Source organism: Myxocyprinus asiaticus, chromosome 2 (genome assembly GCF_019703515.2).
Source record: "Myxocyprinus asiaticus isolate MX2 ecotype Aquarium Trade chromosome 2, UBuf_Myxa_2, whole genome shotgun sequence".
NCBI lineage: Eukaryota > Metazoa > Chordata > Actinopteri > Cypriniformes > Catostomidae > Myxocyprinus > Myxocyprinus asiaticus.
Genome location: NC_059345.1, coordinates 58335354 through 58562202, shown reverse-complemented (window position 1 = coordinate 58562202; position 226849 = coordinate 58335354). Strand labels below are relative to the sequence as shown.

Here is a 226849-nt window from a genome sequence, read left to right as displayed (position 1 = left end):
CTACTCACTTCCATGGGGCCAAGGTATTTTCTAAACTGGATCTCTGCCAAGGTTATTTACAGGTGCCTCTGCATCCTGACAGCAGGAACCTTACTGCATTTATTAATCACAAGGGGATGTTTAGGTACACTGGGATGCCTTTTGGTTTGAGTTCGGCACCAAGTTGCTTCCAGAAAATCATGAATACAGTCTTGGTGGGATGCGAGGGTGTAGCAGTGTACCTCAATGATATTGTAGTGCATAGTGAGGACAGAACATCACAGCATGGGTGACTGGAAAAGGTATTTACAGCCCTTAATCTGTGAACACTGAAAAATGTGTTTGGAGTTTCTTCCATTGAGTTTGTGGGTTTCAGCGTGACAGCCTCTGGAATTACTTCTCTGCAGTTCAATGTAGAAACCATCCTAAATTTGCCTGACCCATCTTCTGCGTCAGAGACTTTCCTGGGCATGACTGCGTGTTATATGAGGTTCTTACCCCATTATTCTACCACTACAGCCCCCCTTCGGAAGCTGCTAAAAAAAAGAATTCCATGGAGCTGAACGGAGGAATGCCAAGGAGCCATCCACCAAGTGAAACAGCATCTCACTTCAGCACCAGTCCTAGCTCACTTCCATTTAACAAGCCCCACAGTGGTGACCTGTGATGCCTCTGCCACAGCTGTAGGTGCAGTCCTCTCACAGCTGTATAATGAAATGGAGAAACAAGCAGCATTCGCATCTCGGGCTCTTAATACCACAGAGAAAAAGTATTCGGTTGGATAAAGAGGGACCTTGGCATGCGTGTGGGCTTGTAAACACTGGCACATGTTCCTGTATGGCCATACTTTCACACTCAGGACGGACCATCAAGCCCTCCCTTCGTTGATGTGCACCACAGGCACAGGTCATAAACCTCTACGCCTCTTTCGTTGGGCAGACAGACTATATCTGTAAAATTTCCAACTGCAGTTTACACCTGGAAAAGACAATGTGGTAGTGGCCCTGTTGTCACGCTCCAAATCTGCACCAGTTCCTAAAAACAACCCCTTGTCCATTGAGGAGGACCTGGTACAAATTGTCCACACTCTACATACTACAAGCAACTGTCTCTCTGGAAGAGCTACAATATGAGTCAACCTCTGACACGTGTCTGACTACTCTAAAGGACTACATCCAGAATGGATGGCAGACCTAGGTGCCTCAAGGGTTTGAACAGATTTTCAGAGTGTGGCATGAATTATCTTGCTCGGGGGACTCTTGCGAAACGATGCAGTAATTTCATCATCTCTTTGTTAACGTGTCCTGTCTATGGCTCAGTGTCACGACATGGTGTGGTGGCCAGGAATTGAAAAGGAGATCGAGACCTTGATGTGGGAATGCGCACCGTGCCTGGTCAGTAGGAAAACCGGGCCTTGCAATAGGGAATGTTGCAACTGTTCTAGTTGGTTTTCATGTACATTATCTCAATGTTTAATCTTTTCATTTGTGAGAAAGCCTGCCATATTTTGTGCTCTGTATTGTCGTAAAGATGGGTGTGATGACAGCTGCCATTCTATATTATTGTTGATGTTGTGAAAGTAAAACAAAACAAAACAAACTCTGTTCTTGCCCCGCTCTCTGTGTATTATTACAAACATAACATTTAGCATCAGATATTTTATCACATGCACTACACTCAAAGACATTTGTCTTATACATGCATGAAGTCAGTTAAATATGTTTTCATTTGCTCTATGAGAGAGGTTCATAATGAAAAGATTAATGTCAAATATACAGGAAATATTCACAAGCTCTTTCTCTCTTCCATGGTCAGCCAATGGGCATTGAAAGGTCTTGCAGTGGCCAGTTGGGTCCAGTGTAAGCCAGAGACACAGCGGAGGTAAATCCCAAAGAAAAAAAAACTTAGAGCTGGGGCTCACTTTCCTAGTTGTTTTTGGCAACCACCCATTTCAAAGCTAAACATTTAAAACAAAGAGATTGTCTGTCCTGGTGCCCAAATAAATCTGCTGCTTAAAAAATGCTCTGATACAAGCATTTGTGTACAGTACATACACATACTCAGACTCACACACTGTCAATCAGTCTTGCACAGTCAGCCGTACAACAACGTGTACGTTTATGAACACTCATGTATGTTTATGAACATGATGTTACCATGCTAGTTGAGCCATAGAGCCCATTTAACATGTAGAATTAATCAGCTTTTATAGGCTTTTATCTATATCTTTACTATTATCTATCTATCTATCTATCTATCTATCTATCTATCTATCTATCTATCTATCTATCTATCTATCTATCTATCTATCTATCTGACATAGCAATCATAAATCTATATACTGCAGAAATAGTTAGAGTAGTATGGCAGAGTAGTATGGCCATTTGCTATTCAGAGCATAGCCATGGTTCATGGCTGTGACATAACTATTGGCTATTTAAACAATAAAAGGGATGGGTCCTTCGATATGTCTCATCCAAACTCCTTGTTTCAATAGAAAAAACATCAACACAGGAAAGAAAGATGCACTTGTTAAGGGAATTCATGGGGTCTTTATAATGCAATTCCATTGAGTCTTCATTACATCATTATTAGCAGACCCCTGTCCAGTTGTCAGCAACAGAGTCTTAAAATATATCTACGAATAACTTGTGCTTGCCATCACAAACACTTGCCATGCTAATCTCAGTGTGGCTTAGAAAATGGTTTGCTTAACCTCAGCAGGCCAAGTCTTTGCTTTTGAAACACACAGGGTTGAGAAAATTGCTGGAGTTATTACCTCTACATACCGTAGAGATGCCAGTTTTAGGGAATGAACGGAAATCTTAATCTAATCCTGCCCAAGCCTCTTACATTCACAGGCACAGTAATACTGACATTGGATATTGTACGTCTCCATTCTTATCATGCTTAAAATGAGTTACATGATTGATTAATCTTTTCCAGTAGATTAGGCAGTCTGAATTAAAATAAACCTGATATAATCATGCCAGACCCCCCAGATTTTTAATGAATTTCAATAATGAATCATTGTCCCAGGATGACCTCAACTCCTCTCTCTGATGATGGTTCAATCTAGTATTAGAAGATTACAACAACTGGTGTGTGCTGCTCTGGAATGATCAGACCAGTCCATGCTGCAAGCCTTCCTATCTCGGGGCACGGTCCCAACCAATTAAACATGGGCCATGGTGCAACAATAACAATCCGTCAGTATAGAGTTCTATTGCTGCAGTCTTCATTACTAATTACTTACGCAGGTGGGCCTTTTTAGGTGTCAGGCACGGGGCTTTCCCTATAGTTCCTAAGATTTAGGGCTCTATTTTCATGACCGCGCTAGGTGCGCTAGGTACACGCAACAACTGTGTGCAGCGTCTTATGTAATTTTCGTGAGAGCACTTATTCTAAGCTGTTTGCGCTATCTGTGGGTTTATGTGTACAAACTGTTGGTGTATGGTATGTTCATGAAGTGCTGCAAATTGCAATTGCTAATTTCTTGAGCAATATCTAATTGATATATCTAAAAATGTTTCAGAACTACTTGTTTTCATTGCAAAATCTAAACTATTTTCTGACATTTGCAGTTTGGAAATTCCACCAGCAGGTGGTAATAAAGTTAATGTCCAAACTCTGAAAGTATAGGAAAATCAAATTATGTCCTAAAAAAATCACTGTTGCAGCCATTTTATGAAACAAAGAAATAATGAGATTTGTGTGAAACTTTCTAGAGGTCATGGTTTATTTTTCAATTATTATTATTATTATTATATTTATATTTACAATTGTATTTATTATCTCATTTGTATTGGTATTTTTCCACCTGTTGTCTTAGAGTGATTTTTAATTCACTGCAAAGTGGGCTGGTGGAAGAAGTTGGAGAGGGTAAAATGTTTGGATTTGGAAAGGTGGTTATATAAGATATTTTTTACCACTTTGTTATTTTGATTATATTTTCATTTTGTTTGAAGTGTAATTTGAATTTAGAAATATTTGTGTTTTAATTTTTTCGTGTTTCATTAAATTAATGTAATTTTTAAAGCAAATACGACCGGTAGAAGTGAAAATCCTCGATCCACAGCCTAACCTAAAGGCAGATACATTCACTGTTAATAATAGCCATTATTTCTGTTTCAGTTGATCAATATGATTATTAATACCAACATTCTCTATAATTTAATGGAGCCTACATCCAAATCCTGACGAGAACCACATTTTCCATGTGTATAAAAGGAGCTGTCATACAAATATGACTGGCTGACATCCAACAAGGACACAGTTAATGCACAAAAGAACAAGTCCATATTTCTATTCTTCTAATTCATTGCATACAGCCCATTTACCAACTTCTTATGAGTGTGCTTTCTTTGTTTATATCGCTGGTGCTTGACAGGGAATGAACTACATCAGGGGTGTCAAACTCAGTTCCTGGAGGGCCGCATCCCTGCATAGTTTAGTTCCAGCCCTGCTCCAAAATGCCTCCTTGTAATCTTCAAGCACTCCTGAAGACCTTGATTAGTTGCTTCAGGTGTGTTTAATTAGGGTTGGAGCTAAACTCTGCTGGACTGTGGCCCTCTAGGAACCGAGTTTGACATCCCTGAACTACATAATAAAATGAAGATGGTGCAATAACCGGAGAAGAACTTCAGAATTAAATTACACCCAGCCCATTAGCACTTTGCATGCACAATTTCACCAAACCCACTGTCAGGGTTGTATGTGTTTTGTTCCATAACATGTTTGTTCCTGTTTCCTTGTCATGTGATCTTGTCATGTGGTCCCCTGGTCATGTGATTCATGTTTCCGTCCATGTTCATGTGTCTTGTTTTCATCGGTTTATTGTCTTGTTACCTTGTTATCAGTTCTGTCTTGTCATTGGTTATCATTGTCATGTTTCTCCCTTGTCCATGTATTTAAGCCTCATGTTTGCCATTGTCCATTTTTAGGTATTGTTTATGCCACTTTGTGTTATTGTTTATGCCAAAGTCAAGTCATATTAAGTCAAGTTCATGTTTATGTTTTGTTCAAGTCAAGTTTAGTCAAGATCATGTTTTTGTTTTGTTCACATTTGGAGTTATGTTTGTTTTGGATATCATGTTTGTAAGTAAAACTGCACTTGGGTTCTTCACATCATCTTGTCTTCGTCTGCCTGTCATTGCCAGCCCATCGTTACACCCATGTGCGCCTAGACTTGGTGCATACTTGCATGAAAATACCAAAACTTCATGGCCATGCCCACTGACTTTGTGCGCATAACGTATCGCATAGCACTGCTTAGTGCTCTTAAAGCAGCACCATTGGAGTCATGAAATTATAACCACTGACTTTTACACAAAGTTTTAATTGATAGTTGGTCCAAAGCTTAAAATGAATAATAAGAATAAGAATTTCTTCAAAGGTAGCTCAACATGCAAGAAAGCCTCTGGCATTTGTCGAGTATAATACAAGGGAGTACATTGAATAGTGGCCTATAGAATATGAGCATTTGTTTGTTAAGGATTCAAAAAGGTTGAGAAGCATGTAGACTGGTAGACAGGACTTATTGTAGGGTAATTGATTCTCTCATGCAATAAGAAACATGTTAACTACATACCTACATAATGACACAGAAAAAAGCATTATAAAACATTTCCACTCCAGACAGACTTGACAACACTGATGAATTCAATAACAGTTTTACTAATATGAGACCAAATAGCAAACAACTCAATGACCCTGAGAAATTGTTAATTAAGTCAATGGTGCCAGCTAGTGGACAACTTCAGCACCTGCAGTTAAACTACAGTGATATACAAAAATAGACATTTGATAAATAAAATACAAAAGATCTCACCTAGTATGCTTTGCCATTTTCAAATTATAAAGCACTTTTTAATTGTGATGAAGATAAAATTGAATTGATTAAATATCTGTTGTTAATTAATTTTACAAAATGTAAGTAAATGTTCTTTGTAAAGGACATTGTATCACAGTAAATATAATATACGGTATGATATGGACATAAGTCAAATATAGGGTGAATTCAGGTCAATTTAGTTACTTTTTGATATGTAAATTCACCCTGACTTGCCAGGGAAATAAATAAGCAAATGTAAATCAAATGGTTTCATTGTATGGTCATTGCCTGAAATAACTTCTCTCTGTGTAGTATATTTGGAAAGACACATTATGAACACTAGATTGTGCTGTTGGTCTTTTCATGGAATAGCCAAGCATGACAATATTGAATCTATCACTGTTCCCCTTACAGCCTCTTTTATAAACCTCAGTGATGAGAAGACTTACAATTTCGCAAGACTAAATAACATTTTAATCACACGATAGAAAACATGCCAGTCCAAATATGGCTAAAACTACATAGAATTATGGTGATGACTCACTGCTTCCTCTAAAAAAATAGTAATTAATGAAATGTAATACAACTTAAATAACTTCAGTTGTGTTATTTAGATTTAACCCTTAAATGCATTCTTCGGGTCTTTAAAGACACCGGATGTCATTTCACCTCATTCATTTTTTTCCTTTATTATTATTATTATTATTATTATTATTATTATTATTGCTGTTATTTTTATTATTAGTTATTTATCTTTTATCAGTATTGTAACCAAAATTGCTAAACATTTAATACAAATAATAATTGTAATATATAATATAATAATAAATAAATAAATTATAATGGTTTAAGTACCAAAAGTGTATAGGGTCATTAGAAACCCTAGTTATATGTAATAGTATAATTTGTTTTTTTTTTCTTTGCACATACATAAATTATATTTTTTATATTTTAAATATATATTTCATATCTATATAAGTTTATTATCCAGGATACCTATTTCTTTGTTTATTACAAGATACATTAGTACTACATTATATTCATACAAACAAATACTATATTATGTTGGGTTTCTGTGCAACAATGGTGAATTATCTGTATAACATATGTGTACATATATATAATAATGTAGCATTTACTACAGTTTACTTCTGTGTGCATGCAGTCAGGAGGCAGACGAAAGGATTTACTTGCTTTTTTGAACGTTTATTCTGAACTCAAGCATCATACAAAAACCCGGGTTAGAAGTGCCGGAACACTTTTTCCTCTCCCCCTTCTTACCTCCTCCTCTCTAAGGCACCCCTCCTCCCAACAAAATAGGAAGGTGATATTGTGAGTGAACTCTGCACAGTGTAATGAAGAGAGAGAGAGAGAGTGTGTGTGTGTGGATGGGTCCCTACACTATACATGCAATTTCTTACTCAAGGTGGTGCTGTTGATTCAGTGATTTACTTGATTTACATTTGACATTGCTATTTAATGAAGAAACAACATGGAAGTAAACTATAGCAAATACAACACATGAACAGTATGATTTGGCTATTGTCGTTTAGATGTACTACTGAAACTATGCAATTTGTGCATCTATTTACTCTCAATAAGTGCCTGAGAAAATACTTATGTGTAGCTTATGTGTATCTTATTTGTAGCTTTTGTATATCTTCTGTGTAGATTATGTGTTATGTGTAGCTCAAAATGTGTTTGACAGCCAGTTGTTTCTCATGAAATTTCAGTGTGAAAGTAATGAATCCTGTTCTAGATTTGTACTGATTTGTTGCATTATCTCTTTGATATATGAAAAATAAAACATCAAAATATATCAAAATATATTTTATTTTATTATGTTCTTATTGTCTTGAATATATTTATAATCTTTTACACTATCTGCACATTTTATAGATCTGTTTTTGATGGATTTATGTGCCAGGTCTTTAAAGACCCGAATTTGTTGGTGTTTGGTGAAATTACATGATTAATTATGAAATTATGATTAATACATAAATATTAATCATACACAATTTTAAATATTACAGAACCTGGTCATTTTGATCAGTACCATGTCTTTGGTAATTTTCAAATGCACATATTGTCTGCCCACAATACAGTTGTTCTTTGTCCCACTTCTGTGGCTGAGCTGAAATTGAAATTTTGTTTGGGACAGATGCCGGGGGTCAGTCTCTACCACAGGCGGAGGATGCCTGATGTCGAGTGGAAAGCAATGCATCTCCTGCATCTCAACGGGAAGTCAAACTATGAATGCCAATCATTACATCTTTGCCAACAAAAGAGATTGCTTTATATGGTTATCCTTTGGAGGGAAAACAAAAGATACACACTACAAGCCGAATATCCCATAATTATAACTTATAAGCACAGAGGAAGGATAGAAACTTTGCCATATAACAAAGTTTATCTTTAAATAAACAATGCCTTTGCATTTAATGGTGCCTTTCATTTACCTGCTGAAAAAACAAACAAACAAACAAACAAACAAACAAACAAACAAACAAACAAACAAACAAACAAACAAACAGCTAAAAGCAGCCTAAGCTGGCTGCCCAGCCTGGTCTGGCTTGTCAGATGGCTGGTGTTAGACAGACTTTAGACACTTTTTTTCTTGTCAGTCTGGGTGACAATCTTAAACCAGCTCAAAGCAGCTAAGACCAGCCAACCTGCTTAGGCTGTTTTCATTTTTTTCTTTTCTTTTTTTTTTTTTTTTCAGCATGGTTGCTAGGCTCAGTAGATACCCTAGACATTACAAATATAACATATTTTTAGTTTTTGCATGATATATTTAAACTGTATTATTCAGCATTTCAGGATCTTATGTTCTATGTATTGTTAGTTTATAATCCCATCTGGTAATGCGTAATTCTCACCTTGGAACGCTCCATGGAAGAATCCCATTTAAACATTTTTACACTGCCTTGCTAATTTACATGAGCAATATCAAATTGATACAGCTTGTAATAGAGAAGGGATACATACAGAGCCAGTAAAGCCTGATTATAGTCTCCTAAGGACTGTGTTGATTTGGAGGCGTGTTCTAATGAATGGATTGCGTGGAATGCGCAAAGCATTCGCTGCTCGTCTGCGGTTTCACATCTCTCGCCAACGAAATCTGTCAGGGGTGCGTCGTAAGACTGCATGGGTTTATTTCCAGTAGAGCATCAAGTTTGCAGAGGACTACTACAGTACGAGCCGTGAAATCAGTCACAGCTCACACTCAGTCTCTCAGTGAATGAGCGCGCACCGGTCCGTGGTGACGACGCGCGCACCGCTATTACTGACGTCGCCTTAGAATATTCTTGATACAAGTAGAAATAGTCACTCGATCTATTCTCCCGTCGCTACTTGGGATCGCAAATATTAGTATACGGTCGAGAGAGAGTCATGAGGGTTTCAGAGGCAAATAAAGAGCCCCGGAGCCCGGCTAACATGGAGAGGGACACCGGCTCTGGCAAACGGCAGCACTACTTTAGAACGATCGTGGATGTGATACCATTTGTGTTTTCTCTTGTCTCCTTCGCGTTTTGCTTTTTACTGAGTATTCAGACCAGTGAAATTAAGGGTAGAGTCGTGGATCTGGAGATTGGAAGTGGCGCGCGCATCTTAAGCCCGTTTCATGGGCTCTCCATGGATCAGTTTAATTCAATGGTACAGGAGAGAGTGGATAAGCTTCTGTCACAGGTGAGTGATCGTATCTCTTCAGATATTCATCCACACAACCACAATTTGGGGCATTGAAGTTATTAGAATTGCATTCTTTACTCTCAAAATATCAAATCTCTCCAGACTGTCACCTGTACAACGTCTTTAGCCAGTACACCTGCATGTGGTCACTGCTGCATGCATGTCGGACGGAATGTTCACTTGTTTGTTTGTTTCTGTTTATTTTAATAGCGTTCTTATGAACACATGGCTAGAATAAGGACTGCCCGTCAAGCATCATCTGACTGCAACTGTCCACCAGGTAACGTTTTAACTGTAATTATGCCATCGCTGGTTTGTTTTACTTGGATATTATGAGTGAATCCGTTTGAGTGCAATTCATAACAGCTGAGCGCTGAAATAATCGTAGTAGCGCTGAGATTTAACGTTATTGTTTGGGAAGGGGTTATGCAGTTACAGTGTCCTGACTCCTGACCAATAATGCAGGACAGAGAATTTAAATCACATCTGCGTTTTATTGATATACGAGATGAGATGTCATCCTGGTTATGCCAAATGACAATAAATTGACATTAACTGTCAGATTAGCCTACACCAGCGTGGAACGCACAGCAAGACAAAGCTGTTCAATATGCGCACCAGTGCGACTGTTCTTTCTTTCTTTCTTTCTTTCTTTCTTTCTTATCTATCTATCTATCTATCTATCTATCTATCTATCTATCTATCATTATTATATTGTATTATTTTTTTTATTATTTTTTTGTTTTTGTTTTGTTTTTGCAATATTCAGTCTTATTTGATTGTAAAAAAAAAAAAAAAAAAAAAAAAAAAAAAAACACGTTTATATATGTAAGAAACCTTTACGAGAAATTTGAGGTGTACTGTGAAGGACACAAACAGCTGAGTGGTATTTGAGGGTTATACATGGAAGCGCACAAGCTTAAGTGAGGAGTAGGCGAGTGTCCCGGTGCCCGCTATTTGACCGCATATGTCAAATAAGTGAAGACTCAAGGAACTTCAAAATATATTTCAAGTGCCTCAAAGCTTTTCCTTTATAGTTGGATTACTGAGAGAACCACTGATGGTCCTTCAGTGTTCTTGCACGAACTAAAAGTAGCATATGTTTCTCAATGTCAGGGTACCTGGAGGATCTCCAGGGTTCCGTTGGTGTTGCAACTGAGAAACCCAATTTTTACAGTGATGTCTCAATTATTTTGTTACCTCTGTAATTTCAGAAAACAGTTTACATAATGAATGATAGGGCAAATTCAAAGCTGTCTTTGAATGAAGTGCTTTGAGTCTTAGTGATGAATCACTGAAAATACCTCATTTAACCAGCAGATGGAAACACAAATACTTGCTGAGGTTCAGGAATAATACAAAGTCAGGCTGCAACATTAAGGATGTCGAGAGTCACTGTAACAGAGCTAAGACAGTGCTTGCAAAATTTCCACAAAGGACACACTTTTTATGACTAGCTTGACTGTATCAACAAAATAATATCCAAACTTGGTAAAAAAAAATAAATAAAAAAGACAACTGATTCGATCAAACATGCCATTTAAAATTTTACAGTTGAGTGGGAAGCAGCCAGATCATGGTGTTAATCTAATCTCCCCTTCTATAAAAATCAATTAAAGTGAATTATTAAGGCTGAAAATGTGGCAACGTCAACAAAGTGGCATGATCAATAGTCCATTATACATTTGTTAAACCTTTTGAGAGGAAAATTGGAGGGATGTCAAATTTAGCTGAAAGGCATTACTGTGTACCATAATGAGTTGCAGCCTTTTTCTCAGCCACCATCAAATGTGCTTCTTTCAAATTTGCCTGTTGGGTGTCTGGTTTATGCATAAATAAAACAAGGAAAACATTTCACACCAAACCATGTGCATCAGCACAAAAGCCATCCCTCAGGACCTTCCCCTGACAATCAAGCAAGGTTCTCTCCCATTATGGGAGTCCCATAAGCACTACTACGAGGCACTAATGTGATGTAGAATCCAAGTCAAGTCTCAATTCTTTTGTCACAAGTCCAAGTCAAGTTGCAAATCTAAGGACATTAAACCAGCTATTGTCATCAAGTTAGAGCAGAATACAGGGGCAAATGACCACTTATTCTGAAAAAAAGAATGAAACAGTGCAAGAGAGTCTCAGTGAAAAAGGTGATCTCAGTGATTTCGACCGTAGCATGATTTTTGGTGCCAGACGGGCTGGTTTGAGTATTTCTGTAACTGCTGATCTCCTGGGATTTTCACACACAACTGTCTCTAGAGTTTACTCAGAATAGTGCCAGAAACAAAAAACATCCAGTGAGTGGCAGTTCTACAGCTGGAAACACCTTAGTAATGAGAGAGGTCAACAGAGAATGGGCAGACTGGTTCGAGCTGATAGAAAGTCTGAGGTAACTCAGATAACCACTCTTTACTATTGTAGTGAGACAATCTTGAGGTCGAACCTTGAGGCGGATGGGCTACAACAGCAAAAGACCACAGTGTTACTAATAAAGTTCTGAGTGAATTGATTTCTTCTTGTAGACATAAGACTTGTGTTGCTCACAAATCTGTACTGTAGAGTCCAAGTAACATCTTGAGTAAATTTCTTTCGCAACTTAAAGGGATTGTTCCAACAAAAATTAAGATTTTCATAATTTACTCACCCTCATGTTGTTCCAAAACAGTATGACTTTTTGTTTTGTCTTCCTTGTAAAACAAAAAGGAGATGTTAGGCAGAATGATACTTCTATTGTATGGAAAAAATGCAACAAAAGTGAATGGTGACTGTGGCTGTTGTAGAAGCCTAAGATATTCTTTTGTGTTCCAAAAAAGAAAGAAAGTTATATAGGTATGGGACACTATGAAGGTGAGTAATCTATGACGTTATTTTTGGGTGAACTATCCCTTTAAGTGCAAACTGATCTCTGATCTCTGATATTGATACACATCTAAATAATACAGTGCCTTTTTCTTTATAGTCTATTCACTTTCATATAGTCTTTCATAAAATCAGCCCACAAAAAGCAAGAGATGAAGAAGAATGAAATACAGGAGAGACAGAGACAAAAAATTGCAAAGCGCATCTTTTACACACAGTGCTACAGTGTGCATCACTCAGTTTGAGAGAAATCATTTGTCTTGTATCATCACTCCCAGCTTTCACAGTGCATGTTCGTTGCCAACTCAGGCATGCTTCGATGAAGGGTGTTTCTCCAAACTGCCTTAATTTTTTCAGTATTGGCGGTACTTCTTGCTTCTTTGTTCTTTCTTTTTTTCCATGTTCTCTCCCCATGAAATCTGCATTCCGCACGGGTGCCTGTTGTTTAATAGGACCTTTAATAGAAACATGCAGTAAGCCAGCAGCTCCCTCAACCTCTCTCTCTCTCTTCCTCCTTTCAGTAATGCTTCAAAAACCTTGGCAGCCAATTGCAGGCCTGATATGTTGGGAAAAAACAAAACAAAATGCAGAATTCAAATGAAGTACACTTTTCCCACGACTTGTGTTTTTATTTATTTATTTGCAGAAAGAGTGTGCCAGGCCTTGTGTGACATCCTCAATGGGATTTCTATTTTCATTTTTTAATTCTTTTCCATTCAGTCCATGCAGACACTACTGTACATGCACTTTACATAGCTTGCCAATTAAATTTCCTCATGCTTCTATTCTCCGCAGCAGGGAGGGTACCAAAAGCTATCAAAAGTCTAAACTCTGTCAAGTAACAGCAAACGATCATTCACTCTCAATTCCCTCAGTAGGAATTGGCTTACAGACTTCCATCCCAAATGTCTCCTCTTCAAACTTAATCATGTGGAACATGTCAGTCTACCCAGTTGTGTGTTCTCAAAAAGTTCAGATTGATTAGAGAGGCAATTAATAAAATGTCTTTGGGTTTGAGCTTCTATGTGGTTTTTAGCCCTGAGAGGTCGGCCGTGTAATTACCGGGCGTAAGGTAAAGCAACGCAGATGTCCAGTTAGACTTTAAAGCCAGCTGCCAACTGTCCGCATGCTACAGTCAAGGGAACATATGTTTGTGAGTGCTTTTGTGTGCAAGATGGGGTTAGGGACCCTACCCTCGCAATTGTGTACTGTGTTTTCTTAAAGGTATTTTCTGGGTTTAATACAAGTTAAGCTAAATCGACAGCATTTCTGGCATACAGTTATGTTGCTTACAACAAATATTAATTTCGACTGGTCCCTTCTTTTTTTTTTCTTTAAGAAAAAAGCAAAATTTTTGTTTACAGTGAGGCACTTACAATGGAAGTGAATGGGGCCAATTCATTAATGTTAAAATACTCGCTGTTTCAAAAGTATAGCCACAAGACATCAACAATATGCCCAAAACAGCGAAAATAATACACTGTTTTAACAGAAGAATTGATGTTAGTGCTTTCATAAAACTACTGTATAACCTTCAAATGTCTACCTTTAAATCCTCCAAACATTGTAAGTGCCTAACTGTAATCTCGATGTTTGCTTGTTTTAAAGAAAAGGAAGGAAAATTATTTTTTGTGGTAACCAACATTATGCCACAAAGGCTGTTGATTGAGCTTAACTTGTATTGAACCTGGAATATTCCTTTAAGTAGTGTGGTCCTGCAGATAAAACTCAGTTGTTCAAAAACACTGTGACTTCTGCAAATACCAACACAATCACACAGGAAAATCAGCATGATAATTCCTGAATGTTTTGCCACCAGTGTTCGGACCCAATGTGCCAAATTCTGGTCATGCACCACCATGGGGCGATGTTCATTCCTCGAAAATCGCCCACACTGTGCCTTTGATATTACATTACAGATACTACATTTGCAAAAAAGTAAGTGAAAGAAAGCTGTTTTGGTCTTAGTGCTGTTATGGTTAGGTTTAGGGTTTGCGTTAAATCGGACATGCTGTGCCTTTCATGTCATCCATTCAAAGAAGTAAAAAATTATGTGACTGTGACAACATATTTGCAAAATGATATTATGTGGTTCCTCACATGTATCGCAGCAGTTGCAATGTGAAATTTTCACTATTTTTCACTAAAAGTGAGTGAAATGTTCTCCCAAACAGATGAGGTTTTTAAAGCTTGTAATGCTCTATTAGCTTCAAATCACAAAACCTACATCCCTACCCCAAACCATAAAACTAAACCTAACCGATTGTGTCATAACAGCAAATTTGCAATAAAACGCAATTGCTGATGCAACCACGTCATTTTGTTGTACTTCTATGACATGTTTGGCTCACGTGTTGACTCGTGTGCTCTTTCGGACTCATTCCTCTCTCCTTTGCATCGCAAGCTCAACGCATTTTCAGTTGTATTATCTTACGAGTCATGCGCTAAAGTAAAAGTGTTTTTATGTCATACGATTGCATTGTGTGAGGAACAGGGTGAAATGTAAGTGTTTATGAACTGATAATCTGTTCTTTTAAACGTGAATTGTGTAATATAAAGTAATTGTTGTTGTCTAGTGTTCATTTCACCAGCAAACTGCCACGGTATGTTCAACAAGCTATGTGAAAATTAATTTGCATAAATTTAGGTATAGTAACATGTTTTTATGAGACCCGGTTGGTTCTTACGTTTGCGCAATGCATCGCAACTGTAGTTCTAGATTCGGCCACTAGAAGGGGCAGTTTTAAAATATTCGGAAATATCAGACATTTTTCCTCTTGTTGCTTTTTTTGTGAGATCAGTCTGCAAATACTGCAGGATATTGTTTAAATTGTGGTCTTTGCCCAGATTGTGTGGGCACACATGTTTTAAAAACAGTTACAAGTGCAGTTAATGCAAAAGCAAAAGCTACAACACTCTATGATGGTGTGTCATACAGTACTTTTAAATCTAAGCTGTTTTGTGAAACACAGCTTGTCAAATCAAGAGAGCAACTGCATCTGACACAATAAATGGTAGAGTAGAAAATCATACAAGAAAGACCTTGGGCCTCAGGTGCCAGGAAAGAAAAGAGAAAAAAGGAATGATGGCATGACTTATAAAAACTACCAGCAGAAGAGACCAGCATAAAGATCTGGTCTTGCAGGCAGCCATAAAAAATAAATAAATAATAATAAAAAATAAAAAAAAACAGTGAGTGAGTGAGGGCACAAGTGGAAGAACATGTCTGCTATTACAAAAGAGAATTAAAAACTGTCAGGCTGCCTCTCTGATGCTCTGATGTTCAGCTCTTGGCCTCTTTCCATGGATAACGAACTGGAATCTTTTAGGGAGAACTGGGGCCACAACAGACACTGGCTTTAAGGCACGTGCAGCGGTAACTTCACCCACAACACATGTGGCCCTTCCCCAGATCAGATTGGAACCACACCATTGAAAGGTTCCTGATTTAACCTGTATTTGAAATGCAAGGATTTCATAATTTTACTGGTTAACAGACTGCTGTCACAGAGGAGTATGAGACTGTGAGACAGGGACTGAAGCAGTAAAAAAAGAATAAGAATACACCAGATTGCTTTGATGGTTTGGATTATTTAGAATCAGTTTACCAGCTGATTGGTGTGTGTGATTGGGGGTTTAAAAGCAAAATTAGGTTAAATTAGCTGTGAAGGTCTTAATAATGCCTCAATACTCTGACACTCTGGCATAAATGTGTCCATCTAACATAACAGCATATGAAACCAAAATAATGTTATTAAATGGAGCTCAGAGCTCAGATTTCGACTATTCTATTTAATGACAAGAAGTCATATTTAAAGAAATCCATAGAGAGCACCATTTTAAATCTGATATCATTAGCGTAGAGAACTAATGTGTAGAAAAGTATAGTTATTGGCAGTTGCATCTCCTACCTTAAGTTTAAACAAGCAGATATCACAGTATTTCTGAGAAGGAAATCTGTACCAGCCATCTATTCTTCCAGGATAGGTTTGTTCACTTTGATCCCAACTGTACTTAGGTCTATATGCTTGCTTTAATGTGCGTGTGTAGCCCCAGCTCATATGAATCAGTTGGATTCTCACTCACATCCAGTGTTATGCATCTAAAAGACCCCTCTGTCTTTCAGTGGGCATATTCCCACCTCATCATCTGACCAATATTTCTTTAACCCTCTGGGGTCGCCGGCGCGTCCTGCTGGATTTTTTCCTCATAACAGTGGAAACAACTTAAAATACTCCGTCATTTTTGGGTATACAGATAAGTGTAAGACATCATTAGAAACTATAAAGGGTCTACTTTTATTTGTGTACACTCACAATAAGAACAAAACCTTGTGCTTTTGTAAAATAAAGAAAATAAACAGGGTGTGCTTTCAGCCGTCTCTGTCTCCGCGAGCATCTTTCTGAAACACGTCACAAAAATGAACTGAAACTCAGCGAATACTTATCACACAAACATGAAACATATGTCTAAAGAAAGCTTAAAATGTCTACTTTTAAATAAAACAATTCAAATTTAAAAACAAGTATTCTCCTGCAATGTAAACTGCATGAAACTAAAGAGATGTACAGTTTCTCCTGGCTCAGCTAATTATCGCTAATGTGATCCCACCCACACGCAGAGGGCGCTATTCATATGGTAATGTACTGAGACGATCTATGCAAATGGTAAACGCCCCCAACAATGCCTTAAAAAGCATCAAGTTCATTCACTTTCCTGCACGTTTGGAAGATGGCACGCTACACAGGCGAGGAAGCTCCTGGATAGTGACGAAGAGATCACATTTTCCTCAGAAGAAGAGCAGGACTCCGACGATGAACGTTTGCAGTTTGCATTTTGAAGAGCGACTTGATCCAGCCGAGGATACAATTTTGGATGAGTAAGTCATTTAGTTTTACTTACATATTAGTTGACATGCTATTTTATATAAACATGTACATATTTTACTAGCTGGACTATTTCCAGACTTGCCAGCCAGTTTTCAGAGTACTGAAATTTGAAATATGTTCTAATAGGTACGTTTTAGTTACATTTAAATGTTGTTTCAGCTAAAGCAGGTATTTAAATTGTATGCTGTATGATATAAATATGATATGTAATAAGAAATAAAAATAATATGAATGTTTAGATTATGCTTTAACTAGTGTTTATGCCGCCTCATTGTCATCAACGAAGCTTGTGCTCGCAAATGAATATATTTTAAAATGCAAGTTATTCCTGTGTTGTAAAGCTGGATTTCCAGCGTCATTACTCCAGTCTTCAGTGTCACATGATCCTTCAGAAATCATTCTAATATGCTGATTTGCTGCTCAAGAAACATTTATTATTATTATCAATGTTGAAATCAGTTGTGTACAATTTTTTTCAGGATTCTTTGATGAATAGAAATTTCAAAATAACAGCATTTATCTGAAATAGAAAGCTTTTGTAACATTATACACAACTGTTCAAAAGTTTGGTGTCAGGAAAATTTTTGTTTTGTTTTGTTTTTGGAAAGAAATTAAAACTTTTATTCAGCAAGGATGCATTATATTGATCAAAAGTGACAGTAAAGACATTTATAATGTTACAAAAGCTTTCTAAATCTTTTCTTAAGGATCATGTGACACTGAAGACTGCAGTAATGAAGCTGAAAATTGCATTTTACAATATATTCAAATAGAAAAGATAGGGGAGGTGTCTTTGTCTCCTCAGGTGTGAATCACATCAGTATTCATGATCATTCACGCCTCTTCACATATGGCCTTTCTAACAATAAAAGTGTCTTACAAAAGTTAAATAACTATATATGTAACAGCTCACAAACAGAAGGGAAGAAGAACACAGGGAAGCAGGTTTTCCAGGCTCAGGTAGGACTTTTAATCACCCACTTCAGTGCTTTACAACTTCACAAACTCGTAGACTTAAATTCATTAGCTTCACAGGCACATAGTAACTTAAACACATCAGCTTCACAAACACAACAGATTAAACGTAGCAGCTTCAGGAGCACCGTGGCCTTCCTTGTGCCAGTCTCTCTCTCTCTCTCTCTCTCTCTCTCTCTGCTGGAGGCATGGCTGCTTATATGCCACTCTCCCCATGCTGACTGGAATTAGAGACAGGCGTTACACAGAATCTAGCTCAGGTGCAAGCGCCCTTACCATGGGAGGTGGGCGTTGGGTGCTTGGTCATATAATAACATTTGAGGTCACATCTGTGGGTTATAAACACTGAGCCACTATGGTCTGGTCCATAATTCTTATACAGAGCCTTTTGGTTTAACTGACTTAAGTTAAGTCTGTGATGTGCTGTGTGATCCTAATTTTGGTGTAGAGCAACTGAACATCACAGAATGACTCATGTATTTAAATTATATTACTTTCAAAAGTTTTTAAAAGATTCTAGGTTTGAGGTGGATCTTTGGAATGAAAGTATTTTGGATTTTTTTCTGTAAATGTTAGTTTTAAACATTAGTTTTATATTGATTCTAATTAATCTTTTAATCTATGGTGTGTCCTTCAGCTTAGTAAAATTAAAATTAATTATTTATTCAGTATAACAATAAAAATGTTCAGTGCTCAATCATTCACTAAGCCTAATTTCGTATAAAGACTAATCATTTTGTGTGTAGATACAAGGTGGTTTAGTAATTTCTTGAAAAACAATTACAGAAAAACTGAATCACCACTGATTAAAACAAAATGTCCTTGGAATGATCTTCAGCAAATGTTCATTAATTTACCACATAGATAAAACTGTAATCCTGTTATACTTTTATTTAGAGTACATGTGATATTAACATATGAAACTGTGCCATGCATCCTGTATATGCATGTGCATGTGAGTCTATAGACTGTAACAGGCACTTTTAAACATCCCAGGCGGATTACAGATAATGTCAAAATACTTTTATTAGTGAATGTCATTAATTCAAAAATACATGGCACTATTATATGGAGGAAGCTATTGGGCAGGAACACTTGTGGATGGATTGTGTCAGAAAGACTGTCGCTAGAGCGAGGAAAGCGGCAGCTTATATACTCTGCAGCCTGCAGGTTGATTGGCAAATTAAATGAGCAAGCTCCTCCTGAACTTTCGTTTAATAACGCAGTTTCACGAGTTCACCTGCCCATTTAATCTTTGAGTGATAAAGGGTAAAATGTATACGGCTTGGATAAATCATGAATGCTTTATAGATTATTGTATCCTTAGATGTGTATGCGACCGTGAAAAAAAATGCTGTAGTAGAATAGTTTATTAAGCACAATATGGTGAATTAAACACCAAATCAAATGCTGACAGAATTGCTAGATCTTGGTAAACTTTGAAGTACATTGAAGTAGCCAGCTTGCGGAGGCAGCCTCGTGCAAGGGCCTGCTCTGGGTGGAAGGTTTAGACAAAGGACATTTATGCAGCTGTAGGGGGCTGTACCTTTGATATATTGCATCTAATCAGCCAGCTTAAGGAGGCAGCCTCACGTAAGGGCCAATCAGGGTGGAAGGTTTAGATTAAAGGACTTGTGTATGACCATAGGGAGTTGTACCATAGGTATACTGTCAGATCAGCTAGCTTGCAGAGGTAGCCTCACTCAATGGTCTACCAAGAGACAGGGAAATATGATGCTTGAAATGAACAAGAGGAGATGGTGACTGCAGCTGTAATGCTCGATAAAGCTGCTGAGAAGTGAAGACAAAGGGCTTCAGCGGAAGCATGGTAAAACACTGCTGTGGCAGTAGAGTAAAGTGGGCCTCCTGCAGGAGCAGAGTTAAGGCACTGCTGTGGCATTGGAGTAGATGAGATAGAATAATAAAAAGGGGGTGCTCCTGCGGGAGCGCAGTTTAAAGTACTGCTGCATCAGCGGATTGAGTATTTGGGGGCATAGTGAAGGAGCTCCTGTGGGAGCGCTGCTGTTTTTCCATTGCTGTAGATGCACTTCAATAAAAGTATGGAACTTAGAAATTGAAAGCACCTGTGGAGGAAATATAAATAACTCTGTGTACACCTGTAAGGGAAGCAAAAGTTTAGTTAGGAAAACATAACCTTTATATTTATACACATCTGCAAGAGAAGCAAAAAGTTAGTTAGGAATACATAACATTATTACATTTGGCATGGGCAAGGCACTGCTGCGGCAGTATCAGGTGGGGCACTGCTGCAGCAGTATCAGATGGGGCACTGTTGCAGCAGTATCAAGTAGGGCACAAATGACTTTATTACATTTATAAACACCTGTAAGCGAAGCAAAGGTTAGTTTGTACTCACCTGTAGGGGAAGCAAATGGTTAGGAATATGTAAATGTATTACATTTATACACGCCTGTAAGGGAAGCAAAAGGTTAGTTATGGAAACATGTCAATTACATTTATACGCAGCTTTAAGGAAAGCAAAAGTTTAGTTAAGAATACCTAACTTTATTTCTTTGTCATGGTGGGACACTACTGCGGCAGTGTCAAAATGAGAAAGGGACACTGCTGTGGCAGTATAGAGCGTAGGCGGGTGCTGTTGCAGCAGTATCGAGTGTGGGCAGTGGTGCTGCTGCACATTATCATGTGGAGCCAATTACCAAGTGGGACACCGCTGTGGCAGTATCGGGATAGATAGTTTCTCGGGGTGCGGGATAGAAACTTGCGGAAGCGGGATGGAAAAAGCAGTCCCGCGCAGACCTCTACTTCCTGGGAAATACTGTACAGCTTAAGAAACAATGGAACAATAGCATAAAATTATCTGGGAAAAAAGAGCTGCAGCTCTGTACTGCATATGGAAATGAAGGAGAAATGGTCTTGCTGGGAAATACAATACAAGAGTTTTCTCAGGAGTTTAGAGAGAGAGAGAGATTTAAAAATATTCTTTTCTCCCCTTTTCTCCCCAGTTTGGCATGCCCAATTCCCAATGTGCTCTAGGTCCTCGTGGTGGCGTAGTGACTGGCCTCAATCCGGGTGGCAGACGACAAATCTCAGTTGCCTCTGCATCTGAAACAGTCAATCCGCACCATCTTATCATGTTGCTTGTTGAGCACATTACAGCGGAGACCTAGCGTGTGTGGAGGCTTCATGCTATTCTCCGCGGCATCCACGTACAACTCACCACGCGCCCCACCGAGAGCGAGAACCACATTATAGCGACCACGAGGAGGTTAACCCAACATGACCCAACTGGGTCAATTGGCTGCTTAGGAAGCCTGACTGGAGTCATTCAGCACACCCTGGATTTGAACTTGTAACTCCAGATGTGGTAGTCAGTGTCTTTACTTGCTGAGCTACCCAGGCCCCTAAGTCTGTAATACAAGTGTTACAATTTATTGTTTTTCAAATGATGCATTAGAGTTTAAGTGTTTTGATATAATAACATAGCAGTGTGTGAGTAATAGAACTACAAATAAATGTTTATAGGGTCATAAACAGCCATAGCACCCGTGATTTGTGTGAAAGTGAATAGAACGCACAGTTGTTGTTGCGCCTCTAGTGTTAATTTCAACAGGAAACTGCAGCAAAACATAGAAAGCAGCACTGTACTACAAAAATGTAGTTATAGTAACGTTCGTTCTATGAGAGTACATTCGGTATTGCAGACATCCATCCACTCATTCCTAGAGTAATTGGCAGCTTGGATTATGGGGGAACCCATGATCAGACCTTCAGAAAATGTTAAGAAAAATACATTAACATGCCAGGAAGAAATTATTTCAGTATTATAATTTAAATGCATTAGAGCCTTGAGCAGGGCCTGGATTTCCCATTTAAAGTGTATCGTCCATTTGAAAAGTCTCAAGTGAACACAAACTCTGGCCACAACTGCTTCAAACACAAACGAATCGACCAAAACCAACACCACTGTCTCACTTGATGGATGCCATCACAGCAAGAGACTTGTTTTGATACCTGACCCTAGCTCACAAAAATGCATCCTGGAAGGTTACGTCAGGGCTGACTTGATGTTCAGTGTCCCATAACCTTCAATGTAGGCGTGGGTGGTGACATGTGAACCATGGCATGTAACATCTCAGAAACAAGGTGCAGGAATAATTTAATTTAAGAACTTTAAGCCAAAACACAAAACTGCCTGACATTACTTCACAATCCTATGAGATGTTATATCATATATACAAACAGTATTGACATAACAATTATGTTTTAAACAAATTTAACATTTTAAATTTGCAATAAATTAGGTTCAGTTAATTGCCTTAATTTAATGCTAACTAATGATTGTTTTCTTTTTGGGGAGGATATTTCAAATACAAGTCTGTTAGTTCAGTTGTTTTTAATGGCCTGACCAAACCAAATGTTTTTCAGTCAGGATATTTTGCATTTTATCCAATATTAATTTCTTCCACTTTTAGCTTTCTTTGCCTCAAAGCTCTTTCAGTTCTATATCTTGATCAATTACACTTTGAAGTTGCAGATTGAAGGATGTGAGCCTCTTTTAAACTACAGACTTAATTTTAATTAATAAAATACTTTTTGATATTTTTGGGAAGTCTCAAGCTGTGTCCACACTAATCCTTTTCATTTGAAATTGTATTGCTTTTGATGTGTTTACAGCTCTTATCCTCCAACAAAAATGGAGATTTTTTTATTTCAGCATACTTTGGAAAACAATGATGTTAGGAAACTGAAAACGGAACAGTGTGGATGTGGCCTCAGTTGTCCAGGTCATCGTAAAACATCATAAAATATCTTGCCGAAATGTATTCTGGAGCATCAGCGTTTTTCCACTTTTAATGTAAAACTGAATTGTCTACATGAAAATATGTAATTTGTCCTTTAACACATAACATTTTAAAATTCAATAGGAATGTAACTTTGGTTCTCAGCGGCCAGTAATGTTTATCTTTTTATGCTGACTTAAAGGGATAGTTCACCCAAAAATTCGCTCATAATTTACTCACCCTCATGTATGACTTTCTATCTTCTGCTGAACAGATTTTAAGAAAAATGTCTCAGCTCTGTAGGTCCATAAAATGCAAGTGAATAGTGGCCAGAACTTCGAAGGTCCAAAAACAGTCACCATAGAAGAAGTCCATACAATTCCATGGTAAAATCCATGTCTTCAGAAGCGATATGATAGGTGTGGGTAAGAAACACACCCATATTTAAGTCCTTTTTTTTTTACTATAAATCACCACTTTCACCTTCTTCTTTTGTTTTTGGAGATTTGCATTCTTTGTGCATATCGTCACCTACTGGGCAGGGAGGAGAATTTATAGTAAAAAAAGGACTTTTATCTGTTTCTCGCACACACCTAGGATATGGCTTCTGAAGATATGGATTTAACCACTGAAGTCTTATGGATTACTTTTATGCTGCCTATATTTGCTTTGTGGACCTGAAATTTCTGGCCACCATTCACTTGCATTGTGTGGACCTACAGAGTGGAGATTTTCTTCTAAAAAGAAAGTCATAAACATCTGGGATGGCAAGAGTTTAAGTAAGTGATGAGTTAATTTTAGGAAGAACTTTTCTTTTTTAGGCAGGGCTCCTCAACCCAAAATTTGTAACCATTTCAATAAATAAAACTGCCCTCAGATCAGTCTAAAACTGTTCAGTCCAAATGACATGACAAAATGACAAAAGTGCCTGAGTCAGAGAGATGTGGAATCAAATCATAGCTCTTTCCTTTCCTGCTGGCTACACACCAATAAAGATGAGATGTTCTCAAAGTCTGCTAGCCATGCATCACCCTTCACTTCCATACAGCTTGAGAAACACAGGGCGGCTATGCCTGGATGATATGAAGCCAAAGGTTTTCTAACTAGCACAAGGACACATAAGCCTTAAAGCACTGACAAATGCAATGTGGATTTTGAGTCATACAATTAATCCTAAGCATCCTTTGGGTAAACACGCAAACATGCATTAATCACGCAACATCTTTCTCCCTTAATCCTACCTTTCCTCTAAGGAAGCATCCAACACAAAAACACTAACACACAAACATAAACACTTTCTAAATGCATTTACTCACCAACTGAGTTTGAAAAGGTTTTTTTAAGTGGTCTGACACACTCCTAATCCTTTAGAACAAGGATGAATTAGTTTCATAGTCTGTTTTAGGAAAGTTTCCTCTACAAACACAAGGACTCATTCATAAGATGGAGGAATACTGAAAGATGTCACCCTTGCTAGTAAATGCTACAAAACAAAAATATGATAAGCAAAATCTTTACCAAGTTGACTGGGTATCTTCCAAGGTCTAAGGTTTAAGCTTTCATATATACAGCTCTATTCTAGATGAGGCTTGGGAGTAGCACCACATAACTCACTGAAACCTAAGAGTTTGTTTGAGTTCCCAGTGGTATGGAGTTATTCTGTGTTGGGTTCAAGGCCATCGAGTGCAATTTGTCTGTCTTTCGTGACTATTGAAATAAAAAAGAGATAGTTGTCACACTTTGTACTCCATTTATTATTTCTCAGGGTATGTTTATTTCTTAGTCAATTTCTATATAGGCAAATACATAAAAGTCTTGGCTACAAAAAGCTACAGAACACGTATGTTATCTATCTATCTATCCATCCATCCATCCATCCATCTTCTATACCTGCTTTTATTGCTCAGGAAAAAAGATACAGTTCATTTAACACATGTGGACCTTTTGTGATAACATGCCTCAACAGCAGTGCATGCTGTCATTCTATATTGGGTAAGTTGTTACAATATAACCTGACATTTCACAGCCTATTATTGGCTTTGCCGCAAAATTTAAACCGAAAAACAATTATGAAACACAAAACAATTAAGTAATATACAAAAATACTTAACCATTGTTTTGGCCAACATATATTATAATTAATAAACTGTATAAACTGGCCAATTTTAAAATGCAAGTTACACAAGTGACAATTTACCACCTAAAAATGTGACAACTTGCCCATCAAAAATTATGCTGGTTTAGCATGGTTGTGAACTAGGTGTTTGAAAGCAACATACCAAAACCTCTGTAATTGGACTTTAAAACCTCATAGTTACTGAGATATAGCCCCTGTGACAACTTCCCAGTGTCACAACTAGCCCAAGCAGTAGGGGTGCAGAGCGAAGTCATTATCTGTATCTGTTTTTATGGCAAAATTATTTGTGTATGTATACGGATAGAACCGGATGTAGGCGGGGCTTAATCCGGAGGTGCGTCAAAACTAAATAAAATGCCCATTTTAAATGTAACTATTACATTTATAGTTTCTAGAAATTACTTTAATCGGTGATGTGGATGTAAATATGGTCAACTTTAAGACACAAACAGATGAGCTCCACTGTGAAATAACCACTTCAGGTCAGGAATTCAACATCGTGCTTACTGTAGTTGGTTTATGAATACATGGGAATCCTTGCTTGTGAATCGTGCAAAACTGTCAGGATCCTGTCACTTAATCAGTCATGTTTATTGTGGTGACAGAATCCTGACACCCATGTTCTGTGTTTGTGTTTTCATGTTTGGAGTATGGTGTCTGGGTCCTGACTCTTCAGCCTAGTTCGGTTTCTGTTCTGAGTCAGGATCTGGACACTCATGCTCCATGTCTCGTCTTTTGAGAGTGCGTGACTTCAGGTTAGGTGCTCTTGCCATGTGCTCTTCTGTCAGTCATGTTAGTTAGCAAATGGCTTTGTGTTTGTTTGCCATGTGCTTCCAAAACCCTGCCTCCTTTTTACCCTCATCACCTTCCCACGTTTAGTCCTTGTTATGTTTATTGTCTTCACCTGTTCCTCGTGTGCCCTTCCTGTATATATTATGCTCCATTTCCTCTTGTGTTTGTTGGATTGTTTTGTTTCTCATGCTGATCAGTTGGTGTTTGCTCGCTCAGCCACCTAGTCTGGTTTTTCTTCCCTTGTGAGTTTGTTTTCCCTGTTTGAATTATTTTTATTTAATTAAATCTTTATCTTTACTCATCCCTGCATATGGGTCCTCATTCCTGATGCATTCTTTGACACAAAACATTAACATAGACCTTTCAAGATGTGGAAAATGTATATGATATAGTATTTAAGTTAATGTTAGTTATTGACAAGTTCAGATTTCTGAGATGCGTACAATAAACGGAGACTACAAACGGAGTTGAGACTGCGGCCATTCGATTTGAACTCGCACTATATGCGTTTTCATAAGGTTAATACTTTAGTAATATTGGCTTCAGTTCACAGACAATTTCCTAATTTTGTTTTACTTTTGGATATGTTTATTTTAAATATCACTTTATACTTGTGCTTCTTGGATCAGTCTAACTAATATTCTTTTCCCCCCCTTTATTTGGCTTCAGGCACTTCCCTACCCAATAGTCTCTCCTAAATTTGCTTTATAAGAAATTTTTGAATAATAGTGAAGTCATCACAACTATGGAATAATAGAAATGGAAATATGGGAATTATGTTGTGACAAAAAAAATCCAAAATAAATCAAAACTATATTTTAGCATCTTCAAAGTGGCCACCCTTTGCCTAGATTTTGCAGATCTGTACTCTTGGCATTTTCTCAACCAACTTCTTGAGGTATCACCCTGGGATGCTTTTTAAACTGTATTGAAGGAGTTTCCATCTATATGCTGGGCACTTAGTGGCTGCTTTTCTTAATTATTTGGTCCAAGTCATCCATTTCCCAATATTTTTTTTTTTTCTTTTTTTTTTTTTCTAATTAAATAAATTAATATGTTGGCACAATTATATTTTTGTCTACAAAACTAATTTCAAACATTTAAACATACGCCTTCAGATCGAAATGTTTTTAAGATCATGAGAAACATTTCAGGCAAGTGACCCCAAACTTTTGATTGTGTGTGTGTATATATATATATATATATATATAAGAATGCTAGAACTTTGGTGATTTCACATTTTATAGTTCTTGGCAATGACTCAATTCATCAGCATTTTAACAGGAAACATAAATCCTCTATCAGCTGTCCACCTCTGAGAATTGCTGAATGTTGCTAAAACTTTTTGTTGCTATTGCCTCAAGGTGTCTGTGTTTGCTCTCTGTATGGCTGGTTGTCGCAGGATTGTTATTTTATAAGCGGTAAATGGTAAGAATGATAAGGTGATGGCTGAAGGGATGTAGGCTTTGAATACTCTTGGGTTTAACAAACCTCTCCGCATTCTGCTTCTAGTCTAGCTGTGTAAATTCAAGAGGCTCATGCTAAAACAGAGGGAAATAGGCCCAGAACTTTTGGTCCTTGCACCTGAAAGATTCAGAAAGAGAGAAACAAGACCAATGGGAAGTGAAGGGAAATAAGAGGCTGATTCTTTCTCTTAAGAGTTAAGACACATTATTCTGCAGGTAAATTACTCCCCCCTGGCCTGTTCTTTGATTAACATTTGCTAGCCAAACTAAACAAAGAATCATGTTTACATCTCAATGTCATGAAAACATTATGTATGTTTTTTACAAAAAGAGCAAATTCTGACATTGAAACAGAAGTATATGTCCAGGGACAGAAGCTTGATATAGTACAATAATTTAAATATTTAGGAATAATAATTTATTCTCAGCTTTCTTTTAAAAAAACATGTGAAGAAAGTTGTGAATAAAGTGAAAGTCAATCTAGCCAACTTTAGATTAATTAGAAACAGCTTGATTTAAGTGGCAGCAGTGTTGTTCATGAGTGCTATGATTCTTCCACATGTTACATATTGCATGACTACTTGGACACAAACATGTAAGTCCATTCTTAAGCCTGTTGAAACTGTCTATAAGCAAGCTCTTAAGGTATTAGTCAAAAAGTCAAATAGTTTCCATCACTGTGGTATTTTAATTAAGTATTCTTTTTTGAGCTGGGAACATCTGATCAAATTTGCTGATTTAGTGTTGTTTAAGACTCTTTAGTCAATTATCCTTTGCTTTTAGAGGAATCCATGACTGGAACAGACTTCCAATAGAATTAAAAGATCAAACAAGTCATGGTGGTTTCTCTAAACAACTAAAAATTTGGTTGATGTCTAATCAAAACTATCAACATTTATAGGTATTTAGTGTAATGTGGTGGTGTTGGTGGGCTAAAGCACATAACTGGTAATCTGGTTGCCAGGTTGCTGGTTCAATTCCCACAGCCATCACCATTGTGTCCTTGAGCAAGGCACTTAACTCCAGGTTGCTCCAGGGGGACTGTCCCTGTAATAAGTGCACTGTAAGTCGCATTGGATAAAAGCGTCTGCCAAATGCATAAATGTAATATTGTAGTTTATACGAATTGAATTTTTTTTTTTTTTTAAGTGATCTGTGATTGCTCTCTCTCTCCCCCTCCCCCCTTTATTTTTCTTATTTCTCCTTTTTAACATCAACTTGCCCAGGTACAGCAGATGAAAATTTGGCATATTGGCTAAATCTGGCACATTTTACACTGATATTATGTTTCTTAATGTGTATTGTTCCTGATTAAATAGATAAATACAAACAGGAAGTTGAGAAAATACTCAGTCTCATGTATACCACTAATGTCCCACCAGAGCTTCTGCAAAGAGGCCGATTTGTAACAACACTTACATATTACTATCTGAGAACTTATGATACCCCCAAAGTATAACAGTATAATTTTGTATTTGACCATGGTCAATTTCCTTGGTACAGATGCTGCTTTTATGGATAGGAATACAACAGCACTACAATTTCTATGCCAGAGCTGGTAAGATTTTTACATATTTTTCCCCCCGACATGCATAGTTCTGAATTATTCATGTAATGACACTCCTACAGTCATTATTATTATTTAGTGGTTGCTCTGCTACCGCTTATATGTCATGTCTGGGATAGGGTGCATAACCTATAAATTCTGAAGCCCCAAGTCATTGCCCAGTTGTATTTGCCATTGCCAATGCACTATTGCCCTCTCTTTGATCTCAAAAACTGGGTCATGCTCTGCCATTCGCAAATAAACTAAGTTTAATTGCCGTGCTCTAGACAATGCCACATGTGTGAAACATGTACAAACCAGTCTAGTGTGACTTCATAATTGTTCATTTATTGTGTTGCTGCCTGGGTTACAGCTACCAACTATCCCCTCCACTCCTTGTCATCAGAAGCAGAGGTTTTCCCCCTCACTTTTTACTGGCTACATGATGAGGGTTTTAAATTGTACAGTGCATGTGTGCAGAATAAGCTTGGGAAAACACATTAAAGCAAATGGCAAAGTGCAAACACAAAACAGACTAACATGTTTCCACATAGGAAACAAGGAACAGCTTGGCTCTGTGTCTGTGACATTAGTTGTCTTTGAAAGGTATGGCCACTGACCCACCCAAAACAAATTTCCGATGATTTTATTTTGTTATTTTTCTTTGAAAATGTAGAAAATAAGGATGAAAAAGTGAGTGTACAGAGCCTTGCTGCCTCTGCTGAAGGGTTCGTAAAGGACTTTTTGTATCCTTATTTGTTTAAATGTACTAAAATCAATATCTCCTAGGAAACTTAAAGGGATAGTTCACCCAAAAATAAGAAATTCTCTCATCATCTCATGCCATCCCAGATGTGTATCACTTTCTTTCTTCAGAAGAACACAAACTGAGATTTTAGAAGCATATCTCAGCTCTGTGGTCCATACAATGCAAGTGAATGCTAAACAGACCTTTCAAGATCCATAAATCACATAAAGGAAGTAGAAAAGTAATCCGTACGACTCTAGTGGGTTAAGATGTCTTCTGATGCAATGCAATCACTTTGGGTGAGAAACAGATCAATATTCCAATCCTTTTTTGCTTTAAATCTCCAATTTCACTTTACATTCTTAAAGTGAAATTGGAGATTTAAAGTAAAAATAACTTAAATATTGATCAGTTTTTCACCCACAAGCTTATGAAGATATGGATTTAACCACTGGAGTCATATGGATTGTTTATGCTGCCTTTTATGTGAATTTTGGAACTTGAAAGGTCTGGACACCATTCACTTGCATTGAAAGGACCTACAGAGCTGAGATATTCTTCTAAAAATCTTTGTTTTTGCTCTGCAGAAGAAAGTCACAAATCTGGGATGGCATGAGGGTAAAGTAAATAAGATAATTTTCATTTTTGGGTGAACTATCCCTTTAAACTAAATATAATAGTGTTAGCTGAAAGTGAAAAATACTTCATCAATAGGCAATGCACACTATGTTGTCTCAAAATGTTAGAAATGTTACAAATGTATGTCTGCATACGTAGAGTAGCTTTTTTACATTTTCACTGGAAATTGTACAGCTATATTGTAACTCTATAGCAGCTATAAATTCATAAACACACCTTTGCTGGAAAATGATGGCATACGATGCAAAATATTAGTGGTTCGTTTGTGATTTTCAACCCATTCTTCCTGATGTTTCCAATACTATCACAAGTCATCCATGCAAATTGCTTGATATCACCTGCCAATTGTCACTTAAAAAAAAAAAAAAAAAAAAAATGTCTGTTTTTTGGACAAAGTACCATGAGACTCTGCCTCTAGGATGAATAGTTTTTGTTGTAGCATTCCTCATTTGTATGTCGCTTTGGTTAAAAGCATTTGCTAAATGAATCAATGTAAATGTACACAAATAATTACCATATTCAAATGCCATGATACTGTATATTAATATTTTAATTATACAGTACCATGGTATGCATCAAAGTACCATGATATTACCATATGATACCATCCGCCACAGTACTTCTTTGAAAGGGGTGACATACTCACTACAGCTCCTCAAAGAGAACCATTCCAATGGCTAGTGTATCAAGTTCTAGGTATGCAAGTTTGGCTTTGGATGGGGTGTGTATATGCAGCAATCGCATCCGTGCTGGCACCTTCAGCCTGTCTTCTCCAGGGTGGCACTACATACAGAGTAGAAGCTGAAACTGAAGACCCCTTTCCAAGAAGAAATGCAGGTCAAGTAGCTCCCAGTAGTACCTTCCATAAATGAACTAAACATCCATCTCAGATTCTGTAGTAGACCATTTACTGAACACAGCTCAGTACAGTAACAAGTTCCCAAATCATGCACCCTAAGTTGGAAGAAAAGATACATTTGTCCAGACTGTTCTGAATCTGTCCAGGAGGTGCTGATTGCCTCTGCATTAATAAACAAATCCTCTGACCACAGCAGGTGTGAGGAACCGGGAAAGGCCTTTACCTTCTCAGCCCCTGATAGCCTCCCTGGAGAATGTCAATATTTACATGCCATATCAAAGCTGGCCCTGTTTGTACTGTATTTTGCAAAGTATGGGTTTATGGCAGTTGCTTTTTGCCACAAAATCCAGACATGCCTGTGTACTGCAGCAACGGCAGTGGCACGTGTGGCCAGTGTGAATTCCAGCATGTCTTTAAGTGAGGTGGAAAAACACTTAAGCCTTTCAGCTTTCAAATGATTTTGTAAGTGTGGCTCCAAAGGCTGCCAGATGAGGCCACTCTCATGTGGGAAACCAGAGTACTCACACCGGCACTGGCCTCTCACGAGAAAGATGAAGACAGGGGCTTCTGGTGTGCGTCAAACACAGTATTGTCTCTAAGCATCATAATTACTGCCTGAGTTCAGAGTGGCTTATGAAATTCAGACACCTAAGGGACATGTCTCAGTAGAATTCCTTGGACTCTGAACGGATGAAAAGAACTTAGAGATTATAGTAACTGTGAACAGACACATAAAAGCTACAGTATTTGGTTACGCACTGTGCTGCTACTGGCATAAAGCCAACAGGCTACTGTAAAAGTTATTAGCTGGATTTTACACTACCTAATTCTTAGGTTCACAAGGACACCCCTAGTTATTACACCGTATAGAGGTTATGTACAGCTTTGCCTTCTTTTTGGTGTTGCACTGTTTAAGTGTCCTTTTATAACCTCCTTCCTTCCACCTGCACAGTAGCCTACACAGTCTTTAATCGGCCTTGGCACACTAGGGAGTGAGGAAGTTGGTATAGTTCATACCATGCTCACCACCCATGTCACTCCACACAATGAGGCCTTTCTTCTGGAAGTGACACCAAAATCATGGGAGAAAAAAGGTTTTCCTTTTTGACCAAGGCATCAGTTCTCTAATTTATAAAAACATAACAAAACAAAACAAAACCACAGTTTAAATTAGTCTTAAACAGTGGTGGAAAGAGTACTGAATTTTTTTTACTTAAGTAAAAGTACTGATTTTGAAAATTGTACTTGAGTACAATTAAAAGTACTAAGAAATATTATGACTCAAGTAAAAATAAATAAGAAGTTTGCCGACAAACTACTAAAGTAATTACATTACAAGTTACTTTATGAAAATTATATTATATATAGTATATTTGCTTTCATATTTAGAACACAAAGACATTTTTGTTCTTGAAAGAAACGTATGCTTCCTTTCACCAAGGATACATTAAATTGATCACAAATACTGTCAAAATCATTAATTGCCAATATTATTATGGTTTGAAATAATTGTTTTAAGTGATATTTATTCAATTTTTTCTTTACCTGTGAGGGCAAACATATACTGTGTCACCTATTCCTTACAAAAGCATTCTAAAGTGCTAATCTGGTAATCAAGAAAATGTTCTTATTATTAGAACAATTTAAAATGGTTACGCTACCATGCGGAAATCACAATACAGTAGGGTTTTTCCCCATTTGCTGAGGTATTGAGTTAGGCAAAATAGGCAAAAAGAAACACATATCTCCTGAAATTCTATTTTCTCCTAAAGTCTATTGTTTTAGAGAGATGAAGTCTATTCCATGCATTACTGTTTTGAAAAAAATAATCTCTAATAGAGAGGGAAGTGGACGGCCAGATGCACAACAAAAAGACAAGTAAATCACAGTCTCTAGTTTGAGAAACAGACTCCTTACAGATCCTATACTAGCTGCTTCTAAATGCCAAAGACCTGCATTGCTGCAAGAGGATTCTCAGACAAACAGAAAATTTAAAGAATAAAAAATTTATTTTAGAAATAGCTATTTGTAACATTATAAATATCTTTAAATCATCATTAAACTACAAAACAGGGATAGTTCACCCAAAAATGAAAATTATCTCATCATTTACTCACCCTCATGCCATCCCAGATGTGTATGACATTCTTTCTTCTGCAGAAACCAAACAAAGATTTTTAGAAGAATATCTCAGCTCTGTAGGTCCATATAGTTCATGTGAATGGTGACCAGACTTTTCAAGCTCCAAAAATTACATATAGGCAGCATAAAAGTAATCCATATGACTCCAGTGGTTAAATCCATATCTTCAGACATGCTATAATAGGTGTGGGTGAGAAATAGATAAATATTTAAGTCCTTTTTACTATAAATCTCCACTTTCAATTTCACATTCTGAATGTGAAAGTGAAGATTTATAGAAAAAAATGATTAAAATGTTGATCTGTTTCTCACCCAAAGTGACTGCATCGCTTCAGAAGACAGATTTAACCACTGGAGTCAAATGGCTGACTTTTATGATGCCTATATGTGATACCTATATGTGATTTTTGGAGCTTGAAAGGACTGGTCACCATTCACTTGCATTGTAAGGACCTACAGAGCTGAAATATTATTCTAAAAATCTTCATCTGTGTTCTTCAGAAGAAAGAAAATCATACACATCTGGGATGGCATGAAAGTGAGAAAATGAGACAATTTTTATTTCTGGGTGAACTATCCCTTTAAGGTGCTTTGGTAAGAAGACATTTGTAAAGAAAATAACTGTAAATGTAAACAGTTGCATTGCCTTGATCCCCAAGGGATACTATTTTCAGAGTAAATCTGTAAGGCTTTCCAATTTGATGGTAGTTCCAGTGCAGTGTGATTCTGCTAAGGAAGTAACCTGAGGTGTGTACACATGTGGCTAGGCTCCCCTGCTTTTACCCAGACAGCCTCTGCACCCCATGAAGGGCTTTATGAATTGGGCCCATAGGGGGCTGGGGAGGGGAGCCAAGACCCCAGGGACTGATGAGTGTCTGCTTGCATATTAGCACACTGGGGGAATTAAGGCAATATTGGGGTATAGTCAGCCTCATGAGCGTTGCCCAGCTGCTGGTATTTAGAGTGTTGCCACTGAAGCTGAAACCATATGTGCAGAAAACTGTGAAAAAGGGAACTGTGGGGCAACCATGCTCCAGCTTCCGTGTAACTTCTTGCCAAGTCTAGATGTTGGCTTCAATGGACAGATCTCTTGTGATATCCTTCCTAATGTGGCGAAGTGAGCGGATCAAGAGGGTTCAAAAATAAAGAGTTCTCAGATGATACACCTCTAAGGAGGTTTACCTCTACAGCAAGTAGTGACTATGCCTCCCCGGTCTAATTACCCAGGGAAATACCCAACAAGGGCACACAGGTTCAATTTCTCTCACATGGACAATGAGACATGGATATGTTTATACCAAATATATGTATATATATATAATGAATCTTTATTCAGCCACAATAAATAGATTAAAAACACAGATGAAAAGGACATTCAATGTGGTGTAGCAGAAATAAAGTGCCAATAAAAGGCAAAAAGCACCAAGCTGCTGTAATATAACGCCAAGACACAAATGTACAAAATAACTCTGAGCTGGGGCTTACCAGTAGCAAGGCAAGCTAGATACAGGGTTTTAATAATGCCCGCAATAATAAATACTCACACGTACCAGATCACACACTCTCACACACTCCAGTGAGATTCACTGCAAAGATATGCACACAGCACTCAGTGCAAGAAGAAACACCACCACATAGGGATGACTAGCCTGCCCACTTCAGGCCCCCAGCTCCTAGAAAGACGGAAAAAAAAAATATATATATATATATATATATATTCACCAAAACCAATGATCACAGAAAAGAAATCAAATTAGAAAATAAACGCAGGATCTTATAATTGGCCAGCCATTACAAAAAAACCAACCATTTCTAATAAAATTAGAATACCAAAAGAAAAACACTCAAACCTCAGGATATCAAACTCCAATGGTTAGTGGCACCACAGCAAGGAGTTTAATCCACTGGGATACCAGAAACTCAGTCTATCCAAATGCAAGTAGTAGCATCAAACAAAAATAAATGAAAACAAACAATTAAGCTTGAAAGCCAGCAATAGGAAAACAAAAAAATATTTAAGCGACCACAACACCAAAACAGAAAAAAAAGAAACAAAACAGCAGCGTCGAAGCTTCAAACCATGCAGCGACAGGGCAGGAAGAGATGTGCTAATGGGCGATTTATTCACCTAAAATGCAAAGCAAAGTTAAAAACTAATCCACATACCTTTAAAGGTGGCCATAGAGACATGAGTGGGTTTTACATACCAACATGCGGAGACCATACCATCTATCCAGCAGCAGATACTTCAAAGTTCACTAAACGGGAAATTAATACACAGATCATGCACCTCAAAACCTGCGCAACATACTGAACACGCCCATAATAATAATAATAATAATAAACAGAAGATACACCTACCGAGCAGGAGTCACCAAATGACACACAGCATGCAAGCAGTTCTTAAGTGTGGAACAATCCGACTCCAATTAACAGCGATCAGCCGCACCATGCGGCACAGCGAGCACACCCGAGCAGACACCAGCTTTCCCGGAAAATGTTACAATTAGCGATATACAATAAGCAAGAGTACAAAAATGCAAAACAAACACATACCTCTGACGCAGAGCAGCAGAAACATGGAAACAGCGATCAGCCGCACTATGCGGCACAGTGAGCACACCCGAGCAGACACCAGCTCTAACGCAGAGCAGCAGAAACCCGGAAACAGCGATCAGCTGAACAAGTGACGCACCGCCTAGCTGACCTGGTGATGCCTTTTTTATACCCCCACTAAATGCGGCTCAATAATGAGTAAATGCCAAAAGGGCGTGGGCATCAAACATCCTTGAAGGTAGAGGCAAATAACTGCATTTCACCACACTAAGAAAGAAATTAAATATAGCTAATGTGATCTGAAATTGTTAAGGTTATTTTATACTAGTCTTTTACCTAAGACCTTTTATAGTCCCTCTCAATCAATCAATCAATCAATCATCAATCAATCAATCTATCTATCTATCTATTTATAAAGCACAATTAAAACAACAATTGTTGACCATTGTGCTAAACAGCAACAATAAAAAGAACATCACAAAAATACATCAATAAAAACTGTACAACCGCAATGCAAGAGAAAGAAGGACATAACACAAGCACATGTTTTAAAACTTTCACCACCCACAGACAGACTCAAAGTTTAATATATACCTGTTCAAAAATATAGGTTTTTGGCTTTGCTTTAAATATCGATTCTTTCTAAATTATTCTAATTGATACCGGAAGACTGTTCCACAGTTTAGGACTGGCTATGGCAAAAGCCTGGTCACACCTCGACTTCAGTCTGGACCTAGGGACCATCAGAAGTTTCTGACCCGAGGACCTTAGACAGGTGTATTTACATTCAGAAGGTCAGAAAGGTAAGAAGGTGCCTGTCCATTTAAAGCCTTAAAAACAAAAAGTAAAATTTTAAAATCGATTCTAAAATGGACTCTTATAGTAGGAAACCTTGTACAAAGATCCTCTAGGCTGTCAGATCAATATGGGGCTCAGTGCAATGTGCATCCCATAATCACTACACCCCCTATGGATAGGAGAGAGCCATACAGCTTAAATTTGAGCCTTGATGCCATCTAACTTTCTACTCAGGCTGAAATGGTTACCCTACATAATTCCATGGCAATAGAGTCTTGCACTTTTGAAAAGCCAATTTCCTTAAAGGTAGAAAGCTCAGAGGTGTTATGTGGTGCCACTCATTTTTGGCCATTTAAAATAATAAGGGAGTTCATGAAACCATTGCGATTCCAATGAAGATAACAGATGGAGGACAAGCCTATATGATATTGAGGCAGATGTCACTGCCTTCCCTACCAAGGAGGAAGCGGAAACCGGGTGGACAATTTACGTAGACTTTAATTACATGCAGTTCAATTAGACATAACATGCAGCGTGCTCTCTAGCACACATACACCGACAGACACGCACATTGCTTCGTGCAACGCTTACACTGTTGACCTTCCTGGCCCAACGCAGAATGCACACAATGAGCGAGCTGTGTGCAACTCTCTCTCGAACTAGCATCGCCGGCTCCTCTTTATCCCTCTCACGCTGATTGGTAACTCACACTGTAACTCAGCGCCAGGTGTCCATCCTCACGTCCTGGCCACGCCCTCCTCCTCGTCACAGATATATTATCCTTTAAGTATTCAAATACATTTAAGATTTTATGCAAATGTTGTCTTATTATCTTAGTATCAATGTTGATACTCATTTGTGAATATCTGTCACTTAATGATTCAGAACAAGCCTTTCACCAATGAATAAATCTGACAATTGAAAGAACATGTAAAATCATCTGAAATAATCACAAATTAACAATCACTTCCAACATATTTATGATTATGGACATTGAAGGGTTAGTTTTGTCATCATTTACTCATCTTTATGTTGTTCCAAACCTGTATGAAAGGAAATGTTTCCTTTTGTGTTCCATGGAAGACTGAAAGTCATATGGGTTTGGAACTACATGAGGGTGAGTTTTTATTTTTTGCTGAACTTTCCCTTTTAACATTTCTATTCTAGTCACTTGAAGAAAACATTATTTCATGCGGTAAGCGTAACTGCCTCAGAGTTTAAGGTCAGGTCAGTACAGTGTAATGGTACAGCTAAGCTAGATTACACTGCCGGCAGTATGTCTTTGAGGAGACCTTCACGAATCCATTCATCAATCATCACATTTGAAAGGCAGAGGGGTTGCTGGGAGATACCACAGATGCCAACCAAGCATCAACACTGCTCACAGTAAGGACATGCTGGGAAGTTATAGCCACAGTTTATGGCCTGTGTCCACCAGTAGCGTATATGATTTTGACCACAGAGACCTGGCATTGGTTCAGCAAAGATAGCAGCTGAAAAGCAGAAATAGAGAAGAGTCATCATACTCTAGCTCTGGCAGCCAAAGCAAAGAGGCCTAGACAGATCTAAAGTCTTCCATTAAAAGTGTTTTGTGCAGTTATAAAAGCAATGTAAGGGGCCAGGTGGAAACTTCAATTTTCCAAGATTAATTTTATTTGAAATTCAGTTTTTTTTTTAACATTTGTTAAATGTTCCCCATTTTAACATATCAGTTGGGGTGGCACTGAGATCCTGTCTACTTTGTGCCCTTAAATGAGTCATTTAATCATGTTCATTCAGGCAGAACGTGCCTGCAGTTGGTGCACTCACTGTAAGTCAATCAGATAAAATGCTTCTAAATGACAGTAGTTCAAAGCAGAACATGCAATGTGCTCTCCATTTCATCTAAAGATCCTTTATCCCTGAAAACAATTCATTGAGGAAAAAGAATGTAGAAAGCCAATTATAAGTTCCACAGATCTCTGGGTCTGGTTGCAACATTGGTAAAGTAGGGTCTATTAAAAACCTAGCCTTTGAAAAAACTGCCACCAAGGTAAAAAAGAAAAACATAAGGACATGGTCTTTTTTACAAGACCATGCAAAACATTTATGGAAATGCATAAAATGCTACAAGAAGCCTCTTCGGGAAGCCCTCAAAGAGACCAGAGGACCAAAGCAGCCAAAAACAGTTGGTTCCAGACATTTATCTTCAGGAGACATTTGTGTCGTCAACTGTTTAAGGAAATGAAGTGCTATTTAGCCCTCTGTCCAAGCCCAAACTTGCAGATTCGCCCTCTTTGTACATATTTTCTTTTGTGTGTGTGGTATGAGACTGGCCGCGGATACATGAAATAAATCGGGTGAAACAAGGTTAATGTGCTGTGCCTCTGAGCTATCCTAACTTCCCGACCCTCCAAAAAACCCTCCGCTCATTTATCAGATGTCTCAGAGAATGGGTTGTTTCAGGCCAAAACACATTTGCATGGAGGGAGTTACTGGATGTCTATGGTGGCCCATTGTTCTGGGAAAAGCTCCTCTGGATGAGAGAGCATCTACAATGTGGCTAGCATTGACAATCTTCAGGGAGAAACAAGCCAGCACACCGTAATCAATAAATCCTTTGTCGGTACCTTTGCCTCAACTTACTGGTATATTACCCATTTTATGTCCTGCAGTTTGGTTCTGATACTTTTGAGAAAGGATAATGGTAGTGCAACATATAATTGCTCTTTAATTATTGCTGCTGGCTTAGTACCACAGTAATACAGTATGTTAACACTGATATGTCTCAGATTACCAAAAGTTCAGGAGTGGAGACACTTGGTCGGCTTGAATGTCTTACTTATCACTTCATCTTACTTGGTGTTATTGGATTGCAAAGTTGATTAAATTTGGATAAAAATGTTTATGTGGTTTTAGAAGCAAAAGACATCTGTAACTTACACAATTCAGTGCATAATTCATTAGGCATTGAAGAATTCACATTGTTCTTTCAAACCAAGTTAAACAGGGCAGGACAACTCTAAATTAACGTATGACACTGGTGTGACAGCAAGAGGTGATTTTTCTGATCATGTCATTCAAGGTATTGTGAACAAACTGAGGTGACTTGGTGCACCATGCACCTGTTGTTAGGATTTGCAGAGCAGAATGCCAGACTAAGCCTCTCTCTTTCCAGTGCTCTTTTGATCTCTGTACCTCTTTAACTATGTGTGGATCACCTTGCGCTGTCTTTCAAACCACTTCATGTCTATAAACTGTAGACAGGATAGAGCCAGTAAGTGTTAAGTGTAAGCACACCACACTTGCTAGTCTGTGGAGCAGTGAGTTGTGGTCTGCTCGAAGAGCTTTGCACCTGTTCTTGCCTTGGATCTACTGACAGTGTGTGAAAACTGAACTCCAAGTCTAGGCCAGAGTGTATGATAATTGAACCTCAGGTCTAGGCCAAAGAGTGCCAGTATCATGCAAGATACTGTCACCCCACAGAATCCGATTCCTTTGGACCAATGCAATCTTATTGGCTGACCATATTCAATGTATGAACATTTTTATAATATAGAAACAGTTATATAAAAAAAGACAGTTGTCATCTAAATATGACAGTGAATGTATTTTAAAATATATGTCACACATCATATTACATAATTGGAGGTATAGATGGTCAAATGGAACATTTCTAATTTGATCTTTTTTTTAAATTTAGCCTAGTAGCGTAGCAAACTGCTTTTCAATTAGCCTGCTAGTTTAGCATGTACCCTACAGAAATGCTATTTTGATCATGTAAAACAAGATATTTTGACAATAACATTTCTTTTTGAACATGACTTACAAATGACTACCTCTTAGTTCCAAGAGGGATAGGAATCTGTGGGTGGATAGGATCCTGCATGATATCAGACAACTGGACTTCAAAGATGTGTCCAAATCGCATACATCTGCACTATTCTATGCCATTTTGTAGTGTAATTAGTGAGTGCACACTGACAGTGTAACAAAAGAAGAGTACTACGATTACCCAGATGATGTACTTCAACCGACATAACGGAGTGTGGAATGTTGGACACTTGAGCTCAATAGTCATGGCTTGCTGTATGTAGCTGAAGGGGTGGAGTTACCTGACCACGGTACTGGCCTGACAAAACAATTGAAATTAGTGAATGTGGCAACTATCAAAAGTTCTGTGAGGTCAGCAACTTGCAAATGTGAGTTTGAATACTTTACTGCCACCCCACGCTTTTTGAATGTATGTATTATTTGACATGACAAGTGTTTGACTTGCGCTAAAGCTAGTGGCAACACATTGAGTGTGTTTGAAATGTTACGTTTAGTAAAAAAAAAAAGAAAAAACTAAACGTTATAGTGTTCCATAAATTTCATTTTGAAAATGCATGTACTAGATGTCGGAGAACATTGTTGTACAGTGTGTAATTTGGGACACAGCTCAAGCTTAGGCCAACTAGCCTTGACTTTAGGTTTTGGGGAAAGCCACTAAATTAATCTTGCATTCATATGGAGTATCAAAGAGCTGTATCCTGGTGTCACATCAGCAGATTTTTTTTTTTTTCTTTTTTCTTCATTTTAAGTTTCTCTGGAATTAATTCTGTTGAAATTTTGTAGAATTGACAGTATTTAAGAACAAAAGGTGAGCTGCTGGGCAAAGTGGAATAGCAAAACTTTCACAATACTGATTAATTATACAAATTGGACTGTACGTTCAGAGATGTATGAAAGGCTCACTAGACCTTTGAAATGTCAAGACAACGTCTTGGAACGTAATCATGAAAAGGAAGGAGTAGGCATTCTCACTTACGTCCTCAAGTGCCAGAAGACACTTTTTTTCAGAGAAACCACTCCGTTTCACTTCATGTTGCCAACACACTTCCAATTTAAATCAAGAGACGACTCTGAGCATGCTTGGTACATAAACAGTGGCTCATAGCCAATTTTATTTCATGTCACATAGTAAACAAGGTCAGCTTGTCAAGAGATTTGTCACACCGTGTAGCCCAAAATAAGAGGGAACAGCAGGTTGGACATGCTTATTGCTGATTGAGCAGAATGAACAGTGCAGTATTATTATAATATTAGGACTAAATGATTTGGACAAAAAATTGAATTGTGATTATTTAGAAAAATATTGCAATTGCGATTTGAACTGTGAAATGATTAAAAGATTAAAAAAAAAAACAAAAAAAAAAACATAGTAAGTATTTCCTTTAGACCAAAATTAAAGGAATAGTTCACCCAAAAATGAACATTTGCTGGTAATTTACTCACCCTCAGGCCATCAAAGATGTATCTGAGTTTCTTTCTTCATCAAAACAGAATTTAAGACTTTTAGGATTTCATTTCAGGCCTCCTCCTCTAAACAATGCAAGTGAATGTACTCCATCTTTTGACGGTCCAAAATACATATGACTCCAGTCGACAAATAAAGTTCTTCTGAACGCAAACGATTGATTATTTTGAGAAACAAAACAATACTTATATACTTTTTAACTACAAATGTTCGCTTCCGTACATCTCTGCGACGTGTGCTCATGAGAGGGATGACGTAAGCTTGTTGGTAAGGTCATCACCTGGAGGAGGAGGCAGGAAGAGCGTCATCTTGGATGGCCTGAGGGTGAGTAAATTATTAGCAAATTTTCATTTTTGGGTGAACTATTCCTTTAAGTCATAGGGAACCATGCTCTACTGCCAATAGAAATACTGTTCAAGAAAGGGTGCTCACACTTAATCCTCTTAAAAAGAACTAGAGTAAATAAATAAAAAATACAGTGAAACAAAGTTGAAAAACAGATTCACATCATCACCTTCACATTGTATCTGTTCACTGCTTACCTGTATGTAAGAAAGGTTCTTTAACTTTTCCTGAAGGAATGAGGAAGCGGAAGCCAGTTCGACAGTCCACAGCAGTGTCTATTATTATAAACAAAAAAACAACATTTTACAGCGGACACAACATAAACTTTTGCTTCCCAGCTATGTCAGCTTCCATCACATCAAACACGCTTCGCTCGCCAACTGTCTCTCTCTCTCATTTTATCTCCCCCATCTCACTGCAAACAAAGAACAGTCATTAGTGATCATTCAAACCAGGTGGAAATACTTACCACTTTCTCTCTCCCTCAGATGAGCGCTCGACCACACTCCCATCTCCACATACCCCCACCACCTGACTCAGGCCGAGGAAACTTCTGGCCTGCCTACTCCCCCCTCCCCCCCTTTCCTGGAGAGGAAGTCTGCCCCCAGCCTGTGGACCACCTCGAACTTAAATGGCTGAAGTGCCAGATACCAAGGGGTGATCCGGCCGTTGGAATCCTTAATGTGGTGGAGCCATTGGAGCAGGGCATTGTCCGAACAAAGGGTGAACACTCGTCACAATAAATAGTAGCGGAGAGTAAGGACTGCCCATTTGATGGCCAGGCAGTCCTTTTCTATGATGCTGTATTAATCTCTCTCGTTGAGATCTTCCGACTAATATACAGCACGGGGCACTCCTCCTCCTCCACCACCTGGGACAGTACCGCCCCCAGCCCCCCATCTGATGTGTCCATCTGCAAAACAAAATGGAGAGAGAAGTCAGGAGAATGTAGAAGTGGCCCACCACATAGTGCAGCTTTCACCTGCGCAAAAGCTTGTTGGTACAACTCCGTATACTAGACTGGATTGGGTGCCCCCTTTTTAGTAAGATCAGTCAGCGGGCTGGTGACGGTCAAATAATTAGGCACAAACCTACGATAATAGCCAGCCAGCTCCAGGAACTGTCTCATCTCCTTTTTGGTCTTAGGTCATGGACAGGCTGCAATTGCTGTGGTTTTATCAATTTGGGGATGCACCTGTCTGTGACCCAAGTGGAAGCCCAGATACCGTACTTCCACTCGCCCAGTTGCACAGTTCTTTGGGTTTGCCGTGAGTCCCGCTCATCTCAATGACCTCAGGACAGCCCTCAGATGCTGCAGGTGCCACTGCCAATCATTACTGTAAATTATAATATCATCTAGATAGGCAGCGGCACAAGCGGAGTGCAGTCTGAGGATTCAGTCCATGAGCCACTGAAACATAGCTGGGGCCCCAAACAAACCGAACGGAAGCATCACAAATTGATGTAAACTGAAAGGAGTGGAAAATGCTGTCTTTTCACGGGACATGGGAGTTAAGGGGATCTGCCAATATCCCTTTATTAAATCCAGTGTCGAATAAAAGCGAGCTACACCTAACCGACTGAGCAATTCGTCCGTCCGAGGCATTGGGTATGCATCAAATTTAGACACTGCATTGACTTTCCTATAATCCACACAGAACCTGACCGCCCCATTGCTCTTCGGAAACCAGCACCACTGGACTTGCCCAGTCACTGTGGGATTTTTTTATTACCCTCATATCTAGCATTGCCTTTAATTCTTCCTGAACCACTTTTTTTGTGTTCAGGTAATCGGCAGGGCTGATTGCGTACCACAACCCCTGGGGTCATTTCGATATGATGCTTTATGAGATTTGTAAGACCAGGAAGAGGCAAGAACACATCGGAGAACTCTCTCTGCAACCTGGCAACCTCCGCAACTTGTGACAGTGAGAGTTGGTCTCCGCATGTGACCAGGGTGACTCGATCGATGGTTTTTAAGTTCACCTCCGGTCTGAGTTCCTCCCTCTCCGGAACTACCCCAAAGTCACGGGGACCGCCTCATAACAGCGTTGGGGGAGGTTACGTGTCGGCAGTCTGCCTGTCACACACCACCACTTCACGTAAAACAGTTCAGCTAGTTGTGGCGTTTCATATAGGGACCCCTAGTGTCACTACATCGACACAATGTCGAGTGAGTGACAGATAGGGAACGTCATGGTTACTTTCGTAACCTCCGTTCCCTGATGGAGGGAATGAGACATTGTGTCCCTCTTGCCACAATGCTGAACTATCTGCTGAAATGGCCGGGACCTTATCTCGGCTCCTCAGCACAAACCTGAATGAGTGGTTGCATACCAGCTCCTTTTATACCCGTATGTCCGGGGGAGTGGCATGCAAATTCCACTCGCCAATTCTCATTGGCCTTTTAAAAAAAGATCAGAGGTGTTTGGGGCTCCCAAGAGTGACCCCTAGTGTCACTACATCGACACAACGTCTCGTTCCCTCCATCAGGGAACGGAGGTTACAAAAGTAACCATGACGATATTTGGATACTTTAGAAGACAGAAAACAAACATCTTGCTGGATGAAGAGGAATAATTACCTACAATCCATTGAAACCAAACCTGCAAATGAATCATATTCTTGCCAGTAATGAAAAAGGTCTGCAGTTCAACACCTGCGTGTGCAACTTTTGAAATATATTTTATAAAATATGTGAAGTAGCTTAAATGTAGTAAGTTAGGCCTAATTTTCCCATGTAGCCACCCCACTTAACAAGTTCTGGAATCATCCCTGATGCTAGGGTGTTGTAGTTGCCAAGGCATTGATATGTGGTTGCTAAGGTGTTCTTAATGGTTGTTAGTACATTTTGAAGTGTCGATGTTTTTTTGTGCTAAAATTGTAAATATAAGGTGCATTTAACATTTCAATTTAATGCAAACTTTACATTTTAGGCTGTAATTATCTGGCACTTTAAGGGAAAAAGGTGAGAATGTTTAAGGAGCTTTTGGCAGTGCATGGTTGAAAATTATCTGCCTTGATATGATTTATTATATGTTTTCATAGCCCTGTCTTCCAGCTTTTTGAAATGTCAAAGACTTACAAACACTGCAGTGCATGGAGACTGAGAATAAATAGTGATATCAGTCACTTCTGATGCCACAGCTTTGTGTAAATAAGCTGCAAGAAGAAATAGAATCTTGAAAGTGACACCATTGACACAATTTGCTTTGAATTAAATGGAAAGCTTTGAATAAAAAAACTCAGAAAAAGGAATCAAAGAAAATGTTTCAGTACAAAATGAGCTTTATTGAATGCCTGATGCTCAGATGCTCTAGGCTTGAAAATACTGGGATTTAACAGGCAAAACATTGTAGCTAATCGCTTGTGCTGAGCTCATTTAACAGTTCAACCTAACTTAGAGGTTGTGGGCCAAGCAGTGGCTCATGAGGTCACATATTCAGCTCCAGGGCAGTGCAGAATTTGGCTGTAGCGTAGGAGAGGGGATTGAATTACCCCTGCTGCCCACCCAGATTTGTTTGGCAAGGGCCAGTGTCCAAAGGTGAGCTCAAGCCCCATGGCATGTACTCTATCCATGACAAATAAAACATCCAGATGCAGCAAAGTGAACAGCATCTACAGCCTTGTGTGCTCTTGTAGGAGAAACTTGTTGCAGATGGTGTGTCAAGGTCATAGCAATCAAAGAAAGTCTTAATGTAGCAGCCAGTAAAATACTGGAATTAATATCATGGGGGACTTAAAGAAGGATTGAGACAATGAAATGGAACTTAATGTAGACTTATGGTTGTTTGGTTTTTGAACAGTGAATCTTTTTAACAGTTTAAAACTTGCTCATATTTGTTTCAATGAAGACTAGGAACAAAAGAATGAGAGCTATGTTGGTTTGATTGGCTTTAACTTTTTGAACCTCACAACCTGCCATCAACCATTGTTTTAATTAGAGAGAATTTTTATTTAGAAATAAATTCCATTGTTATGGAGGCAATGGAAAGAAGTGAAGCAACCATGTAGCCATCATAAGAATCTGTCATCCTCTGTGTCTTTTTATTTCTTGCCAATGTCCTCTTCAATCTTTTCAGCTTTTTAATCATGAGTCAATTAAACGCAAACTCATTAGATGGCTGACTGTTGTACAAAGGCCTCCTGTTGGCTCACTGTCGAGCATTGCTGGGTTTAATGTGTTTGGTATCATAGCAACTCCATTGGTGGGCAGCTTTTTAAGCTGGCCTCACATCCAATCAAAGAGCAGAATGTGCCGATATCTTTGTGGATGGATGTGTTTGCGGGCTCCTTGTCATCTTTGTGACAGCCTGCATTTGTTATCTCTCAATGTGAGGGTGATTTTGTGAAAGCCTAGCAAGAGATGTCAGCCTGATGCCAGCTGAATACCATGGGACAGTACCAAAACAATAAGTATCAGACCATTTTTTTCATGTCTGACAAAAGTTTGAAAAATTGGGTAAACATTTACACACTATAATAAGGTTGTACCCAAAAATGAAAATTCTCTCATCATTTACTTACCCTCATGTTATCCCAGATGTGTATGACTTTCTTTCTTCTGTAGAACACAAACAAAGGTTTTTAGAAGAATAATTCAGCTCTGTACTTCCTCACAATGCAAGTAAATGGGGACATATAGGCAGCATAAAAAGAATCCATATGATTCCGGTGGCTAAATCCATATCTTCAGAAGCAATATGACATGTATAATTCCCATTTTTACTATCACTCTCCACTGTTACTTTCACATTCTTCATGCATATCACCACCTACTGGGCAGGGAGGAGAATGTATGGTAAAAATGGACTTAAATATTGATTTGTTTCTCACCTACTCCTATCATATCACTTCTGAAGATATACATTTCTTAAGATGTAGATTTTAAAAAGCATAATTCTGAAGTTAAAGACAAAATAATGTAAGTGGCAGAATGTCGTTATTGGCCTGTAGTGTTTGTTAAAAGCGGTATCGGCCAAGATGTTTCATGTCAGTGCATCCTAGTTTGTTTTTTTTTTGGGGGGGGGTTTCCCCTTTTTCTCCCAATTTGGAATGCCCAATTCCCAATGCGCTCTAAGTCCTTGTGGTTGCATGGTGATTCGCCTCAGTCCGGGTAGCAGAGGACGAATCCCAGTTGCCTCCGCGTCTGAGACAGTCAACCCGCACATCTTATCACGTGGCTTGTTGAGCGCATTGCCACGGAGACATAGCGCGTGTGGAGGCTTCACGCCATCCACCGCGGCAACCACGTTTAATTCACCATGCGCCCCACCGAGAACAAACCACATTATAGTGACCACGAGGAGATTACCCCATGTGACTCTACCCTCCCTAGCAACCGGGCCAATTTTGGTTGCTTACGAGACCTGGCTGGAGTCACTCAGCACGCCCTGGGATTCGAACTAGCGAACTCCAGGGGTGGTAGCTAGCGTATTTTACCACTGAGCTACCCAGGCCCTGGTGCATCCTACTTTTTAACATCAAAAGTGTATTTGTCCTTTTTAGTGGTTTTGGAAGACATTATGAAGTATTCAAGAGGGTGGACCTTTGTACATCATTGTCATCCAAATATAACAATAAAAAATATACTGTCAGAACATTGGTAATAAATGGTGCTTTTCATCCCTTAATTTGTCAAATGATGTTCTGAAGTGTAGGCTAGTTTATTTTCACACACAACTGATATGATTATATGAGTTCATAGGTGTAATGTCTTGTGGGACTCACGCAGACTGGATACCATAAAGCTAAACAGTCACCACAAGCAGGCAACTGAAAGTCTCTGCCAGCATCACTCACACTTGCAGCTTGATCCATGAGGCTTATGGCATCTCATGTCAAGTGTGAAGTTAGCTGGAGAGGGAAGAAGGGTGGTTATGGCTGTAAAGTCATCACAGTTGATTAAGCCAATCAATGCAGTCTTAATCTGATGCTGGCCCTAAAAATTGCCTGCTTGTTTCCCATTTAAGGGTAAACAGCATATAAGCATGTGGAGTTTTGGATGTTGTTTTATAATGATCTAGGCCTACCTTACACTTCAAAAACTCTCTTGACCATTTTACCGTTCTTGCAAGGCAGCACTGTACTGATATTCATCACATTTTTTTATCAAAAAATGCTGCAATCAATCAGCACAAACCACTTAACATAAAGATTTACATTAAATTGTGTAAAATGTTAGATTAAAGACTTAGAAATATTATACTTCTGAAATCTAACGGGCAATGACGATGTCATTGTAAAATGTGCGTACTGAATTGTGATTGGTCTTGCTTGCATGAAACTTGTACACTGTTTTATTTTAACTTGTATTACCTTTCTTACATCTATTTAATCATATCTTTGCTCTGCAAAGATGTCACGTTGTGCATCAGTTCAAATGTGTTTACGTTTTCCTGTGGTGGTAATGATAGCATGTTGCACATGCATCTAGCGAGACTCTTCTGGTTCCTTGGGAACCAGGAAGTAACAACGTTCACATAAACAATAATGCGTGCAATTCAGAGGTTGCTCACTAAAAATTAATTTGTACTTCACTGATGGTTAGGTTTAGGGTTGATAAAATATGCATTCCTGTTTACTGTATAACATAATTTATAACTAAAAATACAACTTATTTTACAAACTCACTTTTGCACTACTCTGTGGAAATTTTACAAGGAAACTGAAGCTTGCACATGCTCATATGTTTAACTACACTTCCAGTTTATACCACTGGGGACAGTGGTTTGAAATTCTGTAAGCACAGGCCAATTTCATCCTCAGCTTTTTCAACCTACTGTCGCTGAATTCACTGTGTGACTGGTTACTCTGGTTAATTCTCCTTGACACCAGACAGAAAACAACATGCGTGAGTGTCTTAGCCAAAGTTGGGGAAGCTAAGCTAGCTAAGCTACCAACTACTCAACAGAGAAAGCTAAGCTAAAAGCTACACTTCCGAGAAAGTAGCAAGTTACACTACAAGCTATAAGCCAAAAGTTTCTTGCTACATTTATACTACTTACTGTCATAGACAAAGCATCTAAAAGACTTATTCAGATGATCTTTATCAAAGCCGTGGCACAGTATAGTAAAGTATAGTGCAATACAGTATACAAGAATACAGTATGGTGCAATATAAAATGTATGTGCATGTAAAAACCATGTAAATTCAAATTTATGACATGCTACTTATACAATACCCATGTGTTTAATATGAAAATTCACTTTTTGTACATTTTATTTTTCATATTTATACTACTACCTCTACAAACCCACACCCATTTGAACATAATTTACCTTGCACATTCCTGTATAAAATACTATTAATCTTATCCTGTAATTATGTCTCGCTGTTGTACATCTGTATGTACTGGAAGCTTTTGTTTAGAGGCCAAATTCCGTGTGTGTGTGTGTGAGCGCATGCGTGTGTAGTGTTGTTGGGGGACTGAGGACTTAGCTGTTGTTTGGGTACGAAATTCATCAAATCAAATATTTTAGGTCTAAGGTTTGGCTTTGGGTTAGTTTGTAATTAGAATTGTATAAATGTTTTTAAAAACAACAGAAGTCTATGGTATGTCTTCATTTAGATTGCTACAGTAAATAAAGATTTGTTTGTTTATATGGGTATATACTGTTTCCCAAAATTTTAATTAATTGGACAAAACCTCTCTTTTGGAATATTCAATAATTCCATTCCATTAAAAATTAAGCAAACACTGCTTAAAACAGAAGGGTGCTGGGGTTGGGGGGTATATTAGTGCTGTTTGACACTATATATTCTTTTCTTGTCAAAATTCATTTATTTCCATCTTAGGAAAACAAAACAAAACAATATGTTACAATAGGCCTACAATGTTTTATTAACATTTTCCAAACAAAGCATTCAACAATATAAAGACAATGCACTAAAATATCACCAGTTCAAGTAACATTAAAAGTTTCCCAAAGTCTAAGTGGGAGTTCGAAAAAACTAGTCCCCACATAGGTTGCATTTTCATTGCAGTGGGCATTAAATCACTTAAACTGTCATCATCCACATTATTCATTTGCTGATAGACTGTGGCTATCCACTTTGTTACAGCAATAGTAAAGCTGGGTTTAGGATTCGTAAAGGAAAGTGTAACGGTCAACTAGTGTGTTGAGCATGTTCCGCCCATAGAATATCTATGGGACTGCCGTGTTATGCTATTTTATGCTAAGCTTGTAGGCTCTCATTTGGTAGAAGGGCTCTAGCATTGTGGTGTCAGTGTTATGACTCTGGGTGGACACATTACAAAGATTCCGTCCTCCACACCAGTGTTTATGCTGTATTAACGGTAAATGCGTTAATCGCAATTAAGAAAAATTAACGCGTAAAACTTTTTTAATTAATTGCATGCATTAACGCATTAATTCTGACAGCTCTAAGAGATATATAAAACAATTAAAGTCTATGGTATGTCTCCGTTTAGTCCCCTTAGTAAATGTAAATGGAAAAAGGGTGTAGAAAAATCTTAAAATCTTTAAATTACATTTATACAAGTCAAATCCTCTGGTTTTTCATCACAACTAAAATATTAGAAACATAAAACTAGATTTTTATTTTTTATTTTTCAAATGATTGCAGTGTCCGTGCAACACTGACCATTATCTGTCCCAGTTTTCATAAATAATCAGAATTATATTTTTTACTTCAGAAAGTTCTAAATACCCCCGAGTGCGCCACGTGCTGTTTTCTGAAAGAACTTCCAGATGGTGACTGAGTGGCACTGGCAGAGTGGATTCTCATTTTGATATATTTCTTCTTTGATTTATGATTGCTGGTATACATAATACTTACTACAAAATACTTACATTAAATAATCTTTTATCTTAGAACTAAACCGTTGCAAGAGGTTAATTCATATGCACGCAGTTAATCAGCACCTAGTTTTCGAGTTAACACTGATCCAAAGTTACTCCATCTTAACCTGTCTCTCGGGATGGTCCTGAATGAAACGCTGATAACACCCTTATTATTAGAACTTGAAATGTATCAAATGTAATAATCAGCAAAATGCGCTTATATATGGCTTTATTGAATGTATTTTAGCGTGTATTTCATGACTTCCCATCACTACACTGTTTTCTGAGTTGAGAAAGACATGGGCCAAGCGCATCTGGGTGCTATCTTGGGTGGGAAGATGCATTTAAAATCAGGAAAATCAGGTTTAAAATTAAACTCCACTTGAATGCTTGTTTGCCATCTCCATTTCTTGAGCTTCGTGGCCCCACAAACTTGATTTACATTGGCTGCTCACCATATGACTTCAGATTTGAGAAATGGATCATCATACATTATGAGATTTCCTCTGTGTTCGTGGACAGTTGGCTCAAAAATATCAAACACGTTATCTGCCGACTAGATGGAATCATAGTCAGAGGTCGATATCAGAGTTGGTTCCCATCATATGCTACTCCGACTGCCCCACTATTTGCAGACTTGAGCCAACTATCCTTGACTAGTGCAAGCTAGCACCAATTCCACACGACTGAAAAGTGGAGCAAATTAAATTTCCTTTAAGCATTTTTCTTTCGTGAGCAGTGCTGAATTACACTGTTTTCCCTCTGAATCTCTCACCAAATCTCGCAGTTATAATTGAGTCCACTGGGGGAGCTGTGGATGTGTGTCATCAAGGTGTTGGATGTGGGAAGAAGATATCATGGTGTCTTTGTTTTTGAAAGCAACATGTGGAAATACTTGTAATATTTAGATTCTTATTGAATTATACTCTATTTATATTTGGTTCTTGTTGGAGTCATGCAAACCAACAGACAAGATCAGCTTTTATTGGTGGAAAGAAAATGTGAAGAGAACTCAGAAGCTGATCAGACCAGTATGTGCTTTAAATATTGAACACCTGCAGAGGCATTTTAGGGTGCTTTCACACTTGGTTCGATTGCTTGGACCGAACCCTAGCTCCTTTCCTCCCCCTCCCACTGCCCGCACTGGTCTCTGTTCATATCATATTATTTGGGTCCAAACCACGGTCCGATTACATAATCAGCATGAGTACAAGCGGCAGCTGTTGTTATCTAGGTAACAACTTGAGAAGACCTCACTGTGTTAAGTAATTATTAAAGGAAATCTTTTTGGATTTACCATGAAAAGTTGCCATGCACAGAACAACACTTGTGTTTGTCTCCTGCGGATGCATTGAATGTTCAATGATGTGATGAATATTAGGGTTTTGTCTGCCGCGAGTCCGCGGATGCATTGGAAAAGATATGAAGAATGTGAGCTACTCTCTGAAGGCGGTGTATTTGGACACAAGCAGGTAGGAGAAAAGCATTATACCGTAATAATTGTGATCAGGATCCTGCAAAGACGCGAAAATACCTCATCACAAGCGGTTCACTTCCTCGATTTGGTATGATTGTGTTCATATCAGCAGCGAACCGTACTGGTGTTCACATGAACCAGTGTTATGGTTCAACTGGTTTCCATGTTAACTGGTGACCTTCTTCGGTTTTACACCAGATGTCAACGGCCAACCGCAGATTCGTTGATTCCGAAAATCATGCTTCTGACTCAATATTTTACTCTACATTAAATTAAAGTGTGTGTTTGGTGTAAAATGGTGCACATTATCCAACAGTGTGTCCATGTTAACTTTGTGCCTCATGTTTACAAGCTGATGGTCTTGTCCGATTATGACATTGTTTGAAATCTGCACCCAAATATTATGCGATGTCATAAAATCAGTCAGTAATTGTAGTGTGAAAACACCCTTACAAAAGCAAACTTTCAACACACACATATATATATATATATATATATATATATATATATATATATATATAATAACATGTTAAATGATAAAAATGTGATAGCCTTTATGTAGACTCAGAGTTTATATCTGTGCTTTACCCTCATGCCATCAATATTGGTTTCTATGTAAGCTCTGGGTAAGTGCAAATGTTTCTTGCGGTTAGTTTGTAATCTTTTTTTTTTTTTTTTACATGTTTTTACAATTTTTATTTATGAATATAGATCATTACATTTTTTCCCAAAAGAAAAGCCTAGTTTATTGAAGTTATATCTTATTTTGAAACCATTCTTGGTAACATTTGTGAATAAAACAAAATATACCATACGTTTTATACATGTTATTGTTAAAGTGTATTGTAAATTATGAGTAATCTAGTACTCGTTTTTTGTGGGTTAGAATACTTAAAAATAACTCAAAAATGCCCATCCCTAGCCTTAAGGCTACATTCATACAGCAGCAGAATATTGTTGTAAGTTCTGGGCACAACCCAAATGCTGCACTGTTGGTTAATTAATTTGACGGATAAACTTGTGCCTTGATTGGATTTGGTTATTTTTATATATAATATCTTTGATATTACCTTTAGTCACTGTCACTATGGTTACAGGTGTTGTTTTTAGCTAGAGTGAGGATAGAAAATGTGCTTGACTTGTTCATTCATACAAACAGTATTCAAGCCAGTCCTGTAAGCTTTTGCTTGACAAGAACAGTTTTAGAGTCATACCTGTTTGTTGTCAATCCCAAACACTGATTTGAATGTATCATGCTAAGAGAGTATGGGGTGAAAACTGGAAAGTTGTGTTTGATGGACCAAAATTAAAATAAAAACTACAGAATTAAATATATTACCTCTGGTCTCATTTCCATGAGGTTTCACTCTTTGATATGTGTTTTTCTTTTGGCTCATGCAATGAGAAGTGGAATACGGTGACACCACAAAGACTGTGTGCGTGGGCAGGGTGAGATGTTGTGGGGCCCACTGGAATTCACAACCTGAACTAGGCTACAGATGCTCACAATGGCTCCAGCTCACATCTACTTTCCAAAGTCTAGTAGCCCACCTATTGATGCTGTAAACTCAGTCTTCGTGAAAGACAGCATTCAACTCCAAATTTGTTAACTAGCCATATAAAACTTCAACATGCTGCCACCACTGCAATGAAAACTGCAATGTCGTGGTAGTAGTGTGCCCGAAGTTAAAAGTAACAATGAGCTCTCTTCTCACTTAGTGGTTGAGCTTCCTGATTTGAAGACAGTTGCTGTTTATCTCATAACAGTTAAAATTCCAGTAGAAATAACTGGTAAAATGGGCACCATCATCCCAGACAATTGTGGTGTGGTTCTTCCACCTTCTACTGTAATTATAGCTGGGGGTTTAGGTCCACAAATAGGGAAGACAGGCCTTTTATAGTGTTTAGAGTGAAATGACATCTGTGAAATTGCTTGCTATAATTGTACATAACTCATTTACACGTATTAAGTGGAAAGAATTTAAATTGCTAGAGCTTTTATTAGTTGTACCCAAAATGGAAATGTTTGAAAATGGTTTGCAAATTGGAAAAAGAAACTTCCAATTGGGGTGTTCAAAAGGGGTGTTTTGTATGATGGCCCTACTGTCGAGCATGCACCTTTCACCTCATAAGTCATGCTATGAAAAACTTTTGAAAATAAAAATATGTACCCAACATTTTTGTTATAATAGTTTGTACTGTGCAAAGACTCTAAATTTTCCAGCTTGTGTTGGTTTAGTCACAACTGTATTCCATTCCGGTCCGTTTGCGTATATTATGCTTAGCTAAATCTTCATATGCAATTAACAGTCATTTCTACACGATGCACGTAGCCCTCCTCTGAGGCACATTCTGATAACTGCTGTGCCTGCTTTTCTCTGACACAAGGAAATCAAAACAGAGTGTTGCCTCCAATTCTAACATAAATATGTACTCACCTCCAATCGTCTCGCTTCATACACACTGAGAACGCATAATGTTGCCTGTATCCACAGGCCACTTGCTATTTATCATAAAGCTGAGTGTGGTTGAATTACATTATGATTGGAAAGTAAAAGTGTTTATACTTCTGCACGGCTTAATTTCTCATTCAAAAAAATCTCAGCGCTGAAAACTTTCTAACCACCTCTGAACCGTGAGCGAAAAAATAAGGACTCTTGTTGTGGTAGTTAAATAGTATGCCCACAAATTTCTCCCCCTTTTGATGGTTTCCATAAGTCTTCAATTATAATAGCCACTTCCAGTCCTGGTGTAGATATGCATTAATGGCAGGGATAATGAAACCGAAAGTATTTTACAGACTTGTGGAGCCTTTAGGCCTTTGCCCTAAGGTTAGGTACAGTATGGTCTGTCTTGTACTTTTATTGCAGAATATTTCACATAATCCCCACATGGTCTTATAAAGGGTAACCGCTGTACCTCTGTAAGTTGGTCAAACTTACTAAACTCTGGCAAGTTTCTAGAGTGCTTTCAATCTGACATTTTTCTTTTCAATACAGATGGTAATTTTAGTTTTGCCATTTTTGTGCATGGTATTTTTTCAGTGCATTTACTAACCACCTGCAATCTAGTTTATCTGTGCTGGTATAGTGCTGGCACATGTGTATTTAATTTAAAGGTATAGTTAACCCAGAAATGATAATTCTGTCATGATTAACTCACCCTCATGTTGTTTTAAATCTGTATGACGTTCTTTAGTCAAAAGGAGATGTTAAGCAGAATGTTAGCATAAGTTGCCATTAACTTTCATTGCATCTTTTTTTTTAATACGATGAAAGTGAATGGTGACTTAAGCCCTAAGTATACTTCGGTCAGATGCAAATGTATAGGACGCGTGACGCAAATCTCATCATCTGCAGAGTGCTCGAGCACTGAACGCGTGCAGCCCGAGTTTTCTAACCGCGCGTATTTGAACGCACAGACAGCGCATGCGCCTGGAATTATTTGCACGAATTAGTGGATCCAGAAGGTGGCAATTAGTGCCCGACTGATTTATCTGTTGACGGTGTGGAGTTAAGTGGTGTCTTCACAGTAAGTTGCTAACTAGTTTGTGAAATACATACAGGAAAGTTAATAAACAATAACCCAATAATTTTCCCTTTTCAATATAACTAATATAACGTTAACCCCATCCCTGACAACCATGTCACTCATGTTTATCACATCTGTTTGTTATGTTAGCCAGCTATAGTTTGTCAGTGCAGTCAGTAACGTAGCAGATTGAAAGGTAAGCATCACAGCATATTTTTGCAGTTCAGCAGACAATGGTGCGGTGGTGGATTGTGTCTGTTGAGTGTTGATTTCACACTACGTTGTTACTTAGTTGGTGAGACGCAATGCTGGAAAGTAAATAAACAATGTCCATCTTTTACTCTCCATGACAACGAGCTTATAGCTAACCACATAGCTACTTTCATACCTTGTCAGCTGAGTGGAAGCTAATGTTTTGTTCAGGATTCGCAGTTTGGTACCCCCTTCAACCAAACAATTCCAGTCGTTGCATTTACAAAATGTAATATTTAAAAGTCTGGTTTTCCACTGTTGAAAGTTTCCCCTGAACTTGTAAAGCAGAATACGGTGTAACACCGCTGCCACTGTTCTTCTCTTGACTCGGCAGCTGTAAATGCTTCTTGTTTTACAACCTGCCCCCAATTGACTGGCAGTATTTATATAGTCAGCATTTGACTTATACTAAACAGTACTGATGTTTATTTAGCTATTTATTTTATTTTTATTTATTCTTTATTTAAATGGTCAGCAATTGACTGATACTAAACAGTACTGATGTTTATTTCAATTTATTTTATTTGAATTTATTCTTTATTTAAATAGTCAGCAATTGACTGATACTAAACATACATTACTGGTTTTTATTTAGCTATAATTTAAATGTATTCTTTATTTAAATGGTCAGCAACTGACTAATACTGAATATACAGTACTGATGTTTATTTAGCTGTTTATTAGAATTTATTCTTTATTTAAATGGTCAGCCATTGACAGATACTAAACATACATTACTGGTTTTTATTTAGCTATAATTTAAATGTATTCTTTATTTAAATGGTCAGCAACTGACTAATACTGAACATACAGTACTGATGTTTATTTAGCTATTTATTGTATTTTTATGTATTCTTTATTTTCTCAGTGTTCATTTCTAGAATTGGTTGACAATGTATAATATTAATGTATAATATTTTTGGATAAAAATATTTGTTTAAGAAAGCAGCCTTCTGAGTACCTTTGCATAGTCATATCGGTGCAAAATTGGTGCACAATCCACATAGAAAAGGTCTGTTTTCATTCCAGTTCAAAAATTAACTATATCGGCCACCATATCGTTAATCTGAATTTCCCCCCTCTAAAATTGGTATTGGTATCTGTCTCAAAAATCCCATATTGTTCAGGGCTCTAGTGGCAATACTCACATTTGAGCCCTTGCTGTCATGAAGAAACGTTAGAAGTAGACATTATCGCTGGTAAATAACAGGAGACGAAGGTAAAAACAACAACAGTACATTGTAAAAAGAACACTGTGAAATGTACAGTAACTGGCTGGCAGCAATTAGCTAGTAAGTTGCTGTAGTACATTACACAGTATGCTTACTGTAAATTTAATCACAGTACCTATAAAATACTGTAATTGTTATTACAGAAATAATCACAGTACTGTAATTTTTGTAAACAACAACACTTCTATCCTGATCATGCAAATCCTTCCTCTTTGTTCAAGTTACCCTGATAATGTAAACTGCATGGCCTGAAATTATTTTGTTAATCTTTCATGCATATTTAGAGTTTTAAAATGATTGATTTATTGTTTGAGGAGTTTTAGTTAATTTGACTACTTCTAGAGACAAATATAAAAGAAAGAAAAACAAAAAAGAAAACAAAGAGAAGGAGTTGTTAATCATAAAGATGTGTGCAAGTCCTCTGTTGTTTTACATTTGCTTTCTGAGACTTGTTTACAGTCACATGTATTCTAGTAATATTGATTCAATGTGAAAAAACACACAAAAACATCACTTTGTAGAAAACTCTGTCACACAAGTTATTTTCAAGTAATTTTTACAAACAAAACTGGAAGCACTGGAAGCAATTAAAATGTTCAGTTAAAAGTGGAAATATATAAAAACACAAATTAAATATGAACTAAAAACTGTAGAATTTTAAACAATAAAATGTTTAAGACTGACTTTATTGTTCCTGAACTGGATTCTGCTTCCTGAACTGTATTCTTCTTCCTGAACCGGATACTTCTTCCTGGGCTGGAGTCTTCTTCCCTGTAGTTGAAGGAATTAGTTAATAATGTAGAAATTTATAGGCAAGACTGATGGCTCTATGACAATTTTTGTTGACTCATTACTATCCATTAGAAATACCATAATATGTTTCTACTACTGACAACACTACATAAAAGGGCGGTAGCATGGTATTGTATGCATACTAGTTAGTTCCTGTATGTGGCTGAAATGATTGTTGTGGTTTTCTTTGCTGCAGCTAATCAGCCTGAAAGAAAAGAGCCAAATGGTACAAAAAAGAACCTATGAGAGTTAAAAATTGGAAAAAATCTTAATACAATGGAATGAATTATGCTTCCACGAGTTGGTAATGAGACCCCTGTATGCTCAAGTTAGGCTAGCTACAATCTATCCAACTTAGATGCTGCAGTCTGCCCTGCGATGAAGCTCAGAAAAAAAAAAAAACCATGATCCTATCAAAAATGTTGTGCTGTTTAAAAGTCTTAACTGTTGTTGCGTTTTGTTTCGCCTTGGCCATCTTCAGTACTTGGTAACCCATGCCTCAATCTTCTCCGAACAGAGCTAGCTAGCGCATCAACACACACACACACACACACACACACATACACGTGGGCACACACAAATCCAGTTTAACTTTTATCCAATAATGTTAATGTAACTGATGACGTTATCAACTAAATGTCACCAGATACCAAAATCTATCAAAATGTAATGTGTGAATAGTTTCTTTTGATAAAATGATGCACACTAGCTTATTAACTAAAGAGAGTGCCTCGCACTACTTCTCTCTTGTAGTGCACACTTAAAGTTAAACACACAGGCAACTTTACATGAGGAAGCTGTGCTAAATTAACGTAGCATTGCAAAATAATGAGCAAAGTTACCTTGCTGAAGTCAAAGACTGAAGAATGTGTGGACTCTTGTCAGTAAGCTCTTGCAACAAAATAGTGTGGAGAAAAGCAGGTGGCCATCAGCATATCTTTATACTCCCATCATTTGTGTAACTGTTAATGTTAAGGAGGATATAAACATGTTGGATCCTCCTCTGTCTGCATGATAACAAAAACTAGAAAACAACTGTGTTGGAAATAATACAAAGTGTACCTTCAGCAAAGACAGATTATTGTTTTTACTGCTAAAAAAAAAATCCTGCTCAAAATTACTGTATTGTGATTCACAGGAAAAATATATTTACTCTAGAATTGACCTGCCAAAGAAATTTGACCATGATGCTTTGCAGATCTACAACAACATGCTGTATACAGGTTCTACAGTAAGCTTTTGTTCATTATACAGTAACAATGCTGTGAAAACTACAGACATTTGTTACAGTGCAGATATGCTTGTCAAGAGCGCGTGTGTGAGGAGGTCAGGAGATACCTGCATTTGTATAACTCGAGTCTGAAGGAATATAAGACATCTTTATGGGTCTAAACTCCTGAGGAGAAATTGTCTGGCATCTTATAGCAGTCGTAGCACGCATGCACCAAGTGCCGATATATGCGCGCACCGTCAAATGGAGTATGCTTTGACAGGCTCGCGTTGAACTGTAGACCAGAGCATGTGAGTGGAGCTATCAGAATGTCTCTGGAGCGAGGAGCACGTTTCACGAGACTGCGCTCAGCCCCGCTCCGGCCGCTCACGAGGCGCTCACTTTCCGCTCCTACCAGAATGCGCTACATATCTCGTGTGGCCACATTAATATGTGTGTGCTTCTACACTGACAAATATTTGGTGTTGGCGGCTGTATTAGGTCCAAGATTTTAAACAGAGTGGATTATCAGAGATGAGGCAGTGTTTAAACTCAGTGTGATTCACAAGCTGATGGTGACAGAGGCCTATTTAAAAAAAAACAGACTGCAGTGAGGTGAGAGCGCAGAGACGGATTAGTTTCCCGCACATACGTCTGTAAAGTAAAATAATTGTATTAGGCTACCACAGACATCTGTAAGGTTTACCGTTGATTCACACGGGATAAGCGATGTCTGTATAAATAACAGAGATGAGAGTGTCGACTGCATTTACACACTGCTGTCACACGTAACTAACCCATCAGAAAATGTATGCTATTTAGCTGTGCTTATTAATTATGAATTAATTATGTAACTAATCTTGGTTGCATTCGAAGGATAAATGACAGGATAAATAAGAAGGGTAAATGACAAATGATCAGATTAGAAATCTGAATAAAATTGTCCACCATTAAAAATGTAATACAACAGGCTCGTTGTATCCGCTCACAATTTATATGTTAGGAATTAGCTTAATAAGGGAATTATGATTAATTCACTTATTGAAAGAATTAAGGTATACGTCTGATCACTCAGCCACGCTGAGTTAATATGATGCCTCTGTTAACTCTTTAGAGTAATGCTATTCTCATGGCTAATTGAAAATAATATCACAAATATGTTTAGATATGGTTCGAGCTCCGTAGTGCAGATCTTTTAAAAATCAAGTGATGAGATTATGTATCAAAATATACCACAAGTCAAATTATCTTTGAATACAAACAAGACTTTATTCCTAATCTAAAACGAACAAACTAACTAACATACATAAACAAACATGAAACAGATTGGTGAATGGAAATTATCTTTAACAGAGAACATTGAACTTTGTGGAGTATATAGACCATGCCATGAACCATCACTTAATTTAGTACGCCATGATTTGAGATCGAGTTTACTCAAATTAAATTAAAGAGAAAGAGGCACCAGTACTTTCAGTGAAAGTTGGAGATGTACCTGCATTTCCTTGTATTGCTTTGGTCCATTGGCTGGGTCAGTAGAAAGTTCTGGTTGTTTTCAGTTGATGTTTTGGACCTCTGTTAAGATCGTGGACGTCGGATAGTTCTTTGTCTGTTGTGTCGATGGATGGGTGATGGAATGACCAGGCAGGGCTTTGAAGCGAGGCCTTCCGTAAGGAAGACTCGCGACTCCCGTCACATGTGTGAGTCATAGTGCATAGAGGGAGAAGGGCTTCCTTGGAACTTTGCATTTTGAGCTTTCCTGGACTCTACATTTTGCGAAATCAGCCGATGAAGTGCTAAGAGCCCAGAGCCAAGAGGGCAGAAGAGGAAGAGATGAAGAGAGCCAAAGAAGAAGAGACCGTTCGTCCTAGGTGGGGAGGCTTTGTACTGTTGAGGTTGGCTGCACCCCAAAGGTGTCTTGGGCCAATCAGAAGTGTCTTTTCAGATACCATGTGATCATCTCTCTGTCTCTCCTTCTGAAAGTGATCAGTCTTTGTCTGTGTAACGTCTGTGTAAGGTCAGTGATGGCTAATTACACTTTGTTTAAAAAAAACCCTTTTAGCCTTTTGACATTTGCATATAAATTACTGACCTGGCCTCCGCGTTTACATTTATATGGGTGCTGAATTGCAGATGGTCTTTATCACTATCAAAAGGATGCTAAAACAGGTCGCCTCTGGCGTGTCTCCATCAAGCTTCAAACACATTCCACAGAAAGGGGGGTGACCCCCGTGCCAGGCACCAGAGCAGTTGTCTGTCTCCAGTAATTCCAATACACGTCACACACACACACCTAAAGACATTTTCTCTATTTAGGCCATAGTAAGCAGTTATAAATGTATCTGCTATATGCATGTGTTGTATATATATTCCCCTATTATATTAACTTAGTTAAAACCCTTTACTTGTATTAGTTAGACGTTAAATGCCTATATTCAAGTGTATGAGTGTTTCTCTGCTTTAATATCGTCTGGAGGTTACCTTCTTGGTATCAAAATGATCTTCTCTTTATTTCTCACACAATAATGTACACCATGTGATCGTGAAATGCATCGAACAATTCTTACTATGTTTTGAATTAAAAGCTGCACTAGCGGTCCAGATCAGCAATAAAATGCGAATGGGCCATAAACGGAGACAAAGGATGTTTCTCCCGCTCAAAATGCATGCCTCTGATTGGCCACTCCACCCACAAAATGGGTGCGGCAATGAACTATCAAAACTCCAGAGCGCAGACTAATCATCGCTCAAAACTTCTTCTTCTTGAGACCAACCCACTCCAAACTCTCTCTTGAGTTTAACCTTCTGGCAGTGTTTACCTTCAAGTAACTTTGTGGATTTGCTGTGGACTTCTTCAACTCACTCCTAAAGAAATCGTCGAGAATCTCGTCTACCGCATCAAGACTCTTATTCAGCAACAAACCAATGCAAGTAACCATTTACAACTGATTAGATGCGCGTTTAAGTTTGAACCCCTTTTAAGGTGAATTGTGCCTCTGATGATTCTCATTTAGGTTGTGGTTAATTGATGTGAAATATTGCCATTCTTTGCTCTTCTCTCTCCTTTCCTTACTTTCCTTCATTCTATATATGTATGTTTTGCTTAGTTTGTTTGTATGTTAGTTATAGTTTCATTTATTAAATCCCTTATATTCACAATTGATTGTCTCTGTGTTCCGCTCACAATTCAAAGTCACTGAATGTTGCTCCTTGCTACATGCTAAACTACTGCTAGCACTGTATAAGTAGGAAGGCTATTGTTCCTTGGCCAGGAAAGTAATCTTCCTAGAGTTGATAAATAATTATATTGTCTGCTCGGTGGACGGACAGATCAAGTAATTGTAATATCGATTCTGCTACAGTTAATTCTAAGATCTAATCTAAATATTTATTATTAATTATAACCAGTTATAATTAATTATAAATAATTCCCTTTTTAAGCTAATTTGCTACATCTGTGAAGATGTCCATTTCCCTCTCAAAATAGGGCAATGTTTAATCATGATTTTGTGTCTCGGATACGACTGAATATATCAAAAATGAATTAACATAAACATTCCTGAAATGCAGAAAAATCTCAACAATAGTAAACATGATGTGCTTTATCATGAATGGTTACCATTCTAGTAATATGACATGAATAAAACAAGATTAAAGATTATAATCATCAATTTGTCAGTTATGAGTGATTACAAATCACTACACATATTTTAAAGGTTACATCAGGCTACAATCATTTGTGTAAGATAACATTTTACTATCAAAAATAGACGTGCATTGTGCAGTGTAGAACAATACAATTAAGTCTTTTGATAGTGTTATAGCTCATAATACATGTATATGCATTGTTAAAGCCAAAGAAAAGTTCGTTTTAGTGTCAAAGTTCCTGGATTAAGATGATATGTCCTGCTAAAAAGAGTTCAAAGGGATCCTTCCAAAGACAGTAAGACAGTTTTCAAGCTCTCTTGTCTTGTACAGAGTTTTAGCATGTGACATAGGAAATGTCCCATGGTGGTCATTCAGTATATAATTTTAAGTGTCCGTGTGTTACTGAATGAATGAATGAATGGAACAAAGGAGCTTCTTTTGGATTTCTGGCATGGGGGTTTCTTCAGAAGAGTAGTCTTTAAGTCATGTGTTGACCATTAAGTGTGGGGGTATAGCTGATTTACCACATCCACGAGGAGAGGTCTCGGTGCGTCTGCAGAACTCTCTTTGTTCTCGAGATGGTAGAACCTCAACAGAGCAGCTTTTAATGGACCCTTTTCAGGCCTCTGGCTCATTTGTTTGGCGTCAGCAGAGCAGAGTCTTTAATTTATGACGTTGAGGAATTTCCGGTGTTGATCCTGGATTCAAGTCATTTTGCACACTCTGCCCATAATATACTACAAGTGAACACACGTGAACGAATATTTGATCGGAGCGACAACTAGCTACACTCCGCTCACATGCTTTGACACAGACGCTGAGCGTTTGTGTCAAAATCAAAGAATACTTTGGGCTTGAGGCTGTATTATTTTCCAAGCATTATCTTTTGTGTTCCACGGAAGAAAGAAAGTCGTACAGGTTTCTGAAGAGATTACTTTGCATTTTATTGTCATTTGTTTAATTTAATATTTAGTGCTTTCAGATGGAAAACATTTATACATATAAATTATACGATCCAAAGTGCATTTGAACAGCGGTGAAACACTTTCTTATGATGTGTTACATTCATATGAGCAGACAGAGAAGTAAGTTTGAAGTAAGTTTTGAGCAGAAGAAATAGAAATAAACCTTGTGTAAATTGTCAGCTTTACGCTAAGCTAAAATGCTTTTCCTAGCCATTTTACATGCACGTTACCAGGCACGATCATATTTTTTTATCAAGAAAATTCACGTTTGATCATAATTTCTTTTTTCTTGTAAGACCTTTGATATTAGAGCAAAAATCGTATTCTTGATAATAATTTTTGTATTGTTTTCTTGTAAAATTATCAAAAAATCCTTAAAACAAGATCAGTTTGATTTATCTTGTTTTAGAAACAACACTGCATAAGATATTTAGGTTTTTCGGAGAATGTATTTTTAACATGTATTTTGTCTTAATGTACTGGCAGAGTTTTTGTAGTCAATACAAGTGAAAAAATCTACCAGTGCTGAAGAAGTAACCCAAAGTATTTAGAATACATTACTGACCTTGAGTAATCTAATGGAATATGTTACAAATGACATTTTACAGCATGTATTCTGTAATCTGTAGTGGAATACATTTCAAAAGTAACCCTCCCAACCCTGCAAGCCCTTGCGCTTGAATCAATTATGTATGATTGGCCAAAACAAGGGAACTTATAGAACAATAATAATTGTTATTTAAAAATGTATATAGTTTTAATTGTTACGACTATTGTTGTTTTGTTGTAGCTGGTTGATAGTTACATTAGGGTGATTAGTGTTACCTCTGGTGAACTTGGAGTCTGTTAAATTTAAGTAATTCGTCTCTACTCAATTGAACTTTGTGCAGATTTACACTGACGGCCAAAAGTTTGGAATAATGTGCAGATTTTGCTGTTTTGGAAGGAAATTGGTACTTTAATTCACCAAAGTGGCATTCAACTGATCACAAAGTATAGTCAGGACATTACTGATGTAAAAAACAGCACCATCACTATTTGAAAAAAGTCATTTTTTATCTAGACAGGCCCCATTTCCAGCAGCCATCACTCCAACAACTTATCCTTGAGTAATCATGCTAAATTGCTAATTTGGTACTAGTATATCACTTGCCATTATATCAAACAAAGTTGAAAGCTATTTGGTTCGTTAAATGAAGCTTAACATTGTCTTTGTGTTTGTTTTTTAGTTGCCATAGTATACAATAGACTGGCATGTCTTAAGGTAAATATTAGGTCAAAATTGGCAAAAAAGAAACAGTTTTCTCTAGAATCTCGTCAGTCGATCATTGTTTTGGGGAATTTAGGCTATACAATGCTTGAAATTGCCAAAAAACTGAAGATTTCATACAAAGGTGTACACTACAGTCTTCAAAGACAAAAGACAACTGGCTCTAACAAGGACAGAAAGAGATGTGGAAGGCCAGATGTACAACTAAACAAGAGGATAAGTACATCAGAGTCTCTAGTTTGAGAAATAGATGCCTCACATGTCCTCTGCTGACAGCTTCATTGAAATTCTACCCACTCAACACCAATTTCATGTAAAACAGTAAAGAGAAGATTCAGGGGTGCAGGCCTTATTCAAAGAATTGCAAAGAAAAAGCCACTTTTGAAACAGAAAAACAAAAAGAAAAGGTTGGAGTGGGCAAAGAAACACAGACATTGGACAACAGATAATTGGAAAAGAGTGTTATGGATCTTAACCCCATTGAGCTTTTGTGGGATCAGCTAGACTGTAAGATGCGTGAGAAGTGCTCGACAAGACAGCCATGGGGTGAAATGTCACCTGAGTATCTGGATAAACTGACAGCTAGAATGCCAAGGATCTGCAAAGCTGTTATTGTTGCATGTGAAGGATTTTTTTGATGAGAACTATTTGAAGTAGTATAAGAAGTTCTGAATTTTTTTTTTTCGAATTGTAATAGTAATATTTCACGTTATTAATGTCCTGACTATACATTGTGATCAGTTGAATGCCACTTTGGTGAATAAAAGTACCAATTTCTTTCCATAAGAGCAAAATCTGTACATTATTTCAAACTTTTGGCTGCCAGTTTATGTGCACTAAGAAATACGGGGGAGTATCCAATGTGCCATATAGCTAACTGAGATTCCAGTAATTCCTCTTATACTGCATAAGACGTGCTATAACTCAATTTAAATAATTAAATAAAAACAATGATACTTCAATCACAGATGAGTTAAGTTTACTTGTAACTGTTTAAGTTTACTTCAAAATTAAGTTCAGTTTACTTAAAAAAATACATTCAGTTTACTTGAGCCAAATAAGTATGTTTACTTAGAAAAAACATGCAAGCCGATTGCCTTAAAAAAAAAAAAAAAAAAAAAATGTTAGATCAACTAATTTGATTTTACAGTGTGTTGTGAATGGTGTGATGTTAATATCAACACACACAAATATTATAATATTGGTTGCTTATTTATACAAAAGTCCCTTTTAGGCACTCGTCGTCCATGTCCGTAGCGCCTCCGGGCAGCTATTTTCTATGGATACAAGTACAGCTCATATCTACTTTAATGCGGAAAGATCAAAATCTTTAAAATGGTTTGTAAAGATTATGATCACATAACATTTTAAATCAGCAATAAACTCTGACAACAATGGTGTCATAAATAGTACTTCTTTAGCTCAGATCACAAAAATAAATAAATAAAATAAAAATTCTGGTTGGTCCAGCTAATGTGCATGCACATTCTCAATTAAACCTAACAGGAATTGCCTTTGTCAAAAAGATGATTAACTGTAAGGAGGGACTTCCATTACTATGGCAGCCATATTCAACATTAAGATTTCTCCCATTGATAAATACATGAGTGACCCATCTCATCCTATAATATCTATTTTTATAGTATAAGATAAATGGTGTCCCATGTGCCTTTTAACCCGGAAACTGTGTAAACATCAAATGGAACTGGAACATGAATTTACATTAAAACCCCCCACAGAGGGGACATTACTAGAAGTCCACTGCACTCCAATGCCTAGTGACTAACAGGATACATATTGAAAGGATAAAGGCAGAATGCCTGCTTATTGTTTCAAAACAATTGAGCATATGAGGCCACACATGCAGATGCCTGTAGGTGAGTGAGGGAAAACAGATCTTACCCTCTGCAATTGGAAATGTAAATTCAGAGCTTCGTGTGCTATTGTTAAGTTTCCACAAAATGTTTTGAAATAATAATTTAATATTGTAGCTTGTTTGAAATTTTCCATCAAAGCAGAGCATCTTAGTAGTATCTCATCACCAAATTTAGATATATGCTTATTTTCTTTAAACCTCTCCCTTTTTTTTTTACCCTTTGAGCTCATCCATATGGCTATTCATCAGGTCATTGACAAGACAACAGGATGTCTCAAACTCATTTATCTTCAGTTCACATCATCTAACACCTGGTCACTGTAGTCTCCTCCGACTGTCACTTTTGCAAATGTCAACCATGCATTCCGCTAAACCAACATCTAATTATTCTAGATTTGAAGATTATTTCCAAGTGTGCAGAGACAATAGAGGATGAATGATTTATATAGAGGCAGTAAAGATCTTTCACGAGGAGATCTAGTAAATACAAATCATGCACCCTGGACAGTGTTAAAATATTCTATCCAGAAAGCCAAGCACATCTTGTGGTGTTCTGACTTTGACACTTTACTTGAGTGACAAGCCCCAGAGAGTTCCAAGCTATTTTTATGCTATGAAAAGCTGTGCATGTGTGACTCACATATTAAAAAACGTCATTAAAGTCAAATATTACAAAGTCTCTGGCTATAGCTATTCAAAGGCTCATAAATAATTATAATTATTTATTGTATCACAAATCTTAATTCTCTATAGCTATGTAATGTAGCTGCCCTCTCAAACTTTGGGGCCTAATAACAAAATGTATATTGGCATTAAAGGGATAGTTCACCCCTACATGAAAATTCTGTCATCATTTATTCACTCTCATTTAATTCCAAACCAAACCCATATGACTTTCTTTCTTCTGTGGAAAATAAAAGGAGATGTTAGGCAGAATGCTAGCCTCAGTCACCTTTTCATGGAAAAAAGAAGCATTGTAAATGAATAGTGACTTAAGGGTGACAAGACGGGTCTGCTTCACGTTGGGGTCCTGATTATCCCTTATATTCATAAAATAGATACAAACAGAGGAACTATTAAATGAGAAGCCTCCCACACACAAAATGCTACTATGCTAATATTTTATGCTTTTCTTTACTCTAGCTGTGATTTTTTTTTTTTTTTTTTTTTTTTTTTTTTTCATTGCTCTTGGTATATGTTCTTAAAACATGAATGGAGATGAAATGTAAGTTACATGCAGTGGGAGAACTTTGATAATGCTCAAAGGAAATTCATTGTCAAACATACATTTCAATTGCTTTTTGAAGCTTCCTTTTATAACATGTTTGAAATGTTCAGTTATATCTCTTACCTGCTGTTCTGAACTGAAAAACTGGTTACATAATAAATTAAACCGTGTCAGTATCAGAAATGCTTCTTCGGTGCACAGAAAAACATACATCCACCCACAAACACAGTTCTAAGTGCATTCACATAAAATACAAACAGATTGCAATCTCCTTCTGGGACATAGTTGATTTTACCGTGAACTAATTAGCAACACAAAATGCCATTTTATTATGCCAGGTAGATGGAAATTTACAGGAATATTTGGCAATAGCTGAGGAGAACAAATGCTGAAAGGCAAACAATCTGTTTTTACACAAGCAGATGCTCTGTCTCATAAAACGATGTGAAACGATGTAGGTCGTATTGAAAAAAATATATATATCTTAGTGTAGAAGAAACAAATAGGGTGGTTATGTATTTATAAATAATATAAAATAGAATCACCAGTAAGCAAATCAACATTGGCAGGGTTTTGGGGTATTTTTTTGCACAAATCACCTGTATTACTGGCTTTTAGAAGGATTATTATAATTTCCATCTGATTGAAATCTATTACATGAGTACTATCTATTGTTGTTTGCTATTGGATCCCTAAAAAGAGTTTAAAGTTGGTGGAATATCTTTGCTGAAAAACAAAAAATCAAAAATAAATATCTTAAACCAGCCTAAGATGGCTTGTTGGTCTTAGCTAGTCTCCCTTTCTGATCAGGCTGGTTTGTTTGCTGGTTTTAGAGGGGTCTGGGGCACAGCAAATACCAGCTGAGCACTTACTTGGCCAGGCTGGGAGACCAGCTAATCATGTTAGGCAGGTATATGCTGTTTTGTTTTTGTTTTGTTTTGTTTTGTCAACAAGGACGTAAGCACTGAATAACTCATGGTAGGTGTCCAAGCACCCATGGGGGTTACAGAACATTTAGCCATGACGCATTTTGCATTAAAGCTTTAAGTAGGAACCACTTTACTCCCACCATCCACAGTTGCCCCTCATCAGTTTAATTCTGGGAATATGTTTATGCCTCGCTCAGTGCTCATTAGCGATCTTCTGTGTTTCTCCAGCTCAAGTTGCACACATGAAACATCCATGGGCAATGGACAAACCACAAGAAACAAAAGGATTGTTTTTCCAGTCCTTATTCACTAGAGGAATCTATGGCCCAACCGTTCTCCTCATGGCTGTCTTTGTTCCATAGATCCCACCATAGTTTGATAAAGGTAGAAGTTGTCCATACTCGACAATGCGATGAGTTTTGTGGTGATTACTGTGGTTATTATAAAGTTACAATTGGAGTAAAAGATTCAGTGATTGGTATAAAAGGACAGCCTCATTATATTCATGATGCTGAAGAGCATAATACGCTGGGCTTTGCAATTGGCAGTTTAGATACACATCGTCGCCCTAAACACACCCAGCTGCCTAACCCTAGTCCTCAGCTGTTCCAACCTGTCACCCTGACCAGATGGTTTAGATTCCCAGGCAGCATATCCCTCTCATCCATGCAGAGTGTTCCTGAAGTCCTCTTTAGAGCAAGAGAGTTGATTTGATAGATATTTGCCAGCCAGAAGACTCTCAAAGCCAGGGGAAATGCTGTAATCCAAGGCCAAATAGCTATATTTGATATGATGCTTGAAGCAAGGAGTAAATGTACAGATTTCCCATTACAGTTAATGTCATGGTGAAGGACGTTGAGAGTCTCTGACATGCGGATGTGGGAATAAAAAAACATTCTCAGGCAACCGCCAATTAACAGATACTTTTCTAAATTCTGGAAGCTGGCCATTATTAGCGATAGAAAATGGGATGAGACAAGGAGACAGGCAAATGGCGCCTGAATGGGACTCTTGCTATTTCAGTGGATGTCCATCACCACACCTGCTGGTGCAATGTTGCATGCGAAGAAAGCTGCTTAAGTGCTTAAAGTGCTTACGGTCTGGTGTGTTACTTTTTTACATCCAGTCATAACAAAGTGTAGAAATAGTTATAACAATCATCACAGTTCATCAGCTATATATATATAGCTTAGTGTTTCTTCTATAGCATGATTTTTTCTTAGACGGAATGTGGCAAAAACAGTGTTAAATGTCTTATTTAGTGTATCTTAACATGCCTGGTTTTATTGTCTGTTAAATGGGGTGTTTGAAACAGAACGAAAGTTTGGACATGGGATTCAAAAATTCACATTTCTTCTGTCACTTCCCAAAAATCTGACAACAGTCATTTGGACCATATGATGGTCTTTATATAAATAAATAAAATTCTCATGTCTGCTCTCTCCAAGAACCTTTTCTCCTCATGGATAGAATGCAGACATTGAACATCCCTAAGTGAGGGATTAAATCTGATAAGCATTCATACTTTCTACATCAAAATATTTGAACTTAACTGAATTGCTAGAATTTCTTTTATTAGAGGTGATATGTGTATATAGTTTAAGGTTGAAATATGTCTATTCCAACTTAAACTGTAGTTGTATTTGTCTCTGCATATTAAGTAAACCATTTGCAGGTTGATTAACCTGAAAAGTGTAAACACTTTGTACACAGCTGCTCTGTGGCTCTTTGGTGATATCAAAACATTACTCTGTTTGTTTGAGCATCTTGTCCAGTCTGAAATAGTGATGTTGGCTCAACCAATGGCTTGAGTTTTTGGCAACTAAACTGTCTGACCAATGGAGGATGATGGGATTGTGCTATATTTTATTATTTTCCATTTCCGTTTAGTAAGGTTACTGGCACATAAATTGCACAATTCAACTTTAAATTACCTACATTACCCTTCAAAAGTTTGGAAACACAAGACATTTTTTGTTCTTCAAAGAAATTGATGCTCCTCTTCACCTGGGATGCATACATTGATCAGAAACACTTCCTTATACAAAATTATTATAAGTGTTTGAAATAACTGTTTTATAATTAAATTGTTACTCGTCATGTCAAAGCCCATTTTCAGCAGCATACTAAGAAAATAATGTGTGTCACAATCCTTAAGAAATTATTCTAATGTGCTAATTTGGTACTCAAGAAGCATTTCTTTTTGTTAGAACAGCTGAAAATGGCAAGACAAATTTTGGTTCTATAAATGGCCAAAACCAAACAAATCTCTCTAGAATTTCATCAGTCTATTGTTCTTTTGAGAGATGAAGGCTACTCCATGCACTACTGTCTTGAAAGAAGAAATCAAACTGGATCTTACTGGGATATAGAGGGAAGTACATCAGAGCCTCTAGTTTGAGAAACAGGCCCCTCACAAATCCTAAACTGGCAGCTTCAGTGACCTGTACATACACCAGTTTCAACTGCAACAGTGAAGAGAAGGCTCTGGGATGTTGGCGTTTTAGGCACACCTTAAATGAATAAGTCACATCTGAAACTGACAAATAAGTAGAAAATTGTAGAATGTGCAAAAGTACTTAAAAGATCGAGTGGTGAATGGTTAGAAATGAGTACTATGGATGAATGAGTTAAAGTTTGAAGTGTTGAGCTTTTGTTAGAAAAGCTTGGATGAGAAATCCATGAGAATTGCCCTACAAGGCAATTACATCTTTTGGTAGTGCTGCAGAAAGCATGGGATGAAACTTTTCCTGAAGATCTAGAATAAACTGACTGCTCAGAATGCCCAATGTGTCATTGCAAGTGGAGGATACTTTGATGAATACAGCATTTTTTAAAAATAGAAATGGTCATTTATAACATTATAAATGTATTTTACTGTTATTCTTGATGAATTTAAAGCATCCTCTGTAAATAAAAATATAATTTTCTTTCTCGGACCTCTGAGAAAAAAAATATTATTTTCACACACACACAGCACAATGTAATGGGATGCATAGATCATTCGATAATCCACACGAAGCATTATTTGTGCACACAGCACATAATGTTCTATCTGGCAAAAAAAAAAAAAACACGTTATCTTTCCTAGATCAGATAACTTTATCGGAAATTATGTAGTACGTTGTCCAGCATCATGGAATGCTAAACCAATTGTATTAGGATTCAGATCGCTGCAACCAGAGATGGAAGTCATCCAAATATGGGCAGAAAGGATCGTTCACTCTAATTATTTTTGTAATGCTATAACTTTTAATTGCTTTGTCGCATCAACACAAAATGTATCCACACGTATAGGTGACATGATTGGGAACAAAACAATAACAGAGCTACCTTATTTACACCCTGAGATATTGTCAAATCAGAAAAAAAAAAAAGATTTTTTTTTTTTTGGCTCAATTTGTTTTGGAATTTTTCAGCAGTGTCTTAGGCTGAGAGTCTAAGAATCTATCATAATCTATATCATTAAAAGATCTGAAAGGTTTTCATTACAATGATATATAACACTTGACACTCCTTGTTGTTGTTTTTTTGTTTGTTTGTTTGTTTATTTGCGAGTTATAAGCCTTTAGTTTTGGGTTTGCCACTGAAACAGAAAATCTTTAAAAACACCAAATAATAATTCTAATCATTGGAATCAAAAACAGAACATAAATCTGCTCACTAGCCTCTAACAAAAAGGGACTTGTTTTCATTCGCAACTGCTTTGTTGAGTCTGAATTATCCAGTCCAGTTTCAGGTCCAAACAATGTCATAAATAACCTCATATCATTTATCTTTTTTCTTGGAATTCTCATTGGAATTGAACATGAGTTCCTGGAAAATTGCAAAATTGTTTTAGGCTGAACAAAACTACCTTACATTGTCATGATTCAGTATTAAAGTCGAGACTCAATAAGGGGTCTCCTGTCTTGTTAAATGATATTCAAATCTATGGAAGTTTTAAAGACATATATCTGTGAGGAGTGTTGATCACTGATCAAAGCTTTCCTTTTGTGTTGCATTTGGCTTCAATTTTAAATTTCTCCTCCCTGAACCCAGGGTGAAATTATATTCAACAAATTATTGACTGCTAAGACCCTCACAATAGTAAGACTTTAATCATACCAAGAGTTTGTGAAATATGAGAAAAAAGACACAGTATTAAAGAGCAGCGGAGACATCATAGCAGAGTTTTTAAAGAAAGCTTTAATGGAAAAACAATTAATGGAATGTGTTGCATGGGTCTGCTCCACTTCTGGAGCTAGTTAGCATCTCTAGGACAGCCAGAACATGAGGGTGCATAGCAATGACTGTCCAGATCAAAGCTTTTTCCAGTTAATTAACCATGCATGGGCCTCAAATGAGTTTTCATCTGAATCCATAATGTAATGACTGTAAATTAAGATCAGTAAAACCATTTATTTTCATGGCATTGTCTTTTGTTGTGCATTCAAATTCTCTGACAACGCTGATATATTGAATCCTTCTAAGAACATCCTTCTTTTAGGGAGTGCAAATTGACCATAATGCTTTATAAGAGAGGCACCCTGTCTCTACTCAGGCCAGTGGAACATTTTGATGATGTTCCCGGAGGTGTTCAACAGCCTTGATCATTGTCAGATGAAAGGGGAAACGGAGACGTAACATTTGGATGCTTTGTTGGAAATAAAATACAATCGACCTATCAACTACAGATCTCTCACAGTGGATAATAAGCCATTCATGGTACTAAAATGGGATTGAACAAGGGTCAGATGGGGCTCCTTTTATCATGCAAAACCAGCATGCTCATGGTGGACTATATTGGTATATAATGCCATTTTTGGCCATTGATAGCGAAAGAGGACAGGAAATGATGGCATAAAAAAGAGGGAATGGGAGTTGGAAATTACATGAGCCAGACTCTCGATGTCTGTAAGGGCACCATGATTTAATGTGCTGGAGAATTTAAGGAATATTCCAGGTTAAATACAATTTAAGCTCAATCGACAGCATTTGTGGCATAATATTGATCATCACAAAAATAATTGTAACTTGCCCCTCCTATTCTTTAAAAAAAAGAAAACATTTTGTTTTTGTTTTTTTGTTTTTTTAATCTGAGGCACTTAAAATGGAAGTGAATGGAGCCAATCCATTAACATTAAAACAACTCACTATTTCAAAACTATAGCTACAAGACATAAACAATATGCATGCTAACATGATTTTAGTATAATACAATCGCTTACTAATCGCTTACACTTTTATGTGTAAAGTTATAGCCAATTTTACAACTTCGTTGCCATGACAATGTAATTGCCAACAAACTTTAAAACCCTAAAAGGACTGTAAAAATGATGATTTAAGCAACTTTTTAGCTCAAATAATACATGAGTTTTAAGAAAAGAAATTTTAGTGCTTTTAGCTTCACATTTCTACCAAAAATTGGCCCCATTCAATTCCATTGTTAGTGCCTCACTGTAACCTCGATTTTCTTTTTCTTTTTTTTTTTTTAAAGAAAATGATGGATGAGTTGAAATACATTTTTGTGGTAATCAACATTATGCCACAAATGCTGTCGAGCTTAACTGAACTTTTTTGTTGATTTTTGTAAGGCCATTTTTTCTGTAAAGCTGCTTTGGGAAAATATTTTTTTTGTGAAACACACTATAGAAATACATTTTAATTTTATTGAATATGTTTCTCTTCAGGTTTATACATATAACTTTAATAGTGAAAATATGATGATAAAAAATAAACACTTTAAACTGTATACAAAGTAAATATAATATTTTATAGAAAAATATGAATAATTTATTTTGGCTTTAAGATAGTGACAAAATAAAAGCTTATTATTTAATTTAGCTAACATGTTGCCTATATTTTAGGAAAGAAGGTCCCATGAAAAGGTATTATCATATTTGGGGGTCTGTGGCATCAGAAAAATGTAACATCCCAGCTATGGTATATTGTATTATACATTTTATGTACATTTTAAGAGACAGAAGAGAAGAAAGGCTTTTAATGTTCAAATGGAAAAGATTTGGTCATCTGTGTTACGTTAAATGAAAGTTTTTAAACTATTACAATTCAAACAGTATGTGCTTGAACTATTGACTTTCTTGAACTACTTGGGAATGCAGACCAATCAAGAGTGCAAGTGTTGCATGTCAAACTTAGTAGCAGACTTTTAAGTGTGGGACAAAAAAGCCACAGATATTTTTGTTGGAGGTCAATTATTGCAGCCCACACAAATAGCTGTCATCAACTGGCACGCGACTCTTATAACAACACCATGTAAGCTTTGAAATTAGAAATAAGCAGCATCAACAATTTCTGGTCATAAATCAATCTAATCAAAGGAATTTTATTTTGTTTACAGGCCTTGGTGAAAAGTCACAATTCTACTCACTATCCTCAGTGTAAGATTTGCTACTTTTGATGGGTAATTGACTGATAATTGAGGATGCTGTAATAATTCAAGGAACATTTAAAAACAAAATTGCATTTGGAAAATAGCTTGTATCATCAGATTTGCTCCACTGTTGCTGAGTACACATCTAAACAATTTGAGACAAATGCAATTAAATTATTTAATATAACCATTAGACTTGTGATTTTCTGCCTATGGTTTGGTTTACTGTATCAGTAACAAGTCTTCTGATACAGAATCCTCAGCATGAAATGGAAGTATATACTTTAATCTTTGTTGACAGTAAGTGAGTGGTGACAGTGATTGATGACAGATTAAACACGCCCTGCTGTATGGTCAGAGTTACTTGACTCGCAATCACTTTGTATTTTGACAAAGAAAATTTGAAGAGAGCTATGAAAATACTGACCATATTTTTGTCTGTTTTCTTTCTTTTTGGCACCTGTTTCTGGGAAACCAATGGCTGTTCTCACTTCGCTGTGGTTCAGGTATGTGCTTCTCGTTGTGTTTTCTAAATTATTAATATTGTGTACTAAAGTTTTGACCACAGACATCACATCTAGAGTGATTGTTCCTTTACTTGTCAGTCAGGTAGCCAGTAACCAGCATTTGCACTACAGTGATCTGACTAATCTGATGCAAGCTAATTAAACCATTCAAGACCATTCAAAATGTGAGCCACTCAAATCTCACACAGATCATATCCATTTAAAGGAATAGTTCACACGATAATAAACATTTTGCCATCATTTACTCACCCTCAGGTTGTTCTGATCCTGTATAATTTTCTTTCATCTGTTAAACTGAAAATTATTTGATGTGAATGATTTAAATGATATTATGTCTGAGCTGCTCTTTTCCATACAACAAAAGTAGAAGGTGTTTTATACTGGCAAGATCTAAAAATGACAAAAATCACTTGAAATCATCATAAAAGTAGTCCATACAACTTGTGTGCTATATTCCAAGTGTTTTAAAGCCATACGATAGCTTTTTGTGAGGAACAGACCAAATTGAAATGCAAATCTTATTCACACTTTTTTAAATTGAATTTAACAATTGCATTTTTAGACACATTGAACCAGGTTTGATATCACTGATGGCAAAAACCATTGGTTCTTGCATGCAACATGACCAATCACGATGCGGCAAGCATGAAAAAAAGAGAATACAATGAGAATTGAGAGCTATGGCAGATGGGAAGATATTAACTTTTTAATTAACAACTTTATTAAAATGAACAAAATTAAGTGAACAAGTTAAATTGCGGTCTGTTTCTTACAGCTGTTGTATAACTTCAGAAGACTTGGATTTTAGTGCAAATGACTTCTTTTATAATTGTCCTTTTTGGAGCTTGGCAGGATAAATCACCATCCACTGTCTTTGTATGGAAAACAAAATCTTGGACATTCTGCCTAAGATCTTTTTTGGACTTCATTGAAGAAAGAAAACAGCATGGGGTTGGAATGACATGGGGGTGAGTAAATGATGACAAAGCTTTCATTTTTGGGTGAACTATCCCTTTCATTAAAAAGAGCGTGCAACTCAAAATAAACTGTCCAAATCATGTAAAAGGCCAGTAAATCCATGATGCACAAGGACAGACAATTTCCTTACATCAGAAGTTTTGCCAGTATACTTTTCCATGTAATGTTAGAGGGAGTGCTAATATCCATGCTAACAATCCCAAAGACAAAAGGGGTGAGAGAGAGGGAGCTACAAATGGGGAGAAAATGTGAGAGAGAAGAAAAAATTGAGAGAAAACTTTGCTTCCCACAGAAATGTCGCTGGAGCAGTTTTGGAAACCTCTGGGTCTTTAGCATCTTGGTTAGTGTACAACCTGCAATTTTGACTTATACCCCACAAATGAAGTATAAACATGGTGTGCCTTGACAACAAACCTCCCCAGCTCACAGACATTTTCTAAAATATTAAGGGTGATTTATTCAACAGCAGAGTGGCAAAGGAAACGAGCTGGTGTGAGCCACAGATTTCTAAGGATTTGATCTTGGCGAAGTAAACTGCCAGTCTAATTTGAGTCTCTTAACAGACCACTTCAAATAATCACTAGCTATAAATGTAAGGAAGAACAAATTTGACCTGTGGCTATACTAAATGTGGCTGCATTAGTGCTGATGTTCACTATTGTGGGGAAACTTTAATCTAAGCAATGTCACAGAGGTCAGCTATCAAATTTTTGACAGTCAGGCTTGAGATCATTAGTGCTTCATATAGTCATAATAATGGATTTCTGTAATGCATATGATGCTTTTTAATCGCACACAGACCAACCAGTTATGTTGTATTCTCAGAACATTTTGAGGACAGATTTTCACTTCAAATTGTTGCTCTGCTATGACAGAGGTTGAGTTGAAAGAGAAAACTCACCATAGAAGTGGACAGTTCACACTAATCTCGCTATAGCGCCCCTTGCGGCAACGTTGAGAATGTAACGCATAGATGCGTTAAGATATGAATTGCGGTCTTACACAAGGAGAAATCAAAAGGAGATATCCCCAGTCACCATTCACTTTCATTGTATGGAGAGTAAAAAAAATAAATAAAAAATCAGCCTGATCTCATTATATTAATATGACAATGGCAACATTTTTGTGAACCAAAATTACGTGCTTCATTACACGTTTGGATGCAGTTTACCAGTGAAATGTCCAGCGGGGGGCACCAAAAGCGAGGAAAATTATGTCATAATCAGACGAGGTTTTTTAAGATGGATATTAGATGGATGTTTTAATGAGTAAAACATACCTCCCTAACCTAAAACCTAACCTAAACCTAAATAAATGTTATATAAATGTATAGATAATGTGAGGTGAACAAAACAGACATCCTTACCCCATGCCTAATCCTAACCAATAGTTTTTTAAAGGCAAATTCGACATGAAAAGCACATTTACTGAAGAAACCACGTTATTTCGTGTCGCTTCTATAACACTTTTGCTTCACTTTCACGAGTCCAAAGTCCAACTCGCAATCAGGTGAGCTTGAGCGGAAGCTAATTATGTTGGAAAATGTGTGTAAATGTAGGTAAGTCTGTAATACAAGCATAAAAATGTATTGTATTCCAAATGAATCATTTGAGTGAAAGTGTTTTGATATCATAACATAGCAGGGTGTGAGTAACAAAGTGAAAAATAAGTGTTTATAAAGTCATAAACAGCCATAGTATGTGTGATTTGTGTAAAAGTGAATAAAACACACAGTTGTTGTAGCGCATATAGTGTTCATTTCAACAGGAAACTGCAACAAAACATAGAAAGCGGCACGTAAAACTCAGTTTGCAAAAATGTAATTATATTAACATTCATTCTATGACACTAGGTTGAACAATCATACAGATTTGGAACAGCACAAGGGAGAGTAAATGATGACAGAATTGTTATTTTAGGGTGAACTATCCCTTTAATGCAAATAATATACTGTACACTGTATAATAAAATACTGTTTATATGTAGAAACTTTATGATCAATCAACCATCTCCAAAAAGCTTGGGATTATCTACATTTACCACTGGCCATAATTACTTGCAGTATGCACTTCTGCACGAAGTTTAATTTCCCTTGCTGCTGTGGTAAAAAATGAATTCTTTTGCTTGTTAATTGGCCCAGAATGTTCAATATAAGCTCAATCACTGACCCTAGTGTTAGCACAGTGCCAACTAACTGCTCCCACCCATGTGCCTGTGGGCCCAGCTGGCAAAGACTTAGGCCTGCTGTCAGTGATAATGGATGTCACCTGCTGGGTTAGGGTACTTATTACACTTCATGCTGTAATGCCATCAGCAGGGACATGGTGAGGCAGGTTCGACTGGCACTGCTATCATAAAACAGCGGCCTGCAGGCCTGGCATGGAAAGGACATATTTTACACAGTTGGCAGTCGTGTCAGATGTTCAGGTGGAGGGAGTTGAGCTGGCAGTCATACTGATGGGAAAAATAGGGCCCATGAAGTTTAAACGTATGAGATTATATGCATGCACAAATATTTATAATGATCTGGATTTATGTATGTTTTTTTCTGTTGCTTTTTGCTTGTTTTTCTTTTTTTTTGTTTATGGAACACAGTTACATGCTCCATGCTGTCATGTAAAAGTGCAAGAAAAAGTGCAAATGATAAACAGGGTGAAAGATAAAGTTGCAACTACACTACAACTCAAACAACTGGACACACCTACTCATTGTTTATATTGCTTTAATACAAACATATCAAAACTTCTTATATTTTAGATTCTTGAAAGTAGCCATCCTTTGCCTTGATAACAGCTCTGCAAACTCAGGGCATTCTCTAAATAAATTTTATTTATTTATTTATTTATTTATTTAGATGAATCAATCAATTCATTTATTTATTATTTATTTATTTATTAATATATACATTTCATTATAAATAAATAAACATTAGTTTTTGTTAGCTTTTAGAAATTAATATGTAGGCACAATGTGTAGCCTATTTGTCTACAAAACTCATTTGAAGCATTTAGAGGAACATTCTGGGTTGAATAAAAGTTAATCAACATCATTTGTGGCATAATATTGATTACCACAAAATTTATTTTGACTTTCCCATCCTTTAAAAAAAAAGCAAAAAGTGAGGCACTTCCAGTGGAAATTAATGGGGCCAACCCGTAAACTTTAAAATACACACTGTTTCAGAAGTATAGCCACAAGACTTAAACAATATGTGTGTTAACATGATTTTATTGTAATACAATTACTAACCATTTCTGTGCAAAGTTATAGCCAATTTCACAACTTCGTTACCATGACAATGTAATGTCAACAAACACTAAAACCCTAAAATTACTAAAATGATTATTTAACCTTCTGGGGTCTGAGGGTGTTTTGGGCCCTGGAGAAGTTTTGACATGCCTTGACATTTGTGCTTTTTTCAGTTGCTTAAAAACATATTAATGGCTAAAGTCTAATAACACTGTATTCAGCACAAACTGGGCTTCAATAATATGTGAACAACATGTATGTACATGTTTGTATTTTTGAGAAAATAACGTTTATGTGTAGTTTTTGAAAAAACAAACATTTTAAGTCACTGAAATAAGGCCATATAACACATACTAAACATTTGTTCACAAGACTTTTGAGAACTGGATCTTGTAGCCTAGAGTATTTGCTACAAAATGATGTGAAAACCATCCTGATCACTCATTCATACAAAACAATATAGTCATTTAACTTTTGTATGACACTTTTAGTGTTAGAAAGGCCATATGCAAGGAGGCGTGGATGATCATGAATATTGATGTGATTCACACCTGAGGAGACAAAGACCCCTCCCCTGAGAGAATGAATGTGAGGAGACTTAATGATTGAATGTATTGTTTGTAGCTTATTCACAAAATCTTGTTTAAGTTAAAAGAAGTAATCTGACTATACATTTTATTTACATAAAGACTTTACTGAACTTTAGTCCTACACTACCGTTTAAAAGTTTTAGATCGGTAAGATTTTTAAATGTTTTTAAAAGAAGTCTCTTCTGCTCACCAAGGCTGCATTTATTTGATCCAAAATACAGCAAAAACAGTGATATTGTGAAATATTTTTTACAATTTAAAATAACTGTCTTCAGTGTCACATGATCCTTCAGAAATCATTCTAATATGCTGATTTTCTAATATGGGCATATTTACAGCACATTTTACACATTTACACCCGAACAGATATTTACAAGCACAAGCTTCGTTGATGATAATGAGGCAGCATTAACACTAGTTAAAATATAATATAAACATTCATATTATTTTTATATCATATTACATATCATATTTATATCATACAGCATACAATTTAAATACCTGCTTTAGCCGAAACAACATTTAAATATAACTAAAACTTGCCTATTAGGACATATTTCAAATGTCAATACTTTGAATACTGGCTGGCATGTCTGGAAATAGTCCAACTAGTAAAATAAGTACATGTTTATATAAAATAGCATGTCAACTAATGTAAGTAAAGACTTACTCATCCGAAATTGTATCCTCGGCTGGATCAAGTCGCTCTTCAAACGTTCATCGTCGGAGTCCCGCTCTTCTTCTGAGGAAAATGTGAACTCTTCCTCACCTGTGTAGCGTGCCATCTTCCAAATGCGCAGGAAAGTGAATGAATCTAATGATGAACTTGATGTTTTTTAAGGCATTGTTGGGGGCATTTACCATTTGCCTTGATCGCCTCAGCACATTACCGTATGCATAGCGCCCTCTGCGTGTGGGTGGGATCACATTAGCGATAATTAGCTGAGCCAGGAGAAACTGTACATCACTTTGTTTCATACAGATTACATTGTAGGAGAATATTTGTTTTCAATTTGAATCGTTTTATTTAAAAGTAGACATTTTAAGCTTTCTTTAAGTATCACTTCAGTTCATTTTTGTGACACGTTTCAGAAAGATGCTCGCGGAGACAGAGACGGCTGAAAGCGCACCCTGTTTATTTTCTTTATTTTACAAAAGCACAAGGTTTTGTTGTTATTGTGAGTGTACATAATTAAAAGTAGACCCTTTATAGTCTCTAATGATGTCTTACACTTATCTGTATGCCCAAAAACGACGGAGTATTTTAAGTTTTTTCCGCTGTTAAGAGGAAAACATCCAGCAGACCCCTGAGGGTTATAAAAATTATAAGCTTCACATTTCTGCTTTTAAACCTTCCAAAAATTGTCCCCATTCACATCCATTGTAAGTACCTCACTGTAACCTAATATTTTGCTTTTTTTTAAAGAAAAAGAGTGAGTCTAAATAATTTTTTGTGGTAATCAACATTATGCCACAAATGCTGTTGATTGAGCTTAACTTGTACTGAATCAGATTTTATGATCATGACAAAATAAATTCAGTCAAGTATGTCCAAACTTTTGACTGGTAGTGAAGGTAGTGATTTCAAATAGTGATTTGTATAGGCCCTATACAAGACCGTACTTGGTGAATAGCTGACATATTTGAAGCTTGCAGCTTATCCTTTTGAAAATAATGTTATAAAACACTGAAAGCTAGAGATCTTGAAATGTTATTAATATTATTATTATTATTATTTTAACGTAATACCAGGAGTAAGCTTGAGGAGCTCAGAGGGTGAATGGTTGTTGAAAGATGAGGTAATGTCAAAGGTTGTGAGATGATGGCTGATCAAAGTGCTGGATGTGGACACGATCTGGGAGCGATGGTAGAGGGTAAAGGTCATTCCTCTCAGATATCTATGGGGGAGACAGCATCTCTGTATACTATGCTTTGAAATGAGAGGCAGGCTGTTGGCTTTAGTATATCAGAGTTCTCAAGCCACATTTTCAGGCTTCGGCTCAGACACAGTTGTCGTGTCAGGTACTTCCGTAGGCAGATTATTTTTACTGCAGGATATGTGTGTGTTCACGTAGTTACTTGTGTGTGTGTGTGTGTGTGTGTGTGTGTGTGTGCAGAGGTGGGTAGTAACGCACTACATTTACTCCGTTACATTTACTTGAGTACATTTTTGGAAAAAGAGTAGGTTTAAAAGTAGGTACTTTTTACGCTCATTCAAGTAAATTTCGAATGAAAAAAATGTGCTTTTACTTAAAATGGGCAGTGTTCCTGTCGTTACATTACTGGGTTTAATTTTAATTAATGCATCATTTATTGAGAGATTACTGAATGGGACTTTTACGACAGCTGTCACAGACTGTCACACACTGCTGCAGCATCATGCTCTTCAAACAAAATGAAACACTTTCTTCGCTCTGCCCAGTGAAAAAAAGAATAGTGTTATCATGCAATGCCTTCATTTAACACCAAGACATGCGGAAATTTCAAGATTAAAATTGAAGCTCCAATTTAAGGCAGCACACTGAGGTAAGCTGTGGCTCTAATGATAACGAGGGCTTTTCTGTGACATGGTGATGGTAATTTTCAGGGTGATTCTGTAAATATATGCTGAGACATCAGTTTTTTAAGTGTACATTTTTAAATCAGTGCAGCAATATATCAGTGCACTTTGTCCCGCATCCCACATGTCATAAACAGTATTTACGCATTTTCCCCGCACCCTCGTGGGGGTACTAGAAACTATCGCAGCTACTTCGGGCGGATAGTATAAATATCTAAGTTAAGTGTAAATAAATGCTTTTTGCTCTGCCGTTCGCGTGATTGACAACTGGAGCGCGAACAGACAGCATTTCTGCGCGTGCACAGCAAGGTATGTGGGGCGCGCACATGAGAGATGTGCGGGCGTGAGGCTATCGTATGCCGAAGAGAGTGGCTGTGTCCGAAATCGTTCACTCATTCACTATTTCCTATATAGTGAATGGCAGTGAGTGCACTATATCTCAGCAGCGAGTGAACAAAATGAGTGAATTTGGATGCTGATGTATTCACCGAGTGTCGGAGCTCTGGGGCTGTCTCAGAAACAATGTCACATATGAACTTTTAAAATACCTGGACCTTACTTGTTATTCTTATTAAATAATATATTAATACAATAAATCTTCATTCTGTTTGTCATTTTTAATATATATGTTAATATAAAGAGTAAACCAATTTGATCAAATGTACATTATTGTATTTATTTGTTATACTTTAGTATCTTTAAACTCCAAAAGCTGGGTTGCGTTTCATCTGACCAAATTTTCATAACTTGCATGCTATAACCAAATATTTAAATCATCCACATAATTATCATTTTCACTGTGTGCAGTCTCCGGAGTTAAAAAAAAAAAAAAAAATATATCACCTCAGTGAATTATTTAGCAAATACAGAATTCTTCAGCTTAATGGAAAAATTCTGTATAAATATAAATAGAGTACATTTTAAACACAATAGTGCTTTTGGGGTGGCCAGTGGTTTCACCAACTGACATTCATGGCATGCTGCACACCACCTGCGAATGTCTCTGTGAATGCCCGGCCAAAAAAAAAAAACAAACAAAAAAACGGGCCATTATTCGGTTGAGTGTTTTTTCCTGTCCTAAATGGCCAGCCATCGGATTATGGTGAGCCGCCTGAAAAAAAGAGTTTCCCAACAGCTCTTCAGTACTAATAACTGGGTTGTACTTTATTTTGTTTGAGTGTCCTGTGACACTCAATACAACCGATCTTTAACCCTTTAAAGCCTGAGCCCAAAATTAAGAAAATTCCATTCTGTGCCAGAATATGATATTCATATCCATATTACATTCATATTCATTTAACATCACACACCTGAACTGTACATACCATATTGAAGAGAAGAACTAGGGATTTCAAATGATATAAATATATGTATGATTATTTAAGGCTAAACATCCTTTATCAATAAGATTTCACATGGCAATTATTACAAAAATCTTCTCCGGCCACCATACTTCAGACAACTGCATTTTCAATCATTTTAATTACAAGCTAGAGGGAAACTTAGAGTTTATGAAATGTACATAATTTTGTGGGCAATGTAGAATAGCAGACAGATTAGAAATATAATCTATTGTTTAAAAGTTATGACCATTCTAGTGATTAGAGGGAAAACGGAATAAAACAAACATTTAGAATGTTAAGAAACAGCTGTTAGAAATTATGCCAACCAGCTTGACGAGCCACACCACTCCCTCTCTCAGACACACGACCATGCCCCCATCCCTACAAACACATTCAGCATGAAATAAAACATTGCAGGAGTGAATGAAGCAGTAAACTGGCATCTCTCTCTCTCTCTCTTTTTTTTTTTTTTTTATGTTTTCACTGTAATAATTACTAGAAAGGTTTCTCTCTTCTTATTGACAAATTCATCCAGATCTGACAAGAGCCCTTAAAGGGATAGTTCACCCAAAAATTTTATGTCTAGCAAAAAATTACAAATATTGATCTTTTTCTCACCCACACCTATCATATCACTTCTGAAGGTATTGATTTAACTACTAGAGTCTTATGGATTACTTTTATGCTGCCTTTATGTGCGTTTTGGAGCATCAAAATTTTGGTACCCATTCAATCGCATTGTACTGACTTACTGAGCTGAAATATTTTTCTAAAAATCATAATTTGTGTTCTGCAGAAGAAAGGAAGTCATACATATCTGGGATGGCATGAGAGTGAGTAAATGATGAGACAGTTTTCATTTTTGAGAGAACTGTTCCTTTAAAGTGATAGCTCAGCCATAATTTAATATTCTGTCATCATTTCCCTACCCTCATGTTGTTCCAAACCCGTGTGCCCTTCTGTATTCTGTGGAACACAAAAGATGTTAGACAGAATTTTAGAGACTGACAGTCTCGGTCACCATTCACTTTCAAAATATGGAGAAAAAACACATTCACTGAAAGTAAATGTTGACTCAGGCAAACATTCTGTCTAATATCTACTTATTGTGTTGCATTGAAGAAATAATGTCATATGGGTTTGGAACAACATGATGGTGAATGATGACAGAATTTCCGAATAATATAATAATAAGACAGAATAATAATAATAATAATAATAATAATAATAATAATAATAATAATTCTGTAATACATGTTAAATGTGTATTATGTAATGGAATAAAGGGTAGATAATCCATTATGTAATTTGTGAAAGTAACGATTTATTCACTACTTGAGTACTCTTTTAATTAGATACTTTCTTACTCTTACTCAAGTAGTTATTTATGTTAGTATTTTTACTTCTACGAGAGTATTTTTTTTTTTATTTTTTTTTTTTTATACTTGAGTACAGTTTTTTGCTGCTCAACCCACCTCTGTGTGTGTGTATGTTTGCCACTGACATCTGCCTGATAATTGCCAAGAAATATCAGCAGCAACATATACATACAGACACACATTCATACAAACAGACCACAGTTAGATAGAATGCATGAGAGGGATGCTAGGGTTCCTTGTCTCAGTATTCACAGAAACAGAGAAAATCACCAAAGGTACAGTATTGGCTGAACTGGCACCATAGCCTCAGTGAGTGTCTGGCCAAAATAAACCACACCAAACTATGAGCTGCCCACAGAAATCTGATTTAGATAATTGACATTCAACCACTAAGATGAAGGTAAACGTAAGTACAATGTCATTTTATTAAATGAAATAAGGAAATATATGTACCCTGTTGGTACTGTTTCTAAACCTAGCTCATCTCTGAGAAAATGGAAGCCGATAGTTCTATCAGGAAGACTCGTAGTAAGCATTGCGTCTCATCCAGTTAAAATTCAGCAAATGCTTAATTAGCTCTGCAGAGCTGTCCTTCATCGCTTGGTTATGCCGCATTGTTTTCACTCATTCGCATGTGAGAGAAGCACACAATCATGTTACATGCCTGTTCACACAGATACATCGTAAAGCAATAGCACAATTTCACAAGGGTAATATATTTGCACAGACATATTGTTTACACTTTCATGCATTGCTCTTGTCAAGAATAGTCTGTGCACACAGAATGTTTTTTGAAAATGGCCATCACTTGACACAGTGTCATTGTCCGCTTCCTTTTTAAAAGTTATTTTATGTTTTAAGCTAAATCAATCTCTGGAAATCATAGGTATGGGGAATTTAAAAAAAGCTAGTCTACCCTTCTGCAAAGCATGGCTCAATTACATGCACATTGTTTAAGGGTAGTATGTATGCTAAGTCATATATAAGGTTATATTTGTATCATTCATATTCTTCTCCTTTTTAGATTTGTCCTTCGCCTTCTGAAGACCAGGGGCCTCATGTATAAAACTTGCCGTAGATTTCATAATAAAAGTCAGTTGTTGCGTGCGCACAAAAGTTTTCAGATTTATAAAACCATACATACGCCAGATCCTGTGCAAACTTCTCTTTATAAATCTCAGTTAGTGGAAGAATGTTTGTCCATGCACAAGCTTTATTCCACTCCTCATTTAATCCCCGAAATAACAATATATGGAGCATACAGCGCCTATTTTTACTATGCATTACCTCATGTACATATAATTACCATATGCATATTGCCATCCAGACACGTCACTACTGCATAGTATGAGAAACCAGGAAAACAGAAGATAATACAGATTGAAGCCTATATGTTGCATATGAATAGATGCTGCTGCTAAAAATGAGCTCTTAATCTTTGTTTTGTTTTAGTATAAAAATATCTAAACATCCTTTTAAACAAGATCAATTTACCTGAGAAACATAATTGTATATTAAGATTTGTTAACAGAGAATATATCTTATTATTTTTATTATTATTATTATTTGTCTTATTCTCACACCATTTGGAATGTATTTTTCAGTGTATTAAGTGTAAACTTAACCTAAGCAAGCTATCCTTATGGGCCAAAAAAAAAAAAAAGAGCGTGGTCCAGAAACACATACTTCCTCCTGATCCATCCTTGCACTAAGTCTTCTAGAAGCACTAATGCTGTTATTGTCATTTAAAGTTGCATTTATATATACCAAATAATTTAATTGCTTACACTTTGATTTCATGGACATAAGTCAAATGCATGTATCAGTTATTCAGTTATTAATTTATTCAGCTGTTTAGTGTAATTACTAAAGTTCACACAATTGGTAGGTGATCATTAAGCTCCATCAGATTTCCACAATCCATCTGTTGACAGACGATGGCACATCTGCTACAATGGCAGACATGGAGTTTGCCTAACGATGCACAAATTTTCACATCAAGTTTACATTTTATACTGTAATTCCCAACATGAGCGTGAGAGGCGGTGTACGCAAAATTTTTGTGCGTGCGCAACATTTGTATATGAGGCCACTGGTTTGCTGTTCTGAGTTGAATTAATTGGTTGTATTTCTCTTTTGGGGGGCATATATTTTATATAAGGTTCTCATTTCCTTTTGGGGTAAGCTCCTTTCGCCTGCCATCCTTGTCTTCCGGCAGGATCTGACAGTTCAAACGAGAATCTCAGCGCTAAACCGTAAGACGGGGCTTGCGCCAAAGGATTCTATTTTCAGTTTATTCATATTAATTCTTATATTCTCTGAATATTTATGGTGGAACTGTAGGAATGGGGCATGTTTTGACCAGCTCTGCTGTCTGAATTACCTTGTTTTCTGTTCAAAACCTTTTAGTGAATGCTGTGAATGCCATGTTATTAGGACCCTATAATGACCGCTACCACATCACACTTTATGTATTCAATAAATTTGGGGAATTTTTTTGGGAATGACTAAATCCATACTACACAGACATCAACACTCTAAAGGTTAAAAGGTTACTTTTAGTCAGGGTTACTTTATAGTTTTTCTATGAAAAAACAGACATCATCTTTGATGCGACACTGTACAGCTGCCCCCTTCCCACTTGTTTGGAGTATCTCTTCTTGTAAATAAATTGTACAGTAGGTTTGATCATTATTGTACTCTTAGGCCTGCATACACACACATCTTCTTTTGCACTAAACATAATGAATTTATGAATGCCTTAGGGCCCTGTTTGCTCATAAATTTATTATTTGAAAGAGAGGGGAAAGGAGCAAGAGACATATTTGGAGAGAAATTGTTTGCCATGTGGATACATATACACATTTCCCTGATTATGAAATACATCTTACAAATTCAAGGCATCTGTTGCAGTTACACTGAAGAGTAAAATTTTAATTAGGAACAACAATTATGATTCATGAGTCTAAATTCTGATTGAATGAGCCATGTTCAAAGCCATTCAGTCATTTTACACTACAAACACACCTATAACTGCACATTCTATATGGATGCAGATATGTATAGATATATACTGTATTTTAAAGTTTGTATGTATATATATATATATAACTTTCACTCACTGAACACTTAATTAGGAACACTATGGTCTTAATAAAATGTCTTCTGCTGTTGTAGCCCATCCGCTTCAAGGTTCAATGTGTTGTGCATTCTGAGATGCTATTCTGCTCACTACAGTTGTACAGAGTGGTTATCTGAGTTACCGTAGCCTTTCTGTCAGCTCGAACCTGTCTAAACATTCTCCGTTGACCTTTCATCAACAAGGCGTTTCTGTCTGCAGAACTGCTGCTCACTGGGATGAGTAAATTCTAGAGACTGTTGTGCGTGAAAATCCAAGGAGATCAGCAGTTACAGAAATACTCAAACCAGCTCGTCTGGCACCAACAACCATGCAAGAGTTGAAATCACTGAGATCAATTTTTTTCCCCATTCTGATGGTTGATGTGAACTCCTGACCTGTATTTGCATGATTCCATGCATTGCTCTGCTGCCACATGATTGGCTGATTAGATAATCGCATGAATAAGTAGGTGTACAGGTGTTCCTAATAAAGTGCTCAGTGAGTGTATGTTGCTATGTTTCTTGACATACACAAACAGCCTACAGTTAGATAATGAACTATGGCCACGTCCACGCAAATCTGTTTTCAGTTTTCTAACATTATTGTTTTCTAAAGTATGTGGTACTAGAGAGCACAGTTTTTTTGGTGGAGGAAAACCCATTCTAGTGTAGGTTAAAAGCTTAAAAATGGCACAACCTTTGTATTTAAAAAATAAAAAAAGAAGAAAATAAAGAAAAAAACATAGTAGTGTGGGCATGGCCTACATTACTTGCCAGATTTTCTTTTTAGTCTGACATGTATCATACTAATATTATATTTAACTGTTAATTGAACATTGATGTCTTTTATCATATTGCTGTTGCATAAAATTGTCCTGGTTACTTTTGTAACCTCCGTTCTCTGATGGAGGGAACGAGATGTCAATGTAGTGACACTAGGGGTCACTCTTGGGAGCCCCAAACACCTCTGCTTTTGAAAAAAGGCCAGTGGGAATTGGCGAGTGGAATTTGCATGCCACTCCCCCGGACATAAGGGTATAAAAGGAACTGGCTCGCAACCACTCATTCAGGTTTTGTGCTGAGGAGCTGAGACAAGGTCCCGGCCATTTCAGTGGGTAGTTCAGTATTGTGGCAAGAGGGACACAATGTCTCGTTCCCTCCAACAGAGAACGGAGGTTATGAAAGTAACCAGGATGTTCCCTATCTGTCACTCACTCGACGTTGTGTCGATGTAGTGACACTAGGGGTCCCTATACGAAACGCCACAATAAGCTGAACTATGTTACATGGACTGGCAGTGCGAGATGGGCAGACCGCTGTGTGCCTCGTAGCCAGCGCACCAGGCCGTCACGTAACCTCCCCCAACACTCTTATGAGCGTCGCACGGTCCCTTCGGGGACAAATCAACTGCACTAAAAAGAGGGACAGGCTAGCCCAGCCATGGCCTTTTTTCCTCTTTTTTCTCCCCAAAAAAGTGGAATATGTTTACCGACTGGGGGCCATAAGTGTCTACGTCGGGGGGGTGTCACTCCCAAGGGGAAGACACCGCGGAGACCACAACCCGCCCAGAGAGGGGGGAGGTATTTTGAGTGGAAATACGTCACATGGTCTTACCGAGTCTTGTCGGAAGTATGTCATGTGGAGAAGTCCCATGGTAGGTCCTACCCGAGGGAGGAGGAGCTCTACAAACACAGTGACCGGGCACAGAGGAACCTCTGCCCAAGGTAGATGCAGTTTACTGACAAGGAAACGATTTAGCAGAAGATATATACAGGGCTTAGTTAGCACATGTACTGGGCCGGCAGTGAGTTTCTCCGCAAACTCGTCTGCCACAGGGCTAAGGAGGAAAGTCATCCAGGGATCACAACTTTGTGAACACGACTGGGAGTCAAAGTGCACGTCTTCACCTCAGGGGAGGGGAAAGGTGCTATGCGCAAGCGGTACACCCTTAGTACTGTCTCGGAACTTACCTGCTCGTACCTGACAATACACGGGACGAGACCGGCTCAACCCGGGGATTGTAGAACCTCACAAATGTGTTGGGTATTGCCCAGCCTGCTGCTCTGCAGAAGTCTGCTAAAGAGGCGCCATTGGTCAGGGCCCAGGAAGCCACCACACTCCTAGTAGAGTGGGCTCGTAGCCCCAAGGGGGGCAGCACATCCTGAGCGTGATATGCCATCATGATGGCGTCAATGACCTAGTGGGCGATCCTCTGTTTGGAAACAGCACTCCCTTTCCGCTGACCGCAAAAGCAGACAAAGAGCTGCTCGGAGCTTCAAAAGCTCTGCGTGCGATCCAAATAGATGCGCAAAGCACACACCGTACACAGCAATGCCAAGGCTGGGTCTGCCTCCTCCTGGGGCAGCGCTTGCAGGTTCACCACCTGATCCCTAAACGGGTCGTGGGAACCTTGGGCACATAGCCCAGTTGGGGTCTCAGGATCACGTGAGAGTAGCCCAGACCGAACTCCAGGCATGTTTCTCTGACAAAGAATGCCTGCAGGTCCCCTACCCTCTTAATGGAAGTGAGCGCAGTCAGGAGGGCAGTCTTCAAAGAGAGTGCCTTTAGCTCAACTGACTCCAGGGGCTTGAAGGGAGCTCCCCATAGACCCCGAAGGACTACTGAGAGGTCCTACGAGGGGATGAGGCATGGTCTGGGGGGATTCAACCTCCTAGCGCCTCTCAGGAACCTGATGATCAAGTCGTGCTTCCCCAAATACTTACCATCTACTGCATCATGATGTGCTAAAATGGCGGCGACATACACCTTCAGTGCTTTCCTCTCCTGCAGAAAGGAAAGCACTGATCCGACTGCGCATCTCTGGGTGTCTTCACGTCGGGAAGAACACCACTTAGCAAACAGATGCCACTTCAAGGCATACAGACGCCTCGTAGAGGGAGCCCTAGCCTGAGTGATCGTGTCTACCACCACGGGTGGTAGGCCACTTAGGTCTTCCACGTCCCGTCCAAGGGCCAGGCATGGAGATTACAGAGGTCTGGTTGTGGGTACCAGATGGTGCCCCGTCCCTGAGAAAGAAGGTCCTTCCTTAGGGGAATTTGCCGAGGGGGCTGTCGTGAGGAGCGTGAGGTCCGAGAACTGCATCTGGGTGGCCAGTAGGATGCTACTAGGATGACCTGCTCCTCATACTCTCTGACCTTGCACAGGGTCTGTGCAAGTAGGCTCACCGGGGGAAACGCATATTTGCATAGTCCCGGGAGCCAGCTGTGTGCCAGCGCGTCTATACCGAGGGGTGGCTCGGTCAGGGCGTACCATAGTGGGCAGTGGGAGGATTCCTGGGAAGCCAACAGGTCTACCTGCGCTTGACTGAATCGACTCCAAACCACCTGGGGGTGGAGTCTCCACTCTCCCCCGAGCGTAACCTGTCATGACAGCACGTCCTCTGTGGTCTTGAGGTCACCCGGGATGTGAGTGGCTCGCAGTGACTTGAGGCCCTGCTGACTCCAGAAGAGGAGACAGCGGGCGAGTTGTGACATGAAATGGGAGTGTAGACCGCCTTGGCAGTTGATGTACGCTACCGTTGGACCAACACATGCTTGCCCTGGATAAACGGCCGGAGCCTCCGCAGGTTGAGCAGTACTGCCAACAACTCGAGGCAGTTCTAGGCCTGTAGAAGGTCTCCACATGCCTGGGTAACCCGTTTCAGGGGTGCTTCGTAGCCTTCCTCGGGTTCTTGGTGGCCGGCCATGAGACAGGTGGCGTCTGATTCCTATGGGTGGCTCCATGCCTGGGCCGGGCCGCAGGGGTGGGCTGTGGCGGAGCAGGTGTTGTTGCGGCAGGAGGACACCCTTGGCGACGAGCAGACGAGGTGCGAGGTCTTGATCCGTGCCGATGCAGGATGTGTTGAATAGCCTCCGTCTGCTGTTTTCACCGCCGAGAACTGCTGGGCGAAGTCCTCGACGGTGTCGCCGAACAGGCTGACCTGGGAGACGGGGGTGTCAAGGAACCGTACCTTGTCAGCTTCCCACATCTCAACCAAATTGAGCCATAGGTGGCGCTCCTGGACCACCAGGGTGGACATCGCCTGCCCGAGAGTCCGCGCTGTGACCTTCGTCACCCGGAGAGCAAGGTCAGTCGCCGAGCGCAGCTCCTGCATCAATCCCGGGTCAGAACTACCATCGTGCAGTTCTCTTAGCGCCTTGGCATTAAGGCACCGCATGCCTTAGTCATCAGAGATGACGTAACCCTACAGGTGCTGGACAGGGGTCTCAGGCGGCCCTGCCAGGTGGCGGCATTTTACGGGCACAGGTGCACCACAACCGCCTTATCCACCTGGGGAATCGCCGAGTACCCCCTGGCAGCCCCACCACCGAGGGTATTGAGAGCAGAGGAGCTCAGAGACCAGGTCCGGGCAGTGAAAGGTGCCCGCCACAATCTCGTGAGCTCATCATGCACCTCCGGGAAGAAAGGGACCGGGGCCCAGGAACCAATCGTCAGGCTGCGAGGGTTCAGGGGGGATGGAGGGTTCCACTCCAGCCTGACACACACAGCCGAAGGTGTGAGCCCAGTCGAGTCCTCAGCATCAGACTGGACAGCCCACTCTCTGATGCTGCAATCGAGAGCTCATCCACATTGTGAGCACCGAAACGAGATCGTGAACTCGCCCTGAGACGAGCCGGCGGTCTCATCCCAGTGGGGCACATGAGCATACTGGGGAATGGGAGGTCCTTGGGGAGTTACTCCCATTGGGGTCCCCAAATTGCCCCCAGTGCTAACTGATGCAGCCTCAAACCCTTAGGTAGAAGGACCGAGGCGGAGAGCCGCGGGGGTGGTCTTTCCCTCTAATGAAGGAAAAACCGTGACCGCAACGTTGCCATGGTCACGCTCTTGCAGTGAGAACATGACCCGTCCATGAACACTGTCTCCGCGTGGGCAGCGCCCAAGCACATAAGACCGTGATTGTGGCCATCGGAAGCATTGAGGTAAAGACCGCAACCAGGAAATACACACAAACGGAGAGGCATCTTTAGAAAGACGCTCTCCATTAATGCCACTCTTTTAGAAGGGACAATATACTCTTTCAGTAGGAAGAATATACTCTTTTAGCTGCTGAAGCGCCCAGGGACGTTCTCTGCACTTCACCAGTGCAAGAAGGGGAGAAGCCGCTGTAATGCGCCGTAAATCCAACAGCTTTTCGAGGTGAATGGATCGGCAGAGAAATTCAGCTCGCTGAACACAACCGCTCGGCTCCGAAGAGAAAATCTGAATGAGTGGTTGCGAGCCAGCTCCTTTTATACCCATATGTTCAGGGGAGTGGCATTCAAATTCCACTCGCCAATTCTCACTGGCCTTTTTTCAAAATCAGAGGTGTTTGGGGCTCTCGACACAATGTCGAGAGAGTGACAGATAGGGAAAACCTTTTACCCATGCTAAGATCAGTATAATGCATAACCTATTGTGGCCTATCATTTTCATATATACATTGAAGGAAAGCTGCTTTCCAAATCTTTCCTTGAAAAATATGAGTGGACATACATGATCTATGACATACAGAGAAACACCTTCACCTTAAGCCATGAAATCAATACAAACTGGCCCAAAACCAAGCATTAGAGTGATCATAATCATATTAGTTATGCTTAACAATGTCCATTTGCTTTTTGAGAAATCAGGTCTCTAATATCTAGGTTAACAAGCTGCATATGTCAACTCTCAGTTACCTGATACGTACTGTGACAAATTGTCGAAATCATGACAAATCAACTTTATGAGAGACAGGCAGACAGACCGTGTTACGGTCAGAATTAGATGTGATGACTTTACCAGAGTTTATTCAAGTGATCTCACTGTTTAGGTTCTGTTTTACAGGGTCTTTCATGTCAGGGGTGATCTTAGAGGCACAGAGGGTCCAGCTTTAACATCAGCAAACAACAAATGAGCAAACCGTTACCTATGGACTCATTCTTTGAACAAGCTCAGTCTTGTTCAGCCTTGAGGGGTCAACATGAAATCAAAATCAACCCTATTTTCTTGGTTAATTCAGAAGGTGGTTTGTAGAAGTAAACTATAACATGGAAACTTCTATAGCGGTGAATGGGAGACCACAGCAAATATACTTTTTGCATTCCCATTTGCTCCAACAGCAAGATATAAACTGCACTACTAAGTTTCCAAAACCTTCCAAAAGAGGGGGGAAAAAATTATAGTGTGTTTGATTACTGCAGTCAAAACAAAAAAAAGTGCCAAAATTCTTGTCACTCTCTTAGCAGCTATATTAGAATGCCATCACAGCAGTAGTAACTTATTTTTAGAATGCTATAATATAATACAAAGTATAATGTTATAAATTCACAAAATATTTAAAAAACGAATAATATATATATATATATATATATATATATATATATATATATATATATATATATATATATATATTCGTTTTTTCAATATATATTATATGCTAAATAAGGTGGGAAAGTGTCATCACAGTCTGTGAATAGGGTCAGGTCATAGGGTCTTTGATTCCTACCCTACATTTTTTTTTACATAAAGGTAGCAAATCCCTGGTAGTAAATGTTTACAGAATGCAGTTGTCAAAATTGTTTTTTTGACATTTACTTCCAGAATAGGTCAATGTATTTATTTATGTATTTGCAAAGTGACACAAATAAAAATATGTTTAACATGGAATGATTTGTAATGTTAACAACAGCACTACACAGTACAAATACATTTGAATTTAATTGCATTTGAAATCAAATATCAGGAGAAAGGAGGCAGCACTTTAAAAGTGCAGTTAAACAATGCAGAGGTAAAGTTTAAACTACAGCATGGTAAAATGAATGAAAAGCTGTAATAAACTGGCTCTGAATCTTGTGGTAATGTATGTTGTACTGTTGTGACCTCAGTATGTCCCTTGTCATGAACTGGGCAGATGCAACTAAGCGGAAGAGAGAAAGTGAGGTTGAAGTTACCATCAATCCCACAGGCACAAAAAAAAAAAAAAAAAAAAGAAACAAGATTTCCCAACTTTAGAATGTGTCAGCATTAGACTGTAAAAATGGGTTCCTCTCATTGACTCTATATTATAATGTCCTCATTGTTAACATGGATGCAACAGGGGGCATCACTTCCACTCACGTTTAGGGTTAGGGAAAGGTTAGGGTAGTTTAGGTTTTTGGAGCTCTGCCTGCAGCTGTAACGAGGAGAGAATGTGGGGAATATAAACTATTAACAAGGCAAGCGAGGGAGCGGGGTCAAGAGACGAGACAGAGAACATAGACGAGAAAAACACACACACAAGACCCAAAACAAAAACTAAAACACAGGTGTCAGGATCCCGACACTAAATAAAAACTTGACAAGCATGTCGGGAACCTGAAAATAAGATCTCTTTAATATCTCACTTGTTTCTATATAGCACTGAGATTAAATTGAAAGGAAAAGGAGATTTGCTACTGAGTCTACTTCTTCTCAAAGTTTACCTTTACAGTAAAGCTTGGAATCTCACATGTCTCCTTTAGAGTTTCAGAAAAATTTTCAACAATTAAGTCTCAAACTCTGCTCAGATTTGTCAAGATACCAAAGTCTGCAATCAAAAGTCAGAGATTTCCATATGAAACTATTTGCATCAGATTCTTCCAAAAACTAAATGATCTGAGCATTGCAGTCCACATTAATTTTATAGCTCTATACTCTTACTGTATTTGAAAAAATGCCTCATTTGTGACTATTTTTACAGCTAAGGATCTAAGTTAAAACATCAGAGACAAAGCTGATTTACTTACAACATACACTATAAAAATGTAAAGGAATATTTCACCCAAAAATGAAAATTGTTTCATTATTTACTCACCCGCATGCCATCCCAGATGTGTGTGACTTTCTTTCTTCTGCTGAACACAAACAAAGATTTTTAGAAGTATATCTCAATTCTGTTGGTCCATACAATGGAAGTGAATGGTGATCAGGCCTTTGAAGCTCCAAAAAGGTGATAAAGTCAGCATAAAAGTAATCCATATGACTCCAGTGGTTTAATCAATGTCTTCTGAATTGATCCAGCAGAAGAAAGAAAGTCATGCACATCTGGTATGGCATGTGGGCAATGATGATGAGAATGATGAGAGAATTTTCATTTTTGGGTGTACTAAGCCTTTAAGTGAACTCAACCAATTATTATTTAGTAACTAGTCTCACAGCTCTTTTTGTTTAAGTTCACTCAATCTCTCTCTTCAAAGTATTAACTGAATTGTTCTTTTTTGATTTGGCCCAAAGTTGATTTCAATTTAAAATAGTATGTTGGTTCAGCTAGTTTTATAATTTATTCAACTAAAATGTTTTATTTAGTACAACACTGGCACAAAGATTCACAAAGTGTGTTTACTCCACATGTCAAATATTCTTTGAATGAGAATAAATTGTTTGGGCATCTCAACTAGAAATAGCTGTGGAACCAGTTACTGAACAATTTTACTTTCAGGCCACTAACACATATTTCTAAACTATAAGGAATAAACTAACTTTGAAGCACACAAATGAAAACAGAGAGTTTGTTTTCTTTCTCAGCCTGTATTTAGAAACAATATTCCATTAGCTTATGCAAATTAACATATTTCATTAACATATGACACACAGGGAAAAATCCTTACAGCTAAACAACATTTACTGTGCAATAAGTTAACAAAATGTAGTATACAAAATTCAAAATTCCACTGGATTGAAAAGATATTGACCTGAGAACTGAGAACTCCACTATGCCCTGCAGAGCTGTGAAAGACCAACCTCTGAGCAAGAAATGCGTTGGAAATATTGTCACTTACTGCTGTGCTATGGGTCTGATAGAAATAATTTTAACATCTATGAACACACAGTAAATCTTTAGCATATTGCTCTATGTAAGATATGGGTAGATCACAACCTCTCTGACTTTCTCATACTGCTTACCATACATACTATTCAATTTAAAGCTGAGGTACTATATGTAACTTTGTCTGTGTTAAAATACTTTCTCATATCCCATCTCTGCTGCACTATGAAAATTGCTCTGTTTGTTTTGAGTGACCTGCTTAGACCCAACAAGTTTACTCAGCCTATGGCTTGAGTTGGGGAGGGACTATCTGTTTGTTTGACCAGTGGCAGATGGGGGCGTATTCAGAAAGCTGTTTTGAAAACAAAGTTTATTTTTGCAACTCTGTTTGGTGATGTTAGTGTCACAGAAATGACATACTCCAGCTTTAATATTTAAAGCCTGTTTCAGATAATGTCCTGTATGCAGAGTCTAAACCAGTGTTTCCCAACCACTGTCAGGTGTGCCGTGGAAAATGATCAAATTCCACAAAATAAATAAATGCATGAAAAAAATATATATATTTCAGGGATCCAAACTCCTCACCTTTCGGAGAAATTCGCCATTTTGAAACCATAATTGGTAACTTGTGATTGTGAAGAGTAATGGTTAATGTGCAAAAGTGACTGATATTTATACGCGTTAAGGGTCTTTCGCATGACTCGCGTCAGCGCTGCAGAATACATTGAAGTCTATGAAGTGACGCCACTTTACACCAAAGTGTTTTTCACACACACGTTTTTGCTTCACCAGTGCCTTTGAGAGTAATAAGCAACAATAAATATTTAAAAACTGTCCAAATTTGTGGAGACATTGAATGTCTCATAATTTCTTTTAGTTAAATATTACCTTATCGTTTACGAATATCAGAGACTCCAGTTATTGAACTAATTTAAATTCACCAAGAAAACACTTAGACCTAAACACAAACAAGACCATTTATTACTTTCTGCTATCAAAGCAACTGCAAGCTTTTTCTCTCGCTTCCAAATACATGTTTTCAATGTTTATTGTGCACACTTCCCACTTTTTTACGTGGCAAACTCGTAAAATCGGCCCCTCTGTGACGCTTTATGCAACTCTTGTCATGTGGAGGGCAATGCAGCTCTTGACGCTGGCACTGAATGGAGCGTTGACGCCTCGTCTCATCTCATGTGAAATGCGCTTTACAATGATGAAAGAACATTATTGAAACTCAAAATTAGATAGTGGTGTGCCATATAATTTTTTAGTCATAAAAAGTGTGTCGTGGCAGAAAAAAGGTTGGGAAACACTGGTCTAAACCTCCATTAAATCCACCATTTAAGACAGGAACAGTCCCAACAGCTGTAAATATAACGCTAGAGATTTGTTTCGCAATGTCAGCAAAGCAGGAATTTTGAGAAAAAAGCACATACATTTTTCATCAAGATGTGTTAATGGCAAAGTCACTGTGTATGCCACAAGAGTCGGCTTTGCACTTTGCAGGTTTGAGTCAGCACTTCTGTAAAGTGTTGATTGTCTTACCTTGTTGCAAGTAACTTTATCAACTCAGCTTGTTCAGATTCATTATAGAGTGACACTACATTAAAATGCCTGTGCTCTCTGGGCACTGTTATCGATTGAAACATCATTGTGTGTTGTAATTATAAGCAAGGTGGCGGAGACATTAATGAAAGTCCCTTTGAGTATAGAGAGAAGTCCTGTGATGATATTAATTACCCTGTGTTGTAAACAACTTGTTGCGAGTGTTTATTGTAAGGGTCATTTGCATCCATTTTATTGCTTCTACAGGAGCATGGTTCAGGCAGCGTTTATGCACAATTTTCACATTTGGCTACTGAATGATAAAAAGGCTAATTCAGAAAGAGCCCCAGGAGAGAAACTAGTGCTCCCAGGGAAGTAGATGATATTTGTTTACTTGAGCGTATGAATAAAGTATTGTTTATTTAAATTGCAGTACATAATTGTTATACTTGTCTCTGCTGGAGTGTTTTATATATATATATATATATATATATATATATATATATATATATATATATATATTTTTTTTTTTTTTTTTTTTTTTTTTTTATGGAAGCAGTAGGCGAGATTAGACTTTGATTTTGGTAATGCCTTTGCCATTTGACGAAGCACACAGAGCTCCCCTGTGGATCTTAATTTAGATATAATGAAGAGAAAGTTTCTGTGGTAAAAAGCATTCTGATTTTGGATGGCCATTGTGCTGCTTGTTTCTGTTTTTCACTTAAATAATGACTTTTTGGAGACTAATGGCCAGTAATTATGCTCAGACACATCAAGATGTGATAGTAGATGACATGACCTCACGTCCAGCTTATGACATTATGACATGAGTACAGTTCCTAATTGAATCCTCTACATTCCCTGCTGAAAAAAACTATATAAACTAGTCTTAGCTGGTTTAAGATAGTCTTGTGAAGTTTAAGCTGGTCTCCTAGTCTGGGCAAGCTGCTCCTCAGCTGGTCTAACTGACCTCCCAGCCTGGCCATCTGAAAAGTGCCGTAAACCACTCTAAAGCCAGCCAAAATACCAACCTCATCAGGGTGGGAGACCAACTTAGACCAGCAAAGCATCTTAGGTTAGTTTAAGCTGTTAAAATTTCCCCCCTTTCAGCAGGGTTGACTTAAAGCAGTTGAACATTTCTATGGAAAAATTAAATAAATAAACTTTCCTCTTTCTGTCCTAATCTACCATCATTGATGCAGTAGAGTTGTGTGCTGGAGCTGTTTATCTTGACACAACGCTGACATTTTAGTGGGTACAATGTGCAATAGATGGATTGTGATTTGATTCAGATACAGTTTGGTGCACTTTTACCACAGCTGTGGTCAAAAACTATAGTTTGTATTTTTTATATACCTAGGCTGAAAGGCCTCTAATATAGTAAAGCTGCTACTGTATGGAAACTCCAGCTTTGTGTAACTCAATCCTTCTGCTGTACACTTTGTGTATAAATGGATCACTCAATCACTTGCTGTGGTCTGGAAGCCATGGGCTGCATTCCAACATTGTTAAAGTCAAGCTGTCAAAATAAAGATGGCTATGTAGCCCCTCTAGTTTCTGTGAATAACCTTTAACTTTCTGAACAAATACAGTCAGAAAGTTACAACACGTGTGTACATACATCAGCTTCAAGACTGTTAACAACAATATGTCAGCAGCAGCAGTTGGCTGTTCATTTAGACAGAATGTCCAGTCTTGCTTTCTCATGCTTTGTTAGATATGCCACATGTGCCACCAACTCCAGAATTGCATATGAGGCATTTCCCAATTAGTTAAAAGACTTTGACAGGAGAGAATTTAATTTAACTTGAAATGATTACAAAGATATTCTAGATGGCACCATTTGAACTTTTAAGAATAACAGGACTGAGAAGCCAAAGCATGTTAAAATATGATTTCATACAGATGTGCAGGCCCTGTAATTGCTCTTTCTGTAAATTCAGTATTCCTGGTACTGTGGTTACAATAATAACTGATAAAGACAGCTATGATTGTTTGGATTTGTTGTTACATTTGTGCTCTGCCAAGGGCAGTAGCAGTTTATGGATAGCGTAGATATTGTATTGGCAATGGTTAGATATACTGTGTGTATACCTCAAAAATCAGTGACTTTGTGCTGTACAGTGGCTCTAAAAAGTATGTGCCACTAGCGCCACCAAACGGAATGCAAAAATTAATATGGCTTTCAAAACAGCTTTCTGAACACACCACCCTTCTGCTGTTGATCGAACAAACAGAAAAATAACTTTTCCGAGCCTTATTTATATATTTATTTATTTGTTTGTTTGTTTATTTTGCAAGGATGTTATTTTAAAGGGTCCATGTAGTGCGCTTTTTATAATTGTATTATCTTCCCTGAGGTTCAATGATAATGTTATAAAAAAATTTTTTTGCACCAAAACCATCACTATTTAGTAATATATTATCATATCACCCTGCTTTTAGCCCGCTGTCTGAAACGCTCGGTTTTGGCCTAAGCGCCTCCTTAAAATTTCAACATAATATAAGCAATGTGTCCACTGTTATGATTGGCTAACATCATGTAGCCCCTCAAATTATAATGTATACATAATGCACATCCAGCACATTGCATCTGAATATATTAAACTGTTCATCTCAAGCACAACTGTTAACACTCAGCACCCTAAACTATCAAACAGTCATAACATTTGAAATATTCTTGAATGAAATTTACTCAAGTTTTTGAAGTGTTTTTAACTGCCCCCTCCTTCAGTAACAGTTCCTTTGCAAAGCTTGAATCGTATTATAACTGTTTCACAAGCAATCCATGCTGAAATGAGACATAAAAAAATGAACACTTCATAGTCTAAAGAACAGTGAATGGGGCCTGGGTAGCTCAGCAAGTAAAGACGCTGACTACCACCCCTGGAGTCATGAGTTTGAATCCAGGGTGTGCTAAGTGACTCCAGCCAGGTCTCCTAAGCAACCAAATTTGCCCAGTTGCTAGGGAGGGTAGAGTCACATGGGGTAACCTCCTCGTGGTCGCTATAATGTGGTTCACTCTCGGTGGGGCGCGTGGTGAGTTGTGCGTTGATAACGCACTCAACAAGCCACATGATAAGATGTGCGGATAGACGATCTCAGGCGCAGAGGCAACTGAGATTCATCCTCCGCCACCCAGAGTGAGGTGAGTCACTATGCCACCATGAGGACTTAGAGTGCATTGGGAATTGGGCATTCCAAATTGGGGAGAAAAAGGGGAGAAAAATAAAAAATAAAAACGGTGAAATGACGCACACATTTACTGTAGGCGCACTGAGGTGCACATCGCCGGAAACACACCGAAATATCCATCGTCCATCATCAAAGACGTACTATGTTTACATACACCAACAATCAAGTTGATACTACATCTTTTAAAAGCGGCGAGATACATGGCAGCTGTCAACGAGTCTGTGTAGTTCATGTTTGTATACAAAATAATGGAAAATAGTCCAGATGGGTCCCCTTAGGTGTTATGTTAGGAATAGTTAGCCATGGAAGGCCTGCTCTCTTGACTTGAACTGCGTGTCAGTGGGTGGGACCACAGGTGCGATGACCCATGTTGTGGGATGTGTAAATACAAATGAGAAATGTGTCATGACGTCACAAACAGACAGATTTCAAAAAGAGACCTTTCAGCAGTGTGGCCACGATAAATGCTCTTTTTATACTGGGGAGGAAGTTTTTTGTTCTGAAATGTATAGTATGGTTTTATAGTACAGTTACCTCTTATATGTCTAAATATCAAGGAACATTTGATTCTCCATTTCATGACCCTTTTAAGTGGATGTAAGTAGTCAGTTACCCTCAAGTTCAAACAGGTGTCCTAGCATAGTAACCACAAGTGTTGTTTATCACATTAACTATGGACATGTTAGGCATGTTGTTCTAAATCTGACAACCAGAGAGTGTCAATATATATATATATATATATATATATATGTATGTATATATAGTCACTTTAAACCTTATCAACTTCTTTTTGTGAAATGTCTTTCTTTAAATATGTACTTGTGTTAACTTTATTTAAAATAAATGCTATTTGGTTTGATATTTTGTTATCAAATGAAAATTATACATTATTATGTGTGGCTTAAGTGTCAAGGTAACACTTTACAATAAGGTTTCATTTGTTAACATTAGTTAACAACATTAGTTAACATGGACTTACATTATGAATATCATTACATCATTTATTAATCTTGGTTAATATTAATTTTAACAGATAGTAATACATTTTTAAGATAAAAAATATATATATATTTGTTAACATTAGTTAACATGCAATGAACTAACAATAAACAATTGTATTTTTATTAGCCAAAATTAACATTGATTAATACATGCTGTAAAAATATATTGTTCATTGTTAGTTCATAATACATGATGCATTAACTAATGTTAACACATGGAACCTTATTGTAAAGTGTTACCAGTGTCCAGACATTTTTGAAGCCACTTTATATCCATGATTCACATGATGCATACAAATCATTCAGTGTGTACCACTGCGGAAATCAAATTTCTATTTCTCAATTTAAGTTCAGAAAATATAATCATTCATTACTGCTGTAAACTATGAACATAAAATGAACATAAGTGGATCATCTAACACTTCAGCATCCCCTACAACCTTCAACTGAAAAATAAGTTCTTACTTTCCCAAAGGCTGAAAATTTAAGTGTGTTGAGTTCTATCCAAAGTTGTGGTTTTAAACTAATCCTTAATACTTTAAAACCAGTTGATCCGGTCTCCTAAAAACGTCCTGGTTACTTGCATAACCTCCATTCCCTGATGGAGGGAACGAGACGTTGTGTCGATGTAGTGACACTAGGGGTCACTCTTGGGAGCCCGAAACACCTCTGGTCTTTGATAAAAAGCCAATGAAAATTGGCAAGTGGTATTTGCATACCGCTCCCCCGGACATACAGGTATAAAAGGAGCTGGTATGCAACCACTCATTCAGGTTTTGTGCTGAGGAGCTGAGACAAGGTCCCGGCCATTTCAGCAGGTAGTTCAGCATTGTGGCAGGAGGGACACAACATCTCGTTCCCTCCATCAGGGAACGGAGGTTATGCATACATGCACCTTGTAGGGGGGGCCCTAGCCTGAGTGATCATGTCTACCACTGCGGGTGGTAGGCCCCTTAAGTCTTCCGCATCCCATCCAGGGGCCAGACATGGAGATTCCAGAGGTCTGGTCGCGGGTGCCAGATGGTGCCCCGTCCTTGAGAAAGAAGGTCCTTCCTCAGGGGAATTAGCTGGGGGGGGGGGGGGGCTGTCACGAGGAGTGTAAGGTCCGAGAACCATGTCTGGGTGGGCCAGTAGGGTGCTATCAGGACGACCTGCTCCTCATCCTCCTTGACCTTGCACAGGGTCTGTGCAAGTTGGCTCACTCACAAGTTGACTATGCATATTTGCGTAGACAAGAGGGCCAGCTGTGTGCCAGCGCATCTATACTGAGAGGTGCCTCGGTCAGGGCGTATCAGAGCGGGCAGTGGGATGATTCTCGGGAGGCGAACAGGTCTACCTGTGCCTGCCCGAATCGACTCCAAATCAGCTGGACCACCTGAGGGTGGAGTCTCCACTCTCCCCTGAGGGTAACCTGCCGTGACAGCGCATCCGCTGCAGTGTTGAGGTCGCCCGGGATGTGAGTGGCTCGCAGCGACTTGAGGTGCTGCTGACTCCAGAGGAGGAGACGCCGGATGAGTTGTGACATACAACGGGAGCGCAGACCGCCTTGATGGTTGACATATGCTACCGTTGCCGTGTTGTCTGTCAGAACTAACACATGCTTGCCCTGGATCAGCGGCCGAAACTTCCGCAGGGCAAGCAGAATTGCCAGCAACTCGAGGCAGTTGATGTGCCAACGTATGAGCCGGCGCTGTGTGCCCGTTGCATACAGTGCCCCAGCCTGTTTTGGAGGCATCTGTCATAACCACGATGCACCTGGAGACCTGTTCTAGGGGAACGCCTGCCTGTAGAAACGTGAGGTCGGTCCAAGGGTTGAAGAGGCGGTGACAGATCGGCATGATGGCCACGCGATGTGTCCCGCGGTGCCATGCCCATCTCGGGACTCGAGTCTGAAGCCAGTGCTGAAGCGGTCTCATATGCATCAACCCAAGCGGAATGGCCACCGCTGAGGATGCCATATGCCCCAGGAGCCTCTGAAACAGTTCTTCTTCTTCTGTCTGAAAGCCTTCAAACAGGTCAGCACCGACTGTGTGCGCTCGTTCGTGAGGTGCGCCGTCAACGAGACTGAGTCCAACTCCAAGCCAAGAATAGAGATGCTCTGAACCGGGAGGAGCTTGCTCTTTTCCCAGCTGACCCGAAGCCCTAGTTGGCTGAGGTGTGAGAGCACCAGGTCCCGAGAGTGTGCTAGGATTATCCAATCGTCGAGATAGTTGAGGATGCGAATGCGCACTTCCCTTAGTGGGGCAAGGGCTGCCTCTGCGACCTGAGGGGCGGAGCCTGAGGTGCCACGCCGTGTCGTGGCCTTGCTGAGTTCAGGGACATCGAAGCACTTACCTGGCTCCTTGTGACCACCCCCGGAACAGCCTGTGATGGGGGAGGAAGCGGCCTGTCCTCATGACCCGTGGAGCCTGTCACATCGGTGGCGGACTTGTGCCACAGCTGGGCACGCAGGAGCGGGGAGACCGCCGCTGGAGTGCCGGATCTGCAAAAATGGAATGGTGGATGGTGGTCGTGATGACGGCCGTGCTCACCGGGTATGTGACCCAGGGAACAAGGAAACCACTCTTGTTGAACTGAATTAAATGCAAAGGTAACAAAAGATTCTCCTCCCGGCCCTCCACCGGGGGATGGAGTGGTCTGCTTACCAGCTCCAGAGCAGTGGGTTTCTTCATCCCTGGGTTGCCCGTCTCAGGGGCACTTCGAAGCCTTTCGTGGGTTCTTGGCGGCTGACCGTGAGACGGGTGGCGTCTGCTTCCTGCGGTGGGCTCCACGCTGGGGCCGGGCTGCAGGGGCAGGCTGCGGTGGAGCTGGTGCAGTCACCGCAGGGGGATGCCCTTGGCGACGAGCAGACGGGGTGCGCGACCTTGAGCCGCACCGGGGCAGGATGTGCCGGATAGCCTCCGTCTGCTGCTTCACTTCTGAGAACTGCTGGACAAAGTCCTCGATGGTGTTGCCGAACAGGCCAACCTGGTAAATGGGGGCAGCAAGGAACCGTGCCTTGTCGGCCTCTCCCATCTCGACCAGGTTGAGCCAAAGGTGGTGCTCCTGGACCACCAAGGTGGACATCGCCCGCGCCGTGACCTTCGTTGCCCGGAGAGTGAGGTTGGTCGCAGACCGCAGCTCCTGCATCAATCCCGGGGCGGAACTACCCTCGTGCAGTTCCTTTAGCTTTCCAGTTAGGCTTGGTGGACTTGCAGGAGAGCCATGGCGTGCAAGGCGGAGGCGGCTTGTCCAGCGGCACCGTAGGCTTTGGCCATCAGGGACGACATAACCTACAGGCCTTGGACGGGAGCTTTGGGTGCCTGCTCCAGGTGGCGGCACTCTGCGGGCATAGGTGCACCGCGAGCACCTTATCCACCGGGGGGATTGCCGAATAGCCCTTGGCCGCCCCACCATCGAGGGTAGTGAGGGCAGGAGAGCTGAAAGATCGGGACCGGGCAGTAAAAGGTGCCTCCCACGACCTTGTCAGCTCCTCTTGCACTTCCGGGAAGAAAGGAACTGGGGTGGGGCGTGGCTGTAAGCGGCGCCGCGAGCCCAGGAACCAATCATCGAGCCGAGAGGGTTCAGGGGAGAGCGGAGGGTTCCACTCTAGCCCGACTTTTATTTCTTTTATTTCTGCCGAAGCGCCCAGGGGCATTCTCTGCAGTGCACCAGTGCAGAGGGGGGAGAAGCTGCTGAAATGCGCCGTCAGATCCAGCAGAGGTGAATGAACAGCTATGGGAATTCAGCTCAGTGAGCATCGACCGTTCGGCTCCGAAAAGAAAATCTGAATGAGTGGTTGAATACCAGCTCCTTTTATACCCGTATGTCCGGGGGAGTGGTATGCAAATAACACTCGCCAATTTTCATTGGCCTTTTATCAAAGACCAGAGGTGTTTCGTGCTCCCAAGAGTGACCCCTAGTGTCATTACATTGACACAACTTCGAGTGAGTGACAGATAGGGAATCACTGTTTTGCATCCTGTCTATTTTTTTTTCCAATTATGGTCAAGCAGTTATGAGTTTTTGTTCATTAAATTTATTTTCACGATATTACACTGCTGCAAATACCTTGATGAATGGGGCCCAGATGTGGAGAGTGCCCATGCCAGAGGCAGCCACTGGCACTCCATTTGGCCCTGGCTGTAGGCCACTATAAAATACAGTCAGCATCAAGCATGTCAGTTATTTCCCTTTCTTATGCCAAAACCAAAAGTATAACCTGCGGCATTCAGTAATTACACTTATTAATATTAATGTCATTAAAATTTGTGACAAAAAAAAAAAAAAAAAAAAAAATGACTCTCTTGCTGAGCCTAGTTTAAATGTAGTCTAAAGAATAGCATCAGAAGCCACTTGGGAAGTTGACACCCAGATGTCCTGAACACACATGTGAAAGGTTAACGTCCAAAAGTATATTGGCTATGACAACCATGAGGGTGTATACAGATAGTATTAGAGGTGGTTTGGAAATTTTAACCCAACACACATACTTTGTTAAAGAGATATATTACATCTGTTTCTGCATGTTTAAAAGATGTATTAAGTGAAACTAGATGAAAAAAAAACACATGTATCTGCATAATAAAAATGAGGGTTTCCCAATCATTGGGTGTTTTCAAACCGGGATGGGTGTTTTTCAACTGCTTTACTTGATTTGCTAAAATCATCTGCCAGGTGCAAAGTTTAAGTCTTATTGTTTAGAAAAGTAATAGCATACCTCTCCTCAACAATCTGCATGATTGTCCATAGCTATGTATTTCTTTGGGTTAAGTTTGTTTGTTCATATCTCTAACCCTAAGTATGAGCAACAGTACTAGTGACGCTTGCCTTAGAAAGCACCACAAAATTTCTTGCACTTGACTAGCGAACAGTTGCTTGATTGGGTCTCAGCAGATGGTAAGAATTCAAAGCCTTTATTTGTCACAAAAATGTACTATATGTTGTGTTGAATCAGTAACTAAGACTTTGGGCTTCTCTTCCCATCCAATCAACCAATGTGCCAAGTACCACTACAGGGGGAACATTTTGCATGCAAAGAGAAAATGTTAACAAAGGTCTTTTTTCATTGCATAATATTGTGATGCACATTGAAGGTTCCATTGAGGAAGATTAAATATGTTTTATTCCTAAAGTTGCGGGACAAAATATGGTTAGGGCTGAAAGATTATGACAACAATAATAATTGTTGATTATTACCCATGATATTGTAATTGCAATGTATTTTGATTAATATAATTTACATTAAATGTACATTAAAATACTCATTTGGGCATCTTCATGCCATGTTTTTTTATGTAGGCTAAACATTGAAAATAAGCTGAGAACTGTTTATTTTATTTCTGTTTTAAACATTAGTTAATCAAGACTTCACATTTACCCTCTTTACAGCATGAATAACAAAATTATTCACATTTGTAATAAATTATACATATAAAGAAAGCAACGGATGTGTCTGCAATTGGTTAAAATGCTCAACCGCTGAAAAAATTAATTAAATAAGTAGACCAAAATACTGTATTTGATGCTTTTTATAGTCAAAGGAATAGTTCACCCAAAAATGAGAATTCTCTCAACATTTACTCGCACTCATGCCATCCTAGATGTGTATGACTTACTTTCTTCTGCAGAAAACAAATGAATATTTTTAGAAGAATATCCCAGCTCTGCAGGTCCATAAAATTCAAGTGAATGGTGACCAAAACTTTGAAGCTCCAAAAAGCACACAAAGGCAGCATAAAAGTAATCCATGTGACTCCAGTGTTTTAATCTGTCTTATAAAGCGATCCAATAGATTTTTGGTGAAAACAGACATCTTTTCATCGCAGTCTCTAGACACAATCATGATTTCAAGCATCATTGCACTTCCTAGTGTTTGACGCAAGCGCAGAGTACTATATGGCACTAGGAGGTATAATCAAGCTTGAAATCATGATTGCCAAGGAAAGTGCTGATGTCAAGATTTATAGTGAAAATGGAGTTCTATTTTAGTCTTTTCTCACCCAAAAACGATTGGATCGCTTCAGAAGACATTGATTAAACCACTGGAGTCTTATGGATTATTTTTACACTGCCTTTATGTGCTTTTTGGAGCTTCAAAATTTTGGTCACCATTCACTTGAATTGTGTGGACCTACAGAGATATTCTGATAAAAATCTTAGTTTGTGTTCTGCAGAAGAAAAAAGTCATAAACATCTGAGGTGGCATGAGGGTGAGTAAATGATGAGAGAATTTTCATTTTTGGGTGAACTATCCCTTTAATTGTTGCAGCCGTAATTGTAATCTCAATTATTTCTTTGATTAATTATGCAGTCCTTATGTGAAAACTTTGGATTTACCTGGATTTCTGCATAAATTGATCATAAAATTAGTCACAACAATAGACAAAAAAGTTTGCTTAATAAAACACAAACATGTGTCATGTCTTTATTTGCAACAGTAAATATTAATTACGACAGCATGCTTTTGAGGAACAATCACTGAGCAATGTTAAAATGCATTCAATGATGAAAATTCAAATCATCTTTCAGTCTTGACTGTTCTGTCACAAATCATATAAGACAGAACGTACAAAATGTATTGGAGACTACATATGTTAATTATATCCAAATTTTAGGGCTAAACAGAGGGGAAGGTATGCCCTGTACCATGCGAGTAGGGAATTTTGGCACCCTAGAGAGTAGGCATGATGGATAGTGTTTTGTAGTGTGCCCAGTTTTAGGGTTAGGTTTTAATCCTTCTGAAATATGCTTTGCTTAGCTCTGTTTGACTGCCAACAAGAGAAGTTAACTCACACTGTAAGTTTTATTTACATAAAACTCAGCAAGCGCTGGAATTGAGCCCATCCAAATTAATAATATTTCAGCCCAAACAGTCTTTTCCTTAGGCTGTATAAGGGAATCTTTTGGGCACACAAGGGTAATAAGAGTTGCCATTGTTTGGGGATTGTCCACAAGGAATTAAATTCCTGTGTGCTGTTTCTTCTTATGTTTAACTCTTTGGCACACTTTTCACTGTGCTCAATGCCAGGTTAAATTTCAAAGATTGATGTGGAAAAAAAGAAAAAAAAGCTCCAGGCCATCCTGGATGTAAAACAAGTTACTTTCTATCCTCCCAAACCAGAAGAAAGATGCTAATCTTGTAAATGGGCATCACAAATCAAACTATTCAGAGTTTGACAAAGGATGCTTTTGCTCGTGGGCAGTACCCTGCTGAAAAAAATGCTTAAATCATCCCAAGCTGGTTGGTTAGTCTTAGCTGGTCTCCCAGCTTGGTCAGCCTGGTTCGTTGTCTGGTTTTAGAGGGTTTTGGGGCTTTTCAGCTAGCCCAAAGCTTAAGACAAGCTTAAACTAATGAAGACCAGCTTAAACCAGCCAGAAAACAGGTTCAGGCTGCATGGGGGTTTTTCAGCTGTATATTGCCTCATAAAACACAGGAAAATATCATGAAAAACACAAAATTCTCTCTTAGATGAGATCCAGGTTGCTGATCACAGTGGTGAGTCTTGCCTGTCTTCATTATAATTGTATTTTACACACCAAAGGTATTGTATATAGAAGTTTTGGAGGAACAGCTACTTTTTCAAATAATGTCAAACACATTTCCTTGGGTATTACTCACTGGTTTAGCTTCTGTATTTTATACAGCTCAATAGTTTTTCTACCCACTGTAAGCACTTCATTCAGATGTGGCCTAAAGACTTTTTCCGAGCAACAACCTGCATAATTACATCTGAATAAATGTGGCCTATAGAGATGGTAACTCACTGGTGATTCAATCTCAGCTGAAAATAAAGGAAGAAAAAGAAAAGCTAAAGGATTAGTTCACCCAAAAAATGCAAATTCTTTCATCTTTCATCCCATCGTTCTAACCCCATATGACTGTCTTTCTTCCACTAAACACAAAAGTAGGATTTTTGAGTCTTTTTAGCTTCAAAAAGGACACAAATGACACATAAAAGTACCATAAAAGTGGTCAAACTCATGTACTATATTTCAAGTCTTCAAGTCATACGGCAGCTCTGTGTGAGGAACTACCAAAATTGAAGTTCAGAGTTAAAGTTATTTACTGATCCTCCAATGGCCTGTTAATTGCTGCAACTGGAACATTCAGTCAGTGAGCTGAACTTGAGAATGGACTAGTTGGATTTGTGAACATGTCATTCAGATTAGTTTTGTGAACTGAACCAAACAATTCATTTAACCAGTGAAAGCTGTGCGGATGTCAAGATTTGCAATGAAAAGTCCTCACTTAGAGCTATTGTATGGCTTCAGAATACTTGAAATATAAAGCAAGAGCTACATAGAACATGTTTATGATACTTAATTGGTCTTTTTTTTTTTTTTTTGAGCTTGACAGCCACAGTCCTCATTCACTATTTACTTATATGGAAAGGAAAAGCCAGTATAGTCTTCCAAAAATGTATCTTTTGTGTTCCACGGTTGAATTTTTCCTTTAACATCGTCATGCATCCACAGCATCACTCAATGCATTGAGTTGTGACATCAAGATTTAGGTGAGAGAAGCAGTTTCATTGTTGCCTACAGCAGTTAAAGGCACAACAGAAAATCAAATTGCAATATTTGAGTAGTATTTTTACAAGTCTATTATTTAAAGCTGAATGAGTACTCGATTAATCGCTACATCCGTACAGCAGACCCAAATAAGGGAGTATCAAACAGGGTAAACAAAGCTATTGAATGTCTCAACACAACTCCAAAACCAAAGACATCTACAGCCAGATGACCTTTGTCTTTGCTTGGACAAAACAGGACAGTTTGTGTTACACAGGTCCATATGGCCTGTCTGGAGGTCAGAGAGGTCACTACACGCACCTTTAGGGTTAGTTATCTGAGCTGCCTGCATGCTGTTTGTGTCAGTCAGATTTACAATGGCTCACTCACTGGGTCATTTTGAGAAGTGTAAGCCATTAGTGATCTGGAGTCAAAGGTCAGTGAATCTGCAAGTGGTCAGTAGGAGCAATGACTAAATCACACATAACAATCAAGCAAAACACAAATCCAAATGTAAATGTGTTGATTTATTAGATGTTAACATAAAGGTATAGGATAAAGGTAAAGATTATATTGCTGATGTGCTCAAATCAAAACTTGTGTCCCCATTCGGCCTCTAAGTATATACCATCAAATATATTTCAATTGTTTCAAATGTAAACTTTTTTTTATATAAATGAAAAAGTGCAAGCTTTCACAGGATGCAATTTTCACTTCAGGCCAGAGTTAGATTTATGAGAGGTGCAGTAATTCATGCCCCTTTAACAGTGTTTTCGTCCTTTTCAACAAGACTGTTTTGATTGATTTTGAGTTCAGCATGTTCAATTGACCTGCCAATGCAAAAGACATCCCTGAAGTGCAACACAACTGACATCAATGAAGCATTTAAATACAATGAACCAATGTAATATGTCCCATTTGACTGAGAGAATGCATGCTATGCTAACTATGTTTTGACAATATCCAAGCAGCTGTGACACAAAGTGAAAAGAATGGAATGAGAGGTGATGGTGTGGGTGGACAAAGTGGTCATAGAATGAATTAGAAGAAGAAAAGAGCAGAGAAATACTTAATATAGCATCAAAGCGCCCACAAAATGAAATCTTAAATGGTATAATTTGAGATGTGGTAACTTGTCATTAAAAAAAAAAAAAAAAAAAACTGTGTTTTTTTTTTTTGTGAATCATGTGAAATGATCAAATTATGGACACTTCCCCTTTCAACTTTCTCACTTTAAACATCATGCACAAATTGGAAGAATTTCTCAAGAACAGTGTACCATGACAACTTAAAATCAGATACAATGGCTATAACACATGTTTATAACGCATTGCTAAAAATCAAGGCAATAGTTATAATCATGTCGAATGCTATAGTTTTATGTTTTTCAGTAGTGTAGCATAGGCTGGGATATTTAAATACAATAACTGATGGAGTATCTTCAGTGTTATATTGTCACCTTTAAATGCACTGTAAGTTACTTTGGATAAAAGTGTCTTCCAAATCAGCCTGATCTCAATATACATAGCTATTTGTACGTTAATATTTGTAACATTAAACATACATGTTTTTTATGTTTGAATAGACACTAAAACTTATAATATGGACATTTGAAAGCATCTAAAACGTAAAATATTGACAAATCCATTACAACTATATTTGAATACGTGAATCGATTATAAATATATTTGTACATTTTTACTCTTTATAGATATTTTAGATCCCTTAACCCTACCCCAACCTCTAAACATAACCACATTGCAACAATATAAAAACATGTAACAAGTAGATTAATGTACAGTAGCAATTTTTTATATATATATATATATTCATTTATATATATTTATTTTTATTTTTTTCTCCCCTTTTCTCCCCAATTTGGAATGCCCAATTCCCAATGGGCTCTATGTCCTCGTGGTGACTCGCCTCAATCCGGGTGGTGGAGGATGAATCTCAGTTGCCTCCGCATCTGAGACCGTCAATCCGTGCATCTTATCACGTGGCTTGTTGAGCGCATTACTGCGGAGGCGTAGCGCGTGTGGAGGCCCACGCTATTCTCCGCAGCATCCACGCACAACTCACCACGTGCCCCACCATGAGCGAGAACCACACATTATAGCAACCACGAGGAGGTTACCCCATGTGACTCTACCTTCCCTAGCAACCGGGCCAATTTGGTTGCTTTGGAGACCTGGCTTAAGTCACTCAGCACGCCCTGGATTCGAACTCGTGATTTCAGGTGTGGTAGTCAGCGTCAATACTCACTGAGCTACCCAGGCCCCTCATTTATATATATTTTACAGCCGCTAATACTACACCTACTCCTAAATCTAACCATAACCATTTATTAAGCATATAAAACACATAACAGGCAGATACATTTAATCACAATACTTTATTCAGAAAAATTCAGTACAAAAGTAGTCCAAAGGGCAATGTGCTGCATCTGATGTGCTCCCTGATGGCATACAAAATCTTTGTGTGAGGTGGAGAGTAGAATTAAAATTATTAATCACTGTAAATCTTCTCCTGATGCACCCAGACTCCAGAACGGCGCTGTCATACCTCATTCAGACATATACATTGCAGAATACGGCATGTCACAAATGGTCACGAGACACTTGAGAGCCAATGAGCATTCGACATGGTCATAATACTTGAATTTAGGCATTTCTTTTATTTTGAAAACGAAACCAACGCATGTTGACAGTTACAGCGGATGCGACAGCGGATGGAGATGGAGATCATTGAATAAAAGGTTTGAATTTGGGTCTGTTCTACACAGAAAGCAGTCTTAAGATTTGGATTATAGCTTACAGATGTATGGATTAATTTCATTGTTGTTTTATGGTGCTTTTTGTGGTTTATTTTGTTTTTTTGGCATATTCTGAGAACTCATTTTGTGTCCCATGGCAAACAAAAATAAAATTTAATGTTTAATAAATGATTAAATGATTACAAAGTTTTTATTCTTTTTAACATTTTAAAGTTTAGTCTTGGATAAAATAATATAATCCTTTAAACCATTGTATAGGGCAGCAGAAATCACACAGAACTGAATGAAACTGTTAAAATGTCACATTATAATGTCAAATGTATTAAGTTTCTATAGGTGTTAAAACGTAAAATGATGATGTTTATATGCTGTCAATATTGTATGTTTCGGTGTCCATGCAAACGTAAGAGAATGTACGTTTGCTAGAACCCAACTTTACGTAAGATTACATACGATCACATTGTCCAAAAGCATTTATAAATGTAAATGTATGCGGATTCTAGCCTCCTGAGACATGATCGTGAGTGCATTTTCCATATTCTTTTTTGATATGTAACTAGTAGCACCTAATAAACATTTTTCTAGAGCAAATAGTTTTCCTAAAAATTGATGGCAACATATGTGAACAATGGGACTAAGTTGTGAAATTTTAAATAAAACCAAGCTATAGAAAGATTTAGATTAGATTTAATCATCATATTGTTTATTATGTTTTCAGGAGTGTTGGTTATTCATGGTTTTGAGACGTTACAAACATTACATAATATATTAACATAATTAATTCTATAAGTAATATGCTTGCATCATACAATCACTGCCAACCATATTAAAATTAAATGATACATTATAAAGTCTGAATCTATTAACTGATTACCATTGTCCCATGTCTGCCAAACATGTTGAGTGGTCCAAACATCATCTGCAGCCTGAAACTGAACTTTTGATAGGAAGTTTTAATTATAGGATGAGCTATAGGATGTCCCCTTGCTCCCTATTTAGTGAATGACTTAACCTCCAATGTGCTGTCTGTCTGCACTGGTCTCAGGACAGTTTGAAATGCACCTTATTTTCATCCTATCTCCATATAAAGCCTCTGATAGCAACATTTTTCAGCTTTTGGATGAACCCATTGATTCTCAATATGATTATTCACAGTAAATTTAGGATTTCTAAGGAAAAAATGCAGTAAAGTACACCTTAGTGTGCATTGTGTTTAGCAGCGTTGAACTTCGTAATAAATCGCTAAAATTTTTCATATACCATTGTAGAAGATTTACTCAAGGAGGACACGGGGAACCAGGTTTCTTCACCTCAGGTTAGAGGGTTTTTTAATAAATTAGCTTGGGGTTTTTACAGGGTTGCCACAACACGTCAGCTTCACACTTTCACAGTATTCTCTAACTTCACAATACTATTTAGCTTCACAATACTCTTTAGCTCCACAATACTCTTTAGCTTCACGAAGACCTTCACGACCCAGACTCTCTCTCTGGTCTGCTGGCGGTGTGGCTCTTTTATGCCGCTCTCCCCGTGCTCACTGTAATTAGAGACAGGTGCTAGACATAATTTAGCTCAGGTGCAAGCACGCTTACTGCTTTCTCTCTCTCCGGACGGACGCTGGACCACGCCCCTCCTGCCACATATCCCCACTGCCCAACTCAGGCCGGGGAGGCATCCGGCCTGCCTACCCCCCGTTTCTGGAAAGGAAATCGGCGGCAGTCATCTGCGCTCCCGGTCTGTGGACCACCTTGAATTTAAATGGCTGAAGAGCCAGATACCAACGGGTGATCCGTGCGTTGGTGTCTTTCATGCGGTGGAGCCATTGGAGTGGGGTGTGATCCGAACAGAGGGTGAAGGCCCGCCCCAACAGGTAGTATCGGAGAGTGAGGACCGCCCACTTGATGGCAAGACATTCTTTTTCTACGGTGCTTCTACTGCTAATGTACAGCACTGGGCACTGCTCCCCCTCCACCACCTGTGAGAGTACGGCCCCCAGCCCTCTGTCTGAAGCGCCCATCTGTAAAACAAAAGGGAGAGAAAAAAAACAAACAAAAAAAAGCCCTCCAAAAAGCGGCCCCCTGCAAAGTGCGACTTTAACTTGCGTGAACGCCTGCTGACACTGCTCCATCCACTGGACCGGATCTGGAGCTCCCTTTTTATTGAGATCAGTCAGCGGGCTGGTGACGTCCGAATAGTTAGGTACGAATCTTCTATAATAGCCAGCCAGCCCCAGGAACTGTCTCACCCCCTTTTTGGTCTTGGGCCTTGGGCAGGTCGCAATCGCCGGCATCTTATCAATTTGGGAACACACCTGCCCGTGGCCCAAGTGGAACCCCAGATACCGTACCTCCACCCGCCCAATCACGCACTTCTTTGGGTTTGCTGTGAGTCCCGCTCGACGCAGCGATCTCAGAACCGCCCTCAGATATAGGCAGCGGCGTAAGCTGAATGTGGTCTGAGGATTCGGTCCATGAGATGCTGAAACGTAGCCAGGGCCCCAAACAAACCGAAAGGAAGTGTCACAAACTGGTGTAATCCAAACGGTGTGGAGAAGGCTGTTTTTTCACAGGAAATTGGTGTCAAGGGGATCTGCCAATAACCCTTCGTCAAATCCAATGTCGAATAAAATCGAGCAGTGCCCAACCAATCGAGCAACTCATCAACGCGAGGCACTGGGTATGTGTCAAATTTAGACACAGCGTTGACTTTTCTATAATCCACACAGAACCGTACAGACCCGTTATTCTTAGGCACTAGAACAACTGGGCTGGACCAGTCGCTGTGGGATTCTTCTATTACCCCCATATCAAGCATTGCATCCAATTCTTCCCAAACAATTTTCTTTTTGTGCTCGGGTAATTGTTAGGGGCGGCTATGTACCACGACTCCCAGCTCATTCTCGTTGTGGTGTTGAATGAGGTTCATACGACCCGGTAGAGGGGAGAACACATCCACAAACTCCTGTTGCAACCTGGCAACCTCCGCGAGTTGACTCGGTGAGCGGTGGTCTCCGCAAGTGACCGGGGTGAACTGTTTATGTTTTGAATTCACCTCAGGCCTGAGCTCCGCCCTCTCCGGAACTACCGTAGCCAACATCACAGGGACCGCCTCCCTCCACAATTTCAGGAGGTTGAGGTGGTATATTTGACGTGCGCCCCCTCTATTGGTTCGTTTAACCTCATAATCGAGATCCCCCACTCGTCGTGTGACCTCAAAGGGTCCTTGCCACTTGGCGAGTAATTTTGAGCTTGATGTGGGAAGCAATACAAGCACTTTATCTCCCGGAGCAAATTCCCTTAGCTGAGTTCCCCTGTCATACAGTCGGCGCTGTCGTTCTTGAGCGTTAGTTGCCCCAAAGTGTGGAGTTTTGCTCTAAGATCAAGAACGTATTGAATTTCATTCTTACTATTTGAAGGTCCCTCCTCCCAGGCTTTTCGCAAGACATCAAGCACACCGCGTGGGCGCCGCCCATACAGCAGCTCAAATGGGGAGAAGCCAGTGGAGGCTTGCGGGACCTCTCGTACTGCGAATAACAGGGGGTCGAGCCATTTATCCCAATTTCTAGCATCGTCGCGCACGAACTTACAAATCATGTTTTAAGGGTTTTATTAAATCATTCCACCAGGCAATCTGTTTGTGGATGTACACGCTGGTGCGAATCGATTTAATGCCCAATAATTCGTACAGCTTGCTTAGTGTCCGTGACATAAACGTTGTGCCTTGATCGGTGAGGATTTCTTTCGGAATTCCCACCCGGGAGATTATTTTGAAGAGTGCCTCCGCAACACTGCATGCTGAGATGTTGCGAAGAGGCACTGCTTCCAGATATCGCGTTGCATAGTCCACTAGGACCAATACAAAGTGATGTCCGTGTGCTGACCGCTCTAATGGCCCGATGAGGTCCATTCCAATTCTTTAAAAGGGGACCTCGATCAACGGAAGGGAGCGCAATGGCGCTTTTGGGGTGGCCGGTGGGTTAACCAGCTGACATTTGCGGCATGCCGCACACCACCTGCGGACATCGCCGCCAATGCCCGGCCAATAAAAATGGGCTACTAGACGGTTCAGTGTTTTCCTTTCCTAAGTGACCCACCATGGGATTATAATGAGCCGCCTGGAATACCACTTCCCGACGGCTCTGTGGTATCAAAAGCTGGGTTGTATCTTCTTTTGTCTGAGCGCCCTGCATCACTCTATACAACCGCTCATTTATAATTGCAAAATAGGGATATGAAAGGGCGATGTCCGGCTGGAGTTGTTGACCATCGATCACTCTCACTTGGTCGAAGGCGTGTTTGAGGGTTTCGTCTCGCGACTGCTCCGAAGGGATATCCCCCTTAGGGAGTTCCCTGAGAAGGGGAGGGGCTACAGCCTCTCCCAATCTCTCGTCATCATGATGTGGAGCTGTCGAGGATGGCCCCGGCTCCGCCTCCCCTGCCAGAGCATCACATATTTCACATCTCCTTAATTTAGTGCAGGACCCATCCGCACAAATTCCCTTCAATACATTTCTAAAATCAGGCAAATCCGTCCCCAAAATCAGCAGATGGGTGAGGCAGGAACTAACCGTGGCCTCCACTCTATGATTTTTCCCCCGGAATTTAATCATAAGAGTCACCACAGGATACTTGTGAATATCCCCGTGCACACACTTCACCCTCACCGTTTTAGCTGTGCCCAAAGCCTCGGGATGAACCAAGCATTGGTGGATAGTGGTTTGATTATAGCCGGTGTCCACAAACGCTTGGTGAGTACCCCCCTTGACACTTACCGGTATCCGGTATGCTCCGGCCCGGTCGGGGGCAGCCTGCAGGATGACGGAGACCCGTACCACCATCCCCAGCTCCATCAGAGGGAACTGATCCCGGAAGTGGCCCGGGTCTCCGCACCTCCAGCATGCTGGCCCAGGCGCTATGCCCACACTTGCGTCGGTGGGCACCCCCACCTGAGAGGGAGAGCGGCAGAGCATCGGGGCAGGGGAAGGTGTCGCCTCCCACGCCCGGGGAACTGGTCTCGGTGGCGAAAGTCCTTCTCGCCTGCGTGGGGCAGGAACGGGCCCTGGGGAGAGAGCAGAACGAGAGGAGAGAGGGGAGGGGGATGAGACAGGGGAAAACACAGGGGGAAGGGAGAGAGAGTAGGAGGGCTCTTCCGCCCTCGGGATCGCCGCCATGTGGTCCTCCGCAAGCCGGACGGCTTTCTCCAGCGACGCCGGGTGGTGTCACTGGACCCACTCCGCCGTCCCTTTTGGCAGTCAATGTATTAGCTGTTCCAGTACCACCTGGTCGATGATCCCCTCGACGCCATGGTCCCTCGTTAGCAGCCATCTCCGGCAGACGTCGCGGACAACAGAGGAATAAGTCGGGCCTCCCACTGGCCAAGCGGCCAGACCCAGATCTCGGCGGTGCACTCAAAAAGATCGAGGAACGCTTCTGGGTCATCCGCCGTCCCCATCTTCTATAACACGGGCGGGGTCAACGGCGCGCGGGTGTCCGGGGTTGCAGCTGGTGTGGCCTCCTGTCTGAGGAGGCTCCAGATCACATGCCGGTCCTCTGCTTGAGCCTGTAGGAGCTCCAAAAACTGGCGATCTTGGTCTTGCAAGGTTTGCTGGTGGTTCTGATGTAGGCCAGCGAGGGATTGGAGGATCTCCGCCAACTGGGAGGACTCTACGAGGTGACTTCCATCCATCTTCAACCAAGTTCTCGGGTTTTGGCACCAGTGTAGAAGATTTACTCAAGGAGGACATGGGGAACCAGGTTTCTTCACCTCAGGTAGGAGGGTTTTTTAATAACATAGCTTGGGGTTTTTACAGGGTTGCCACAACACATCAGCTTCACACTTTCACATTATTCTCTAACTTCACAATACTCTTTAGCTTCACAACACTCTTTAGCTCCACTATACTCTTTAGCTCCACTATACTCTTTAGCTCCACGAAGACCTTCACGACCCAGACTCTCTCTCTGGTCTGCTGGCGGTGTGGCTCTTTTATGCCGCTATCCCCGTTCTCACTGTAATTAGAGACAGGTGTTAGACATAATTTAACTCAGGTGCAAGCGCCCTTACCGCTTTCTCCGGACGGACGCTTGACCACGCCCCTGCTGCCACAACCATATCGAATGAAACTAGAGACTCTAATCTTTTGACTCAAACAGGTTTCAGTGTAAAAATTGTATTTGTTTTTTTACCAGATGCAGTTTTGTTGGCGTTTCTCCCAAAGACAAACTCCGCTGTGGTTGGCGCCATGTTGTTTTGTCATATGACTGTGTCAAAAGTTTTACCTTTTACTGACAACACAGAGTCTCCTGAACTGAGATCAGTTGGTTAAAAATGTATTTAAATTATGCTAATTTAAATTAACATTTTAAAGTTTAGTCTTGGTTAAAGTAATATAATCCTTTAAAACATTGTATGGGGCAGCAGAAATCACACAGAACTGAATGAAACTGTTAAAATGTCACATTATAATGTCAAATGTATTAAGTTTCTATAGGTGTTAAAACATAAAATGATTATGTTTACATGCTGTCAATACGTCAATATTGTATGTTTCGGTATCTATGCAAACATAAGAGAATGTACGTTTGCTAGAACCAAACTTTACATAAGATTACATACGATCATGTTGTCCAAATGCATTTATAAATGTAAATGTATGTGGATTCTAGCCTCCTGAGACATGATCGTGAGTGCATTTTCCATTTCCTTTTTTGATTTGTAACTAGTAGCACATAATACAAATTTTTCTTGAGCAAATAGTTTTCCTAAAAATTGATGGCAACATATGTGGACAGGGGGACTAAGTTGTGAAATTTTAAATAAAACCAAGCTATAGAAAGATTTTTTTTTTTTAATCATCAAATTGTTTATTATGTTTTCAGGAGTGTTGGTTATTCATGGTTTTGAGATGTTACAGACATTACATAATAAATTAGCATAATTCATTCTGTAAGTAATGTGCTTGCATCATACAAACACTGCCATACATTTACATTTATTCATTTGGCAGATGCTTTTATCCAAAGCGATTTACAAAACTTACAAAATGTAAAATAAAAATAAAATTATACATTATAAATTCTGAATCTATGTACTGATTACCATTGTCCCATGTCTGCCAAACATGTTGAGTGGTCCAAACATCATCTGCAGTTTCAAACTGAACTTTTGGCTGGATTTTATGAGTGAATCCACTTAGCTGCATAGGAAAGCTATATGATGCTCCCTTGCTCCCTATTTAGTGAATGACTTAACCTCCAGTGTGCTCTCTATCTGCACTGGTCTCAGAAGAGTTCGAAATGCACCTTATTTTCATCTTAACTCCATATAAAGCCTCTGATAGGAACATTTTTCAGCTTTTGGATGAACCCATTGATTCTTAATGTGATAATGCACAGTAAATATAGGATTTCTGTCATCTGGACTGAGATCAGTCAGTTTAATTGAATTTAAATTATGTGTTGCGTATAGCAAAGCCAAAATACAATGTCCAAGCATACAGTATGTACGCAGGGTCACATGAGGCTAGAGTACCATTGAATGTCCTTGAACTGTAAAAAATTATCCTCTGACCTGTGGAACTGAATGGAAGTTTGGCATAGAGCATCTGGAAAAGAACACATGGGAATACTCCTCTGGAGCAAAGCAAAACGAAGCAGGAAAATGCAACTGGCAAATTTGACCTTCATGTTTGACTTGGCTGGCTGTGATGGAAATGACAATAATGAGAAGCAGTACAGAGGCTTTCTCTATTTATCAGAGCCTGTCATAATCCCTTGATATCTCTCTGTAATAATGCTGTCATCTGCTACATCCTTCTTTCCTGTTTCAACCATATGCCCCTGTTTTTGCTCAATCTTTTGTCTGTCTCCTGGTTTCGGTCTTAAATTACCACATTGTACCTTTCTCACTCTCTGTCTATTCTTTTTCAAGTCCCTTCTCTTTCTCTCTCTCTCATGGTCTCATCCCTTTCTAAGCATTATGAAGAATTCAGTTTGCCATCCAAAACTAATAAATGATCTTTACCCTTTAAGCACAGGGTATTCAGCACCAATTACTAGAGTTTGTGGTGATGCAGTAATTATTTTACCCATTAGATTTTGCCCCAAGTTTCTGTGCTTTGTTGTGGATAGTACATTGGTGCCTCAGATTTTCTCTCTATTACAGGAAACAAACAAGCAATTACTGGCAGCTGTATATTCAACTACAATACTGCCAGGTTATCTTCCACTATTTTAGTTTGCCCTATGGGAAAAAGGTAAAGAACTAGGGCAACTACAGGCCAAAGACAATATTAGGCGCTAATGTAAAGCAGGTGAATAGCTTTTAACAAAGACAGCAGTGCCTTATCATTTTGAGACCTGAGTGTGACCGCTGTGTGCATTTTCCATTTCCCTTTTTGATTTGTATCTAGTAGCACCTAATAAACATGCCAAAAAATGAAATAAAAATTGATGGCAACATGTGGATTGTGGGACTATGTTGTGAAATTTTAAATAATACCAAGCTACAGATTTTTTTTTTAATTATTATTATATTAGTTTTTTTATGTTTCCAGGAGTGTTGGTTATTCATGTTTTTGAAAGTTAGACATTACATAAGAAATAAGCATAACTAATTCTGATTCAAAGCAATGGCCAGTATCATCCAATCCCTGCCAACCATATTAAAATTAAATTATACATTATAAATTCTGAATCTATTTACTGATTACCATTGTCCCATGTCTGCCAAACATGTTGAGTGGTCCAAACATTCTCTGCAGCCTGAAAATGAACTTTTGATAGGACGTTTTAATTATAGGATGAGCTATAGGATGTCCCCTTGCTCCCTATTTAGTGAATGACTTAACCTCCAGTGTGCTGTCTGTCTGCACTGGTCTCAGAACAGTTCAAAATGCACCTTATTTTCATCCTAACTCCATATAAAGCCTCTGATAGCAACATTTTTCAGCTTTTGGATGAGCCCATTGATTCTCAATGTGATTATTCACAGTAAATTTAGGATTTCTAAGGAAAAAATGCGCTAAAGTACACCTTAGTGTGCATTGTGTTTAGCAGCGTGGAATTTCATAATAAATCGCTAACATTTTTCAAATACCATATTGAATGAAACTAGAGACTCTAATCTTTTGACTCAAACAGGTTTCAATGTAAAAACTTAATTTGGTTTCTTACCAGATGCAGTTTAGTTGCCGTTTCTCCCAAAGACAAACTCCGCTGTGGTCGGCGCCATGTTGTTTTGTCACATGACTGCGTCACAAATTTAACCTTTTACTGACAACACAGAGTCTCCTGAACTGAGATCAGCTGGTTAAAAATTAATTTAAATTATGCTTTGTGTATAGCAAAGCCAAAATTCAACGTCCACGCATGTGTCCGTGAGGTTAAATAAGATATTTAGGATCATTAGGAGTAGTTTTGGATCAGATATTGAGATATTGTTGACATTTGTGAGGCGTATGCAATGCACTACATAATATGAATGATTTGTCAGAATGTCAAACCAATACCACTACTTTTTCTATATGTATGGCTTTTAAAAACTTTTAGCAAGCTTATTCATTTGTAATGAAGGCTACTGCATATACACAGCATTCACACAATGAGCCACTAACACACATACAGCTTGCCTACAGTTACCGTCTTTTTACCATTAAGGTAAAAAGTTTACTCCTACTTCTCAGTGAATGAGCATTGCTTCTGTGCTGTGGCTTTGTATGCTTTTGTGAGTCATTACCATGCTTGGATTAACAATGGGTAATAAGGACACAAAGAAAAGTGGGCTTAATTAACTTTTAAGGGAAGTAGTTGCCAAGCTCTTGACTGGCATGCAATTTCATAATAGCTTTGTTGTGCTTGAGGAGTCCTTGCATTGTGATTAGCATTTCATTGGAACATGGCCGCACTGAAAGTCAGGTGAAGGTATTGACATCAAGCTGCAGCTAAAGGACTTTGGTGGCATATTAGTTGAAACATGTTTGATGGTGGAGGCAAAATGAATAGAGCAGTGCTTTATTTATCTGAGCAGGGCAAGGCATACAAGCAAAGTAGACAGTAACAGGTCACTATGAACAGAATGTCTTTTTAATTGTATTCAGATGCTTCAAAAACCTAATGATCTGCCTAAAGGCAGCATTTTAAGGCATCATAGGAATGCTCCCGACGTGAAGGCTGTTCCAAAAGGTAGGCAACTTAATTATGTTGCCTCCTAAGATACCTTAGTCATTAGTATTTTAATACATTTCTAAGGCAGCATTCCATGTATTCCTCAAGAGAAGGCACTTGCAGGTTGCACTGTGATGAGCTCAGTGAAAAATAAAATTGAGAGACATACTGATTATCAGCATTTCCACTGTCACTGAAAACCTAGAAATATCAGGGAATTTCTAAATTATGTTTTCCAGGCCTGGAAAAGTCATGAAAATGTATACAATTTAAAAAGTAATGGACATTTTTATAGTAAATATAGTTTTTTTAGTTTTGCATTGCTCTAAAATATTTAATGAGCTATATATTGCTTTTTTGTAGAGTAAAATGTCTGATTAGTCAGTGAGTCAGTTCTTTTCAATTAAGCAATCGAAACTGTTCACAAATCAGTCTAAATCATTCATTAGCAAATTAGTCTGGATCATTTGTTTTTATTTTTTATTTTTTAATACTGTATCCAGGAATCACAAATGTCTGGAAAGGTCACGGAAAAGTCATGAAAATTAATTGGTCAAAAAGAATCATATCACTGGATTATAATAAACATATATTATACTGACAAATATAGATAAATATTATGTTATTATTTTATGGATTATTTTAGCCAATATTTTTGTGCTATATATTTTATGCTTATTAGAGGATCAGGTTGTTAGAATCTTACTGTACTTAAGCAAGTGTGATGAGCAGAGTTGTTGCCTATATTGAACATTCCAAATAACTCACTAATGAGGAGTGATAATGGTTAGGATGAAGCATTGGGCCGTTCAGACTGAAACGCATTCTTGCGTTAAAAAAAGCTAGACACAGCGCAAGCATGGAGCAGAACGCAGGGTTTAAAAGTTTAAGTTCTTTTAAACTGACAAAAAAAGGCTCTCCTGCATGAGATGCTAAAAAAAAATTACAAATTAAAACAGCTCGGATGGATGCAAAAATGTGTAAGGCATGTGTAAGGAACAGAGCAAGCTAATGTGTCATTTTATTGGCATATCCGCTAATCATTGTATGTACAGAACGTTGTAGAGTTATCGTGGTCTTGTGTTTTCATGACAAATCTCACTTATAAAAAACAAATATTTAAAGAGGCCACAGCATCCGGTCTGGGTTCGAAATCCCAGCAGCCATGACTTTTGCCTACATATGGCTGTCAACGCTTTCTAGTGGTACATGTCTCAAAATGAACATGGAAGTCAAAACAGTGAGGGGCCTGTCTGAACCATCTTAAATCCCATGTGAACAAGTGTTGAACACTTGCTGACACACCTGTCTCTTGATCCTTTGAAATAATTTAACCAACTCCAGTCTGTCTTAGGAAGCTGTTAAAAGCTTGAGTGAGAGAGTGAGCCTTGGGGACGGTGATCAAAGCTGATTTACTCATCCTGTTTTAGATGGCTAAGGTAATGTTATAAACAGAAGCAAAAAGTTAATGGACAGAGTTGTATAGCATATGTCATATGTCTGAAATGTAATTGACATTGTCTGGTAAAAATCATGATGTTTACAATTACTTTACATTTGTTACTATTCAGTGATTGAATGAGAGGTTTTGAATTAGAGTTGCCTGTTTAGAAAGAGAAAACTACAGTGGTACAGGCAAATGTCCAAGTTAATGTAAACAATTGTTAAGATGATCATCTTAAACAAGGATGATTATTTGGTTGCAGAAAAATATTCAAATGAATTCACTGCACAGCCACACTGGCAGAATTTATTACAGTCAACCCAAAAAGACTCTTCTTTTTGATTCTTTTTCCAGAGAGGCTGATTGCAATTGTCTTTAATAAAATATGTTGAGTTTCCCCTCTTAAACTCCAAGCAATGAGAAGTTTACGATTGTATAAAGGAAAACACTGACCGAATCAAAATATAACAAAAATGACATAATCCAGAGGCATCTTGGTGATTACCAGGCCCATACGGATTTGTAAATGTAGTGCTAGTAGTGTAGTGCCACTGAAAATTGTGCTGATTTCTGCCAATTTGGGACACCCATAATTCACAAATTCCCACACATCTCCTGACCCTTAGTGTTTTGTTGATTAAATATTTGAGCTAATTTGATAATGCTTTCAGAAGTCATTGGCCACAGCAGCGGAATACGGTTGACAGTCCTGTATTTGAGTGCTTAATATGGTTACGTTCACACACAGTTCAGTTATTTAGCCCCTTAAGCTCTGGACCCTTAAACCTTTTGGGCTGCAGCCTGCAATTTTTCACACTCAAATTTAAAAGCTCACCATTCACACTGTGGACTAATTGCAAGAAATTGGTCTCATTTTTCAGAGCACCACCCAAAAAAAAAAAAGAAAGAAAAAAAGACACCAATTATTCATAAATAATGTTGTATGTCTTTATAATCTTATGATAAACTAAAAAAAAACAAAAAACTTTTTTGTAGTCCTAATTTTGTAAACTGATCCTGTTCACTCAACCTCACTTTGAAAAGTCTCATTTTATTCCACTAGGTGGCAGAAAGCACTAGAATTTTTTTTTCTCTCTATCACATTCCATCACAATATGCAGATCTGAAATGTAGGTGGCGCTCTAACACATTTTAGCATTTAGATGTGCTCGTCCATAGACATTCAGTCTAATTTTCAGTTCAAGCACAACCCTTGTTGTTTCATTGAATATCTTAGCCTCTGACTGGACTACAAGCTCAATCTAGATGTCATTAGAAAGCTGAGATCCCCTTTACGATGATATAAAATATTTTATTATTTTATAATAAAAAATAAGGGGGCTTAAAAAAAAGTTTTAAGGCCTTATTTTGTTATATTAAGTAAAATAAATGTTGAAATGATGTTATCTCTGAAAAGTTCAGATTCTAAGCTTTCAGATGATACCTCATATGCTTTACTTATGTATACAGAGACTTTAACGTTTTAAGCATAAATGTTTTTCACAAAAAACATTTATGTTATTGTTATTTATGTCTCATGTTAATTATGAGGGGTTTCGGTAACTCACGGAGACGGATATATGAGCTGTGTGTCAAACAAAGATCCAGACGCTGACTTCCACTGGAGCTCATCAGTTCTATGGTCTGGGGGTGAGCCGCATGACTCAAATGCTGTGCTCTACACTTGCTTAAAAATCATACAAAGCCACTGTCGATTAATTATGATTTGATGCATGAACTCGCATCTTGATTAGACTTGTTTAATAATGTGTCTAGTCACTGTCACTATGGTTACAGCTATTAAAATACAGGATTTACTTCTGTTCTTCATTCGTACAGATGGTATTCAAGCCACTACTATAAGCTGTTGTATGAACAGGACATTTTGAGGCTCAATTCAGTTCCTTATCGATTCAGTTCACGAGACATTTCTGAACGCTTTGGGGAATTCCTTTTCCATGACCTAGTTGAAGCCTTTGTATCATAACGTCAGTCTTATGATTGGCAATGGTGTTTGAGCCCCGCCCTATTAGTGCGCATTTGCCCTATATAAGTGGGCTTTCACACACCATTTCTTCAGAATTTTATTCCTTCAAGACTGACATAATCTCGTCTTGAATACGCACCTGGATCAGCCCTCTCTTCGCCGTCGACGGACACCCATCAGTGGACGGAATTCCCTGCTCTCTTCGCCTAACTCTCAGTGCCTGCAGTGAGGATCATCTGCCTTCTCTAGTGTTCCGCCGAAGAAGTCTCTCCGCCTCGCCGCCGGATAGGGTTCTTCGTTCAGCGAGACATCTACCCACTTCCCACAGCATCCAGGCAGGAGATGTATCCTTTCATACATATATATATATATATATATATTGTAATATTCCGTCCAAGTGATGTAAAAAACTAATAAAAGAGATGCTTGTGTGTACTGGAAGGAACTGAGGAGGATTGCATGCTGGCGCAAGCCCCACAAGCCCCTCGATCTTCCCATGCAGCATCTTCGCCAGTGCAGTACGCATGTGACGACATCCAGCCCTCTATGAATGAGTATGGTGTTGTCTTATTCGGCGGGTCTGATGATGATAAAGATGCATGTCCCTCACAGCATCGGAAGAATGGTCCATGGAGGATGCTGCAGCCCCTCCCCCCACCAAGGGTGAGGAGCACGCACTTGCCATTGAGTTACTCCACGTGAGCTAGAAAATTCTCATCTGAATGAATGATTCCTGCACACTGTCCGCAGTCAAAAGGCCATGGTCGGAAAGCGGTGTCGTTCTTCCCCGTGGTTCACACAGAGCTTACTGAGGCCTGGCGTGCACAGATCGGAGGGGCTGCCATCCTCAGGCATATTTCAGCATCTTTGTACTGTGACGCAAATAGCGCTTTCAGTCAACAGAAAGAATCTCCCTGGAAGTATAGCGTTTATAGGAATCTAGAGCTCATGCCTTTTCTATTATATTTCGACTCGCCCTTCCCCGCTATTCTCACCAGGAATGAGTCAGTTTTATTACAACACTTCCTATGCATTGCTTGAATAGCACACGTACCTCGTAGTGGCTGCTTGACACACGCTGAAGGCTGAAAAAGCTCTTTCTTACTATCCAACCAAACTCACTCGCCGTGATAACATGATTGGTGTCTATTGTTAGCTCGCTCGAGCCTTTACACTATTAGCGCTGTACACAGATGCATGATGCGCACTGAGTGAGAAGCTCCCATCTGATAAGCGGCAGCTATCTGTGCCCGTTATCCACGCCCACTCGTGCATTTTGCAATTGCGTGCCGTGCTTCCTTTCCGGGAATCTCAGAGAAAAATCAACTCACACTCCACACACAATGCTCCCGTCTTATAAATGGCAGCTCCCCTCATCACACAGGTGAAACCGAGCATTTCTCAGTGTGTTAAAAAACAGTAGTGTGCGGTTATACATTCCGGTTTGCTACGCAGACACCTCGCTTCAACAGCATTCTATCCTCCACATTAGAGTGGAAGACATGCCCATTCTGCGCTTTGAGGTAGTAAATCTCCTTGTGAGAGAGGCAATGAGGTCGTTCTCCATACTGTGCACAGAGAGAATGTCACAGCCGTTATTTTCTGCACCTGTGACATTTGAATTGAGTTCTGTTCATAATAATCACATAAAAACAATTCTCTCTCTTATGTTTGCATGCTCATTAACCATACCTTAGTGTACTAATTAACTTTGGCTCAGGCTATTCTTGAGAATTTGCCTTGCTTCCCCATTTCACACATTGTGCACAACCACTTCCCAATGGTGAGTGGTGCGCAATCACAATTAGTATCAAATATAAAGCGCTCCTTATCCCGTTATGTGAAAGCATGTCAGATTGGGTGCTAAAAATGATCGAACACGGCTATTCGATCCAGTTCTCATGCAGATCGCTTTGCTTCAACAGCATGTTGTCCTCGACGGTTCCGTCTCGGGACACGCCTGCATTACGTGCAGAAATTCACAGACTCCTCGCAAAAGACGCGATAGAGGTTGTTCCGAGCTGCCACGGCCGCAAAGGGTTTTACAGCCGCTACCCTTTCTTTCCGAAGAAAGATGGCGGGCTTCGGCCAATCCTAGATCTGAGATGCTTGAATCGCATGCTGGCAAAACACCCATTCAAGATGTTAACTCAGAAACAGATCTTATTGCACATCCACCCACGGGACTGGTTTGCATCAATAGATCTAAATGATGCATACTTTCATATCTGAATTGTACCGCGCTACAGGCTGTTCTTGAGATTTGTGTTCGAAGGGATGGCAAAACAATTCAAAGTCCTTCCCTTTGGATTGTCTCTGGCACTGCGCACATTCACGAAATGTGTTGATGCGGCACTCGCCACCTATTAAAATGTACTGCATGCGCATTCTAAATTACCTCGATGATTGGCTATTACTGGCATGATCAGAGGCTCTGCTATGCGAGCACAGGGACATTTTACTTCACCATTTGAACAGCCTGGGTATCAATGTCAACTGGCGAAAAGCACACTTTCCCCCAGCCGACAAATCTCCTTTTTAGGGGTTAGACTCGACTCCATTAGCATGCGTGCACACCTCAAGAGCGAGCACGTCCAGACCATTCGCCCGTGTCTGTCTCAGTTCAAACTGGGAAAAACATTTCCACTCAAGTCTTTTCAGAAAATTCTGGGTTTTATGGCCATCATACCATTAGGTCTTTTACACATGAGACCTCTCCAGTGCTGGCTCAAACACCATGTACCGTGTCACGCCTGGCTTCACATGCGCATGCGCGTCACTGTGACTCGCCGATGCCTGGCTGCTCTAACACCATAGACAGCTACAAACCTTTATCATCAGGGTGTGATGCTGGGTCAGGTTTTGAGATGAAAAGTGGTGACCACGGATGCGTTCAACACTGGTTGGGGCGCACTATGCAATGGATGCCTGGCTTTTGGCACTTGGACAGGTGTGAAACGAGCATGGCACATCACTTGAAATTGCTAGCTGTCTTCTTAGCGGTGAAAGCTTTCCATTCTGACATAGTGAATCATCATATTCTGATTCGTTCAGACAATATATCAGTGGTAGCGTACATAAATAGCCAGGGCAGCACTTGATCACTTCCAGTGTTCAGCCTGGTGCAATGCCTCCTCGTGTGGAGCACGTGCCATCTCCACTCCCTGTGCGAGACACATGTCCCAGTCCATTTGAACTGCGGAGCAGACATGCTGTTGCACCAGGGGTCGATGGCAGGGGGAATGGAGACTTCATCCTCAGACAGTTATGAGGATTTGGGAACTGTTCGGCAAACCGGAAGTCGACCTATTTGCGTCCGCAGAGACAGCCCACAACCCTCTTTGGTACTCCATGCTTGGATTGGATGCCTTGGCCCACAAGTGGCTGACGACACGCAAATATGCATTTCCCCCAATACGTCTCCTCATGCTGTCATCAGCAAAGCCTGAGAGGACAAGGAAACGGTTCTGCTGGTTGCGCCGAAATGGCCCAACCAACCATGGTTTCCGGAAATGATGGAGATATTAGGTGGCCCTCCATGGGAAATACCACTGAGGAGGGATCTGCTCTCTCAAGCACAGGGCACGATTTGATATTCCCAGCCAGAGCTATGGAATCTACATGTATGGCCCCTGAACGGAGTGCCACAAACAGGCCAGAATTGGCTCAGTCTGTAATAAACACCATTTTGCAGACTAGAGCGCCATCTACGAGACACCTCTATGCTCTAAAATGGCATGTGTTTGTGGACTGGTGCTCTTTACGCAGCAAAGACCCAGTGAATTGCCCCATAACAGAGATCCTTACATTCCTTCAAGAGCGGTTGGACACAGGTCTTACCCCATCAACGCTTAAGGTTTATGTAGTGACCATCACGGCTGGCTCCTCTATAGGCAGACACAATGTAATCATAAAAATCCTTAGGGGAGCGAGGTGCTTGAACCCCCCTCACCCTGCTATGGTTCCAACATGGGATTGAATCTGGTGCTGAGGGTGCTCACGAGCCCCCCGTTCAAACCTTTTGAATCAGTTGAGTTACGTATGCTTTAAAGATGGCACTGCTGTTGGCTCTGGCCTCAGTCAAACGGGTTGGCGATATACAGGCGCTGTTGGTTAAGAGTTCATGTCTGGAATTCGGTCCCAGGCTTTCAAAAGTCACCATCAAACCCAAAAAGGCTACGTGCCTAAGGTAATTTCCATACCCTTAGGGCTCAGATAGTGCCTGTGTAGGCCTCTACCCAATTTACTCCCACTAGAAGTCACAAGCACTTCCAATAAAAATAATAAAACCTCCCTACCTCTGGTACGAAGGGGTTAAATTATACTGTGTGTATTATATGACTCATACACATTCTCAGACTAAGACTGACTTCCCGTCTGCTTTTCACCATGTGGAGTTTTCATTTTCATACACACTAAAGAGATATTATACTAAGACACCACCCGACGGGCCTGTGACCTTATATACATATTGTTCTAGGTGTTTTATACTCTGGTGCATCCAAGGGTATTATGTTATATAGCGTGGCGTGATGGGTTCCCCAAAGCGTTCAGCAATGTTTCGTGAACGGAATCGAAAGGGAACGTCTTCGGTTACTCTTGTAACCTCGGTTCCCTGAGATGAAGGGAACGAGACATTGCAAACTTGGCCGCACTACTACTTCAGAGTTTTGAGGTACGAGTGGTGTGTGAGCGCCCGCTTATATAGGGCAAATTGGTGCCTAAAAGGGCGGGGCTTAAACACAATTCCCAATCATAAGATTGTCGTTATGTTACAAAGGCTTCAACTAGGTCGTGGAAAAGGAATTCCCCAAAGTGTTCAGCAATGTCTCGTTCCATTCATCTCAGGGAACCAAGGTTACAAGAGTAACCGGAGACATTGTCAATCCCCAACATTGACTGTGTGAACGTGGCCATTAAGACTGTAGTACTCTCAACTCAGTTTAACACATTTTACCATGATTAAATCCATTCTGCTGATTTTCCAACAAAATCAGCTCAGAAAAAGCCCCAAAATCCACTTGGTATGGAAGCCCTGAACCGCAAGGTGAAAAAAAAAATTCACTAGCACTGCATCTAACTTCGCCTACTTACTATGATATACTATGTCCTTAAAGTGCGCACTGTTTTTGTGATGGTAAAGTGTCTACTTTTTAGTGTGAATCAAAAAAGTTTGCAAGTATTGAGACATAATATCACATAATTAAATTGCGTCTTGAAACCAAAGACCGTTCAGTCGCATAGTTATGTATATCCTGTACCCATACACTGACCTGTCAATCATCCTGTTATAGTTATTATGACCTGCACGTTCCTCATTTCATTTTTACTATCATTCATTCATCATTCTTTATAGCATTTCATTTACGATACCCTACAATGCTACCTACTGTACCTTATTGGAGAAGAAACAGCGTGTCATTGAAGATCTGTTGTGGTGTTTTTCTTGTAGAGAGCCGCTGATATTTTGATTATGCATGTAGTAATGTGTAGTTAATCCTAATCAAACTTGTCTCTTTTCCTATCGTTATCTCTTTTCAGTGTGTGATGTTTACAATGTGATGCAGTTGAAATATAACACAGATAATATTTCGGTAGTTCGCAAGTAATGTAATCCTGTGTTGAGGATAGTGTAAACTTTGTCCTGGTCACTGCTGGCCATCAAGAACCGGAGGAACCACTGCTGTCTGCCGAAGAAGGGGAGGAGCTGTTCCGTCCACCAGGGACCGGAGGACTTGCTGCCATCCTCCAGGGGAGGAACGAGCTGTCGTCCTCCAGAGGGTGGAGGAGCAGTTGAGGACCAGGCAACAGCATGTCCGGGAACCGGCGAGCAAGGTTTTCTCTCTCTCTTCTCTCCGCTCGCCCTTTCCCTCTCCCCACACCTCCCCTCGTCTCTCCCCCAGGTTCACAGGAGGTGGGGTGGACCACCGGCTGATGGAACGGCTGGAAGGGCAGCGTCTCCCCTCCAGAGGTGGGGGGAGTAAGTCAGTCTGGTGGCACTCCAGCCTGAATCGGGTGGGAGAGGAGTGTGACGAGGAGGAGGGTGTGGCCAAGCTGGCACTGAATGAGCTGATCAGCAGGGGAGCGAGTGAAAGGGGAGCCGGAGGTTACAGTTCGTGACAGAGAGAGACGCACACGGCCGTGCTGTCTGTGTGTTTTATGTTATATTTAAGTTCCTTTGTGTCATTAAAAAGTTTACGTTGACTGCTCAGCCATTTCCCGCCTCCTCCTTGCCCATCCTATGAATACACTACAGCATGCATTAGCACTGCCATGCTGAAATTTTATCATTGGGTTTGTCACATTACTAACCATAAAGTCAGCTTTAAAATATGACCAAATATGAAATAAAAATCTATTTAAACAGACAAGTTACAGAAAATTGTGTTTGGTAGGAAAATTAATCAGGCACTGGCTTATTTTCATGTGCACTACTACGCATGCAAGTGCACCTGTGCCCTCAGGTTCGGTCCTTCCTGCAACTTTATGCAAATGTGTTAAGAGATGTAATTATCACGGTCTCGAATTTGATAATCTCACCATCGCAGTCTCACATGTGAACTAAAGCTTTAAGGCACTCTGGATAAGAATGTCTGCTGAAATGTAATTTACATAGTAAAGAGTCCTTTGAGCCAGGCAATAGTATACCATGATGATGAAGAGCATGGAAACGAACTTCAAAGACATTTCTTCCAAATATTCCCTCAACAATGCTGATAAAAATTGTTGCCCCTGACCCTTGCTCATTGCTGCAACACTTTTTTTTTTTTTTACAACTTTTCTCTGTGTTCTTCTAATGCATTAATAGGCCTTGTAGAGCAACAATTCCCACAACAGTCTAGAAGATAGAATCCTTGTTTGTCTCCTTAAACTCATCAAGAAAGGTGTAGACGTCCGCAACTTTTACTTCTGAAATGTAATCTGGTACTGAATACAAATTGCACAGCTATAATTGTAATCAGTAATGTAACATTTTAGATTACATTTTTTAGGTAAACTGATTACTTTAGGATATTGCATGTTTTGATGAATCTAATTAATGTAATCCACATGTAATCCATAAAAGTAACTGTAATCTGATCACACGTATTCAAAAATGCAATGCAATTTAATTACAAGTCTGTTTCAGAAAGTTAATATCAAGGTGAGGAAAATGAGAATCATCCCTGTTAAAAGTTTTCATTATGACCACACTCTGTCTGAGGGTTTGCTGTGATGTGCAAATCCCCCATTAGAGATGAATCTGCATAATTATTTTCCTCCACTCTCTTCATACATTATTTTTCCTGTCCATTACCATCCTGGCACCATCTAGCTACACCACGAGCTCACGTAGTTCCTTCTGAATAAATCAACTCAATAAGACAATGGTTACTCAAGGAAGATTTGGTTTACTGCTAGATTGTTGTATGTCATATATCGTGGATTTTCCAGTGCATGTTGCCTACTCTATAATGGGAATAAGTGAGCACGTTTTACAAATAACATGCCACACTGCTTGTGCTGAATGACCTATTAGTGTTGAAGTGAAACAGGATATTTAATGGGCAAAAATGTAGGTTTATATATTGGGAATTGATTGGAATGTGAAAAGTGGGCTTTACATAACAGAATAAAGACAGATGGTTGAAAAAGTAATAGGGATTTGTGACGCCAGTCGAAAAGGAAAGTCTTTGCATAGGTGGAGCAAATTATTGCATTTTAATAAAAGATTACGAGAAACATCTGTATAATTGTTTTATTTTATTTTTATTTGGAATAACGTGCACCAGTGAGTTATGCACAGTATGACCAGGAATGGGCATTAAGAAAGTAAATAGGGTAAATGTTGTGTTATGTTGATTTCAATGTCAAGAGTAGGTGAGGTTTGATTAAAGCAGATCCTTCAAAATGTCAGCCTGTCGCAAATATGAAAGAAATATAAATGCTTTAAAATACATTTTGCTCGGTCTACACCCAAGATTTATGAATGTAATTTACAAAGAGATACAGATGTTAGAATCATCAGAGGTCCTGAGAAACATAACCCAAATTAAGATTGATAACCACAAGCTGACGCCTGGCCATTTTCTGCTCATTACACCGAGAGAGACATGTTACAATCTGTCCAGTCTTATTCAAGTCTCTCAGAACTTCTCTTTACCTTCCAATAGATGTTTTGCCATTTAGATGTGTACTGTATATTTTTTTTAAAAAGCAGTGCTGAGGTAAACTTTGGCTTTGCTCTATGGGGACCACTTATTTTTCAGGACCTAGACTTTCATAAAGTTCACCATTTAATCAAAAGTTATGTGTAAACCACTGTTGCAGGATTATTGTGACACGATTATAAAAGAGTCTAGTGAGACCAGCTTCAAAGGGGATCCTCCAGCAGGTATATATATTTTTTTTTTATTATTTTCTTTTTTTTTGGTGCAGGCTTTACTCAGGGGGCTGCTAGCAAGCATCTATTGGGGAGAGATTGAAGCCTGTTCTTTCCCAGCCTGTTCCATCCATGCTTATAGGGGCTTCTGGTGTAAACCCAAATCACTTTGCCTTTAAATTCAGTGTTTACTGCCAAAAAAAAAAAAATAAAAAAAATAAATAATCAGTATTTTTTTTTTTCTTATCCAGGAAAAAAATATCAAAACATCCTTAAAACAAGATACATTTCTTGAGAAGAAAAATTGCATTAGATATTCAAGGGATAGTTCACCCCAAAATGAAAATTCTCTCATTATTTACTCACCCTCATGCCATCCCAGATGTGTATGACATTCTTTCTTCTGCTGAACACAAACAAAGATTTTTAGAAGAATATCTCAGCTGTGTAGGTACATACAATGCAAGTGAATTGTGGTCAGAACTTTGAAAGTCCAAAAAGCATCTAAAGGCAGCATAAAAGTAATCCATATGACTCCAGTTGTTTAATCAATGTCTTCTGAAGTGCTATGATATGAAATTGATTAATATTTAAGTCCTTTTTTATAATAAATCTCTACTTTCACTTTCACATTCTTCTTCTTTTGTTTTTGGCGATTCACATTCTTTGTGCATATCACCACCTACTGGGCGGGGAGGAGAATTATAGTAAAAAAGGGCTTAAATATTAATCTATTTCTCACCTACACCTATCATATTGCTTCAGAAGACGTGGATTTAACCACTGTCACATGGATTACTTTTATGCTGCCTTTAATGATTTTTGGACCTTCAAAGATCTGGCCACCTTTCACTTGCATTGTATGGACCTACAGAGCTGCGATATTCTTCTAAAAATATTTGTTTGTGTTTTACCGAAGAAAGAAAGTCATACGCATCTGGGATGGCATGAGGGTGATTAAATGATAAAAGAATTTTCATTTTTGGGTGAACTATCCCTTTAAGAAAATGCATCTTAAGTGTATTTCCCTTACCCCACTTTTAAAATCTATTTATCTGCCTGTCCGTCCATCCGTCTGTCCTTGGTGTGTTCACAGTGATTGTATAGTGGCAGACATATCTTAAATACTTACTTGGTTACTGTAATCAGTGTGAAAAATACACTTTAGCTTCAGTTAACCCATACAGCAAGTGTTTGAATGTCAGATAAAATAAAATGTCAACAGGCCACACAATGTAAAACCACACGAACAAATGGTAAATGTATATGTAATCATTTTACATCTACACTTGCATTAAGGATGTCATTCATATAACATTTATCTGTTCATTTTAATGGCAGCAGCACTTTCCCAACGTACTCTGGAATATACCACATGAGATTTGAGATGCTTATGTCAAATCAAGATGTTTAAGTAGAATGTAGTTGATTGTGATTTATTTCTGACCACATAATGAGGAAACTTGTACTCTACTACTCTTAGAAAACTTCAAAAATGGCAGTGTCTTACTAGCTTTTAAAATGTGTGCTTTTCCACCACTGGTCATATTTCCAAAATATTTAGAGGAAATCTAGAATACAGAGTTTATTGAACCTGTTCTGTAGCCTGTGGCAATGACTCAAGCAAACACAGTTGGATTTAATGAAAATTAAATTTGTTTTTAAGAAATCCCTGTGTCAACATCTGTTTAACCTAAATCAAACTTTTCTGTTCAGTATTGAACTGTTTTGAAATCATTTTGATTTGTAGTAATCTTATGAACATGGCAATGTTTCATTGATTTAACAGGACAAATTATGACTTGATCTTAATGGGTTGACCACTGCCAGTGTTTGTACTCTACTAAAACATGGCTGAGATTATTTGTTTTTCGTGAAAAAAAAAAAAAAACAAAACAAAAAAAACAAACACAAACACATGCGATAGGGACACATGCACCTCCCAACAGCTGGTGTAGGTTTATTAAGAGAGATGCGTGAAAAATGGTTGGTACAGGTGATTGAGCATATTCAATCTACAAGACATCTTGAAGAACTGCATCACATAGTGATAAGGTTAGAGTTTGTTGATATCAGAAGTGGTTCTTAGATATCTTAGCTGCTCTTAAAATGTATGCTTCTGTGCTGAAGACTTTCATTTACAGATATTAACAAGTTCTTGCAGTATGCAGTCATTACTTGTTATAATCAAAGGCAAAAAAAATATATATTTTTTTTCATATTTGCAGTTAGTCGTTACAGTAGCATCACAACCAACAGCATTCACATAGACATATACATTTATTAGCATCTTATTTTCCCTATAAAGAACCTGACACTATTAATTAAGTACAGAGAATCTCACTTAAATTTAAATTTAAATGTTACTACAGCAGTACAAGTGGTGCTTTGCGGTCTTCATTGATTTAGTAGAATCTTAAAAGCTTGTTTCTACGGCTGAAGCTTTGCACTTTTGTCTTAAGCAAGATATACTATACATTGAAAACCAATTACGTTTCAAAGTTAAGTATATACACATGTCAGTTCAGTAAGGATATTTGCTCACTGTATCTTTTAAAGTGATTTTCTACCCATGACATACAATCAGGGCTTAGTAATCCTAAACTGGATGCTCAGTTTGTCAAGCATACACAAGGAAAAGCATGAATACATAGATCATACTTTTATGCCAGAAACACAATTCACTGGAATATACGATTTTATTTCTCCTCTTTTGCAGTGGTGGCCTGTAAATAGTAACCAGGTTCAACCAAAATTATTTTATTTGTCTGTTGCTTGCATTTTGGCCTCTTCTTTGTTTATATGGATCTACTCAGCAGACTGTATCAGCATTCGCAGTAATTATGTTTATCAGTTCACCCTGTCCAAATCCAATCTTAATGCCTATTTAACAAACAAGTAAAAAAATCTTGTTTGTTAGAGGATTTCCTCGGTAGAGCAGTTTATGCAGTTGAAACTATAAGACCCTTCTGACCATAAAAAAAAAAAAAAGTTAAGCTGGTTTGCTGGTCTTATCTGGTCTCCCAGACTGGTCAGGTTTGCTGTTTTATATTGGTTCTGGGCAACTGTTAGCTGCAAGGGCGATCAGTTGGGAGACCAGTTGGAGACCAGCTTGGCCAGGCTGGGATACCATCTAGACCATCTTGAACCAGCTAGGACCAGAAAGCCACCTTCAGCGGGAGAGAATTAGCAAGTTGGTCATTAGACTACATACAAATTTAACAGTTTAGTTAATAAGCAGACTGAACAGGGGAACTTTTTTCATATCTCATGTATATAAATCCATTAGAACTCAAGGGGCTGCCGCTGGTACTGTACATATTTGACTTGAACTGCAACTTTTAGCGCCAAGTGCAACATATCTGCAGCGTATGTACAGAATATGTAATAGGAAATTAGACTAAGTCCTCTGTCTCAATCAGTCTTTGCTACAATCTTTGGTGGATTTATGTAGGTATATTCTGCCAGATATACACACATAGACTTCATTGATGGGGACTTGACAGTGTGTGTGTATGAGTGCCCGTTTGTTTGATCCCTAAGGACAAGAACTGGAACATGAGCAGCATGGCTATGTTGAGCTCCTCAGCCCCTATCCATCATAAAGCTGCCAACAACACCAAAAACTGTGCACCATGGATCACTTGGAATTAAAAGCCTTTCCTGTTTTGACCTTTAACCTGGTCGATATGACCAGTATTCCTTTAAACATACTCTTAAAAATGCCTTTGCACGAGCTCCATAAACAAAGAACTTGTTTCCATGCTTTTTAAAGGGATAGTTCACCCCAAAGGAAAAAATCTGTCATCGTTTTTTCATAGTTCTAAACCCGTATGACTTTCTTTCCTCTAGGGAACACATTAGGAGATGTTAAGCAGAAAGCATCAGTAACCATTCACTTTCATTACATCTATTTTACATAAAATGAAAGTGAATGGTGACTGAGGCTAATATTCTGCCCAACATCTTATGTTTTGTTTTCCACAGAGGAAAGAAAATGATACCGGTTTGGAACAACATGGGGGTGAGTAAATAATTATATAATTTTAATTTTTACCAGAGGTAACAAAAAAGTTTTTCACATTTTTAAGGTCATCTCTCATAATATTGAAGTAGGGAAACTTTAACATGTCTATTCTTTTAGAATGGAGTGCATTTTATTCATTTTGCTGCAGCCAAGTTCTCAATCAGTGCATAACATACCACCACACTTGTCTGACAGCCCAGCATCAAGTTGTCAGGTATTTTATATCTGTGTTTCTTAGACTGTTCACTTAACCCCGTAACCCTGTTATACAGCAGCTCACTGTTTGAATTGAATTATGCTTTAAATGATTGTTTAGGTTAGCCTAGTGTACCCCATGTACACAATACATTGAACATAGTTTACACACTGGGTTTTTGATGGGACAATCATAGATACAACATTCAACTATAAAGGTATTGCAGTATGTTGAATGTAACTGAAAGATTCACCAGGTATTCAACAGAGAGAAAAAAGAAAAAAAAAAAAAACAAACAAAAAAAAAACAACAACTTTAAATTAAAATTTTACTTGCTACGACAATGTAAAAAATCAGTAGATGTTTTTAGACAAATTTCAGGTATTTAAAGGGATAGTTCACCCAAAAATGGAAATTCAACCTCATGTTGTTTCATGAGAAAAGCATGTCTTTATTTCTCTGAATAAACACAGAAGAAAATGTGAGGCAGAATGTTAGCCTCAGTCACCAATACAATTTCATTGTATTGAAAAAAGATGCAATGAAAGTGAAAAATGACTGTGACTAACATTCTTTCTAACATCTCCTTTTGTGTTCCATAGAAGAAAGTCATATACACTACCGGGGTCAAAAGTTTTGAAACACTGAATTCTTTATTATGTATATATATATATATATATATCATTTTTTTTTTTTATTTTTTTTTTTTTTTTTACATTTTAGAATAATAGTAAAGTCATTAAAACTATAGAATAACATAAATGGAACTATGGGAATTATGTTGTGACTAAACAAAATCCAAAATAAATCAAGTCACCCTTTGCTTAGAATTTGCAGACATGTACTCTTGACATTTTCTCAACCAACTTCTTGAGGTATCACCCTGGGATGCTTTTTAAACAGTACTGAAGTTCTCATCTATGTTGGACACTTATTAGCTGCTTTTCTTTATTATTTGGTCCAAGTCATCAATTTCAAAACCTTTTTTTTTTTTTTTTTTTTATTAAATTCTAATTTTATAATTAAATAAATTAATATGTTGACACAATTATATTTTTGTCTACAAAACTAATTTCAAACATTTAAGCATACACCTTCAGATCAAAAGATTTTTAAGATCATGAGAAACATTTCAGTCAAGTGTTTCAAAACTTTTGACCGGTAGTGTAGGTTTGGAACAACATGAGGGTGAGTAAATGATGACTGAATTTTTATTTTTGGGTGAACTATCTCTTTAAAAATATAGTGTCTTTTTCAATCCTAAGTACTACAGATATTGCTACATTTCTAAAGGAGCAGCAGGCTACACAAAATAATCGCATTGAATTAATACTAATTAGATTTACTGCAAGTTAACTGTGTACTCAGTGAAATGTGTGTTTTCCACTGTACAGAGCTTAAAGAAGGCAGCTTTTCTTGGAGTCAACGTTTTTTCCATATTTCCATTCAGAGTGCAAAAAAATCATTTTTCATTTTTTTTTAAACGGCAGTCCTCTGCTTGCCTTCTGTGCACAGGCTGCTACATTAATCACATATTTAATTTAAACACAAGCTAGCATATGTATATGACACTAGAGGCCATAGGGTGTGTAGTGGGGTTCAAACATCCATCACAGAGAATCCTGTAAAGGGGTTTCTCTTAGGAAAGAAAATAAACGAAGACCTGGCTGTCTGTCAGAACATCCAGGCTGAGATGCAGCGATGACATTTTATTTTTGTTTCCACTCACAAATCGTGGAGTGCCTCAGACACTGCCGCCTTTTAGCTTTCACTAGAAACTCATCTGCAAGCTTCAGAAGGGAAAGAGTGGGCAGGACAGCTAATGGTCCAAGACTCTGTCAGCTTTACGCATGGGTGAGGCTCGTAAAAAGACTTCTAAAAGCTATTGCAGCAGTTTATGGAATGTCATCTGAAATGCTGAATACATAACTGTTGGTGATATACAGCCACAGAGTTATTGTAACCCTCTAATCACTGTGGGCATGTATAGCACATGAAATCAACTCAGCGGTACTCATTAGGGTCAATGAGTTTGTCCTAAGTTTGTTGTTGAAAAGCATTGTTTACACTTTATAGCAAACAAAAGTTTGTGAATATGATGAGTCGGCTCAGCTTTTATTCCCCATGTGTTGTTTGTGGTAATTATTTTGAGTGGGCCCCATACTCCAAGTCTGCCAGTCTGTGAGTACTGACCAGAGTGGCTGAAAGAGGGTGTTGCGCTCTTAATGTCAACTAGACACTAGAATGGGTTGTTTTGGATTATTTCAAAGGGAGACATCAGGCTTGTTCCTGTGGTTTATAAAGAGTTTAATTGCTGGAATTTAGGCAATATTAATTATTCAGATTGCAAAAGCTTTGTTCAACCCAATGTTTATTGTAAATGAGGGACACTATTTGAAGTTTTAAACCCTTTGATAGACTTTAGTTGGACAACATAACAAATGTTTAGGGTGCATGTTATAGTGCAAGGCTTTGGAATATATAGTGGTTTGGGATTCACCAATATAAAATGTGTGTGCCAATACCAGTGTCCGATTATGTAGAACAATATCCGATAGTTTGGTGGTCTGCTTCTTTTTTTCTTTTTTTTTTTTTTTTTTTTACCTTCGAAAGTAGGCTTGGGATCGATGCCTTTTTCACACATCGATAATCAGAAGATTTTCCTGATGATTATCAATATATTGTGATTTGTTTTTTTTTTTTGTTTTTTTGTATATATATATATATATATATATATATATATATATATATATATATATATATATATATATAAATAGGGCTACCTGTTGCACAATAGTCTTTGTGTTTTCAAACATGTTTCAAAACACATCTTTGGTAAAGTGTGGGCAGCAGGGTAAATTAAAGGGGGTCACAAACCAGACACAACATGGCACGTTCAAAAAATCAAAAAACTATTTTCTATGAAGGTACATACACAGCGTGGGCTCGCCATCTCTGGAGGCTATTCAAAAATCTGCAGTGCTGTCTGGAGCGTAACTCGCATAGTTTTTCATTAAATTCGACCTAAATCATTATCAAAAGAACAAAGATTATATATTAGTATATAATATAAGATTATATTGTGTATATGCATTTTTCATATAGCCTATACAGTGTATTTTCAGTTACAAGCATTACTTTTTGTGGTTTGACAGCTTGAATTAAACCTCTTCAAAAGCTACATAAAGAGAAATTGCATAATAATTTCTAATTGTTCAGTTTGCGCAGTTAAATCAGTTTTATACTCAAACCTGCAAACTCATCAACGTCACTTTCATTACTAAAGAAGTACAAAAATCTTTGGATGTATGTGTCCTGTGTAAGAAGCTCTAAAATACCGTTCCTGTGTTGTGATACCTGTGCCATGCGACCTGCTTCAGCAAATGTTATATCAGCCTCTTGTGGTCTCCCAATGCTATTACACCACATTAAACAGAAGCCCAACTGAGTGAACTGGAAAGCATGCAAATTTGGCTTTCTAATTTAAATATTGGCAAATGTTAATATGTCGATGCCTTAAAAATGTATATAGATAAATTAACGTGCAACTCAATAATCAATATAGTATCAATATTTTATGACATGCCTATTTTAAAGTAATTATCTTTGTCTCTACATGTCTTACATTTTCTGAGTACCTGGTCTCAGTTATAAACAACATACATGCTGAATCAAAAAGCACATTATTAACTCACATTAACTGAATTCTGAATAACCTCTTGTTAGGCTCACGTTAAATTGGTAAGATTTCTTCATTTTTAAAATATTTTTATCTCACATTAATGGAATTCTGAATGATGAAGCTTGTCCCTTTTTTAGCTGAAGCAGCCTTCACTTTAGCTTTAACAAACTCAACACATCCCTTGCTGCGTTGAGCTTTAAGGTGAATAGTCAAATTATTAGTGTTAAAATTTTACCGGTAGCTCCACCTTGTGAAATTCTAGCAGTGCAAAACATCCAATTTGCAACTCTGCTGTCATTGTCACACAATTCAAAGTTATTTCACACAAGAGACATTTTATTTGACACACAGCAGGAGTTGTAGGCTAATTATCCAGTGCGTTTTCCCACCCCTTTTTTACAGGACATAATTGGCCCTGATTATCGACTGTTTCAGTGTTAACTGTTTCAGATAATTGCTTTTATCGGCCAATACTATTTATCTCTAATAGTGATGTTATTTATTTGATGTTAAATTTGGAAAATAAATAAATATGTCAGATGTGCCATTTTCCATAATATTTCTCTTTGTAGCTGTTTGATATAAGCATTTTCCATTTTTTTGGCGTTGCACCTGCCAGACTTTCTGTACCCTCCCAAAATACCCCCCAAAAAAAGGCTAGGTCTGATACTGGGTGTATGGAAAAATTTTATTGTGCATTATTTTAATCACTATTCAATGCTGTAATGATGTACAATACCCCTTATTATAAACACAAGTAACATGTCATTTGTGCCACAATGCATCAGCATTCCTTTACTATGATCAAATCACACCCATAAATTCCCCTGCAGCTTATATTATGGTTTAGTAGCCTTACTGTATATCAACAAGAAATCAGTTATGTAACATTGTGTTTGAGTTATACTAGAATGTGCAAACCTGGGCACTGAGTCTAAGGGCTTGTCATTGAGCTTCTGCGATCCATACTACCTGGCCGCCAGACTAAGCTTGCCATGATATAAAATGTGAAATGATTACACCCCTAAATCCGGCACCTCAAAGGGCTAACGTGGGGACTGATATTATTTACAAGGTCACACTGAAGTGATGGCCATAATCAAGCGCAAGGATATGTGATAATTGCACCTCTACAGACAGCACTCTTGATGCCTTGCTGAACTGGAAGGCATCCAGGGATGTTTTGTAAGCAGGTGGCTGACAGCTGATCTTGGAATTCTTAAAGTGTCTCATAGGAAGCACTTGTTGAGTCGATGTCAGTTTAAGTCCTTCACATCTTTGCCTTTTCTTACCGCATCATCTCATATGCATGTGTTTGTAAACTGCTTTGTGGTGTTTCCTTAATGATCTGGGATTCTTTCCACTGATGTCATTTTAATGTGTATGTAAATACGGGTGTGTGATGTGTACGGTGGCCTGAATCAATGTTGTGCTGACATCAGACCTCACAAATCCACATGCGTCTCTGTAGTGTTAACGAGAGTTCATAAAGTCAGCCAAGAGTCATAGCTTACGAATGCTATTTCTCCTTCAACATGGGCACCTTACAATGTTGGACTGGATTTCTTCAAATGCATTTGAAAAATCAAACAGGCATCACTTGATCCTTCTGTTGTACAGCATGTTCTATTTGCCATCTTTAATGACAGCATTTAGGAATGCTTAGAAACATTCGTGCAACTATTTACATGGACACTTTTCACAGGCCTTGAACTGTCTGTTGGAGCAGACTACACAGTGTGATATACTCAAACATATAGTCTACATACAAATGTACACACAACCTTCACTATCCACAGTGGAATACTAGGCAGCTGTTGCCTTGATAAAGACAAGTAGGCAGCTAATTTGGGGGTCTTAAGTAAACCTGTGCTATTATGTCTTTTTGGCCACCTGTCTCACCAATTGTCTCTGAGTCTATTTTAGACTTGAGGCTTGCAAAACATGGTAAGGAATTAGTCTTAAGCAGTTTTTGACAATGGAGACTTGATTAGCTCAAATCCAGTCACACTTTTTCACTTTGGAGTGCAATCAAAATTGACCCTACTTGCGTCCTTGATGCACGTTTTTGGTCTTGCTGTGCATTCATTTCTGGTAATCTTTTTTCAAAATGTAATTGACTACTCCTCTGAAACATCACCTTTCGTCTGATGTCACAAATTTCTCTTACTTTTTAAACACCTCCCCTCCAACCACCTGGTTTCATGTGCAACCTGGTCTCACAGAATCATGTTACTATACCTACATTTTTGCAAAGTGCTTGTTATGTGCCTCGTTCTAATGTGAACATTAGAGGAGCTACAACAATAATGACTTTTGTATAATAAGAGATTATCAGTTCATAAACATTTTGGCCATTTTGGCCTGTTTCTCACACAATGCTATCTTATAACATCGAAAATTTTTTACTATAGTGCACAACTTCATAGGCGATACATTTTAATGTTTGCATTGCATAGTGAACTACATTTACAAGCTTGTTCATGTGCAATGGGGTATGAGTCCTGAAGTCGACGCATGAGCCGAAAGTGTCATAGAAGCACCACAGAATGATGTGGTTACTTCAGCTATTGCATTTTTCATGTCACATTTGCTTTTTATGACACTATCGGTAAGGTTTTGATTTAATGTTTAGGGTAGGGAGGTAGGTTTTGTTGATTTTCAAACTCGATAGACTATACGTGTAGTATCATTCTGCAATAATGTCACCACATGGGATTAGGCTGTTAATTTAACACCCACTTTTCATGATCCAATCAGTTCTTGATGGATAAAATCAAGTCCCTCCCTACAGTTGTTTCTCATTCAGTATCCTGTTTCAGTCGGAAATAAGTCAGATTATGGAAGTACAATGCGAATAGTGTTTTATGTTGCCTTTAAAAATAAAAAGTGACAAATCAAAATGGGGGGAAAAATCTGCCTGATCTCATGAAAATTTCATGACCATGGCCATATATTTGCAAACCAAAATGACATGCTGTATTACACGTTTGGCTGCAGTTTCCCACTGAAATTTCCAGCAGGGGGCACCAAAAGCGAGTGAAATGATGTCATAATCAGACAAGGTTTTTAAGGTGAATTTTAGATGGAGGGTTTAATGAGTAAAACATACTTCAATAACCTAAAACTTTAGCTTAAACCTAACCGATGGTATTTTCAGAGCAGATGTGACATGAAAAGCACATTTTCTATGGCACTTTCATCTCACGTGTGAGATGGCGTCCTTGACTGAGCTCGAGCCTCGGCCTTCCGAGTCCAAAGACCAACAAGCAAGTTAATCACATTGGAGTGGAAACATAAGTGTGGAAATGTAGGTGGGTCTGTAATACAAGTTTAAAATGTACCGTTTTTCAAATAAAAAGTAAATAGTTTAGAGGAAAAGTGTATGATGATATCATAACATAGCACTGTGTGAATGAAAGAGCGAAAAATAAGTGTTTATAAAGCCATAATCAGCCATTGTACTCATGATTTGCATGTAAATAAAGTGAATAAAACGCAACGTTGTTGTAACACCTCTAGTGTTAATTTCATCAGGAAACTGTGGCAAAACATACTGTAGAACGAGGCACGTAAAACTCAGTTTGCAAAAATGTAGTTATAGTAACATTCATTCTATGAGACTAGGTTGGAAAAAATGTTTGACTCTTTATGTGATATGTTCAAAACTATCAGATATTTGGATTTTACAATCACATTTCCAAGCCAAGAAGTCTATTCAAAGCTTAAAGATTATTCCAGTAGAGACAGCAAGTCTCTCTCCTGAGCCATTTCAGCTTGAACTGTGATGCAACAGCTTGGCTATTGATTAGCTCATTACTGACCTTCACCAGTGGAGACAGCACTCTGTTTCCAGTTGGACCACAGCAGGCACTGTAGGGAAGATAATTACGCTGCACTGCATGTTTGGAATAGTTTCAGTTATCTTTGCCCTTCGTTCTGCCAAAGAAGAAACATATTGATCTCCTAAGGCCATGAAAGGACCTCTCTTGGCATTGCTTGCTTGTGTGAGGAGCCCTACCTCATGTAAATAAAACATGATTACTTCATGTAGTTTTCTTACTTGATTGTATAGATTAAATCTACAGTGTCACAAAAGGTATTTGGACATTTAAGTCACACTTTAAAATGTATGAATTCAATTGCATTAAATACAAAATATCAACCTGAGTTACCTCTGTAAACAAATGATTCTAGACCTAACAATTTTGCAATTACTTTTAACTAACTGGTGTCAGGCGATTTTTAGTGGATGTTTTAGTTCACACAGGTGTCCTAGCAGAGTACCCACAGGTGTAGTTCATTCCACTAAGTTTGACAACCAAAAAATGCTACAATAATTTTTTCCTATTTTTGAACAATATACTTTACCTATTGTTTTATCATTTGAAACCAAACAAATCATATTTTTCATTCATACATTTTTAAGTACATCTTAAAATACTTCTTGTGGCCACTGTACATGCACTGCTATCCTTTTCCTTGAGTACATTATGAGGATTTGATTTGCAAAGTATAATTTCATTGATGTATTAAGGCAAAAGCTAGAAACCTGAGGGAGAAGGTAATGTGCCATATCTGTGGTGAGCTCAATGGTAGAAATGAACTCGTTGAGCTTCTTTCTTCAGTTTAAAGGGAGGAATGCATTTTTAATTCCTAATTCAATTTTAGTGGTGTTAATTATGCTGAAATGATGAACGTGCTACTGGAGGGCTGTCAGGGAAATAAATGGAGTGGTAAACCCAAAAAGAGAATCCCCACTGCGCAGCTCTCATGCTTTGCTGCGTTATGCCTCCAACTGTACATTAAGCTTCTTAAATGAAGTATGAATAACAAAAAGTGGAAAACACAGATTAAGTGTGGATACATTATCTCAGGGAAAAATCTTCTATAAATGTCTCATCAGCTAGTTTTTCACCTCTTATAGACTAGTGTTGGCCATTTTTAAGCATACTTTAGCCAAAAATGAAAATTCTATCATATTCATTTACTCACCCTCATGTTCAGTGCAGGTCCTACCCTATTTGGCACTCTAGGCAAGACCCTCCAGTCAACCCCCACCCCTAAAATTATTAGAGAGTTATGTATTAATTTTTACACACATACATACACACACACACACACACACACACACACACACAAAGAAAAAAATAAACAAACACATAATTAAATACATCACCAATAGGTATGAACTCAAACTATCCAAACATTAATAATAACAATGCTGGGAAGAAATATGCAAGTGCATGTCATAGCTCTTAAGTAGGCATCATAAAAGGGTATCATATATAAAAATAAACAATTTAAAGTGCATATAAACCAAACCAAGTGGTCTAAGATGTAAAAAAAAAAAAAAAAAAAAGCAAAGGCACACTGTCCTAAAGATCTGCACATTGTACAGTATGTTTCACAGCAGGGGCATTTGAGGGCTTTCATCATTACTGGGGAGTCTGGGGCCCATCAAGTACAAAATCTATTGTACCATGATTTTGTAGGGGGGCATGCTTGCCCTGGAATATGAATTTATTTATTTATTTTTTGCAAAAACAGCACCAAAGCATTAATTTCTGGTGATTTTAAGAGCATCATTTGAACATTTACTTTAGTACCTTACATATAATGTGTAGCATTAATTAAACTATGGATTAAACATTTTAACACCTTTTCACATTACACGGCACAAGATGAAGTTTATCAAAGTTACCTTTCTCAAAAGTCTGCTGTGGCAGTATCATGGTACAGTGATGGTACACTATGGTAAAACCTTGTTTTTTTTTTATATTTTTATTTTTATTTTTTATAATATATCATATGTTAGGCTACTCCAAGGAACATGTCCAATAAACATGGTATTGGCTTGGTACTTTTTGGTACATTTAAGTGCTTTCATGTAATGTTAGAATTTTGATACACTTTTATTTAGAAAATGTCTTTACCTGCAGTGGATAATCACTCACAGGCTGCACACGCACTCGCACATTACCTTTTTCGTCACTGGCAAACGATTGAATGCAGTTGCAAGTTTTGTTTTAATGAATTGTAAGTAAATATTCACTTCATTCAGTGTTGTTTTTGTTCTCTTTCTTCTAAAGCATCCCACTTCTGGTTTACTGCATGACAAAGAGCTTCTAACAATTCAGCCCACACGTTAGACCAATTAATTGAGAAGAACCGACTCAAAAGAGTGATTATTTCAAGCACTGGGTATCGCTCCGATTCACAAGCCCTGTGCTCATGAGTCTATGTCCATGTTCACAATGGCATACTTTCCATACTACTCTCACTGTTTTTGCCAAACACAGAAATAACAGAAACAGTAAGAGTAGTATGGTAGTAAGGCATTCAGTACGTGGCCTATATGTTCCTGGAGGGCGCCACAACAGGTTATCGGAACGCACAGGGCGCATTTGGTTCGACACAGATTAGACACATGCTGAAATTGGCTTGGTAGATCAGCGCCCCTGAAGAGATGGTGCCCTATGTGGTTACTCATGTCGCCTAATAGGTTGACCGGCCCTGCTCATGTTGTTCCAAAACAGGATGACTTTATTTCTTCGGTGGAACACTAAAGGAGATGTTTAGGCAGAATGTTAGTCTTAGTCACCATAAACCTTTATTGCATAATTTTTCCATACATGAAAGTGAATGGTGACTGAGACTAACATTCTGTCTAAACATTTTCTCTTGTGTTTCACAGAAGTCGTACAAGTAGGCCTGTCGTGATTATTAAATAATCATTTGACCGTGGTTATTTAAGATAACCATGACTAGTTTGCACTTTAAATTCCGATCACATTTTACTGTCCAAATAATGGAATGAACGCCACGTTTGAGTGTCTCATTTAATTGAATTCATTGAGCCGCACCGCAGGCCACATTGAGTGCAGCTCCTGAAAAGTGCGTGAAGATTAACAACTACTGAACCAAACTTGAAGTGTCTGCGGAGGTTTGCACCAAACTCCCGCAAAAATATAAACTCTCTGGTTTCACTTTAATTTAATGATCTTGTAATGGCAAATGTTATTTGTCGTTGTGGGTTCATACACGCAGTGTTAATGACACGCAGTGACACAGAAGAGCCCTGTGTCATGCCTGAGATGATAGAATTAGTGATGTCCAGTTCATTAACGAATCGTTCTTTTGAACTAGTTCTTTTTAGTGAACGAGTTCAACCAGTTGTATGTTTCTGATGTATTTTGCTAAACAGCAGAAAGTATAACAAATAAAACATACTGGAAATAGTTTTATGACTTATATAACCATTTTATCAATGTATGATGATGATACGGTCGCAACAGTTCTGAAGTCACCAGTACACTGAGTTGATCTCGAGTTAACAGTACACTGAACTGAGAATAGCCTCCTTCGGTTCAAAATACTGAGAACTGATGAGTGAGCTGCTGATGAGTATGCGTGAACCAAGGACTTGAATGAGGGGGTGAAACGTTTCAGTCGAGAGATGTAAATTAATTTTACTACTGAGTATTGTGCATGCAGATTATATTTGAAGTTGTTATGAGCTAGATCATGGTTTCTGTAAAAAGGAGTTAATTAAAATTAGTTTATTTACTTTATATGCTTAAGACATGTAGAACATCCGTGTTATATCAGTGTCACTATTGGATGCTTTTGGCGCAAAACTTTAATGTAGGAAACTTATCCAAGATGTAAGATCACTGAATGAAACACTGATGACAATAAACACTCTTAGTTAAAACTTAAGTGAATAAAATGTAATAATCAGCAATATGCACTTACATAGGGCTTTATTGAATGTGTTTGAGCGTGTATTCCACAACGACAGGGTATTATAATAATGTACAGTGACGTCATTACGCGATGACATTAAAGAACTGGTGAATGTTTTTTTTGTTTTTTTTTAACGGGTTCATTGAAACAAACCATCCAAAGGAACCAGTTTGTGGAAAAGAATCGGTCTTCCCATCACTAGATAGAATGAAGAAACGCTGAATCTCAAAGGTCTTTTTTCATGTGGGTTTAATTGGAGAGCCTTAAAGGAACGTGTGAAAGTGAAGAATTTTGGATATAAATATTTTATATCTTTACAATTTTTACAACTTTACAATTGCATACTTTAATATAATATAATATACAATTAATTGTCATTATCTTGAAAGCCCTAAATCGGACAATTAATCGTCATAATCACCATTATCGTGAGAGCCCTAAAGCAGACAATTAATTATCATAATCGCAATTATTTGTTTGACAATTAATTGTCAGCCAAATTTCATAGTCGTGACAGCCCGACTTACAGGTTTGGAACAACTTGAGGGTGATTAAATGATGTCAGAATTTTTTTTTTTTTTTTTTTCTATGAGACCAGATTGGTTAATTTAAATTCAGCATCTTTGTGTTCATCTCATTTGCTATCATTAAAAAAGTATAATTGGCCATCCTGCACTCTAGATATCATTATCGACATCAGCAATTAAAAAAAACATACTGGTCAACCATTATTATAGATTCATGCCTAATTAATGTCTTCACATAATTGCTCTTATAATAAATTATAATCGATTTTAGGACAATTATGGGATTGCAAACATGGAATGAACATCTGTGGAATGTGAATGTAGTTGTGGATGTTGGTTGCCACGGTCAGCTCATGATCATCAGTAATCCTATAATAAAATGATCATATCGAATGAATTTCTATATAGAACCTAAATGCCTTTGCTGCTTCTTTACAATAAAATGAGGCATTGTTCATTACTAATTAAGACTGTTCATTAGCATCAATGGAAGGCCTCGTCAGCTTATACGAGCATTTTCCAGGTCTGCATTAATGACTAAGAAAATCTGTAGCATACCTATCATCTGTAGCTTAAAGGGAGAATAAATAGAGCCAAAATAGTCACATTAATGTTTAAGATCAAAAGAAGGGAGGAAACTGAATTTATGGCATCTACATACTGTACATATGCCTGTGTATGTGTGTGCACACGGTTGTACTGTATGTGTGTTTACTGGTCAAAGTGAATCACAGTTAAGTGCTTACCGGACAAGCCACCAGACATACTAAAACAGTACACACACACACACACACACACATACACACACACACACACCTCTTTAAAACCTCAAAGCCACTTTTGCAAGCCAAGTTTGACTTGGATAGCTGTAGAAAGCTCCATAATAACCAACTGTGAAGCATATGAAATGTCAAAATATCCCTGACTCTTTCATTTTTTATTAATTTCACTGTAAAAGAAACAAAGTAAGTTTAGTAGTTTTATGAAATGAATCTAATAAACAGCTTATCCTCTGGTGTGGGGTTATGCTCTCTGACTTAGTTAAGCCTAAAATGATATAATGGTGATTTAAAACTCTGAAGTACCATTGTGTCTTTTATGCTGTTGTGGTTCAATATTTTCCAAAAGCCATTAAAACTGAAAGAGTAGAGGCACTTTAAAGAACTGTAATTTCAGTATCTAGCTAACTTTTGGAGCACCGCATACATAAACAACAGAAACTATATTTCATAAATGAGCTTAATGATTTCATTTTGTTGAAGGCTGTGTTCACCTGGGGTTGAGAGATTAGCTCTAGTGTAAAAAAGACAAAACAAGTAGCCTTCTAAACAGAGATCAGGTCATTATTCCAGGCAGTCAAATAAGTGATTTAAGGTGCTTTTTCTCAAGAAAATACTTTCGGAGCAGTGTTCTGAGTGACATATTTTCTCATTAGACTTAAACGTGCTGAAGTAAGCAATTGCTGGACTAAGCTGCTGAATTAGACCACTCCTGTCCCTTCAACCACTTTTTTCCAAAACCTCACCCTTCACGTCAGCCGACCTGAAGTCATCAAACCCAAACACTGAAAATGCAGAGAACGTTCTCTGTTTGACTCTTTTGTGTCATCTCAGGACACCTATTTCAGTGATATCTGTCAAGTTATAGGGACAATTTATGTGTGGTATTTAAAAAAAAAAAAAAAAAATCACAAACAGCACCTTTAACACACCTTTATCAATACTTTATCAATGTTTTTCATGTTTTAAATCTCCAATCAAATTACTTTAAGCACACAAGTATGCATATTATGCTATACATTTACAATGGGCATCAAAAATGTAGTATCCTACTCTGAAAGTGCTGAAATTAGCTTTCTGCATGACATTTACCAAATCTAAAAATGAATCTTCTTATATATTTATTGTCATGCAAGGCTCTTCAACTCCTTAAAGTGATAGTTAACCCAAAATGAACATTCTCACTCATCATTTACTCACCTTCATGCCATCCCAGATGTTTATGACTTTCTTTCTTCTGCTGAACACAGTCAAAGGTTTTTAGAGGTATATTTCAGCTCTGTAGGTCCATACAATGCAAGTGTTTTAATCCTTAAGACTCCAGTAATGGATCCATTAACACATGGATATATATCGTTATCGTGGTATAAAATTACTCATATTGTGATATAAGATTTTGGTCATATCGCCCACCCCTAATTGTGAGGACCTACAGAGTGAAATGTTATTCTATATATCTTTGTTTGTGTTCTGCAGAAGAAAGAAAGTCGTACATATCATGGATGGCATGAGCGTGAGTAAATGATGAGAGCATTTTCATTTTTGGGTGAACTATCCCAGAACTAAATCATCATTCCACAAACTGCCTAATGAAAGCACGGTCTGGTTCACTGATATGCTGTATCATGTGGATGCAGGATAAAATTAATTTTTCATATTAGTCATGGTTTAATTTTCACAGAGACCTTGTTCAAAGTTGATCTGTATGCATATAAATGCCGTCATTTTCTATGCAGAGTTTTCAAAACTTCAGATTTTGCTTTGGGGGTAACTGTGAGTTGACAGAAGAATCATTTCAAGGTTATCCTAAAATTAGGACCTTGCGAGTGACACTTAATAGGAGGAAAATTGAAGCCGATATGGTTCAGATGATATAATCTTTGTCATCCCATGTAGTTTCATACCCAGAGGAAAGCACCATCTCTTGGACAGATCAGTCAGTGATGACTTTGTAATAACTTCCATTTTGAGACTGCAGAGCTCCCTTCACTGGATGCCCATGAAGATGTCACTTAGTACAACATAAAACACACAGAGAGTTGTGAAAAATAGGACCCTGTCCACATCCTGAAGGGATGGAGCCAGAGGATTTGTGTATCACAACGCCTATATTAAAGAGGAAAACAATGGAAAATGGACCGGAATATTTCATGATATATTTATTTAGGGTTGATACGGGTAATGTGGGACAACTGGTAAAGGAAGACACTCAAGTTTTTGTATGAAACATTTCTTCTTTTTACATCTATATACTGTAGTGGAGACCTTTAGCTATTTAAAATGGTACTGTATGAGGGGCTAAGCCATTGGGGTTTAAAAGAAAGTGCCCCACTTTGCCTGTATTCACCCTACAGTATTTAGCAAAAGCCCTTTTACCCAAAAAAATATCACTAAAGCCTTGTCTGCTTACTTGGCTATGGGTACTCATGGCACCCATTGAAGCCCTGCTATACTCTCACTGAGACTTTATTAGGAACACTATGGTCCTACTAAAGTGCCCGACGTGGTCTTCTGCTGATGTAGCCCATCCGCCCCAAGGATCGAATTGTTGTGCATTCTGAGATGCTATTCTGCTCACTACAGTTGTACAGACTGGTTATCTGAGTTACCTTAGTCTTTCTGTCAGCTCGAACCAGTCTGGCCATTCTCCGTTGACCTCTCTCATCAACAAGGTGTTTCCGTTCGCAGAACTGCTGCTCACTGGATGTTTTTTGTTTTGTTTTTTTTGGCACCATTTTGAGTAAACTCTAGAGACTGTTGTGCATGATAATCCCTGGAGATCAGCAATTACAGAAATAATCAAAACAGCCCATCTGGCACCAAAAATCATGCCAGGGATGAAATCACTGAGATCCATTTTTTTCCCCATACTGATGGTTGATGTGAACATTAACTGAAGCTCCTGACCCATATCTGCATGATTGTATGCATTGCACTGCTGCCACACAATTTGCTGATTAGATAATCACACCAATAAGTAGGTGTACAGGTGTTCCTAATGAAGTGCTCAGCAAGTGTAGGTCAAATTATTATCCATATTTTAGAGACTGAACATGTTATATGGATTTTTAAAGAGAATGTCGATATGTTATATGCATAGCATATAAAATGTTGTTCTTTACAAGCATACAACATGAAACAGTTCAAGTAGTTATTGTTTTTGGTGATGAGATTATTGAGTTGGCATTGAGTCTTCAACAAAGTTCATGTGTTATACATTTATTTGAAATTTTAAAATCTGTAAAAAAAAAAAAAAAAAAAAAAAAAAGACAAAGCCATTTGGAATACATAAATCATAGTGATTACTTACATTAACTAAATCCATCTTAAAAGCAAAAATTTCACAAAAAAAGAATGCCAGTTGTATTCTTAAGCAAAATCATAGCATTTTAAGACCACATGTACACTTTCGTTTTTGGTACAATGCTTCAGTGGAAAATGTTTTTGTGGATGTACTCGAGTAGCTCAAGCACATGGGATAGGAAAGCCACAGAAATAATTTCTGCCTAAAATACCAGTACCAGTGTGATCTCATGCCTCATGGATTTGTTTTTAAATGTGATTGACTTTAGATTCTGTTCTTGATTTTTGTATATTTGGATCAATGTTTAAGAGTTTTTAGGCATTGGTAATGAAGTCATATAATTTTGATTGGTCCTTAAAACAGAAATTATGAAGACAGCTGGATGACTAAATTCATCTGTTGACTTTTACGTCTGGATTTTCAAACATCATGCAGATACATTTCTATATCTAGGTTATGATGTTATGGATAAAAGCTAATAAACAAAAATAATTGATGTTGGGGAGAGTCAGTGAAAGCTGAGTTGCTGATGCTTTTTGAAATCCTCAACTGGATGATTTTTAAGGGAAGTACCCATATTAGTGTTAATTTTCTCAAACAATATTTGGAAGCTGAAAAGTTGATGGCATGTTAAGAAAATTATATTTTTATATGTTTCTCACAACATACTGTATGGCCTGAACCATTTTTTAGTTTGTGTACATTATGTACTACCCAGAGTAAAAAGAAAAAAAGCCCACCACCAAGTCTATAGAGAAAAGTCATGTGCTGCAAAAAAATACAATACCAAACTGAAAAAAATGCATTTCAGACAAAAATATTAACAATATCAGCCTACTAACATTTGCAATGCATGATTCTAATTGATGGTCATCTTGACAGCTCATTATTTCTTTAACTTACTCCTTTGGGGTGCTTAAATTAAGTTCTCAGAAGTTCCACTTGACAGTATTTAGCACCTTCAGAGGATATTTCATAATTAACATAATTACTGTTGTAAAAACCTATTATGAAAAAGGCATGGTGAAAAGCTGAAAACTTAAAAGAAAACTGGATAAATGCTTAAAGAACTATAAAAATTGTAAAGAAAGTAGATGGTACACATACCCTCATTTACTTCCATCTTTCCATTTTAGTTCTTGACCTTTGAATAGGACCGTTTATTTGGCAATATTTGGACAAAGCCTTTACTATGTGCATATAGTGGTGATTTAAATGTTTCAATGTTGATGAAAATAACAGTATTTAAGTAATGTTTTCTTACCTTGTCAAGGTCCACCAGGAAAAAGGGGAAGAAGAGGACACAATGGAGACCCTGGTGAGTATGTCTGAACTCTTTCTGTGAGGTATTACACTGATTGTCTCCCTCAATGGCCAAAAAAAAAAAACACAAAAAAAAAAAACAAAAAACAAAAACACACACACACACACACGTTAAATCATGAAAATGATTTGTGGGTCTTAGTCTGTGGGATAGTTAATAAATGTTTCCCCTAACCACAATTTCCAAGTGCTTGGAGGAGTCTTGCAATACAATTACATGCCAGCATTGGATTCTTTGTCCACTGACTGACATTCCAAAGGTTTTGTGTCTATTACATTAGCTATTACAGTTCCGTTTTTACTGGACCTCCAGTTAGAGGTGCACACTCCATCCAGCCCAACAAATCCTGTTCAAATGGGCCCAACTATTTTCTGGAAGACACGTGCAAGTAGCGAACCAAACACATGAAGTGTGAAATAGCTCCTGGATCAAATTAAATGGAAAAAAAGCAAAAAACATTGATCCAAACAGCATAATTTCAGTGGTATTCTGAATTGGTACATGTGGGTTAATCATGGACCTACTCTCTTTGCCTAAAGGTAGTCACTCCATTTAAAGCAGATTTGATTGACTGCATATAAAAGTGGATTCCTGTTCTTAGTGAGTTTGAACTATGGGGTGGTAAGGAGAGTTAATATGGGCAGTAAATGGAAGAAAAAGCACTGGATTCCATTTGAATTTCTCATGTTGCCAGCAACACATCACCCTACAACTCTCGACTGGTTTACCACTGAAGCTCAGATGTTTAGCCTGGTCATTACCTGGATGGTAGACGTCTTTGGAAAAACTAAGGTTGCTGGTGTTTTGGCCAAAATTACCCAATTGACCTATCCATCATGGCCTCCTAATCATCCACATATACTGTAATTGTCTACATCACTGTACTCTCCTCTCCACTGATAGCTGGTGTTGGGTTAAGAATCCCTATTTTGGCGAGGTATTAATAGAAACACAATCAGCTATGTCTAAAGTAAACTTAGGCAACAGGAAAAAAAAAAAAAAAGCCAATTTGTATCAAAATATCTGATCTGTGCATTGAGACTTGCAGTGTTAATGCAGCCTGATAGACTCGCCACTGTCTATGTTGTTAATATTAATCAAACAACAACAACAAGAAAACGAGACAGCCATTCATTGCTCTTGGCTGGATAACTTTATTAGCTTTAAAAAAAATATTAATGTGTAATAATCATACAGAAAAGACCTGTAATCTATGTAGTTTTATGTTATATTTAATTACTTTTTTTTCCATTTCTGAATCTTTACATGAATACTTGATACTGCAAGAAACTTTAAGCACTGTTTCCATAATTTGCTACTTTGTTCTTATTTTATTACTGACTGTTTAATTTTTTTTTAATTTTTTAATTTTTATTTTTATTTTTTTATAATTGCTTGAGAACTTGAAACAATGTTTACCTAATTAAAAATTGTTTTTATTTTATTTAGCAGTAGTTTTGGTAACAATAATCATCAAATTTCACTGGTATTGGTACCAACTACTGAAATTTTTTTTCGTGACAACACTGCCCACAATGTATTTGTCAATTGTGCATGGTAGGTCTTACTATAATGGCATTATGAAAAACTAGATATCATGCCAAAGAAGTGTGAGCACCCCTGATCTAGCCCATGTTTACAGAATAATAAAAAAAAAATATTGCAGATGGATGCAAAAATATGTGAACAGCCCCTAAAGCCCAAAGTATACTTCTGTTAGACGCAAAAGCTAAAGCCCAAAGTATACTTCAGTTCTGACACGAACGCTTAGTGTCTGTGCCCAATAGAACGCTATCCTGTCAAAGTATGCTTCATTTGACTGCGCGCATACACAGACGGTTGGCGCATGCGCACTGCGACTGCTATGAGATACTGGAATATTTATCTTCAAGAGTTTAGACACAGATAGATGTCTATATCTAGTTATACAAATGCAGGTATCTCCTGACCTCCTCACACATGCGTTCTTGATATGCACATACACTGCTGTTGTTTCCCTATTCTGTTGTTTAGAGCGATTACATCTTCTTCTAGAGCTTCTTCATGACAGCAACAGCTCAAACGTGAGTGTTGCCACCTTGTGGGCCCACTAATTAGTGCAAATAGTTCCAGGTGCATAAGCATACTGCACGTTCAAAGTACGTGCTGATAGAAAAATCGTGCCACATGTGTTCAGTGCTTGAGCACTCTGCTGCTGATGAAATTTACGTCCCACCTCCTGTATGCTGGCCCTATTTTTCTAACCGTGCATGCTTAAACATACAGTATGCGCATGCGCTTGGAATTATTTGCTTTAATTTGTGGCCGTTAGAAGATCGCCACTAAACAAAAGGAGACATTGGTGGAAACAACAACAGTAGATGTGTACATATATGCAAATATATTGTCACCCCACATTTTTAAAAGGCTTTAAATCATTAAAATCATTGTAAACGGAATATAAAATGTACACTTTCACATGTATATGTGTGTGTGTGTGTGTGTAATAAATATAGTGGTTTGACACTCAAGATGGCTGCGCGCTAGTTTCTCTGGCACTTAAGGTGAATACTTTGGGCTTAAGAGTGATACACATTCTGTTGATGATATTATATTAAAAATTAGGAAATACAATGTTAAATGCTTTTGTTCAAATTTTGTTTTAAATCTCACAACAGTGGAAATAGGTATAATTCAGCCAGAGAAAGAGTAAAAAAAAAAAAAAAAAAAAAAAAAAACATCTATAATGATTGCATTTGCCCAGCAGTCTACCAAGGCCATTGCACAAAGAAAAATACAGCCATTCTGCCATTTTGCAGAAATAATAGCCTCATCTGCTCTTTGCAGAAACAGCATGTTGTAATGCCAGGAGTAATACCTTACAATATGAGCCAATACCTTGCTTAACCTTGTCTATGACCACACACACACACACACACACACACACACACATCTTTACATAGGGTGTGGGGTGAAGTCAAGTCAAAACAAATGAGAGGACGCTTAAAGGAAGACTTTATATGTCTGGACTTTTCCTCTTTCTTAACAAACTATGCCAATGATCCAGTTGAACTTAAATGTACAGTAATACAGACTCACCCTTTTTGTAAGTGTAGTATGCCAGGATAAAAGGTTGGTGTGAGTTTGTGCACTCATTCTTATTCGTAGATATTTTTAAGTTAAGTAAATATGTACATTTTTGTGTTTGTATGGACACTGAAATTCACAGTTTCAAAGTATACTTTCACTTTGAAATAAAGTGACTTTCTAGTTTCCAGTTATGTGTGTTTACAATGTGCCGTAGTTGCCTAGTTCCCTAACAATTGCGTGGATTTTTCTTACTTAAACGCACAGGAAAAGTTTTCACAAAACATTCACAACAGGTTGGTACACACATTAATTTGTTCTTATCATCGTTCTTATGGTAATGAATCCAGACTATTCAAATGTAGGAACGTGTGCACAAAGTTAATAATTTGCATAAAACATGCCCAAACCATTTCCATATAAGGGCTTTCAGAACAATTACACCTGCACAGTTTCAAACGTGAAGAGAAAGATGCCACCGAAGCAAAAGGCCAAAGACATACACATAAAATACACACTATAAAACAGCGCAGTAAGACATTAAAATTTAGAATTATTTTATAGTATGTTCCGCGTACCTACTGTAGATGTTGGATGAACTGAAGCCGTGAAGCGCTGCTTGAGCAGAAGGATTTATCTGTGCCTCATCGTCCACTAATTCAGGCCGGGCGTGTGGTCAATACGGCAGCACTCGACGTGGAAAGAAATCATCCTGGTTACTTGCATGACCTCCGTTCCCTGATGGAGGGAATGAGAAGTTGTGTCGATGTAGTGACACTAGGGGTCACTCTTGGGAGCCCGAGACACCTCTGGTCTTTGATAAAAGGCCAATGAAAATGGGCGAGTGGTATTTGCATGCCACTCCCCCAGACATACGGGTATAAAAGGAGCTGGTATGCAACCACTCATTCAGGTTTTATGCTGAGGAGCCGAGACAAGGTCCGGCCATTTCAGCGGGTAGTTCAGCATTGTGGCAGGAGGGACACAACATCTCATTCCCTCCATCAGGGAACGGAGGTTACGCAAGTAACCAGGATGTTCCCTATCTGTCACTTACTCGACGTTGTGTCGATGTAGTGACAGTATGGGTCCCTATACAAAACGCCGCAACTGGCTGAACTGTGTTACGTGAACTGGCGGTATGTGATGGGCAGACAACTGTGTGCCTCGTAGCCAGCACACCAGGCTGACATGTAACCTCCCCCAACATAGTTATGAGTGTCGAACGGCCCTTTGGGGACAAGTCAACTACCCAAAAGATAGAGACAGGCTAGCCCAGTCGTGGACTCTTTTCCCCCTCTTTTTTTCCACTCCCTAAAAAACAAGGGGGATTATCCAACTGGGCCGCCAGGTCTAGTTGGGGGGTGTCCCTCCCAAGGGGAGGACACCGCAGAGACCACAACTCACACAGAGAGAGGGGGGGATATTTAAGTGGAAAATACGTCTTGCTGACCATGTGGCGAAGTCTCATGGTAGATCCTACCCAACGGGGGAGGAGTTACTACAAACATGGAGACTGTGGCAGAGGGGGCTCTGCCCAAGGAAGACACAGTTTGCCAACAGGGAAACGAATTAGCGGAAGATATACATCGCATGGGGTTACCTTACAGGGAACCGCCACATGCGGAGCACCTACCTCAGAACAGGGCTCTTAGTTAGCACGTGTACTGGGCCGGCAGCGAGTCTCTCCGAAAACCCGACTGCCACAGGGCTCGGAGGAAGTCTACCAGGGAACATAGTTTGTGAACACTACTGGGAATTAATGGCGCACGTCTTCAGCTCAGAGGAGGTGAAAGGTGCTATGTGCAAGCGATACACCTGGCCGGCTATCCCGGGCTTATCCGCTTGTATTGCGTGCCACTACCCGGGACAAAACCGGTTCCAGCCGGAGGTTGTAGAACCTCACAAAGGTGTTGGGTGTTGCCCAGCCCACTGCTCTACAAATGTCTGTTAGAGAGGCACCCCTGGCCAGGGCCCAGGAGGCCACTACACCCCTGGTAGAATGAGCTCATAGCCCTACCGGGGGCGGCACGTCCTGGGCGTGATATGTCATAGCTATGGTGTCAATGAGCCAGTGGGTGATCCTCTGCTTGGAGACAGCGTTTCCTTTCTGCTGTGCACCAAAGCAGACAAAGAGCTGCTCAGAGATCCTAAAGCTCTACGTGCGATCCAAATAGATGTGTAAAGCGTGCAACGGACACAGCAACGAAAGGGCTGGGTCTGCCTCCTCCTGGGGCAGTGCTCGCAGGTTCACCACCTGGTCCCTAAAAGGGGTCGTGGGAACCTTGGGCACATAGCCCGGTCGGGGTCTCAAGATCACGTGAGAGTAGCCCGCGTGTTTCGCTGACAGAGAACGCTTGCAGGTCTCCTACCCTCTTGATGGAAGTGAGCGCAGTCAGGAGGGCAGTCGTCAAGGAGAGTGCCTTAAGCTCGGCTGGCTGCAAAGACTCAAAGGGGGCTCTCTGTAGACCCTAAAGAACTACAGAGAGGTCCCATGAGGGAACGAGGTGCGGTCTGGAGGGGTTCAGCCTCCTGGCGCCTCTCAGGAAACTGATGATCAGGTCATGCTTCCCTAAGGACTTACCATCCACTGTGTCGTGGTGTGCTGCTATAGCAGCAACGTACACCTTCAAGGTGGAAGGGGACAGCTGACCAGAGCGGGCAGTGGGAGGATTCTTGGGAGGCGAACAAGTCTACCTGTGCCTGTCAGAATCGACTCCAAATCAGCTGGACCACCTGAGGGTGGAGTTTCCACTCTCCCCTGAGCGTAACCTGCTGTGACAGCACATCCGCTGCAGTGTTGAGGTCGCCCGGGATGTGAGTGGCTCACAACGACTTGAAGTGCTGCTGACTCCAGAGGAGGAGACGGCGGGCGAGTTGTGACATAAAACGAGAGCGCAGACCGCCTTGGCGGTTGATATATGCTACCGTTGCCGTATTGTCTGTCCGAACTAACACATGCTTGCCCTTGATCAACGGCTGGAACCTCCGCAGGGCAAGCAGAATTGCCAGGAACTCGAGGCAGTTGATGTGCCAACGCAGCCGCATTGCAAACAGCGCCCCAGCCTGTTTTGGAGACATCTGTCATGACCACAATGTGCCTGGAGACCTGCTCTAGGGGAACACCTGCCCGTAGAAATGAGAGGTCGGTCCAAGGGCTGAAGAGATGGTGATAGACTGCCGTGATGGTCTTAAGCCAGTGCTGAAGCGGTCTCATATGCATCAACCCGAGCGGGGTGGCCACCACTGAGGATGCCATATGTCCCAGGAGCCTCTGAAAGAGTTTCAGTGGAACTGCTGTTTTCTGTTTGAACACCTTCAAACAGGTCAGCACCGACTGTGTGCGCTTGTTCGTGAGGTGCGCTGTCAATGAGACTGAGTCCAACTCCAAACCGAGGAAAAAAAAATGCTCTGAACCGGGAGGAGCTTGCTCTTTTCCCAGTTGACCCGAAGCCCTAATCGGCTGAGGTGCGAGAGCACCAAGTCCCTGTGTGCACACAATATGTCCCGAGAGTGAGCTAGGATTAGCCAATCATCGAGATAGTTGAGAATGCGAATGCCCACCTCCCTTAACGGGGAAAGAGCTGCCTCTGCAAACTTCGTGAAGACATGATTGGACAAGGACAGGCTGAAAGGGAGGACCTTGTACTTATACGCCTGACCCTCGAATGCAAACCGCAGGAAGGGTCTGTGTCGAGGTAGAATCGAGACGTGAAAGTATGCGTCCTTCAGGTCTACCGCCACAAACCAATCTTGATGCTGGATGCTCGCTAGAATGCGTTTTTGCGTCAGCATCTTGAACAGGAGTCTGTGTAAAGCCCGGTTCAGTACTTGCAGGTCCAAGATTGGCCGCAACCCACCACCTTTTTTCGGTACGATGAAGTAGGGGCTGTAAAACCCCTTTTTCATCTCGGCTGGAGGGACAGGTTCTATCGAACCCTTCCGTAGGAGGGTGGCGATCTCCGCGCGCAAGGTAGCAGCATTTTCATCCTTCACCAATGTGAAGTGGATACCGCTGAACCTGGGCGGACGCCTGGCAAACTGAATCGCGTAGCCGAGTCGGACAGGCCGGACCAGCCATCGCGACGGATTGGAAAGCGCAAGCCACGCATCCAAGTTCCGCGTGAGGGGGACCAAAGGGACAATGTCGTCAGATGTACCGGCAGGTTGGGCCTCGCGGCGGGGTGGAGCTCAAGGTGCCACACCCTGTCGTGGCCGTGCTGAGTCTAGGGACATTGAAGCACTTACCTGGTTCCTTGTGACCACCCCTGGAATAGCCTGGGACGGGGGAGGAAGAGGCCTCTCCTTGCAACCCGTGGAGACTGTCACATCGGGGGTGGATGTGTGCCACAGCTGGGCACGCAGGGGCGGGGAGACCGCCGTGGAGCGCCAATCCTGCAAGGTAAAACAGGTGCACGGTTGTCGTGATGACGACCATTCACACTGGGTATGTGACCCAGGGAAGGAGGAAACCGCTCTTTTGCTGAACTGTTGGGTACCGCAGCCACTTGGGCATGCGGCAAAATCAAATGAAAAGACAACAAAAGATTCTCCACCCGGCCCTCCACCGGGGGATGGAGTGGTGTTACTACCAGCTCCAGTGCAGTGGGTTCTGTCGACCCTGGGTCGCCCGTCTCAGGGGCGCTTTGACGACCTTTGTGGGTTCTTGACGGCCCACGAAGGGGCGGGCTGCGGCAGAGCCGGTGCAGTCACTGCAGGGAGACGCCCTTGGTGACGAGCAGACGGGGTGTGGGATCTTGAGCCACGCCGGGGCAGGATATGCTGGATAGCCTCCGTCTGCTGCTTCACCGTAGAGAACTGCTGGAAAAAGTCCTCAACGGTGTCGCCGAATAGGCCACCCTTTGCCGCGCCTGCCTCATACCCATAGGTAGAAGGACCGAGGTGGGTAGCCGCTGGGGTTTCTTACGAAAGCAAGCCGCGACTTCAACGTTGCCATGGTCATGTTCTCGCAGTGAGAACTTGAACCATCCACGAATGCTGCCGCCGTTTGGGTCACGCCCAGACACGAAAGACAGCTATTGTGACTGTCTGAAGTTGAGAGGTAACGACCGCAACCAGGAATAACACACGATCGGAAAGGCATCTTTAAAAAGACACGTCTTTAAAAAGACGTTCCGTGTGTGCCGCTCTTTCAGGAAAATATGCTCTCTTTTTTCTGCCGAAGCGGCGTTCTTCTGTTTGATTTTCTGTTTCAAAAGTGGCTTTTTCTTTGCAATTCTTCCCATAAGACCTAAACTCCTGAGTCTTCTCTTTACTGTTGTACATGAAACTGGTGTTGAGTGGGTAGAATTCAATGAAGCTGTCAGCTGAGGACATGTGAGGCATCTATTTCTCAAACTAGAGACTCTGATGCACTTATCTTGTTTAGTTGTACATCTGGCCTTCCACATCTCTTTCTGTCCTTGTTAGAGCCAGTTGTCCTTTGTATTTGAAGACTGTAGTGTACACCTTTGTATGAAATCTTCAGTTTTTTGGCAATTTCAAGCATTGTATAGCCTTTATTCCTCAAAACAATGATTGACTGACGAGATTCTAGAGAAAGCTGTTTCTTTCTTTTTTTTTTTTTTGCCATTTTTGACCTAATATTGACCTTAAGACATGCCAGTCTATTGCATACTGTGGCAAGTCAAAAACAAACACAAAGACAATGGTAAGCTTCATTTAACGAACCAAATAACTTTCAGCCTTGTTTGATATAATGGCAACTGATTTTCTAGTACCAAATTAGCAATTTAGCATGATTACTCAAGGGTAAGGTGTTGGAGTGATGGCTGCTGGAAATGGAGCCTGTCTAGATTTGATCAATAAAATAGTGATGGTGCTGTTTTTTACATCAGTAATGTCCTGACTATATTTTGTGATCAGTTGAATGCCACTTTGGTGAATTAAAGTACCAATTTCCTTCCAAAACAGCAAAATCTGTATATATATATATATATATATATATATATATATATATATATATATATATATATACACACTACCGGTCAAAAGTTTTGAAACATTTACTCATTCTTTATTATAATTTTTTTTTTTTTTTTTTTTTTACATTTTAGAATAATAGTAAAGTCATCAAAACTATGGAATAACATAAATGGAACTATGGGAATTATGTTGTGACTAAAAAAATCAAAAATAAATCAGAACTGTGTTATATTTTAGCATCTTCAAAGTCGTCAAACTTTGCCTAGATTTTGCAGAAATGTACTCTTGGCATTTTCTCAACCAACTTCTTGAGGTATCACCCTGGGATGCTGTTTAAACAGTATTGAAGGAGTTCCCATCTATGTTGGGCACTTATTGGCTGCTTTTCTTTATTATTTGGTCCAAGTAATCAATTTAAAAAAAATATATATTTTTTTATTACATTTTAGTTTTATAATGAAATAAATTAATATGGTGGCACAATTATATTTTTGTCTACAAAACTAATTTCAAACATTTAAGCATACGCCTTCAGATCAAAAGATTTTTAAGATCATGAGAAACATTTCAGTCAAGTGTTTCAAAACTTTTGACCGGTAGTGTGTGTATATATATATATATATGTATATATATATATATATATATATATATATATATATATATATATATATATATATATATATATCGTACACAGATTTCACACACAAATACGTGCGTATGCACGGTTATTGAATGAGGCCCAGTGTTCGGAAGAATATATACGGATATCAAATTACGGATATTTTCAGAAACAGTAGAAGAAATATTCTGAAAATTACTGTGTACAGCATTTTGAAAGCCTGGGTAGAACTGTTTTCAATGCTTTAATTCAGCCCAAGCCAATCTGAGAAAGCAATGGCTGGTATACACTCCAAGTGCATTTCAATTATTCTCCTCCAGCGGAGGTCTGTAGCAGACATTTAACCACAGATCAGCTTGAACCGCAAATGACAGAAGGTTAAAAAAGACTAGTAAAGGGCACTGCAATGCTCGATGTGTGAGGGAGGACAGAGAGACCTGGTGAACGCATGCATTACCCCATTTTTATTAAATAAATGTATGTTTTAATCTTTATTTTGTTAAATTGTTTCATTGATAAGTATATCAATATATGCTGAAATTTGGATGCATATGTAGAAAGCTGCCAAAGATAATGAGTTATAACATTTGAAATTAATGATATATGTGCAGTGCTGTTAAAAACATTTTTGCGCAATTTGTATTTATTGTACATGTACTGTATTTTAAATATATTTATTAACATTAAAACTGCTTCATTCTGTTCTTAATTATTTTTAAATCCTGGTCAGAGTAGGAGAATGGGTAAATCAATCCATCTAGAATATTTAACCAAAGTAAAGTCATTTGCAATAGTTGTATGGAATATCATCAATAAATGAAAAACACATTTATATGTGTATATATGTGTGTGTGTGTGTGTGTGTGTGTGGGTTTGGGTGGTTTATGAGGACATTTTGTTAGGTTACAAACTGGTAATTACAAGGGTATTATGCTAATAATAATTAATAATTATATTTATTTATCACACAATATACATTTGCACATATACAGTGAAATTCTTTTTTTTTTCCACATATCCCAGCTAAGCTGGGGTCAGAGTGCAGGGTCAGCCATGATATGGCGCCCCTGGAGCGGATAGGGTCAAGGGCCTTGCTCAAGGGCCCAACAGTGGCATCGTGGTGGTGCTGGGGCTTGAACCCCCGACCTATTGATCAGTAACCCAGAGCCTTGACCGCTGAGCCACCACTGTCCCTAAATGTGGTTTATGGGGACATTTCTAGTGTTCCCATAATTCAAATCGCTTAAAAAACATACTAAACAATGTTTTTTTTTTTTTTTTTAAATGTAAAAATGCAGAAAGTTTTTTTGTGAGGGTTAGGTTTAGGGGTAGGGTTAGGGTTAGGGGACAGAATCTATAGTTTGTACAGTATAAAAATCATTATGTCTATGGAGAGTTCTCATAATGATAGCCACACCAACGTGTGTGTGTGTGTGTGTGTGTGTGTGTGTGTGTGTGTGTGTGTGTGTGTGTGTATTCTAATAATTATTCAGGAGCTGAGTGAAGCTACATTTGGAAAGGAAAAAATATATTCAGAGGCAAATGTCAGCAAATTATAAATTTTTTATAAGTCACATTAATGCCAAAAACATGATTTATTGTTTTAATTAACTGACAGCCCTAAAAAGAATAAATAATCTGCCTTCTGATGAATAAACCTCTGCATGTAGGTGTGCTGAACGCTGTATTCGGAAATGCCTGAGCCACAGAAGTGGTTTTCTCATTTATTTGTTAAGGTTTTTTATTATTATTATTAATATTAATGACACTAGAGACACCAGCATGTTTACAGTATTTGGTGTATTTATATGGGAGCATAAAAAGAAGCTGCCTGTCCGTCAAAGTACCGAAATCAGTATACACCTAAAAACAAATCGCTTCACCTTGAAACTGGAACTCATACGTGCCATTACGTTCAAGAGCACTTCCAGCTTCGGCCACTGGGGGCAGTGGTTTGAATTTTAGTAAGCGCAGACAGATTTCAGCAGCAAAACTTTCGACCAACAGTTGTTAAATTCACAGTGTGATCAGTCTGTTGCAAGATGAAGAAAAACAGCGCGATGTGGTACAATATCAAAGACGTCGGTCTAGCGCATTTCTAGACTGAACATGTGCATAATAGAATGAAGCTGCCTGTAAGTCAAAGCATGCGTGTACTGAGTCTACACCTACATTGGCTGCCAAAAGTTTTGAATAATGTACAGATTTTTGCTGTTTCTGAGGGAAATTGGTACTTTAATTCACCAAAGTGGCATTCAACTGATCACAAAGTATAGTCAGGACATTACTGATGTAAAAAACAGCACCATCACTATTTGAAAAAAGTCATTTTTGATCAAATCTAGACAGGCCCCATTTCCAACAGCCATCACTCCAACACCTTATCCTTGAGTAATCATGCTAAATTGCTAATTTGGTACTACAAAATCACTTGCCATTATATCAAACACAGCTGAAAGCTATTTGGTTCGTTAAATGAAGCTTAACATTGTCTTTGTGTTTGTTTTTGAGTTGCCACAATATGCAATAGACTGGCATGTCTTAAGGTCAATATTAGGTCAAAAATGGCAAAAATGAAACAGCTTTCTCTAGAATCTCGTCAGTCAATCATTGTTTTGAGGAATGAAGGCTATACAATGCTTGAAATTGCCCAAAAAACCCTGAATATTTCATACAAAGTTGTACACTACAGTCTTCAAAAACAGAGGACAACTGACTCTAACAAGGACAGAAAGAGATGTGGAAGGCCAGATGTTCAACTAAACAAGAGGATAAGTACATCAGAGTCTCTAGTTTGAGAAATAGATGCCTCATATGTTCTCAGCTGACAGCTTCATTGAATTCTACCCACTTAGTGGTGCAGGCCGTATGGGAAGAATTGCAAAGAAAAAGCCACTTTTGAAACAGAAAAACATAAAGAAAAGGTTAGAGTGGGCAAAGAAACACAGACATTGGACAACAGATAATTGGAAAAGAGTGTTATGGATCTTAACCCCATTGAGCTTTTGTGGGATCAGCTAGACTATAAGGTGCGTGAGATGTACCTGACAAGACACAAGCCACAAGCCACATCTATGGCAAGTGCTACAGGAAGCGTGGGGTGAAATGTCACCTGAGACTATACATTGTGATCAGTTGAATGCCATTTTGGTGAATAAAAGTACCAATTTCTTTCCATAAGAGAAAAATCTATAAATTATTCCAAACTGTTGGCCGCCAGTGTAAAAACAAATCGCTTCACGACTCACTTTTGATAATAATTATCAAAGATAATTATTAATTATTAAAATCAATAGAACATTGATGAGAATCAATGTTAGCTTTTTTAATCCTTTAAATCAACAATTATCAAAGATAATCGTTAATTGTTAACATCGATGAAACATTAATTAAAATTAACATTAGCTTATTGATCATTCAAATTCAACAATCATCAAAGATAATTATCAATTATCAAAAATCAATAGAATATTAATAAGGATTAACATTGACGGGGCACCACCCTGGAATCAGGGACTAATAACCAGATAGTAAAACAGTCTCAATATTAGATTGTTTTCTTAGGAAAATCGACGTCTGAAGAATATCGATTTTCGGGAAAAAAACAATGAATGAAGGCTTGAATCCGAGCACTGACATCCTGTCGGCATGACACAGGCGTATGCAAAACAAACCAAAACACTTCTCTTTGTAATATAAACAAAGTTTATTTATGCAGTAATATCAATTAATAATTAATACAATGCAGTCAATAAACTTCCGACTTACAACTACAAACTAAACAGTGATATGATTAGATATGGAAACTAAAATAATCCTATAACACATAAGGTGTGTGTGTGACAGTGTGTGTGTGTGTGTAAGGAGGGACGCGCACAAAATGGCGGATGTGACTCTCGTGGAGAGTATGTCACGCGAGACTTCTGGCCAGGGAATATGACCGCGAATGGGGGAGGAGAGAAACCAGTCAATGGCGTCTACCAGTTACCGCATGTATCTGCTTGTACGATAGCTTAGGGACAAAGCTGGGCTTTAGCATTAAGCTATCTACGAGCCAAAAATGTGTGCCAGAATGTTTGTGAGGGGTCGCGTGCATGTGTGTGTGTGGTTAGTACGAGAGAGAGAGAGAGAAGTGATGGCCCTAAAGCCGATTTCGCGATCGTGGGAGAGAAAGCAGCTGTTAGTTCATCGCTCAGAGACGCGGTGGATGGCTCGTAAACACTCCCGTGTTCTTTGACTCTTTAATGGATGAACTCAGTTTACCTGTCTCACCCGCGATGGTGAAATTGCACAACAGTCCAATTTGGTTGGACCACAATACAGCAAAACAAATTCGTGATAATTAATATCCTGAGTATTAATAATGAGCGGACATGGCGGTCCGTAAACTGTACAAGCAAAAACCTTGAAACACAAGAATAACACACTATAATATTCTATCTCTGCCCAGTCGTAAACTTCTTACTTGAATCGCATGAGGACACAGGTAGAATGTGTTTTCCTCCGTCCTTTAACTCCGACCCTGTTCCTTGAGGCTCGGGTGATGACGGGAGGCCGTTTCCTCGCTCTGTAGGCGGGCGGTATGGCAGTTGATTCTCGGCGGGCTGGCGGAGAACTCAGAAATGTCGACTTGATTGAAGATGGAAGAGAAATCTTTCATCTCTTCACTTCTGCAGGCAAGCGGATGAAAATGCGGATTGCTCAGCGGTCTCCTTCGGATCTGTTAGAGTGTTCAGTTGAACACAGAGTAATCTCAACTCGTCCAGCTCCACAGCCCCTGTCTCCAAGTTGTATGATCTGCCACTGATGTCGGTGCGTAGGTCCATGAAGACCCCACCTCAAAAATTGTCTGTGCCCAAGCCTGCCACGGTCAACGAGCCAACGCCCACGCCTGCCACGGCCAACAAGTTGCCAGCCTTGCCCGTCCCAGAGCCAGCGTTGCCAGCCTCGCCCGTCCCAGAGCCAGCGTTGCCAACTTCGGCCATCCAGAGGAGGAGGAAGAGAAGAAAAGTTTCTGTTCTCAAGTCTCCGCCCATGCCCACGACCACGGAGGTCGTTCCCGAGTCTCCGCCCATGCCCACGACCACAGAGATCATTCCTGAGTCTCCGACCATGCCCACGACCGTGAAGGTCGTTCCCGAGTCTCCGCCCATGTTCATGACCACAGAGGTCGTTCCTGAGTCTCCGCTCATGCCCACGACTATAGAGGTCATTCCCAAGTCTCTTCCCGTGTACACGACCACGGAGGTCGTTCCTGAGTCTCTGCCCATGCCCACGACCACAGAGGTTGTTCCTGAGTCTCTGCACATGCCCAGGACTACGGAGATCGTTCCCGAGTCTCCACCCACGTTCATGACCACAGAGGTTGTTCCCGAGTCTCTGCCCATGCCCGCAACTACAGAAGTCATTCCCAAGTCTCTTCCCATGCCCACAACCACGGAGGTCGTTTCCAAGTTTCATCCCATGCCCACGACCACAGAGGTCGTTCCCAAGTCTCTTCCCATGTTCACGACCATGGAGGTTGTTTCCCATTCATCCAGGACTCTTTGTCTAGAGCTTCCCAAGGCTCCGCCCCCAGATCCTCCCACAGCTCCGCCCCCAGAGCCTCCCATGGCTCTGCCTGCTCCTTCAGAAAGTATTCCTCCAGTGGCTCCGCCCGTTCCCCCAGAGACTATTCCTCCAGCGGCTCCGCCCACTCCCCCAGAGACTATTCCTCCAGGGGCTCTGCCTGCTCCCCCAGAGACTCCTCCTACAGCACCTCCCAGGCCTCCTGACCCAGTCCCTGTCCTGCGGCCGCCTCCCAGGCCTTCTGACCCTGTCTCGGCCCTGCGGCTGCCTCCCAGGCCTCCTGACCCTGTCCCCACCTTGAGGTCATCTCCTTGGTCTCCTGGCTGTCCGCCTGATCTGCTCTAGTCTCCTTGGTCTCCTGGCCGTCTGCCTGATCTGCCCTGGTCTCCTGGCCGCCCGCCTGATCTGCTCTGGTCTACTTGGTCCTCCGAGCCTGCAGCATCACCCTGGCTCTCCATCCCTCCGGCTCCACCTTGGTTTCAAGCCTCCCTGACTTTGCCTTGTTCCACTGCTCCCCTTGCCCCTTGTGCCCCCTTGAACTGCCTGTTTACCCCTTGTGCCCCCCTGAAAATACCTGTTTTCCCCCACACCCCATGGACAATTTGTTTTTGGAGCATCTGGAATCCGCTCCTTAAAAGGGGGGCTCTGTCACATATTCCTTGTTTTTTGTATTGACTTTTATGTTGAAATTCTTGTTTAGTTCCTGTTTCCTGTTAGTTTGCAGTCCTTTTGTAGTTTCATTTTATGATTGGTTTTATGATAGGCTTGTTTTCCCTGTTTCCCTTGTCAGTCTTCACTTGTAATGTCATGTTCTGTACTGGGTTCCCTGTGTTTTGTTTTCACTTTTATTCTGAGTTACTTGGTTCATCTTTTGTTTCTATTAAAGACGCTGCATTTAGATCCTCCATTCTCTCCTGACTCGTTACAATAACAAGCTTATTGGGTTGTGCGATTACCCCAAGTGAAGTCATGGCTTCTACATGGCAGATGTAATCATAAATCATTAATGTTTGTTTTGTGTTGTTAAACCATAGTTCTTGCTCTTACATTCATGTGATGAGAGATGGTGCTTGCCGACACATGCGGTATGACCGAGGCAGAAATACTGTGCTTGCAAATTCTCAGTAATGGTAAAGATGCGCCAATTAATGGCTGAAATAATAATTGCATTTAGTGCACTGTAAATACACAGCGGTCTTGACCATCAAGACCATAGGCCGAGACCAAGACCCAGACCAAGACCACGTTTATATGGTCTCATGATGTCTTGAGACCAAGACCACAAGATCAAGACCCCACCTCTGTTACAGTCTAGCTGATCCCACAAAAGCTCAATGGGTTCCAGATCCATAACACTCTTTTCCAATTATCTGTTGTCCAATGTCTGTGTTTCTTTGCCAATTCTAACTTTTTCTTTTTGTTTTTCTGTTTTAAAAGTGGCTTTTTCTTTGCAATTATTCCCATAAGGCCTGCACCCCTGAGTCTTCTCTTTACTGTTGTAAATGAAACTGGTGTTGAGCGGGTAGAATTCAATGAAGCTTTCAGCTGAGGACATGTGAGGCATCTATTTCTCAAACTAGACACTCTGATGTACTTATCCTCTTGTTTAGTTGTATCTGGGCCTTCCACATCTCTTTCTGTCCTTGTTAGAGCCAGTTGTCCTTTGTCTTTGAAGACTGTAGTATACACCTTTGTATGAAATCTTCAGTTTTTTTTTTTTTTTGGCAATTTCAAGTATTGTATAGCCTTCATTCCTCAAAACAATGATTGACTGATGAGTTTCTAGAGAAAGCTGTTTCTTATTTGCCATTTTTGACCTAATATTGACCTTAAGACATGCCAGTCTATAGCATACTTTCAACTGTGTTTTATATCATGTGATTTTCTAGTACCAAATTAGCAATTTAGCATGATTACTCAAGGATAAGGTGTTGGAGTGATGGCAGCTGGAAATGGGGCCTGTCAAAAATGACTTTTTTCAAATAGTGGTGGTGCTGTTTCTTATGTGATCAGTTGAATGCCACTTTGGAGAATTAAAGTACCAATTTCCTTCCGAAACAACAAAATATGTACATTATTCCAAACCTTTTGCCACCAGTGTTTATATATATATATATATATATATATATATATATATATATATATATATATATATATATATATATATCTGAAACGGCAAGGCTTGTGTGGTGCTCCTGGTCAGTAGTGGTGAGTACCTACCAACAGTGGTCCGAGGAGGGACAAACCACAAACCGGCGACAGGGTGTTGGGTGCCCAAGGCTCATTGATATGCTAGGGCAACGAAGGCTATCCTGTATGGTCTTATCTGACAGAAGGTCTACTGTGGCACAAGTCACAGAACATTTTAATGATGGTTACAGGAGGAATGTGTCACAACACACAGTGCATTGTACCCTGCTGCGTATGGGGCTTCGTAGCCGCAGACCGGTCAGAGTGCCCATGATGACCCCTATCAATCATCGAAAGTGCCTACAATGGGCATGCAAGTGTCGGAACTGGACCTTGGAGCAGTGGAAGAAGGTCACCTGTTCCGTTGAGTCCCGTTTTCTTTTACATTAAGTGGACGGCAGTGTACGAGTGCACCGTTTACCTGGGGAAGTGATGGCACCAGGATGCACTGTGGAAAGACGACAACCCAGGGGAGGGTGTGTGATGCTCTGGACAATGTTCTGCTGGGAAAACCTGGGTCCGGCCATTCATGTGAATGTCAGTTTGACACAAGCCACCTACCTAAGCATTGTTGCAGACCAGGTATATCCCTTCATGGCAATGGTATTCCCTGATGGTAGTGGCCTCTTTCAGCAGGATAATGCGTCCTGCCACACTGCACACATTGTTTGGGAATTGTTGTAGGAAAATGATGAAGAGCTCAAGGTTTTGCCCTGGCCTCCAAATTCCCCAGATCTCAATCCCATTGAACATCTGTGGGATGCACTGGACCGACAAGTCTGATCCACAGCGGCTCCACCTCACAACTTACAGAACTTGAAAGATCTGCTGCTAATGTCTTGGTGCCAGACACCACAGGACACCTTCTGGAGTCTTGTAGAGTCCTTGCATAGTGGTCATAATCTTTTGGATCATCAGTGTATATTATTTTAATATAATGTTATTTTATAATATAAAATAGAACATAAAATACCAAAATCCTATTATCACAAAGATAAGTTTGCAACATACTGTACAAATGGAGGCTAAAGTAGTGCAGAAAATAAATGTCTTGTTTAAGCACTATTTTTAAGTCTGTGGTGTACTGAATTATGGTCACACAAATGATAAGTCACCTGTAGCCTCAATGTTGTTGCATGTCATTTGCTGTATGGTAATGTATACATCCACAAATATTTTAAATGAGGCAATGTCAAAATAAAGTGAACCTGCAGAGTTGCATTCAAAATGCGAACTGCTCCGTGAAAATAAAGCGAACCAAACTCAGAGCACCTTCTGAGATGGTCTGAGATAATTTGCAGCATTCTCATAGACACATGTTTGTGTTGCACACATGAGCGGCAGGGCGCCATTGAACCTCTGAACATACAGCAAATCAGACATGCGCATTGACAACTTCTCCTTCGTCTGTTCTTTAAAATATAATCAAGGCTGTTTCTTCAAGCGCTTGTCTTTGTGTCTAATGGAAATTCTTGTCCTATGTCACTCCAAGATGTCTTAAAGGTTTGCTGATAGATGAGCAAAATTACCAGTAACTGCGCATGAAATACCCGCATTTGGCGGGTGGCGGGTGCTCATTTCATTTCCTGCTGTGGAGAGTGGGGCAGGCCGAGTGGCAACTGTGCGGAGCGAGGCCGGGTTGGACACCTGCAGGGGATTATCTCGCCTAGCTGTGGGTGATTGCAGCCTTAACGAGCGAGAGATAACAGTTGGGGAGAGACTCCGGGAGAGAGAGAGACCAATGAAGCTGTGTGTTTATGTGGAGCTGAAAAGCACCATGTTAGTGTGTTCATGCTGCTGAAAATCAGTGGTATTGAATGTCTTTGTTACACTGAAATGTGCTGGCAATAAAGTGTCTTATTTTGGATGTTTGACCGACTCCCGCCTCCTTCAGTGAGTCAACTTCCTTACACCTGCCTTGAAATCATGCAGGGGCGTGGCCACAGGGGTGGCACGGGGTGGCAGCTGCCACCCTAAAAATGAACTTTGTGTTGATGAGCTTATTTCCTCAACAACAATGACCACATGGACAATTGTGTGGAAAAAAAGAAGATGCATTTCTCAGTTGTTTTCAAGTATTCACTGAATGATTATTAGATACATTGCTGTCAGTTATTGGTAAAGACGGGTGAGACATGTCCTCACCACTTTTTGAAATAGCTTTCGTCAGGTATGTGTATAATCCAGATGAAAAATCTCCAGTTCTTGAGTAGGAGTGTCTATTTCATCTGTGTGTGTTTTGACTGTCGATCTGGCGCTGGAATGTGTTATTTTGAATGTTATGATAAATGTTCGTTGTGGCTGTTTTTCCCAAATTACGCTCTTTTCCGTGTCCACCACTGTGATGGCCTTCTCGGCCGTATTGTTTGTATGTATGGAGAGTGTGTGTTCTCTTTTTCTCTCCCTCTCTCTTAATCGCTCTCAGGTGTGTGGTAACCAGGTGAGTTGATTGTTGATTGGGCTTACTGGTGTGCAGTGTGTTTCCTCCCTAAATACAGTGTTCCATGGCTGGGATATGCGATTGGAGACCGTTGTTCGTGAACTGATCCATCTCGTTCACGGGCACTCAGGCGCATATTGACTTTCTTTCTGGGTTCCTTCTGCTAGTGCAGGGAGCTTGTGGTTGTCGTTGTCTGAACTTCTGAGTTTGCTGTTTTTTCATATACAGAAATGTCAATAAATGTGTCTGTGTTTCCGCTACTCGTATCTCCCCGCATCTTTTATTGCATTTTATTTTTAAAGTGTAACACCCATCCACTGACGTACAGATGCGATCTTGGTTTATTAAAATTAAATGTTATATTTGGGTAAATTAGAAACCCAAACCTCTAAAATCTTAAGGCAAAAAGTTATCATTAGATCAATCAGTCATGTTCTTAATCAAAGTGCTGATCTACTGTATGTTTTCATCGACTAACAAAATCCCAAGACTGGCAGATGTAGAAATTAAATTACCATATTATGTTAAATATTTATTTGAGTGCTTGAATTGGTACTCTTAGTTTTAGATGTATTAAGTATCAGTTTGTTCCCTATCTGTCACTCACTCAACGTTGTGTCAATGTAGTGACACTAGGGGTCACTCTTGGGAGCCCCAAACACCTCTGATCTTTTTTAAAAGGCCAATGAGAATTGGCGAGTGGAATTTGCATTCCCCCGGACATACGGGTATAAAAGGAGCTGGTATGCAGCCACTCATTCAGATTTTCTCTTCGGAGCCGAGCGGTTCTATTCATTGAGCTGAATTCACCCGCCGAGTTCATTCACCTCTCTCTGCTGGATCTTACGTCGCATTTCAGCGGCTTCTCCCCCTTTGCATCTGTGGTTTGCAGAGAACGCCCCTGGGCGCTTCGGCAGAAGATTTAAAAAGCTCGCGGTGCACTTATGTCTGCAGAGCGCCGCCACCTGGTGCCCGAAACTCCCGTCCAGGGCTTGTAGATTTACATCGTCCTGATGGCTAAGGCCTACGGTGCTGCTGAACAAGACGCCTCCGCCCTGCATGCCATGGCTCTCCTGCAAGTACACCAGGCCAAGGCACTAAAAGAAATGCACGAGGGTAGTTCTGACCTGGGATTGATGCAGGAACTGTGCTCGGCGACTGACCTTGCTCTCCGGGCGACGAAGGTCATGGCGCGGTCTCTCGGGCCGACGATGTCCACCCTCGTGGTCCAGGAGCGCCACCTTTGGCTCAACTTGGTTGAGATGCGAGAGGCCGACAAGGCATGGTTCCTTGACGCCCCCATCTCCCAGGTTGGCCTATTTGGCGACACCATCGAGGACTTTGCCCAGCAGTTCTCGGCGGTGAAGCAGCTGACGGAGGCCATACGTCACATCCTGCCCCGGTGTGGCGCAAGACCCCGCACCCCGTCTGCTCATCGCCAAGGGCATCCTCCTGCAGAAGCAACGACACCGGCTCCACTGCAGCCCGCCCCCATGGCCCGGCCCTGGCGTAGAGCCCAGCGCAGGAAGCAGACACCGCCCGTCTCACGGCCAGCCGAGGAAGGCTTCAAAGCGCCCCTGAGACGGGTGACCCAGGGGCAAGGAGACCCACTAAGGAGACCCCCTTCCGCTCCTACCAGAATGCGCTACATTTCTCATGCAGCCACGTTAATATGTGTGTGCTTTTACACTGACAAATATCTGGTGTTGGTGGCTGTATTGGGTCCTAGAGTTTTAAACAGAGTGGATTATCAGAGATGAGGCAGCGTTTAAATTCACAAGCTGATGGTGACAGAGGCTGATTCCAGCAACAGATGTAGTGAGAACGCAGAGGCAGTTTAAAACCAGATTAGTCTCCTGGACATACTTCAGTAAAGTAAAATAATTTTATTAGGCTACCACAGACGTCTGTAAGGTTTACCGCTGATTCACAAGGGATAAGCAATGTCTGTATAAATCACAGAGATGAGAGTGTTGACAGCATTTACAAACTGCTGTCATGCATAACTAACCCATCAGAAAATATATGCTATTTAGCTCTGCTGATTAATTATGAAGTAAATATTAAACATGTGCATATGATGTATCTGAGATAATTAGAAGAAATTGACTGGAATATCTGGCAAAATACAACAGAACTAGACACGTTAGCAAGCCAGTAATCCTACAGTACACTCTTGAATTAAAATAAACAATCTTTTCACATAATGTAATTTTATCTGTCCCTCTGGAAAATATATTGCGAAACGTGGTGCTCAACACAAATTTTCCCATTCACTCTGCTCAAATCACAAAATTACTACTTTTGTCCTTTTCTAATTTCCCTAATCAAAAGAAATCATGCTTGTTTGTTTCTCATGGATTAATCCCAACGCCACAGCCAGCGTTAGATAAAGTTTGAAGCACGACTTACAGTTTCTTGTGTCTTCTCAATGACCAACATCCACTTCAGACACTTGGTGAACTTTAGAAACAATGACTTAAAGGGTTCACAGGCTGGACATTGCACATTCACTGGCTTTTTACCAACATGTCAGTTTGCACAGAATAAGAATAAAAGGGGTTATTTTTACAGAGCATTTGATAGGTAAGACGTTACAATATCTTTCCTGGCGCAGGAGCGCGCAGCCTGCAAAAAGTCTGTAAAACTTACTGACATGAACGATTTGTATGGGATTAAAATCAATGAGAAGCTCTGGTATTTAGGCTGTTACATTATCCCACGTCCCCATATAAAATAACCAAACAGGAGAGAACAAGGCTATTTAAAAAAAAATAGCCTACAACAAGGCATTGTTTGTGCTGTTGTTATTTGCGCCATGGAATATTAGGTTGTATGCCAATAGATATTTTTGTACCTAATGCAAAAAACAAAACAGAAAACACCCAAAAAACCAAGAATGTTGACAAATAAATTGTCTAATTTCATGCCGCTCCACATTTGAACTTGAGCATTGGAGTTGAGCGATCCCACATGAGCAAACATTTGAGCTGAGTAACAACTTGCTCCACACCGCTCACATGCTCTGCCGCCAACCCGCCAAATGCAGGTGGATCATGGCAGTGGCGAGTAATTCTATCACTCTTACTAGCCACTTTGACAGGTGACTTTTTCAGGGTTTTTCCTGCATTGAATATCCTGTGAATGTCGGGCCACAGGCGAAGCAAATTGAATTGTATTTAAATCACGTTCAGCGATTTATAAGCTCTAAATATGCCTCTCATATGTTACACGTGCATCTGTGCGAGGCAAATGAATCATGGTTTCAGGAACCACCACATCACACACACCAGTCCACTCCAGAGATAAGATAGTTCAACAGGGCTTCACTTGATATTGCAATGGAGACCACAAAATGTATGTGACCTATTTGAATTCTACAGAAAATGTTGATCTTTAAAGCACTTTATGAAGGAAGTTTTTTTTTTTTTTTTTTACTGCAGTAACACTAACGTCCTGGTTACTTGCGTAACCTCCGTTCCCTGATGGAGGGAACGAGACGTTGTGTCAATGTAGTGACACTAGGGGTCACTCTTGGGAGCCCGAGACACCTCTGGTCTTTGATAAAAGGCTAATGAAAATTGGCGAGTAGTATTTGCATACCAATCCCTCGGACACTCATTCAGGTTTTATGCTGAGGGACACAACGTCTCGTTCCCTCAATCAGGGAATGGAGGTTACGCAAGTAACCAGGACGTTCCCCATCTGTCACTCACTCAACGTTGTGTCGATGTAGTGACTCTAGGGGTCCCTATACAAAATGCCGCAACTGACTGGACTGTGTTACTTGAACTGGCGGTGTGTGATGGGAAGACCACTTTGTGCCTCGTAGCCAGCGCACCAGGCCGACACGTAACCTCCACCAACACTGTTATGAGTGTCATTCACATGACATGTGAATAGCGACTACATACACCTCCAAGGTGGAAGGGGACAGCCACCCTTCCAACCTCTCCTGCGGGAAGGAAAGCACCGATCCGACTGCACATCTCTGGGTGTCTTCCCATCGGGAAGAACACCACTTAGCGAACAGATGCCACTTAAAGGCATACAGGCACCTCGTAGATGGGGCCCTAGCCTGAGTGATCGTGTCTACCACCACGTGTGGTAGACCGCTTAGGTCTTCTGCATCCCATCCAGGGGCCAGACATGGAGATTCCAGAGGTCTGGTCGAGGGTGCCAGATGGTGCCCCGTCCCTGAGAACGAACGTCCTTCCTCAGGGGAATTCTCCAGGGAGGGGCTGTCGCGAGGAGCGTGAGGTCTGAGAACCACGTCTGGGTGGGCCAGTAGGGTGCTACCAGGATGACCTGCTCCTCATTCTCCCTGACCTTGCACAGGGTCTGTGCAAGTAGGCTTACTGGGGGAAATATTCCTGCGCATATATGCGCAGTCCAGGGGGCCAGCTGTGTGCCAGCGCATCTATACCGAGAGGTGCCTCGGTCAGGGCGTACCAGAGCGGGCAGTGGGAGGATTCTTGGGAGGCTAACAGGTCTACCTGTGCCTGTCCGAATCGACTCCAAATCAGCTGGATCACCTGAGGGTGGAGTCTCCACTCTCCCCTGAGGGTAACCTGCCATGACAGCGCGTCCGCTGCAGTGTTGAGGTCACCCGGGATGTGAGTGGTTCGCAGCGAATTGAGGTGCTGCTGACTCCAGAGGAGGAGACGGCGGGCGAGTTGTGACATACAATGGGAGAGCAGACCGCCTTGATGGTTGACATATGCTACCTTTGCCGTGTTGTCTGTCCGAACTAACACATGCTTGCCCTGGATCAATGGCCGGAACCTTCGCAGGGCGAGCAGAATTGCCAGCAACTCGAGGCAGTTGATGTGCCAATGCAGCCGCAGGCCCATCCATAAGCCGGTGGCTGTGTGCCCGTTGCAAACAGCGCCCCAGCCCATCTTGGAGGCATCTGTCATGACCACAATGCACCTGGAGACCTGCTCTAGGGGAACGCTTGCCTGTAGAAATGCGAGGTTGGTCCAAGGGCTGAAGAGGTGGTGACAGATCGGCGTGATGACCACGCGATGTGTCCCGCGGCACCATGCCCATCTCGGGACTCGAGTCTGAAACCAGTGCTGAATCGGTCTCATATGCATCAACGCGAGCGGAGTGGCCACCGCTGAGGATGCCATATGCCCCAGGAGCCTCTGAAAGTGTTTCAGTGGAACCACTGTTTTCTGTTTGAAAGCCTTCAAACAGGTCAGCACTGACTGTGCGCGCTCGTTCGTGAGGCACGCTGTCAACGAGACTGAGTCCAACTCCAAACCGAGAAAAGAGATGCTGTGAACTAGAAGGAGCTTGCTCTTTTCCCAGTTGACCCGAAGCCCTAGTCGGCTGAGGTGCGAAAGCATCAGGTCCCTGTGTGCACACAACATATCCCGAGAGTGAGCTAGGATTAGCCAATCATTGAGATAGTTGAGAATGCGAATGCCCACCTCCCTTAACAGGGCAAGAGCTGCCACTGCGTCCTTCATGAAGACGCGAGGGGACAAGGACAGACCGAAAGGGAGGACCTTGTACTGATACGCCCGACCCTCGAATGCAAACTGCAGAAAGGGTCTGTGTCGAGGCAGAATCAAGATGTGGAAGTACGTGTCCTTCAGGTCTACCGCCGTGAACCAATCTTGATGCCGGATGCTCACCAGATTTCATTTTTGCGTCAGCATCTTGAACGGGAGTCTGTGTAAAGCCCGGTTCAGTACTCGCAGGTCCAAGATTGGCCGCAACCCACCGCCTTTTTTTGGTACAATGAAATACGGGCTGTAAAACCCCTTCTTCATCTTGGCCGAAGGGACAGGTTCTATCGCATCCTTCCATAGGAGGGTAGCGATCTCCGCGTGCAAGGTAGCAGCATTTTCGTCCTTCACCGAGGTGAAGTGGATACCGCTGAACCTGGACGGATGCCTGGCGAACTGAATTGCGTAGCCGAGTCGGACAGTCCGGATCAACCATCGCGACGGATTGGAAAGCGCAAGCCACGCATCCAAGCTCCGCGTGAGGGGGACCAAAGGGACAATCTCATCGGACGTACTGGCAGGTGGGGCCTCACGGCGGGGTGGAGCACGAGGTGCCACACCATGTTGTGGCCGTGCTGAGTCCAGGGACATCGAAGCACTTACCTGGCTCCTTGTGACCACCCCCGGAACAGCCTGGGTCAGGGGAGAAAGAGGCCTGTCCTCGCAACCCGTGGAGACGGTCACACTGGGGGCGGATTTGTGCCACAGCTGGGCGCGCAGGGGCGGGGAGACCGCCGCTGGAGCGCCAACCCTGCAAGGATAAAAAGGTGGATAGTGGTCGTGATGATGGCCGTGCACACCGGTTATGTGACCCAGGGAACAAGGAAACCGCTCTTTTGCTGATTGTTTGGGTACCGCAGCCACTTGGGCATGTGACGAATTTAAATGAAAAAGCAACAAAAGATTCTCCTCCCGGCCCTCCACCGGGGGATTGAGTGGTCTGTTTACCAGCTCCAAGGTGGGTTTCGTCGTCGCTGGGTCGCCCGTCTCAGGGGCGCTTCGAAGCCTTCCGTGGGTTCTTGGCGGCCGCCCATGAGAGAGGTGGCATCCGATTCCTGCGGTGGTTTACACACCGGGGCCGGGCCGAAGGGGCGGACGCAGGGGGACGCCCTTGGCGATGAGCAGGTGAGGTGCGGGATCTTGAGCTGCGCCGGGGCAGGATGTGCCGGATAGCCTCCGTCTGCTGCGAATAGGCCAACCTGGGAGATAGGGGCAGCAAGGAACTGTGCCTTGTCGGCCTCACCGATCTTGACCAGGTTGAGCCAAAGTTGGCGCTCCTGGACCACTAAGGTGGACATCACCCACCCGAGAGACCGCGCCGTGACCTTCGTCACCCGGAGTGCGAGGTCAGTTGCCGAGCGCAGCTCCTGCATCAAATCTTGGGCAGAACTACCCTCGTGCAGTTCCTTTAGCACCTTGGCTTGGTGGACATGCAGGAGAGCTATGGCGTGCAGGGCGGATGCAGCTTGTCCAGCGGCACTGTAGGCTTTAGCTGTCAGGGACAATGTGAACCTACAGGCCTTGGATGGGAGCTTTGGGCATCTGCGCCAGGTGGTGGCGCTCTGCGGGCATAGGTGCACCGCGAGCGCCTTATCCACCAGGGGAATCACCGAATAGCCTCTGGCCGCCCCGCCATCAAGGGTAGTCAGGGCGGAGGAGCTGAAAGATCGGGACCAGGCAGTAAAAGATGCCTCCCAAGATTTTGTCAGCTCCTTGTGCACTTCCGGAAAGAAAGGGACTGTAGCGGGGTGTGGCTGCTTTGAGCGGCGTCGCGAGCCCAGGAACCAATCATCGAGCCACGAGGGTTCAGGGGAGAGCGGAGGGTTCCACTCTAGCCCGACGCTCACGGCCGCCTGGGAAAGCATGACTGTCATTTACGCATCAGCCTGTGACTGGGCAATCGTCCCCGAGGGGTGGAGCCCAGCTGAGGCTTCTGCGTCCGACTGGACGAGCCCGCTCTCTGATGCTGTGCTCGAGAGCTCATCAGCTTCGCGGGCTCCAAACAAGAGGTCGAACTCACCGTGAGATGATCCGGCAGACTCATCCGGAAGCCCGATCGGGGCAGATGAGCGTGCTGTGGAAGGGGAGGTCCATGGGGGGATACTCGGCAGTGGTGGTCCCATTGGGGTCCCCAAATCGCCCCCAGTGCTAGCCGCGCTGGCCTCATACCCGTAGGTAGAAGGACCGAGACGGGGAGCTGTAACTACTGAAACGTTGCCATGGTCATGTTCTCGCAGTGAGTACATGATCCATCCACAAACACTGTCTCTGCGTGGGTCGCGCCCAGACACGAAAGACAGCGATCGTGACCGTCCGAAGTTGAGAGGAAATGACCGCAACCAGGAATAACACACAAACAGAAAGACATCTTTAAAAAGATGTGTCTTTAAAAAGACGTTCCGTGTGTGCCGCTCTTTTAGAAAAATATACTCTTTTAGAAAAATATACTCTCTTTTTTCTGCCGAAGCACCCAGGGGTGTTCTCTGCAGTGCACCAGTGCAGAGGAGGGAGAAGCCACTGACATGCACCGTCAGATCCAGCAGAGGTGAATGAACAGTCAGCTCAGTAAACATCGACCGTTCAGCTCCGAAGAGAAAATCTGAATGAGTGGTTGCATACCAGCTTCTTTTATACCCATATGTCCGGGGGAGTGGTATGCAAATACCACTCGCCAATTTTCATTGGCTTTTTATCAAAGACCAGAGGTGTCTCGGGCTCCCAAGAGTGATCCCTAGTGTCACTACATCGACACAACATCGAGTGAGTGACATATAGGGAACTAGTATCTAACTGGTATAGATTAAAAATAAATCTATTAATGTGAATCTGTTAGACTTTTGTTACAACTGTGAAAGTTGTAGATAAGGTTTTTTAATTACTGTGTTTAGTTTTATTTATAACAAATACTATAGATTTTTTTTTTTTTTTTTTAGAAAGACTATCTATAGTGACTTAACCATGGTAATGTAGAGGCACCCATTGGTTTACTTGTGGTTATGGCCTTAATATTACAAATGTCACCTTTAAACAATAAAAGAACAATGGGGAACTTAAGGACAAGTGCAATTTAGAATGAACTGGTTTATAGTCTGGACTTTCATGAATTATGAGCAAATTATTAAGAAAGTTGTCCTCCTGTTGTACACTACTCCTGTTCTAACTGGCCATGTTTGCCTTCAGATATTCCAAGAGATTTAAATAATTAGGCCTGTGTACTGCTAAATATAATTCTCATTGAAATAGTCAAATGTACACAAATGCATGCAGTTACAGTCTACACTTTACCTTTATTATTTTTTTGTGGGATGGGGGATTTTGGGTGGTGAAAATGATGACTGGCTAATGACTTTGTATAACCACTAGCCACGGTGGTCGATGAGCCAAAAAGTTAATGTCAAGTCCTGCTTGTAACTTTGTCTTTTTGTCCGGTTTTCAATTTATTTTATTTTATTTATTTATTTATTTATTTATTTATTTTTTTGTTGTTGCTTTAAATCAAAGGTTGTAGCTTTTTGGTTTGGTTCATGGCTTAGAACTCTTTAATATATATTTTTTAAACCCCTATGGGAAAAAATGAATGGCAAACCAAGAACCAAGAAAGTAGATTGGCAGTATTGCGCTCTATTGCCACGGCTTCTTAAAAACGTGGCATTCATATGCAAGATACTAAAAATCACTAAGACACCAGTAGACGTCTGTCTAACACATGTTTACACTGAAAAACAGTTGGAAAAACAGTGCAGATGGATGCAAAACATGTTCGGTGTGTCTCTCATGAATGTGCAAATGATCTCACCTGTAACAAATTTGAAAAAAAATTATGACTCCTTTTCTCTCTTTTCTGTTTTTCTCCTCAGGACCTCCTGTAAGTACCATGGCAACAAGCTGTATGCAGTTTGCATGACTAATTCAACATCATTGCAGGTAGAGTGTCTTGTGTGTCTTGTATCACATAGAAAACGTCTCATCTATTTGAAAGGAGGTGAAATCACGCAGGTTTTTCCATCTATTTTTCTTGAAATTTGCTCCTTCTTCAGTTACTATTCTAACTGTATTATTATCAGTGGTCGTTGGCCCTGCTGTAGTGATCCTAATCATTTTACTATGCACAGATGCAATGGTTAATCCGGTAAATCTACTCTAATGCCATGGCTTTTGTGGTTGCCATATAAAACTTTCAGATGCCCAATGTAATCTTATAGTATGATTAAAATAATATTTTCTCCTTAAAGGAGAACATTATTCCCATCTAAATGGGCCCATGGATTCCTATAATGCCCTATTGAGGTTGCCAGACATTGCATTAAAAAGAGAGTCTCACTTCATTATGTGCCGAGTGATCACAGGAACTCTCTACCTCACATTAATTGAAAATCTCTGCTGACCAAACAGATGCTGGTGTAGGGCTCTGACAGCCAAAGGCAATTATGTTACTGGGGTCACTGTGGTCCACAAGTGCTCAGAAAAGGATTTTAAAGATATATTTGTGCAATGTTGTATGCATATACTGTAGAACTTTTGGGGGAAATCCACCTACGTTATAGACTGCACATTTATATTCTATATCAAAAGATCTCTTCAGAAAACAGAATTTGCTCTGCAGCACAATAATTGATTGCCGGATGCTTTTTCCTTCCAAAGTCCACTGCCACTCCTTGGTCTGTTTGTGTTCAACTGGAGGTGGTTTACACCACTCTACAATGCTCCTAACCAGTTCCCATGTTCCTGCTCTCTCCACTCAATAAAAAACAAGCAGAGTAATTTGAAAAATTCTACAGCTGATGAGAAGTTATACTCATTCAAGTCAAAGGTGTTGCTATTCACATTTATTATGATTGTTGAAGGGTAGTGGCTAGGACATGCTACAGTTATTACGTGGGCTTTTATGGAAAAAATAATCATTCATTCTCTTGAATTTTGACCAGAGCCAGTTGTCTACTCAAATGAACTCTATTATATGTGAATAATGATTATTTATACTTGCTGATGAACAATAGGGCTGTATGTGGTTTCCAATGGGCTTTGTCCATTTACAGATAATTTGAGAGCAATTCCATTCAAAGAGGCAAAATTAGAGATGGAAAATCAATGTTAATCTCTACTTCTCTTTAACTTCAGATTCCATTCCTTTACTCTGCATATTTTTTGCAGAGCTTGTCATTTAAGTAATGACAGCCTATTATTTAGAAATTCTGAGAATAACAACCCACCTAAAGGTTTTAGAAAAGAGATTAGAAAAACAGTCATACGTCAGACCACTGCTTTTCTCCAGGCTAGAAATGGAAACGAGCTGCTTTAATATACCAGCGTGAAATTGGTTTTAGAGGAGCAATGGTTCCATACTATAATGGGGGTAGCCAACCATTATTTTTGCTACTGTTTAAGTCGATATTTGAATGTCCTAAGAAAAGTTCTTTGAGTGGAAATGACACCTTTAAGGCCCTGGCATCAGGGCTTGACATTAACACCAGCCCACCCGTCAAATGCGGGTAGAAATCGGCAGTGGCGGGTAACTCTATCAACATTACTATCCACTTTGGCGGCTGGCAAGCAAAGTTAACTGTATTCAACTCGCATACCGCATTTTATAAGCAATAAATATGCTTATCATATCTGACACGCGCATCAAAGAGGGGAGAATGAGGCGTGGTTCCGCACGAACCACCGCAGCACACATCAGCATGCTCCAGAGATTGAACCAGAGCTCTGGGACAGCACAGAACGAAACTTGCGTGATTTTGTCGGGCTTCAATATCACGACGGCTGGCAGAGACAACAAAATGTATATGACCCATTTTAATTCTACAAAGAACGTTCTAGTAAAAAGCTCTATTTGGAGGAAGTCGAACCTCTCAAACTGTTAGACAGCCCTGACATTAAAAAGCACTGACAAGGTAAAGAGATTACAGTGCGCCCTGCATCAACATCGATTACAAGTTTTTTAAAATACACATCGTCAGCCAAACTAAAATGTTTTTATTGCAGTGACACTAACTGGTTACTGGTATGGATGCATTAAATTGATGTTGGGCCTCATGTATTCAGATAGAAGACAAAGGCAGGCCTAATACAGTCGTAAAAACCTAACTCAAGCCCCCACCTTCCAAGTCGTAAATCTTACTGATAGAAATCGCGCCAAAATCAAACAAAGGGAGTCCAAAACAGACTACAAATCCATGAAGCCTTGCTCACTAAAGGATCTAACTCTCAACTTCTATTGGATGAGGCACACAACAGAACGTCCCTCAAACATGACATCATCAGGAGTTGAAATACCTCTGAAATGTTTCCAGAATTCGCTTCCAGCGACTTTGTTTGCAGCGTGTGGATGCAGCTCTTTGCTGCTCTCAGGTACATCCTCGTGGCACAAGGAAGTAACGTCTGACTTGACACTGTGGCCATACAATCTCCATCTCGCTGGATGAGTTGAGATTACTCTGTGTTCAACCGAACACTCTAACAGATCCGAAGGAGACCACAGAGCAATTCGCATCTTCATCCGTTTGCCTACAGAAGTGAAGAGATTAAAGATTTCTCTTCCATCTTCAATGAAGTCAACATTTCTGAGTTCTCCGCCAGCCCGCCGAGAATCAACAGCCGTACCGCCCGCCGACAGAGCGAGGAAACGGCCTCCCGTCAACACCCGAGCCTCAAGGAACCGGGTCAGAGTTAAAGGATGGAGGAAAACACATTCTACCTATGTCCTCATGCGATTCAAGTAAGAGGTTTACGTCTGGGCAGAGATAGAATATTATAGTGTGTTATTCTTGTGTTTCAAGGTTTTTGCTTGTACAGTTTACGGACTGCCATGTCCGCTCATTATTAATACTCAGGGTATTAATTATCACAAATTTGTTTTGCTGTATTGTGGTCCAACCAAATTGGATTGTTGTGCAATTTCGCCATTGCGGGTGAGACAGCAACTGAGTTCATCCATTAAAGAGTCAAATAACGAGGGACTTTTACAAGCCCCGCTCGTAAAACCGCATCTCTGAGTGATAAACTGAGAGCTGCTTTCTCTCCCACTATCGCAAAATCGGCTTTAGGGCTGTCACTTCTCTCTCTTTCTCTCTCTCTCTCTCTCTCTCGTAATAACCACACTGACAAACACACACACATTGTCACACACACACCTTATGTGTTATAGGATTATTTTATTTCCATATCTAATCATATCACTGTTTAGTTTGTAGTTGTAAGTCAGAAGTTTATTGACTGCATTGTATTAATTATTAATTTATATTACTGCATAAATAAACTTTGTTTATATTACAAAGAGAAGTGTTTTGGTTTGTTTTGCATATGCCTGTGTCATGCTGACGGGATGTCAGTGCTAGGATTCAAACCTTCATTCATTGTTTTTTCTGGAAAATCGATACTTTTCGGATGTCGATTTTCCTAAGTAAACAATCTAATATTGAGACTGTTTTACTATTTGGTTATTAGTCCCTGATTTCAGGGTGGTGCCCCGTCAATGTTAATCCTTATTAATATTCTATTGATTTTTGATAATTTATAATTATCTTTGATGGTTGTTGAATTTGAATGATCAATAAGCTAGTGTTAATTTTAATTAATGTTTCATCGATGTTAACAATTAACGATTATCTTTGATAATTGTTGATTTAAAGGATTAAAAAAGCTAACATTGATTCTCATCAATGTTCTATTGATTTTAATAATTAATAATTATCTTTGATAATTATTAATTATTGCTAATAACCAAACTTGCTCCTAAACATAGCACACTACATTTACTGGAACCCATATGAGGTTTTAATGAGTTAGATTCAATTGATTAATTTACATATTAATTAATAACTACAGAAATAATTATTAATTATTTCTGATAGTAACACTGATCTAAACAACCAGTAAAGCCCTACATTGATTAGGGCAAATTTATAGATCTTCATTTTTATTATTAATATGTATTCGTCATCATTCAGTCACCTTTATCTTGATCCTAACCCTTAGGACTTTGTTCCAAAAATAAAAAAAAAAAAAAAAAAAAAGGGTTTATTGTATTTTTCCATTCACGGAAAAAGATGCAATGAAAGTAAATAGTGACTTGAGTTTACTCTACCTAACATCTCCATTTTATTATCCATTTTGTACTCCATGGAATTATAAAATGTGAAAGTTGTAGTTAAAGGTTTCTAAACATGTTTAGGCTCTTAGTTTTTCATAACAAATACTATTGTTGATTTTTTAGGAACACTATTTGTATTCACCTAACCACAGTAATGTGGAGCCATCCATGGTCTTACCTGTTGCAATGGCTTTATCTTTAAAAAAGCCACTGTTCCAAAAAAATGGAAGAACAATGGCAGGGGCAGCGCCAGTGAATTTTGATTGCTGGTGCTGAAGAGGTGCTAAATCACTGACAGGGGGAGCTGAGCTTTGGTCAATAAATATGTGCAAAACCCGGCATGGCCAAGCGATTTTATTAATATCAGTTTGGAAGTAGTGAAAACAGAAGTGAAATTTCTACGCTGCAGCCTCAATAAACCAGTCAACACACTTTCAGGGGTGTTTTTAGATTTATACAGTATTGTCTGAAGCACAGGTCCATCAAAATAGTGTACCCTTATTGGGGTTCTGTCGACATGCTCCTCCGGGAGCAAATTTTTGCAAAAATGGCACTAAAGCATTTAATTGTGGTAACTTTAGGAGCAGCATTTTGACCTTTTCACAAGTATATATCCTGTGTAGCAATTAATGTAACTATGGGCTGCAAAGCATTGATAAAATACTTCACACAGCACATGCAGCTCTAGTTCAATTTCTCAAAATCAGCTACCTTTAAAAAAAGAATTGCCTGCCGTGGCAGGACCATGGTATTGTGATGGTATCAGATGGTAATACCTTGGTAGGGTTGCGCAGTATACTGGTACTAACGAAATATCATGAGACCAAACATTTTTAAATGGTACGATATCATCTTGTTGTTAATTTAGGTACCATATTAAAGTATGCTGCCTTTAGCAAAATGTAATGTAATGTGAGAGTTTTGAAAGGAAATCAAAGACCATTTGAAAATAATAATAAAAAAGCCTCTATATGGCCAAGTGTAATCATTAAACAGCAGAAGGATGTCAATTAATGAAACAGTCACATGCGCTGCATGCCACAGTTTGAATAAGAGGCGCCTCTCTGCCCTGTCATCTCCTTCACACACACAGGTATGCACACAAACACACACACACAGGCATGCACATGAACACACACAAATGCAACACACACTACTAATGCTTGATTTTCATGCAGTGTGTCCAATAGTATCCATCTGCAGAGCCACAGATCAGTGTGTTGAAAGTATAAACAGATGTGAACTCGCAAAATAACTCTTTCTCCATTGCAGCTCGGAGATTTCAGCTTGTGAGAAACTTGATATAATGTCATGGTAACTGGTGTAACCTCCGTTCCCTGATGGAGGGAACGAGACGTTGGTGTCGATGTAGTGACACTAGGGGTCACTCTTGGGAGCCCGAGACACCTCTGGTCTTTGATAAAAGGCCAATGAAAATTGGCGAGTGGTATTTGCATACCACTCCCTCGGACATACGGGTATAAAAGGAGCTGGTATGCAACCACTCATTCAAGTTTTACGCTGAGGAGCCGATATAAGGTCCGGCCATTTCAGCGGGTAGTTCAGCGTTGTGGCAGGAGGGACCAACGTCTCGTTCCCTCCAACAGGGAATGGAGGTTACACCAGTAACCATGACGTTCCCTATCTGTCACTTACTTGACGTTGGTGTCGATGTAGTGACACTAGGGGTCCCTATACAAAACGCCACAAGGCTGAACTGTGTTACGTGAACTGGCGGTGTGTGGTGGGCAGACTTGCTTTGTGCCTCATAGCCAGCACACCAGGTTGACACGTAACCTCCCCCAACACAGTTATGAGTGTCCAACGGCCCTTTCTGGGGACAAGTCGACTACCCAAAGATAGAGACAGGCTTAACCCAGTCGTGGCCTCTTTTCCCCTTCTCTTTTTCCACTCCCTAAAAAAGAAGGGGGATTATCCGACCAGGCCGCCAGGTCTAGTCGGGGGGTGTCCCTCCCAAGGGGAAGACACCGTGGAGACCACACCTCGCCCAAAGAGAGGGGGGGATATTTAAGTGGAAAAATACGTCACATGGTCTTTCCAACCATGTGGAGAGCCTTCAAGGTAGATCCTGCCCAACCAGCTGGACCACCTGAAGGTGGAGTCTCCACTCTCCCCTGAGGGTAACCTGTTGTGACAGTGCGTCCGCTGTAGTGTTGAGGTTGCCCGTGTTGTGAGTGGCTTGCAGCAACTTGAAGTGCTGCTGACTCCAGAGGAGGAGATGGCGGGTGAGTTGTGACATACAACGAGAGCGCAAACCACCTTTGCGGTTGACATATGCTACCATTGTCATGTTGACTGTCTGAACTAACACGTGCTTGCCCTGGATCAACGGCCGAAACCTCCGCAGGGCGAGCAGAATTGCCAACAACTCGAGGCAGTTGATGTGCCAATGCAGTCACGGACCCGTCCAGAGGCCGGCAGCTGCGTGCCCGTTGCAAACAGTGCCCCAGCCCGTTTTGTAGGCATCTGTCATGACCACGACGCGCCTGGGAACCAGTTCTAGAGGATGCTGCGCTCGAGAGCTCATCACTTCCGCGGGCTCCGAATAAGAGATCGAACTTGCCGTGAGACGAGTCGGCGGACTCAGAGCGTGCTGGGGAATGGGAGGTCCGCGGGGGGATACTCGGTGGAGGCGGTCCCATTGGGGTCCCCAAATCACCCCCAGTGCTAGCCGCGCTGGCCTCATAACCGTGGGTAAAAGGACCGAGGCGGGAGCCTCTGGGGTGGCTCGCTTTCTTACGAAGGCGAGCCACGACCGCAACGTTGCCATGGACATATTCTCGCAATGAGAACATGACAGTGATCGTGACCGTTAGAAGGCGAGAGATAACAAGCACAACCAGGAATAACACACAATCGGAAAAGCATCTTTAAAAAGACGCGTCTTTAAAAAGATGTTCCGTGTGTGTGCTCTTTTAGAGAAATATATACTCTTTTAGAGGGGAAAAATGCTCTTTCAGAAAATATAATCTCTAGTTTTCCTGCCGAAGTGCCCAGGGGCGTTCTCTGCAGTGCACCAGTGCAGAGGGGGGAGAAGCCGCTGAAATGCGCCGTCAGATCCAGCAGAGGTGAATGAAAAGTAGTATTCAGCTCAATGAGCATGACCGTTCGGCTCCGAAGAGAAAATCTGAATGAGTGGTTGCATACCAGCTCCTTTTATACCCGTATGTCCGGGGGAGTGGCATGCAAATACCACTCGCCAATTTTCATTGGCCTTTTATCAAAGACCAGAGGTGTCTCGGGCTCCCAAGAGTGACCCCTAGTGTCACTACATCGACACCAATGTCGAGTGAGTGACAGATAGGGAACAACTCTTTACAAACATGAAGAACTTCAATGATCTTTCAAAATAAAAGTCCTGCTGAAATGAGAGCTCTGTTCAACTGATTGTGTGAAATTGAAGACATTATGACAGAAAAATATTACTACTGTATAAAAGAATAATATTCAAAGCAGTTGCAGTAATACTCATAGTAACAATAATAGAATATTAAATGGTTATATTATTAGTATTATTATCTGTAAACAATATCACATAAGCAAGTGTACTGAATATCAGCATGTTGTGATTCAGCCATGGCAGCCTTTTGCCTCAGGTAATCAGATTGTTTTCATTTAATCTTTTTATTAATACTGTAATGCTCTGTTGTGCATCTTTTTTTTTCTTTTTTTTACCAAAAATAATATATATATATATATATATATATATATATATATATATATATACATATATATATATATATATATATATATATATATATATATATATATATATATATATATATATATATATATATATATATATATTGTTGAAAAGTATTATATTTTTATTTGATTAAAGCTGACAGTATGTATTTAATTAAACACAATTTGATCATAACATTTAGTTAAAACATTTAACATGGAATCCAGAAAAATTAAGACAGAAAAGGCATAATTTGTATCTATAAGACTTTATGCAGTTATTTTAGACCAGTAATTTACTGTGTAATTTCATCAAAAATCTGAGGTTTTTTTATTTGCTGCCTAAGTATCGAGTTAGTATCAATACTGAGGTTCCAGGGCTGGTATCGTACCAAAGCCAAAGTTTTGGTATCAGAGCAACCCTATACTGTGGTGCTTTGATGTACACCATGGTATTTACGTAGTACTCCAATGTACAAATAAAAAAACATGCAATGATACTTTTTGATACCTGTTTGGTTGGAAAAATGGCTCTACAGGGCTCCAGACTACTACTAAAATGGTCGCAAATGCGATCAAAAATAATTGATTGCGACTATAATTTAAAATCTAGTCACCACTGGCAACAGTCGGGTTATGTGCATTCATATGTGGTTTCATCAGATATCATTTTGTGAGTTATTGAATACATCTTTAAATGGCATGCAAATACACTGGGATGCAGTTTGTGGACATTTTCTGTTTTTGCCATATACGTAAAACAACCGCACCTGAAGTCATGTCATCCATGACTAGCTGAGATGGGCCAAAACCATAAACTAGTGGCAGAACTACACAAGTCGGTTCAACACCTAACAATTGTAATTAAAATATACACACGTTCAGCTATGTCAAGCTGGAAATTACATGTAAAAAAATGCCTGTCCTTTAATATCTCTAAAGGTCAAAGGCTAAGAGTAAGCTTGAGTAGAAGCTATTACTCAAAAATTCTGGGCCCCAGCCACGGCCCGTGCATTTTAAGTCTAGGCCTTCAGTGCGATTCGTGCCAATAAGAAAACACAGTTTCACAATGTATAAGAAGCCGTATGCCTATCACACATATGTGGCAGTCAACTAATAATACCAATGGACATTTTAAAAACACATCCACGCACGAAAGCCAGAACCAAGGAGGTCTAATACCAAGAAAAAGCTCTCTAATAATATTTGCAATTTAAATGTTGCTTGCAATAAATTTTGTTTCGTCAAGGTACACGGTTACTTTTCAAAACTTGATCTGACACTGAATGCTCAAGCAGCCTAATTTACACATAGAAAACTCCTGATGTTGCTATAACAATGCAAAAAGCTCTTACCAATTTGCTTGAAGTGAAAATCAGTCCTCCTTTCCTGTTTAATTAATCAATCACATGATCATGCAGAACATCTCAGGTTTGTAAATCCATAAGGATCTCTTTCTCAATGGCAATACCAGCAGTGATGATAGCAACTCGTCAGCAAGATCTTGCGCTCTTCGCTTTCAAATTGCATTACTTAAAGCGTGATTGCGTCACTCAACGCCAGCTAGTAGGCCTGGACTGAGACATATCCTAAAGACCACACCGACAAGAACAAATAATCTGATTGGCTGATGAATCTGACAGTATGACTTTGGATGCCTATTCACTGCAGTGTTGAGGGATTCTGTGGAAATTCTGAAGGCCTGACAGGGTGTAGCTCAAACTCACACGCTACTTGGGCTTAGGAGAATGGCTTCAGGCATGCGATTGAAACAGTTGTCACACTTTTTCTTGTAAGCATCGAGGAATAAATTCTGATTGGATATTTTTTTTGTTTTTTGCTAGTCGTTTGTAGATTAATTAGGAGTTGAAATACATAGACAAAAAGGTCAATGAGAATGAAAGGATGAAAAACTATTTATTTATTAGGCATGTTACGCCAGCAGAGAAGTCTTTTCTGGCCCTGAGAAATCGCCACTGCTGGGCCCTTCTTTTGGCATTAAGTTACATTTGATGTAATTAGATGGGCATGGTTTAAATCCCATGCATTGCTTTTTTCTCTGTCCCTCTGGCTAAACCCCAAACCATTCATATAACAAGCAGAGCTCTAGCAAATTAGCTTCACAAGGACACTTATGTATGAAGCCTAACCTTCACAACAATAAAGAATTAAAAGGAAACATTTACACCGATGAGCCAAAACATTATGACCACTCACAGGTGAAGCAAATAATGTTGATAATCTCTTAACAAGGCCACATGTCAAGGTCCGGGTAGATTAGATGGTAAGCACACAATCAGTTCTCGAAGTCAATGTGTTGAATGCAGGAGAAATGGGCAGGAAGGAAGACCTGAGCGAATTTGACAAGGGCCACATTGTTATGGCCAGACGACTGGGTCAGAGCATCTCTGAAATGGCAAGGCTAGTGGGGTGCTCCCGGTCAGCAGTGGTGATTACCTGCCGACAGTGTTCCGAGGAGGGACAAACCACTAACTGGCAACATGGTTTTGGGCACCCAAGGCTCACTGATGCACAAGGGCAACGAAGGCTATCCCGTCTGGTCCGAACCAACAGAAGGTCTACTGTGGCATAAGTCACAGAAAATTTTAATGATGGTTACAGGAGGAATGTGTCACAACACACAGTGCATCGCACCCTCTGCGTATGGGGCTGTGTAGCTGCAGACTGGTCAGAGTGCCCATGATGACTCCTGCCCACCGTCGAAAGCACATACAATGGGCACATAAGCATCGGAATTGGACCTTGGAGCAGTGTAAGAAGGTTGCCTAGTCCGATGAGTCCTGTTTTCTTTTACATCACATGGACGGCCGTGTACGTGTGTGCCATTTACCTGGGAAGTGATGGCACCAGGATGCACTGTGGGAAGATGACAAGCCGGGGGAGGGAGTGTGATGCTCTGGGCAATGTTCTGCTGGTAAACCCTGAGTCTGGCCATTCCTGTGGACATCAGTGTGACACGTGCCACCTATGTAAACATGGTTGCAGACCAGGTTACTCCATTCATGGCAATGATTTTCCCTGATGGCAGTGGCCTTTTTCAGCAGGATAATGCGCCCTGCCACACTGCACAAATTGTTCAGGAATGGTTTGAGGAACATGAGGATGTCAGGTGTATTTTGTTGATTCATGTCTTTTATTTTGAAATTTTAGTTCCTGTTTCACGTCATGTGTTCCTGTTTCCCTTGTCATGTGATTTCTGTTTTCCCTCCATGTTCATGTGTCATGTTTTCATTGGTTTATTGTTTAATTAGCTTGTTATGAGTTCTGTTTGTTCATTGGTTTATGTTCTCCCATGTCTTGTATTTAAGCCCTCATGTTTGCATTGTCTAGTTGTCAAGTATTGTATGTGATGGTATGTGTTTGGTACGCTGAAGTCTAGTCTAGTCTAGTCTAGTCTAGTCTAGTCTAGTCTAGTCTAGTCTAGTCTAGTCCATGTTCATGTTTTGTTTTGTAGTCAGGGTTTTGGTTCACGTTTGTAAATAAACGGCACTTGGGTTCTTCATCTTCACGTCATCTTCGTCATTGTCATCATTGTCAGCAGCCAACAACGTTACAGAGGAAGAGTTCAAGGTGTTGCCCTGGCCTCCAAATTCCCCAGATCTCAATCAGATTGAGCATCTGTGGTATGTGCTGGACCAACAAGTCTGATCCACGGCGGCTCCACCTCGCAACTTACAGGACTTGAAGGATCTGCTGCTAATGTCTTGGTGCCAGATACCACAGGACACAATCACGGGTCTTGTAGAGTCCATGCCACGGTTTTTGGTGGCATGTGGAGGACCAACATCATATTAGGCAGGTGGTCATAATGTTTTGGCTCATCAGTGTATGTAGCTCATGAAATAAACATAAGATAAACATGCTTCAAATTTATGAATTATTTCCGCAAAGTGTCCTTAGAATTGTGATAAGCTTTCGAAGAACAGGCATTTAGCAGTTTAGTAGATGCAACTATAATGCAAACATTGTAAGTGTCTTCAGTGTTCATAGGTTGAACCACCTACCCAAATAAAGGGAAAAAGAATCAGTCTAGGCTTTTAGCATGGGATCAGGTATTCTAAAGGGTGTCGCACACTACACAAAGAGTTATAGCAAGGGCCAAACTGCTGGCTTAAATGCCTTTTGGGTCTTGTGTGCCTCAACAGCTTTCCAACACTGACAAATAAACTTTTTACTTACATTGGTTACTTATTTTTTTAATTCTGCTTCTGTGTTTCACAGAAGGAAGACAAATTCATACAGGTTTGGTTGTGCACTGTATAAAAATTCTGCTAAATTTACGGTAAACACTAGAAGCTGTGGTTACCAAAAATTTACCTAAAACAAATACAGTGACCATATTTCAGGCTTAATGGGATGTAGTTTTGATGCCTGCATATTTTACGGTTCACTGCCATTTAAATTATTAAATGATATGAACTTATTATACTAACCTTCTGGAACTATAAAAGTCTGCTTCTTTACTTTAAAATGTATTGTTAAAACCATAGTAACTAAAAAAAGGCAAAACGATGACTTAAAGTTCAAGAGTGGCCCTTCCAGGAACAATAATCAATACACATGTAGGGACAGTGCACAGTGTTACTCAATCAAACACAAAAACAAAATCAGGGTAACACACGTGACACTAAAATAATGCAATAAACATAAAAACTACATAAAATATAACACAGTAGAACAACCATAAATGAATGTAAAATAAATGTACATAAATGATATTAAAAATAAGAAGAAACATAGCTATTCCCATAAAATATATTGAAATGTGTGGGTCACACAGGGACTCTGGGAGCCCCTGATTATTGTTTTTTACCAGAAACCAGTATTTTACCATACAATTTCATATATTGTCTTGTTAAATATATTGTCATTTTTACCCTTTATGTTAAGTTTAGCCAATTAACATGTTTTTTAATTTTTTAATTTTTTATTTTTTATTATAAATTTTTTAACATTAAAATGATGGGAATGTTTTACAGTGTGAGTACATTTTTGGGTGAACTATTTCTTTAAAATATCATCAAAATAAATAGAAACAAGATGAGATTGCCACAGTTGTCTTCAAGCAGCATCTCTGTATTTGAACACATGTGTTGTAAATGACTATGAGCCATATGAGATATTTTTAATTAGGCCTTCTGAGTGTCTGTGATTTATAGTAACTTTGGAGTTCCTGCGTTCTTCAAATCTGTGTTGCTGTTTATTTAGGAAGATATGGGATTGTGTTAGAACTGGACACTATCAGTGGCAGGGCAAAAATTTGTCTTGAAATTTAGACATTCTGCTAATCTTAAGATTTTGCAGGTTGAACAGATGAACCAGATTGTTGCCATCATAAACATTTAATATTGAAGACGACTTCCTGAAAATAAATTGAACCTACTACTGTTTAAATCTTCGCTAGCGCTAGCACGTTTACAGTTTTTTGCTGCCTGTTACAGTGTTGGTCAAATTGGCCAAACTGTGACCAGAGTTTTAGCGTGTCTCTAGCCATGTTGTGCATCCATATCGGGAGTGGACTGTAGACATGACTGTAAAGTGCAGATTCTCTGTTCATAGTTGTCAAGCACTCAGAAAAGTATGCAGAAAATTAGGAATTGGTCCTGGAAAAAAATAAAACAACAACAACAACAACAACCATGTTACAGTATATTTAGAGCTGAATATCCTCTTAAAACTTAAGAAGGTAAGGAGGAAGCTGGGACCGGCTTGACAAACACATAGACATTTAATGACACTTTTCAGCATACAAAGAAACAAAAACACGCACTGCTTTTCAGCCAGCTGCGTCAAATCATAAAAACACTCAAACACGCAGACACGCTGTGTACATCTCTCTCTCATCTGCCACTGTCTCTTCTCCTTAAATACTCCCGCCTCCCCTCGCTGGAACGCGAGGCCGGTGTGGCATGCAGGTGGAAGTCATTCGGCACTTATCTTCCCGGCCTCGCTCTGCCCAGACGCCGCTCATCTCTGCCCTGCTCACCACATACCCCCATAGCCAAACTCAGGTCTTCAGCCTGTGACCTACCCCCCCCCCCCCCCCCCCCACCACCACCACCACCATTTCTAGGGAGGGAGCATCGACGGGTAACACCGGTCTCCGGATCCAACCTGTGCGTGCCTGGGAGGGGGAACAGGGTGAAAGAGAGGAGAAAGGTTTGGACTCAAGATGGCGCTGAGTATGGCTGCTGCATTGCGAGCTCTGACACAACATTGCAGTTTTTTGTTTGTTTTGTTTACAATTCTTATGTTTTTTGTCTTGGATGTTGTCTGCCTTATTGTCTACGACAGACAAACATTTTTGGACATTGGTTCTTCAATTGCACACCGTAAACTGGACTTTAAATTCCTCAATGCCGACCCGCTGTTTACAAACACGGCAGCGGAGCCCTTTGTCTGGGCAGCCCGGCCGTGGAAGCGCAGAAGGAAAAGGGGAAGGAGAGCAGGCGTTCTCATCAGAGTAATATGTCACGCAAATCGACCCCCGCTCCCCAGTATTCTACTGGCAAATGTTCAGTCTCTGGACAACAAGCTCTGCAAGCTGAGAGCGCGGATCTGTTTCCAACGAGAGACAAGAGAATGCTGCATTATCTGCCTTACGGAAACTTGGATGTCTGCTGAGATCCCAGACTCAGCCATCGAACCCGCGAGGTTCTCCGTGCACCGAGCGGACAGAGTGAAAGACCTCTCAGGTAAAAGCAGAGGTGGTGGTGTATGTTTTATGATCAACAAATCCTGGTGTGATCAGAGGAACGTACATTCTATCAAGTCTTTCTGCTCTCCTGATCTGGAATTTCTCATGCTTCTGTGTCGACCATTCTGGCTACTGAGGGAATTCACAGCGGTCATTATCACTGCTGTGTACATCCCTCCACAAGGCGACACAGACCGGGCACTCAAGGAACTGTATGGGAGTATAAGTTAGCAGGAAACCGCGCACCCTGAGGCCATGTTCATTGTGACCGGGGACTTTAACAAAGCCAATTTCAAATCAGTCGCACCAAAATACCACCAACACATCAGTTTCAACACATGAGGGGACTGGGTTTTGGACCACTGCTGCTCTCCCTTCTGGGATGGCTACAAATCCCTCCCCCGCCCACCATTTGGCAAATCAGACCACTCTTCCATTCTGCTTCTGCCCGTTTACAGGCAGAAACTGAAACAGGAAGCACCCACCCTCAGAACGATCCAGTGCTGGTCGGACCAGTCAGATTCTACGCTACAAGACTGTTTTGATCACATGGACCGGGAGATGTTCTGGTCCGCCTCTGATGACGACATCGAGATTTACGCTGATAGTGTAACATGTTTCATCAGAAAGTGAGTAGAGGATGTTGTTCCGACCAAAACAATATGGATCTACCCCAACCAGAAGCCATGGATAAATAGCGATGTTCGCGCAGCACTTGATGCATAAACAAGCCAGTTATGCCCTCCGCAAAACTATCAGAGCAGCCAAACGCCAGTACAGGGACAAGATTGAAAGACAGTTTAACACCACCAACTCTAGAAGCATGTGGCAGGGACTTAATATCATCACGGACTTTAAAGGGAATAAAAACTCCACCGTGAACACTGCTGCCTCTCTCCTGGATGAGCTTAATACATTTTATGCTCGTTTCGAGGGAAATAACACCATCCTCGTGGAGAGAGCTCTCGCGGCCGAAGCTACAGAGGTTAGTTCACTCTCCGTCTCTGTAGCGGATGTAACCCGATCCTTCCGACGGGTGAATATCCGTAAAGCCGTGGGTACAGACGGCATTCCAGGCCGCGTCATCAGAGCGTGCGCGAACCAACTGGCTGGTGTTTTTACGGATATTTTCAACCTTTCCCTCTCCTTGTCTGTGGTCCCCACATGCTTTAAAACATCCACCATTGTGCCTGTACCAAAGCAATCCAAAATCACTTGCTTAAATGACTAGCGTCCTGTTGCTCTGACCCGCATCCTCAGCAAATGCTTTGAGAGACTAATCAGAGATTACATCTGCTCTGTGCTGCCTCCCTCACTGGACCCATTGCAGTTTGCTTACCACAACAACCACTCCACTGATGATGACATTGCATCTACACTACACACTGCTCTCTCCCACCTGGAAAAAAGGAACAATTATGTGAGAATGCTGTTTGTAGACTACAGCTCAGCATTCAACACCATAGTGCCCTCCAGGCTTGATGTGAAACTCCGGGCTCTGGGCTTAAACAGCTCGCTGTGCAGCTGGATCCTGGACTTCCTGTCAAACAGACGCCAGGTGGTTAGAATGGGCAGCAACATCTCATCACTGACCCTCATCACTGACCCTCAACACTGGAGCCCCATAGGGCTGTGTTCTCAGCCCACTCCTGTATTCCCTGTACACACATGACTGTGTGGCAACACATAGCTCCAATGCCATCATTAAGTTTGCTGATGATATGACGGTGGTAGGTCTGATCACTGACAATGATGAAACAGCCTACTGAGAGGAGGTGCACACTCTGACACGTTGGTGTCAGGAGCACAACCTCTCCCTCAATGTCAGCAAGACAAAGGAGCTTGTGGTGGACTTCAGGATAAAAGACAGAGAACACAGTCCCATCACCATCAATGGAGCACCGGTGGAGAGAGTCAGCAGCTTCAAGTTCCTCGGTGTCCACATCACTGAGGAACTCACATGGTCCGTCCACACTGAGGCCATTGTGAAGAAGGCTCATCAGCGCCTCTTCTTCCTGAGACGGCTGAGGAAGTTTTGAATGAACTGCCATATCCTCGCATGGTTCTACACCAGCACTGTAGAGAGCATCCTGACTGGCTGTATCACTGCCTGGTACGGCAATAGCACCGCCCACAACCGCAAAGCCCTGCAAAGAGTGGTGCGAACTGCCAGACACATCATCGGAGGTGAGCTTCCCTCCCTCCAGGACATATGTACCAGGTGGTGTGTGAAAAAAGCTCGGAGGATCATCAGAGACTCCAGCCACCCGAGCCATGGACTGCTCTCACTGCTACCATCAGGCAGGCACCAGCTGACTCCATGACAGCTTCTTCCCCAAAGCAATCAGACTTCTGAACTCTTGATCTCTCACGATCAATGTACATCAGCACTGCACTTTATTAATCTTATTATCTCACACTGGACTGTCATAAATTATAAATTATTTCTCTCTTATCAACACACTGGCAACTGACTATCAACCAACAGCCTGAATGTCAATACAGTACAAAACCTACTGTATATTTTATATATACTTAATATACTATTTTTATTGTATAATGTGTATTCTATATTGTGTGTATGTGTATTCTATATTGTGTGTATTGTATACTCTACATTGTATATTATTTTTTGTATATTGTGTTGTGAGTAAATATGTGTATTTTAGATATGTAAATTGTGTTGTGTAAATCTGATGTTTATTGTAAACTGGTATATGTCTCATCATTGTCATGACTGCTATGTTGCTCAGAACTGCACCCAAGACTTTCACCCACTATTGCACTTGTGTATATGGTTGTGTGACAATAAAAGTGATTTTATTTGATTTAAAAGGGAGAGATAGGCTCGCCAGCCCCGGATACGCCGTCGACTGGCCCTCAGCTTGCTGTCGTGCTTCCGTCTGTGATGCCAGACAATGGCACTGGACCCTCAGCCATCCCTTCCGGTTGCCGGTTGATGCAGTGTTCCAGTGCCGCCGGATCGAGCACTCCCTCGGCATCACGATCCTCAGTCAGTGGTGAGGACTCCTTGACGGCGTGTCCTTCCTCCTTCCCGGGTTTCGGCACCAGTGTAACACTTAAGAAGGTAAGGAGGAAGCTGGGACCGGCTTGACAAACACATAGACATTTAATGACACTTTTCAGCATACAAAGAAACAAAAACAATTACTGCTTTTCAGCCAGCTGCATCAAATCATAAAAACACTCAAACACGCGGACAAGCTTCATACATCTCTCTCTCGTCTGCCACTGTCTCTAATCCTTAAATACTCCCGCCTCCCCTCGCTGGAACGTGAGGCTGGTGTGGCGCACAGGTGGAAGTCATTCGCCACTTATCTTCCCAGCCTCGCTCTGCCCAGACGCCGCTTGGCTCCACCCTGCTCACCACAGTTAACTTGAGAGTTCTTGATGGAACACTCTTTTGCTTGCACTCTGATCTTTTAAATCACTTGAGTGCATTTTCATTTCCAAGGATGAAGAAACACACAGCGAGATAAGATTTCTGAAACAAAGGCCCTCCAGATCTCAGAAATCAGATAAAATGTTCCTTCATTTGAATGGTTATGAGTGTGTCTGCTGACTCAAACTGTTGTGCAAAACTATGGTTTTGAAGAAGAAGAATGTATATGTATTCAACTGATCACAATGTATAGTCAGGACATTAATAATGTGAAAAATTACTATTACAATTTGAAAAAAAATGTTCAGAACTTCTTAAACTACTTCAAAGAGTTCTCATCAAAAAATTCTCCACATGCAGCAATGACAGCTTTGCAGATCCTTGGCATTCCAGCTGTCAGTTAGTCCAGATACTCAGGTGACATTTCATGTTAAGCTTCATTTAACGAACAAAATAGATTCAATGGTGTTTGCTGTAATGGCAAGTGATTTTCTAGTACCAAATTAGCAATTTAGCATGATCACTCAATGATAAGGTGTTGGAGTGATGGCTGCTGGAAATAGGGCCTGTCTAGATTTGATCAAAAATGACTTTTTTCAAATAGTGATGGTGCTGATTTTTACACCAGTAATGTCCTGACTGCATTTTGTGATCAGTTGAATGCCACTTTGGTGAATTAAAGTACCAATTTCCTTCTAAAACAGCAAAATCTGTGCATTATTCCAAACTTTTGGCCGCCAGTGTATATATATGTAAACAGTGAAATAAGAATAAAAAATAAGATACAACAGATAAATATATAGAGGAAACAACAGTAGGGCAGTAATGTTCAAATATATTATAAACAGATTTACAGTTATGTGCAAGGTGATTGTAGAGCTGAGGAGGGCGGGGCCGGGCTGGAATGAGACACACCCGGTCCCCAATCAGCCTGATGGGGCGCGCGAGGGATAAAGGCGGCCGGGGACGACAGTTCGAGAGAGAGAGAATTACAGACAGCTGTGCTGTGTTTTTAGTTGGGTTTTTGTTTAATAAATTATTATTTAAGTTGTCAAGCCGGTTCTCGCCTCCTCCTTTCCTCTAAACCCCCTTACACTGGTGCCGAAACCCGGGAAGGAGGAGGGATTCCCGTCGCAGAGTCCTCGACACTGCCGTCCACCCAGGGGAGCGCCGCTGCCGTCCGACGGGGGACGGAGTAGCCCGACTACCCGGACGCGGGGAACGGCCGCCGTCCGCGAGGCGAGTGGGGACGGGACTCCACGACCGCCTGGAGCGAGGGAGCCGCTGCCGGGGGCGGAGGAGTGCCCTGCCGTCCCCCGGGAACGCGGAGGGGTCGAGAGAAGACCGCCGTCCGCGGGGGAGGAGGGAAGTGACTCCCCGACCGCCTGGAGTGGTAGGGCCGCTGCCAGGGGCGGAGGAGAGTCTCCACGGGACGCCGGGAACGCGGAGGGGCGTTCTGTCCGCTGGGGGTCGGAGGTCTGACTCCGGTCCGCCCGGGGAGGAGCGGCTGCAGTCCGCCTGAGAGGGTGGAGTAGTGATCGAGGACCACGCGACGGCGCATCAGAGAACCGGTGAGTTTCTTTTTCTCTCTCTCCTCTCTCTCTCTCTCTGCCGCTCCGTGTTGGCCTTTCCCTCGCCATTTTGTGTTGTTGTTTTTTCTCCTCCCAGGTCGAGGAAGGCGGGGAGGACCCGCCGGCAGTCGGGGCATAAGGCACGCCCCCCCCACCCGGAGAGGAAGGGGGGGGGGGATGTACGTCATGCCGGGGGCTCCCCGGCCTGAGGCAACGCCGGGAGGAGTGTAGAGCTGAGGAGGGCGGGGCCGGGCTGGAATGAGACACACCCGGTCCCCAATCAGCCTGATGGGGCGCGCGAGGGATAAAGGCGGCTGGGGACGACAGTTCGAGAGAGAGAGAATTACAGACAGCTGTGCTGTGTTTTTAGTTGTGTGTTTTTGGTTGGGGTTTTTGGTTAATAAATTATTATTTAAGTTGTCAAGCCGGTTCTCGCCTCCTCCTTTCCTCTAAACCCCCTTACACTGGTGCCGAAACCCGGGAAGGAGGAGGGATTCCCGTCGCAGGGTCCTCGACACTGCCGTCCACCCAGGGGAGCGCCGCTGCCATCCGACGGGGGACGGAGTAGCCCGACTACCCGGACGCGGGGAACGGCCGCCGTCCGCGAGGCGAGTGGGGACGGGACTCCACGACCGCCTGGAGTGAGGGAGCCGCTGCCGGGGGCGGAGGAGTGCCCTGCCGTCCCCCGGGAACGCGGAGGGGTCGAGAGAAGACCGCCGTCCACGGGGGGGAGGAGGGAAGTGACTCCCCGACTGCCTGGAGTGGTAGGGCCGCTGCCAGGGGCGGAGGAGAGTCTCCACGGGACGCCGGGAACGCGGAGGGGCGTTCTGTCCGCTGGGGGTCGGAGGTCTGACTCCGGTCCGCCCGGGGAGGAGCGGCTGCAGTCCGCCTGAGAGGGTGGAGTAGTGATCGAGGACCACGCGACGGCGCATCAGAGAACCGGTAAGTTTCTTTTTCTCTCTCTCCTCTCTCTCTCTCTGCCGCTCCGTGTTGGCCTTTCCCTCGCCATTTTGTGTTGTTGTTTTTTCTCCTCCCAGGTCGAGGAAGGCGGGGAGGACCCGCCGGCAGTCGGGGCATAAGGCACGCCCCCCCACCCGGAGAGGAAGGGTGGGGGGGATGTACGTCATGCCGGGGGCTCCCCGGCCTGAGGCAACGCCGGGAGGAGTGTAGAGCTGAGGAGGGCAGGGCCGGGCTGGAATGAGACACACCCGGTCCCCAATCAGCCTGATGGGGCGCGCGAGGGATAAAGGCGGCCGGGGACGACAGTTCGAGAGAGAGAGAATTACAGACAGCTGTGCTGTGTTTTTGGTATTATTATTTAAGTTGTCAAGCCGGTTCTCGCCTCCTCCTTTCCTCTAAACCCCCTTACAGTGATTTAATGTACTGTCAGAAGAGGTAGGATACAGTATTTCAATAAATAGAAATGGAATAGAAATCTTGAAATATCACACTTGCACAAGTATGGTAACAGACAGACATTTTTAACATTTTAATATTGTAATTGTGTTCGTAATGAGAGGATTAGCGACAGGCAGTTTTGTTTGACAGATTTTATTTAGGTTTTTACAAATCTGTTAAAGCCAATCAATAAATATGCAAACCACAGGAGGATGGAGCATGCTAATCTGGGATGTCCTGCAGTTAGTGGCCCTTCCTTTGAGTAACTGACCAGCTTCATTAGTGTTCACAGGCCTCCCTGGCCATGCCACCCTAATTACAAGGTGACCCAGAAAATGTACTTGTCTGGCTACACATGGAACCCCCAAGGTCTTTTTATGACATAGCCAGTGCTTCAAAATCACATTTTCCCTCCTTTGACTGATGCAGCAGTGTTCAGAGGTGCATGCAAGCAGTTGACATTAAAGCTTTTCTGTTGCAAAGTAATTAAGATATGCTGTGGATATAGGAACCAGATGGCATTCCCAGCCCTGTTTTCCAGAGTGGTTTTCTTATACTAGCCTAACCTCCCTTACTGGGATCCCACCGATGAGCACTAGCCGCTTGTGGTCATCCATTCCTGCCCACTCGCCTCTGATTACGTACAGCCCCATCCTGCATTAGTATTCCCATTATATATTGCTTTCCGTGGAGCACTGCTAATATGATCAAGGGTTCTCATGTCAAACTAGCAGGCAGTCTTGAGGTAGGCATCTTTTTTCTTCCTTCTCTCACTTTCAATCTCAAGTTTGGAGGTTCCACGTATGGTTTTCTATTCATTGCAGGGGTTAACCACTAAAGCACCCTATTAAAGTCTCTATAGGAACTGCCTGAGAGTGCTGCCGCAATACATAACCATTCCATTTCAAGATACTGACATGAACTATTTGTTTGTTTGCCAGCTTGTCCCAAATAGGCTTTAGAAGATGGTGCTGATACAAAGTCAAAACTCAGTAACTATGTTAATGCTGAAACTGAGAATAATGGCTTCAAAGTTACTTGGTTGTAGTGTGGATTTTGTAGTAACTGCATTTTTCACACTCCATTTTCTTTGAATCTGAGCATAGTTGAGTCAAACTCATCTGTTTTCAGTTTCAGTTTATTTGACAATAGAAGCTAAATAAATCATAAACTCTTTATAAAGGATAACACAATAAAGTTCAATCCGATCTCATGACAAGTCATAATAATAGTACAAGAGGGTGAAAACATTACTTGCATAGAGAAAAAATGACCAATGCACATTGTTTTTTTTATTTTATTTTAGATTTAACCCCTAGCCCAAATCTAAACCTAATCATAAAGTGTAACCCTTTACCCAAACCCTGAACCTAACCATGATTTTAAAAGGAAAATTCATTTTGTGTACCACAGAAGAAAGAAAACTTTGGGGTTTGAAACAAGCGTTCTTACAGTTTTTCTAAAGTTTATCCCCTTACCCCAAACACCATACCTAAATCTAACATAACCATGATGTCTAACCCATTACCCAAACCCTAAATCTAAAAGTGCTTCCAACAGAAAATAGTCACTCCTGTCTTGCTCCAGGTGATTGGGGAACTCCGCAAACTTTTGAGTTAATACATCACACCTTCCAGTGTTGTAACCCTCAACCTTTAGTTACCAACTCAAAACCTCTATGCCACGCTACGCTAAGAGGGCCTCTTAAGTATACTGCTGAACATCCTCAAAAGAGCCAACCTTTGCTCTTATGATGAGAACCTCATGAATCTCATTAAATTGTATTCATCAGCTCAGATGACCCTGACTACCAATAAAATTCACCATATATGGATGAGTGCAATTTGGAAGGCGATTTAACATTTCAGTAACTGCCTCCATCTCTGCAGATTTACATCAAACAAACCTACCGTCCAATGGCATTTCCGTGGAAAGTGGAGGCTCGCCTAAATTACTCTGTTTTACGACTGTGTTTTACAGCAATTGCCACCTCTGTTTTATTAGGGTTCCATAAGTTATGATCTGCCAACAAAATTCTACATGCTCCCTTCTTTGTAGCTGGTGAGGTTCTGCCACTACAAGTACCCAAAGTGCCATCAGTACCAAGGCAAAGCCCCTTTAATGGTAAAGCACACTTGCAGGGGTTTTCAGCTTGTTTTGGCAGGAACTGTGCTGTAAGATCGTTGAATCCAAGTGGAGGCCCTCAATGTGTTTGGTTTCCCCTAGACCATTTCCGTTTACAATAATTCCTATCCATTTATTTTTGCAGGGCACTATCATCTAAACAGGCATAATCTTGCCATAAACAACCCGGCAGAGATTTTCAACAGGACAATAAATCAGGTTCTGTGGACTTTCTGGACTGCATTACTCAAACCCTCAACCGTATTCGTTTGCTTAATCTCTGCACCCAAAAAGAATGAGTAGGAAATGTGATACTAGTACTTGTTTAACATACTGTATGAGAATGAAAAATATGTGTGACGGTCCAGAACCCTGGTTTAAAAGGTGTCCCAAAAAAACCCACAGATGAATTTGTTTGGTAAAGTCCATCTACACCACGGCTGAAGACTTCCTGTACTATATTATTTATTTCTCATGTCAAAAACAGCACAGCAGGTGGCAGCAATCCAGTCTTGTTCTCATAATGCAGAGAACAGAATGTCAAAGCATCATCTATCATGGTTTATGGTAATGATTTGTGAAATTTCAAATGCATTACAAATTCACTCTACTGCCACCTTTCCCTGGATGATTTGAAATGTAGCTGACAGAACCAGGGGGAGTAAGATTTTAGCACAGCGTATTCTTTGTTTAAGATAATTATGTGATAATGACACTGGCAGGTTTAGCCACAACTGATTGTTGGCCCACAAAAAGGGGCATATCTCATCAGATGAGAGTTAAAGGGAAAGTTCACCCAAAGCTAAAAATTCTGTCATCATTTACTCACCCTCACGATGTTCCAAACTTGTATGCAGTGTTAATCCCATCAATGAAATTACTGATGAACATGCTAGTTGAAATTTTGATTTGATTTGTCAATGCTAACAAAGACGAGACAAAAAAGATGCACCATGACAATAATTAAATAATTGTAATTTTTTATTTAATTTTAAAAATTATACTGCAAGATATTAACTGTGCACAAACAAAACAAGCAGCATCTAGATAAATATCTGTTTTTAAAAGAAGAAACATCTAGAATGAATTAATTTATATAGTTTGATAATCCAGTATGTTGGGGAATTTCCCAGCTTGATCAAGCTGCGTGAACAGAAAGAGCTGAACATGGGCAAAATGAAGTGCTTTACAGGTTTATTACCTCACTCAAATTACCTTATTTGTCATCATTTCAGGAGCTCAGGTTTTCACAACAAAGACAGTTGTAGCCTACTTTGTAGTATCTTTAATATATTAGATACATGTTTAACCCTTATTAGGGCCCAAGCACTGAAAGTGCGGAGACCCTATTGTTCTTCTAAGGATTATTATTATTAGGGCCCAAGCACTGAAAGTGTGGAGATCCTATTGTTTTTCTAAGGATTATTAGGGCCCAAGAACTGAAAGTGCGGAGACCCTGTTGTTCTTCTAAGGATTATTAGGGCCCAAGCACTGAAAGTGCAGAGGCCCTATTGTTCTTCTAAGGATTATAATTAGGGCCCAAGCACTGAAAGTTCAACTGAAAGTTGTTCTTCTAAGAATTCTTCTTCTTCTTTTCAAGGTTTTCTGTACTTTGGGGGTACTTAACATGCATGAAAACTCTTGAAAGTTTGCACACACATCAGAGTCATCGGCTATTAGGACTGGGCAAAGTTGCAGGGGGGGGTGGGGGTGTTCTGTAGTGCCACCTAGAAGATGAGCATGTTCAGGGGGCTCTGTAGCACATCTGTTTTGAGCTACCATCACCAAACTTTGTACACATATAGATCTCATCAAGCCGGACAACTTTTAAGCTGACAGTCATAAGCTCCGCCCAACAGGAAGTCGGCCATTTTGGATTGTTTGATAAATGCATGCTCTGGAATTTGAAATACTTCTCCTAGGGATTTCATGTTACAGGTACCAAATGTGGGCGACATCATGCCAAGACATTTACGATGCTAAATTGCAAACTGATTTTTGATATATAGAATGGTGTTGCCATGGCGACGCAATAAATTAATGTCAAAAAATGGGAAAAAGGAAGTGTCAGATATCTTCTGTGTGCATCGTGTGATTGACATCAAAACTGAGCCAAATGTTTGGCCTTGTTGGCTGATTACATTTATGTGGCTATTGTGGGTCACGTTTGTAATGCCACTGAATGGCAGAAGGAAGTGTGGCACTTTTAACAGACTTGGAAATATCCCTCTTATGTTTACCTGAATTGCATCAAAAAATGTTAGAATAATGTCAAGACAGTGCAGATTTAAAATTCTGAAGGGATTCTTGATATCTTAAATACTGTTGCCATGGCAAATGTCATTATTCCTTTTTATGTATATTCACATGTTTTTGAGGTACTTGGCATGCTTGAATTTTCATGATATTTTGCACATACATCAGAGTTGTCGGCCATTAGGCCTGGCCAAAAGTTAACACATGGGTGTGGCTGGTGAGCTCTGTAGCGCCACCTTTTGACAAAAGTGGTGGGGTCAGTTTCTTCTACGGTCACCAAACTTGCTACATATTTTGTACTCATCAAGCCAGACAACTTTTAAAACTATAGTCATTATCTCCACCCCACAGAAAGTCGGCTATTTTGGATTGAATGTGCATTTTTTTGAAAATCACAGGCCCTGAATTTTGAATACTCCTCCTAGGGGATTTATGTGACTGGCACCAATCTTAGGCAATATTATGCTAAGACATTGAAGATTCTGAATTGCGCACAGATTTTTGATATTTTGAACGGTGTTGCCATGGCGAGGCAATAAATTACAGGCAAAAATGTGAAAGAGGAAGTTCCTTATAATTTCTGTGTTCATTGTATGATTTTGATGAAAATACAGCTGTATGTTTTGTAATGGGGGCTGATCACATTTATGTGGCTATTGTGGGTCACGGGCATAGCACCACCAACTGGCAGCAGGAAGTAAGGCAATTTTAACAGACTTTGAAATAGCCCTCTTGTGTTTACTTGTATTGCTTCAAAATTCTTTAGAATAATTTCAAGACACAGCTGATGCAACATTGTAAAGCGATATTTGATATCTTAAATACTGTTTACATTGCAATGTATTGTGCAAATGAAAGTAGTTTTTAAAGTGAAATAAAATGCTATAGAAGTCTAAATTTATTGTAATGAAAATGTACTGCACAAACTTTTTATTTTTTATATAAATAAAATATAATAAAAAAAATTACCTGAAATGTAAAAATACCAGGAAATCAAAGCCATATGTCTAACCTAGTTCTGAGTGGCAATTAACTTTAATCAAATGCAGTACTATAAATGTCCAATAGAGGGCAGCCAAGCTCCATTGTTGAATGATTCCCAAAATACCACTTCTCAGTCCCTTACAGGAATTTGCGTGTCATGTCTAGAAGGGATCCCTCTTTCGTACTTTATGTATATGAAGTATGTGTAACTACGTTCTTCAGTTAACTATATTTCTCATTTCATGTTTTAAACATCTCCAGTTCTTGAGTTGGAGTTTCTATTTCATCTGATCTGTGTATGTTTTGATTGCCGATCCGGTGCTTGAATGTGTTATTTTGAATTTATGATAAATGATCGTTGTGGCTATTATCAGTGTCGTTTAGTTTTCTGGGAAATAGAAAAGCAAAATATGTCCCCCATTGTGATGGCCTTCTCGGCCGTATTGTTTGTGTGTATGTAGAGCGTGTGTTTTGTCTTTATCTCTCTCTCTCTCTCTTAATCACTCTCAGGTGTGGGGCATCCAGATGAGCTGATTGTTAATGGGGAGCACCGGCACGCAGTGTGTTTCCTTCCTATATAAACCGAGTGTTCCATGGCTAGGTTGTGCGATGGGAGACGGATGTTCGTGAGCTGTGCCATCTTGGTCACCGATGCGCTCGCTCAGATTCCCGCTACTGGAGCGGAGAGTTCATTGTCGCTGTCTGAACTTCGGAGTTAGCTGTTTTTTTTTTTTTTTTCAAATATAGAATGGTCAATAAATGTGTCTGCGTTTCCACTACTCTCGTCTCCCTGCATCTTTATTGATTTTTTTTAAAGTGTAACACCCATCCACTGACATACAGATGCAATCTTGGTTTATTACAATAAAAATTTATATTTGGACGAATTAGAAACCAGAACCTCTAAAAACTAGATGCAAAAAGTAACCACTAGACCAATCAGTCATGTTCTTGATTAAATTACTGATCTGTGTTCATCTACTGACTAACAAAATCCCAAGACTTATAGTGGCAGATGTAGAGATGAAATTACCATATAATGTGAAATATCTATTTGAGTGCTTGAATATGTAATTAAGGATGTCCTTTTATCAAAATAGGTGATTTAAAATAATCTCTTATTGTGCTTAAAATAATTAATATTCATGAGTTTTACAGCACTGCCACCCAAAGTACTGTTTGCCTATAGTTTATTTTTATTTAGAACTAACTTTGTGTTAATGTTCCCGTTCAAATGGCTTATTCCAGCTGTTACAAAGTTGATAGGCCTACATGGTTTTATTAGCAGAATAACATTGGATATGCATGCACTCTCCATCCATGGGTACCCTTGAAAAAATAAAACAATTTGGCCTGCATAATGTGAAGTTTATTCCAGATTGCCAGTTTTACGTCAAGCTAAGGTACATTTAGAATTTGTTGATGTGTTTAATAGACAATGTCTTGGTACTCTGGCGATTGTTTTTTTTTTTTTTTTTTTGGCAAATCAGTAGCAAAATTGTTACTATGTGGTTCCTGTGGAAATGCAGTTGTATCACAAATTCATGGATATGTATAATTTGATTGTGACTCCAATTAATGAACTAGTACATGTTGCAATGATTCTTGGTAACTTAATCCATAACAACTATGCATGGGCGCTTGCATTGGTGTTGCTACCTCTCATAGTGTATAGTACATAGTACAAATATATTAACTGTAATTGCATTTGTTCGTATTTTGCCATATACCAGATTTAAATATCAGACAATGTAAATATTGCAACAGGCCTAATTACTGAATCCTCATTTGTGTTTTTAGTTTACAGATTTATAAACAAATTTATTCATCTATTTTAATCTTAGATAGGTTTTCTTGCATTACCTAACTGCACAGTAATTTGATGGCCAAACTTTCATTGTAGCAATGTAACTGATTACGTTGTGACAACCTGAAAATTTGGAACTGTGCCACGCCATCATTACGACATTGTGGCAACATTGAGGAACAATAGTTTTTGTTGGTTACAAGTTGGTAATGTTTGCTTTTAATGATTATGCTATGGGCGGACATGCAGTAGTCTAACCTAATGTATGTCCTTATTTTCCCAACATACTTTAAAGGCTATTTAAACAGTTGTGCGTACGAATAACGAATGCAGATTAAAAGTTAATGTACTTAATTTATTTTGAAAGAGAACAGAGAAAAAATGCAACAGTAAAAGAAATTGAGACCTATTGCCATATAATTCCAGCAAAATTACAAGGCTTAAACTTTAAACTCTGAAACTCATTTTAAACTCTACTTAGACCAACTTAACACCTAATGCATTGAATTACATTTGATAATTTAATTTAAAACGATTTTAAGGATATATAAAAATGGTAAAAAGTTTTGAAACACTCTTTATTATAATTTTTTTTTTTTCACATTTTAGAATAATAGTAAAGTCATCAAAACTATGGAATAACATAAATGGAACTATGGGAATTATGTCATGACTAAACACAATCCAAAATAAATTAAAACTGTGTTATATTTTAGCATCTTCAAAGTAGTCACCCTTTGCCTAGGATTTGCAGAAATCTACTCTTGACATTTTCTCAACCAACTTCTTGATGTATCACCCTGGGATGCTTTTTAAACAGTATTGAAGGAGTTCCCATATATGTTGGGCACTTATTGGCTGCTTTTCTTACCTTAGTCTGTGCCAGTAGGCTCACTGGGGGAAATGCATATTTGGGCAGGCCAGTGGGCCAGCTGTGTGCCAGCGCGTCTATGCCGAGAGGTGCCTCGGTCAGGGCGCACCAGAGTGGGAAGTGGGAGGATTCTTGGCAGGCGAACAGGTCTATCTGTGCCTGTCCGAATCGACTCCAGATCAGCTGGACCACCTGAGGGTGGAGTCTTCACTCTCCCCTGAGGGTAACCTGCCGTGACAGCGCATCCGCTGCAGTGTTGAGGTCATCCGGGATGTGAGTGGCTCGCAGCGACTTGAGGTGCTGCTGACTCCAGAGGAGGAGACGGAGAGCACAGACCGCCTTGGCGGATGACATATGCTACCGTTGCCATGTTGTCTGTCCGAACTAACATATGCTTACCCTGGATCAACGGCCGGAACCTCCGCAGGGCGAGCAGAATTGCCAGTAACTCAAGGCAGTTGATGTGCCAACGCAGCCACGGGCCCGTCCATAAGCCGGCGGCTGCGTGCCCATTGCAAACAGTGCCCCAGCCCATTTTGGAGGCATCTGTCGTGACCATGACGCACCTGGAGACCTGCTCTAGGGGAACACCTGCCCGTAGAAACATGAGGTCGGTCCAGGGGCTGAAGAGGCGGTGACAGACCGGCATGATGACCACGCGATGTGTCCCGCAGCACCATGCCCATCTCGGGACTCGAGTCTGAAGCTAGTGCTGAAGTGGTCTCATATGCATCAACCCGAGCGGGGTGACCAGCGCTGAGGATGCCATATGCCCCAGGAGCCTCTGAAAGAGTTTCAGTTGAACCGCTGTTTTCTGTTTGAACACCCTCAAACAGGTCAGCACTGACTGTGCGTGCTCGTTCGTGAGGCGCACCATCAATGAGACTGAGTCCAACTCCAAACCGAGAAAAGAGATGCTCTGAACCGGGAGGAGCTTGCTCTTTTCCCAGTTGACCCGAAGCCCTAGTCGGTTGAGGTGCGAGAGCACCAAGTCTCTGTGTGCATGCCACACATCCCGAGAGCAAGCTAGGATTAGCCATCCATCGGGATAGTTGAGGATGCGAATGCCCACTTCCCTTAGCGGGGCAAGGTCTGCCTCTGCGACCTTTGTGAAGATGCAAGGGAACAAGGACAGACCAGAAGGGAGGACCTTGTACTGATAAGCCCAACCCTCGAATGCAAACCGCAGGAAGGGTGTGTGTCGAGGTAGAATCGAGATGTGGAAGTACGCGTCCTTCAGGTCTACCGCCGCGAACCAATCTTGATGCTGGACGCTCGCTAGAGTGCATCTTTGCATCAGCATCTAGGACGGGAGTCTGTGTAAAGCCCGGTTCAGTACTCGCAGTTCCAAGATTGGCCGCAACCCACCACCTTTTTTCGGTACAATGAAATAGGGGCTGTAAAACCCCTTTTTCATCTCGGCCGGAGGGACAATCTCGTCAGATTTACCAGTGGGTGGGGCCTCGCGGCGGGGCGGAGCCTGAGATGCCACACAGTGTCGTGGCCGTGCTGAGTTCAGGGACATCGAAGTACTTACCTGGCTCCTTGTGACCACCCCTGGAACAGCCTGGGATGGGGGAGGAAGAGGCCTGTCCTCGTGACCCGTGGAGACTGTCACATTTTGGGCAGATTTGTGCCACAGCTGGGCGCTCAGGGGCGGGGAGACCGCCAATGGAGCGCCAAACCTGCCAAATAGAGTGGTGGACGGTGGTCGTGATGACAGCCGTGCACACCGGATACGTGACCCCGGGAACAATGAAACCGCTCTTTCTGAACTCTTGAAAAAGGTGAAGGTTCTGGAGTGGCCATCACAGTCTCCTGACCTTAATATCATCGAGCCACTCTGGGAAGATCTCAACATGCGGTTCATGCAAGACGACCAAAGACTTTGCATGACCTGGAGGCATTTTGTCAAGACGAATGGGCAGCTATACCACCTGCAAGAATTTGGGGCCTCATAGACAACTATTACAAAAGACTGCACGCTGTCATTGATGCTAAAGGGGGCAATACACAGTATTAAAAACTAAGGGTATGCAGACTTTTGAACAGGGGTCATTTTTCTTTGTTGCCATATTTTGTTTTATGATTGTGCTGTTCTGTTATAACCTACAGTTGAATATGAATCCCATGAGAAATAAAAGAAATGTGTTTTGCCTGCTCACTCATGTTTAATTTAAAAATGGTACATATATTACCAATTATTAACTTAATACCTCCATTTATACTACATGCATAAACATAATGTGCATGTCATACTCAACTCAACATATATTCAAGTTGAACATCACTATAGAAGGAATAACCTTGCTGTTAAAATGGATGCTAGAAAGGATATCGTACCGCAACATGAGTGTTTTAATCATACGCTGAAATCCAACATCTTCATCAACATAGTAAGGGCAACATAACTTTGGCAATGAACACCCCAAGTGCTTTAGTTCTTGTTTCATTTCTGTCCGAACTAGCACCTAGTGCCTGTTTAAAGACGGAAGGGATTGTGTCTGTGTGCAGTTTCGGGCTCACCTGCAGCTCTGTGCGCACCGCTCACTATATATTCCCGGGTCAGCGTAAATAAATAATCAAATATCGTTGTATTATCAGTATACGGCACTCGCGTCAAGCAATGTCTGCAAACAGTGCTTGTTTTGTAAATGTTTTTTGACCATCGCTGTTCTGATTGACCGCAAAAAGAAAATGTTCCCAGACAGGAGATTTGAATAATGCAGGGGCTTCTATCTTGCGGCTTGTTTACTCAGCATGCCTTTTTTCGACTTAACACTAATGCGTGCAGAACTGTGAAGTCATCTACTGATTTAACATACTTACAGTTTATAGGACAACTTCTCTCTGAAGAAAGTTGACCCACGTGAAACACAGGTGGAGTGTGTCTATCTACAGAGCCATACAGGTGCATTAGCAGAGGTTACAACTGCGCATGTCTATTTGGCACTTTATTTTCTTTGCCAAAGTGTATGATCCAGATGCGTTATTAAACTAGAGATGAACCATGGAGCAAATGCTTACCGAACCGTGGGTGGTTTGGTTTTTTACCGAGAACTGTTACACCTCTGATAGATAGATAGATAGATAGATAGATAGATAGATAGATAGATAGATAGATTCACATTTATATTATATTATGCATTAATTTATTTTAACAAATAGCATCAAACATATTTCCATACATAAATCTTATCCTTATACACTTCCATTAAAACCAATTGGCATAATGTTAGTGGACATTTCGGGTGAATAAAGCTGCCAAATAATCACAGATGCAAAAATATTAACAGAATTTCAACTAGAAGGTAATAATATTACTTAACCAATCTGATGTGATTGTTGCATTTTCATCAGTGGACCCTCACAATGAAATGTGACAGTTAACAGGTTTAAAATGGGCATGTAAGACAGCATCTGTATCTCCCCCATTTTCACCTACAGTCACCAAAATTGGTACGAATATAGTTCTCATCAAGCTGGACAACTTTCAGAATTATAATAATTAGCTCCGCCCAACAGGAAGTTGTCCATTTTGGATATTTTTTGAATATTGCATTCTCTGAACTTTTAAATATTCCTCCTAGGGGATTCATGAGACTGTCACCACATTTAGACAACATTATGCCAAGATATGCAAAATTGGAAACAGATTTTGAAATATCGAACAGTATTGCTGTGGCGAGGCATTAAATTAATGGCAAAAAAATGGGAAACAAGAAGTGTCTCATATCTTCTGTGTGCAATGTGTGATTTAGATCAAAATTGAGATGTATTTTGGGGGCTAATCACATGGATTTGACTATTTTGGGTCACGGACATAGCGCCACAGCAGGAAGTGTGGCTCTTACAACAGACTTTAAAATAGTTATCTTATATTTACCCAAATTGCTTCAAAATTGTTTAGAATAATGTCAAATGCCAAATGCATGTGTCCACACTGCAATGTTTTCCAAAAGCCAATGGGTGGAAATGGACCCATGGTGCTTGGGCCCGTCATCGCTGCTTGCAGCTAAATTGTTGTCTTTTCTTTTCTTTTTTTCTGAAAACTGTAGTTTATTTCATCCAGCTGGAATAAAGTTCCATTACTTTGTTCACACTGTGCATATGAACACACATTTATTTTAATAACATAATATAATTTTCATAACTCTCATCATTTTATTTTTACTTTGTTTCACCTGTGGTGTTCCTAGTCTAAAGTGACCTGCTATTGGAAATTAATGGAATAGGTTGCAAAATGTAGAAATATTAAGTGTTCAGGAGCATCCCAGTCCTTTAGATGAGCACAAATGTGGATGTGTGTTTACACACACAAATTCCTCAGACAACACACACACACACACACACACACACACACACACGTGTGTGTTGAGCACCCTTTTGTTCATATTCTTTCCATGAACACTCTTTAAGGAATATTTCAAGATCTACTTATCATATTATGTTGTGTTTGGGCTAGTTTGAATTGAGATAAACTGCTGTAAGTTATGATATGTTATTGACCATGTTATATGTATGCTTCAGTAAGTAGTAAGGAAAAACGTGACAAAAAGACACTCCTGTTTATTATATTTATGTTTGTCAGTGGGAATTTCATACACACTAATACTCCCTGCAGTTTGGCCTCTTAGTGAAACAAATTTGATCATTTTACTAATTGAAACCTTTCCAATGATATATAACACTTGGCTATCTCATCTTTTTAATATTTTTACCAACTGAATATAATTGTTGTGATAACAAATTAGCAAATGATGTGAACAAAACGTTCTAATTGGTCACCAAATTCAAAAACATTATTTAAGATTTGGCAAGATCAGCTATATTGTAAAGTCCAGATTCTAAGCTTTAAAATGACACCTGTTGTGTTTAGATCAAGTAAGTGGTTATTCATTTATTACTTAATTATTATTATTATTATTTTATGTATTGTTTCTGGGAGTTCCCAGAACTTGCCAGGTTTAAGCTCAGATCAATGAATCCTTCTATTATTATTATTATTATTATATATATATATATATATATATATATATATATATATATATATATATATATATATATTCAAAAAAGAATATATTTTTTATATTATATTAATAATTAGTAATATATTAATTTAAAAAAAGAAGTTAACAAAAAGATCTAAGGCAATATATTGGGATAATATATGCAATATGAGAGATTTATTAACAATCTTAGTGGGCCAGTCATTTTTGTTAGCACAAACGAACACATATCAAAAAGTTAAATTAATAGACTAAATGTTAATACATTTTTCTAAATGTTTAAATATTTAATAAAGTTTGGTCTATTACAATTTGACACTTTTTTTTCACATATTCATTATTAGATTATATTAGATGTAATATTAGTCAGAGTAAGACTGATCAAAATTAATTAATATGACCTAACGTAATATTGAATAAATTTAAAGGACATTTTCGTCAAAAGAATAAAACTATGACTGAAACACAAAAACTGGAAAAGAGATATTGGGAAAAATGTAAGCCTCAGTCACCTTTTACTTTCATTGCATTTTTTTTTCTATACAATCATAGTAAATAGTGACTGAGGCTAACATTCTGCCTAACATCTCTTTTTGAAGCATTTCTAGGCCAGCCAAACTCACTAAGACATAATAAACTTAAAAGTAACTCATAATGCTGTGTAGACTTTGGGTATAGCATGATACTTAGCAAAGTGCATACAAACCATAATTGAATGTTTTTGGTGATAATTTATCATATTATTATTAATATTAAGTGTACTTACTTTATCAGATTTGTGGGGAGTCCGTGTTTCCTAGTTCCTGGTGGTACTGGCTCTGAATTCACAAGCCTTTCATGTTGGTCCCTGGAATATCTTTTCTTCTGGCATTGCCTGCTCTTTCTGGCTGGCCCTTTTATTCCAATAATGTTCTTTTTATTTTTTTAAGGAAAGGCAGGTATCACAGAGCAATTCAACATGTGCATTAGGTCTTAAAAGCCATTGCAATTTGACCTGGAGTGTTGCAACTGTGGTCAAGAAGTGTGTGCTTGCTGTCATTTATCATTTGTCTCCTCACTCTACTTCCTTTTAGATAGAGCCTGTTGGCAGTACTTTAATAATTCAGAAATATGACTTTACAACAGTCTAGCAAACAAGTCATAAGTCTGTAGTCGTCCTGACTGTTCCACATTCTGATAGCCTCTGGAAGGCCTGCATATTGATGATGTTTTTACCTTTCAGTCAGTTTGAACAAGCAAGGGATGGTTTGAGTTCCACTAAATACATGTATGGGTTTGATATCATAATATTAGCATTTGTCAACTGCTAACAGCAATCCATCCAGGCTATTCAGCATTTAACAAAAATGTATGAGGGAATAGACAAGCAGATATTATGCAGTACAGAACAAAGCTGACTCAAACTGTACTAAAAGTGTAAGGAATCTTTAAGCATGTCATTTAGCATAAATGTATACAGTATATGTAATTTTGCTTTATATTTTCCTAATTTGCCACAAATAACACCAACATGGTTCTTTATTATTATTGTATACTCAGTAGCACAACCCTCTGGTTGCTACCTTGAATAGCAGCATGAACAAGATTTTTCAGAAAACGTCTCGGTTACTGTCATAACCTCAGTTCCCTGATGGAGGGAACGAGACGTTGTGTCGATGTAGTGACACTAGGGGTCGCTCTTGAGAGCCCCGAACACCACAGATCTTTGAGAAAAGGCCAATGAGAATTGGCGAGTGGAATTTGCATGCCACTCCCCCGGACATATGGGTCGACAGGGTCCCGGCCATTTCAGCGGGTAGTACAGCGTTGTGGCAGGGGGGACACAATGTCTCGTTCCCTCCATCAGGGAATGGAGGTTACAACAGTAACCGAGACATTCCCCTTCTGTCACTCACTCGATGATGTGTCGATGTAGTGACACTAGGGGTCCCTATACGAAACGTCACAACTAGCCGAACCGTGTTACATGGACTGCCGGTGCAGGTGCAAGCAAGCTGCTGCATGCATAGTAGTAGGTGCACCGGTCTGCACATAGCCTCCCCCAACGCCCCAAAAAACATTGTATAGTTCCCCACATCCCTGGGGGGGGAAGAGACATATCTAGTATGGAAGCAGGCCATGCCAGTCTTTTCTCTCTATGTTTTCTCTCCACAGAGTATTCAGTTATTCGGCTGGGGCCATTTTAATGCTCAATATATGCGCCGGGGAAGGTGTTCTTTTCCTATCCTATTCTTTCAGGGGGGAAAGACCCCACAGAGACCACATTCTGCCAGGAGGGGAGGTAACATGTTGCAAGCACATGAGGGCCGTCTTCAAGGAGAGGGCTTTCAACTCGACTGACTCTAGCGGCTCAAAGGGGGCTCCGCGAAGGCCCAGGAGGTCTACAAAGAGATTCCATGAGGGGAACAGGCATGGCCTAGGAGGATTCAGCCTCCGGGCACCTCTTAGGAACCTGATGATCAGGTCGTGCTTCCCTAAGGACTTACCGTCCACTGTATCGTGGTGTGCCGCTATGGCAGCCACATACACCTTCAAGGTGGAGGGGGACAGCCATTCCTCCAGCCTCTCCTGCAGGAAGGAAAGCACTGACCCGACTGCGGATCTCTGAGGGTCTTCAGCTCGGGAAAAACACCAATTCGTGAACCGACGGCACTTCAGTGTATAAAGCTGCCTCGTGGAGGGAGCTCTGGCCTGAGTGATCGTGTCTACCACTGCTGGTGGTAGGCCACTTAGGTCTTCCACGTCCCGTCCAAGGGCCAGACGTGGAGGTTCCAGAGGTCTGGGCGCGGGTGCCAGATGGTGCCCCATCCCTGAGAAAGAAGGTCCTTCCTCAGGGGAATTCACCAGGGAGGGGCTGTTGCAAGGAGCGTGAGGTCTGAGAACCAAGTCTGGGTGGGCCAATACGGGGACATGGGGGTGACCTGCTGCACATCCTCCCTGACCTTGCACAGGGTCTGTGCAAGTAGGCTCACTGGGGGAATGCATACTTGCGCAGCCCCCAGGGCCAGCTGTGTGCCAGCACGTCTGGGCCGAGGGGGGCCCCCGTCATAGAATACCAGATCGGGCAGTGGGAGGTTTCTCGGGAGGCAAATAGGTCTACTTGTGCTTTGCTGAACCGAATCCAAATCAGCTGGACCACCTGGGGGTGGAGTCTCCACTCTCCCCTGAGCGTCACTTGCCGCGACAGCGCATCCGCTATGGCGTTGAGGTTGCCCGGGATGTGAGTGGCCCACAGCGATATCAGTCACCGCTGACTCCATAGGAGCAGACGGCGGGCGAGTTGCGACATGCGACATGAGCATAAGCCACCTTGCTGATTTATATATGCTACTGTCGCTGTGTTGTCCATCCAGACCAACGCATGCTTGCCCCTGATCAACGGCAAAAGCCTCCGCAGGGCGAGCAATACTGCCAGCAAATCGAGGCAGTTGATGTGCCAACACAGTCGCGGTCCTGTCCAGGAGCCAGTGGCTGTGTGCTCATTGCACACGGCACCCCAGTCATGTCGTAATGACGACGCGCCTAGACGCTTGTTGTAGGGGAACTCTTGCCCATAGAAATGCAAGGTCTGTCCAAGGGCTGAACAAGTGGCGGCAGATCAGTGTGATGGTCACGCGATGTGTGCCGCGGTGCCATGCCCATCTCGGGACTCGAGTCTGAAGCCAGTGCTGAAGCAGTCTCATATGCATCAACCCTAGTGGTGTAACTGGCACCGAGGATGCCATATGCCCCAGGAGCCTCTGAAAGTGTTTCTCTGCTTGAACGAATTCAGGCAGTTCAGCACTCGCTCGTGAGGCGCGCTATCATCGAGACTGAGTCTAACTCCATGCCGAAAAAAGAGATGCTCTGAACCAGGGAGAGCTTGCTCTTTTCCCAGTTGACCCGAAGCCCTAGCCGGCTGAGGTGCCTGAGCACGAGGTCCCTGTGTGCGCATAGCAACTCTCAAGAGTGAGCTAGAATCAGCCAGTCTTCGAGGTAGTTGAGTATGCGGACACCCACTCCTCTTAACGGGGCAAGAGCTGCCTCTGCGAATTTCATGAAGACGCGAGGGGACAGGGACAGGCTGAAGGGGAGGACCTTGTACTGATATGCTCGGCCGTCAAAAGCAAACCGTAGGAAGGGTCTGTGTCGAGGTAGAACCGAGACGTGAAAGTACGCGTCCTTCAGGTCTACCGCCGCGAACCAATATTGATGCCGCACACCAAAAATGTACTTTGACATCAGCATCTTGAACAGGAGTCTGTGCAAGGCCCGGTTCAGAACTCGCAGGTCCAAGATTGGCTGCAACCCACCGCCTTTCTTCGGTATGATGCAGTAAGTGCTGTAAAACCCTTTCTTCATCTCTGCTGGAGGGACAGGTTCTATCACGCCCTCGCGCAGAAGGGTCGCAATCTCCGCATGCAAGGTGGCGGCGTTCTCGCCCCTCACTGAAGTGAAGCGGAAATGCCGCTGAACCGGGGCGGGTGCCTGGCGAACTGAATCACGTAGCCGAGTCGGATGGTCCTGGCCAACCACCGCGACGGTTTGGAAAGCACTAGCCATGCGTCCAAGCTCCAGGCGAGGGGCACTAAGGGGATGATCGCGTTTAACATACCTGTGGGTGGGGTCTTGCGG

General features: G+C 40.1%; 1 protein-coding gene across 2 annotated transcripts; it reads left to right on the top strand.

Moving 5' to 3' along the window:
- Positions 1 to 8955: 8955 nt before the first annotated feature.
- Positions 8956 to 188222, top strand: LOC127455683 (collagen alpha-1(XXV) chain-like). 2 transcript variants are annotated; one of them, XM_051723734.1, is made up of 4 exons: positions 8956 to 9502; positions 9716 to 9785; positions 158899 to 158943; positions 188155 to 188222. In XM_051723734.1, the coding sequence occupies exons 1-4, from the start codon at positions 9206 to 9208 to the stop codon at positions 188199 to 188201; spliced, it is 459 nt and encodes a 152-aa protein (XP_051579694.1). In that variant the 5' UTR covers positions 8956 to 9205; the 3' UTR covers positions 188202 to 188222. The 2 variants fall into 2 exon arrangements, with proteins under 2 accessions (XP_051579694.1, XP_051579703.1); XM_051723743.1 differs by lacking the exons at positions 158899 to 158943; positions 188155 to 188222 and adding an exon at positions 95458 to 95675.
- The last annotated feature ends 38627 nt before the right edge of the window (positions 188223 to 226849 follow it).

Coding starts and splice junctions, on each gene's coding strand:
- LOC127455683 (XM_051723734.1), top strand. CDS start 9,206: ATGAGGGTTTCAGAGGCAAATAAAGAGCCCCGGAGCCCGGCTAACATG. Junction 9,503..9,715: donor TGGATAAGCTTCTGTCACAG/GTGAGTGATCGT, acceptor TTATTTTAATAG/CGTTCTTATGAACACATGGC. Junction 9,786..158,898: donor TGACTGCAACTGTCCACCAG/GTAACGTTTTAA, acceptor TACCTTGTCAAG/GTCCACCAGGAAAAAGGGGA.